Source organism: Lygodium microphyllum, chromosome 20, assembly GCF_053477565.2.
Source record: "Lygodium microphyllum isolate KBCC chromosome 20, Lygodium_microphyllum_v1.1.10, whole genome shotgun sequence".
Classification (NCBI taxonomy): Eukaryota; Viridiplantae; Streptophyta; class Polypodiopsida; order Schizaeales; family Lygodiaceae; genus Lygodium; species Lygodium microphyllum.
The window spans coordinates 125,873,690-126,162,047 of NC_141154.1; the positions used below are offsets into that span (position 1 = coordinate 125,873,690).

The window sequence follows — 288,358 nt, forward strand, 5'->3', positions numbered from 1 at the left end:
ATACAAATCAAAATATGCCGTACATTTGGCCAGTCATGAATTGATGTTCGTTTCATAATATTTCTTCTCCCACATTTCTTCTCCCCTTTAAAGGAATCGTGTTCGAATTGAAGAAGCAACATTCTCATGGCTGTGGCTTCCACAGCACAAACAAAGAATAGGAAGCACGAAGCTCAGCTAATTGTCGCTTGTGGGAGATGTTATCAGTCCACCCGTTATATGGCAGGCGATGGTTGATATGGGTAATGAGAAGAGTAGCCAAGACCCATCTACCGTTATTATCTTGGACCCATAGGTTGATCTGATGGCATGTTATGCGTATGCCTCTTGCTATATATGCAAGAGGTATGGGCCATAATTTGATGCATTTAGTTTAGGGCTGAGAGCCCTATTTTTTCCCTTGGAATGGAGCATATTTGCGTATATTTGCCTTCTTCCAAGAGGGATCTCTATGAGCTGTTTTGTTTGATTCCGTTAGGCCAAGACGGCTAGTAGCTTTAAGTAGTTAATGTGCTATTTCTTTAGGCCAAGAGGGCCCGTTAGTTTGCAGTGAAATGTGCTATTTCTTTAGGCCAAGAGGGCCCGTTAGTTTGTAGTGAAATGTGCTATTTCTTTAGGCCAAGAGGGCCCTATCTCTACTTGTTGGTGCAGGTACGTTTAATGCTTTGTTGTTTTAGTGATTGCGCCATATAAGTTGACGAAGTCACTGGAGGGAGTCTTTGCTACGAAGGAGCTTCTTGTGGCCATTCCAGGTGGTTTCGTCCCCTTTTCTAGTTTTTTCCCTTAAGTAATTAATGATATATGTACTTGAAGGGGGTTTTCTTTCTTGTTGGGGACCGGCAATCAAGGCATGAAGTCTCAGGCTTAGGCTCTGTATATCTGGGGGAGGTCTAAGTAGTCATTGCCTCCTGCAAGGCATTGTCAGGCATTGACAGACCTGTTTTAGATGGGAGTTCTAGTGACCCTATTCTACTGACCTACTATGCAGTCGTTCTAGGAGTTCTTGCTAGTTGTGAGGCAGTTAGAGAAGCCTATTAAAATAATGATGGAAAGAGACAAAATTCTAAAGATTTGAAAGACAATATATGAATATACGGAGGTGTGTAAAAAGGGGTTTGACCCCTATAAAAATAGAAAAGGAAAGAAAGAAAAATCCTTGAGCTGTTGTTTATCGCCTTACGAAGGCTTGGTAGGTTCCTAGGGATGACACAAGACCCAGGGCCGATGCCTTGTCTTCCTTGGGGTGACATCTTGCCGTAAAAGAAGAAAGTAAAAGAAGGTTGGAGCGTGAGCATTAGAAAAGGATTAAGTGTCGCCTTGCGAGGGCTTGGTAGGTTCTTGGGTATCGAGACAAGACCTGAGGCCGATGCCATGTTCTCCTTGGGTCACTACGCTCAGCCCTCTCTTTTTTACACCCCCGAGTATGGAAAATGAGAGGTTAAAAAAGTAATGTGCTAAAAGAAAATATTTCTTGATCAGGCTATAGGAGTTTTCACCTAGGACAAGCTCCTGGTTGAGTTGTCCTTAGCCAGGTAGGTAGTTCAGACCACCACTTAGGATGACCTCTTTGATAGTTCTTTTCAGTTTGGTCGTGTTGGAGCAATCAGTTAGTGACTAGCTTCAGGCCTTCTATCAGATTATGATGGGCCTACTCCTCATGGATTTCATGCCTTGGTTTTGTCAAGGGATAGGGTATGAGTTGTGATGTGTTGTGTTGTGTATTTTTTGTATCAGCTTGATGCTCCTTTTTGTTGTTTATGTGCAGATCTATTCGTGGGATTCGACGCGCTGAGTCGCCCTATCTTGTGGTCGCCAATGACAGATGATTTTTTATGCCGAGAAGTGCTTGAAAATAGCCAAAAATTACGAATATCAGGGAAAAAATAGACTTCGTCGAAGGTCGCGGTGGCAATCGGTACAATTTTAAGCGGCAAGTACCTAAAGCGCTAGTGTTAATTTTCATGGAAATCAAACGGGCAGATGGCTGAGCTGGAGTTTTCCTAGATGTAAAATGACATCAGGAATCCAACACAATTGTCAAATCTCGTGCTTAAAAATAGCCAAAAATTACGAATATCAGGGGAAAAATAAACTTCGTCGAAGGCGGCAGTGGCAATCAGTACAATTTTAAGCGACAAGTGCCTAAAGCACTAGTGCTAATTTTCATGGAAATCAAACGGTGGCAAATGGCCAAGCTAGAGTTTTCCTAGATGTAAAATGACGTCAGGAATCCAATGCAAGTGTCTGATCTCCATTCCGAGGTCGTTTGATCCCCCATTTAATCCCCGCAAGGTTTGGGGTTATGAAGCAGCTACTAGATCCGGAAGCCGAGAAGAGCGTGACGGGGGCCAACTTTGTATATTTCGATGCCACGGAGCCATCCGTCCAGACAGATCTCGATTCTGATGTCGTTTGCCCCCTCAAAACTGAAAAATCCATTTGACCGAAAGTGTGAATGCAAAAAACTATTTGTCTATACTTTTCGGTAATAATGTAAGTGTAGTGCTTCATCATATCCTTAACTTCACCAAGGACATTTGAGGCACTTGACTCATAGCCGCAATCATCTGTCTGTTGTCCCATCGTCCTAATCACTTGATTGGGAATCGGCCACTGACTTACTAGGGCAACATTTGGGTTTGTTGTTTCGCATCCAACATTCAGTGGAGCCATCTAACTAGCCATAGGCATAGTCACACTGGAAGGAGATGGTAACATAGGCAAATTGGGCTTGATACTCCCTCTTTCATTCGCATTTGACATGGGGTCCCCTTGACTCCCTTTGGTCAGTGCCAAATTATTGCCATTCCAATTTACCCTTGCTGCATAAGCCACTTGCAAGTGTGACTCTACTCCTACTTGGGTAATAGCAGTGTCAATGTCGACCAAAGTAACATTACTCAGCTACACCTGGATGTTGAAATCTAATCCATGTAGGAAATATTGCAACTGTGCAGCCGGTGGAATGGAAATATAAGTATCAGGTTTGCGAAGAACTCGCTTTATTTTCTTGGCATGGGCCTAAACATTCTCATTTGGCTCTTGGCATGTTACATTCAAGACACGCAACCAGTACTATCCACCCCTCTCAAGGGAAAACTCTCTATGAAAGGCCGTGAAGAATTGGTCAATGCTAGTTTTGGTTCTGGCTTCTAGACCGTCATACCATATTGCTGCCCTTCCTTTTATTGTCATGTTGAAGAACATCATTAAGTGTCCTTCATCTTAGATTCAATAGTTGAACACGAGTTTTTGAAACTCGTTAATATGGAGTTCTCCATCTTCTTCTACTAACCCATTGAAGATGGGTAAAGGTGCTCCTAATGCCAATAAATCAGCTGTCCCACTGGAATTGCAATGGGCTATGCCATGGCTATAACCAAATTGACAATAGGAGTTTGTATAGATAAAACTACACCCCCACTTAAAGTGGGTTGATTGACTAGAAGAGGGAAAGTATTAGGACTTCCTCTTGCACTCAAAGGGCTACTTGTGACACTTGGGTTATTAAAACCACAGTCGCTTATGCATATTGAGCTACTCCTTTGAGAAGAATAACGCCTTAGAATCTCAGCCCATTGTCTAGCCCTCTCAACACGTTCTCCTTTTTGTATTTCAACTTCACGGTTCTTATATGAGGACATAAACCAATTATTTGATCCCTAGAGACCCTAGATTCTGAACCACCACTTATTGGTTGCTCCCGGAAAATGTACCACCTATCGGGACCTAAAACTTACCACCTACTATCGGGACCTAAAACGAGCCCGACACTGGCTCCCTAGCACTAGTTGGACCTCTAAGCAACACAAGACACCCCACATGGCCTCACGACCAATAGCGTCTAAGGCTCACGCTACACTAAACTCTAATATCGATTTTGCGTTTGTAATAGGACACAATTCAATGTAGTCCTTCCGCTACTCCTCTAAGGGAGATCCCATAACATATAGGTATAATACCTTGTAACACATACACAGGAGGCAACCTCTCGGCTGAAACATGGTGGCCTCACTATAGCTCTCTTACATCTCGGGGATTGGCCCCAAGATGCACTACCTCAACATAAAAACAAATATACAAGCTCCACTCTTTGTTTATCGAATGATCGAGGAGTTGATGTTTCCTCACTGAACTTACCCCAAGGAACTGCTCGTCTATCCTACAGCAAGGACTTCATCACACTCTCAGCGTTGGTCAATATTTGGCATACAACTGCTATGCATCTAGGATTTTATACCATGTGGCATGAAAAATGCAAAAGTGTATGATGATTGTGCACAAACATTTTATTCTAAAACAAATCAGCAATGTGGAGTGTAAAATCAGTCCTTCAATTATTTTCAATCGACTCGTTGTTGTTGCGTTGCTAGAGACTAACACCGAACTTAATCATGCTACTAGCCTCTTTAGACTTAAATTTTTATCATCCTATATGACATGCACAACCAAAAGATCAAACTTTACTTCATTTTCAGCACTTGAACACTTCCACAACCCTTCTTTTCCCTCTACCGCTTATGTGTTGCATCGTTGCATAGGTGTAGGGTTTTTTTTTTTATCATTTTCATTGTATAAAGCAATAAAAACTGAGGCTATACCTCCTACCTCAACCTTGCCACACATGCACAAATATTAATCATATTTTTCCTTAATTTTTAATGCACGAAAATCCATTTTTCTCTATTTTTTTCTTCTTATTTATTCATAAAATAGGTGATTTTTAATCTATGATTATTGACTAATTATCACAGCTGAAAGATGTTTTTTATCAAAATTTTATCCCACATGACTCTCTTCTCTCCACCCAAAACCAACAAAATCTTCATTTTTACTCTAAAAATGCACTTTTCGCGTTGTAATTTAATTATTGCGACTATCTAGCATTACAGTTCTACATTTCTTTTATGCACAATCCTCAATCAAGATGCAAAAAAAAGATTCAAATGAATTTCATTTAGACCATCAAATATAAAAAAGAAGCAAATTTCCTTTGTAAAAATGAGTCATACTGCTTATGCGTGTGTTGTGGGTTTCTTGGATAATTAATACGGAGTACCAATGGACCACCTGGTGACCATTCTTCAGTGTTGAACACCTTCTCTCATCCTCCTCTTGATCTTGGAGCAATCCAATCACCGTCTGACAAGCATCCTTTAGCCCTTCTTCTTCTTGATTTCTCCCACATGAACTGCCATTTGGAAGAGAGAGAGGGAGGAGAAAGCAAGATTAAATCAAGTTCAAACCATCCGAGCAACCATCTCATGTGTGAAGCCTGGTGATAGAGAGAGAAGATATCATGGAAGAGACTGATCTTGTCGGTTACTATGAGTTCTTTGAGGTGCCATAGCCCATAGCCCCCTCCTCATCATGATTTCATGTCGCCTGTGCCTTCATGGCCTTCTTTTTTTTGCCACAAAAAAAACCGCCCCCCCATGGCGTGAGAATTTGGGGGGGTGGAGGCCCCAAGGGTCACACCCCCTCCTACCACTTAAGTCCATTTACAATGCCTTCTTTTGATCTTGGCCTCGTGCACTACCATTTCCGCGTCCGGTCTTTGATTTGACTCCCATAATCTTTGCATGATCGACTCAAAGTCCCCCACTATCGACCACTTCCAAAAGTCCTATGTGACACTTTTGAAAATTATGAAAATTCCCCAACCGTTGCTTGGTTGGTCTTTAAAGTAGTTTTGAAATCCGTCTGTTGCTTGTCGCTTAAAATCGACCCAATTGCCTCTGCCACCTTCGATGGAGTTTAATTTTCCCTTGAAATTTGGATTTCTTGGTAGATTTTGAGCACTTTTCTGGGGCAAAAATCCACTGGTCAATGGGATGCATGGGGCACTCAAATAATTTTTAATATCCCCTTCATCACAAAATTGCTCAAATGCCTTAGAAATATAATCACCCCCATTGTCAAACCTTAGGAATTTCAACCTATACCCCGAACTGGTTCTCCACAAGAGCTATCTAAAGCAACCTGTAGTCTAACATCTTGTAATATCTCCTTGATTTTTAAACAAGCTTTTTCAACCTCACAATGCACAAAAGCACTACTTTTAATCACTAGAAATTTATTCCTCTCTCATTGCCTTCACAGGTGAACAATAAATTTCGAGATTGATCTTTCAAATGCCCCTACATAAGAATAAGGGCTAAATTTAAAATCTTAAATAGTAAAACCTTAAGAAAGAAATTAAAAAACTAAAATTTTTCAAAACAAAATTTTACATATCGCTTCTGCCACTCCACATGTCACCGATATCAACATCATCTATCCCCTCCACTAGCCACGCATCCGTCTTGCCATGTTTGTTGCTAAGATCATCAACATGATCATCATCATCATCACATGATTAGCATTACTTGCCATCATCACCAAGAAGAAGAAGATGTGGAGTTGCATTCCCATGTAGCCGGAAATTGCAATGCAAAGGTTGAAATGTGGAGAGGTGAGAGAGAGGGGATACACCCCCTTATCCTATAAAAGGCTATGTTCTAAATGAAGGAAGAGAGGATGGGTGCACTAAATTGATACATTGTTGCAAAAGAACAGAGAGAGGTAGTGAAGAGAAAGAGAGAAAGGGAGAAAGAGATAGAGAGATGATAGAGAAGACAAGAGAGGGATAGGTAGGAAGAAGGGAGAGATAGAGAAAGAAAGAGGTACATAGAGAAAAGAGAGAGAGAGAGAGAGAAAGAGAGAGAGAGAGAGAGAGAGAGAGAGAGAGAGAGAGAGAGAGAAGATTTTTTTACCATCTAAGTTGAATCTTATCAAGTTTGTCAAAGCCATAGAAGCTACATATTCATTATGGCTCCAAAGAGGAAAACCTTAAGTGTTTCAAAAGCCATGGGAGCCATGAGAGCTACAAGAGCAGTGGTCAAACACAAGCAGAGATAACATTCCAATCCCTGCTATGCAAACCCACATTCCCTAATCCCTATAAGTTGCAGAAGTAAATTGTTCTATGGTTAAAAGGATAGTTATCTTGCATTCGATGTTATCTTAACAAATGCATATAAAAATTAGTAGAAAATATGCATTCTCAGGCAAAGAAAAAAAGAAAATGTGCATCAATTCAGCTCATCATAATATGTATCTTATGATTAGTCTAATAAGTATGTTTTTGGATCTATCCTTCATATAAAATGCAAATCCTTTAGGATGGTCCACTATTAGAGTTGTTTATGGCTGAACCTAAAACTTTGACTCTATTTCTTGCAATCTAATGAAGGCAACATGATCTTTGAGGTCCAGAGAGGCTGTCTGAGATGTCATGACTGATTCGCATGGCTATCAGGTGATCTTGCTTCAATCTGGGCTTCTTGTCGAACTGAGAAAAGGGGAGATTGCTAAAGTCTTACGTTGAGATTGAGGAGGAGAATTCGGGCTTTTTTTCCATGTTTTCAGTTTTCCCCCAATTGGGAGGAGAGAGCAAGATGGCACCATTGATGACAAAAAGGAGGGGAGGGACCGACGTATCAAGTCAACATCTTCTTCTCCTTCTTAAGATTTTATTTTTAAAGCTTGAGGTTTTTTTTTATTCTTTAGTCTTCACAAGTCAAGTCCTAACTTACTCAAGTTTTAAACATGTTTGGTCAATTGTGGACTTATGAGCCATAACCACCATGCATATGACAATTTTTGTGTAGAGATGTTTGCAGCCTTATCAATCCCAAAAGGTGTTGAGGTACGAGATATAGATTATTTTATTTGAAAGTCTCAAATCGCATCCTCTTACCCTTATAGGAATTGAGATGTCCTCATCTCGAATGAAATTGGGGATATTGGTTACATAGTGATTTTTCATCAAGCCAAGTGGCATCCTCTTCAAGATAGACTTTCCACTAGATGAGATATTCCCTAAGGGTTTTGTTTCTTAAAACCTTCTCTCGCATGTTAAGTATCTTATCTGGTTGAAGTTCAAGGACTCCTTGACTTGGCATCACAATTTGTTGGTCGTTAAGTACATGATCAGGGTTGGGAACATATAGGCTTTCAATAGATTGACATGGAATGTGTTATGCACTTTCAAGTTGTGAGGGAGTCGCAGCTTGTAAGCATTAAGTCCTAGACACTTTAGCACCTTATATGGCCCAAAATATATTGGACTTAGCTTCTTGAATTCCCCCCAGAGATAAGAAACTTTTTTTGGGGCGAACTCAAATAAAAACCATGTCTCTTTCTTTAAAAATGCATTCCTATCTTCATTGATTGGCGTACACTTTATGTCAATCTTTGGCAGCTTGAATATCTTGCCTTATAGCCTTTACTTGCTGATCCATTTCTTCTAGCATTTTCTTAGATGCTTCTACCCATAGGTTAGGATCAGAAAAATTTAGTAGTGTAATGCAACCTTATCCATACAATGCCTAAAAAGAAGACATTTGAATACTTTGATGGTATGATGCATTGTAGGCAAATTCAACTAAGGGCAGGTATTGGATCCATCACTTAGGCTCCCTATTGCAATAAGCTCTAAGTATATCCTCAATAACTTGATTAACCCACTATGTGATGTGTCTGACCATCAGTTTGCGGATGGTAAGCAATACTGAAGCAGAACTAGGTTCCTAGAGCTTCAAATAAACTCTTCCAAAAGTTTGATGTGAAGAGAGAATCACTGCCACTAATGATTCGCTGGGGTAATCCGTGTAATCTAAAAATTGTCCTAGAGGGTTCCTCTAGGGTTAGAGTGTTAAGAAATGATTTTCGGATCAAGGCATCTATAATCACATTCTCTTTGTGCAGTCTATACTTGATTTCAAAGTCAAATTTCTGCAAAATCTCAATCCATCAATGTTGTTTCATGTTGAGGTCCTGGCTGAGTGAAAATTCACTTCAGGCTTTTGTGATTAATGAGACTAAGAAAAACTTATTACCAAGCAGATAATGTCTCCATAATTTAAAGGCATGAATCACATCAAGTAGTTCTAGATCAAGTGTGGCATAGTTTCTTTTATGGATCTTTAATTTCTTTGAAGCATAGGCTATTGGATGTCCTTCTTGCATAAGCATGCATCCCAATGCAAGAGAGCTTGTGTCAGTTGTGACTTCAAACTCCTTGCTTAGGTCAAGTGGCCTTAAAATAGGAGCGGTTTTTCAAAGCTTGATTGTTTGGTGGACGTCCATATAATGGAGACCTACTTCTTTAGAAGGCCAATGAGAGGCACAGCAATCGAGACATAGTCTTTAATGAAGACTCTATACCAACCTGTTAGCCCTAGAAAGCTTTGCACTTCTTTGGCCATTGTTGGGGGTGGCCAATCTTATACGTCTTTGACCTTGATTGGATCCACTAAGATGCCATCTATTGACATTATGAACCCTAGATATTCTATTTGCTTTTTGAAGAAAGCATGTTTCATCTTTTTAGCATACAACTTGTGGGTTCTCATTGTCTCAAGAACTATTCATAGCTATGGTTCACGGTCTTCTTCATTCTTGGAATATATTAAGATTTTTTTAAGAAGACAAGAACAAAGTCGTCAAGATAGGGTCTGGAAATGTCTTGAATCAACCTGTTGAAGGTGGTAGGGGCATTTGTTAATCCAAATGACATCACAATAAATTCATAATGACTGTACCTTGTGTTAAAGGTAGTCTTAGGGATATCTTCCTCCTTGCTTCTTATTTGATAGTAGCCCGTCGATCCTTGAAAATATCTTTGCTCCCTAGAGTCATTCAAGCAACTCATCTATCTTGGGGATTGGATATTTACTTTTCATTGTCACTTAGTTCAATCAATGGTAATCAATACAAAGGTAGAGTGTTTCATCTTTCTTTTTCTAAAATAGTACCATGGCTCCCCATAGTGAATTACTTGGTTGGATGTATCCTTGGTCTAATAGCTATTTGAGTTGTGCTTTTAGCTCGATGGCTTCAAGAATTGACACTCAGTATGGTCACTTGGCTATGGGAGCAGTGTTGTTCTCATGACCTACCTATCTAGTCGGTGTAAGCTTTATTAGGTCTTGTGGAAAAACATCCACATAATCTTTTAGCCAAGATGGTTGGTCCTTGGTTTCTCTATCTTTCTCGGCCTTGTTGAGCTTAATTAGATAGATAGGTAATCCTTTCTTTGGTCCTTTCACTATTCGAGAAGCTTTAGCTAGCTAGACCTCATGTTTTCTTGCTTCCCCCTAAGTGGTTACTTGTTCTCCTTCTAAGTTTTGAAATGTAATTTGACTCTTTCCACAATGGATATGGGCGTTATTTGGAATTAACCAATCCATACCTAGTTGTAATATTTCCAGGCAATAAAATTTAGTTAGTTAGTTCAAAAGTTAGTTAATTAATTAATAAGTTAGTAAGGTTACTAACTAAAGTAAAAAAATTAACTAACGTTAATAACTAACTAACATTAAAAATAAACAAATAAATAAAACTGAGAGTCGTAACTCGATATTTTTATGAATTAACAAGGATCATAGCCACCCTTCATGAAAATTACAACGTAGATGAGCTATATTAATCACTAATGTTAATGTGTATAGTAAGGATGGTCTAAAAGTATTAGATTTTTGGACAAGACTAGAATATTTTAAATATTTTAGATATTATCTCTTTTTTTTAAGCTATGGAGATTTCTAGAACTAGATGTTATTTAAAAGAAAAGACAAGTGATGTGTCAGTTAGTTTGAAGATTTTATAAAAAAGAAAAAAAAATGGAAGAGAGATTGGAGAAATCGCATGCGTCGCGATCGCAATCTACAGACAGAAAACAACACTTCGAACAAAGAAAAGAAGAAGGATTGAATTGAGAGCTTTTTAATCAAGTATCTTGGAGTTTTACCCCCCTTTCGAAGCCAATGGAACCATCAGATTTATGATCTGAGCGTCAGATCCCTGATCTTTCCAAGATCCCCCTCCACAAAGAGCTCCTATTCTCAGCCGCAACCCTTCTTCTCCAATTCACTATAAATAAAAGGCATGGGGGGCAATTAGGGAGACATAAGGAGACCCCGAGAGGCTACGAGAGAGAGGTAGAGAAAGAGAGGTAGAAGGATTCCCCTTCAAGAGGCTGCAAGAAGAAGCTTAAGAGAGAGAGAGAGAGAGAGAGAGAGAGAGAGAGAGAGAGGAAGAGAGGAAGAGAATTAGCTCAATTCCCTTGTCTCGATCTTCAACTAAGCCATATTCTCTTACGTTCTCTCATATCGAATCTATTCCACCTTCCTTATCTCTCGAACCACTCATGGACGATGGCTCCAAAGCGACGAAGTGGAAAAACCACGGGGACCAATGCAACCGGTCAAGCAACAAGAATTGCCAATGATACAGGAGTGCCCGAGGTTGCCGAAGTTGCCACTACGGAACATCGGGTTTGGCTAATGCAAGCACGAGTAAAGATGAAATTCCTAATGTCGTCATGCTGCCAAACTAGGTCATTCATTACTAGATTATTATTTTACTATATAAAATAATTACATAAGATATTAGCTTCCATATTCTTCACTTATACGAATTGATAGCTCATCTAGAAAACATATTAGTACAAGCATAAACAATTAATCGTTATGATTTGCAGCTAGATTAATTGAGATTCTAAGTCATAGAACCATGTTAAAATTATTTGCCATGGGTTATTGTACATACGTCTTTATGCGCATTCGATATAGTTATGGTCAAATGCGACAAGGTTAAGAGTTGACTAGAGATGGTTATAGAAACTGACTGTCTATTTAAGAGTCCTATAAGTCATCTCGTTGAGTTATGGCACAATATATTTCTTTAAAGAATTTTGCTTATGTTGGGTAAGATAGCCCAAATGGGAAATGTATGCCTTGCTTAACATGTTATAAGAGATGTACTCAACACTTCTTTATGGGGAGGAGTATCCTCATTAGAGTGTAAGGTTACCTTAGGATAAGGTCTACCTTGGCTATGTGAAGCTGTGAATTGCATGACGGTGTCATTGTCATTGCATCATCTGATATACATTTGAAAGAATTGTTTGTGTCTACTAGAATCTATATCTCTGATTGAAATTATTATCAAACAGAATAAAAGGAAGGATTGTGCTAGGCTACCCCCAAGCTAGCGGCGAGACCCTACTCCAAGGGGGTCATGATTATCGCTACGAGAGGCTTGGACTGGCTCCGTAAGCGAAAGGTCTGTCAGTAGGGATAGTCTCGGGCAGTAGAAAATGTAGGTGCCAGAGGGGGCTCTGGCTATAAATCCTGCATTATTCCCAGAATCTGATGAGCCCCTTCATGACCCAGGATAGGATCCTGGAACCCTAAATACTAGTTATGAGGGTGGAATCTTGGTGGATAGAATATCCTCATGGAATTCTGTGTATCTTCCACTGGGACCGAAAGAAGGAAATTGTAATAAGCTTCCAATATAATAAAGAAGTTTGCTTTACTATTCGAATTGTATACGTGTCGGTGAGATAAATTATGTGAAGAAACCTGTGACTTAATGGAATAATTAAGAAAGTTGTTTGTATATGTTCCAATAAATGTGATGTAGGTAATTAGAAAACTAAAGATGACCCATTATCAAAGGAAAGTGGGTGGGTGTAACCCCCTTTTTGGGTCCGTCCAATGGTAGGGTGGTCCCGGTTAGCTAGGAGCTTTTCTAAATCGGAATAGAAATAGGAAGACGCCAACTAGTCGTTAGGTAGAACCGACTTGTATTGTTTTAGAGGGGGCCGGAATGGGATTTTGCCTTATGGGCAGAAGGGTTGACATACTACATTCCCCTCCGTTTCCCATTCTCTTTGAATCAAGTGCAATGGCAAGTCCGCTTCAGATTGAGTAATCTTGTAAAAGTGGGACTCGAAATTACTGATGCTAGCTGGCTGCTAGGAGATCCATCCGATTTTAGGAACCCAACACTTTAGGTCGATCCTAGTGGGTTCGACCGGAACTCTCCTATTGCGAAGTAGACTCAGTAGGGTCTAAGTGACAAACCCCGTGATGTTCCAAGGGAGCACCGGGCGGCATCATTTTCGAAAAACCTACTGATGGACTACTAAAAGGTGTGCCATGGATTGAGACTAGCAGACACCTCACAGTTGGTATCAAAGAGCGTGTTAGTATAGAATACGATGTAAGCTTAATAAAAATATTTCTTTTCTAAACATAGCATAGGACGTGTTTCCTTCTCTTTATGAATGTATGTTTTTGAATCATGGCAAAGTAACGAATCTTGGAAACGATTCTTGATCTTTCGAGTAATGTTTATGTTAGCTATGCATTCATCCAGTTTTTCCTGGAGAATTCAAATGATGCAGGTACTAGATCAGTTGTACAATCCCTTACCTCTATATCATGAAAACGGTGGATGATTAGCGGAGGATATTGCTATATTGATGCAAGCCATCTAGCTTATCTTCAGAATAATCTGAAAAGGGTAAAATGGATGGAAGATCTTAAAAATGTCAAGATCTATCTATTTCATGAGGCCAGTGTAAACGCAACTCTATATACTAGAAGCAAGAAGATCAAACTAAACCAGTATATCTATAAGGAAGTTACGAAGATCCTTCGACTGACAAAATAAAATTCATAGGTCGCTCTAGCCACCGCAACTACAAAAAAGATGGATTTTCTCAACTCCCTCAAAAATATAGATTCCTAGATATCTACTCTCCGATTCCAAGTTACTTCATAAAGGATGTATCAGAGTGTCATACTTAGATTGTAGTAGGGAATCCTTTTCTGAAAGAAAATAAGATGAGCCTACGAGCTATCTGAATAATATATTTCTTTCCATCTGATTACCTTGTATATCCGTTGTAATAAAAGATTGATTGATACTTTATTAATCAGAGAAATAATGCAACCCTATTTTTCCTTGAAACCTTTGAAATTTCAGTTTAACTTTAGCAAAGGGAAGAGAGTTTTATCTGAGAGTTGTTTCAATAAACTAAGCGATAGATAGTTTGAGTATTGAACTCTATTATTGACGGTATATAAACTCGTAAAATTTAACTTGCGAATTGCTGAAAATTTTCCCAGAATCTCTCACCCACAATAACTCCCAACGAAGCTCAAGAGAAAAGGAATCTTTTGAAGCAAGTCAAACCTCCGGAGTTTGACGGGAAAGGCGAAAATGTGGAAGTCGATGCAGAGATTTGGATCGAATCTATGGAAGATTATTTTACTGCTGCTAGAACTATCCCATCCAACCAAGCCATGATAGCTAAGCTTAAATTAATTGGCGAAGCTCGACTTTGGTGGAAGCAGTGGTGTCGAGATCAAGGTGTCCATGAAAATACCATTACTTGGGATTTGCTGAAAGAAGCTGTAAGAGGAAGATATTTACCTCCAACTTATTGCACCCAGAAGATGAATGAGTTCTTTAATTTGAAGCAAATGGGACTGACCTTGGAAGCATACTACTCCAAGTTTGTTTCTCTTCTTAAATATGCACCCCCCATGGATACTGTTCAACAAGTATCCAAGTTTTGCAATGGCCTAAATTATCATCTGAACACTCGTTTGGAATCAATGCATCCCATAGACCTCCAGGATGCTTTGATTCGAGCTGCTCGTATTGTGCGAGAAGTACAATCAAAGCCTAACAACAATAAGTTATGAAGCTACAATAACCAGAACAAAGGAGGATTCAAAGGTCAAGCAAAAAGAACTCAAGGCCAATTTTACCAAGGACAGAAGAAAAAGGCAAAATCCAATGCAATTGGAAATTTTATTCCTACCCAGGGAAACAAGGATGGTCTTAGGTGCTTCCACTGTAATGAGACAAGACATTTCAGGAGAGATTGTCCAAAGCTTGGTAGGAACCATCACCAAGGCCAATTTAAAGGTCAAGGCAGAGCTGCCCAAGGCCATGGTCAAGTAGCTATGGCAAGAGGAAGAACATCAAATATTACCCTAAAAGAGACTAATAAGGAGAAAGACCCTACTATGGAAGAAGATATTGAAAGAGCAAATGTTCATGCGGCATTCCACAGGAAAGGACCAAATTGTCAATATTCGGTAATACAAACACTGGCTAGTCACCAAGGTAAACCATTTAAAGTTTTGATTGATTGTGGAAGTACACACTCATTTATTTCACCCAAGTGTGCTAAGAAGATAGGAATAGATACAGTAAATGTATCAAAGCTGCTTGTGGAATTAGCAAATGGAAAGGAAGTACTTCTACATAGCAAACTGCCAAGGTAGAGTTTAACCTAGGAGAAAACCTTTCAAGTATGAGGTTCAGAGTAATGAACTTAGGAGCCTATGAATGTTTACTAGGAATGGATTGGCTGATTCCCAATGATGCTCATATCCATTGTGGAAAAGATCGTCACATTTCAAGATTTGAATGGTGAAATAGCAACTACACAAGGTGAAACAGGCAAACCTAAAGTTCAATTAGCAAAAGCTTCTCGAATTGTGAAAGGCTTGAAGAAGGGATTACTTGTTTACTTGATCAAGCTTAACAAGATAAATCAAGATGGTTAGGCAGACGAAGAACCATCCTGGTTAAAAGAGTACACCGACATATTTCTTGAAGAGCCAACTGAGTTACCTCCGGAAAGAGAAAATGATCATGAGATCAAACTTGTTCCAAGAGCCGCTCCAGTGGCAAAGAGACCTTACAAAATGTCTATTCCTAAAGCCATCAAACTAAAAGAGCAAACTCAAGCAACTGCATCATCTTGATGATTTTGTTCTCATATTCTTTGATGATGTCCTAACTTATTCTAAGGAGGAAGAACATCATGAACCACATCTTTGCATTGTCCTAGAGACAATGAGAACACACAAGTTGTATGCCAAGAAGAAGAAGTGTGCCTTTTTCAAAAGGAAGATTGAATACTTGGGATTCATAGCGTCTGTTGAAGGTATATCAGTAGATCCTACCAAGGTCAAGGATGTTTAAGATTGGCCATTCCCAACCACTATCAAGGAAGTGAGAAGTTTTCTGGGTCTAACAAGATGGTATAGGGTATTCATCAAAAACTATGCTCAAATTGCAGCACCTCTTGCAAACTTACTCAAAAAGTAAGTTGCCATTAATTGGACGCCAATTGAACAGTCTAACTTTGAGCAACGAAAGCATAGTTTGGTAACTGCTCCTATCTTAAGGCTACCTGACTTAAGCAAGGAATTTGAAGTTGTCACAAATGCCAGCTCTCTTGCATTGGGATGCATACTAATGCAGGAAGGACATCCTGTACCTTACTCTTCAAGAATATTGAAAACCCGTGAGCATAAATATGCTACTCACGACTTGGAGTTATTAGCTGTGATTCATGCTCTCAAATTATGGAGACATTACTTGCTTGGAAATAAGTTTTCGTTAGTCATAGATCATAAAATTTTTAAGTGGTTCAGCCTGATCTTAATATGAGGCAATGACATTGGATCGAGATTCTACAGGAGTATGACTTTGAAATTAAGTTCAGACCTGATAAAGAAAATGTAGTAGCAAATGTCCTTAGCTGTAAAGCCTTCCTTAATGCTCTTATCACTGAAGAACCATCTAGGACAGAAACTTTGGCTACAATGGTATCGATGCCAACTAATCCTATCATCGAGTTGACCAAAGATGAAGCAAATAAGGACCCAAACTATCAACAATTGTTTTGGGAAGTTCAAAATAAGGAACAAGATCCCAAACTCAAGACTAAGTATCAAGAATTCTCTATAGATGAAGATGAAGGACTTGTTTATTTCAGAATGAGACTATGCATTCCTTCAAGTCAGACTCTCAAGAGAAGGATACTTTGGGAAGCACATGATTCTCCTTTTTCAGGACACTTGGGGTATGCAAAAACCCTTAATGCTATTAGGAAAAGTTATTACTGGCAAAAACTCAAGGGTGATGTACTTAAGTATGTCATTGAATGTCTAAATTGCCAAAGGGTAAAATCTGAATGTGTCAACTTACCAGGAAAACTCTAGCCACTTGATATTCCCTAGATAAAATGGGAATTTACTAGCATGGACTTTGTAGTTGGGTTATCTTCTGTACAAGGAGGATATAATTCAATAATGGTGATAGTAGACATGCTAACAAAGGTCACTCATCTTATTCCAACAAAAACCAACCACAAAGTTTCAGATATTGCTAGAATTTTTATAAAAGAGATTTTTAGGTTACATGGGTAACCTAAAAGGATCATCAGTGATCATGATTCTCTTTTCATATCACACTTCTGGAAGAGTTTATTTGAAGCCATTGGAACCCAACTTTGTTTCAATACTGCTTATCATCCACAAACTGATGGGCAGACAGAATGAGTTAATCAAGTAATTGAGGATATTCTGTGTGCATATTGTAGCAAGGAACCAAAAAGGTGGATTCAATATCTATCCTTAGTGGAATTCGCCTATAATGCCTCCTATCATTGAAGTATTCAGATGACTCCATTTCAGGCACTATATGGTCAAGATTGCCATATGCCACTTAATTTTTTCAATCCTACTCTAAGGGTAGAAGCCTCGAGAAAAATGTTAGAAGAAATGGATGATCAAATCAAGATTATCAGATAGGATATTCAAGTTACCAAGGACCGACAAAAGGCATATGTTGATCTAAAAAGGCAAGAACGAATCTTCAAAGAGGGAGACATGGTCTTCATCCGTGTCCATCCAAAGAAGAGTTCTTTGTCTTTAGGAGAATTTAAGAAGCTAAGTCCAAGATATTGTAGACCCTATAAGATTCTCAAGTGCTTTTAGGACCAAGTGCTTACAAGGTACAACTCCCTGAGAATATAAAAATCCATAATGTATTTCATGTTAGCTTATTGAAAGCATACATAGCTAACCCTAACCATATCCTTGATAATCAACAAGTTGTAATACCTAGCCAAGGAGTCCTTGAGCTACAACCTGACAGAATAATTGAAGTAAGGGAGAGAAAATTGAGGAGTATAACCTTTAGAGAATACCTTGTCCAGTGGAAGGATTATCCTGAAGAAGATGCTTCATGGATAGATGAGAATGCTCTCCATCAATAGTACCCATAGTTCTCTCAAGATGAGGAAATCTCGATTTCTCTAAGGGGAGGAGGATGCAACTGAAGCAACCTACAAACATCACTCGGTCAGCCAATATAACTTTTGTGACCTCCTCACAGATGTACCGATTTAATTTGACTTGTCGCCCTCTAGTGAGCATGTTTGAGTTTACTTTGGCCTCATAGAATAGATAATTCTTGCCAACCTTAAGGGTTTCCATCCATCTTAGCCTCTTTAAATTATTCTGGAGGTAAGCGAGACAATTTTCATCAATATAATAGTACCCTCTGCTTAACATCAATCATCTTTCATAATACAAGGGCAAAGGTGTCAAAGAGAGGACTGGGGAGAGAGAAAGATGAGAGAGAAGAATGCAGAAGAGAGAGAAGAAGAAGTGCAGAAGAGGAGAAAGAGAGTGAAGGGGAGAGAGAAAGACAAGAAGAGAGAGAAAACAACCATCAAAGCTGGAGAGAGGGAGAAGATGAAGGAGACTTGTATTATTATAATCTAATGGTCAAAAATCCAGTCCCTTACACATTTTATTTCGGCTAGTGTAGCTAGTATTTTATCCTCATTATTTTATTTTCCCTCTCTTACATTCTATCCCCACCCAAAGGTTTTTTGCCCTCTAAAACAAGTTGGGCAATTATTACAAAAAGACAGGGTAGGAGCATACCAGAGTACTACTCTATTGTAGACATTACAAGGGTTATCTAATGGAATGATGAGTAATCGTTGATGTATAAAGGGTCATTGATCAAGTATAATATATAGGTATGATTGGGCAATGATAAAATTTAAATCTTGACCCATATTCTCTAAAAAGATGAAGCCTGCAAGGAGTGGACAACGTGATGTCTACTACAAGACCTTGTTGTAGTAAATCTGAGATAACTTTCTGTAGAGAACTCTGATCAAGGCATGCTACACATCAAAATGGAGCTCTTGATAAGTACTTTTAGTCCATGTAGGTTGGGTTTGGCTATTTAGAGTTCAGAGTAAAATCTGGAGTAAAACAATGAGTTGTCTACAATCTTCCCTGCACTAAAATATGGCCATAGATAACCAATCTTCAGCCAAAAGAGTCTACCAAAAAAAAGAAATTGCCCGCAAGATGGATGTTGGTCTAAATGAGATCTCGCCATTAACCTCCTGGATCAAAAGGTATTCCGTCATTATGATTGTCCAAGAGAAGAGAATGGCCATCAACCACATACTCCAATCCACCTGAATCAAATGGATACAAGGAAGTATCCCCATAATCATAATCACATCTGTAATCTCTCAGATCATAGGGAAGCACAATGCCATCTCATCTTCATGTATGCCCAAATCATGTATTACATCATCATCAAACATATACCAATCATTATAATCAAATGCTTTCAATGATTGTTGTAAATTTTGATAAAGTGTAAACTGATGCTCAAGAAGGTCATCGTGAGGTTTCTCCAAGAGTCTAAAACCTTCAGCATAACCATCTGCATTTGTGAGTGCCTCATGTGATTCTTCGGCTGATATGTCATGATCTTGTACATCTTGCTCTTCATTGTTCCCTTCTTGTACATCTTCTTGGTCTTCTTGCTCTTTTCCCTTCAGTTGAATCTCCAACCACCTAGAGATATTGGCATTAAGTTTGTCCATGGTGGCTCTCATTCGACACATTTGCTTCATCATCTCAGCATGATTTTCCTTCATCATCTCAGAATGATTTTCCTTCATCATCTTAGCATGATTTTCTGTATTGTGTACATCTTCTTGTTGATCATGTTGCTCATTATCCCCTTCTTGCTATTCAGCTTGCTCATTGCTATCTTCTTCTTCATCAGCACCTTGAAAAGAACTCATCATTACATTTGGGTGATCATGAGGTATGAGCTGATTGGGATATAGGATACCATGGTAGTTATGAGCTTGTTTCTCATCAAAGCTAGAAGAGTACTGATAAGCATGACTATTATTGTCATGTCCATAAGAATTGGGCTATTGAATTAAGGAAGTTTCACATGTATAATCATGACGATGTTGCTGAAAAGATGGATGCTCATAATCATAAACATATTGCCCATAATAGCCATTCTACTACCAAGGTTCAATGAAATGATACTCTGCATTATGACATGGTACATCATATCTATAAGCATTAGCATGTTGTCCAGATGTACTTGCATATTGCTCATGTTCAATGAAATGATACTCTGCATTATGACATGGTACATCATATCTATAAGCATTAGCATGTTGTCTAGATGTACTTGCATACTGCTCATGTTCATTTGCATGTTGCTACTATCCATATTCATAAGATGCATGCAGATCATAGTGTGTAACATCAGCATATACATGTTGGCCATAAGCATAAGCAATGGGTACATAATGCCCATGAGAATACTCATCATGATCATAATACTCATCATGCTATTGATAATACTCAGGGTGATGAGAATCCATACTTGATTCAAGTCTTGCTCCTTTTTCTCTTTCTATCTTCATAAGAGCAATATACCGATCAATTAAAACTCCAACTTTATCAATATTGACCTGTGTTTGAAGCCAACCTTGTTCAATAGAGCTGGAGCTATTTATCTCAGTTGCCATTGTAATCAAGTTGCTTTCAAAATATTCCAAAGCATGTCAAAAGCCAGCTATAGCAATATCATGTGATCACGAATCCTCAAAGAATGAAGAGGTATCTCGTGGTTCTTGTACCAAGCTTTACAGACAAGAGATACATTCTTCATGTCCTTGTCTGTGCTGGTGAATTTTAGGACCTCTATCTACTAGTGGATTTTGCAGCTGTATCAAGCTTGCATTTGATAAGGCCTATGGCATTATCAATGCAAGATAAGTCTTCAGAAGTCCAAAAGGCTGCTAAAAGTTGTTTATTAGAACTTGTTAAGGCCTGTGGACCAGAACAAGCCAGCAAAGCAATAAGAGATCTTCAGGGATCTGCTTTAGCTGTAGATTTCAGGACATGCTCCAATACATTTTCAGTGAAATAGGCAGTCGTCTCAAACTCAGAGTTCAATCCTTCATAACCTTCAGTAAGTTGCTGGTCATGTAAATTGTCAAGTTTTCCCACATGCTCCATCATAGGTGTAATGATTTAGAACCTATCAATTTCTGTGAATCCAACATTGAACTTACAAGTATGAGGGTATCATCATCAAGTGTGGAAGAACTGTTTCTGTGTCTTCTTTAGTTATGCTGAGTTGCTTTCTTCTTCAGTTATGCTACCACCATGAACATGTGTTCCAAATCTGTAATCTGACAATGCATGAACCAACCACAATAATTCACCTCTCTCAAGAAAACCAGCAAAAGCCAAGTCTTCAGGTGCAAAGTAACTTTCAACCAATGAAATGGACAATCTGTAATCTGCTACCCCTAAACAACCAAGGAAGGTGTGTATTGTTCAAGTAGACCAATGCATATCAATGCTACAACTCCACACAAAGCATTGGTTGTTTCATAACAAACAACTACAAATGCTTCATATCCATCACAAGCATACATTACTCCTCCATCTACTTCATACACATTTGCAAACAACACTGATCAGTGAACAGACATCTAACATCTGTTAATCCCTGAATGCAGTTAGGGACACCAGAAACTCACTATGAGCAGCCTATAAGAAATATATTGGTCTGTTGTGCACCACTTTCCCTACTGAAGAAGTTTATCAAAGGACATTCTTCTCCAAAAACTGAAAATGGAATTATGTGGTTGGGTTGTCTGTCCACAGGAAGATGACTTGTTTGAAGTGATCGTGCTCGTCAAGCACTACGTTTGGACTTCACATATGATTTTCACAAACTAGACCTATTTTTGGCATCCATGGTGTCTCAGGAGCTTGGGTTTGCTTAAGAGTCTGATGCAGATAGTGATAGCAAACCAATTTCTTTCAAACATGCCCAAAATTTTGTCACTACAAATGGCATTGATGTTGAACCTACCAGCCCTAATATTGACAAAGATTCTTCGAAATATTCCTCACCCTTTTCAGATGGGGAAGATCACGTTTCTCTTTGTGTCTACATGACCAAGATGTTTTGAGCATTATCACAGGGAACAAAAATCATGTGTTGATTACCAATATTTTATGAGGCTTGCATCTGTTTCTGTCAATAAGGAAAGCTTTTCTACTAAACTACAAGAAGGGGCACAGAGTATTCATACTATCTCTCAAGCTGAACCAACCCCATATGCAGTATCAACTCACATGGATTTCAAAATCAAGATTTAGAACATTATGGAGGCTACCAATTATGATGTTTATGGCTATCTCTGACTAAGATTAACCACAAAATTGATGCAATAACTTATCCCTCCACTTCCAAGTGCATTAATGCATGGGAAAACAATTGTTGATAATGAGTGTGCAACATATTCTGTTGCAAAACTTGCATTAGGAGATGCTTGTAGGATGGTGGCAGGTACTAAGAAAGAGGATCATGATGTAGTTGGGGCCCTATTGGCTGGAAAGAATCCTACAATCTTACAGATCCAGGATGCTTCTAATCTGATCTGCTGCCTCCATTAGGCACAAAAGCCCCTGGTTCACACAATGATGGATCTTCATCTTCATTGAGGATCATTATGTTACCAACAGGACATCTATTTATTCTTCTCAAAGCTCTAGCTTATGCACTCTCTGGACAGATCTACAAATCTTCATCTAGATGGATTCTAGATTTAAAGCAAAATCTTAGATCTTGCTCCTCCCTTTCAGAGTTTTCCTATAAGCCTCTCTTTCTAGAAGCACTAAGAACTCCCCGGACATCCTTCACAGTGCCCAACAGCAATATGAGATCTTTAGAGACCTAGTTGTCATTAAAGCATTTGAGGTAGCTAAATGAACTTATCATGGCTAAGCATGGGCTGACAGGGACCCTTATTTGATGCATTGCATGGAAACTGCAATGCTTTTGGCATCAATTAATGACAACAAAGTGGTTGTGGCGGCAAGCCTTCTTCATGATACTATTGATGAATCATCCATTAGTTATACATAGCTTCAAGAATTGTTTGGATCAGAGGTGTCAGACCTTGTGGAAGGGATGAACATGGCTGTTAGAGTACAATCTACCTATTTATTTCTTTATCTTCTTCTCTCTCTTCAATCATACATCATTGTATGCATACCCACCACACAAGCACAGTAATTCAGCATCTTCCATATCCCACCTGAGCATTTGACATGGCTCACTATGAACTGCTTTTGATTGACATAATTCCCTCAATAACAGAAGACTCATCACTTCTCTAAGATGTGACTACAGAAATCTTGGCCATGTCTACACATTCAGAACCACTTTGGAATGTAAAGAAACCAGCTGTGCCAGTCACTAGCAAGATTCCAAACACCATTAAGATGGAGTATCGCAGGTATAGTGCAGTTGAAACAGGCCCACTGAGACTTCAAAGATCAAACACCAAATAGTTGATCACACATAAGAAGGCATATAATGCCACAAAGCCAGAGGCAAAAAAAAAAATCCACCGCCAATGCCAATGCTCCAAGAGGATATAACAAATGCAGCAGGTTAAAAGGTTGTTTAGGAAGGAACTAGGTTGAGCGCAACCGTATATGGTACTTACACTGTCGATGTTATCAAATAGCTTTTTGACCAAAGGCTTGAGTGATTTCTTATCCCCCTTGCTCTCGGATGCAATAACTATGCTGAGATTGAAGCGAAGGTACGAAGCCTTCAGGCAAAGGTAGTGATGTTGGCTAGATCAACCAACAAGTCAGAAGGAGGTCTATGCAAGAAGTTGCATTCAAGATGAAGGTTGTTTATGTGTGTTATTGATGTGTTATTGCTGCATCATTCACACACCAGGATTCATGTGCAATCATTGGGCTTGGGATCATGCTGTGACAAGCTCCTTTGCACATTGTTGCCCTAGTCTGCAGCACATCTCGCTAAGTTGCCTTCTTAATCTTTCAAATGTGGTCATCTCCTGCCTTGCATTGAGATGTTGCCTAAGCTTCCTTTCATTTGAAGACTACAAGAGCCTTACTGACCAGGCTCTTACAGCCATTACAAGGCGCAACCATTTCATGCCTTACAGATATCAATCTGACGAAAACAGTAACAAGCCCTACCCCTGCAGATGTCATGCTGTGTGATTTCTTCAGTAGAATGAACATTGTGTTAACACACTAGCCAAGGGCAAAAGCAAGACATAAAGAAAATGGTGGACAAAAACTCCACGTTTTGAGGAAGACACACCTGTAATGAGGCTGTTAGAACAGCACAGGAGGCTACACCTCTTACAAGCTGAAAATGGCTACCATCACTCCATGAATAATTATCAAGATGGTTGTCTATTAGAAGCTTATGATATCAAGAATGCATTTCTTGTAGTTATCTCCCACAATGAGCAAGTAATCAATATGGTAGAAGAATGTGTATTTGTTTTTGCATGAATACATGTTGTACAAATGCCTCTGTTACAAGGCGAGAATCAACATTCCTTTGTCTAAGAGTTAAAATTTTACCCTTCCAGTGCTTTGATACATTTGCAATTGCAGATGGTTTCACCTTGAAAGCTCCCTTCATACTTGGACACATATATACCCAAGATGAGAAATGATACGTATCAATGATCCAATTTCCTTCTTCATCTTTTTTGTTACGTACTTCTATCGAGAGAACTCTTGTTCTTCTCTCAGGCATTATAACCTACGCATTAGATGTAAAGAAGTATGTATTAACCCCTAAATAATAAGCATTTTAAGTCTGTCCAGTAATCACCAATATGCCATACAAATCAACATGGCATTAAGAGATGTTTACACTTTTGTAAACAGACATAAACATCGATATCGAAACACATGTGGATATATACATCAACACAAAGTACAGATTTAATTTCAAGACATCACTTTAATCATACCATTTACATGAAATATAATGAAAAGAATAGCACAAGAATACTCAGAGAATTTTGCCAAAATAAATTTTATTATAATGAAGAGGAGTCTGATTTGACTCAATACATTGTATGAAATGTGGGTATTATAGATTAGTTGTTGCAAGGATAGCAGCCACATGGCATGCAAATCTTAATAGGCACATTGGATTGACACCTGAGATATTCTAAGACTCAACACATTATGTGTTATATGGATGATATGATACAAGAGTTTCATGGATCATTGCCAATTGTCATGGAGATCCAAATGGACACATAGGACCAATAAAGCAGAGGATTTTTGAACCATCGACTTCCAGCAAATCCATATCATCCAACACAAAGGAATCACTCACTACATCAAAATAGTTGATGGAGAATTGCTTCACCTAAACCTTTTACAATACCTACATGTACAAAAAAACACCTGCATGAATCCCTTTTAACAAAAATACTTGCATGAATCCCTTTTAGCAAAAAATATCTAGATAACTACATGAATAGAAGCAATACAAAATAGGTCCAATTTACCTATAAGCTGATTTGTTGAAGATAAGATTGAATCATTGCTAATCAAAACCCATTGCAAATGATAGATTTAAGAAAATATCAATCCCATCAAATATAAAAGTCACTAATTAAATAAATCAATTTTGGCACCATAAAAAATGGTAGACTTATCTATAAATTGAGCTACAGAATCTTTGCTCTACCTTGTGTTATAAGTGCTGCAATAACAATTGATCCTTAAGTTAAAACTAGCATCAAACCCTATTGTAAAGATAGTAGAAAAGGGATAATGCAGAGAGAAAGAAAGAGAGATTTTATGTGAGTATGCGAGAGAGAGAAAGAAATGAGCACCTATCCAATCTTGCCCAAATTGATCTCTGCAAAAGACAATTTTGCAAGAGTTAGTATTTACATGAAGGCATACTGAAAAAACAGTAGAAAAGAGGAAACATAGACAAAGAAAGAGAGAGGGAGAGAGAGAGAGAGAGATAAGCACTTATGCAATGTCACCCAAAATGATCTCTGCAACAAAACAACAAAGGTTAGAACTAACATTGTGTTGTATTGAAAAGATATCAGCAAAAAAAAAAACAAAACCAAACCAGAGACTGAGAGAGATTAACACATTTGCCTCTTGCTCCAAATAAACTCTGCAAAAAAACAACAATTAAAACCAACATCAAATTATATTGAAAACAAAACATAAAAGAGAAACAACACATAGAGAGAGGGGGAAAAGAAAGGAGAGAGATATGAGCACCTTTGTCTCCTGCCCCAAACAACCTCTGCAATAAAACAACAACAACAGTAAGAAACGACATCAAACCCTATTGAAAAAATAGCAAACAAGAGAAAATGCAAAGAGAGATGTGCACTTGTGTTTTGCCTTTTAAAAAAAAGGGGGAAAAAAGTGGAGAAAATAAAATAAGGGGAACTAGTTTTAAAAAAAACATGAGTGAGTTTTGAACTCAAGGAAAGGACTTCGAGACCTGTCTCCCTAAGCCATGCAATGCACCTACAACGATGCACACATTGGGTCCTCAAGTGAGGGATAACACCATAGGCTTGCCGACCCAGCTCCCAATTCCACTAGCATGAGCACAATGCACCGTGCGGCAAGGTAGACATTGTCCCTAGGTAGCGTACTTCTTTTCTTTTCAGGTACAAACAAAGATGCTAAACCACCAACTTTGGATGCCCCAACATCCACTCCAACCATTCTTGGCCTCCACCACCTCAAAATTTTGATCAACTTCTATCCACAACTAATCCCCATGAGGCCCCATCATCATCAACTCACCAATCACCCTTCAAATCACCGAGCCCTCATCAACACATACACGCAAGTGCCATGGGATGGGCACTCATCTAGGAGGGAAGTAATGTTAATCCTAGTTCAAGATGGAGAAAAAGAAGTCCAATAAAAATCCAAATGGGGACACAAAGAAAGAAGCACGAAGGGAAATGGCGAAAAGTGCAAGGGTGGCCTCAAAAGCTAAGTCAAAGGAAAAAGTGCATTGTTAAATGCAAAGCATCCATTAAATTTCTGTAAAAGAGTGCCAAGATCCCTCCTGTAAAAATTGTAAATGGTAGATATGCATAGGTAAAGAGAAATGGTGACTAGAAGGGAATAGGAAAAGTGGATCTTGCCATAATGGCTGATCATGTAAAAAAGCGGATGGGTGCCCAAAGGGATAAGGGTTTTGTGTTTAAACCCAAAAAGTGAATGAGAAGCTCATTCTTTGGTGTGTGGCAAAGTGAACTCATCTTCTTCTCTCCTTCTTGCTTGCTTGTGTGTGCTTAAGAGAGGGAGTGTGAGAGTGTGAGAGAGTGAGTGTGTGAGGGTGAGGGATCGAGGAGAAGAAACTCTCCATCATCCTCTCTCTTCTTCTCACATGCAGCTATGGAGGATGGAGCTTGAAGGTGGAGGCTTGAGGTTGCTTGAGCTCGCATCATGAATCATAGAGCTACTAGTGTGCTTGAAGGATGATGATACTAAATCGAGCATTGAGGTAAGCTCACTATACTCGTAGAGAGGGATAGCATGTGGGCTATGTGAGAGGTAGCCATTAGTGCTTAGCTTGAAATGCTTGAACAATAAGCGGTCCGTGGGTCTTGGCGCTTGAGCATGAGCTCCCAACAAGTGTAAGGTCAGCTTCTAGTGCTCTCTCCCTCTCTGCATTGGGTCAGCTTCTAGTGCTCTCTCCCTCTTTGCATTGGGTCTTGTCCTATTTCAGTTAGCAAGCACTAAGATGTGCTCAATCTCTCACATTTCTATTTCTTGCCTTAGTCTTTGAGCTTGTTGTTCCTGATTGTAAGCAGCTATGCCTTGCAATGCTTTGCTTGCCAATCTCCAACCTTCCTCAATGTCAGCTATGATGTCCTTACTAGCCTACCATGATGCTCCATCTTGGTTTGCAAGTCATATTGATCGATCATCTACTAGATATCGACTAGAAAATCTCCCACGTCAAGCTCATCATTTTCACGATTGGTGCTAGGGCCAGACATGTCGACTATTTCCTAAGCCACTAAGGTGTTGATCATGTTAATCAGGTCAGGAAACGACGAGTCCCTAATGGTACTATTCCTATTTTTCTCCAAGTGGTTGGGCTCCTCGAGTCTCCTCGATGAATAGTGCTCTTGACTATGCATCGTGAAAAATCAAGCTTTCAAATTTTCATGTGATTAAATATTGTAATGTGTGAATGTATCAAATTCAATGCAAGTCTCGCTCCCCCCCTTCATTAGATTTTTGCCCAATGTGGCTATAAGGCATGGATTTTGGCCACCCTCTTGGTTTGCTCAGGGTCTCTATTGGGCACGGTTAGTGGTTGCAGTCACTCTTGGACTGCCAAGTCTTTGGGAGAATCTGCTCTTTGCCCATCTACTTGCCTAGGAGTGTAATGGGATGTCCTACGGCTAGGGTTTGGCCCCTATCTAGGCTTGGTTAGGTTAGAGTAGGTCAATTTTTGTGTTTTGTTCATTTGGCATTCGATTTCCAATTTCCCATTTTCGATGTTTGACTTCGATTTTGATTTCTGATTTTGGAGTGTCCAATCTGATTTTGGTGTGGATGTCCGATCAGACAGATGGCCTAGTCCAATTTCGATTTTGAAAATCAAATGTTCTAGATAACAGATCAGACCGTCTGATTCTAGGAATCCGACCATCCAATCCCGTTTACGCAAACACAACGCAGCACTAAATCAACGCATTTGGCTTTCATTCTCAACCCCAAGGCCCTATTCTAAACTCCACACACAATCTATGATATATAAACAATTGAGGTAACTCACCTATAGACGTCGTATGCACTTGAATCATGTGAATCAATGAGATATCCACTCCCTTGATCGCCTGCAACAACATGTCAGCTCTCTCTCTCCCTCTATATATATATATATATATCTCTCTCAAACCGTGCAAGTGAAAATGAGCTCTCTTTCCCTTCCTTAGGGTCTTAAGCCCCCTTTCCAACACTACACAACCTGATTTAGGCCTGCTATTATAGCAAAATCCTACTGTGTTTTTCTTTTTTCTTCCCTTATTTTTCCTACCTAAATGCCTAAAAATGCCTACAAATCACAAGAAAATACAGATGCTAATCAAACCAACCTATCTAAACTTCAAGAATCCAAAACACTTGTAATGAAGATCAAGTGCCCTTTCTTCCTACCTATCTACCTCAAGCACTGGTTTGGGGAAAACCCTACTCCAATGCTTGATTTGAGCGTGCAAGCACTTCAGGCTCAAATTTGTTGGTCCCTGCAACAAAACCAAAATGTGGGAGCTTTCGCTTGACCACCAAGACCCACGGACTGCTTATTTCTCAAGCGTTTCGAGCCTCCATGAGCGATTGAGTACCCTTCTCTCTCAAACCTTCTAAAGATCCATGATCCAAGATGTGAGCTCAAGCAATCTCAATTCTCCACCTTCAAGCTTCATGCTCCATAACTGTATGAGAAAAGAGATGAGAAGAAGGTAAGAAGAAGAAGAAGAAGAAGCAAGGAGAATATGGAGAGCTTCTCCACCACGTTCCCTCACCCTCACACACTCACTCCTTCACTCTCTCACACTCCCTCACTCACTCTCACAAGCACAATCAAAAACAAGAAGAAGAGAAGAAGAGAAGAAGAGAAGAAGAAGAGGAGAGCCACTTTTTGCCACACACTAAGAGTGAGCTTCTCTATTCACTTTTTGGCTTTTATACATGCTCTAATCCCTTTTGGGCACCCATCCCCTTTTTTACATGACTGGCCATCTTGCCTAGGCCCTCTTTTCCTAGTCCCTTCTATTTACATTATCCCTTCACCTATGCCCGTCTACACGCTACAAATTGCACAGGAGGGAGCTTGGTGCTCTTTTACAAAAATCTAGGGGCACTTTTGCATTTTAAAATTTGCATTTCCCTTTTTGCATTTACCTTGAACTTCTAAGGCTTCCCTTTTGGTTTTGGCATTTTCTCCTCTTATTCCTTCCATGGGGCTACCATTTTCCATATTTTTGAATTTTCTTGAATTTTCTTTTGCTTCCTTTTTTTCTATCTCTTGCACTAGGGTTAACATTTGTCTTAAGAAGTACATTTACAAAATCATGTAAATATAGAGATTGTAGACATTTTACATACAAGTCATAGAATACCATATTAGAGGATTGGGAAATCTCCCAAGTTTCACTTCCAGATAAGGATTAAACATTTGACCAAGTGGCTAAATCTTAACCCCATATTTGAGAGTGGGACTTGGGGGGATCGCTTAAATAGTATCTAGGAAAAATTTCACCTTCAAGTAAGAAGATAAGATTTGATGGTTTTCTGTATGTACAACATGCGATTGAAGCTTCTATGGTTTTCTAATTTGATGGAGATTCACTAAAGAATGGAATTATGGGCTGAATTATACTACTATAATTAATCTATTGTTTGACTACAACATTGAGGTTTTTCTTTCAGCCTCTCTTTCCTTTCTCAATGCAAGATATATATGGAACTAAGGCCTCCATATGCAGTGTTAGTAGAGTAAATTGATGCTTAAATATACTCAAGATCATGCTTAGTATGCTGTGTATGCTGGTTGGGATTGATACAAAGTATTTGTGAGCACAATAGATAGAGCTAGAGGTGGTCTATTGATGTTAATAAAGGAGGAACTTGAACCTTAGGAATTCACTAGAGATAAGATGTCATTAGTAGTAGGTGTTGAAGCTAGAATTAATGGAGAAATAATGGAAGTGATGTCCATATATGCATCTAATTTCTCAAAAGTCATGCTGAGGATGCTTCTACTGACAGGTTGTTTACTATGATGTATGTTCAAAATCATGTAACTAAGGAAATTAAGACAAATGATGTTTGGTATATTGATGCTAGAGAGTCTAATTAGATGACACCGCATGGTGAACGGTTTATTGACATGGTTCCAGCAAAACATGGGTATGTTTGCACATGAGATGATACTTAGTATAGCATTGAAAATAAGGGTGTAGTTCCCTTGGTCATTCATGATGGGTAGCAACCACTTGAAAGTTTTCGATTGCATTGCATATGTCCATATTCCAAATGAAAAGAGGAGGATGTTGGATCCTAAGGCACACAAGAGTGTGCTCATTGATTATGCTCAAGAGCGAAAGGCCTACAAATGTTTTGATTTGTCTACACACGGGTGGCGATTGGGTGTGCCATGTTGTGGGGGGGTCTAGGTGGAGTGGGGTTTTTTGAGGGAGGGGAGAGAGATGATTGGGGGAGTGTGCCATGTCATGGGGGGGTTGGGTGGAGTAGGGCTTTTTGAAGGGAGGGGATTATGTGTCGTGTGGGGAAGTTGGATTGGGTGGAGCAGGGTTGTTTGAGGGGAGGAGATTATGTGCCATCATGTGGGAGAAGTTTGGTTGGATGGAGTGAGGTTTTGGAGGGGATGTGCCATGTCATGGGGGAGTTGGGTGGAGCACAATTTTTTGGGGGGGTGTGCCATGTCACAAGGGAGTTGGGTGGAGTGAGGTTTTTTGAGGGAGGGTGGGAGGTATGTCATGTCATGGGGAGGGAGGGGTTGGGTGGAGCGGAGGTTTTTGAGGGGGGGTGTGCCATGTCATGGGGGTGTTTGGGTGGAGTGGGATTTTGTGAGTGGGAGGGAAGTGTGCCATGTCGTGAGGGGGTTGGGTGGAGGGTTCTTGAGCAGTTTCATATGCAAGATGTTAAGTCTATTGGCTGTCTTTTACCTTCTCATGTGAAGGTTAGTTAGTGTGTGATGAGTAGAAGGTTGAGATGGCCAAGATCCCTTATGCATCTGCAGTGAGTAATTTGATGTATGCCATGATAGCCACTCATATTGACATAACATTTGTAATGGGAGTTGTGGCATGCTATGGGGTTGCACCTAGCAGACGATATTGGGATGTTGTGAATGTTTTCATGAGGTACCTTAAGGGCACTACAAATATGTGCATATGTTATGGTGGCTAGGATATAAGAGTCATGGGGTACATTAACTATGATTATGCAAGACATGTAGATAGTAGAAAGTCCACCTCTAGCTATGTCTTCACCTTTGCTAAAAGCACTATTTCTTGGATGTCTAGGGTGCAAAAATTCATAATCTTATCCAACTATAGAGGTAGAAGTATGTTGTAGCCACCACTATTAGGAGTTTTTTAGGAGTGAGGGTGTGCCATGTCATGGTGGGGTTGGGTAGAGCAAGGTTCCGTGAGTGGGGGGAGGTGGTGCCATGTCGTGGGAGAGTTAGGTGGAGCAATATTTTTTGAGTGGAAGTGTGCCATGTTGTGGGGGAGGATGGGCGAAGTGGAGTTTTTTGAGGGGGGTGTGCCATGTCATGGGGGGGGGGGGTTGGGTGGAGTGGGGTTTTCTGAGGGGGGTGGAGTGTGCCATGACATGGGGGAGTTGCATGGAGTGGGGTTTTTTGAGAGGGGGAGTGCGCCATGTTGTTAGGGGGTTGGGTTGAGTGGGGTTTTTCGAGCAAGGGGTGTGCCATGTCTTGGGTGTTAGAAATGCGGGATCTAGAGCATGGCAGAAGCTATGGAGGTTGGAAGGTAGAGATAAACCTCATGATGACATAGACAAAGAAGACAACTGTTACACAAGTGAATTAGGTTTCAAGATTGAGACTTGAACTCATAAACACAATCTTGTGTAGGACTGACAATGACACAGAGACTTGACACAAAGAGACAAGTACTATTGCATTATCATCATATGAAAGTGATAGTCAAGTACATCATTATATAGGATTGCTTGGTAGCACATTTCATCCACTGTGCATATGGGATTCTGTCTCTCTTCCTAGAATAAACTGCATCTTCCTAACCTAGCTGTTCCATACAAAGGGGCATACACAAGGTGTGATTGACAGATTCTCAACACCCCTCCTCAATCACAACCTGAAAGTACAAAGTGTGTAGAGGCTTTAGTGAGAGCAGTACCTGCAAAGTGTGGGCGATTTCCTCCATGAAAGCTTGGAAGAAAGCTCAAAGAAGAAGAAGAAAATGCATGTTCTCAAAAGGTAGAAGGGAAAATAGTCTCATCTAAGTCTTCTGAAACCCTTCTTTAACCAAGAACCCTAAAATTTACCTCAAAGTTAGTGATGAGCTCCTAAATCTGGTCTTCCAGCCTCCAAACTTAGTCCAAGACTCCATTAATGCTCCTGACCTATAGTCCTTGTGGTCCAAAAAACCTTGGTAACTCCACTGCTTCTGCATGTCATGTCTGTACTTGTGTACCTGTGTACCTGAGACTCTTAAATCTGTGTGACTAAAAAAAAGATGATTGAATGGAATGTTGGCCAACTGGATTAAGAAACTTATGGCTCTGATACCAACGGTCAAAGAGAGGACTGGGGAGAGAGAAAGAGGAGAGAGAAGACTACAGAAGAGAGAGAATAAGAAGTGCAAAAGAGAGAAAGAGAGTGACAAGGAGAGAGAAATACTAGAAATGGAGAGAGAAAGACAGGAAGAGAGAGAAAACAACCATGAAAGTTGGAGAGAGGGAGAAGATGAAGGAGACTTGTATTATTATAATCTGATGGGGTCAAAAATCGAGTCCCTTATACCTTTTATACCGACTAGTGTAGCTGGTATTTTATCCTCGTTATTTTATTTCCCATCTCTTATAGAAGGATTGTATATCTGATCTAATATTTGCATCATCTGGTTTCTCCAACTAAAACTAGATGAGTGCATGGTTGACATAAACATGACTTGGAAAATCAAGAATTGTTCCCAAGGTTTGTCCCTCTGCTAGAAGTTAAGAACATATATTAACAAGAGAAGAATTCACAACTTAAGGAAAAGATATCTTATGATGTAGTTATAAATCTTTACTAGTTTTTATACTTTGCATCATATCCTATATTAATGTAGGCTCTCATACCAACTATGATGTGAAATGCGCGGGATCTAAAGCATGGCAGATGCGGAAGCTATGGAGGTTGAAAGAGGAAAAAGAAACTCATGAAGACATTGACCCTAACTAGGAAAAATTATTACACAAATGAATTAGATTCCAAGATTGAGACTTGGACTCATAAACACAATCTTGTGTATTGACAGTGACATGCACTTTACTGGAAAGAAAAGAGTACTATCATTGCATTAGAAAAAGAGTGCAAGTACAATGCTTTATAGGAATTGAGTGGTGGTACTTTCTCCTACTGTGCATATGGGATTCTAGTCCTGAGCCCTCACTGCTTCTCACAAAGGGACTAAAGTAGGTGTGATTGCAAATATCTCAACACCCCTCCTCAATCACAACCAAAAGTACAAAGTGTGTAGAGGCTTTAGTGAAAGCAACACCTGTAAAGTGTGGGCACACCATAAACATGGCAAAAACACCAGAGGCTGTCATAGAAAAGGCTAAGTGTGGGTACCACAAACATGATGGACATCCAGAGGCTATAGCAGGGACCTCACAAAATGTACAGAGGCTGTAGTACAAGGATAACTGAGGAGTTTACAAGTTTATGTTTGAGGCATTACGGCTAGGAAATATAAAACTAAAAAAGTCTATCTGAATAGAAGGATCGATGAGGTTTGTCCTTCTCCTGGTGGTCTTCTTCTTCTTCCTTTGCTCCATTTTCTTCTTCTTCTTTGACTGCAACTAGATAGGCCTTTTGGGACCTCTTTCTGGCATGGCAGAACTGTTAGAGATCATCGCTTGACCAAGACTGCACAATCCAGTCGGACTGTATAGTCGGACTGCCATGTGGCAGTCCGACTGACTGCAGTCCAGTCGGCTGCATTTAATGCAACCGACCTGCCTGATTTTTCGCCCAGATTCTGGCTATTTATAGTCGAGTTCTTCACCAGTCTCTTGCACTTTTCTGCTCGCAAATTACAGAATGGTGGCACGCGCAGATTCCATTTCTGTTCGCAGATTTTTAATAGGAGACAGTGCAGATTGCAGCGGACTTCGAGGTGAACAGCAGGTTGCATCGTCGAGGTGGAGACACGCAGTCCAGCGCACTGCGCCCGTGTACATATCTGCATATCTTTGTATACAGCACACTTTATACATCAGATCTTCATCTTCCACTGTCTCTTTCTCTCTCTTCTCTCTCTGCGTTCTCTCTCTCTCTCAGTCCTACGCTTCCGCACTGCTGCACTCTGACATCACTCAGTCAGCCCTTCAACACTGCTCTGATACCAACCTGAAGAGGAGTTTCTATCGCGACACAAGGTTGTGTTTTCAGCGTTTGAGAGCAGGCAGCAGGGCTGCACCTCGGAACAAGGCTGAAGCGAGCATGGGCGCACAGGAAAGGAGTCCAAGTGGTGGATTTGCTGCTGTTTACTGCTGTTTGATGAGGAGGAAGTTTGAGTTTTCAGCTTTCAAGTGCAGGTTTTGCTTTTTCATCGCCTCCGGCAGGTGAAGAAGTTTCAGGACGCGGAAGAGCCTTAGTAGGCTAAGTTTTCACAGTCAGAGGGGGCTGCTTTTATGTTTGTGAAGGCATTATAGGTGAAGATATCTACAGAGATTGACTTGGAGTTCCAGACGATTATGGACTGGAAGGTGCCTGTCTTACCGACTCTTCCCACAGATCAGAAGCTCGATGGCGATAACTACCGCATCTGGCGCGTCATGATGTTGGCCATCCTTGAGTCCTATGATTTGGCGGAGCTTGTACATGAGGAGATCGACCGGCCCTCAGTAAGAGATGAGTCCAAACTCTCTTCCGATGCTCGTGCGGAGTTGGCCAAGGCTCAGTCTCACTGGGACAAACTGAATGCCAGGATTCATTCCTTTCTTTTTCTATCTTGTACTACAGCCATGACAGCTCACATCAAGCACTTGACGGTGGCTCGGGAGATATGGCTGGAGCTTGATCAGATGTATAACCGGACGACCCTAATGAAGCGAGTTTCTTTGGAGGTTCAGATGCGGACCTTGTCCGTGAATAAGTCTTCTTCGTTGCGGGAGCACATCAACAAGCTAAGACAGCTTCAGATGCAGGTTCAGAATGCGGGGAAGCCGATTTCCTCTGAAGACATGGCGATCACACTCTTGTCCCAGTTTCCGCCATGATTCGGTACTTTCTACTCCACTCTTATTGCTTCGGGGCGAGAGTCTACTCTTCGGTGGGAAGAGTTGGTTCCTATGGTCTTGGACCGAGGAACAGCTAAAGGGACAGAATGCTTCAAAGTCGGAGGCACTGACAGGTCAAGCCTCTCAGAAGAAGGGGAAGGACCAAAAGAAGAAGAAGGGGGATAATAAGTCGAAGAAGGACAAGGACAAGGACAAAGAATCCACCTGCCATATTTGTGGAAAGACTGGCCATTGGAAGAAGGATTGCCCTGACAAAGACAAGAAGGACACCAAAAAGAAGGACACGAAGGATTCTGGAGCGGTGGCTGCATCCTCATCAGCTGCATTTCTTCATCTAGCTGTCATTGAGGACTCTTCACCGAATGCTTCTAATGCTGCGATGACGGCTCCCCAGGCTCGAGAGTGGATCGTTGACAGTGGTGCCTCCCGTCACATGACTCCTTCATCAGATGGTGTTGCCCAGCTGCGACCTTCACGTGGGCAAGTTCTCATCGAAGATAGCTCTTCAGGGTCTATTGCAGGATGGGGTAAGATGCAGCTTATTCCAGATGGACATGGTGGTACCCATACCTCCGATGTCTTGCATGTACCAGGTTTAGGATATCATCTTCTGTCAGTTCATAAGATTTTTTCCCTTGGACTTTTGGTGGAGTTTGACAGTGACTCGGTGCAAGTCCTTGATCGTGGGTCAAGGAAGGTTCTATCATCCGGATATGAGGAGAATGACATTTATAAATTGAAGTCTTCCACCGCCCTCTCTACTATTCTTCTTACCTCTCAAACATAGTCAGAGTTATGGCATGCTCGGTTTGGTCACCTCAACTATGATTATCTTCGGAGGGCGTCACGTGGACAGCTTGTTCGAGGGTTGCCGGATATAGTGTTGAGCCAGCAGCCATGTGTCTCCTGCATTCGTGGGAAGCAGCATAGGGATGTCATTCCCCACACAACTTCGCGGCGGTCTACTTCACCGATGGAGCTTGTATCTAAGGATCTATGTGGCCCTATGAGGAATGAGTCCTTGTGTGGGAGCTCGTACTTCATGCTGATCGTAGATGACTACAGCAGGATGACATGGGCCTATTTTTTGGCATTGAAGTCAGAAGCTTTCTCCCACTTCAAGGATTGGCTTCTCTTTGAGGAGAACCAATCAGGCTGGAGATTGAAGACCTTGCGATCCGACAAGGGTGGTGAATTTGTTTCTAATGAGTTTGCTCGTTTTTGTGCAGATAAAGGTATTCACCAGGAGTTTGCTAATACCAACACTCCTCAAGAAAATGGCATTCTTGAATGGAAAAACCGCAGTGTGATCGAGATGGCGCGCACCATGATGGAGCACCGACAGACACCTCAGTTTCTGTGGGCCGAGGCTATGGCTACTACAGTCCACATCCTTAATCGATCCCCCACTTCGGCCGTTGATGGGATGACACCTTTTGAGGCTTACTTTGGGACTAAGCTCGATGTTTCTTACTTTAGGGTCTTTGGGTGTGATGCCTATGTTCACATTCCCAAGGCTCACTGTGATAAATTTGAAGCAGCTTCCCGAAGACAGGTATTTGTTGGCTACAGCTCCCAGTCCCAAGGCTATCGATTGTATGATCCCATCAAGTGGGATGTGTACACTAGTCGAGATGTGCGGTTTGTGGAGGTTCTGGCCATATCAACGAGTGAGGAGCATCCTGTTCTTGGAGATCCAGGGGAGAGTTGGGCCCCTGCTACAGTTCCTTTGGAGCCCATGCCTTTTGATTCTGATTCTGTTTCTGACACAGAGTCTATTGTTCCACCGGTCATCCCCGAGGAGTTAACACCGATGGATATCCCAGAGTCTTCAGCTAATGGAGAGAGCTAAGGGGAGGTTCGGCCTCCTCCTCGTTGGGCCCGTGACACACTCCATGATTCAGTGATCGAGGGGGTCCCTGAGGAGTGGGGACCGCATGATGGTCCGCAGCGGTCACGGCAGCACCAGGCACATACTACGAAGCTTGTTTGCTCTAACTATTGTTTGATGACCCGTGCTATGCAGGATCGAGAGCCCACCTCCGCGAAGGAGGCTTTACAGTCCGCACCATGGAAGAAAGCTATGGAAGCCGAGTTGGAGGCTATTGAGAGGAATGGCACTTGGTCACTTGTGCCACGCCCCCCGAATAAGAAGGTGATTGGCGTCAAATGGGTCTTCAAGACCAAATACCTTAGCGATGGTTCTTTGGATAAGCACAAGGCTCGCCTTGTTGCTAAAGGTTTTGCACAACGCCCAGGGATTGATTGTCATGATACTTTTGCCCCCACTGCTCGTATGGCGACTATTCGAGCTGTTCTTGCCTTGGCTGGCCATAGGAGATGGCCTGTCTACTAGTTGGATGTGAAGTCGGCCTTCCTCAATGGTGATTTGAAGGAGGAGATCTATGTCAAGTAGCCTCCTGGCTTTGGATCTTCAGATGGGAAAGTCTACAGGTTGAAGAAGGCCTTGTATGGCCTCAAGCAGGCTCCGCGTGCATGGAACGAGAAGATTGATTCGTTTCTTTAGTCACAGTTGGGATATCGGCGTTCAAAGGCCGATCCGCAGCTTTATGTTCACACTTCTGAGGATGGTTGTGTGCTTTTTGTGTTATATGTTGATGATTTGATTGTCACAGGTGATCATGCACAGAAGGTCCAAGAGACGAAGGCAGCTTTACATCGGACGTTCAAGATGACGAACTTGGGTCTACTCCATTTCTTTTTGGGCCATGAGATTTATCAGTCTCAGAGGGGGATCTTCATCTCTCAGTAGAGATATGTATAGGAGCTCTTGGTTTCTTTTGCGATGGAGGATTGTCGGACCCTTTCTACTCCTATGGATCCGAACTGGAAGGCCTCTTCCCTTTCAGCTTCTCCCATGACAGATGCTTTCCGCTATCGTCACTTGATTGGATCCTTGATTTGGCTTCTCAACACTCGTGTTGATCTTTGTTTTGCTATTGGGCTCTTTGCAGGGTTCATGAGTGAACCTCAGACAGTGCATTGGCAGGCTGCTCAGAGGATACTTGGTATTTGAGGGGGACGTCTGATTTAGGGATTCATTATCCCGCAGGGACAGATGGTTCAGATCTTGTACTTGCAGGTTGGAGCGACTCGGATTGGGCCGGTGATGTGGACCACAGGCGGTCTACTACAGTTATTGTTTTACCTTGGGTGCAGGTGTTATCTCATGGAGTAGCAAGAAGCAGCCCACGATAGCCCTTTCGTCTACTGAGGCGGAGTATCGGGCCGCGTCTTCCACCACATGTGAGGCTGTGTGGCTTCGAGATTGTTGGAGGAGCTTGGCTGCCCCCAGACTCGTCCTACTTTGATGCAATGTGACAATGAGAGTTGCATTGCCTTGGCACGGAATCCTGTTTTTCATGCCCGGACAAAGCACATAGAGATCCAATACGACTTCATTAGAGAGAAGCTTCTGGATGAGACCATCACTGTGGAGTACTGCAAGACGGAGGACAATCTTGCAGATTTATTTACGAAGGCACTTCTCCAGGCTCTACTTCGGAGACATTCCAGATCCCTCAAGCTTCTGCCCCACCAGGCTCTGAGAGGGGGTGTTAGAGATCATCGCCTGACTACGATTGCACAGTCCAGTCAGACTGTACAGTCGGACTGCCACGTGGCGGTCCGACTGACTGCAGTCCAGTCCGCTGCATTTAATGCAGTCGACCTGCCTAATTTTTCACCCAGATTCTAGCTATTTATAGTCGAGTTCTTCAGCAATCTCCTGCACTTTTCTGCTCGTAGATTACAGACTGGTGGCACGCGCAGATTCCGTCTTTGTTCGCAGATTTCTGACAGGAGACAGTGCAGGCTGCAGCGGACTTCGAGATGAATAGCAAGTTGCATCGTCGAGGTGGAGACACACAGTCCAGCACACTGCGCCCGTGTACATATCTGCATATCTTTGTATACAGCACACTTTATATAGCAGATCTTCATCTTCCACTGTCTCTTTCTCTCTCTTCTCTCTCTGCATTCTCTCTCTCTCAGTCCTACGCTTCTGCACTGCTGCACTCTGACAAGAACTTCTCGGTGTGTCCGGTCCTTTTGCAGAAGTCACAGAAGAGTTGATTCTTCTTGCCTTTGTACTTGTTGCCAACATATAATGCATGCTCATCTCTAGAGGTACTTGGTTCTTCCTTAGTTGTTAGCTTCTTTTCCTCCTCTAATAGTGACGCCTAGATATCAACAAGTTCAGGATTTGGCATGTTGATTAAAGTTGTTGATACATTATTATATTCAGGAGGCAAACTCTTAAGTAGAACACCGATGCAAACATCTTCTTCCATTTTAATGTTGATTCCTACAAGTTGGGTTAGAAGTCCTTCCATGTAATTTAGATGTGTGGCAAGTGATGTGTTGGACTTCATTTCAAGCCTAAAAAACTCAATTAGGAGACCATACTTTGATGATTTAGACTGTGCACCGAACAAGGTGTCAAGTCTCTTCCATGTATCCTGTGAGGCCTCACAGTTATCCACATGGTGGATATAGCTGTCGTCTAGCTCCAGTTTGATAACGGCCTGAGCCTTATCATCGTTCTTTTGCCAAGTGACAGCAAGATCCGCATCACGAGGCTTCTTTTCTTTTCCAGTGGTAATGGCCCGGATGCCCTTCTTCATTAGGATCGATTTGATGCGGGTCTGCCAGGTATGAAACTCGACTCCTTTGAAACGGACAGTTGAAGAATCTTTGCCCATGTTCGACTTGAGAGACCAGCAGCAAATTAGCTTCAAATGACTGAGAATAACCAGGAATGAGTTGATCTTTGTATGTGTCAAAAGACACAAGCAATGGCAGTAAAGTATCAAAAGATACTAGTTTGAAAGTTGATGTTTGTTGCTTGAGTTTGACTTGATGATCTTCAAAAAATCTTCATAGCTTTTCCTCCTTGCTGATTTGATGGTTGAATACTTGCTGAAAACTTCAGATTAGAGTGGCCTTGGCTTGGTTTGTGGCAGGAGAGAGAAAATGAAGAAAAAATGAGCTTAAAGATAAGTGGTTATGGCTGTCCTGTCAAAACAAGGACCAGCAATTGGTAAATGAGCTCCCACACGCTCCACATGTTGAATCTACTCAAACCCTTTGAGATGGAAAACCCTCACTAATGGGTCTAAGTCCCCCTAAGAGGGTTTGTACTCATTATGCTCCAGTTGAGAGATCTAAGCCTTCAAAGTGGTTGCTATCAAAACTACGCCCAAATTTGGGAAAATGCAAATGCCAGGCATGATGTGCATCAATCTCCTTGATTTTTATACCAACAAGTTGCGCCTTGACCTGAAGAACAATCTCAAGAAGAAAGCTTGAAGAGATATGACCTGGTTGATGAGATATGGCTGCTCCAACAGAGGTAGGTAGGTGCTGTCCACAGACACAGTTATGGCAGCAACTCTGAAAAGAGGCAATGCTGAAGTTATAGGGTTTGGACTTATCCCATCAAGATAAAATCTGATGTCTTAGACACATTTTAGCATTGGATTGCATCGGCAGAGAGCCAGTCTAGGAAAAGGCTCAAATTCCTAAGGTCAAATAATGGGGGTGAGTATGTATCATGTGCTTTTGAGCAGCTTTGTGATGAGCTGGGTATTAAGCGTCAGTTGACTGCCCCTTATACCCCACCCCAGAATGGTATGGCTAAGCGCATGAATAGAACCATTTAGGAAAGGGTTCGTAGCATGCTTAGCCAGGCTGGCTTACCGCAGCACTTTTGGGCTGAGGCAGTTACTACTTCAGTACATCTCATTAACAGGTCGCCTAACATTAGCATTGACTTTCAGGCTGTAGAGGAGGTATGGGCAGGCAAGCCCCCCTCTTATGATCATTTGCATGTCTTTGGATGTGAGGCATTATGCCATGTACCCAAGGACAAACGCAATAAGTTGGATCCTAAAAGTGTCAAATGCATTTTCATTGGCTATGGAGATGCAGGAGAGATGGGTTACCATCTATGGGATCCGCAGGTGGCGGAAAGTGATCCACAGCCATGATGTCATCTTTCATGACGACAAAATGCATATGAAGCCTGAGAAAGTGGTTGAGGTATGCAGAGTTATCTTTTAGGAGGAGCCACCTACTCCCATTCAGCCCACTCCACAGCCAACTAGATAGCATGCAACATTACCTGATGCTCATGGCCTAGATGCCAGACATGTTGATGTTAGACAGGATGTCGATCAAGCAACAGAGCCTGGATTGAGGCATTCTACTAGAGATAGACGACCTCCTGGCCGTTTTGCACCCTCTATGGATTATGTACTGGTTACAGATGTAGGAGAGCCTCTCACTTATGATGAGGCTATGCACAAGGGTGATTGTCACTCTTGGAAGAGGGCTATGTAGTCTGAGCTTGACTCATTACATAAGAATCAGACTTAGGATTTGGTTTCCTTGCCTCAGGGTAAGAAGGCTTTGCCATGCAAGTGGGTGTACAAGCTGAAAAGTACCCCTGGACACCCCAAGCTAGCATACAAGGCTCGATTGGTTGCTAAGGGTTTTAAGCAGGAGCATGGTGTTGACTTTGATGAAGTCTTTTCTCCTGTGGTCAAGATGACCACCCTACACTTAGTCTTGGCCTTGGTTGCACTACTTGACTTAGACTTGTACCAGATGGATGTCAAGACGGCTTTTCTACATGGGGACTTGCATGATGAGATTTGCATGGAGCATCCTAAGGGCTTTGCAAACCCTGGCAGGAAACACCTAGTTTGCAAGCTAAAGAAGAGTCTATATGGCTTGAAGTAGACACCTATGGAATGGTACCATAAGTTTGATGCATTCATGCAGTCACAGGGCTATAGCCGCAGTGCTATGGATCCGTACTTGTACATAAAGAAAGCCCGTGACAGTTCTTTACTAATTTTGGTACTCTATGTGGATGACATACTTTTAGCAGGGACAACTCATGAGGAGCTAGATGCTCTTAAGACTTAGCTCAAAAAGATCTTTGAGATGAAAGATCTAGGACAGGCCTCTCATATACTTGGTATGCGCATTACGTGCGATAGATCTCAGGGACTACTCTATCTGTCATAGAGGGAGTACATTCATAAAGTCCTTGAGTGCTTCTGCATGCAAGATGTTAAGCCTATTGGCTGTCCATTACCTTCTCATGTGAAGGTTTCACAGGTCGATTGTCCACTGAGACAGATGAGCAGAGGGCCGAGATGGCCAATATTCCCTATGCATCAGTAGTGGGCAGTCTTATGTATGCCATGATAGCCACCCGTCCATATATTGCTTTTGCAGTTGGGATTGTGGCACGTTATATGGCTACACCTGGCAAGAAACATTGGGATGTTGTGAAGGGTATCATGAGGTACCTAAAGGGCACAACAAATATGTGTCTTTGTTATGGCAGCCAGGATACAAGAGTCGTGGGGTACACTGACTCTGATTATGCAAGACATGCAGATAGTAGGAAGTCCACTTCTGACTATGTGTTCACTTATGCTGGAGGGGCTATCTCTTGGATGTCCAGGGTGCAGAAGTGTACGGCCCTTTCTAGTACAAAGGCCGAGTATATTACAACCACAGAGGCTTGTAAGGAGACTATTTGGTTAGGCCGTTTGATTGCTAACCTTGGTGTGACAGATGCTATGCCTACATTGCATTCAGATTCTATGACTGCCATTCAATTGGCCAAGAATCTGATCTTCCATGCGAAGATGAAACATATTGAGATGAGGTATTACTTCATTCGCGAGGTCATTGAGGATAGGTCTGTTGACCTTCTCAAGATTCCGACTGAGCAGAATCCTGCAGACTTGCTCATGAAGAGCCTCACTACTAGGCGCTTTGCCTTCCTCAAGAGATTGATGGGCATTGGATGAGATGACATCTTTTTCCTCATCATGTTGTACTATCTTTTTTTTCTCTCTCTCACTAGGGCAGATTCGCCTTTAAGTGGGAGGTTGTTGGAGGTAAAGGCGCCTCCGCCTAGCCGCTCGTGTATTACTACACTAACAGTACCCGCCACTGCACACTGCAAGTGGCAAACGCCCGTCACAGTCACTTATTCTTTATTCTTTTAGTGACAGTTTGAATAAAGGAAGGCCCAGCCACACATTGTGGTTGTTGGAGTTCCCACTAGTCTCTCACTCTCTTGGCTCTTGTTCTCCATCTGCCATAGCTCTCACCGCCAAGCTTCTTCCTCATGGGTTGCCGCTAATAAGTGGTGGTTTTCGAATCTCAGGGACGAGTTTGTTAGTGTATGCCAAAAGGCAATGAGATAGATTCAAAAGACCATCAAGCCGAGCTTCAAAAGAAAGAAAGAGCTAAACGGGCTAGATGGCATGCTGAAATTATTAGAAGATGTTCTCTACAAAGGAGTGGTCCAATATACCTACAAGGGTGGGGCCTTAGTAACCCTAGCTCGACGCATAATCAGTCAGAAGGAGAAAGTTCTAGTACTTCTCCCCTTCCAATCAGTCCATCCACTTCAAGTGGAATAAGGCACAACCCATTCAATTCCAGTAGGGGATGCCAAACTTGTCAGCCTTCTGGTTTCGTCTACCCATTTTTAATGGGTTAGCAGAGGAAGATGCAGAACTTCGTATCAATGAATTCCAAAGTTAATGTTTAACTGTTGAATTCAAGATGAAGGACACTTGATGATGTTTTTTAATATAACTTTGAAAGGACGAGATGCAATATGATATCACAACCTAGAAGCTAGAACCATAACTACGATTGACTTTTTCTTTGCAACCTTTCAAAGAGAGTTTGCCCCTGAAAGGAGAGGTCAGTATTGGCTACGTGTCCTCAATGTAACACGTCAAGAACCTCATGAGAATGTTCGTGGGTATGCCAAGAAACTAAAGGAAGTATTCTGTAAGTCGCAAACATATATTCCTATTCTAGTTGCTCTCAGTTGTAATACTTTTTTGAATGGGCTAGACTTTAACATTCAAGTGCAGTTGAGTAGTGTTTGTCTTGCTGACACTGATATGGCTATTACAAGAGCAAAGTAGGTAGAATCATGATTACAAGCGGCTTATACCTTAAGGGCAAACTAGAATCCGAGTTTAGGGTTTGGAAATACTTTAGTATTGATGAATGGCAATCAAGGGATACCCATGAGTCCTCCTAATGGGAGAGGAAGCATGATTCAAAATGTGCCTATGTTGCTAGCTCCTCCCAATGTGACCATGCCTATGGCCAGTCAAATGGCCACACCAAATCTTGAAAGCCAAATGATAAATCCTAGAGTTGTTCCAGGAAATCAACGGCCAATTCCTAATCAAGTGGTTAGGCCAATGGAACGACAAGTAGACAATAGTGGCTATGAGTCAAGTGCCTCGAATGTCCTTGGCGAAGTTAAGGATGAAGCTCTATATTGACATGATCACCGAACAATATAGGCAAATAGTCGTTGATGTCAATTTCCTTAAGAAGCATTAGAATTTGATAAGGATTCGATGCCCTAAAGAGGGTGCCCCCTCAAGATTCAGTTGTAAGTGGTGTGGCGACCAACATTTCCCTAGGAATTATCCAAATTTTAAATGCGACATATGTGGGAAGTCTGCCCACCTAGCTAGTACCTATTGGAGAAAGATTAGTTCTCTCTAGCAAGGAAGTAAGCAGCTAGGTCCATTTAATCATCAAGCATAAGGAAATAATCTCCAACAAGATGAGGGACTGAAACAAATACTACAAAGAGGGAAAGCTACTATCTGATTCTTATGAATTCATCTATTTTTTTTGAATGGGAAAGTTTAATATTGTACTATGTATAACATCTCTAAACATGAGTTGAACAATGCAAGCTTTTCCTTGACCAACTTAAAGGAGGTAGTCTTCTCAGCCAAAGTTCTTGAGAGCATCTTATCCTTAAGATGAGTAATTAGGAGACCACAACTAGACTTAAAGAGCCTATCCTTATGAAAATAGATCTCATTGCAATGTATCTAAATGGTCCTAAACATTAGCACTCAAGGTACACATCATTCATATAGCCTTTGTTGCCAAGGAGAGCTTGTTTTGTTAAAGCATGCTGCAAACCAATGTGATTCATAGTTTTTTTAAAACAACTCTATCTTTTTAAAATCTTTATGCAATCCCACATCAATTGTTTGATAGACTCTACATGCCTCTTACAAAAAATATAGAGGAAAATTGAGGGAAATGTACTCTCTACCTTAGTGGGCAGTTTGTTGGCAAAGACTCTCTAAAGCATCAAATTAAGCTTGAAGAATGGAGTTGCATCCCAAACCCTTTTAAGTCTCTTCTTCCAAGTCTTAAAGATGGCATCTTAGACCAAGCTCACCAGTGTGCCCCAAGTCCTTAGGCCGTTGAGACTTGGGGCTCTTCCCTTGCTCATGTAAGAAAGAGCAAACAAGATTTCATATTTTGAAAAAAGCATGTCTAGCAAAAGTGAAGTTTCCACATGAAGACACGTTTTGTAGGGCCTAGAACGTTTTTGACATGATCAAGCCATTAGGGATAGAGCATTGCAAATAAATTTTTTTGAAAGACATTTGTAATCTCATATTCATCACATACCATGGCTCTTGATGATTAGTAATAACCACAAAAGAGTCCTTTTTATGCTTAGCTTTCAACACAATTGAAACACTTTTCTATGGGAAGACTCACCATAGAAAATGTTCCAATCCCTCATTTGAACCTTAGCAATTGTAGTTGGATCAACCTCCCTATTCTTAATATAGTTTTTAGCATATTGTAGGAGGCATAATAAAATATCATGCTCAAGATGGATAGCAAAAGTATCAAGAATATGAGGTTAACGCTGCATAGTTGAATTGAGATGCTTTCTCCCATTGAAGCCTTACTTCACCCATAATTCTTTGTGAACCAAATGACCATCAGGATGCACCCTCTCTAGTTCTCCACATGGTTTAACATTGGAGAGAAAGTGTTTTTCTAGCCTTCATCTATGGTAATGAGACATTTCTTATCTTTTAACAATGGGACATATGGTCACAATCCATCACACATCTTGAAGGACCGAGAGGAAGACTTGAGAGGTTTTGGGGGGGCAAAGGCACCTGTGTCTAACCACTTGTGTATTCATTACATTGGCAGTATTCGCACACCTATATAGTATAGGTGGCAGGTGCCCATCAATGTCACTTCATTTTTTATTCAATGACATTTGAATATGGGAAGGCTAGTCACACATTGTGATTGTTGAAGTTCTCACATCCTATGTCTCTTGCTCTTGCTCTTGTGCTTCTTCCACCATAGCTCTTGTTTCCACTTAGGTATTCTCCCTTCAACTGGTATTAAAGCATGCTCATGGAGCTTTGATCCAACCTATTTTTGGCTCAATTTTGAATACCTACAGCTTGGGTTCTTCAATGGTACCATGTTTTTTTTTCTTCAAGGTATGCATTGATGCTTCCCTCTTTCAACACCCATCAAGATGTGTTGAGGCTTACTTCATGCATTAAATAGACCTTGTTGAGCACCAAAAAACCCTTCAAAGTGGGCAACAACACCAACCTAAGCCCTAGCTAGATCCATGTGAATTGCGCTTGCTATCAAGTAGCCTGTCTCTAACAGTCTAGGCACACCTTCTGCCTCCCATGTGGTCTCTGGTACACCTGAATGCTTTGGCAAAAACTTGGCATCACTTCTTAACATTGGATACCTATGTTTGGGCACCTATTCATCTCAATGTGTTTTATCTTCGCATGAAAAACCGGATTCTTGGCTAACTGAATAGCACTTAGAGAATCCAAATACAATGTAGTGATAGCATCTGCCATACCAAGGTCAACAACCAAATGGCCTAACTAGATGGTCTCCTTGCAAGCCTTAGTGGCTGTAACATACTCAACCTCTAAAATGGAGAGAGTCGTGCATTTCTGCACCTTGGACATCCATGAAACAACACCTCCAGCAAAAGTGAACACATAGCCAAAAGTGGACTTCCTACTGTCTGCATGTGCTGCATAGACAGAGTTAGTATACCCCATGACTCCTGTATCCTAGTTGCCATAATAAATGCACATATCAACAATGCCCTTCATGTACCTCATGATACCTTTCATAACATCCTAATGCCTCTGCCAGGTGTAGCCATATAATGTGCCACAACACCAAGTGCAAAAGCAACATCTGGATGGGTGGCTATCATAGCATATATAAGACTGCCCACTGCAGATGCATAGGGAATCTTGGCCATCTCGACCTTCTGCTCATCTGTTTGTGGACAATCGACCTGTGATACCTTCACATGACAAGGCAATGGACAGCCAATAGGCTTCACATCCTACATATGAAAGCAGGACTTTACGGATATACTCCTTCTGTGACATATAGAGTAGTCCCTGAGACTTGTCAAGGTAATGTGCATACCAAGTATATGAGAGGCATCCCGGATCTTTCATCTCAAAGCTCTTTTTGAGCTGAGCCTTAAGAGTATCTAGCTCATCATGAGCTTTCCCTACCAAAAGCATGTCATCCACATAGAGTACCAAAATCAATAATGAACCATCACAGGCTTTCTTTGTGTACAAGTGCAGATCCATAGCACTATGATTGTATCCCTGTGACTACATAAAAGCATCAAACTTGCGGTACCATTTTCCAATACCATAAAGACCCTTCTTCAATCTGCACACTGGGTGTTTCTTACCATGATATGCAAAACCCTTAGGCTGCTCCATGTATATCTCATCATGCAAGTCCCCATGTAAGAAAGACATCTTGACATCCAATTGATAAAGATCCAAGTCAAGCGGTGCAATGAAAGCCATGACTAAGTGCAGGGTAGTCATCTTGACCAGAGGAGAAAAGACTTCATCAAAGTCAACACCATGTTCCTGCTTAAAATGCTTAGCAACCAATCTGGCCTTGTATGCCAGCTTGAGGTGGCCAAGGGTACTTTTCAACTTATACACCCACTTGCAAGGCAAAGCCTTCTTGCCACTAGGTAAGGAAACCAGGTCCCACATATGATTCTTATGCAATGAGTCAATCTCAGACTGCATAGCCCTCTCCTAGGAGTGATAGTCACCCTTGCGCATAGCCTCATTATAGGTGAGAGGCTCTCCTACATCTGTAACCAAGACATAATCCATGGAGGGCACGGTCAGGAGGTCATCTATCTCTAGTAGAACACATCAAGGTAGGTTGTGTTGCATGTCCAACATCCTGTCTAACATCCTGGCCATGAGCATTAGCTGCTTGTACAGGCTCTCTAGCTAGCTGTGCAAGAGAAGGGGGCTCCTCCTAAAAGATAACCCTGTGTATCTCAACCACTTTCTTTGGCTACCTATACATCTTGTCTTCATGGAAGACTACATCATGGTTTTGCAGATGACTTTCCGTGCCTGCAGATCCCAAAGACAATAACCCATCTCACCTGCATCTCCATAGCCAAGGAAAATGCGTTTCACACTTTTCGGATCCAGCTTATTGCATTGGTCCTTGGCACATGGCAGAACGACTCATATCTAAAGACACACAAATGAGCATATGAGGGAGCCTTTCCTATCCATACCTCATTTGCAACCTGGAAGTCAATACCACTACAAGGTGACTTGTTAATGAGATGCACGACAAAGGAGATTGCCTCAGCCCAAAAATGTTATGGTAAGCATGCTTGGCTAAGCGGACCCTCTCCTGGATAGTCCTATTCATGCACTTGGTCCCATATCATTCTGGGGAGGGGTGTAAGGGGGTCAACTGACACTTAATACCCTGCTCATCACAAAATTGCTCAAAGGCATGTGAGATATACTCACCTCCATAGGTTGATGGTGCAGGTTATCATATATGTTTTGGTGATTTTGCATGGAAGATAACTCATGGCAGGCTTGTTCTTACAAGAGGTGCCAAGTCTAGCATCCTCTACCCCTTGGTTGATTGAGGGAATGAAAATGCTTAGTGCTTTGCAATATCTTTCGCTTTTTGACTACTCGCATTTTGAGTCGTGTGATCACTGTTTATATGGCAAGCAGAGACTAGGAATTCACATAAAAAGTCTGGTATTCCACGCATGGGTGAGCCTTTGGCTCTTGTGCATTTAGATGTACATGGACCCATACCCTGTCAGTCATCATTAGAGGGTGCGAAGTACTTTGTCATATTTATTGACGATTATTCACGTAAGGTTTGGGCTTATCCCATAAAGTAAAATTTTGATGACTTGGCCATCTTTCAGCATTGGCTTACTCTTGCAGAGAATCAATCTAGGCATAGGCTAAAATGCCTAAGGCTTTTACTCAGTGCAGGTACATGATATTCATTATGCATAACAAAAGTGTTACCAACGAAAAACTCTAGAGTGATATCACCAATGCCAACAATAGCAACAGACCGGATCATCACCTAAGCGCACAGAACCAGATACACTACGATAGATATGAAACCACTCATGGTAGGGGGTCACATGAAAAGACGCACTTGAATCCAAGAGCCAACACATCAACTAAGAGGCATCACATGAAGAGGCTGCTAATATGTAGTCACCATCGTATCATTAGGTTGCGTGACATTTATCTCCTCAATCTTTATGCTAGACTTTGAAAATATAATATTGCAATATACTTTCTCTTTTCCCTTTTCTTTGCACTTGTCATTGTGCATCTTATGGCACTACAACCATATGTGTCCTATTTTCCCACAATAATGGCATGCAAGATCAGACTTACGTCCACAAGACTTGTTGCATCCACATGACTTAGACCGGCAGGACTTCTAAGAGTCCTTCCCCCATGATCATTATCTTTCTTGCCACTTCTGCCACCTCTAATGGATAAAGCATGTGAATTGTGGATAGCATCAATACTTTTCTTGTTAATTTCTTTAGTCAAAAGAGCACTCTCTAAATCTTTCAATTTCAACCCATCAAGTTTGTCGATACAGATCGCAATGCAAAATACATCCCAAGACTCATGTAAAGTGCAGAAACAAAGGATGCAGAGAATCCTGAAACTCAATACCCTGCTGAAGCAGATTCTTCGTGATAGAATGAAACTAGCTAAAGTGAGCAGATAATGGGGTCCCCTCCTTATGTGGAGATCCATCAACTGTTTAAGCCAATACATTTGCGAAGCAGGGCTTTGCTTTGCATAAAGTTCTCGAATATTTTTTCACAAATTCCATGCACTTTGATCTTCATCTTCAACAACATTATTGTGAATTTCTTTAGAGAATGATAAAATGATAGTGGACTTGCATAGTGCATCTAAATCAACCCAATCATCATCATCCATGTTCTCGGGTTTAATACCCCTGTTTCTTAGTGGCTTAATCAGCAATTTTTGTACCAAAACCTACCATATTTGAGACTTCCAGTAGCCATAGTTGGTGCCATCCAACTTGGCAATCTTAAACAAAGCCATATCTTTGACATGACCAGCCATAATGAGTCAAACCAGAGGCAAACTATGCAGAAAACAAACTGTTGTAATTAGCAGTAAAACAGGCCAAAACCACTACCAACACAAGCTGAAAATAAGAGAAACTTCTAAAATGACTAGCTGTCCACCAAATATGACCGAAAGGGTGTCAAACAATAATGGTTACCCTCAGCAAATTCTCACAGTCTGTAATTTATAGCTTGCCACAGCAATAGGTAAAAGAAGCCAAAAGTGGAGCTATCACTTATACATGACCAACTACAACTACCAGGAAGAAATACATCTAACAATGAGTGAAAAAGAGAAATGGGCACCAAGAACTATCAACTAAGCAGGGTGTTAGACAAGATACATCTCATAGACATAAAAGTCATGCATGTAACGTCTCGGAGGGGGGGCGGGGTAACAAAAGAAACCAAGCACAAGCACAACTGATAGTGCAGTGGAAGTAAAGCTCAATACAAAGCCATTCAAGATGCATACATAACTGAAAACACCATGACAAAGATAGGTGCCTACCCAAGAGTAGGATCAGATCAGCCCACTTAGCATAAACTGCATACATGAAGCACAAAGAGAGCAGATACATGTCAATGTCCCATGATCTCAAGCTCAACTACAAAGTCAAAGCTCTATGTTCATCCAAATAGGGAAAAATACCCACTCGAAGGAAAGTCAGATGTAGACGGAGCAAGCACTGCTCAAATACATCAAGTACATATCATGAGACATCCAACATCCAAGTAGGATACATTCGAAGCATAAATCTCAAAGTAGCTCAAGCAGCCCGTAAAGCATAAAGCATTGAAGCTTCCAAAGTTGAGTAGCTAGCAACCAAATAGAGTGTCCAAGATCTCCAAAATGCTCAAATGCAATCACAGATGAAGCCCCAAATGTTGGTCAGACATAGACACTCCAAGTAGCATCCATTTCTGACATAAGCATCAAAGCATGAAGCCTAGATCTCAAGCATAGACAATAGGCATAAACTGTCACAAAGAATGCCAATTGTAGTCCAATGCTAGTTATTGTAGACCAAAATAGAGCTTAATCACTGCACAAAAGCATTCTGGAACCAAAACAAAGCATTTTCCAACCTCCATATACATCCGTATGGTCAAATGAATCACCTGTAATAAGCAATAGGTAGAGCTTACATTGGCCAAATAGGCTTCGGCCCTGGTGATTACAATAGTAAATTCACTATCAAAATTGAGTAAATTAGTCCTCAAATCAAGCTAAAAGCCACCTCAAATCATGGGCATATGATATACTAGTATAGTGGCATCAATGGTACACATCAGTAGTGCATATAGAACACCTGAATCATAGCCAGGAGAAATAGGCATATAAAATCCTTGCTAAAAAAGGTTTAGCCCTATTGTATACAGCATTGAATACACTGTCAAACCAATCTATTTCAGTTCCAAAATCAGCTCCAAATCCAACCCATAACACGGGCATACCATTCCTGTACATGTAGACATCAACCCAGCATAACCAGGCATCATAAGACCAACAAAGCTAACCATAGAAGCATCAAATAGGGTGTTGCCATGTTTTTCCAGCCAACAAAGCTCAGCCAAAACAAAGTAAATGAAGTGGTTAAATTAGTCCAAAATTAACTCCAAGCAATGACAGAGCATCCCTGAATATATAAGCATCAACCATGCATAACTAGGCATCATCCACCAACCAATGGCAATGAGTGTAGACATCAAAGATAAGTGTTGCCTTGTTTTATGATAGTCTATGGACTATTATAATAGTCCAAAATTGAAGCTTAACACTCAAATTAATGCCAAGAGTGGAAGGATCAATGTTAAGCATCAAAATCAAGTATATAAGTGCTTGCATAGCTTCCCAGTGAAGAATATATGCTATATGAGATGAAAAACATGAGATGATGCTAGAAAAGGGCCTATTCCATGCAATGTGATGCTACAATAGTAGGGTGAGGGCTATGGGGGGCTACTCCAAGACTTGCTTGAGAAGGCTTAAAGAGTGCCCAAGAAGAATGCAACTGGTAGTAAGCTCAAATGAAGTGGCTATGGCTGCCAACAAAGAGATGACTGTTGTAGGTATTCAAATGGAAGCTAAGAGTGTGACAGACCAAGAGCTCGTGAAGAAGAAGGCTTTGATACCAGTTAAAGGGAGGTGAGCCCTGAAGTGGAAGCATGAGTAGTGGGGGCAAGAGCTATGGTGGAAGGAGAGAGAGAGAGAGAGAGAGAGAGAGAGAGAGAGAGAGAGAGAGAGAGAGAGAGAGAGAGAGAGAGAGAGAGAGAGAGAGAGAGAGAGAGAGTCCAAATGTGGGAACTCCAATAGCACAATATGTGACTAGCCTTCCCTTTATTCAAATGTCACTGAAAGAATAAAGAATGAAGTGACAATGATGGGTGCACATTGCCTGGAGTGTGCAAGCGCGAGTACTGTCAGTGTAATAATACACGGGCGGCTAGGTAGAGGCACCTTTACCCCCAACATTATCTCCGCAAGGGATTGAATTTAAGGACAATCTCCCTCCCTTGTTCCTTGCTAGTTACATTGCCTAAGTCATGGGACACGTTCCATACTACTATGTGTGCAAATATGCATGCTAATGGGCTAAAATTGCAAGATGTAGAGGGTACACTTTGAATGGAGAGGTCAATAGAAAGAATATAGATGCTCCTTGTACCTTTCATTCTTTGACAATCCAAGGCAATAATGGTAGAAGGGGTAATGACCTCCGTGGGAGAGACTCTCAGAAGTCTTGTTCTCAATCACGTGGACAATCTCTAGTAAGTCCCATGGTAGTAAGTCCACATTGACTTGTCATTATTGTGGTACTCTATGTCGATGATATGTTGATTGCTGGGAGCACTCATGATGAGTTGGATGCCTTGAAACGTCAACTCAATAAGATTTTTGAGATAAAGGACATGGGATTCACCTTGCATATTCTTGGGATGCGCATCATGCATGATCGCTCTAAGGGGCTCCTTTACTTGTCACAGAAGAAATACATCCATAAGGTCCTTCAACGGTTTCATATGCACGATGTTAAGCCTATTGGATGTCCTTTACTTTCTCATGTAAAGGTTAGTCAAGTCGATTGTTCACAGTCTGATGAGCAAAAAACGGAGATGGCCAAGATTCCTTATGCATCCATAGTGGAAAGTTTTATGTATGCCATGATAGCCAGTCATTCTAACATAGCATTTCCAATGGGAGTTGTGGCACGCTATATGGCTACACCTGGCAGGTGGCATTGGATGTTGTGAAGGTTATCACGAGGTACGTTAAGGGCATTGCAGATATGTGCATATGTTATGGTGGCTAGGATACAGAAGTCATGGGGTACACTAAGTTTAATTATGTAGGACATGCACATAATAGGAAGTCCAACCTCTAGTGCTTTGCTGGAGGTGTTGTTCCTTAGATGTCTAGAGTGTAGAAATGCATGGCCCTATCCACTATAGAGGCAAAGTATATTGCAGCCACTGAGGCTTGCAAGGAGGCTCTCTAATTAGGTTGTTTGGTCACAGACCTTGGTATTGCTGATGTGGTTTCTACACCGCATTTGGATTCTATGAGTACTATTCAGTTGGCCAAGAATCTGGTCTTCCATGTGAGACAAAGCACATTGAGATGCGTTACCACTTTATCATCCAAGAGATCATTGAGGACAAGTCCATTGAGCTTGTCAAGATCTCAACTGACTAAAGCCCTACATTTTTGCTAACTAAAAGTCACTCAGTAGAGCATTTTGCCTTCCTAAAAGCTGATGGGTGTTGGATGAGACAACATCTTTCCTCATCTTGTAACCACCCTTGTATTCATTACACCAACAATACCCATATAGCTATACATTATAGGTGGTGGGTGCCCATCACAATCACTTCATTCTTTATTATTTCAGTGACATTTGAATTAGGGAAGGCCAGTCACACATTGTGATTGTTGGAGTTCCAATATCCTGTGTCTCTTGCTCTTACTCTCTTGCTTCTTTCACCATAGCTCTTGCTTCCACCTACATGCTTCCAATTAGGGCTTCTCCCTTCAAGAGGACAACCGGTCCCTCGCTGCCACATGCATAAAAATGATCAAGGTGGGCATCCCTCCATGTGTTGTCCTTATGACTATTATGCCATGTAGTGGACTCAGTATCCTTGTCAATCATGCAAACACTCCCATGAGAGCAGTCGTTAAGACCTTCAATCATGCTCCAATAAACACAAAGTGGGCATGATATCCTTGTCAATCATGCACCTACTCCCATGCGAACAATCTTCAGGACCTTTAGTCATGTTCCAATCACCATAAAGTAGGGTATTTGCTTTGTTAATTCGACATGCTATCCATCCCTAATAATAACATCCTCATTATCCACAACAATCCTATTGCTAGCATATTATTGATATCATTGACATAGAGGATAGAATGGTTGAGCTTGCTTCAAACATCCATTAAAGCACCTTCCCTTCCTATGCATGCCAAGTTGCTAACATAGAGTATTCTACCCAATTGTGGAAACCTACAACTGCACATCTTTTCAACTTAGTTTCTTATAGACAAATAACATTAGATTTGCATTTTTGGAAACCTACCACCACATATCCTTTCAACCTAGTTTCTTGTAGATAGATAACATTAGGTTTACACTTTTAACTAATCTAATACAAGGTTTCCTTCGATTCTCAGAGCACAAGCCATGATGTTCCAACTAATCATGGTGAGTTTTTTGAAGGATGTGTCCATGCAAAAAATCAATTTTAAGTGTTAGGATCAACCTCCCCAATAGCACAAAGATATTCATAAATTCTTGAATCCTACGAGCCAATTTCTTGAGGAAGGTCTTTGAGTTCTAGGGTTGGAATTATATTTTGGATTTTTGCTCCCTTGGAGGATCCATACCCTAGCCTCCAAGGTTTGTGTTGTCTTTGTCTTCTAGCTAGTTCTTCTCCTTACCCTTTGTCTCTTAAGCATTATTTCCACCTTTGGGTGCCACTGCTTCTTCTTTCTCTTTAGCCATCTGCTTGTGGGGCCTGGCCTGTAATGTGATACCTCCTTGGAACTAGATGCTTGAACATCCTTAAATTCGTCGAGTTCAATCTTTTCCTTAAATTCAAATGCCTAGCTCTTACCCTTGCTAGGGCACCCTTTAGCAAAGTGCCCCAATTGATGGTGGCACATATAACACACACTGAAGAATGGGGAGAATCTAATTTCATAGAGTGATTGAATTCATTGTTTGAGGGCATGCGCCCCATGAACAAACATAGATTACTAGTAGAAGAGAAGTCATAGTAATGAGTGCATATAGACTCCATAGCCATAGCCAAAGATAAACAAACCCTTGTACACCCTCTTATTCAAGCTCTCCAAAGCCTTTTTCCTAGTTTCTTTGATCTTTTGCATGTTGGTGAGTAATGCCTTCACCACTTTTGTTGGGTCGAAGCTCTTGCCTCTAGTGTTGGAGGCATAGCTTTCTACATCCATCTTATTGTATTCATCCAACTTCTTCAACTTTTGCACAGACCCCACATCCATCTTCAGCTCTCTCCTGCTTGCTTACCCTACGTGCAGGGCAAGGAACCACCTTGATATGTGGGCTTGGTTTTCTTCCAACACTATAGCTTCCTCTCTATCTTCTTTTGTGTAAGCTTATTGGTCTTTCTTTCATTTTTGTTGTTCACTTTAGAGGACAATCAAAATGTTCACTTTATCTCTCCTCTTACTTGTGCCGTTACCATGGTTATATGTTATCTAATTTTTATGAATTCATGCACTACCTCTTTGCTTTTCTTTTATATTTGTTAGCATTGCCCTTTAGAAGATATACTCTTACAATGGCACACTAATAAGGCAATTCTTATTTGAAAAATTACACCTACTTAATTCGAGTTAAATGACCTACTTTTAATTTGTAGGAAAATACTAATAACAAAAGGCCCAAGGGCAATGCTCTTGCACACCCTGGGGCATGCTTGTTTACACATAGGCAAAAGGAAACCTTTTTTTAACTCTCATGCCTAAAGGAATTGCAGAAACAATATATGTTTTTTTGTATTAAATATAATTTGATTATATTGGGAAAATTTCGATATATCAGCCAAAATATTTAATAAAGTGAGAATGTTCACATTATCTATCCTTGTAATTTTGCTATTACTATGCAAAATTCAAATTGAAGCTCGAACTTTCATCGTTGGAAGTCGGTCTTCATCTGTGGGCATGGAGGCGATGGCGTCTCGACCTCTCACTGCCTCAACATCAGATGGCATCCTTCCGTTCTCGTCACGCGGCCAGAAGAAGGCGCAGCTGCAGCTCATCTCTCAGTACGTTCCCTCCGACAAGGCGTTTCCCCTATACAGAAAGGGCTTCATTTGCGGAGAGAGTGCAGGGGCTGGTGCCGTCCAAGTCACCAAGACACTGGAACCAATCTCCAGAGTCAGTCTCTTTCATTCTTTGAGCTTATAAGAGACCCGTGAAGAAAGATGACTTCTTATCCCCCTTTTTGGAATGCTTGCCTTTCTAGTCAATGTCTCATTTGTTATTAATTGAAATGCACATTGCTTTAATTTTAGCAAAAATCCAGCGGTTACTTTCACCTTGTGTCTACATAAGCTGCAATTGGTTACTGTTTCATTCGTCATTGATTGCAATGCACAGATCTTTTAGGTACATATGGATACACACGTGATTATCATATATCTAAGATATAATGTCGTTAAGTAGTTAGTGTGTCATTGATCATTTATTGGGATGCACATGGTCTATTGTTTTGGCAACTTTGAGGACTTCTAACTGGAGAAACACGTGCATGGACTGAGATGCACCCACATACAACAAGCTTCCACCTTTCGGGAAGCTTCAATAGTGGGGGACGGGATCGTGCCCTGATACCATGATGGAAACAGAAATGCAAAAGAGTGGACAGCAAGAAGAAGAATAAAGGGAGGTAGAAGGATTCTAGGCTGAAGTGTGTAATAATGAGAATTGAAGGCAAAAATGAGAACTGAAAGTAACAAAATACAAGCACGGCGGCTGCCATAAGCAGGCACGAGATTGGAAACTGGTCAACCTCATGGGAAAGTGGCTGGCCAGGGCCAATGGACCATTGGTGGAAACATGCTCAACTACCAAGGCCTAGGCTAGACTGTGGTATGGAGCTAGACATACTTAAAATCAACCATAGATCCCCACTAATTCATTTCATTTTGAGCATTCATTTGCTAGTTGTGTTCCTCATACTTTTTGTGCCCACTTTTAGCCCTCTTGTTCATACTTATGATGGCAGATCTTTACATGCATAGGCTCTACGTTCATACATGGAGGACTTGATGGTGGCCACGAAGACAGAGTTGGTCATGTAGTGTGCGCCAATGGCTGCTTGTTAGGGGGAGATGGTTGTTGGCTAATTCTTGTGGAGCATGGGTGGCAAGAGGAACCTTTCTCGAAGGTTCTTGACACTTGATAGTTGATATATGGTGGGTTGCTATTAGAGTAGTTAGAAGAGCTTTGACAAGAGAACAATTGTCAACATGATGTGGATTTCAAGAGCTATTTATTGTCTAGCGTAGAATGAATGGACAAGGTTATTTTATATAGTATATGAAATTTGTGCAGCTTTGCTTGGACCTCCAATTGAGGGCATTTGCATAAAGGTTGGGGATGCCATTAGTCCCTTTTGAAAAGAATGACATATCCATGCATCTTTTGAGTTTGTATATGCAGCTCCATAGTTGGGTAGAGTTTTTTCTAGTCTTTTCCCTCTTGTTGCGTGGCATCATTTAGATCGCACCATTTTGTGTCCGATCTAGGTCTCCTATTTTCTTAATCAATAGGTCGGCTAATTCCCACATTTGTTGCCTCTTTATAGGCATCCATACTTGTACATACTTCAATACACACTTTAGTATGTTATGCATTTGAGCCTTAGCCTAGGAGCCTCACTTGTTTTGCCTTTATTCTCTTGTGTTTATTCACTCTTCATTGTCCAATAACTTTTTCATCTTTGTTTCCATCATGGTGTTGAGCTAAGAAATGCATTACATGCTGATTAGCCTCTTAAATAGCCCCAAAAACATGCTTATTTAATGAAAAACCCAAAAATGGTGTGCGGTTTGAGAGAATTTCTGTGAAGCCCTAATTTGGGAGGGTCCATCCACATCTATAAATAGATAGGTTGCCCCCATTTGGTCTTCATCTTTTTGTGTAGGTTTCTTACTCTACCGTGTAGATTTCAGCCATCAGGAGCTTACCATTCGCTATCCAGCCATCACTGACTGCAACCCAGCCATTAGCTACCTACCATTTGCTATCTAGCCATCACTGATTGCAACCCATCACTATTTAGCCCTAGGTGGCTTGCTTTCAGCTATTGCTGTGTTGTTTGGAGGTCTCCATCTACTATGTCATCATAGCACCTAATCAGCGTGTGTTTTCAGCATTTGGCGCTAGGCGATAGATTGCTACCATCTCTCCTACCGAGCGATTGTTGTAGCACTTGAATTTTTGTTGTCCAGTAGGATGTCTACATCAGCAAACACCTCTCCTGTTTTTGTCACTTGATAGTTCTCTGGCTTGGTGATTAGTTTTCAGCCTTCTTTGGTGGTACACTACTGTGTTTACAAGATTTTAGCCTTTGTAGAGGCGAGCACAAGCTCAACCGCTAAGACCCACGGACTGCTTTTTGTTCAAGTGTTTCAAGTGAGCACTAATGGCTACCTCTCACATAGCCGACACACTATCCCTCTCTACGAGTGTAGTGAGTTACCTTGATGCCCGATTGAGTTGCTTCCTCTCTCAAGTACTCCGATAGCTCCATGATTCGTGATGCAAGCTCAAGTATTCTCAAGCCTCTTCCTCCAAGCTTCATTCTTCATAGCTGTGAGATAAGAAAAGAGAAGAGAAGAGAAGAAGAAGAAGAAGAGAGGAGATGGTGGAGAGCTTCACCTCCAAGATCCCTCACTCTCACAAGCTCACTCTCTCACTCCCTCACACTCTCTCCCTCAAGCACTCACAAGCAAGCAAGAGAAGAGGAGAGAAGAAGAAGAGTCCACTTTGCCACACACCAAAGAATGAGCTCTCATTTATCTTTTGAACCTTATATACAAAGCCCTAAATCCCATTTAGGCGGTTATCCCCTTTTTACATGGTTGACCATAGCCTAGGCAATTTTTTCAATTGTCATTTTATCTTCCTAGCTTCCATCCTACCGCCCATCTATATTTACAATTTGCATAGGTCAGAGCCCAACGCTCTTAAAATAAATCACGGTGCACCTTGTGCTTTTTTACAAAAGTATTGACTTGTGTTTTTTCTTGAGTACCTCTCCTTGATTTAGGACTTTTTCACACTTGTGTTTCCGATTTTTCTTAGCATGCCTTCGTTCTCCATTCTGCTTTTGCCTTGGCTTTGTCTTCTGCTTTAGATTTTCTGGATTTTCCATCTTGTTCGTTTGAGGGTTAACAGCCTCCAACTAGTGTATTTTGGTGAGCAGACTATTGTGCTTTATTATTTAGCACTCTTTTCAACTTTGACTAGTGGTTTTAGTACTTGGGATCCGTCTTAGGTGGGCGTCACTCTCTTGCACTACTGCTTTGCCCTAGGGCACTCTGTATACTCTTCATTCATTTACAGTTTTCATTCACTTCAGAGTTGTGTTGTCTCTCTCCTACTTTTGTTTGTTTTTGTCAGAGTGCAGCGATGCGGAAGCGTGGGACCAAGACTGAGAGAGAGAGTGAACGCAGAGAGAAGAGAGAGAGTGAAAGAGACAGTGGAAGATGAAGATCTGCTGTATACAAAGATATGCAGATATGTATACGGGTGCAGTGCACGGGACTGCGTGTCTCCACCTCGACGATGCAACCTGCTGTCCACCTCGAAGTAGGCTGCAGTTTACACGATCTCCAGCCTGTAATCTGCACGAATCTCCAGCCTGAGATCTGTAATCAGAAGTGTGGAAGATTGTGCAGAATGTCGGCTATAAATAGCCGAAAAGAATGCGCCCAGAAATGGCAGGTCAGCTGCATTAAATGCAGCCGACTGGTCAGTACAGGTCGACTGCCACGTGGCTGGCCGACTGGTCAGTCCGACCAGACTGCTACGTGGCGCCTGCACGGCTAGGACCTGATCGCTAACACCCCCTCTCAGAGCCTGGACGGGGCAAAAGCTTGAGGGACATGGCATGTTTCCAAAGTAGAGCCTGGGGAAGCGCCTTCGTAAATAAATTTGCAAGATTGTCCTCCGTCTTGCAATACTCCACAGTTATGGTCTCACCCAGAAGCTTCTCCGTGATGAAGTGGTACTGGATCTCGATGTGCTTCGTCCGGGCATGGAAAACAGGAATCCATGCCAAGGCAATGCAACTCTCATTGTCGCATTGCAGCAAAGTAGGACGAGTCTGGGAGCAGCCAAGCTCCTCCAACAATCTCCGAAGCCACGCAGCCTCACATGTCGTGGAAGACGCGGCCCGATACTCCGCCTCAGTAGATGAAAGGGCTACCGTGGCTGCTTCTTGCTACTCCATGCGATAACACCTGTATCTAAGGTAAAACAATAGCATGTAGTAGACCGCCTGTGGTCCACATTGCCAGCCCAATCCAAGTCGCTCCAACCTGCAAGTATAAGATTTGAACCACCTGTGCCTGCTAGATAATGAATCCCTAAGTCAGATGTCCCCCTCAAATACCGAAGTATCTGCTGAGCAGCCTGCCAATGCACCGTCTGAGGGTCACTCATGAACCCCACCAAGAGACCAACAACAAAACAAAGATCAACACGAGTGTTGAGGAGCAAAATCAATGATCCAATCAATTGACGGTAGCGGGAAGCATCCGCCAAGGGAGAATCTGAATGTGAAGTGGCCTTCCAGTTCGGATCCATAGGAATAGAAATGGTTCGACAATTCTCCATCGCAAAAGAAACAAAGAGCTCCTGTACATATCTTTACTGAGAGATGAAAATCCCCCTCTGAGATTGATAAATCTCATGGCCCAAGAAGAAGTGGAGTAGACCCAAGTCCGTCATCTCGAACGCCTGATGTAAAGCTGCCTTCGTCTCTTTGACCTTCTGTGCATGATCACCTGTGACAATCAAATCGTCAACATACAACACAAAAAGCACACAACCAGCCTCGGAAGTGTGTACATAAAGCTGCGGATCGGCTTGGGAACGCCGATATCCCAACTGTGACTGAAGGAACGAGTCAATCTTCACGTTCCATGCATGCGGAGCCTGCTTGAGGCCATACAAGGCCTTCTTTAACCTGTAGACTTGCCCATTTGAAGATCCAAAGCCAAGAGACTGCTTGACATAGATCTCCTTCTTCAAATCACCATTGAGGAAGGCCGACTTCACATCCAACTGGTAGACAGGCCATTTCCTATGGCCAGCCAAGGCAAGAACAGCTCGAATAGTTGCCATACGAGCAGTGGGGGCAAAAGTATCATGACAATCAATCCCTGGGCGCTGTGCAAAACCTTTAGCAACAAGGCGAGCCTTGTGCTTGTCCAAAGAACCATCGCTAAGGTACTTGGTCTTGAAGACCCATTTGACGCCAATTACCTTCTTATTCGAGGGGCGAGCCACGAGATATCAAGTGCCATTCCTCTCAATAGCCTCCAACTCGGCTTCCATAGCTTTCTTCCATGGTGCGGACTGTAAAGCCTCCTTCACGGAGGTGGGCTCTCGATCCTGCATAACACGGGTCATCAAACAATAGTTAGAGCAAACAAGCTCCGTAGAATGTGCTTGGTGCCTTCGTGACCGCCGCGGACCATCCTGCGGTCCCCACTCCTCAGGGACCCCCTCGATCCCTGAATCTCGGAGTGTGTCACGAGCCCAACGAGGAGGAGGCCAGACCTCTCCTCGTCTCTCTCCATCAGCTGAAGACTTTGGGATATCCACCGGTGGTAACTCCTCGGGGGTGACCGGTGGAACAGTAGACTCTGTATCGGAATCAAAAGACGCTAGCTCCAAAGGAACTGTCTCGGGAGCCCAACTCTCCCCTGGATCTCCAAGAACGGGATGCTCCTCACCCATTGCTATGGCCGGAACCTCCACAAACCGTACATCTCGACTGGTGTACACATCCCGCTTGACGGGATCATACAAACGATAGCCTTGGGATTGAGAGCTGTAGCCAACAAACACCTGTCTTCGGGAAGCCGCTTCAAATTTGTCACGATGAGTCTTGGGAATATGAACATAGGCATCACACCCAAAAATCCTAAAATAAGAAACATCGGGCTTAGTCCCAAAGTAAGCCTCAAAAGGTGTCATCCCATCAACGGACAAAGTGGGGGATCGGTTGAGGATATGGACTACAGTAGCCACAGCCTCGGCCCACAGATACTGAGGTGTCTGTCGGTGCTCCATCATGGTGCGCGCCTTCTCGATCACACTTCGGTTCTTTCGTTCAAGAATGCCATTTTCTTGAGGAGTGTTGGTGTTAGCAAACTCCTGGTGAATGCCTTTATCTGCACAAAAATGAGCAAACTCATTAGAAACAAATTCACCACCCTTGTCGGATCGCAAGGTCTTCAATCGCCGGCCCGATCGGTTCTCCTCAAAGAGAAGCCAATCCTTGAAGTGGAAGAAAGCTTCCGACTTCAACGCCAAGAAATAGGCCCAAGTCATCCTGCTGTAGTCATCTACGATCAACATGAAGTACGAGCTCCCTTTCAAGGACTCGTTCCTTATAGGGCCACAAAGATCCGTAGATACAAGCTCCATCGGTGAAGTAGACCGTCGCGAAGCTTTGTTGGGAATCGCATCTCTATGCTGCTTTCCACGAATGCAGGAGACGCATGGCTGCTGGCTCACCACTATGTTCGGCAACCCTCGAACAAGCTGTCCACGTGACGCCCTCCGAAGATAATCATAGTTGAGGTGACTAAACCGAGCATGCCATAGCTCTGACTGTGTCTGAGAGGTAAGAAGAAGAGTAGGGAGGGCAGTAGAAGACGTCAATTTGTAGATGCCGTTCTCCTCATATCCTGATGAGAGAACCTTCCGTGACCCACGATCAAGGACTCGCACCGAATCACTGTCAAACTCCACCAAAAGTCCAAGTGAACAAATCTTATGAACCGAAAGTAGATGATACCCTAAACCTGGCACATGCAAGACCTCTGAGGTATGAGGACCACCACGTCCATCGGGAATAAGCTGCATCTTATCCCGTCCTGCAATAGACACCAAAGAGCTATCTCCGATGAGAATCTGCCCACGCGAAGGTCGCAACTGGGCAACACCAATTGAGGAAGGAGTCATGTGCCGGGAGACACCACTGTCAACGATCCACTCTTGAGCCTGGGGAGCTGTCATCGCAGCATCAGAAACCTTCGGTGTAGAGTCCTCAATGAGTGCTAGATGAAGAAACGCAGCTGATGAGGGTGCAGCCACCGCTCCAGATTCCTTCGTGTCCTTCTTGTTGGTGTCCTTCTTGTCTTTGTCGGGGCAATCCTTCTTCCAATGGCCGGTCTTACCACAAATATGGCATGTGGATTCTTTTTCCTTGTTCTTCTTTGACTTGTTGTTCTCCTTCTTCTTCTTTTGGTCCTTCTCCTTCTTCTGAGAGGCTTGAGCTGTCAAAGCTTCCGATTTGGAAGCATGCTGTCCCTTCAGTTGTTCCTCTTGGTCCAAGACCATAGGAACCAGCTCTTCCCACCGAAGAGTAGACTCTCGCCCCGAAGCAATAAGGGCGGAGTAAAAAGCACCGAATCGTGGCGGCAACTGGGACAGTAGTGTAATCGCCATGTCTTCGGAGGAAATCAGCTTCCCCGCATTCTGAACCTGCATCTGAAGCTGTCTAAGCTTGTTGATGTGCTCCCGCAACGAAGAAGACTTGTTCACGGACAAAGTCCGCATCTGCACCTCCAAAGAAACTCGCTTCATAAGGGTCATCCGGTTATACATCTGGTCAAGCTCCAGCCATATCTCCCGAGCCACCGTCAAGTGCTCGATGTGGGCTATCACGGCTGTAGTACAAGACAGAAAAAGAAAAGAACGAATTCGGGCATTCAGTTTGTCCCAATGAGACTGTGCCTTGGCCAACTTCGCACGAGCATCGGAAGAGAGTTTGGACTCATCTCTCACCGAGGGCCGGTCAATCTCCTCCTATACAAGCTCATCCAAATCGTAAGACTCAAGGATGGCCAACATCATCACGCGCCAAATGCGATAATTGTCGCCATCGAGCTTTTGATCTGCGGAAAGAGGCGGTAAGACAGGCACCTTCCGATCCATGATCGTCTGGAACTCCAAGTCAATCTCTGTAGACATCTTCACCTGTAATGCCTGCACAAACGCAAAAGCAGCCCCCTTTGACTGTGAAAACGCAGCCTGCTAGGGCTCTTTCTTCCGCGTCCTGAACCTTCTTCACTTGCCGGAGGCGATGAAAAAGTAAAACCTGCACTTGAAAGCTGAAAACACAGCCTTTCTCCTCTTCAAACAGCAATAAACAGCAGCAAATCCACCAACTGGACTCCTTTCTTGCGCGCCCACGCTCGCTTCAGCCTTGTTCCGATGCGCAGCCCTCCCGCTCGCCCTCAAATGCTGGAAACGCAGCCTTGTGTCGCGATGGAATCTCCTCTTCAGGTAGGTTCTTCACTCAGTCAGCCCTTCTTCACTGCTCTGATACCATGTCAGAGTGCAGCGATGCGGAAGCGTGGGACCAAGACTGAGAGAGAGAGTGAACGCAGAGAGAAGAGAGAGAGTGAGAGACAGTGGAAGATGAAGATCTGGTGTATACAAAGATATGCAGATATGTATATGGGTGCAGTGCACGGGACTGCGTGTCTCCACCTCGACGATGCAACCTGCTGTCCACCTCGAAGTAGGCTGCAGTTTGCACGATCTCCAGCCTGTAATCTGCACGAATCTCCAGCCTGAGATCTGTAATCAGAAGTGTGGAAGATTGTGCAGAATGTCGGCTATAAATAGCCGAAAAGAATGCGCCTAGAAATGGCAGGTCGGCTGCATTAAATGCAGCCGACTGGTCAGTACAGGTCAGACTGCCACGTGGCTGGCCGACTGGTCAGTCCGACTAGACTGCCACGTGGCGCCTGCACAGCTAGGACCTGATCGCTAACAGTTTCTATGTTTGAGTTTTGAGTTTTGCTTTTACGATTTGAGTTTTGCACGTTTGTGTTTGTATTGTTGTGTTTTTGTCGTGGCCGTACACTCAGTGTTTCCTCAATGTAAACCCTAGCAGCTACTCCACAGTTTTTTCCCATGGTATTAGAGTTGATGCTCTTGTAAAGAGTATCCTACGGATAATGTGGAGGCTAGGTTTTGTGCAAGGCACACGAATGACTCATAACCGAATCACAATGTCTTAGTCACCTTCTTTTCGGGACTCCATGATGTCTTATCAGGCTTCTCCATCACTAGAGACCCTAAGGAGGCATTATGGATTTGGCGAGGAAAATGACATCCCACATGCACATAATACATTCATCTTCTTTGTTTTTTTTTTTGTTTGAAATTTCAGTCTCATGTTAGAGGAGGAGTTTCAAGAGTACTTGCACATCATGTATAGTCAAACTTACACCTCTCCTCAACTTTGCTACTCCATCCAGATTGGTTGGTGAGGCTGGCCACCTCTCTGATCATGGAGGATATATGACATTTGGGATGAGTGGTGACCCATCTTCATAATCTCAATGAGGCCTAGTGTCAAGTTCGTAGAACCCCTCTAAGTCGTATGAATCAAAATCCTTGCATGTTTTTCCTTTTGGTATGTAGCATTCGGATGGTTTTTTGTATGTAAACTTCAATAGAGGGGGCTCTCGAAGCAGGCATCCTTCATCAGGTATATCTACATCTTCTATTTCATTTGAGCACGTAAGCCTCCCTTCTCAAATCCCTCCTATCCCACTGTCTTCTAGCCCACACCTTGATTTCCTCTCTTCTTTATTCCAAAACCTTGGATTACACTCCACATCTACATCCCCCACAATGGGAGTTAGAACCTTCGTTTTCGCTCCTAGCACATTCTCATTCTCATTCTTTGTTCCATACTCCCACTTTTCTACCACTTCACATCACGGTGCATTGTTATAGGGAATGCTACCCTTTAACATTGTACCATCCACTTGCTCTCAAGTCACTTTGCACCATGGGGCTTCGTTATAGGGAATGCCACCCTTTACCATAGTTCCCTTCACCTTTCCGCAAGTGAGTACATTATTTTCTAGGGACGGCTATGATGGACATCCCCCTCACTACGCCTCCTTTGACCTCTCACATGCAAGGATTTCCATTCTTTGCTTATGGTGCACCATCACTCTTTCCATGGGTCGCTCTTATGGAGGGATTCGCATTCTCTACTTTATGTGTCCCTATCCCTCCACCATGGCCTTCTCATGCGGTTACCATGCCCATGCCTAGTCAGCCCATGCCCACATTTGGATCCATTGTGCACACCTTGCGTATGCATGGTGGGCACTCTGGGACCTAGTGTAACCAACCTTTCTTCCGTGGATGGGTGGTAAATCCCTGATTACAACTTAATTATGGCAACAAACAATTAATGCAAATGTGAAAGTACAAATTTATCTACTGATCTTGGACAATGCACACCCGATTGGCCCCAAACTTGGGGCTCCTTACAGTATTTGTTTAGCTTAATTAAAGAAGAAGTTGATCTAAAATGGGATTCTCCCGATCCCCTTCGCAATCCAAACTCCCCTTGCTGTCCAAAGTGACTATAAAGTCTTCAATCTATTTTGTCCCTTGATTCGGGCACTTAATTGGCCTTCACCCACTTCATGGACGATGGAAATGTCCCAAATTCAATGGTTGGCTAGTCCTCCACTTGAATTTAGTTGAAATTCATCTTCAGCCCTATTGAATCCAAGTCTTGGAGCTTCCAATTTTTGGCACGCTTCCCGAGGCTGTTGCTAAACCCCGATTTCTGTTGTAAATTAAGATTTATAGTAGAGAAATTTGCAATTTCTCAGCCTCCAAGGATCCAAATGCTGAGATCTTGAGAGCAAGACTGTGAAATGGCTGGGAGATGAGAAAAAAAGTTGTAGAGAGAGAAAATTCAGAGTTTTGTCGCGAAGAATGATTGAAAATCAGTCAAATGCAGCTGCTGCCCTGCCACAACAACTTGTAGATGCAAAGAATTGAAGAAAATCAGTCAAATGCAGCTGTTGCCCTGTCTCAATAGCCTGTAGATGCTGTCACCTGCTGTTGATTGGTCTTCTCTTGCCCTTGATTGCCTTAGAAGGTCCTCCAATGGCTGCAAATCAGACTAGCAGCATCTCCTCCCTCTCTCTTGCAGGTTGAATACACTAAAAATGCCTCTCTCTAGTCTCTAAAGACATTTTTCAATCTTGCATGGGCATTTTTAACAAGTGGTAGCCTTCCCAAAGGGTTTTTTCAGCATTATCCATAATTAAATATTAATTTTTAGTCTTTAAATACTGGAAATTAATTGAATAATTATTTCGGTGTCCTGAAAAATAATATGACTGGCCAATAATTAAATTGGCTAGGCATCTTCCACTCCCAAGTGTCTCTGTGTCATCTTTGACCATCAGATTGACGTTAGGTATCATTAAACGCCACTTCTCTAGTGTCACCAACTGACACTTATGGCCAAATGAATAACCTAGGCCAACAACTGGCTCTAGATACCACCAAGTCCTTGTGCGACATAACTTATAGCAACTTTTGCCTTTGACAACCCATGATTTCCTCGGGTCCTGGGCTCATAAATTTACTTTAATTCTAGTTGCACGTCACATGTGTAATATTACTTAATCATGTGATTAAAAATTAATCCACATGTTAAGTGAGGTTTTAAAGAAACACGTCCTTATGACACCTAGTCCTAGGTGTACTCCATTTCCCCATCCTATCCACCCTATCCATCTTATGCAAGGACTACCACTGATGTTGCAACAGCCAAAAATGCCTTCACGGATAAGATTCATTTTAGCGGATTGAATTTCACCACTTGGTTAAACTTCATGTAACAAGTGCTTGAATCTTAGGGACTTTGGGACCTTGTCGTTGGTCTAGAGCCTTTGCGAGATCCTTGATTAGCTCACCCTGATCACATTTGTTAATGGAGAGCCCACAATGCCACGACCAATATTGAGTTAATGGAGGGGTTGCTTCTTGAGTTTCACTCTCACTTAGAGCATTTTTTCTTCACATTTGAGTGTTGGGAGTCATGTCATTGACCGTTACGAGGCTAGAGATCTCACTTGATGTATTGGTCTCGATTTTGATCTTCAAGAGTTTTTCATTAAGGAAGGGGATGATATAAAAGTCAAGTTGGCTGAATATCGGTGGTTACTCTTGGAGTTTACTACTGGCTCCCTAAAGTTAGACGATGATCAAGTCACATTCTTCTTCAACAAGTTGCTTGACAAATACTTCCATTTTATCCAATATATTATCTCATTACCTAGATTGTCGACTTTCTACGAGTTTTGAGTGTTAGTTCTTACTTTACGCAAGATTACATGATTAAGTCCACAAGAAAGCCTCCACCTAGCCTTACTCAGAGTAGAGGGGGTTGGTTGCCTCTTCTTCAAGAGGGAAAACCAACAGTGGCAAGAATTCGCAAGATGTAAAGGCAAGCAAAACCAAGGATAAATCCCGTTCTTCTGATGGAACCAAAGAATCAAAACCCATTTGGTAATAACTCCCTAAGAAAAATAGGTTTTGCACAATGCGAGAGATCGAGCCATGTGGACGAGGAGTATCGTACCAAGGCTTGAGGTCTTCCACCTAGAAAACAACAATAGACCATTGCGAGTGTCTCCAATTTGACTGGCTAGTCCAGTGGCACTATGCCTCCCATTGCTACCTATTTGCTCCTTCGACCCTGCAACTGCTGGACATGTGACATGTGGACAATGTTGATAGATAGTCTCTTTCACTACTTTTGAGGGACTGGATGATTGGTTTGCGAGTTCCGATTCCATTGCCCTTTACATATCCGCTTCGCATTCACCTCCACCTAGGACTACCTCACCCCCTCAGGCGTCTCATTGGCAGAGCTTGTTAGTGAGTGTACGCGATGGTGGCCACATTCTTAGCTTATCTCCATCTTCGCACTCTTAGGTCTTTAGGCAATTGAGTCGGGCCCATAGGATTGTGTCCTTGGATTTTCATTCTTTAAGTCTTTCACTGCATTTACTTATACATACATATACATTTGCAGCTTTACATTGTTCATTCAATTAGCTTTTCATTTCAATTTTGTTTTGTTTTTTGGAGCATCTCACTATTGACCTTTGTGCTTGCGGATTTTCATCTCTTTTGTAGGGTTTTGTTTTTTGTATAGGGCTAACATGTAGGTTTGCACCAATCCTACTTGGGTTGGAGACTTGGGATGTGCGTGCTGTTGAGCTGTTCCATTCATGGTTTGCACCAATTCTACTTGTTTTTTGTGTAGGGCTAACATGTAGGTTTGTACCAAATCTACTTGGATTGGAGACTTTGGATATGCGTGGTGTTCCATTCATGGTTTCATCATCCTAGGAGTTTTGCTCTTCTACTAGCATGGAGGCTTTCCCTCTCAAGGCGGATTGTACAACATCTCTCTTGATGCTATCGCGGTAGCGACTTCTATCTTGTTCTTCTAATTGGATTCTTCCTCACATTATGGTTCTTTGCACTACCCAAAGACAAACATTTGGCTCCTCTTCCTCTCCTTGGCCTTGACATCCATGGTTGAGAGGGGCTTGCTACCCTTCTTGGTATTCTATAGATTTCAACACTTAGTCTTTGACATCGGCCTTTCCCCCATGTTGTATTTCCTCCTTTTGCATTGCATGATTTCATCATTTTGTAAAGGGCGTGTGGGCAAGTGAACAATTTTCCCATAAGGGACATTGTTCAAGTGGCACCTCCTGCATGAGTAATTCATAGTATGTAGCATCCTTATTGTGTAGAGCCCTACTAGACGGATCCCAAGTTGTTTCCATTGGTGCTTTGTATACCATACTGTGATTACTTCATTGACCTTTCCTCATCATCAATACCCTTGAGTGGATGGATAGTGTGTTTGTTTTGTGATGGGTTGGACCTAACCATCCCTTCTCATTCTCCCGTATGGTACAATTACTTAATTGACCGCAAACCATCTCTCAAAGCATCTTTACAAAAAAAAAAAAACACAAAAAACACATATAAAAGACATTGTGGTTCCATTTGCCTCAGTAGGACTTGGTAGGCCATTGGGTAGTTGACATGGAACCTTTATGTGATGCCCTGTCCTCTCTAGGGTGAGCACTTGTCGGTGGCTCGGGAGATATGGCTGGAACTTGACCAAATGTACAACCGGATGATCCTAACGAAGAGGGTTCCTTTAGAGGTGCAAATGCGGACCTTGTCCGTGAATAAGTCTTTCTCACTTCGGGAACATATCAACAAGCTTTGGCAGCTTTAGATGCAGGTTCAAAATGCGGGGAAGCCCATTTCCTTCGAAGACATGGCGATCACTCTATTGTCTAGGTTGCTGCCACGATTCGGTACTTTTTATTCCGCTCTTATTGCTTCAAGACAGGAGTCAACTCTTCGATGGGAAGAGTTGGTTCCTATGGTCTTGGACCAAGAGGAACAACTGAAGGGAGAGAATGCTTCCAAATCGGAGGCATTGGTTGGTCAAGCCTCTCAGAAGAAGGGGAAGGACCAAAAGAAGGAGGAGGACAACAAATCCAAGAAGGATAAAGAGAAAGAATTGACATACCATATTTGTGGTAAGACCGGCCATTGGAAGAAGAATTGCCTCGACAAGGACAAGAAGGACACCAAGAAGGATACGAAGGATTTTGGAGCGGTGGCTGTATCCTCATCAGTTGCTTTTCTACACTTTAGCGGTCATTGAGGACTCTACATCGAAGACTTCTGAAGGTGTGATGACAACTCCCCAGGCTCGAGAGTGGATCGTAGACAGTGGTGCCTCACGGCACATGACTCCTTCGACAGTTGGTGTTGCCCATTTGCAACCTTCGCGTGGGCAAAGTCTCATTGAAGACAGCTCTTCTGTATCTATTGCTGCACGGGGTGAGATGCAGCTGATTCTAGATGAACGTGGTGGTACCCACACTTTCGAGGTGTTGCATGTGCCAAGTTTAGGGTATAATTTACTTTTGGTACATAAGATTTGTTCTCTTGGTCTCTTGGTGGAGTTTGACAATGATGCTGTTCAAGTTCTTGATCGTGGATCGCGGAAGGTTCTCTCTTCAGGGTATGAGGAGAATGGCATCTACAAATTGAAGTCTTCTTCCACTCTTACCTCTCTTCTTCTTACCTCTCAGTCACAGTCTGAGCTATGGCATGGTCGGTTTGGCCACATGAACTATGAATAACTTCGGAAGCGTTGGGAGGATTGCTTGTTCGAGGTTTGCTGGACATAATGGTGAGCCAACAGCCATGTGTCTATTGCATTCGTGGGAAGCAGCATAGGGATGCGATTCCCAACAAAGCTTCGAGGCGGTCTACTTCACCTATGGAGTTTGTATGTACGGATATTTGTGGCCCAATGAGGAATGAGTCCCTGAAGGGGAGCTTGTACTTCATGTTGATCGTAGATGACTACAGCAGGATGACATGGGCCTACTTCTTGATGCTGAAGTTGGAGGCTTTCTTCCACTTTAAGGATTGGCTTCTCTTCGAGGAGAACCGATCTGGCCAAAGATTGCAGATCTTGCGATCAGACAAGGGTGGTGAATTTGTTTCTAATGAGTTTACTCGTTTTTGTATAGATAGGGGCATTTACCAGGAGTTTGCTAATACCAACATTCCTCAAGAGAATGGCATTTTGGAGCAGAAGAACCGAAGTGTGATCGAGATGGCACGCACCTTGATGGAGCACCGATAGATACCTCAGTTTCTATGGGCCGAGGCGGTGGCTACGGCAATCCACACCCTCAGTCGATCTCCCACTTTGGCTGTTGACAGGATGACACCTTTTGAGGCTTACTTTGGGACTAGGCCTGATGTCTCTTATTTCAGGATCTTTGGGTGTGATGCCTATATGCACATCCCGAAGATGCAGCATGACAAGTTTGAGACGGCTTCCTGATGATAGGTTTTGTTGGCTACAGCTCCCAATCCCAAGGTTATTGCTCGTATGATCCCATGAAGCGAGATGTCTATACGAGTCGAGACGTGCAATTCGTGGAAGTTCCGGCCATAGAGGGGGGTGAGGAGGACCTCGTGCTTGGAGATCCAAGGGAGAGTTAGGCTGCCGAGACAGTTCCTTTGGAGCCAGAGCCTCTTGATGGAAATTCATCTTCAGATTTCGAGTCTTCCCTTCCATCGGCTACCCTAGTGGAGATTCTGCTGGTGGATGTACCAGAGTCTTCGGTAGATGGGGAGCATTGAGAAGAGATTCAACCTTCTCGTTGGGCCCGTGACACCCTTCGAGATTCAAGGATTGAGGGGGTCCCTTAGGAGTGGGAACCGCAGGATGGACTGTGGAGGTCATGGCGGCACCAGGCACATACTACAAAGCTTGTTTGCTCTAACTACTGTTTAATGTCCCGTGTTATGCAGGATAGAGAGCCTACATTAGTGAAGGAGGCTTTGTAGTATGATCATTGGCAAAAGGTGATGGAAGCTGAGTTGGAGGCTATTGAGCGGAATGGCACTTGGTTCCTTGTGGCTCGTCCCTTTTGTAAGAAGGTGATTGGTGTCAAATGGGTCTTCAAGACCAAGTATCATAGCGATGGCTCCTTGGACAAGCACAAGGCTCGCCTTGTTGCTAAAGGTTTTGCATAGTGCCCAAGTGTAGACTTCCATGATACTTTTGCCCCTACAGCTCGCATGGCGACCATTCGTGCTGTTCTTGTCTTGGCTGGCCATAGGAGATGGCTTGTTTTTTAGTTAGATTTGAAGTCGGCTTTCTTGAATGGTGATTTGAAGGAGGAGATCTATGTAGAGTAGTCTCTTGGATTTGGTTCTTCAGATGGGCAGGTTTACAGGTTAAAGAAGGCCTTGTATGGCTTGAAGCAAGCTCTGCGTGCTTGGAACGATAAGATTGACTCGTTTCTCCAGGCCAAGTTGGGATATCGGCGTTCTAGGGGTGATCTGCAGCTTTATGTGCACACTTTTGAGGGTGGTCGTGTGTTATTTGTTTTATATGTTGATGACTTTATTATTACAAGTGCTCATACCTAGATGGTTGCAGAGACGAAGGCAGCCCTACATCAAAAGTTCGAGATGATGGATTTAGGACTTCTCCATTTCTTTTTGGGCCATGAGATTTTTCAGTCTTAGAGGGGGATTTTCATCTCTTAGCAGAGATATGTACAGGAGCTCTTGGTGACTTTTGAGATGGAGGATTGTCGGTCCATTTCTACTCCTATGGATCCAAACTGGATGGCCACTTCACATGCAGATTCTCCTTTGGCGGATGCTACTCGCTACTGTAAGCTAATTGGTTCCTTGATTTGGCTCCTCAACACACGGGTTGATCTGTGTTTTGCTGTAGGTCTCTTGGATGGGTTCATGAGTGCGCCTTAGTAGGTGCATGGGCAGACTGCTCAGAGGATTCTACGGTATCTGAGGGGGACCTCCAACTTAGGGATTCATTATCTTGCAGGTATAGGTGCTTCTGATCTTGTTCTTGCAAGTTGGAGTGATTTAGATTGGGCTGGTGATGTGGATCAAAGGCGGTCTACTACCGGTTATTGTTTTACCTTGGGTGCTGCTGCTATCTCTTGGAGTAGCAAGAAGCAGCCCACTGTAGCCATATCTTTGACTGAGGCGGAGTATTGGGGGGCTGCTTCTTCCACCACATGTGAGGTTGTGTGGCTTCAGAGGTTGTTGGAGGAGCTTGGCTGCCCCTAGACTTGTCCTACTATCTTGTGGTGCCACAATGAGAGTTGCATTGCCTTGGCACGGAATCCCATATTCCATGCCCGGGCGAAGCACATAGAGATCGAGTATCACTTCATCGGGGAGAAGCTTCTGGATGCAACTATCGATGTGGAGTATTGTAAGACAGAGGACAATCTTGCAGATTTGTTCATGAAGATGCTTCCCCAGGCTCTTTTTTGGAGACATGCCAAATCCCTCAGCATTATGACCTGTCTAGGATCTAAGAGGGGGTGTTAGAGATTGCCATTCCATGGACAGCTAGGAGTGTTGCAGAGCAACATGCGGTATAGGCAGTACAGCACAGCAGCCACGTTAGCAGCCAGGACAGATGCCATGTGGCAGGTGCAGTCGGACAGTTCTGCACCAGTCGGCTGCATTTAATGTAACCGACCTGGTCATTTTTGGCCTTTTCTTTTTTGCTATTTATAGCAATCCTCTAGCACATTGTCATCACTTGTATCTGACAGATTTCAGCCTGTTGGTGACAGAGACAACACTTGGGCTGACAGAAATCGAGGTCCTCAAGGCGGAGACATACGCAGATATTCTCTCTGCACCCGTGTATAATTCTGCATTCCTATACAACATTTTTCATTGCAGATTTTCTGCGTTTCTTTGTCTTTTTCTCTCTCTCTTTTCTCCCCGCTCACTCTTTGTCATAGTCATTCGCTTTGGCATTGCTTCGCTCTGACAAAACTGGCCTAAGGATGCACATAGGAAGTTGGCAACTGAAGAAAATGCACCTAAATTGCGAGAGCTCCTGTCTCCATCAGACTTTTGTAGGAGCGCATTGTTAGAGATCAGTCATATCTTGGACTAGTATTTCTTAGGTTACCATTGGTGTAGTTAGTTCTCTTGAAGGTACTCTCAGAGGGCATTATTCATCATTCTTGTCATGTTTGTGGGCATTTTCAGCAGTCACAATGTATGGGCACCTTTTCGGGCAAATGACTATACCACGTGGCAGGCAGGCTGGTCAGCATAGATTATTTTATGCATTTTTGATGCTGTTGGTTGGTAGCTGATCAGGTTAGCCAATTTTTGCTGGCTGACTGCATTATTTTATGGCCTTTTATTTGGGCTATTTATGCACCACTAGCAGCTTGCCCTCCTCACTTGCTTTTCAGGTGCTGGTGGGAGAGAGATGGCTTGAGGAGATACATCAACAGCCCTGTATATATTTCCTCTTCATTTCAGCATTCATTGACTGCAGATCTTCACGTTCTTCTATCTCCTTTCTCTCGTGTTCACTTTTCTTTTAGTCTTGTCCATATGCTTCCGCATTCGTTGCACTGTGACATGGTATTAGAGCATCATAGGAGGGCTGATTGATCGTGGGCAGACCTGATCGGGAGGATTCTTTGCGGCAAAAGTTTGAGTTTTCAGTCTTTGGAGGCTGCAATGAATAGGTTGTGTGCGGAGAAGAAGCTAAGTTGCTGTTTTTGCAAGTCCTTGCTGTCGTGAAGGAGGAAAGGTTGCGTTTTCAACCTTTTGTTGCAGTTTTGAGTTTTCATTGCCTTCGGTAGATGAAAATCTTTGAGGAGGAGTAGAGGAAGCCCTAGTTGGCATTGATACTGTGTGCGGAGTTAGAGGGATGTCGACCAAAATTGACGCGAAGTTTTAGGCTATTATGGACTATAAGGTCCTTGTGTTGCTGGCTCTTCCTTTAGATCAAAAGCTTGATGGGAAGGATTATTGCATTTGGTGTGTAATGATGCTTGCCATCTTGAAGTCTTATGATTTGGTGGAGCTTGTGACCAAGGCTATAGACCATACTATAGCTCGTGATGGCTCTAAGCTTTCTTTAGGTAAGAAAGCCGAGTTGATGAGATACAGGCATATTGGGATAAACTGAAAGCGCACATCCATCTCTCTCTCTCTTTCCCCCCCCCCCCCCACACTCTAGTTGTCATTGCTCACATCGAGCACTTGGGTATGGGATATATGGTTGGAGCTTGATCAAATGTATAATTGGATGACTGTAATGAAGCGGGTGTCTTTGGAGGTTCAAATGAGGACTTTGAGTCCTAACAAGTCTTCTTCTATACGGGAGCATGTCAATAAGCTTTGACAATTGTAGATGCAGGCATAAAACGTAGGGAAGGCAATTATCTCGGAGGACATGGTGATAACTCTTTTTTCTTAGTTATTGCCGTGAATCAATGCATTTTACTTTGCCTTGATTGCTTCAGGGTGGTTAGAGACTCTTTGTTGGGAAGAGTTTGTTTCTATGGTTTTGGACTAGGAGGAGCAATTGAAAGGACATAATGCTTCCAAATCAGAGGCATTGACAGATCAGTCCTCTTAGAAGAAGGGGAAGGACCAAAAGAAGACAAATCAAAGGACAAAGAGAAGGATTCCACTTGTGACTTGTCATATCTATGAAAAGACAGGTCATTGGAAGAAGGATTGCCTTGATAAGGAGAAAAAGGACAAGGAGAAGAAGAAGTCTTCAAATGTTTCAGGAGCGGTGGTTGCTCTCTCATTAGTTGCCTTTCTCACTTTTGGAGGTGATTGAGGCATTGACCCTAGGGCTTCTAATGATACGTTGACCGCTTCACACCCTCGCGAGTGGATTGTTGAGAGTGGTGACTCTTAGCACATGACTCCTTTTGCAGCAGGTATTGGACATTTACAACCTTCGTATGGACAAGTTCTCATTGGCGATAACTCTTTTGTCCCTATTTAGGGGAGGGGTAATATGCAACTTATTTCAGATGGGCAAGGTGGTGCTCATACTTCCGAGGTGCTTTATGTGCCAGGTTTGGGTTACCATTTGCTTTCGGTATAGAAGATTTGTGCTCTTGGTCTCTTGGTTGAGTTTGATGAGGATTCCTTTCGGATTTTTAATTGTGGATCGAGAGTATTGCTTACTTCCAGCTATGAAGAGAATGGTGTCTACAAGCTACTATCTCCTTTTGCCTTGACCTATCTTCTTTTTACCTCTCAGACATAGTTCGAGCTTTGGCATACTCAGTTTGGCCACCTAAATCATGATTACCTCCGGAAGACTTCTAGGGGACAGCTTGTTCAAGGTATGCAGGACATTGTGGTTAGCCAACAATTGTGTGTATCTTGCATTCATGGGATACAACATGGTGATGCCATTTGTAGCAAGGCTTCAAGGTAGTCTTCAGCACCCTTGGAGCTTGTTTCTATAGATTTGTGTGGACTTATGAGGACGGTGTCCTTAAAGGGGAACTTTTATTTCATGCTGATTGTGGACGATTTTAGCAAAATGACATGGGCTTATTCTTTGTAGTTGAAGTCCAAGGCTAAATTGAAGACGTCATGATCGGATAAGGGAGGAGAATTTGTTTTTGATGAGCTTGCTAAGTTTTGTGTAGATCGTAGTATCCACTAGGAGTTTGCAAATACAAACACACCTCAAGAAAATGGCATATTGGAGTGGGGAACCGAAGTGTGATTGAGATGGCTCGCACCATGATGGAGCATAGATAGTCAAGATAAATGCCACTTAATCAAATGCAAAAAGAGCAATTACAAAAGTTGGCTCACTTAGAAATCTTCAAATTTCCAAAAATTACAGCAAATTCTAAGCTATAATCGACCAAATTTAGTCAAAAGAACCACCAAATCGTGTCACACTTATGTAAGATCGAAGTACAGCAATGGAGCAGAAAGAAGTAAATACAACTGATAGAGAGAGGGAGTGGTCACAGCACAACAATTTGCATAATAGAATGTGAAGTGCAAAGTACAAAGTACAATGTAGAAAGTACAAAGTACAACCCTTAGACTTTAGGGTTGTGAAAGTGACTTAAAGTGTGTTCACACATAGATGTGTGTATTGTGCGGTTAGTGACCAAAATGTATAACGTAAATACACAGATGAAAATAAAAGTGATTGGGGGAAAAAGCGTAGGCGTGAGTAAAACCCAACATTATCTATAATCTTCCTTATCTTCAACTTGATGCCTCCTATTGGGACAATCCCTTGCCATGTGTCCCTCTTGTTCACATACAAAGCATTTATTTACAGCCATTAACTCCTCGCATTGTGCAAGTGATTTCCAAGTGTTTCTTTGCTGCTTTTGCTTCTTCTCAACTCTATTTCAGATCTGCCCCTGTTTTCAACCTTGGAACACTTTCTAAGACGACGATTTTGGAAGGCTGAATCCTTACCACATAGCAAAGCATTGGTTGTACTTGCCATCTCTATGAGTTGTGAAATGTTGGTAATGGTGATATCAGCGTCTTTGGGTGGAGGCTCTGGCTATTGCAGTGCACATCTTTAACCGATCCCCCACTTGAGCCGTTGTTGGTATGACACTCTATGAGGCTTATTTTGGGTCTAATTTGAAGCAGCTTCTTGGAGATAGGTGTTTGTGGACTACAACTAATTGTCCCAAGGTTATTGATTGTATGATCTCGTTAAGTAAGATGTCTATATGAGTCGAGATGTTTGACTCGTGGAAGTTTCAGCCTCAGAGGGCGGTGAGGAGCACCCCGTGCTTGGAGATCCAAGGGACAATTGGGTGCCAGTGACTGTACCTTTGGAGTTGGTGCCTCCTGGAGATGCTTCATCTTCGGATGGGGATACTACATATCCACCGGCTTCCCCGATTAAGCCATTGTCGGTGGATGTTCCAGAGACTTCAGCAAATGGTGCTTGTCGAAGAGAGACTCGGCTGTTGCCTTGTTGGGCTCGAGTCATAGGGATCGAGGGAGTTCTTGAGGGGTGGTAGCGACAGGATGGACCGCAACAATCTTGGAGGAACTAGGTACATGCTACCGAGCTTTCTTCTACTAACTATTGTTTGATGACTTGTGCCATGTAGGATAGGAAACCCACCTCCATGAATAAGGCTTTGCTACTAACTATTGTTTGATGACTTGTGCCATATAGGATAGGAAACCCACCTCCATGAATAAGGCTTTGTAGTCACAACATTGAAAGAAGGCTATGGAGCAGGAGTTGGATGCTATTGAGCGGAATGGCACTTGGATCTTGTGCCTTGGTCCGTTCATAGGAAGGTAATTGGTGTCAAATGGGTCTTCAAGGCCAAATTCATAGTGATGGTACTTTGGATAAGCACAAAGCGTGGCTCGTTGCAAAGGGCTTTGCACAACGGCAAGGGGTGGATTTCCATGACACCTTTGCACCTACAGCTCGGATGGCTACCATTAGAGCTGTTCTTGCCTAAGCTAGCCATAGGAGATGGATGGTTTATCAAGTTGATGTGAAGTCTGCTTTTCTAAATGGTGATTTGAAGGAGGAGATTTATGTTGAGCAGCTTGCTGGCTTTTCCTCATCAAATGGACAGGTGTACTGGTTGAAGAAGGCCCTTTATGGCCTCAAATAGGCTCCACGTGCTTGGAATGAGAAGATAGACTCGTTTCTCCAGGGAAAGTTGGGTATTGATGTTCCTCTTGTGATCGCGAGTTATATGTCCACACCTCAGCTGGAGGGCATGTGGTGTTCATAATACTCTTATTTTGATAGGTGAACATGCCTAGAAGGCCAAGGAGACTAAGGTGGCACTACAGGAGGTGTTCGAGATGATGGATATAGGCCTTCTTCATTTCTTTTTAGGCCATGAGATTTACCAGACTTTTGAGGGGGATTTTCATCTTCCAGTAGGTTGTATGTGCAATAGTTTTTGGCCATGTTTGAGATGGAGGGATGTAAGGCCATTTCTACTTCTATGGATCCGGATTGGAAGGCTTTGGCCCATGCAGATTCTTTGGTGGCGATGCTACCCACTATAGGCAGTTGATTGGGTCCTTGATTTGGCTTCTTAATACTTGAGTTGATTTGTGCTTTCTTGTAGGTCTGTTGGTGGGGTTCATGAGTGAACCCAAGATGGTACATTTGCAGATTGCTATGAGGATTTTGTGGCTCATGAGGGGGACCCCTGATCTTGGTATACATTATGCAGCAAGTACTCGAGATTCACCTTTGGTTCTTATAGGCTGGACGGATTCGGGCCGGAGATGTTGACCACCGGAGGGCAATGACGGGATATTGTTTACTTTGGGTGTAGGTGTTATCTTGTGGAGTAGCAAGAAGCAGCCCATTGTTGCCCTTTCTTCCACAGAGGCGGAGTATCGAGCGGCATCCTCTACCACACATGAGATGGTATGGCTTTGGAGGTTACTAGGAGAGCTTGGCTGTCCTTAGACAAGTCCTATGACACTTCATTGTGACAATGAGAGTTAGATTACTTTGGCACGGAACCCTGTGTTTCATGCTAGGTTGAAGTGCATTGAGATTTAGTACCATTTCATTTGGGAGAAGATATTGGATGAGACCGCACAGATTATTTTATGCATTTATGATGCTATTGGCTGGTTTCTGATTAGGTCAGCCAATTTTTGCTGGCCGACTGCATTATTTTATGGCCTTTTATTTGGGCTATATATGCCCCGCTGGCAGCCTGCCCTCCTCACTTGCTTTTCAGGTGCTGGTGGGGGAGAGAGGGCTCAAGGAGATACGTCACCAGCCCCTGTATATCTGCCCTCTTCATTTCAGCATTGATTGACTACAGATTTCTGCGTTCTTCTGTGTCCTTTCCCTCTCCCTTTCTCTCATGTTCACTTTTCTTTCTGTCTTTTCCATACGTTTTTGCATTCGCCACACTGTGACACTCACAACCAAGAGATGACAGACTGACATGACTGACATAGGCAGGCTAACATCTCCAGCATGCAAATGTAGGTGTCAACTGATTGTAGGCAGACGCCATAAGGTAGGTGGCTGGCTAGAATGATGATCAGCAGCCAAAATGCAGGTATATCTGATGAGTCCACCCTGCAGGCAGCAAGTGCATGTCTTGCTAAGTGTGGCTACTGCTGAGTAGAGAATGACTGCTGGGCAGCATCCTGAAGCTGAAAACACAGGTCTGCGATGCACAAAAACAGGTTGCCAGAAGTGTGAAGAAGGTTGCTAGCTTGCAGCAGATGTTGAGTCAGCTGGGTGGCAAGATCTGCCCCAAACATGCAGCCTGATGGTGATAAAATAGGGCTCCAGCAGCAGGCAGCACATGAAGATCCTCCAAGAATTGAGATGTCATCTCTGTCGGGGTCCAAAGAGCAGTAGTGCTGTGGAGTGAATGAGCTGATGAAGAATGAATGAGGGAGATGATGGTGACAATGACCAACCCTATTTATCATGAAAACTTGGGCATTTGTCTTACCATGCATAATAAATGCCAAAAATTACAAATGAAGCCTTTTTGGGGCTGTAAATGGAGACCAAAATCAGGAATTGATGTAGTATAATTATTTGTTAATGCAGTTAATGACTTCGGTTGCTCAACACCACCCCCACCACCTCCTCCTCCTCCTCCTCCTCATGTTGTTAATTTGGCTTTGTTACTTGTATTTAGAGTGTTTTGCTGCTTGTAGTGAGTAGCTCTGAGGTTGCTAGTGGCTGTTTCTACAGCAACCCTTTATACATTTTGAGACCTTCATGGGTTTGTGAGGATATGCATCACTAATCAAGAATCCGCAAGCAATATAGAGTGTATCGATTTCTTAATATCTCCGAATTGCTAACTCCTTATTTTGAAAGTAACATTGTATGAAATCCTTTCTAATCATCTTAGCACATACTAAATTTTTTGAAAGATTTATTAATTGTTGTCTCAAGTTGGTTTAACTGTGGTATGCTTGTGCCACTCGATACTTGTATGTGATCCAAAGAATTTAATTGGCTAATTTCTTAAAAATTGTGCGAATTGAGACAGGCACTCGACTTGGTCTTAATAAAGGAGTTTGGAAGCTTGCCACAAGGTCGTATTAAGGAGAATATTTGCTGGAAGAACAAGCTCTATACAGGTGCATTCGTAAACTCTTATAAAATACAAAAACGTTATAATAATATGCACAATCACAAAGAATACATATATACATGCATACATGTGTGTGAATGTGCATGTGATCAGACTACTTTTTTTCTCATGAGGAATCTTGTCCTCAGGAGTCCTTGGAGTACAAAGGTTACAACGTACTATTTCGACCACAGTTCTAGTATGCAGGATTTATTTTGAGACATGTGATGCTGCTTATTGGAACAACATGCAGGAGTGATTGCTAACAAGTTGTGAAGGACTCACTTCTGAAAGTATAGAGGCTCTTATTATGATTGTTTTGGGCATGTACATGCAGGATAGGTTCAGCCTTTGTAATTCCACAAATATGAGAGAGAGAGAGGGGGGGGGGGGGAAGCGGGGGGGGGAGGTTGGTCACCAACAGCTGTTCATCATGACTGCACCAGATCTGGCCACTCAGGGTTTGCTAATGCAGCTTCAGGGCTTGTTTCACAGAACAGGCAGAGGTCTGCAGTGTGCCAAACAAGGGGAGATTGTAAAATCAGACCAGGGTTCCGTGCCATGCCAGAGCTGAATATGGCCTTCATAGACTAGGTGGTGGATGCCTTGGGGCCTGACTCGGATGATGAATAGCAAGAAGAAATGGTTCCCTGTACAGAGATGACTGGCCCTTGCCCTGAAGTTCAGGCTGGTTCTGATGTGCAGTCCCCTATTAAAGGCAGTAAACATGTCTCCAACGCCATGATGGCATGCAACGAACATACATCTGATGATGTGATGGCAGATTCGCAAGTCCCTCCACAGTCAGTGGACTGTGCCCATTCTTAGGTGCAAGCTACCTCGCCACTGAGGAATCTTAGGAGTTGGACTGGGAACACCTTTTGGAATTTGCAAATACGCTGTTGGGGGAATATGTTCAACACAATTGGGAATCCTTTCTTGACTAGGATAAAGAGGATGCCTTAGACACTATTGTGGATACCAAGAAGTGCTGTGTTCTTTTTTAGCCTCTATGAAAAAGGGCTCATCCTTTTTTTCATTGGTAGGATTCTGGTGCTCTCCTAGATTTGCCAATGGGTGAATTCCATCTTGTAGGGGGGCCAATCTAGACAAAATCTTTGTTGGCCTACAAGGCTTCTATGAGGTACTGCTCAAATTAACAAGTGCTCAAGATGATTTTTTGGCTAGAGTTCCATTGTTCCTTGATAGACACGTGGTTCATGTTGTGGCTTGGAAACCATTGGGGGATTTTCAACATTCGGGACAACAGGATTCCTTGTCAACAGGATTTTCAACATTCGGGCCAACATGATTCCTTGTCATGAGAATGTTTCATCTTGTTTCGTGTTTCGAGGTTTCATTTTCCTAGCTACCTTAAGGTTTCAAGGTTTCCAAAAATATTATTCATAATAATTAAAATCATTATATATTAGTATTATTAGAGAAAGAAAAATAGATCCATATATAGTATTATTAGAGGAAGAATACATATCCATAAAATGGATGTATTCATTCCGCCTAGATCCTAGAGTCAAAAGTGTAAAACCAAAACATCCGTTTCACTTACCAATTTAGAAATTAACATTCATGACTCACGAGTCACAAATCAAAATGTATAGGCTATAAGATACATATAATACATAATGTAAAGTGAAAGTAGAAACTGATGTTCATGAGTGAAAACATTGTGAGCAGGAATTTTTGGTTGAGGTGAGAGTAGAAACTGATGTTCATGAGTGAAAACACTGTGAAAGTAGAAACTGATGTTCATGAGTGAAAACACTGTGAGCAGGAATTTTTGGTTGAGGTGAGAGGTCCAAGATAGAGGGGAAGATGGAGCAATGTGTGGAAGAGGTGAAAAAATACCCTACAGCAGAAACATAAATGAAAGCGTATGACAAAGCATAGACTCAAAAGTGTGAGAGTGCGCAATGGAAGAAGAAACACGAACACAGAGGGAGAGAGAGAGAAAGAAAGCAGAACATGAAGGAAGAAAATCTGCACTAGCTGTAAAGAATGCTGAATACAAAACTGTGGACTGATCAGTCCCTGCATGCAGCCCGAAGTGCCAGTAAGGGCACCAGATCAGGCTGGAGATAATGGCAGCACCAATGTCGGAGTGGGAACGAAGGAGTGTGTCCTGGAATCTGCAGAAGAAGTGAAAAATAATGACGGGGGGCAGCTATAAATAGCCCCCCATCATCAAAACTGGCTGACCTCTCCAAATATGGGCCGACTGTTGTCCGACCTGCCCAAATACGGACCGAGTGCACACAAAACGAGCACAAGAAATGCCAGAGCTCCTCTGTCTCCTGCCAGACTCTGACAGGAGCTCACAACCAAGAGATGATAGACTGGCAAAGAAAGAAGACATGCTAACACCCCCTCTTAGATCCTGGGAGAGTCTGAAGACCTAACAACTGCATGTGATAAAGCAAAGAAGCCTGAGGCAAGGGCTTCGTGAAGAGGTCAGCCGCATTGTCCGTTGTGGGACAGTAGGCCACCTCCAGCTTTGAATCCACGATCCGCTCCCGAATGTAGTGATACTGAACCTCAATGTGCTTCGTACGAGCATGAGACAGCGGGTTCTTCGCGAGAGCAAGGGCACTTTGGTTCTCTACGCGCAGCTCTGTAGGTCTGGACTGTGGAAAGCCAATCTCCACCAACATACAACGGAGCCAAACTGCCTCCATAGCGGTCGAGCATAAGGCCCGATACTCAGCCTCAATAGAAGAAAGTGCTACAATAGGCTGCTTCTTGCTGCTCCAAGAGACAGTATCGGATCCAAGGGTGAAAGCATAGCTTGTAGTGATCGTCTCGAATCCACATTACCTGCCCAATGAGAATCACTCCATCCAAAAAGAGTGACCCTCTCTCCATACATGATCCCATAGGATCGAGTCCCCTGTAAATACCGAAGGACATGCAAGGCTGCCCTCCAATGGTCTGAGCAGGAGTTATCATAAAAGAAGACAACAATGTCACCACAAAAGAAATATCTGGCCGAGTGTGAATAAGCCAGATGAGAGAGCCAAGAAGGCACCTGTAAGGGGTAGCATCTGTAAGGGGTAGCATCTGTAAGGGGAACTCCATCTGCCACCAGCTTAGACTTAGGGTCCATGGGGCATGAAAAAAGGCCGACACTTAGCCATACGAAACTCCGAAAGAAGCTCAGAGATGTACCTGTGCTGCGAGATAAAGATGCCCTGTGCCATTTGATAAATCTCCAATCCAAGAAAGAAGTGAAGGATCCCTAGATCCGTTGTGTCAAACTCCTGCCGTAGAAGAGGTTGAGTGTGATCCACCGCTTGAGTGTCGCTCCCTGTAATGATAAGATCATCCGCATACAAGATCAGTAAAAGAGAAAAAGGTCACCCACAACCCAAAAGTAGAAATTGGGGTCATGATCGGAGCGCTGAAAATCACTTTGTAGAAAGAAGCGGTCAATCCGCTGGTACCAAGCACGAGGAGCCTACTTTAGGCCATAAAGGGCCTTCCGCAACCTGTAGAGATGATCCTCCTTCCCCTGCACAAGAAAACCAAGAGGTTGTAAAACATAGATCTCCTCCTCAAGGACGCTGAAGTGAGTGCGATGAAAATGTCAGGTAGAGAGCAAAACATGAGCAAGAGTAGAGAGTGAGAGTTAGAGAGAGAGATGCACGATGTTCTTGGGTACAATTTTTGTGTGTATACCTCTTTAGGTTTTAGATAGATATATATGAAAGTACAAATGTGCTAAGGGTGTGTTCACACCTGTACACATATAAAAGGCATGATGGCCCTTTATTCCCAACAACCTCCCACCTAAAGGCAATGTGTCTTAAGAGGAGAAAAGAATCAACTAAGTCTAGATATGTACAAAGCTGAAATACATATATCTATCCAACTCCCATCATCTGTCAGCAATGAGTAAACCGCTCTGTTGGAAGACCCTTCGTGAGAAGATCTGCAGGATTATCATCTGTATGCACTTTGACAAGCTCAATGCTCTTGCTGTCAAGTACATCTCTAATGAAGTGATACTTCACCTGTATGTGCTTCGTCTTTGCATGAAAGATGGGATTCCGTGCTAGCACGATAGCACTCTAACTATCACAATGGAGAACAGGTAACTTTGTAATGCCAAGCTCTCTCACCAGATGTGAAAGCCATAAAGCCTCCTTGCATGTCTCAATGACAACCACATACTCTGTTTGTAGTAGGCAATGCTACACACTTTTGTAGCCTGGAGATTCAAGAGATTGCTTCTCCTGTGAAGGTAAACACATACCTAGAAGTGGACTTTTTGCAGTCCACATGACCAGCATAGTCTATATCTGTAAAGCCAACGACAGATGCCTTTTGCTTTCCAAAGCAGATGCACAAATCCTTTGTGCCTTTGACGTATCTCATAATATCTTTCACTGCTTCCCAATGCTTTTTACCAGGGTTTGCCATATATTTGCTAACCACTCCCACTGCAAAGGCAATGCCAGGATGTATAGCAACCATAGCATACATCAAACTGTCAACAGTTGAAGCATATGGTATCTTGGCCATTTCGGCCTTCTCATCATCAGATGTAGGGCTGTCCTCTGCACTTAGTTTCACATATGGAGGCAATGGAACCCCAATTCTTTTCCCCCCCTCCATATTGAAACACTGCAAAACCTTGGAGAAATACTCTTGTAGAGATAGATAGAGTAATCCTTTTGACCTATCTCTGAGTATTCGCATGCCAAGAATATAATTTGCATCACCAAGATTCTTCATGTCAAAGCTGCCATGAAGACTTTGCTTCAATGAGTCCAAGGTATGAGTATCCCTGTCAGCAATCAGCATGTCATCAACATACAAAACCAAGATAATTAGGCTGCCATCTGCTGCCTTCTCAGTGTACAAGTAGTGATCCACTTGACTTTTATGAAAACCTTGAGACTACATAAATGTATCAAACTTATATTACCATTCTCTTGGTGCTTGTTTCAGTCCATACAAACTCCTTTTGAGTTTACATACCATCTCCTCTTTCCCTTTTGCCACAAACCCTTCAGGCTGTTGCATATATATGTATTCCTGTAGATCACCATGTAAGAATGGAGTCTTTACATCCATCTGTATGAGCTCCATATCTTCAGCTGCAACCAAGCCCAAAATGGTTCTCAATGTAGTCATCTTGACTACAGGAGAGAAGATCTCATCAAAGTCAACTCCATGTTCTTGCTTGTACCCCTTCGCAACCAATCTTGCTTTGTACTTTGGCGAGGAACCACAAGTGACCTTCATCTTGTAAACTCATTTGCATGGAAGGGTTTTCTGCCCTTTAGGCAATTGCACCAAGTCCCAAGTGCCATTTTTCTCAAGAGATTCCATCTCTGACAACATGGCTTTATACCATTTCTTGCTGTCCTGTCTGTCCATTGCTTCCTTGAAGCAAGATGGTTTACCACAGCCTGTCAACATGAGATAATCAGCCACATTGTCTGCATCAGGAACGAATCTATCAGGTTGTCTAGTAGCCCTAGACGATCTCTTAATCCAATGATCATTGTTTGCTTGCTGTTGAGCTTGCAAATTTCCATTTTCAGCTTGCTGTCCTGGCATTTCAGCCTACAAATTAGCATTAACAGCTTGCTGTCCTGGCTGTTCCTGCACATTCAATGGCTCATCATTGAACCTGCAAATTTCCATTTTCAGATTGCTTTCCTGGCATTTCAGCTTGCAAATCAGCATTAATAGCTTGCTGTCCTAGCTGTTCTTGCACATCCAATGGCTCATCATTATGGGCAATGGGACTGGCTGATCATTTCCAGCATTATTTTCTGCATTTGCAGGTTCATTTACAGCAGGTATTTGCTGCTGTACAGCGGGCACATTTTGCTTTCCAAAAGGTATTTCTTCTCGGAATACAACCCTACGGACCTCCTCAGTCTTTTCGAGCTGTTTATGCATGCAATCTTCCCGGAAGATAACATCATTGTTGCGTGCTATTTTTCTTTTCTCAGGATCCCATAATCTATATCCCATTTCACCCTCGTCACCATATCCTAGGAAAATGCATGTATAGGACTTTGGCTCAAGTTTGTTGCATTCTTCTTTATGAATGTGCACAAAAGCCTCGCAACCAAACACTTTCAAGTGAGCATATGAAGGTGGCTTGCTCGTCCACGCTTCCTGAGGGATCCCTCCCCCCCCCCAAAAGACCTGTTCGGTGACCGATTAATCAAGTGGACAGCTGTCATAACAACCTCTGTCCAAAAGCCAGGGGGTAATGCAGCATGAGACAACATAGTACGGATTTTATCGTGTATGGTCTGATTCATACACTTTGCAACTCCATTTTGGGGTGGATTATGAGGGGCAGTGAGCTCCCTTTTTATCCCTTTGCTGTCACAAAATGCCTGTAAGGCCTTGGATCCATATTTCCCACCATTGTCAGAGTGAAGACACTTAAGTGTCTTATCAGTTTGATTTTCAACCAATGCTAAGAATTTTGAAACTTGTCAAGCACTTTGTCCTTGCAAGAATAGGGTAAACCCATACCTTCCATGTAGCATCATCGACAAAGGTGACAAAGTATTTCTTCCCCCCAAAGATAACCCTGGCATCTGACATACATCGGAATGTACTAACTCTAGAGAGGAAGATTTCAATGAAAGAGACTTTTTATGAGATGCCTATGCATGTTTACCATAAACACAATGATCACAATGCTCAAAATCAGCATAACGAAGACAAGGCAAGTAAGCCAAACGAGAAATCACTTTCATTCCGATTTGACTCATATGTCCCAACTGGCCATGCCACAAAGAAACACTTGGCTGCTCGGTCATGGCAACAACATGGTCACGCACAGTAGATACATGGAGAGGATAGAAGGTATCACTTTTACAACCTCTGGAAATCACTATAGATCCCTTGTAGATCTCCATTTCCCATCACCAAAGGTGGTATGAAATCCATCATCATCTAGCTGCCCTGTGCTAATCAAGCTCTTCTTGAGTTGAGGTACATGTCGTGCATGTTGAAGAGTGAAGACAGAACCATGCTGAAATTGCAGCTGCACACTGTCAATGCCTACAATGTCACTTGAATAGTTGTCCATAAGATGGACAACACCATGTCGACCCCTTGTATAGTCAGAAAACCACTCATGATGAGGGGTGACATAAAAGGAAGCACCTGAATCTAGAATCCAAGTGTGCATGTCATCATCCGTATCTGCAAGTAAAGCATGTGTACTAAAGTGTGAAGAGACAAAGAGTACGTCATTCCCACTGTCACTGTCATGAGTGACTACATTCACCTCTTCAATTTTGACACTACTCTTCTTAGGCTGACTCTTTTTGTTCTCTTCCTTGCTATCATATGTCTTCTTGCCCTTTCCTCTCTCTTTCTTCCATTTGTAGCAGTCACGTTTAAAGTGACTCTTCTTGCCACAATGATGGCATTCAACATCTTTACCACGTGATTTACTGTGTCCCTTGCTATTAGATTTGCCTTTCTGCTGTGATCTGCCCCTAGTATGCAAACCACTGATAGACTTACTGGATGCATTGTTCTGCCGATTCATTTCTTCCATGAGTAGAGCACTCTCTACACCAGCATACAAAAGCATTGCATTAGAATTGCTCATAGTAGTCCTGAATATATCCCAACTCTCTGGCAGAGTGCAAAGCAAAAACATAGCCTTAAATTCTTCATCAATCTTGAACTTCTAGGCAACCAGTTGGCTGAAAATGGAGTTAAACTCACTCAAGTGAGTAGACATTGCTTTACCCTCTTTCATACGCAAATCCATAAGCTTTTTTAGCAAGTAAACTTTGCTTGCGGCACACTTTTGGGCATACAATTCTTCTAGTTGAGTCCAAATAGCATAGGCAGAATCCAAACCTTCAATGTTAAATAGCAAGGCATCAGAAATCGATAGCTCGATGGTTGAGCGTGCAAGCTCATTTAACTCATCCCAGTCTTCTTGTTCCATATCTGCGGGCTTTGCCCCTTTGGTCTTAATCAGCCTTGCCTGCTTCTTCTGCAACAACAAGATATTATAGCACTGTTTTTGCCAGAGTGCAAAGTTATGTGCTCCTTCAAGCTTCTTAATGTGCATGAGATGACTGCAGTCACTGCTGCCAGCCATGATTTTCAGCCCAAATGTGACAAAAAAATTTAGCAAATGCAGGTCCAAAATGTCACACAAGTGATCAAGGCATAAATAAGTACCAACCAACAATAAATAACCACGTAAAAGCAGAAATTTCAGATCTGCAAATAAATTCTCAGAAGCACTAAACCTTGTGCTACAGCACTCCACAACTGATTACAGCTGTTCTAAGGACAAATACATCACATTACATGAGAAGTCCCAAATTTTAGCTGCAATTTCTGTTGTACATGCACCCATGGGCACAAATTTTGACACGCACGATCAAAAGTCTTGAAATTTTTGTGCTCAAAGTATCAACCATACATCTGCTCTGTCTTTGATATGCATAGAATAGGCCAATTTTGCCAAAATAGAGCAATTTCAGCAAAACACCCAAAATTTTCCAAGTGCTGGATGTCCAAATTGCATGGAATTAAACCCGCATGTACATAAAATGACCAAATGGCGCACAAATTTCGCCCAAACAGCAAAAGCCCCAAATTGCATGGGGTTCAATGTGCATCAATGTCGAGAAATTGGGTAAATTTCAGCCCAAATCTTGCATGTACATGAAAAGCCCCAAATGTCGGAGGTAAAATGTCACAAATTTCTGCAATTTCTAAGACAAATATCACTGTTTTGTCTTACTTTATAAATCCTAGACAAATCCCCAAAATTTTGGCACAAATTTGCCCAAAATTCTGAATTGTGCTTACACGCACGAACACCTATCAGTGAGCAAAGGGCTTGCTTGCAGGGAACCTTTGAAAAATAAAAAATTTTGCAAAAGAAAAGTGATGAATTTGTCCCGTTTATAGCCGCCAGCCCGTCGCCTACTCGCAACTTGAAAAACGACATTTTGACTTGCGCCTGAAGTGGGTGATCTACGCATGATTGCGTTTGACCAGGAAATGACGATTTTGACATGCATGCAACCTTGAACTGTCGTCTGACTGAAAACGTGGCCTGTTGACATGCGCTTGACTACACGAGCTGTCGCGTGTCTATCCAATGAAAGAACAATGACGACCTGATCTGGACGGACTCCAAGAAGCGCGAACACCTTAGCCGCAACTCTGAAGTGAGTGATGCGTAGTGGCGATGCAATGTCCTGCAATGAAAATGTCAGGTAGAGAGCAAAACGTGAGCAAGAGTAGAGAGTGAGAGTCAGAGAGAGAGATGCACGATGTTCTTGGGTACAATTTTTATGTGCGTACCTCTTTAGGTTTTAGATAGATATATATGAAAGTACAAATGTGCTAAGGGTGTGTTTACACCCATGCACATATAAAAGGCACGATGGCTCTTCATTCCCAATAGACGCCATTCAAGAAAGTTGACTTGACGTCCATCTGGTAGACAGGCCAACGGTGGTGAGCTACAAGAGCCAAAATAACTCGAATGTTAGACATCGGAGCTGTAGGAGCAAAAGTGTCAAAGTAATCCAATCTTGCCCGCTGTGCAAAACCCTTGGCACTAGCCTTACACTTGTCCAAGGAACCATCTGCAAGATACTTGGTCTTAAAGACCCATTTCACACCTATCACCTTCCGCTTCTTGGGATGCGGTACAAGCTCCCAAGTGTGATTTCACTCAATGGAATCGAGCTCTACTTGCATAGCATGTCTCCAAATATCCTGTGCAAGAGCCTCCTCAACAGTGGAAGGCTCGGAATCTTGAAGCATCTGTGACATAAGAGCATAGTTCACATAGAGTGAACTATCCCGTTGGGCCTGTAAGCAGGCTGATTTGCGTGGACTTGTAGGAGTAGTAGGAAAGTGAGTAACACTTGAATCCTGCATGAGCCGGCGATAACACAAAGGAATCCTAAGAGAGTCCTCCTGCTGCAAGTGAGACGGAGTAGCCTTCGGAGCTTGCAAAGCACGTGTTTGGGAAAGGGAATCCCCCTCTCCAAGAGAAGGGAGATCTTCCCCATTGACAAAGGCTCCCCATCGGATGGCTGTACATCCCTAGAAGACTCCTGAAGGGAGGCTGTAGGGGTGGACGTACTTGAAGGAGGAGGAAGAGGAGGGGGAGGAGCCGATGAAGAAGAAGGGGTTCTATGAGGCAATTTGGAAGGAAGGGAGGGAAGAGAAGTTGGGGGAGGGTCAATCGATGATGAAGAATCACCTGTAAAGAGAGCCATGAGTTGAATCCTTGGAGGCCGCAGCCTCATTAAAGATCACATCCCTGCTCACCTCAATTTTCCGTGTCGTTGGATCGTAGAGTCGATATCCCTTTATGGTTGTGCTATAGCCCATGAAGATAAGCTGTCTCGACTTAGAGTCAAGCTTCGTCTTCCTCTTTTGCTTGTCCACATGGACAAAAGCATCACATCTAAAGATGCGAAAATGGGACACGGAAGGCTTCTTCCTAAAGAAAGCCTCACAAGGAGTCGTGTCCTGCAATGCCGAAGTAGGAGAGCGGTTGCGTATGTACACCGCCGTAGCCACTGCCTCACCCCAAAGGGTATGAGGAAGACTCCGATGCTTCAACATGGATCGGGCCATTTCCACCATGGTCCAATTCTCACGCTCCACCACACCATTCTCCGATGGTGTATTCGGATGGGAATACTCCACCCGAATGCCGTGATCCCTGCAAAATTGAGAAAAGAGATGAGAAGTCAACTCGCCACCATGATTAGCTCGAATGCCACGAACTTTGGAAGTAGTTTGTGTCTCCACAAACACCTTCCACTGGCGAAAATGGGAGTACGCCTTGCTCTTGTACTCCAAGAAGTAAAGCCACACATAACGACTGAAGTTGTCCACAATCAGTATCAGATACTTGGCCTTCCCTAGGGAGGCCATGCCCATAGGTCCGCAAAGGTCAGTGTGAACCAACTCGAGCAGTGAAGAAGTCTGCTTGGAAGCAACCTGTGGGTGAGGCTGGCTGTGCTGCTTGTCCCTCAAGCAGCTGGGGCATAAAGTGTGAAGAGGGCGGAAATTTGGGAGTCCCACTACCATCTTCCTCCGAGAAGCCCGTCGAATCGCATCAAGATTGAGATGCCCGTAATGAGCATGCCAAAGTAGCCCAAGCTCTTGGGAGGCCCTCGCAGCTAAGGCTGTGAGCTTATAAAGCCCACCCTCCCTTGTACCTGTCCAAAGAGTATCACCTGTAGAAGCATCCTCCACTGTGACTGCATCCTGGGTAAAAATGACTTGGGTACCTAGCTGAGTAAGACCATGCACAGACAAGAGATTAAAACCCAAATCAGGTACATAAAGAACTTTGGCGGAAGAGGACCGCCTGTCTGAGAACGTAGGTAAAGTCCCCATGCCTTGAACATGAACTGTAGAGTTGTTACCAATGGTGATAGTGCCCCCTCTCAAAGGAATGTCTTGAAGCCAATCCTTCCTGAAGGTCATGTGAGAAGAGGCTCTGCTGTCCATGAGCCAAGGCTTCTCCTGAGTGGTAGAAGCTAGGGCTGTATTCTCCTCAATAAAGACATGCACAAAAGCAGACTCTGTCGTGGCGAGGGCCGCCTTCGAGTCCTTCTCCTTGGGCTTCAGATGAGGGTACTTCTGCCAACACTTCTCCTCGGGATGAGCGTCCTTCCCACAGTGTGGGCACTTAGGCTGCTTCTCCTTGGCATCCTTCTTGTCCTCCTCTTTCTTGTCCTTAGCCTTCTCCTTCTGCTTCTTCTTTTTCTTCCCGCCATCAGTACCTGCAATAAAAGCCTTGGTGGAGCTAGAGCCATTGGCACCCACCTCTTTGAGACGCTCGTCATGCTCAAGACAAGCGGGGAAAGCTCCTCCCATAAGAGTTTCTTGTGGGTCCTCGGGTGATGAGGCTGGTATAGAAGACATCGAACCGGGGTGATGGAAGCCGAGTCGTCAGAAGAATCATCGCCATATCCTCGGAAGAGATTACCCGACCTAGAGAAGCAAGCTCACCTCTCATATCCTCCATCTTCGTGATGTGCTCCTTTATAGAAGAAGAATCATCAAGATTGAGCATTTGCAATTTCTTCTCCAAAGAGATCTTGTGGGCAAATGTCTTATGCTGGTACAAAGACAAGCTTCTTCCACACTTCCGCCGCAGTCTTCAACTTGTGAACGTGAACAAGATCAGAGTCATGAAGACTCATAAAGAGAAAGGAAAGGGCTCGAGAGTTGAGTCGATCCCACAAGGTTGCATGGTCCATAGAGGCCCCATAAAAACGATCCACTAGGGGATGATCGATGGGTGAAGAAACTAGCTCCCACAGGTCGAATGTGTTGAGGATGCACTCCACCTTACACGACCAAAGGGAAAAGTTGGAACCATCCAACTTGTCTTCCTTCGGAAAGGAAGGGAGTATGGGCACCTGTATCGAGGGAATCAAGGAAGGCATATGGACATTTGAGGCGGTCTTTGCCAATGGAACCTTCACGGTAGATGGAGCCCTCTGAGATGCATGGACTGAAGAAGGACGGGTACGAGGAGACTCCTCCCGTTGTCGATCATGAAATTCCTGATAATCTCATCCTGTGAGTCATCGAAGCCTGAAAACTGGTACGACATCTTTCAGATCTGCAAACACCAAAAGATCTGCAACAACCAGCCACAATGAAGCCGCCAATGCCTAAAGACATAGGTAGTGCTGTCGCCTGCCTAGGTAGATGATGTCGCCTAGCTGCCAGAGAAGGACACCTCCACTCCAAATACCAAAAAAGGCTGCATTTGATACAAACGCAGATTGTGGACACCTTGAAGACAGTCGCCTGGCTCCAAATGATAACGCCTCTGCTCATGATGATGAGGAGGTCGCCTAGCTGCCAGAGAAGGACACCTCCACTCCAAATACCAAAAAAGGCTGCATTTGATACAAACGCAGATTGTGGACACCTTGAAGACAGTCGCCTGGCTCCAAATGATAACGCCTCTGCTCATGATGATGAGGAGGACTGCAAAACAGCTGCGTTTGCTGCAAACACAAGCAGATGGCTTCAGACAGATTGTTGCCTAGTCCTCCAAGGGTGCAAAACACCAAACGTAGGTACAAAAGGCTGCGTTTCAGCCTTGGATGCACCCCCAGAAACTGGAAGAGATAGATGAGCAGTTGATGGTGAACTTCTGGTAATGAAAGCTCTCCTCTGTGCTCTCAGTTAGGCTCTGATACCATGTGAGTGTGCAACGGAAGAAGAAACACGAACACAGGGGGAGAGAGAGAGAGAAAGAAAGCAGAAAATGAAGGAAGAGAATCTGCACTGACTGTAAAGAATGCTGAATACAAAACTGTGGATTGATCAGTCCTTGTATGCAGCCCAAAGCGCCAGTGAGGGCACCGGATCAGGCTGGAGATAATGGCAGCACCAATGTCGGAGTGGGAATGGAGGAGTGTGTGCTGGAATCTGCAGAAGAAGTGAAAAAGAATGACAGTGGGGCAGCTATAAATAGCCCTCCATCATCAAAATTGGCCGACCTGCTAGAAATTCACCGACCTGCTCAAATATGGGCCGATTGCTGTCCGGACCTGCCCAAATACGGGCTGAGTGCACACAAAACGAGCACAAGAAATGTCAGAGCTCCTTTGTCTCTTGCCAGAGTTTGACAAGAGCTCATAATCAAGAGATAATAGAATGGCAAAGAAAGAAGACAGGCTAACAAAAATAACATTGTTAGGGTTAGGGTAACTCAAAGTCAATGAACACAGTGGAATTTGAATGAATGTTTGAATAGTAAATATTGAATATACAATGCTCATGCAGCAAAGAAACCTTGTAGGAATCAAAACTGTACCCCGAACTCTCGTGTCTCGAGGACCGAGGCAAAGGTGCTGAGCGGGAGGGTGGTTTTACTCTTGACAAATCCCAAAATGCAGCAAAGGCAGCATTTGAGAGTCAAACGCTAGTAGACGTAGCTATGGAAGTTGGATTTGATACAAATAGGTAGGGAAGACCGTGCAGAAATAGCAAATGCAACTAGAGCAATACTTGATGATAGTGTGGATGACTATCTTAAAGGTGCAAATGAAAGCTATTTGGGCAAGGTGAGAAGTGGAGATTGATGGCGACTATGCAGGAGGTGATGGCAACAGTTGGAGGAGAGAGAAACTCAGCAAACTCAAAGTGTGGGCTGATGGTGACAGTGTGGGAAAGATGGCGACAACTCCAAATGATGATGACAGCAACAAACATAGGTACTAGTGATGTAGGTGACAACTCCTAATGATGGCGACAACCAAATGATGGATATGGAGGCTGGAATCAGGCACTAGATGATAGCAAAAGCAAGGGGAAGCTTGGACTAAGATGTCCTCCGCGAATAGAGTGTGGGCAGCATAGATACAACTCCCGAAACTTGTAAAAACAATATTAAGGTTAAATGGAGGGCAGTGAGCCTATTTACAGAAAGTTTTTGGACCTCGTACAACACACCATTTTAAAACTCTCGAATCGTGTGGCTAATTCAGCATGTAATGCTTTTGTTAGCTCAATAGAGGTGGAGGATGAAGAGATGAGGTGAAGATAGAGGAGGATAAGTTGGAATAAGAAGAGATGGAGAAGGAGGAGGAGATGCACAAGGAGGACATAGCAAAAATGTGGGTTGTAATAGAAAAACAGCCCGCATGTTCTTCTAATAAAAGAAAAACGTTTTTGTTTCGTGACCTTGTTTTGGAAATGAAACAAAGTACGAAAAGATGGAGGAGGTGATTGGGCACAGAAGGAGGGTGGAAAAAATTCTAATTGTAAAAGAAAAACAACTCCCATGTTCATTTTAAAAAACAAAGACATTATTATTTTTTTGTTTCGCAATTTTTTTTTCATTTCGAAAACCTCTTTTACGAAATGAAATGAAACGTTTTGCTTGTTTCGAGGTTTTGCATCTTGTCAGGATGAAACATGTTTTTTTGGTTACTATGGTAGGAATGCCTGGTGTGGGTTGAAGTTGAATGCTATCTTGTAGTCCATTGGCCTTTGCTTAAAGATGCTATGGGGGAGATTGGCATGGTTTTGGTTCCCCATAGCTTGTGCGCGATAAATTGCAACCGCATGTGCATGCTGTGGGATACCTTGCACAAAAGGTCCAATTGGCTGCACATAAATTGTGCTGGAATGCCTTCATTGCATTATCATTTGAAATGGGGTACTTTTGCTGAGCATTGTTTTTCTTGTGGACAACTAGGGCATTTTATGGTTGAATGCTCAAAGAAAGCCATTGTAGTGGACGAGGGTTTGGCTCCCCTACTTAAAGATGCTTCTATGGGTGATGGCCTTGAAGCACACGAGGCACCCCCTGAGGACTTATGTGGAGAAAGGGAAACAACCTATGCAGCCATTCGAATACTCTAACTGAGATTGGGTTGATGTCCATGCTAGAAAAGGTAAAAAGCTTGACATGGGATTGGTAGCAGTCCCGCCTAGCATTTCATAGGATCACTTGCACACTTATGTGCAACACAAAGATAAGGTGTCATCTGTACCCACTGCTAACGATATGGCTTCGATGGGCCCTTGGAAATCTCTTGCTTGGAAGGCCTCTTTGGACCGTTCGTAGTTGCAGGAGCCTCCTATTCGGCTTGCACTTGATCCCCGTGGTAAAGTGATTACTCCTAGGGATCATCAATATCCAAGGGCTGCTCCACAGTAGGGGAATGATCCCTCCACCTCCAAAGTGGAGCATCGGGATATAAATTCATATGCAGTCATAGTTGATCTTCTCGATGAGGGCACTCTTGACCTTTTAGCTGAAAAAGTGTAGTCCAAGGCAAGATCAGCCTCGACATTATAACCTTTTGTCATGATCTATGAGGCTTGCCACTTGGAATGTGTGGGGCATTTGTTCATGCAGTAAGCAATATGATATGTGTTTGTCTTACATGATAATCAATGGGATGTGTTATGTGCTCTTGAGCATAAAAGTTATGGTGAAGTTGGGAAGATCGTGGATTGCCATGGATACCATTTGTTTTATGTAGGGGGTTTAGCACGATGCTTTTCAGGTGTGCTTATGGTCATGCATGAGAAAATTCAGCCAGCTCTTGTCAAGAATGATGTTCAAGGCCACTTTTTTGGTTATTGAAATCCTATTCAAAGGGGAGGTTTTATGGTTGATAGGCCTTTATGCACTAGATTCTTCATCTAGACGAGATGTGTGGGACCATCTGAATGCTTGTTTGTCATTTGGTAGACTAGGACTGCTGATGGGAGACTTGAATATGTGTGTTCATCATTTGTAGTCTACTTCCGAGCACTTGAGATGCACTTGAGAGCCTTGCGTGGCATAATTTTAAAATGACTATTTTGAAGCATGACATTTGGGCTTGGATCTGCCCATTGGATCTAGGTTTTACTTTTCAATTGGCACAATATTTTGCCACATGGTCTTGCTTGGATTGCATGTATGTTATGCACGATAATGCCTTCCTACTAGAGATTTTGGATGTGCGGGTGCTGCAATAATATGCTTTGTCAGTTCATTTCCCTTTGAATTTTGACATGCTTGCTCACTTTGTGACCCCTTTTGCGCAAATTTTGAAATGACTTCCATTGCGTTCTAGCTCATTGTATCTGAAGCACCTAGTTTTTAATGGTTATATGGGGCAGTTGGTTGATATGTTTTTACTTGATTTCCCCTTTAGGGGTGTTGACTTTTGTGAGCAATTGATCCATAATGTGCAGAGGGTTGCTAGGCATTATGGTATCCATCATGCTTCTCTTCGTAGGCAATGTCAGCAAGCGACTGAAGCAATGTTGGCCTTGGTCCACTCTTTATTACTTGATTCTCTGGATGATCTTTGTCTACTACCATTAGCTACAAGACTGACAAATCTCATCCAACAATTCCTGTTAAGATCGTATCAGCAAGCCAAGTTGCAAAGCTTGACTGAGAATTTGCAAGATGCTTCGTGTCAATCACACAGTTTTTCTTGAGGCTTGCATGCCTCTCTTGCTTGAGAGAATATGGTTTGACTTCAATATGTACAAGGCCACATGGTTACTGATCTGCACTCTATTGTGTGTATGTGTAGTGAATACTTCCTCGATCTTCTTGGCTCTTCATCTTCCTCTACTCCACAAACCACTTAGGGCCCGCTTGGCTTTCCATGTATTGGTTAGGGATTAAGTATTACTAGTATGTATGATGATTTGGATAGAGATATTTGTGAGGAAGAGGTCATGGATGTATTGTTGCATTTTTCCAAGGATAAATTCTAGGATGGGGTGGCTTGCCTAATGAAGTTTCCGAAGCCTATGTTGCCAGTTTGGTGAAACCCTTGGTGGCCATGTGCCAGTAGGTCTTGGAGATTGAGATTATACCTGCCTCGTGGAAGGTGGTAGTCAATTAGCTGACTTTGAAAGTGTCAATACCCTCGATGTTGAACCATTGGCAACCCATTTCTTTGATGAGAACTATATTTAAGAACTTCTCTAAAGTCATGGCTAATCGCCTCCATAAGCACCTTCTTGGCCTTGTGCACCCTAAGTATAGATTTATCAAGGGCAAAATATCTTGCACAATGTGTTGAATGTTGAGGTGGCCATTGACTATGCAAAGCACTCCAACCAAGAAGTCATACTGGCTCAATTGGATCTTGAAATGTTGATTACTTTGAATGGTCTTTTGTGGCGGAGCTTATGCATATTATGGGCTTTTGGTCCACGCATGTCTTGTCTGATACACATGGTGAAACCAACATTCCTTCTCAGATAGGATGTTAAAACTTGATCAAGCTCTTAATTACAGCAATTAATAATGAGCATAAACTAAAATGCACACATTGCCTTAACAACGTTGGACAATAGACACCCGGTTGGCCCCAAAGCTGGCGCCTCTTTCAATATTTCTTTATCTTGAGTTACTAATGGACAGTGTATAAGTTGAGATTCTAGAATCTCCTTTGCTGATCCAAAAGCCCCTTGCTGTACATACAATCAACAAGCAAGTTGGGTCAATTGCCCCTTGATTTTCACCTAGGGATGGCACAAATGGAACCACCAATTGGCCAAATGTTACCCAAATTTACATTGGATGACTTGGCATCTGAAATCCCTATCAATTCCACGAATTTCAGGTGCTGATTTCAGTGTATAATGCCTCCTCTTGTTGGCATGGGTCCCAAGGTGGCTGTCAAACCCTAGTGTTTGCAGAAATTTAGGGTTTACAGCAGAGATTCCTCTGCTGTCCACCAAATTTGACTGATATCTTCTCAAAATGGCTGAGAAATGCTGAGATCTCCTAGGAATGGGTTGCAGAAGGTGAGAGAAAGCCAAGATGACAAAGAAATCTGATTTTCTTCGCAAGAAAACCCTAAAATCTACTTGTTGCCTGCTCCAACCTGCATTTAATGCAGTCACCCATTGCCAAGCATCTCCAAAATGTTGTTACCTGATCAGCAATGCTGTTGCCAGCCCTTGGAAGGTGTCTCCCTACGGTCCCCTACCTGCTCTGTTGAGGCCCCCAGATGACTGTCTTTTGCAGCAAATTGCTGTTCTCTAATCAGAAAATGGACTAGTAGCTCTCTTTCACTCTCTCACTCTCTCCCAATGTGTAAACTAATTGAATGGTTGAGACCCAACCCCCAAAAACGTTTTCTCAGTTTGGATGGGCATTTTTGCCAAGTGGCTGCCTTCTAAACCCATTTTCAGCATTATCCAACCGTTTAATTTATTTTCAGAATTAAATCATCTTGAAAATTAATTTCAGCCCTTTTGACCCTGCCCAAAATTAAATGTGCCCATCCATAATTAAATTGGCTAGGCCATTTGCAACCTAGAGTGGTCCCCAACCTCTAAGTATGTTGATCCTTAGACTAGCATTAATTAACTAATCAATGCTAGTCCCTAGTGTCACCATTGACACTTATTGACCAAACAACTATACTATGGTTAAAATTGACACTGATTGACCTCCAAAGCCCAATTGGCATAACTTATCACAAATTTTTCCTTTGACACCCACTGCATCCTCGAGGTCCTTGGTTTGTTACCATGAAATAACTACCATGTGTATCATATATGCTAAACAACCTTGCACATTTGATTAATAACTTAATCAAATGTTATTGGCAAGATTAAAGCATCTTAAAATTCCACGTCCTCGTGACACAGGATTAGCATAGACACCTCTTCACAGGTCATGCTCAATGGTGGCTCAGTAAGCCTTTTACTCTTGCACAATTGATTAGACAAGGTTGCACTTTGAGCTTCTGTTCTTTGCCTTGGTGATGTATCCAATCCTCTCCATGCTATCTCGTTTGGTGGACACTGGACAATTGACTTGTGTTTCTCTTTCCTTCGGCAAAAACTTTGTGGGCTAATTATTAGTAGATGATACTTTTATGATTCTTGGGATTCCATCTTCTCTTAGTTCATGGCCTTTCTAGACTTAGGACTCACGTTCTCTTCATCGAGCTGGCCATCTTTGTTGAGGATTCTTCTACAATAGCTACTTCTGTGAAAGGTTGGCAAGAGAGGAGGCTTTCTATGCCCCATACCCCTTCCATTGTGCAGGGCCCTCTGAGATAGCTTTCTATTGCCGCAACTTTTCTTGATTGTGCACCATTTATTCCATAGGTTCCATTCGATCCCCCACCCTCTCCTTTGGTGGTTCCCTTGTACCTCCCATCCCTTCTAGAGGGGAACGATATCATTGATGGGGTCGTGGATTTCGTGGCCCTTTTTGTTTCAGAGGAGGTTTCCCAAGATTGTGAGGAGTTTCTTTAGGAATTCTAGTCTCCCTTGGGCCTTTCTTTCATGTGGCGACCTCTTTTCTTTGTCATTGAGTCACCATCCCTTGCCGCTCAACCCTTAGTCCCTGTTGTTTCTATGCAGCTTATGGTGCCTTTGATAGTTTCTCACTATTATCTCATAGTTGGGTCAGAGGCTTAGCCCACCTTGTGTCATGATGACGGAGGCAGAGGTAATGAGCTGGAGAGTGTGTTGTACTTCGACGAATCTGAAATGCAGCAAGGCAGCCTTCGAAGATGTTTAGGAGCAACAAATGCAAGTGTAGATGTTGGGTCCATGTGAGACAAGTAGAGGAGAGGGAGAAAAACCTACAGGCTGGTGGTATGGGACGCCAGCCCTTGGGATGTAGTTGTGACCCGGAGTGCTGCTAGCTCTCAAGCGTGGGGGTGAGCCCATTTGTTTCTATGGCTAGAAGGTGAGTCTAATGTTCAGTCTCTTTCATGGCGAGTTTAGATTGCATTGTGTTTCGTGTGCAAGTTGGGTCCTAGGGGGATGTTTTATGGCTATCAGTACCCATGGAACATCCCCCTAGGATCCAACATGCATTGTGTCTTGTATGCACCTTGGGTCATAGGGGGATGTTTCATGGCTATCAGTGTCCCCCTAGGATCCAACTTGCACATGAGATCGGATTGTCTCGTGTGCACTCTGGGTCTTCATCCCCCTAGGTTGGTAGCCATGAAACGTCTCCCTAGGACCCACTTGTATATGTGACACGATGCAATGCGTGTAATGTCTAGTCCCTTTCATGGTGAGTTTGGATTGTATCATGTCTCCTGTGTAGGTATTGAGAGCCATGAAACGTTTTCCTAGGACCCAATGTTCACACCAGACATGACACAATCCAAGCTCACCATGAAAGGGATTGAACATTAGGCTCATCTAGAGCCAAATGGGCTCACCATTGAGCCTGGGAGCTAGTAGCACTCTGGCTCATGATTGCATATCCCAAGGGTTTGCATCCCATATTACTAGCCCATACCATCTTGGTGTACGGATGTGTCGACCAACAGCCCAAGAGTCAAGTGGTGATCACACAATGAATGTGCACAATAGGGCCTTGAGTCCTATAAATAGGACTTTGCTGACCTAACCCTGAACTACCCTTAGTGCATTCATAGCAAGTCACTTCATGACCATGGTGACCAATGCTACTGGTGCTCATCCATATGTCCAGGGATGTAACACTTTCCCCTTTATGAAGTGTTGCTTTCCTTAGCAATATGGTTAGGGATGAAGTGAGGAAAACAACTCTTCAATGAACCTATTGACTCCCAAGTAGTCTCCATCTCTGGGCCGTTTTTCGGCTTGACCAAATACTCGAGGTAAATGGTCCGATGGGATCGTTTAGTCCTAAGGTCAAGAACCAATTTGGGTTTGAGTGGAACATATTGAGTAGTATCCTCAAGCTGTGGGACTTCCTTAATTAGGACAATTTGTTCACCTTGTTCTAGTTGTTCTTTCAATGACTCACGTGGAAAACAGGACGAACTCAGATTTTAAAGGTAAGTCCAACTCATAAGATATGCTACTTATCTTCTTGATAATCTAGAAAGGACTACAATACCTTGAAGACAATTTATAGCACTTGCAGGTAGCCATTGAATTGGAGTCCTTTGGGACTTTAAGGTAAATCCACATGCCTTCTTGGAGTTCTCTAAGAGTACAATGTTAGTTAGCATAAAATGTGGCGGGATCTTGGGCCGTTTTAATGCTTTTCCTAGCAATCGTCAACATTTCTTGTATATCGTGCAGAAAGTTGATTGTGGACTGCATTTTAACCCCCTTGAGCTCTATGGCAATCAGTGGTTTCAGCTCATAACTGTACATAAGTATAAACATGCTATAACCGGTAGCTGAATGCCTAGCGTTGTTATAAGCGAACTCAATTTGAGGAAGGTAACACTTCTAATTAGTTAGCCTATGGGAGAATATGCACGAAGCATATTCTCCATGGTTTGATTTGCCCATTTGACTTTCCATTAGTTTCACGAAGTTTCGAGGACGATATGGACAATCGAGTTACCAGTTTTTGAGAAACCATTTGCCAAAAATGACCAGTGAATTGAGGATCTCGATCATTGAGTATTTTATCGGGCAAACCATAAAGTCTATAACCAGCCAACCTTTGCTTTTTATGGTCGTCTTTGTGGGAATGAATCAAGCCATTTTCATCAAGTCAATCGTAACCCAGATTGTGTCATGGCCTCGATTCGCACATGGCAATTCTACTACAAATCCCTAGAAACGCTACTCCATTTTTTATTGGGAATTTGTAAAGGATGCAACATCCTCGCCAACCTATGCCGTTCAGCTTTATTAAGTTGACACTGTGGGCACTCATACACACAAGACTCAACTATAGGCCAAAAATGTGGTCAATAAAAATAGTCAGTGACCAAGGTCAAAGTTCGGTGTATGCTAAGGTATCTGGTGTTCAACACATCGGGACCCTCATATAAAATTTTCTATTGATATCCTGATCATTAGGCAAACATACTTTGCCTTGCTTAAAAAGCAATCCATTATGAATGGAATACTTTTCCGTAATCTTTCTCTCAGTAGCTAGCTTTAGGATGTTCGGATTGCCAAAGCTTGCCAGGCTACTTGGTTCCTCTTAAACTAGTTGCCAGATCTTATCAAAGTGAAGATGTTTTTGGCAATGCCCTTTGAGAGGAAGATATAAATTAGTTGAAATTTTGGAGAAGGATGAGGCATTGGCCTCGGAAAACCAACGAAGAGCATCGGCAACCATATTAGTTGCGCATTTCCTATAGCGAATTTCGAAGTCAGACTCTTGCATAAGCTATGCTAAACTTACCTTATGGCCACAGAGATTGGGCTGTTCACGTAAGTATTTTTTTGAATGGTCTGTCCAAATAATAAATTGGGCATCATTCAAAGAATGACGCCATACTTTAAGCTCATGGATGATTGCCAATAATTCCTTTTCTTGGGTAGTATAATGTATTTGGATATCGGTGAGCTTATGGCTCTTGAATGTGATAGGTTGGCCATTTTAATAAAGAAGAACACCTAAAGCACAGTTGCTTGCATTCGCATGAACCTGAAATGGTTTATTTGGATCAATCATTTGCAACATTGATGTAGTGGTAACGAGCTGTTTCAATGTTTAAAAATATTGATCGAGCTCTCTAGTCCAAACAACCAGCGGCGGACTAATATGCTTCTTCTTGCTTTGGATATCCTTAAGCAAACGTGTCAAGGGTTTAGCGCTATGAGCATAGTTCTTTATGAATTTTCGAAAACACCCAATCAAAACCTAAGAAAGATTTTACTTGTCTTATGGTCCTTGGAATAGGCCAATCAAGCACTACTCATACATTTTCGGGATCAATCCGAATGTCATCAATCGAGATGACATGACCAAGGTATAATAGCTTCGTGCGAAAGAATTTGCACTTGGATAGTTTAGCTAACAATTGCCCTTGCCGAAGAGATGTAAGATGATGTGCAAATGTTTGGCATATTCCTTCAATGACTTACTATAAATAAGGATATCCTTGAGAAAAACGACTATCCACTTTCTGAGATACAGACAAAATAAATCATTCATCATTTATTGGAAAGTTGTGGGAGGATTAGTCAACCCAAAAGGTAGGAGCAAAAATGGATAATGTCCATACTGTGTTTGAAACGTAGTTTTTGGAACATCCTCTAAAGCTATCTGTATCTGATGGTAATTGGATATTAAATTGATTTTGGTAAAATTCTACATATCACAAAGCCGATCTATAAGGTCATCCATCCTAGGTAATGGATATTTATTCTTGATGGTTATCTTATCGAGACCTTTGTAATCAACATAGAAGGACATCGTGCTATTCTTCTTTTTAGCGAGAAGGAGATACGTGCCCCATGGAGACTTACTTGGCTTAATAAATCCCTTAGCTAAATAGTCTTGAAGTTGCCTAGCTATCTTGTTGTCTTCTTTTTGGCTAAACTTGTAAGGTTGTCGAGAGAGGGGATGGCTAGTGGTCAATTTTTCAATCCAATGGTCTAAGGTTTCACAAAAGGGTAAAAGTTTGCTAGGTAGCTCAAACGGAAAGATGTTAACGTCCTCATGTAATATTTTCATTTAAATTGATATTAATAGTATTATTAAAATAAATTAAATTACATGGCGAAATAGATAATTAAACTTTTGCAACAAAACAAATTTAAATAGTTACACTTGAATAGGAAAAACATTGAGTAAACTCCATTGTTGAAATTATATATATATTGTTTTTTGTGATTCTAGATGGTAAACAACCCTTGATCATATGGAAACAGTTGGAGAGTATATGATTTTTATAATCAATATGCAAGGAGTGGTATTTATCAAAGAACCATGGCATGGTAAGAATGACATCGACATGGTCAAGGCCCAAGGGTCATAAGTTGGAAACCCATAATCTAGTAGTACTGTTGGATTGAAAGATCCAAGTTAGGTACCACTTGGTCCCAATGATTTGTTAGCAGTTATGTTTGTCATGCCTTGTCATCTCCTACCTGTGAGCCTCAATTTTAGTCAGACAAGGACTTTAGGAGCTCTAACTTGTTTATCATTTGTTTTGACAGAGGAGATAGCTCATTCTAGAGCATTGAGCTTATTGCATTTCAGTGCATTTTCTCCTTTAGTCGGGATTTTATGTGCATTTCTCGGGGCAGTTTCTACATTTTTCAGCCTGCCTTACTTACTGGACATTGTTCACCCTTTCCCAGATTTTTTTGAGCATTTATGGCATTTTTACCAGCATTAAATGTTGATTGGACATATTTTTGGCCTCAAATTTCAAGCCGACTAGTTTTTGGGTTTTTGGCTATTTGTAGCCATTTCCCACTTGGCAGTCAGTTAGATTATCATCTTCCCTCCTTCCTTGGCAATTGCACACTTCGACTCCGTCATCTTTCTCCATCTTTGGTGCTACCGTCATCATCAGCCTGATCTGGTGCCCTCACTGATGCTGTGGGTTGCGTGCAGGGACTAATTAGTCCTGTATTTAGCATTTGTTTCTTGTTCAGTGTAGGTTTCTTTTCTTTTTCTCTTGTAGATTGTCTCTCTCTTCCTCTGTATTCGAGTTCATTTTTCTGTTGCGCACTTTCACATGATCCATTGTGTAGGGCTCTCCACATATTGAATATGATAAATTCAGTCAATGGGTATTGTATGAAGCCACAGTCTCTGCATCAAGTGAGAAAAAATTAAATCATAAGTAGAACCATTATTAAATAAAATTGTAACGTATGGGCCATTTATATGCTCAATGACCTTTAAAAGGTCATAGAGGCCAAAAATAGCTTTACCGTTCTTCTTTTTATGTAACTTTGAAGATGTTGATGAGTTGCTATTGGGGTAGTTGACTTCTTTGACTTAAAGATAGGTAGCTTGATGGAAACCCCTTGTTGATTGGTTGTCCCTACTTGCAGCCAAAGTATTACCAAATTTTTTGTGAGGAGCAAATGAAGGGGATTGCGGAGCACCTCATTCTAGTAGTCCGGTGGCAATCCAAAAAGGTATTGTATATAGAGTAGCGTTTGAGGATCGTCCAAGGCCTTTCTTTTATGCAATAGATCTTTAAACTCCTGTGAGTATGCATCTAAGCTTTTTTCTCCTATATCAAACTTAAGAAGAACTTGGTGATGATACATTGAATCATGCTGTGAGAAGAGAAGCTGATACAGTGGAGCTGAAGCTCAAAAGATAACTACACCGTCTTGTCTGAATCAGGCGGTAGCACTTGTGGGGAATCTGCATAGTGAAGGGAGCGCAACGCAGTCTTTTGGGCAGTGGACTATTGAAGTAATGACAGGAAGGTAAATGACAACTGTCGAGGGAGCAAACCGTAGTTCTCTGATGCCATCAAAGATGAAGAATATGATCACTAGCTATTGAGGGAGCAAACCACAGTCCTCTCATGCAAGGGAGTGAGGCTGCAAACGCAAGTATTTATGCATAGAATGCTGAAGATGCAAACTGTAGAAAGTTGACATTTGTATAGGAAATGTTGCTAGATAGTAGACACTGCTTGATGATGGCAAACACATCTTGTAGGGACCTCCTTTGTGCAAAACACAAGGTAGATGCAATCACCAATAGATAGAGATTGACGCCAGGTGGAGGAAACCCTAAATGCAAGCAGACTATAGCTGCTTGGTGGAGAAGAGAAGTCCCTAGTTGTGTAGAATTGGCACCAAGTGGAGGGATGTTGTCACTAGGCTCTAGGAATTGACACTAGGCAAAGGGAAGGTGTTCGGATAGTCAAATGCAAGTTTTGACATTACTTGGAGAGAGAAAAAGCTGATGTCAAGTTTGAATATTGACATTGGACAAAGGGGAGCTCCAAAAGGCAAAACGTGATGATGAAACAGGACACTGAAACAGGGAAGAGAAAAGACGAAGGTAGCCATGAACCAGAAATTGCAATGTCCTTCTGAAGGGATTGGAGGGTAGTGGAAGGGGCTGGTGAGAAAAGGAAAGGGTGTCTAATGCATAGTAACAAGGAACGACCGTCCCGAGGCCCCAGAATGCGGGAACGTTGTCCCGAACAGATGGGCAGAATAGGGACGCCAAAATGGGACGGGGACATCCCTTGTCTCGTCCCCAACAGCCGTCCCCTTGTCCCGGCCGTCCCCTACCCCATTCCATTGTCATGTCCCCTGTTAGGGGACGTTTTTAACATGGGTTTTTTTTTTTGGTGGAGTGGGTGTCTTTTAGGGGTTGGTTTTTTGTGGGTTTTTTTGTATGTTCTTTGTGGTAGTATACATTAACCCACACACACAGTAACATGGGACCGGTTTTGGGGATAGGGATGGGAATAGGGACGGGCTCACCGGGACAAGAATAATAAATTGCTACTCCCTATTACCATGAGAGGGAGCTCTAACATGGGGATGGGACTGGGACGGGAAGCTACCAAATGGGCATCCCCTATTACTATTCCCACACATCCATCCACCACATCACATGCATACGTTTTCAAATGCTATTTATGTATGGTGTTCCCTCATGCGTCCCACTCCTTGTTCCCGTTCCTTGCTTTTAGCCGTCCCCTATCCCCGACCCCGTCCCCGTCTCCGTTCCCGTTCCTCGTTCCATGTTACTATGGTTTAATGAAGAAGGAAGAGGGTTGAAAAATGATTGAAGAATGGTAAGAATGAATGAAGCGATTGCCTATTTATAGGCATAAGTTGTCTAGGGTGGCAGACCACAATGTCGGGGCACCCATTGAAAAAGTGGTGAAAATATGAACACCATCCCTTTTTGGGGCTATCAGTGTGAAACCCTAAATGAAGTGTGTAAACTGAATAAGTGGTTTCTCAACACTGTCCACCAAGCATACGCTTTCCTGTGTAACATGATTTGCATCTACTTGATACGTTGGGTATCTACAACTGGCCTTCCTTTTGTGGATGGGTGGTAATTAACTGATTACAACTTAATTATAGCACTAAACATTTATTGGAAAACTGAAAAATACAAATTTACCAACTAATCTATGGACAATGGACACGTAGTTCGCCCCAGATATCATGTGATGGATCCATTAGTCATGAGTTCAATTCATTTGGCAAAACTAAACCATAGTATACCATAAACCAAGTATAAACCACGGCTGAAACATCAATGGTATCATAACATATGCTGCTGTCCTTAAAATCAGCTGAATACCACTAAAAATGATGACCATACACTAAAAACCAGCATTCAATAATCAGCCCTTGATGATCATTAGCTGACGCAAATGTATGGTTTCAGAGTTGCAGATAATAAACATACCACATGCATACCACACGTATAGTTTCAAAGTTTCAGATAATTACCTTACCACATGTATAGTTTCAGAGTTGCAGATAATAAACCATACCACATGCATACCAAACATAGTGCCTAGGACATTGAATAGTGATCTTCTAGCAAACATACTGTTAGCTACAGTACCTTGGATGCATGCTGAATAAATTTGGGATCCACTACATCTAGAGCTGTCCATCACGGAGGAGTGGAGGTGCTAGCTCTTTCATGAGCATTTGATAATACTTTGGACCCTTGCTTTGCTAAACTTAATTGAGCATGATCTAAAGTTGGGTCTACTTGGAAAGCATCAAGGTAAAGCTGCAACATTTGAGGATGGTTTGCCAAGTCATCCTCTATCCATTTGGCATCCATTGGTGAATAGTTCTTAAACTTTACCAAGTACTGTCTGGAAACCTTATCCTTGATCTTTTGCTTTATGTGTGCCAAAATCTTCCTTGGTATCAGTTTCTCATCCAACTCTTCAGCTACAGGTTGAATTTCGGCAGATACATCCTTTGGTACTTTACCATGAAAAGGCCCAAGTAAGCTTACATGAAAGGCATTGTATATTCGCCAATGTTGAGGCAATTTCAGCCTATAACATGCATCACTGATTCTCTCCAACACTTGAAATGGCCCATAGTATCGCATACTCAATTTTGGATATAATTTCTCTTTGCCCTTCATCTTTCTCAGCCGTGCCTTTTCAAAATGGAGCAATGCATAATCACCCTCTGCAAAGCGCAAAGCACGCCTATGATGATCAACTGCTCTCTTTTGCTTATCCTATGATCTTTGAAGCATGTAGTTAACCTTCTATTAAGTTGCATCCATGCTCTCCACATGGTCATTGGCCTCAAAGATCTTGTTTTTTGTGTGCAAAATAGGGGGTACCTTCTTACCACCCTCTACCATCTCAAAAGGAGCCTTATCAATGGAACTATGCACCGTGTTGTTAAATGCAAACTCAACCGACGGAAAAATATTGTTCCCATTGTTCTTTGTGGTTTGATACATAGCACTTCAAAAGATCTAAAATTCTGGAGTTAGCCTTCTCGAATTGACAATGAGTTTGTGGATGGAAGGATGAAGAGAATTTCAGCATTGCGTCCATATTCTCAAACAATCCTTTCCAAAACAAAATTGTTATTTATGGGTCACAATCATTAATGATCGACTTTGGCATACCATGGTACTTAAACACATGTTGCATAAAAAGATGTGCTATATGATTAATCTTTATCTTTTTCCTCACACTGGAATAAAGTGGGTGCGCTTACTGAACCTGCATATGATAGTCCATATCCCATCATTCCTTGTAGATGTACATGGAAGCTTAAAGATAAAATCCATAGCAATGCTTTGCCAAGGCCTATCAACAATAGGCAAGGGCTGCAATAAACGTGACATCTTTTGCCTATCATACTTGACTTTCTAGCATATTATGTATGCCGTGACAAATTGTTCAATATCATGCCTCAAAGTTGGCCAATAAAAGAAGTGTTCAACTGCCTTAACTATGGCATCAATACCTCTATGACCTGCATAGGGAGGAGCATGACTCTCAGTTATCACCTTGGCCCTCAACTGCTTTGTGGCACACATGCATCCATGCATCACAAAAAGCCCTCCCGAAGTACAAAGTAAACATGCCTCTGGCCATGGCAAAGCTGATCATAAATATTTCCAAAGTCCAAATCAGCAGTAGCATACTGATCCTTCATGGCATCCAACTCGGTGTGATAAATCATGTTGACAGCCAATAACTGAGGCTTACAAGACAATGCATTAGTCACTACATTCTTTTTGCCATCTATGTGCACAATTTGAAAGTGAAACATAGACAAGAAGTTTGCTCACTACATATGCTTTTGAGATAACTTCATCCAAGTCAAGTAGTGCAAAGTCTGATGGTCTGATTCATCTTTGTACATTGGAGAACATGTCTCTCATAAGCAATTACACGGCTATCTTGTATTAAAAGAGCCCCAATGCTGTTCCTACATGCATCGCATTGTGCAACAAATGACTTCTTGAGATTAGGCAATACAAGCACAAGACTTTAAGTTATTTTATCCTTTAATGCATTAAATGCTGAAATTTCCACTGCTTCCATTTGAATGGCACATTCTTCTTTTGCAAAGCATGCAATGGAAAAGCAATTTCAACAAAGTTGCGTATATACTTCTTGTAGTATGAACAAAGACCCATAAAATTGTGGATCTCATGAACATTCCAAAGATGTAGCCGTACATGAATTGCCTCAATCTTAGTAGGATCCATACGAATGCCATCAGCCGATACAATGTGGCCTAGAAAGTGAATCTCATGCAAAAAGAATTCACTTTTCTTGTCATTAATCAACAATTGATGCCTGTTCATCTCATTGAATACTATTGCCAATCGTTACAAGAGGAGGCCACATTGCATGACGTGCATGTCGACACATAGCATGACATGCATGTTGACACATGGCTATTGTGCTTTGAACAAAAACGATAAAGAATAGATTTTCGATTCCTAGGATCGATGATATCTTGGAGGGGACAACCAAGTTTAGCCACATAGATTTGAAAAGTGGTTACCATCAAATTCAGATTTGGCTTGAGGATAGCCTTCCGAACATCTTTTGGTTTGTATGAGTCTCTTGTCATGCCATTTGCGCTTACAAATGCTCTTGCCATGTTCAATAGAATGATGAATCGCATCTTTCAGTAGACCCAACCTGCACACAAGACACGACACAAGCCAAACTCATTATGAAAGGGACTGGACATTAGACTCACCTCCCAACCATAGAGCCGAATGGGCTCACCTCGAGCATTTGAGCTAGCAACACTCCAAGTCACGACCACATCCCAAGGATTGGTGTCCCATACCACTAGCCCACCACATCTCGGTATATAAATATGTTAGCTGCATTCGAAGGGTTGGCGTTTCATACCAGCAGCTTAAACCATTTAGATGTAGGGATGCATTGGCCAACGAGCCAAGAGTCCAAGAGCGGTGATCGCACAATGAATGTGCATAATAGGGCCTTGAGTGCTACAAATAGAACTTAGCTGTCCTAACTCTAAAGTACCCTGAGTGTATTAGCACTAAGTCACTTCATGACCATTCTGACCAATGCTATTAGCACCTATCCAGATGTCTTGGGATGTAACAATATATGACAATCTTGTCAATAGTGCCTCTGAGCATATGTGACCATGGATTCATTGCCTTCGGCCAAATTGCCAAAGTGTCCTTGTGTGAGCTTGGACTAGGAGCCAATCCTGCTCTTTGTTAGAAAACAAGCCATCACGGACTTGGATGTTAATCCTAGCTTGAGGATTTCTAAACCAGTGAGACCTCAACCGATGCAGAAGGGAAGTCCCTCTTTGGATCCTTTGCACTTGTATACTTGTATAGAGGAGGCTCACCTGCCTCGTCTCACCACCCCCTCACTCCCTCTCTAGCATTGGAGAGTCATGAGGGATGAATGCATTTCCACTATTAGAAAGCAACAGAGAGGGGGGTAGCTACCCCCTTGCCCTTCTCTAAAGAAAACAACCCCTTATGTAGCTTGGCCTTTGCCTTGGCTGAAGGATTCAAGTCGGAGTTGGTATCGGAGTTGGATGGCTCGTTGGAAGAGTCCATATCCCGCTTCTTATTCTCCTTTTTCTTCCTTCCTCTTTGAAGTTGCAAATGCCTCATTATGGTCACTATACTAAGATGGAAGCCTCCCCTGTAATCTCAATGATGCCTCCTACTGAAGCAACATTGAAGACATGTGAAATTGACTGGCTTTGATGATGTCTAGGCCTACAAAGCATTGGTGACTCCATCCACCTTTGGAGGGAGCTTATAGAGCATAGTTTCCACAATATGAGCCTTTGGAAGCAAGGATTGCATGTGCCGAAGCTGATCATGTATCTATCTAATACGAAACGAGAAAGATAGAACAATATCTTTAGGCCCAAACTTTATCTATTGGAGTTGTCCATAGAGGGTCACTACATCTATAGTTGATGGAGCCTCATACAACATCTGAAGCTTCTCCCACACTATTGAAGCAATTTTGCAGGAGACGATTGGTGGTAGAACCTCTCTAGAAGTGCATTGAAGAAGAGTAGAATAGGCATGAGCATCATCGTAATCCCATGTAAGCACAACATCCTCATGGTTGTCTTAGTCCCAATCATTTGGAAGAGGAGTGGGAGGCCAGGGATGCTCATTAGCTCCTAAAATAGTGTAGCATAATCGCTTTTGCACAAACCATGCTTTCATGACAGCACTCCATGTGAGATAGTTAGGGCCATGAAGTTTATCATTAGTAGAGCAGTAGGGAGGTGGTGCCATTTGCAGAGGATAGGAGGAGGAAGATAAGGAATTGAAGAGAATTAGAGAGAGAGTACAGCCAGAATACAGCATAGACTGCACTTGACATGAGTTCACACACAGTGTAAAGATAGCTGATCACAAAAGGACTGCTGAATACTGGAAAATCTGATAAAAAACAGCCAACAGAGCTTGGAAAATCAGTTGCCCAGCGTGCAGGGATGAACAAAACTGAAAATGCAGACTGTAGGAGCATTAAATGCAGCAGGTGATGATTAAAACAATGCAGAAAATATACATAGACAGCTGAGCGTAAAAGACAGGCTGCAAAGGAATAGAAATAGGCTGTTTTGCTCCCGAGCTCCCCCTCGGAGAGAGCTAGAGAATAAATAGGCAAGAACCAACAAAAATTCAGCCAGCATAAGTAATAATCAAATATTCAGATTGGCCAGCTAAAATGCCTAGTTGGCCATAAATCAAGTGCCTATAGAAAGAAACACATAATAATGTGCCTAGCCCACAATACATGCACACGCTTTCTGCTGAGTTGACTAAATAGAGTAAAACTCGTTGTCATGGTCGGCTCCTAGAGCTCGAACTTTGGAAGCCATTTTTTTTTCAGCAAAGGCCTTCAAATCGTAGAAGTTGGAATACGCCCCACTTTTGTAGGTTAGGAAATAAGGCTACACATAGATGAGTAGGATTAGAGCATAGCCAACAGCCACCTTCCATTGGCATAGATAGGGCATCTTAGATAAGTTTTTACCAGAATTTTGGAGAAGGCTAGATGATAGCTTTAGGCCTTGGAAGATATCACTCTTTCTATGGCTTTTACCTCATGGGAGCTTAGCATTTGGTACTTGGCTTGGATATGGTAGGAACCTAGCGGCATGCAAAGATTAGTGAGCGGAAGGAGACACATAAATACTGGTTAGCTTTAGCCCTTGGAAGATATCACTCTTTCTATGGTTTTTACCTCATGGGAGCTTAGCATTTGGTACTTGGCTTGGATATGGTAGGAACCTAGCGGCATGCAAAGATTAGTGAGTAGGAGGAGACACATAAATGTTATGCGATTGTCCTAGAGTGGAGGATGCATGGAGAAGAGCTCTTAGGATCATCTTTCATGAAACAACAAAGACTATGGTTGTGAATTGAGGGATTGTAGCTTGGGTCATAGATAGAGGCCTTGCATGTGGATATGTGGATGTTTAGGGGAGCCTTATTTTCCTCATCATTGGATAGCATTTGAGTAGGATCTCCTTTCCAAATTACTTGCACTTATAATGGATGGAGAGACACTATACATATGGGAGCTGATTGCTAGCATCATTGCTTGATATATTTGGATTGTGAGATGCAGCCTTGCTATGTACCTTTAGGATGTATTCACAGTAGGTTCTCTTTTGACGATTTGAACAAAGATTAACCACACTCTCCGTAGGAGATGGGAGAGGAATCAAGATCCAAGGTGGCTTTGAAAGGATGAGGAGAAGAGATGCCTTCATGTGGACTTGGGACTTTGGCATATTTTTTCCTTACCATCCCTTAGATGGTTTGGCATTGTGGCTCCGATTTATCACTTCATCCCCTACCTTCTGGTGAGACAGATTTGGAGCTTTGTTTCTCCTGGTGTTGACCTTGGTCACTTAGTAGTGGACACATCCGTTCTTGGATTATGCAGTATACCTTCATTGTCCACCTTGTAGTTAGATTATCCATGCCTCTTCCATTCTTGAGATGGATGGCAGTCTGGCACATATGGTGCACGTGTAATGCGTTCATTTTTGATTCAGCCTTAGGTATCGGTGGTCACATTGCGTGTGTTCAAGGATTACTATTATTATATATTTGTTCTCTAGTTTCCGCGTACTTGGTCCTCCTTGATGTAGCTGCTCCTTGGCTGCGTATTGTTCACTCCACTCTTGTTGTGCCGCCTATGTGATATTTGTTTGTTGTGTTTTGGTGGCCTTTGGCTTGATTTGTGCTGTGTTTTGGTGGCGTTTCCCAAGCTAGTATTGAGCATGCATCGCTTTCGGTTGGTTGGAATTTGCCCCGTCAGGATGATTCGTGGGTCACTATGGTTAGACGTAATACTAGACAGGATTCTCGTTCGACTATTGCCCACCCACTTTTGCACCCTATCACTCAGACTTTTCAGCGCAGAGGTAGGGGGTTTTATATGAAACCTCAATCTTTACGTGTTCCTGCAGTTCGTGCGGATGATAAAAGAGCTTCTGATTTTGCTTTGCGCTTTGATGTGCGTGGGAGGCTTGTGCCTCCTCGGGATGTTTTCCGTTCTCAACAATAGCAGTTTCCTTCTCGTGCCTCAATTGCTAATTTCAAGAGGGTAGATCTTGTAGATGTGATCTAAAGTGAGATGGAGAGATTTCAGGCAGCTAAAGCTATTGATGTTAAAGGGAAAGGGAAAGTGGTGGTTCTGTAGTTTTCTTTTTTGTGATTTATCATGAGCATTGCTTTATGGAATGTTAAAGGTATTTCTTCGGGCAATAAGCAGTATCGATTATGGAAAGTTGTGTTAGCTGGAAATTGGGATGTTTTTTGTGTTGAGTATAAACAACATGCTTTGGCAAGATCTTCTTATATATAAGGATCACACAGTCTTTTTCAGTGGTTGCGCTCCACATAAATCTGGTTATGTTGGCCGTCAGATCTTCCCTGCAACCATCTTTGGTTTCTCAAGCCCTTGTGGTAGATTTCTGATTCTGGAAATCCTATATGAGGGAGAGGTTTTGTGGCTGGTGGGTGTGTATACTCCTACTACTAGGGAACATTGTCAGCTTTGGGATGACTTGCACTGCCTTGCCATGGCTCGTCAAGGCTTTGTTATGGGTGATTTTAATGTATGTGTATTTGTGGATCAGGCGACTTCACCGTACTTGGTCATAGATGGTCTTGATCGACAAGCTTGGGATGCTTTGGCAGCAGTGTCTTTGAAACATGACATGTGGTCCTGGATGCATTCTTCACAGAACAATCGTTCTCTTCAGCATCCAGTTGGGCCAGATTGGATAGGATATACATTTGTTAGAGCGATTCTTTTCTTCTTGGAGTTATTGGTATGTGGGTGGAGCGGCAGCATGTCTTGTCAGACCACTATCCTTTGGTCTCGGAATCGACCCATAGACCTGTTCATGCCTTTGAGGCTCTCCTTGCCCATTTGCCTCTTCGTTTCAACCAATCTTTTCTGCTGCAAAATCAGTTTTTGGAATGTATTCAACAACTGATTTCTTCTTTTAGCTCCAGGGTCCTATATGGAGGGATGGAAGCATGGGCTGTTTTTAGGGATAATGCACGAGCATTATCCCGATAGTATGGTATTCAACATGCTTCCTCTTTATGCGCTGGATTGCAGCATGCACAATCTTTGTTGGCCACTTGTCTCTGTGTCAGTCAGGGGATACCACTGATGACTTGCTCACAGATATTGAATGGTTCAAATGGAGAGTTCAATCTCTTTAAGAAGAGGAATATGCTAAATACAAATTGCTGGCCGGAGTGGAAGCTTTACATGATAATAACTGTCAATCTCATCAATCCTTTGCTCGTATACATCAGAAATACGCCCGGGAAAATATTGTGTGTTTGACGAATGAACAAGGTGTTATGGTGACTGATCTTGCTTCCATCATTTAGATGTGTGTTGACTTTTATAAATCATTGTTGGTTCCACAAGAGATTCTTTCTGATGCTGTTCACTTTGCTAGCCGATACATTTGTGATTTGGTTAGTAACCAGGCTAAGCCAAAATGGGTTGATTTGATGGAGGCTAGTATTTCAGAGGCCGAAGTGGAAGATGTGTTGTCCCATTTGCCTTGAAGGAAAAGCCCTGGCTAGGATGGGCTTTCTAATGAGCTGTTTTCAGCCCATGTTGAGCAGCTTAAGGATCCATTAACTCGCTTGTGTCAGCAAGTGTGGAATTTTGGTATAATGCCTTGAGACTGGAAGTTTGTTGTCATTCGGTTATTGCCTAAGGTTCCCTCTTCAACCTCTTTGAAACAATGGAGACACATTTCTGCTATGTGTTCTTTATTTAAAATCTTATCTAAAATCATTGCCAACAGATTGCAGAAAGTATTTCCGCACTTGGTTCATCCACATCAATACGGGCTCATTAAGGGTCGGAATATAATGCACAACATTTTGAATGTTCAACTGGGGATTGATTATGCTAAAGCTTCAGGCCAGCAGATTGTTATGCTTCAACTTGATATTGAAAAGACATTTCGTCATGTTAGCTGGTCTTTTTTGTGGCAGCTAATGTCCACCATGGGATTTTGTCCTCGCATGATTTCTCTTGTTGATACCATTAGTTAGGGTGCTGTGGCCCGTATTGCACTTAATGGAGAGATCACATATGAAAGTGCATTATCTCGATCTCTTTGGCAAGGCTGTCCTCTTAGCCCTTTGCTGTTTGCTTTAGTCACTCACCCGATGCTCTCATTGTTGGATAAGTTGGCAGATCAAGGCGAGATTGTTGGTTTGTCTCTTCCCAATGGTGCCCAACTTGTGGGTTAATCTTTGGCAAATGATTCCTTTATGTTCCTTAAGACTGATCGCACTAATGTTAATTGGGCAATGGTTGCGTGAAATCCTTTTGCTATGGCATCGGAACTTCATATTAATGCTCAAAAATCCACATAGCTCTCTTGTACGAAGAATGATTTGCAGGCCTTGGACTAGCATGGAATCGTGCTTTTAAGGGGAATATAACCAGACACTTGGGCTATCCTATTGGTGTGGATGTAGCTCCCCATGCCTTGCTTGACTGGATGTCATCCCGTATTCATGATCGGTTCATGTACTGGAAATCTCAAGGCTGGTCTCTGTTGAGCTAAAACATGCATTACTTGCTGATTAGCCTCTTAAACAGCCCCAACACACACTAAAAAATACTCTTTTAGAGTTAAAACCCTAAAATGAGGAGCGGTTCGAGAGAGTTCAGTGGAAACCCTAAAACGGGGAGCAGTTCGAGAGAGTTTAGTGGAAACCCTAATTTTTGGGGCGCCCTTCCACATCTATAAATAGACAGGCTGCCCCCATTCAGCCTCATTCCGTCTGTGCAGGTTTCTCACTCTGCGTGCAGATTTCAGCCATCAGCCTCCTCCCACGTGGCTGTCCAACCCTCGAGATTGTTGCCACTCCATCCATGTTTGCTCCTGCTGCTGGCGCCTTCATCCATGCTGATGTCGGCTTCTAGCGATATCATCATCTGCTGCGATATGATCATCCAGCCATCGCTAGCCACATCAGACACTGTCTCAGCCTGCTGTTTATAGTAGACTGTGCACAGTTTCCAGCCTCTTATCGGCAGTACGCTGCTGCGTTTACCAGTTTCCAGCCTCCAGATTGCTGTGTTTTGGTGACCAGTCCGTTGCCATTCACTATTCAGCACTCCTACACTATGACTGGTGGTCGCAGACTCGGGATCCGTCTCTGGTGGACGTCACACTCCGACATTGCTCTGCCCTTGAGCACATTGTACACACTTACATTCATTTACAGCATTCATTCACTTTAGAGTTGTGTTCTGTCTCTCCCTTCTTTTGTTTGTGTTTGAGTTTTGCGTTTAGGGTTTGAGTTTTTCCCTCTGTGTCTGTGTTTGTCTCTTTGTGTTTCAATCGTAGTCGTACACTCTGTGTGTCCTTGATGCAAACCCTAGTATTTTTCTTCACAGCCTCTTCATGTGAGACTTAAAGTTGCTCAATGCATCATGATTAGTATGATTTCGTTTTTTTTTGTCATTGCTTCCTTGAACTAAGAAGTCTCTTTTGGAAATGGTCCAACCTATCCGATTCATGTTGTGGAAAAAAAAAGGGAATTGTTTGGGCTAGGTGTGGATTTCATGGCAGCATGTGACTACTCCTAAAAGGATGGGGGGAGCAGCTCTATTGGATGTTAATTTGCATATGGTTGCTTTGAGGCTAGCTCTTTTGTAGGCACTATGTGTAGAGAGTTATCCTTGGTGAGATATGGCAAAATTTTTCATAGAAAGGATTGGTATCTCTCATGGTAGCATGGTTATTCATGCTTCTTGGTGGCATGTGCTTAATTCCAGGAGGCCTATTAAGGTCTCCTAGTCTTTTCTTCTTTCTCGTTTGATTGCATTTTGGCAGGAGATGTTACGTTTTGCAATTTGGCGCATTCTTGATTTTCGTAAGGAGAATTTGCTGCTAGGAGAAGTATTGGCTACCTCCAGGTTGTTGGATTGGTCTGATAAAGATTTGCAACAAGGCAAGTTTAATCGGATGGCTCGTTTAGGGTTGCAGACAATCCTGGACGGTGTCATTTTTGGGCAGCCCCGTCTTTATTTTTTTGGGCGCATTCATTAGCGCTTTCGGGTGCCTTGAGGATATCACGACATTTGGTTGTCTATACAGGATAGAATTTTGAGGTTTTCTCCTTTGTTTGCGTTACAACCATTGTCTCCCCTTGGCATGATTGGATGTTTGTGATTCTTGATGACCTCGAGAAAAGGTTAGCTAACCAGATATATCATGAGATAGTGGAGACCAAGAGATGGGTCATTGGAAAGGCTTATAAATTATGGCTTATTCGAGATACCAAAAGGAAGTGGTAGGAAAGATTCATCCAGCTCTAGAAGTCTAAGGTTTCGTATCAGGGAAAAGTGTTCATGTGGAGGTTGCTTATTGGGGGTCTTCCAAGTGGGGATGTACTGCGTGCCTGCAAGATCTTTGCTGGTCGTTGTGTATTCTGCACTACATGTGATGAGACATTGCTTCATCTCTTTGTCTCTTGGCTTCATCTCTTTGTCTCTTGGCTTGTTGATCGATAGATTTGGAGTTTTGTTTCCCATGTGTGGTCTTGAGCGACTCAACACCGGATATCAGCTTGTTTGTGGATTATGAGAAAGATGACCTCTATGTCTTCTTTGCATTCAGATTATTCATGCCTCTTCCATTTCCTTAGATGGACAGCCCTGTGGCATATTTGGCGTACTCGGAATGCCTTTACTTTTGATTCAGTATCTGGCATCATGATCATGTGGCCTCTGTTCACGGTTTAGTGTTATGGCAGATCTCCTTTACGGTTTCAGCTGATCTGGTTGTTGCTGACATTGTTGCTTTCTGGCTGGATATTGTTCGCTCCACACCAGCTGTCCTTTCTTTGTGATATTTCTGTGTTAAAGTCTTGGTGACTTTCATTTGTCTGTTTTTTCTTTGTTGATGTGATGGTCTGATGTAGATATTTACTACTTAATTCAATTATCTTCACGGAGAGAGAGAGAGAGAGAGAGAGAGAGAGAGAGAGAGAGAGAGAGAGATTGGCAGCTTGACTTGATTGAGTTAATGGATATTCTCCCTCTTTGGTCACTCTGCTTGCTTTGTGCTTTTTTTGGTCCCTCTTTAGTCACTCTGCTTGCTTTGTGCTTTGTGTTTTGAGTTTTGCATTTAGGGTTTGAGTTTTGAGTTTTGCGTTTAGGGTTTGAGTTTTGCACTTTGTGTGTGTTTTTGTCTCTTTGTTTTTCTGTCATGGGGCTACACTTTGTGTGTCCTGAGTGCAAACCCTAGCAGTTTTCTTCACATGGTATCAGAGCCAATGCTCTTGTAAAGAGTATCCTATGAATATTATGGAGAGCTAGTCTTTGTGCGAGGCACACAATACGACTCGTAACCGAATCACAATGTCCCAAATACCTTCTTCTCTAGTTCCTATGATGTCTTATCAGGCTTTTCCATCATTAGAGGCCCTGAGACAGCATTATGGACTCGGTGAGGAGGACGATACTCCACTTTCACCTTCACTTTCTTCTACTCCTATTCTAGATTTCACTAAGATGACAGAGGAGGACTTTGAGGAGTACTATTGCAACAAGTACAGTGATGTTTATACCCCTTCTACCAGTTTTGCTATCACATCTAGACCGGTTGGTGAGGCTCCGATTATAGAGGACATACGACATTCGGAACGTTGGTAATTCATCTTTATCATCTCAGTCAGTCCAATGTTAGGTTTGTACAATTCTTTTGTGTTGCATGAATCAAAACCCTTGCCTGTTCTTCTTTTGAGATACAGGATCTAGATGGCTTTGTATATGTGAACTTCAATAGAGAGAGCTCACGAAGCGGACAGAATTCAGGTACATCTATAGCGGACAGAATTCAGGTACATCTACAGCTTCTGTTTCATTTGAGCATATCACACACACTTCTCACTTCCCTCCCATCCCACCTCTCTTCTATATCACACCTTGATCACCTCTCATCATCTTTTCAAAACCTTGGACTACACTCCACATCTACATCACACACCCTAGGGTTTGGATCTTCCATCTCTGCTCTTAGCACCTTTTTCTTCTCCGCCCCATTCTCTATCTCTTTGCACCATGGTACTTCATTAGGGGATATACCACCCTTTAACACAGTGCCTCTCACCTTTCAGCAAATGAGCACACCCATAACTCTTGGGTCGAGTGTGTTGGGCATCCCCCTCACTATCCCCAGCTTCACATCTCACATGACCACTCATATGCAGGGGTTTCCATCCTCAGCTTATTGTGCGTCTTTACACTCTCCTTGGGTTACACCTACGTTGGGATTTCCATCTTCTGCTTCCCGTGTTTCCGTCCCATCTCCTTGGGTTTCTCGTATGACTACCATGCCCATCCCTACCTATGGATCCATCTTGCACACTATCTGCATGCCTGATGGGCACTCTGGGGCCCATTCCCAAGTGTACTCCACTCCCCTATCCTATCCACACTACACTTTTTCACACTATCCATCTTTGAACATTACCACTCCTGTTGCAACGGCCAAGAATACCTTCACGTATAAGACACGTTTAACGGGTCAAATTTCACCACTTGGTCTAATTTCATGCAACAAGTGCTTGAGTCTCAGGGTCTTTGAGACCTTGTCATTGGTTTAGAGCATATGCCGAACCCTCCACTAGCTCATTCTAATTACGTCCGTCAATGGAGAGCCCGCAATGGCACAACCAATGTTGAGCTGATGCAGGGATTGCTTTTTGAGTTTCACTCTTAGTTGCAGTACTTCCCGCTCGCGTCAGAGTGTTGGAGTCACCTTCTCGACCGCTATGTGGCTCGTGATTGTACTTGGTGCATCAATCTCGACTTTGAGCTTCAAGAGTTCTCTATTAAAAAAGGGGATGATTTGAAAGTCAAGCTGGTTAAATATAGGCGGTTATTTGCGGAGTTCGCTACTATTGGCTCTCCAAAGTCAGATGACGATCAGGTTACATTCTTCTTGAATAAGTTACCGAAAAATACTTTAATTTCATTCAAAACATCATCTCCCAACCTCGATTGCCAACCTTCTATGAGTTTGAGTGTCAGTTCTTGCGTTATACGAGGCTGCATGATCAAGTCCACAAGAAATCCTGAGCACAGCCTTATTCAGAGCAGAGAGGGTTGGTTGCCTTTTCTTCGGCAGGGAAAACCACCTTTGACAAGAACTCTCAAGATGTGAAGGCAAGCCAATCAAAGGGTGACTCCTCTTTCTCAGATGGAACCAAAGAATCTAGACCTATCTAGTAGCAACTCCCTAAGAAAAACCGGCTTTGCACACATTGCTAGAGAGCAGGCCATGTGGATGAGGAGTGTCGCTCCGAGGCCCAAGATCTTTCACCTAAAAAGCCACAGCAAACTGCTGCGTCTGCACAGTCCAGTGGGGCTATGTCTTCCGCTCCTGCTTCATCTACTCCTTCAGCACCTGTTGCTATTGCTGGACATGTGGCTCAAGTACAGCGTCGGCAGCCCATCTCTTTCACTACCCCTGAGGGATTGGCTGATTGGTTAGCACATTCCGATCTCGTTGCACTTCATGCATCTCTCACCTTCCTCCCCACCTCGTTAGGCGTTCCATTGGCAGAGCCCAGCTACTGGATGTACGCGATGGTGGCCACCTTCTTAGGCTAGCATGTATCTAGGTCCTTTCAGATACCCTAGGTCAGTCTAGCATTCGTTTTTCGCACTCTTAGAGTCGGGTCCATAGGAATCCTTGTCCTTTGCTTTTCCATTCTTTTGTCTTCCGCTGCATTTACTCACACACATACACATTCATTGCATTTATTTTGAGTTAGATTTTCTTTTTGTTATGTTGCTTTGGAGCATCTCACCACTAACCTCTATGTTTGTAGATTCTCATCTCTTTTGCAGGGTTTTGTCTTTCAGTGTAGGGCTAACTTGCAGATTACTTTGTGTTGGGAATAAAGGTCCTTGTGCGTTTAAATGTGCTCGGGTGTGAACACACCCTTAGCACTTGTACTTACACATATATATCTATCTAAAAACCTAAAGGTACACACTCGTCATTGTACCTATAAACGTGCTCACTCACACTCTCTGTCTCTCACTGCGCGTAAAGACTAATTGTCTCGATCTTCGTGCCTAACCTGTCACTACAAACTGGTATGAGAGCGGGCAAGAGATAGCTCAAGTATTACAGGAGTCTCAGGTGGGCTCGAGCAGTCGACAGTCGATAGTTGACAGGTGCAAAGAGTAGTCGGGGCGAAAGACTAGTGGGCGCCTGCTAGCGTGCGAACAAAATTGATGGGTCAACATCAGTCAGATGGAACCAATGTGGTGGTCAGGTAGCCCAGGTGGGACGTTCGATGGACAGTCTGGTTCGCAAGCTTGACGGGCTGTAGACGACCACACAACTGCAGGTGACCAGGAGACGACCACGGGATTGCAGGTGACAAGGTGACGACCACGTGATAGCAGACAGCCAGGCATGCGACGGATAGGTCTAGTGGGGAGGCGCACGCTCACGTGATGGGCTGGCGATAGCAGCTGTCAGTCGCGCGAGGGTCAACCGAGGTGCACATTTGCCCGGGAATTTTGGGGCTTTTCCACATTTTAGTGAAATTCTTTCAATTTCACTGAAATTAGTGCACGCAGGACTTGGAAAACTTGGGGATTTGTCCAGATTTGGTATGAGCAAGATGCAATAGTGTTATCTGTCTCAGAAATTGCAGGAATTTGTGACATTTTGACCTCGACATTTGGGGCTTTTCATGTACATGCACAAATTGGGCTGAAATTCACCCAATTTCTCGACATTGATGCACATTGGACCCTTCGCAATTTGGGGCTTTTGCAGTTTGGGCAAAATTTGTGCAGCATTTGGTTAGTTTATGTACATGCAGGTTGAATTCCATGCAAATTTGGACATGAACACTTGGTAAAATTTGGGGGTTTTGCTGAAATTGCTCTATTTTGGCAAAATTGGCCTGTTCTATGTATGATAGAGAAAATGCAAATGTGTGTTTGATGCTTTGAGCACAAAATTTTGGGGCTTTTGACCGTTCGTGTCAAATTTTATGCCCGTGGGTACATATACAGCAGAAATTGCATCTGAAATTTGGGATTTCTCATGTAATGTGATGCATATGCCCTTGGAACAGTTGTAATCAGTTGTGGAATGCTGTAGCACATGGTTTGGTGCTTCTCAAAATTTATTTACTGATCTGAAATCTGTGCTTCTGCGTGGTCATTTATTGCTGGTTGGCACCTGTTTGTACTTTGGTCACTTGGGTGACAGTTTTGGGTCTGCATTTGCTGTCTTTTGATCACATTTGGGCTGAAAATCATGGCTGGCAGCAATGACAGTAGTTACCTGATGCACATAAAGAAGCTTGAAGGCGCACATAACTTTGCAGTTTGACAAAAGCAGTGCTACAATATCCTGTTGCAAAAGAAGCAAGCTAAGATGATCAAAACACAAGGGGCAAAGCCCACAGATATGGAACAGGACGATTGGGATGAGTTAAATGGGCGTGCACGCTCAACCATAGAGCTATTGATTTTTGATGCCTTGCTGTTCAACATTGAAGGTTTGGATTCTGCATATGCTACATGGACTAGACTGGAAGAACTGTATGCACAGAAGAGTGCTGCAAGCAAAGTGTATTGGTTGAAAAAGCTTATGGATTTGCGTATGAAAGAGGGTACAACAATGTCTACTCACTTGAGTGAGCTTAATTCCATTTTCAGCCAGCTGATTGCCTTGAAGTTCATGATTGATTAAGGCTACTTTCTTGCTTTGCACTCTACCAGAGAGTTGGGATACATTCAGGACTGCTATGAGCAATTCTAATGTGATCCTTTTGTATGCTGATGTAGAGAGTATTCTACTCATGGAAGGAAGAGAAGAAGGATAGTCAGCCTAAAAAGAACAGTGTAAAAATTGAAGAGGTGAATGTAGTCACTCATGACAGTGATAGTGGGAGTGATGTACTCTTTGTCTCTTCACACTTTGGTGCACATGCTTTACTTACAGATGATGACATGCATACCTGGATTCTTGATTCAAGTGCTTTCTTTCATGTCATCCCTTATCATGAGTGGTTCTCTGACTATACAGGGGGTCGACATGGTTTTGTCCACCTTGGGGGACAACTATGCATGTGACATTGTAAGTATTGGCAGTGTGCAGTTGCAGTTTCAACATGGCTCTATCTTTACACTTTAGCATGTACGGCATGTATCTCAGCTCAAAAAGAGCTTGATTAGCACAGGGCGGCTAGATGATGATGGTTTTCATACCACCTTTGGTGATGAAAAATGGAGGATTTGTAAGGGATTTAGCGTGATTACCAGAGGTTGCAAGAGTGATACTTTTCTGGAGTTCATGTATCTAGTGTGCGTGACCATGTTGTTGCCGTGACCGAGTAGCCAAGAGTTTCTTTGTGGCATGGCTGGTTGGGACACATGAGTCAAACATGAATGAAACTGCTTTCTCGTTTGGGTTACTTGCCTTGTCTTCGTTATGCTGATTTTGAGCATTGTGATCATTGTATTTATGGTAAACATGCACAGACGTCTCATAAAAAGTCTATTTCTTTGAAATCTTCTTTTCTAGAGTTAGTACATTCAGATGTATGTCAAAAGCCAGGATTATCTTTAGGGGGAAATAAATATTTTGTCAGCTTTGTTGATGATGCTATAAGGAAGGTATGGGTTTATCCTATTCGTAGTAAGGATGAAGTGCTTGACAAGTTTAAAAACTTCTTGGCATTGGCTGAAAATCAGATTGATAAGATACTTAAGTATCTTCGCTTTGACAATGGTGGGAATATGTGTCCAAGGCCTTTCAAGCATTTTGTGACAATAATGGGATAAAGAGGGAGCTCATTGCCTCTCATAATCCACCCCAAAATGGAGTTGTAGAGCGTATGAATCAGACCATACAGGATAAGGTCCGTATGATGGTGTCAGATGCTGCATTACACCATGGTTTTTGGGTAGAGGCTGTTATGATAGCCGTACACTTAATTAATCGGCTACTGAATAGGTCTTTTGGGGGGGAGGGGAGTCATACTAGACAACCTGACAGATTTGTTCGTGGTGCAAATAATGTGGCTGATTATGTCATGTTGACAGATTGTGGTGAACTGTCATGCGTCAAGGAAGCAATGGCTAGACAGGACATCAAGAAATGGTATAAAGCCATGTTATCAGAGATGGAATCTCTTGAGAAAAATGGCACTTGGGACTTGGTGCAATTGCCTAAAGGGCAGAAAACACTTCCATGCAAATGGGTTTATAAGATAAAGGTCACTTTTAGTACAAACACGAGCATGGAATTGACTTTGATGAGATTTTCTCTCCTGTAGTCAAGATGACTACATTGAGAACCATTTTGGGCTTGGTTGCAGTTGAGGATATGGAACTCATATAGATGGATGTAAAGACCGCATTTTTACATGGTGATCTGCATGAGGATATATATATGCAGTAGCCTGAAGGGTTTGTTGAACAAGGAAAAGAAAAGATGATATGTAAAATCAAAAGGAGTTTGTATGGGCTGAAACAAGCACCAAGAGAATGGTATCATAACTTTGATACATTCATGCAGTCTCAAGGCTTTCATAGAAATCAAGTGGATCACTGCTTGTACACCAAGAAGGCAGCGTATGGCAGCCTGATTATCTTGGTTTTGTATGTTGATGATATGCTGATTGCTGGCAGGGATACTTATGCCTTGGATTCATTGAAGCAAAGTCTTCGTATGGCAGCTTTGACATGAAAGATCTTGGTGATGCAAATCACATTCTTGGCATGCGAATACTCAGGGATAGATCAAAAGGCTTACTCTATCTATCTCAACAGGAGTATATCTCCAAGGTTTTGCAGTGTTTCAATATGGAGGGGGGAAAAAAGATTGGGGTTCCATTGCCTCCATTTGTGAAACTCAGTGCAGAGGATTGCCCTACATCTGATGATGAGAATATTGAAATGGCCAAGATACCATATGCTTCAAAGTTCAGCTGTTGGCAGTTTGATGTATGCTATGGTTGCTACACGTCATGACATTGCCTTTGCAGTGGGAGTAGTTAGCAGATACGTGGCAACCCCTGGCAAGAAGTATTGGGATGCAGTGAAAGGTATTATGAGATATCTCAAAGGCACAAAGGAGTTGTGCATCAGCTTTGGGAAGCAGAAGACATTTGTTGTTGGTTTTACGGATGCAAACTATGCTGGTCATGTGGATTGCAGAAAGTCCACTTTTGGGTATGTGTTTACTTTCACAGGAGGAGCAGTCTCTTGGATCTCCAGGCTACAAAAGTGTGTTGCATTGTCTACCAAAGAGGCAGAGTATGTGGTTGCCACTGAGGCATGCAAGAACGCTTTATGGCTTTCACGTCTGGTGGGAGAGCTTGGCATCACAGAGTTACCTGTTCTCCATTGTGATAGTCAGAGTGCTATCATGCTAGTACGGAATCCTGTCTTTCATGCAAAGACAAAGCACATACTGGTGAAGTACCACTTCATTAGAGATGTACTTGACAGCAAGAGCATTGAGCTTGTGAAAGTGCATACAGGTGATAATCTTGCAGACCTTCTCACGAAGGGTCTTCCAGCAGAGTGGTCTGCTCATTGCCGAGAGATGATAGGAGTTGGATAGATATATGTATTTCAGCTTTGTACATACTAGACTTAGCTGATTCTTTTCTCCTCTTAATGCACATTGCCTTTAGGTGGAAGGTGGTTGGGAATAAAGGTCCTTGTGCCTTTTACTGTGCTCGGGTGTAAACACAACCTTAGCTCTTGTACTTACACATATATATCTATCTAAAAACCTAAAGGTACATACTAATCATTGTACCTACAAACGTGCTCACTCTCTATTTTGCTCTCACTCACTCTCTCTGTCTCTCGCTACGCGTAAAGACTGACTGTCTCGATCTTCGTGCCTAACTCGTCAATACACTTTGGTCCTACATGGGCTAGAGACGTGGGGATGCGTACTGTTTCTTTGATGGTTTCATCATTCTAGGAATGCTTGCTCTTCTTCCAGCATGGTGGTTTCCCCTTCCGAGGCGGATCGTGTAGCATCTCTCTCGATGCTATCTTGGCGGTGACTTCTACCTTGCTCTTCTAGCAGGGTGCTTCATCCACTTCATCCACTTCCTCTTCTTTCATTCCTTATGGTTCTCAGCACCATATGAAGACCGACATTAGCCTCCTCTTCCTTCTTCAGTATCTACATCCAGGTTGAGAGGGGGTTTTACACTTCTTGGTATTCTACAGGCTTCCGTCAGTACTTTGTCTTCGATATCGGCTTTCCCCCCCTTGTTGTACCTTACCCTTTGCATTGCATGATTTCATCATCTTTGTACTAGGGCGCTTGGGCAAGTGAACAATTTTCCCATGAGGGACACTATCCATGTGGCACCTGCTGCATGAGAATTCTTCAGCATGTAGCATACTTTGCATCTCATTGTGCAGAGCACCCCTTGAGCGGATCCTAAGCTGTTTCCATTGGCGCCTGTTGTCACTAGATTACCATCCTTCATCACATGGATACCTCATTACCTATTTTTCCTCGTCATGAACACCCTGAGTGGATGGGTTAGCTTGTATTGTTTTGTGATGTGTTGGGTGTAACCTTCCTACTCCCGTCTTCTGGGTCACTTTCACTCAATTGGCCGCATCCCATAAAATTTAACTCACTTATTAAAAAAAAAAAGTTCCATGTAGTTCCATCCACCTTTGTAGGGCTTGGTAGGCCACTGGGCAGCCGACGTGCACCCTTTGTCCAATGCCCTGTCCTCTCTGGTGTGACTACTTGGATTTCCTTGGTAGGATAACCATCGCCTCTGTAGTCTTGGTAGGCCATTGGGCAGCTGATGTGCACCATTTTTTCCGATGCCTTGGCTGCTTTGGGATGGGACGCCTTGGGGTAAATAAACATCACAGTGGTTGGCCTAACCTTTCGGCTCAGTTTTGGGCCTGAGAGGGGGTGTTGAGCTAAAACATATATTACTTGTTGATTAACCTCTTAAACACACTACAAAATGTTCTTTTAGAGTAAAAACCCTAAAACGAGGAGCGGTTCGAGAGAGTTCACTGGAAACCCTAAAACAGGGAGCAGTTCGAGAGAGTTTAGTGAAAACCCTAATTTTTGGGGCACCCTTCCACATCTATAAATAGACAGGCTGCTCCGATTCAATCTCATTCTATCTGTGCAGGTTTCTCACTCCGTGTGCATATTTCAGCCATCAGCCTCCTCCCACGTGGCTGTCCAGCCCTCGAGATTGCTACCACTCCATCCATGTTTGCTCCTGCTGCTGGTGCCTTCATCCATGCTGATGTCGGCTGCTAGCGATATCATCATCTGCTGCGATATGATCATCTAGCCATCGCTAGCCACATCAGACACTGTCTCAGCCTGCTGTTTACAGTAGATTGTGCACAGTTTCCAACCTCTTATCGGCGGTACGCTGCTGCGTTTACCAGTTTTCAGCCTCCAGATTGCTGTGTTTTGGTGACCAGCCTGCTGCCATTCACTATTCAGCACTCCTACACTATGATTGGTGGTCGCAGATTCGGGATCCGTCTCTGGTGGACGTCACACTCCGACATTGCTCTGCCCTTGAGCACATTGTACACACTTACATTCATTTACAGCATTCATTCACTTTAGAGTTGTGTTCTGTCTCTTCCTTCTTCTGTTTGTGTTTGAGTTTTGCGTTTAGGGTTTGAGTTTTTCCCTCTGTGTCTGTGTTTGTCTCTTTGTGTTTCAATCGTAGTCGTACACTCTGTGTGTCCTTGATGCAAACCCTAGTATTTTTCTTCACAGCCTCTTCATGTGAGACTTAAAGTTGCTCAATGCATCATGATTAGTATGATTTCGTTTTTTTTTGTCATTGCTTCCTTGAACTAAGAAGTCTCTTTTGGAAATGGTCCAACCTATCCGATTCATGTTGTGGAAAAAAAAAGGGAATTGTTTGGGCTAGGTGTGGATTTCATGGCAGCATGTGACTACTCCTAAAAGGATGGGGGGAGCAGCTCTATTGGATGTTAATTTGCATATGGTTGCTTTGAGGCTAGCTCTTTTGTAGGCACTATGTGTAGAGAGTTATCCTTGGTGAGATATGGCAAAATTTTTCATAGAAAGGATTGGTATCTCTCATGGTAGCATGGTTATTCATGCTTCTTGGTGGCATGTGCTTAATTCCAGGAGGCCTATTAAGGTCTCCTAGTCTTTTCTTCTTTCTCGTTTGATTGCATTTTGGCAGGAGATGTTACGTTTTGCAATTTGGCGCATTCTTGATTTTCGTAAGGAGAATTTGCTGCTAGGAGAAGTATTGGCTACCTCCAGGTTGTTGGATTGGTCTGATAAAGATTTGCAACAAGGCAAGTTTAATCGGATGGCTCGTTTAGGGTTGCAGACAATCCTCGACGGTGTCATTTTTGGGCAGCCTCGTCTTTATTTTTTTGGGCGTATTCATTAGCGCTTTCGGGTGCCTTGAGGATATCACGACATTTGGTCGTCTATACAGGATAGAATTTTGAGGTTTTCTCCTTTGTTTGCGTTACAACCATTGTCTCCCCCTGGCATGATTGGATGTTTGTGATTCTTGATGACCTCGAGAAAAGGTTAGCTAACTAGATATATCATGAGATAGTGGAGGCCAAGAGATGGGTCACTGGAAAGGCTTATAAATTATGGCTTATTCGAGATACCAAAAGGAAGTGGTAGGAAAGATTCATCCAGCTCTAGAAGTCTAAGGTTTCGTATCAGGGAAAAGTGTTCATGTGGAGGTTGCTTATTGGGGGTCTTCCAAGTGGGGATGTACTGCGTGCCTGCAAGATCTTTGCTGATCGTTGTGTATTCTGCACTACATGTGAGGAGACATTGCTTCATCTCTTTGTCTCTTGCCCTGTTGATCGACAGATTTGGAGTTTTGTTTTCCATGTGTGGTCCTGAGCGACTCAACACCAGATATCAGCTTGTATGTGGATTATGGGAAAGATGACCTCTATGTCTTCTTTGCATTTACATTATTCATGCCTCTTCCATTTCCTTAGATGGACAGCCCTGTGGCATATTTGGTGTACTCGGAATGCCTTTACTTTTGATTCAGTATCTGGCATCATGGTCATGTGGCCCGTGTTCACGGTTTGGTGTTATTGCAGATCTCCTCTATGGTGTCGATTGATCTGGTTCTTCCTGACATTGTTGCTTCCTGGCTGGATATTGTTCGCTCCACACCAGCTGTCCTTTCTTTGTGATATTTCTGTGTTAAAGTCTTGGTGACTTTCATTTGTCTGTTTTTTCTTTGTTGACGTGATGGTCTGATGTAAATATTTACTACTTAATTCAATTATCTTCACGGAGAGAGAGAGAGAGAGAGAGAGAGAGAGAGAGAGAGAGAGAGAGAGAGAGAGAGAGAGATTGGCAGCTTGATTTGATTGAGTTAATGGATATTCTCCCTAGATAGGATTTGCTCAGTTAGCATGTTGTAGTTTTTTTTGCCCCCTCTCTAGTCACTCTGCTTGCTTTGTGCTTTGATTGTGGTATCTTAGATTTTATGCATGATGGCCTAGATCCATCCTATATCTTGTGATCATGTGAATCTTGTACTTTTTTCGTAATTAATACAGTTACCTTTTACAAAAAGAGAACGACAGAGATGGAGTAGAATAATACTTGATCACAATGACGAATGAACATATGCAATTGAATGCATCAAAGTATATTTGAATAATGTCCATACCGAATGTGGTAAAGTGCACAAAAGGTTTTTAAATTGAAAACCTTAGGGACTAATGGTACAAAGTGTTATAGGAAACCTAGCCCTAATTGTGCTAGGCATAGAAATCGTCCTAACTGTCCTAAGTGCTAGTTAAGTATAACTAGAAAGCCCAAGCTTGTGAAAAAAGGGTATCAATGGGTAGTCCTTGAGATGGCCAAGACTAATTATTGACAGCTGGCTATTTGTTGCTTCATTGTCAAAGGTCCCAAATTTAAAGGCCATACATAAAGGTTCTCACTTACCCACCTATTGTCAATAAGGGTTATACACCCAATGAAGTCCTTGCACCAATTTTCAACTTTGTGGTGAGTATTTGTTCTCTTCCTTGTCTCTTCATTACCTTCTCATATAATCGCTCTTTCTCAGCTCTAGTTGAGTGAGTGTGCCAAAAACAGGGTGTGTCATGAGGACAAGTATTTTTGAAACCTCACTTAACACTTGGATTAATTTTTAATCACATGATTAAGTAAATGATGCAGATGTGAGGTGCAACTAGGGTTAAAGTAAATTTATGAGCCCGGGACTCGAAGAAATCACAGGATGTCAAAGGCAAAAGTTGCTATAAGTTATGCCGCACAGGTATTTGGTGGTATTTGGTGCCAGTTGTTGGCCTAGGTCATCCATTTACCATAAGTGCCAGTTGGCGACACTAGAGAAGTGGCGTTTAATGGTACCTAAGGTCAATCTGATGGTCAAAGATGGTGCAGAGACCCTTGAGAATGGAAGTTGCCTAGCTAATTTAATTATTGGCCAGTCAGATTATTTTTAAGAGACTGAAATAATTATTAGATTAAGTTTTAGTATTTTAAGACTGAAAATTAATATTTAATTATGGAAAATGTTGGAAAAACCATTTGGGTAGGTTGCTATTTGTGAAAAATGCCCATGCAAGATTGAAAAACGTCTTTAGAGTTTGGAGAGAGGCATTTCTATAAATTCGGCTTGCAAGAGAGAGGGAGGGGAGGTTGCTGGTCGGATTTGCAGCCATTAGAGGACCTTTTGAGGCAGCCAGGGGCAAAAGAAGACTAATCAACAGTAGAAGACAGCATCTACAGGTTGTTGAGGCAGGGCAGCAGCAGTAAATGACTGATTTTCTTCAGTTCTTTGCATCTCCATGCTGTTGTGGCAGGGCAGCAGCTGCACTCGACTGATTTTCAATCATTCTTCGCGACAAAACTCTGAGAAATTGCATATTTGATTTTCTTCAGTTCTTTGCATCTACATGCTGTTGTGGCAGGGCAGCAGCTGCACTCGACTGATTTTCAATCATTCTTCGCGACAAAACTCTGAGAAATTGCATATTTCTCTGCTGTAAACCCTAATTTACAGCACAAATTAGGGTTTAGCAGCAGCCTTGAGAAGCGTGCTAGAAATTGGAAGCTCCAAGACTTGGATTCAACAAGGTTGAAGGTGAATTTCAGCTGAATTCAGGTGGAGGACTATTCAGCTATTGAATTTGGGGCATTTCCATCGTCTATGTAGTGGGTAAAGGCCAATTGAGTGCCGGAATCAAGGGGCAAAATAGATTGAAGACTTGCTGGTCACTTTGGACAGCAAGGGGAGTTGAAATACCGAAAGGGATTGGAAGAATCCCATTGTAAGTTAACTTTTTCTTCAATAAAGCTAAAGAAATACCGAAAGGGGCGCCAAATTTGGGGCCAATTGGGTGTGCATTGTCCAAGATCACTAGGTAAATTTGTATTTTCAGATTTGCATTTATTGTTTGCTGCTGTAATTAAGTTGTAATCAGGGATTTACCACCCTATCCGAGGAGGACGGCTGGTTTTAGGGTGCCTAAGACTAAAGTGGATGTGACTAAAATGGAGCTGGGCATATATTTCTACAGCTGAGGCCATTGATCTACTGTAAGAGCCACACTTTGTGCATGGTACTGCCTTGGTCAAATGTCCCTAACTTTGTCTTCCATAAAAACCTTTCCCATCTGGTTAAAAGTTGGTGTCAAATCGGGGGCCAAAGAATGATTAGCCTGTTAGAGATGTAGCCGTTGATAAGCATATTTTTGTATTGCTTCCACTTAGGGGGCTTCCACTGGAGTATTGTCATGTCTCATCGTATTCAACTGAAAGTGGCTGCCTAGCAACCTCTCTTGGAATCCCCAGCACCATCAAGATTCAAAATTGAAGAAGCAAGAAGAATCAAACTTGATTATGTTTGGATGAAAGAAAATAGAATCCTACTGCAGACTTTAATATGCTGATTAGTAAAGGGAAAGGAACATTACTACTTATAACCAACAGTTCTTTGCCTTATCTATCAAAAGCTTTAATGGATGTAAATGGATATATTGATAACTCATAGTCTGTCGTAATGGGTCAAGTCAATCATTGAAAGACTAGGCATGTGGTGCAATTCATTCTTCTAATTTTCACCTGATTATGGACTTAATAATTTCAACTGTTTAGTAAATTGTGGTGTTTTTCACGGTGTCCTTTTGTTGGTCTTGTATCAAGTGGGTTTTCATTTTTCTGCAGCTATTGGCTCAAGTTCGCAAGGGGTTTTTGGTTTAAAGTTTATGGGACATGTAAGATTTGAAAGTACGTTTGGGCTTGCGCGAATCAGATGCCAGGCTGCTGATGACACAAACAAGTCAGACCCTGAAGCCAAGGTGCAACCAAACTTTTTCCTGTTATTTGATGCATCTCATGTTGTTTTTTTGTTGAGAGTTTTAACATTCAATCAACTCAACTTGTCTCGCTCTCAAACATTTAGAAGTAAACAGAGCATTCACTTGTCGAGGTAAAATCCAGAATATGTGACACTTTTAAAATGACATTAGCATGCCTTTGGATGAAATGCGGAAAAGGGAGTGAAATAAGATATAAGATGTGCATAAGTCATAGAGTTGGGAAACCAAGGGGTGTCTTATCTGTAGTCCATTTTCTTGATAAAAAGTGCATTGAGCAATCACACATGTAATGGAAATATGTCTTCTACAAGTGGTCCAATTTAAATTAAATCACTCCATTTGGCATTGATTATAGCTATTTTTGAATTACTAAAACTCATGCCCTTGCAGAGAATTTTGGTGAGATTATATCATTGATCTCATCCATTCCTAGTGGGTCTTTTAGTGGGAGTTCTGTGGAGGTTTCCATGCATGGCTTATGCTTTTGCCGGTGATTTTGAAGTGTTATCTAAAGCCACATCAATAGAAAACACCCAATATTGTTGCAAAGTTGTATGTATGGACTCTTTCGTTCTTTGTGTTTCTCTAGTCTAGATTTCTAGACTTAGCACGATATTTTGACCTTGAGACTGTTTTTGTAGGTTTAGTGGTTACATTCTTTGCTTTTGTATCATACCTTTCTAGAAAAGTTTACACATGGGAAGGATTATTTCATTTAACTTTTTAACAAACTCATCTAGTGCAGAGATCTTATCCTTGAAAATACTTTTCTGGTTTTGTGTTCCTTTCTTAAAGATATGCAAAACTTGAAGGTTCGTGATCTCACTTTCTTTTGTATGTGGACATGTACATTGTATTTGCGTGTGTACATGTGCATGTGTTGCAACAAGTTTTTGTGGATGCATGACATCAACTCATATGTCATATATCTCATGGGAGATCAGAGTGTGGTGTCATGTGGTAGTGAATAAATTGCTGTGATGTGACTATTAACCTGCCTTATGTTGTCAGTCTGTCATCTCATGGTTGTGAGCCCTAGGCGGAGTCTGATAGGGACATTTAGAGCTCTGACTGTGTATTCTCCTCCGTTTAGTGTGCACTTCCAGTGTTCTGCATCTCCATTGTTGACTCAGGCTGCACACTCTCTGTCTCTGTCACTGTCACCATCTCCATCACCGTCACAGGTGTTGTCATCATTCTTCAGCCTGATTTGGTGTCCTCACTGACACCTTGGGTTGCGTGCAGGGACTTATCAGTCCATATTGTATTCAGCTTTCTGCATTGTTCAGTGCAGATTTCTCTTCTCTTCCTGCTTTCTCTTCTCCTCTCCTTTTCTCTCCATGGTTGTGATTCTCTCTTGTTGCACACTTTCACAGTGACGTAGGCTATATCAAAGGTTATCAGTGTCAGATGGGAGAGGATCGAGGTGCAGCTGAAGTGCAGTAGACAGTGTGAGAGTGAGAGACAGAGTTGAGCATGACACCCAATGCAATAGTACTGAATAGAGTGTCTAATGAAAGTCCAAATGATAACCCTTATACCTTAGAGTTATAAGGGGCTGTTCACACCTGAACACAGTAAGTGCCCGTAAGTGTGCACCACAAGCACATACAAAATAGTACACATAATCTGGGGGAAAAAACCTCTCCTACCGAGAGTAAAAAGTGCCCCAGTGTCCTAGTGATCACCCGCACACTCCCATATGAGCGTAGGCGTAAGTAAGGCGTGTGAGATACCCAACAAACCCCCCTGGAGTGAAGAGTGATCAAGTGTACAAGGATCATCCGCCACCAAAGGGCGTCAAATTCAAAGCATCGCGAAATGCTTCAAATTTGTCGCGTGGAAGAGCTTTGGTGAAGATGTCTGCCACATTGCTGGTGGTAGGACAGTAGACAAGGCTGATATCACCTGCATGTAGCCTCTCTCTGACAAAGTGGTAGTGAATCTCTATGTGTTTCGTGCGAGCATGAAACACAGGGTTCCGTGCCACTGCAATGGCACTCTGACTGTCAGTATATAAAGGAGTAGGCTCCGTAACAGATACATCCAAATCAGCAAGTAAGCGTCTAAGCCATACGCACTCAACTGCAGTAGTGAAGGCTGCCTTGTACTCAGCTTCACATGACGACGTGGCAACAGTGGATTGTTTCTTGCTAAGCCAAGAAATGCATGACGAGCCAAGAAAGAAACAATTGCCACTAGTGGAGTGACGAGTATCAAAATCACCAGCCCAATCAGAGTCACTGTAAGCATGTAACTGCAGTGGTCCCCCCTTGGCATAAAGCAATCCAAGAGCTCTAGTACCCTGCAAGTAACGAAACACACGCTTCACAGCTTGCCAATGCGACATACGAGGCTGATGCATGTACCTGCTCAAAACTGAAACGGCAAACTGTATGTCTGGCCGAGTGTGGCATAGATAGATGAGACATCCCACTGCTGGAGCATAAGTATGGATATCAAACAAATCACTGTCATCATGTAATGACAGTTTGAGCCCAGGTTCCATGGGTGTACAAACTGGCTTGCAATCCTGTAAGCCAAACTTCTCAAGAAGTTGCCCAATGTACCTTGACTGACATAATCCAATGCCTCTAGCATCATGTACAAACTGGATGCCCAAGTAATAGTGCAAAATACCCAAGTCAGACATGTCAAAAGTTTGCTGTAAATTATTTTTGAATGCTGAAATCTGATCAGCACGTGTTCCAGTGAGCAAAAGGTCGTCTACATATAGACACAAAATCAGCATGGATCCCCCCTCTTTATGTACATAAAGGGTAGACTCAGATGGGCTGTTTACAAACCCTTGACTAAGCAAGAAGGCATCTATCTTTGCGTACCAAGCTCGTGGAGCTTGTTTCAAACCATATAGAGCTTTTTTCAGCTTGCATACTAAATTTTCTGAGCCTTCAACTGCAAAACCAATGGGCTGTTGTACATACACTTCTTCCTGAAGTTCCCCATGTAAGAATGCAGTCTTTATATCCAGCTGATGCACTTTCCAACCAAAATGTGCAGCCAAGGCAATCATAGACCGAATGGTCGTCATACGGGAGGTAGGAGCAAAGGTCTCCTCATAGTCAATGCCCTTTTTCTGTGCGTAGCCTTTAGCTACCAGCCGTGCCTTGTACTTATCTATGGATCCATCTGCATTCCTTTTCAATTTGTAGACCCATTTCGTACCAATGGCACGCTTGCCAACTGGCAAAGACACCAAATCCCAAGTATGATTCTTATGAATAGAATCCAATTCAGCTTGCATGGCTGCCATCCAATGCACACTATGTCGTGCATCCTCAAAACATTCAGGCTCCTCATTATCATGAGTACATGCTGCCATAACCAACTCCATGGAATGTGCTGAATCATGCAGTCGAGTTTGCCTTCGAGTACGACCAGCCAAGGGTGTTTCCAAATGACTATCTCTCATAGTCTGCGTGTACCATCTAGGCACCTGTCTTGCTTCCTGACTGTGTACAAGTTCCTGCTGAATTTCAGTTTCAGCAATGTGCTGATTTACTGCATGTTCCATAGGAGCAGCTGGCTGAACATTAGGTTCATTTGCTGAAGTACCAGCTGAATCACCAAATGTGATGGGCAGCAGCCCTTCAAAGACATCACGGGCAGCCTGATATGTATCAAAACCAGCCAAGGATAATTCTGATTTTTCATCAAATACAACATCCCTGCTGACAAAAACCTTCTTGGTCACGGGATCATAGAGTCTGTAGCCTTTGCTTTCGCTGCTATATCCCATAAAGATGCATTTTACAGCCTTGTTGTCCAACTTCTTTCGAAGTACCTGTGGAATATGGGCATATGCAAGACACCCAAAAGTACGGAAGTGGCCAACAGAAGGTTTGCGGCTGTGCCAAGTCTCAAAAGGTGTGACGGTTTTCAAGGCCTTGGTAGGGCATCTGTTCAAAATGTGGCAAGCGCACATGACGGCTTCCATCCAAAAACTATGAGGCAAACTCTTTGCCTTCAGCATACATCTGGCCATCTCCATGAGTGACCGATTTTTCCTCTCTGCTACCCCATTCTGCTGTGGAGTATATGCAATAGTGTACTGATGGATAATGCCCTTCTGCTGCAAATAAGAATTCAGCATAGAGGACATGTATTCCCCCCCTCGGTCCGAACGGAGAGTCTTAATCTTGCAACCAGACTGAGTTTCCACAAGTGCACTGAAAGCCAAAAATGCATCATACACTTCTGACTTCTTTTTCAAGCAGTAGACCCAGCACAAACGTGTAAAGTCATCAATAAATGTTACAAAATAGTAACAACCACCCAATGACTGTGTCTGCATGGGCCCACAAACATCCGAATGCACAAGCTGCAATCTGGCTGTTGCTCTAAAAGCAACATCACGGGGAAAAGAGAAACGATGCATTTTCCCCAAAATGCAACCCTCGCATAAATGCTCAGGAGGTCTCTCCAAGAGAGGTAATCCATCCAACATCTGAGTACGCTGTAATAGCATCAAGCTGCCATAGTTTACATGCCCCAAACGAGCATGCCATAACTCTGCCTCTAACATAGCAGGAGTAAGAGTGGATGTCAAATATGCAGACTGATCTACCGAAAGAGCATCCAACTCATATAACCCATGACACAGAGAACCTGTCAAGACCAATGCCATGTGTTCCTTGTCACGGACCATGCAACGGTCATCATCAAAGGTGACCAGCAAACCACAACGTGCCATAGAAGAAATGGAAAGCAGATTCTTCTTAATGCCAGGCACATACAAAGCATCCTGTAGGCGGAGAATAGAGCCATCAATGGCTGTAAGCTGAATCTCCCCAATACCACGAACAGGGTATGATGCATTATTAGCACACTGAACAGACTTCCCAACGGGAGGTGCACCAAGAGAAGCAAACAAATCTCTACGAGATGTGATATGCCGTGAAGCACCACTGTCAAAGAACCAAGTGTCAGCATCTTCTGTAGAGCTAAATGCTCTATCAGCCCAAGAGACATCATAACTGCAAGTGTAAAAACAATAGTCCCTGTCTGCAACAAAGGACTAGCAGTGGAAGGAGCTGCAGAAACAGACATCCCTGACTCCTTCTTCTTCTCTTTGGCGATGCGCTTCCTGCACTCAGTGATGTAGTGGCCAGGCTTCTTGCAGTAATGGCATTTTCCTTTCTTGGCTTGCGTGCCCCCCTGTTTCTGACTTGTCTGTGAAGTGTTACTACTACCAGAACTCTGCGAAGCATTTTTCCCTTGGCTGTTTTTACCCTTCTGCCTTGACATAAAAGCCTGCTCAGAGGCTATACCATCCACACCACTGTTCCGTCTAGTTTGCTCCTCCTCTAGAAGCAAACTGACAAGCTGAATGAAAGTGATGGGCTCTTTCGAAATCCTCATAGTGAGGTTCAAGGCAGTATGAAAAGCCAAGTAAGAGGGAGGCAGTGAATTCAATGTCGTAGAAATCAGCTGCACATCTGAGTAGTACTCATCCACATTCATGAGTTGCTCCCGCAAGTCCTGAATTTTGTTGAGATGATCCTGCATAGAATCACCCTCATTCATCTTTAGAGTCTCTAGCTCTTTCTTCAAGAAAGAGATGCGAGTCTCATTCTTTCCTGCAAACATCTGCTCCAATATCAACCAAGCTTCTTGTGAAGAAGCTGCTGAACGAATATGAGGAATGATAGAACGCTGAACTGCCAATGCAATCAGCGACATAGCCTGTGCATCCCGTGTATCCCAAGTTTTCTGAGCTGCAGTTCTTGGGGGAAGTGGCTGAGCGGGGTGAGGTGGAGGGGGCTGAGGTTGCCCTCTTGCACGTCCTCCTGGAGGAGGAGTAGCGGGAGCCACAACTCCCGGTCGTGCTTCCTCTCCACTGACATAATCCCACAAATTTTTGGCCACTAATACATTCTTCATCATGAAAGACCAAAGGGAATAATTGTTCCCATCCAATCGGTCTTCCTTGGACACATAGGTGAATACATCTCCTCCCTGATTTGCCATTATTTCCCAAAAGGTAATAGAGCAATGTCAATGCAGTACGGGCTGGAAATCTGCAAATTTCCAGAAATTGCAGCAAACACAAGTCTGCAATTAATGTGCAAAGGGTACTCTGTCAAAAAACTGTCCTTTCCTGCACGCTTCCCAAGGTGCAAACAGTGCAGTGCAACACTGTTATGAATAAATCCCCAAAATTTTGCCAAAATCTCTGTCAAAAACAGTCGGTCTGTGACTGTATCAGCAGTTTAAATGCATCTGTCCTCCAAATACACAAAAGCCCCAAAATTTCTGACCATTCAGTCCAGAAATTTGCATGAAATTTACTTTTCCAGTAGATCTGTGCCAACCGCGTGTGAACCGCCGCTTCCAGAATTTTATTCTGGGCTGGAATAATAATAATTTTAAAAATTTTACCTGGGCGTGAAGCACGTCGCGAGCTGCTGACGTGACAAAGGCAGGCGGGCAGGCGGGAGCAGGTCGTCAGACGAGCTGACCAGTCGCGATGGGCAGGCGGGCTGCACGTGGTCAAAAAGGGCGGGCAGGACTGTCGAAGACTGCGCTGTCGAACAGCGCGCGTGCTGACGTGACGTGTCACTGGTCGCTGGTCGTCAGGCGGGCTGCGACTCTGACGCAGGTCGGAGAGCAGTTCGTGGTCACGAGCGCAGGGCAAGCTCGTTTGCAGGAAACGGGCCCTGGCGGATTGAAGCAGATTGCTGGTGCTGCTCGCGAGCTGCTGACGGACGACTACGACTGCTGACGTGGACGACTGTTGACGGGCAGGACTGAGCTGCAAGTGACGTGGCTGCTGACGAAGGTACAGGCTGCACGTGCTGTACCAGACAGGTACTGACGAGCTGTCAGTGCTGACGCAAGTCCTCGGGAACCGAACAGAGCTGCTGACCAGCTCTGATACCAAATGTCAGATGGGAGAGGATCGAGGTGCAGCTGAAGTGCAGTAGACAGTGTGAGAGTGAGAGACAGAGTTGAGCACGACACCCAATGCAATAGTACTGAATAGAGTGTCTAATGAAAGTCCAAATGATAACCCTTATACCTTAGAGTTATAAGGGGCTGTTCACACCCGAACACAGTAAGTGCCCGTAAGTGTGCACCACAAGCACATACAAAATAGTACACATAATCTGGGGGAAAAAACCTCTCCTACCGAGAGTAAAAAGTGCCCCAGTGTCCTAGTGATCACCCGCACACTCCCATATGAGCGTAGGCGTAAGTAAGGCGTGTGAGATACCCAACAATCAGCAGCTAAAAGAACCAAAAATCATTTGTGGTATAGCTTGCTCCTGTATGAGCCATGATATGATGTGCTTTTGAAAAGCTAGCTATGCCAACTAGGTGATAAAACTGTTACCAATTGAGTGAAGAGTACCTTTCTTCTCGATTATTACTGACATCTTGCATGGAAGTAGAACACGAAAAGCAGGAACAGAAGTAAAACACTTGTGTACCTAACACCGGAGTGGAAGGAAGGGAAGAATCTGAAGGTTTGTATTTCGGGTCTACTTCTCCAATAGGATAGTAGTCTGGTATGGAGGTTCTGTCTTGCAAAATCATTAGACCTATGTGCAGAATCTAAGGGTCAATAAACAATGTTACGTTCCAATTGTTGTTGGGCTTGATAAATGAGATTAAATCATACTTGGCTAGTGAGATCTTGTAGGGTCTATAGACACCATGATAGTAAGATGTCTCTCCACTAGCGTCAGAACCTTGTTGGGTAAGTTGTGAAGCCCACTCTTGCTCGATTCTTGGCATAGGATGTTTTGGAGCTTGAAGTGGGAGTTCCTCTGTGAATTTGTTTCTAATGAGGAGCTTTTTGATTAAGGGACTAGGTTTCTTCAATGAGTACCTAGCTCTGATACCATATAAACATAGTTGCCAAGGGTTCTGAAACGGGAGGTATGATGCTTTGCCTTTGTAGATGATAGGACAACAATGGGTTGCTTCTTGCTACTCCAGGAGATAGCACTTGCATCCAAAATGAAGCAATATCTTGTTGTTGACCTCCTATGGTCAACATCTCCAGTCTAATTTGATGTTAGGTTAGGATTCAACAGCATGCATGCACACATACACACATTCATAGTGAACAATTGAACAATAAGAGAGAAGTGTTGGAAGGTCACACCCACTATGTGAAAATGATATGAAAGTACAATCCCTTAGGTACTAAGTACCACATGCACTGACGGGTGTTTGCACAGGAGGGGAAAAATCCTTAACTAGCTAGAAAGTAAAAAGTACCCATGGATAAGGGAGTGTTCACACGAGAACTTTGGAGGAACACGATAAGTGTAACAAACACCCCTCAAGTAAATGATTTAAACATATATAGGAAATAGACAGATCAATCCCTAAATGGTATCAAGCCTCAAGCCTTGTGAAAGGCTTCAAATTTCTCTTTGGAGAGAGCTTTTGTAAACACATCTGCTAAGTTGTCATGCATAAGAATATAAACCAAGTCAATCTCTTGTGCATGCAATCTCTCTCCAACATAATGATCATGCACCTCAATGTGTTTAGTGTGAGTATGAAAAATTGGATTCCTCACAACTACCATGGCACTATGATTGTTAGTATAGCGAGGAGTGGGTTGTTGCTGTTCCACACTAAGATTGTTCGATCGAAAGGCATGTGAGCTCCTTATTATTCCCTTTTCTATCTTACATACTACATTTATGTAATAATTTCTACCATTTTAAAACAAAATATATTGAAATGAAATTGAGAATCGGATTTATATTACACATTAGATCTATTTTGATGAAAAAATAATACAAAATTCTATTCCCTAATTAATGGGTGGGAGAGAGGAAGAAACATTGAGAATGCATTTAGCAAATAAACGCAATATTTAGATGGTTTCTGTGATTGATGCTACTAGTTACTTATAAACACTTAGTGGAGACTTGTTGGCTCATTAGGGGAAATAAAAATAGGCTATGTTTTTTTTGAATAGAAAAGTATATTCCCATTCAGATCTACATGCTTAAAGAAAATAAAGAAACAAACATTGAATATTTATTTGTATTGCATTTTTCAATATCTTAATTCTTAATCTCTCTCTTATACTTTATTAAGATAAAAATTTGTAATATTTATCAATAAATAGAAACAATAAAAAACTATTTATTTGTGAAGTTTCAGCAAGCTCATTGCTATTTAATCATCAAACTTATCCAAGAAGATCTAATTGATGAAACATATTTGCTTAAAAAGAAATCATGGTAGGGTGAGATATGAATCAATAATAAAAATTTGTGCTATAGAAGTCCCTCCTATTAATGATTTATTCAACCTCGCTATTTTTGAAAATTTGTTGTTTCCTTATCTACTCGATAAATTGCCTAAAAGGATATTAATAATTAAAGGAAACATATTTTTAGCGAAACCACTAATTCTGTGGCAATATATGCCTCTATCATGTTTCTCATGATAGAAATTGGTTTCAAGCTAGCATTGGTACCTTTTCATCAATGGACTCCCAATGTATATGAAGGAGTGTGAATCATGATTCGTTGTATAAGCAATTGATTTGTTTTTGTTTCAAAGTGCAGTTGTACCGCACTCGATCGGAAAGTCAATTTTAGGAAAAGCTTACAGGCACATGAGGAGTTTTTAAGTTTCCCAAAATGGATTTGCAATTGAAGTTAGAACTCTTACCAAACATTATGCAATCGATGATATCTTACGAAGAGTAAAGTAGAGTTGTAATGATGATAATGTTGAAGTTTTTCGTTCATTTTGGATTCTCATAATATTCTATTAAACTATCATGGGTAGAAACTACAAAGAATTTCATCCTAATGTAATTGTTAATGTTGCCTTGTATTCAATCTTACAACTAGATGTGGTTGTTAGTCGTCATGTGTGTCTTGTCTAGTCATCTCCTGCCTGTGCACCTCAATATGAGTCAGACGAGGACATTAGGACCTTTGACATTGTATTTGTTTGTCATTTTATGTGTTTTAGACACTTTTGATGGAGGGCACATTAGTGATTTCTTTTTGGGAACTTTTGGCTATTTTAGGGTTTTGACCTATTTAGGGTTTTGCCACTTTTTGCCTATATATAGGTGGCTTGCCCTCATGCTCTCATTATCCATCATTGATCCTTTGTGATCAACTATTCTTCCTCATTTTCTCATCCACCTACTACCATCGGCTGCCATATTGGTGCATAGAGTTGCGTGTTGGGATTGACTGTTGGAACGTTCTACCGCAGGCGGCTTGTTTACAGGCATGCAGAATCGTTTCTCTGCTACATTTTAGACTGGCTGGTCTTTTTTGACAAGGGCGAGTTCTTTTCGGTGCTGGGCGGCCTCTTTCTTAGGCCTGAGGCATGGCAGATCTGTGTTTAATGCAGGCATTGTAGTTTTGGGTACTCCTAGTATGATATCGGCCCCTGGATTGGCTGCATTTATATGTTGACAACCTCTATTCATCTGCGTTTACTACTCCCTCCTGCTCTGCATTAAGTTGTCTCTCTCACCTCGGATACTCCTCGTCTACATTGCTATCCATTAATCCTTTGTGATAAGGATCCCATATAGGTGGAGGCTATCCTAGTTACAGCATCTTTTTGTTTTCTTGTAGGCATTTCTTGAAGGACATCTATGGCCAACACGTATACTATGGGTGATTGTGTGGTTAGGGACGATTTAGATTGACATCCTCTCTCTCTTTCCCACTATATTCTTTTGGGCTTTCCTGTCCCCAATTGGCATTCATAGTTGCCAGGAGTTTCGGAAATGGCGAAGGAGAACTGCGTTTTGGAGTTACAAAACAAAGTTTTGGCCCCGGTCCGAAACGACGAATTGGGAAAATTGGAATCCAAAAAATTTAAGTATGAAAATAAAAGTATATATAGTCATAAATATAACCATAAATATCTGTTGAACCTCTACATCAAAACACTAAAATTCCTTGACAAGTAAAGTGTAACTTGTCATAGACAATAGACTAAAGATTGAAGGCTCAAAAGTAAACACTCACAAACTCATATTATGTCATATAGACTCAAAAAAGAGAGTACTCATGAGTCATAACTTAGTAAAAAGTGTGTGAAAAAGAAATACAACTATGATGTATCACAGTATCTCATCATAATAAGTCATCCAAATTCCATTGAACCATTAATATGAATCTACATAATCAACTAACAATAAGTTTGTAAAGTATAAGTCTATGAATCATTATATCATGAGCTGTCATCTAATGACTCAGTCACTCATGAGAGTCACTCAATATCCATCCAAAGCCATCTGAGTCTCAGTCTTTTGAGGGCTACTAGTAGGAGGACTAGTACTGCTACTAGAGGAAGAGGAGGCATCATCTTCATCATTTGCTACTGGAGATGTAGAGGTAGAAGCAGTTTTGCATCGAAGTCGAGATCCTCTCACTCTAACCAATGTATGACTAGACCGTGCCTGATGCATAAGTGCAGACATCTTCTCATGTAGCATATTGTAGATATTTATCCCCTCTAGAATGGTATGAATGTCCCATCGCATAGTTATTTTCAATATTGTTTCATAGGCCACCCACTTATTTGTAATGGTATCTTTACCTTTTTGATGAGATGACATTAGATATAGATGTACTTTGGATTTTGTCTCATAGGCCACATTGGCCTTATGTAGACGTTAATATATCTTTCTTTTTTTCTTTCTTTCTATGTCAACCTTATCTACATTTACTTGCTTTCACTCAAGTGTGTAACTTGAATTCTCAATCAAGCGTAAGTTACAATGGCAAAAAATCAATCTCTCAAGTTGTGCAGTCTTCAACTTATTTCTCTTTTTGGTGTGAAACAATGCTCATGTGCTCTAATTTCTCTTACAGGATCACTACCACAATCTTGCAAGAGAATATGCGAGAGAATATGGATAGCCATGCTTTTCTATCAAATTCTAATAAAAGAATAAGAATAAATTCATCACACTTAATTATGTTACAAGTTACCACTTACATGTATCATTGTGTGATGTAACATATCTATTGTTTAAACATTACTGACCAATGTCAAAGCACAATTTCCATACTTCTCCCATCAAGATACATGTTGGAGCTATGTCTTACGTAACTTTGTTGTGGAATGTGCAAATGAGAAAGTATGAAACATCTCTATCAGCCCACTTACTAAAATAATCTTGTAGCCCCTCTTCAAGCTTATTTGCATATCGATCCTTGTTGCGCCAAAGAGAATGCAAGTAATGTGCAACAACATGGATTGGTTTGTGAAATCAATCCCATCTTGTGTTCCACACTACGAAAATGTATTGCAGTCTATAACATATTTAAAAGTTAATATATTTTCACATAGCAATATAAATTATAAATCATGATAGATCATAGATTCATACATATGATTGAAAATGTAAAATTAAAATGAATGGATATTAATGTTTGTGATGAGTGTCTCTCCAATCAGATTCATGTAGATATTGATTCACTTACTTATCTTGAGATAAGAAGATGTTTCTATTGAGCGCCTCTCCAATCAGATCCACGTGCTTGTACAAAAAGGCCTAGAGTACTATTCTCCATATCAATTATCCTTAAAACTGTGTAAATGGGAGTTAAAGATTTTACCAATGTAGCTGCATCCTCCCGATAGATCCCATCCGTGACATTTTTGATAAATGCCAAAGCCAGGCTGTTCCCTCTCATCTCATACAACCCACTCTCCAGAGACAATCATCCTTAAGAGGCCCTCGTGGACTCTAACAAGTCTCTCCACAACAATAAACATGCAGGCGAAGTGAGTGTTTAATGTTTTCAAAAGATCCAAATCATTGCTTACCCTAAAAATGACATGGACTCTAGGTCTCTTCGTTACAAACTTTACCATGCTTCTACCTCTCTTGAAGAGGCCATCTATTCATCCAATCTTTTCCAAACCTTTTTCAAATCCTTCATAAGTAGATCCAAACAATGTGATGCGGATGGAGTCCACATGATCTTAGAGAACTCACTCTCTAACAAAGCACCCATAGCTACACAGTTACTGCCATTGTTAGTGATGACCTGCACTACATTCTCTACACCAATCTCCAAAATTGTAGCCTTGATATGCCTATAGATGTACTCATCTGTAATCAATGTTTCTACTGTCGATGCATCTATGTCACTATAGTATAGGAAAGTTTGGAAAACGGGGGAAATAGAAATGGGAAAAATCAGAGTTTTATTCAAATTTTGGAAACGAAAAAACGACGTTTCGAATTGTATACTAAAATAAACATGTTATTATATGGATATGTAAATATATCAATCCTACCACAACATGTATCCTAGTTTTATACAAAACTTTTGAGTCCTTGTCATATGATCGAAATCATGATTCATTACACGTGTCATAAGTGAAGACTCAATGGGTAAAACAACTTAACACAATTAAGACATAGTTTTCAAAACTTTAAATTATAAAATAAAGTATAATTTATGACTCATGAATCATCGAAAGATTGATATCAAGAATGATAAAAGCAAGATGCATAATAAGTAAAATCAAGATACATGTAACTATGTGATGTGAATAATTTGTCCAAAGTCAATTGAGCAGTAAGTACGAGGAACTGTTGAGCAATAACTATCAACATTAATGAATAATCATGATATCATCATGTGTATGTGATATGTGTAATACCACTAGTGGCTGGTAACTAGCAACTATAATACTAAATTGACTCCTGAGATATCATGAGTCTAGTCTCTAGAGTCCATGAGTCATAACTCGTCCAAATTTTGAGGATCCATGTACTATCTCCTCATCCAACTTTGAGGACACTTGTATCCCTTGATTGGATTTATGTGCCTTCAAAATAGATGTAGTGCCTTCAAAATAGATCTAGTGCCATGATAAGGTAATGCCAAATAGGAATTCGCAAAGAAGTTAAGAAATAAAGAAGTTTGAAGAAAAAGGAGGAGGAGGAGAAGGAGGAGAGAAAAAAAATAAAGGAGGAGGAGGATGGAAGAAGAAGAGCTTAGAAAAAAAAAGAAAGGAGAAGAATCTAGGAGGAGGAGAGAAGAATAAGAAGAAGAAAAGAAGAAAGAAAGGAGGAGGTGGAGTTGAGAGCTGCAAGAGATAATGTATTTGAGCCAGAGGAGGAGACGGTTGTATAGAAGACGAGGGTGCAATTGAAAACTAGTCTACAGGTCTGCTGTAGGGTTCCAAAATGACATTTCCCTATTCACATTTTGGTCCAAAACGTCCGTTCTGTTTCAAGGTCCTTGAAATGGTTTTTTGGGGTACTATATATGGCACGCAAGAACATGGTCCCTTTGCAAGAGGACACCAAGATGTTATATATATTCTTCCTCCTCATATATGTCCATCCATTACATAAAATAGTGCAACGATACTTTTGCTAAGTAGTCTTCAAATGCAACATCTTTAGCTCTATATCTTGTTTCTCTTTAACAAGCTCAAAGGTGCACAAAGTCTCGTAGAAAGGGCCCTTTCACTCACATCCAATTCGATTGATGGCCCTAATGGTTCTTTTTCACCTATTTGTATGCGCAACAACATGGAAAGGGATGGTGCACTGTATAAACAATCTTGTGATCTCACGAGTACCCTTTGCCTTTGCTTGCTTTTGAAGGGCGTTGCTGTAATACTTGCCCTTTCCAATGATCCCCTTGTAGCTCTTATTGTCCCAGTGGTACATGCATATGCTGATAAGCTACTACCACTGTGCACACCCCCAAGATTTGACAAAGGGGTCCGTGAAGCAATTGGATCCTCAACGGAAGTACTTGCACTTGCTTGAGTGGTCTTTGCATTTATATCCATAGAGACATTGACACTAGTAGAAGCATTGCCACCAACATCCATACACACTTTACTCTTCTTTGGGGCACTACCACCTACGGGAGGAGGTGAAACGATAGGATGTGCACTTGGTCATGAAGTATTATCCTCATGTGGTGTACTAACCATAAAGCGTTGTTGCCTCCAATGCTCTAAACTAGTATACACATCATCAAGCACATTAGGGTAGTTATCAATATCCTTACCACTAATATGAGCAATATGATTCTTCACTTGTGTAATGCTCCCTATGTGTATGACATGGTAGTAGTTGCACTCCCACCGCTTTGAGTCACCACTACTTCCGTAGTCGCTAACGATGCACGTGTGACTCCAAAAGATGTTCATAATCCCCAAAGGAGCCTATGCCAAGAATTGAGCAAGAGTAGCGACCACTATCAATTCCGCAAGGTTCCAACACGGCCAGATATCCTTCTAACTTCATTGGAGACATCACCAATAATAAGCTATAGTTGATCTTGGCTCATAGAGCCAGGAAATCCAAAGAGCTACGTCAACAAGCCTCCAAACAAAAGCTACATAAAGAAGGTATACTTGATTCTTTCTCATCAAATGTAGTGCACAAGTTTGATGATATTGCAGAGCGAGACCTCCATTAGGGATGGCCCCCCCTCTTGGAGAGAGAGATCTTGAGTATGTTCCCTACTTTCAATCTATCTCTTCTACCTCGGTGCAAGGTACATAAGTCTCCACTTTTGATCCTTTGTCTTTCTCTTTTTCTTCATTGCCTTTGTAGCATGTTGGTAAAAGAAGACAAATCTCACAGTTTCATTGCGAGGAACCCTCGTTGTTTAGGAACGGAACAACATGGGACTACATGGGGACTATGTAGGAGAGTTATCTCAGCAAATGCTTCGCGAAATTGGGTTCAAATGCTTGCTGTCATTTTTAGGGTTTGGTTGGCTAAAGTGTCCATTCATAGTTTTGGACACTCTACAGTTGGTTGGAGGCCAGCAATGAAGGTGTCAAGGCCATAGTGCACTTGTGGATCAGTTATGTTTCAAGAAATTGCTAAAATACAGCCATTTGTGACCAATTTTTAGCATATTTCAGTAATCTAAAGAAATACGGGGCGCCAAGCTTTGGGGCCAACAAGTGTTAATGTGTGGTGTAGGAGCACTTTAGCTCCAGTTGTGTGTGGAGTTTTCTTGCTGAATTCACTGTTCAGCTGAATTAAGTGTTTGCTAAAATGTGGTTTATTGCCCCTTGGGCTTCCAAACGCCGGTTTTATGGTTCTGTTGCCAGGACATCACCAAATTTTTGAAAGAGGTGAGCTTGTGGTTGTCTCAAGGAGCAAACACATGCATTTTGGTTTGTTGTAATTCAGTTACAACAAGGTTTATACTCTCTGAAAACAGTGTACAGCAAGGGGCAAATGGTAAAAGATGTCACACAATAGTGGTAGTAGGAGTGAATAACAGGAATCCCGTCTTGAGAGACACTCAATACATGGTTTTGAGTCTCCAAATGCTGAAAATGCTAGAGGACAGCGAGCAACAAATGTGATCGATGAGCATGCAGCTCAATCACATGTAATTCCACAAGTCCAAGGTGCTCAAGAAGCAAATGCAATGCTTATGGAAGAGTTAGCAAGTGCTGTTATGAACTTGTAATAGTTAATTCAGCAACCTCAATTAGTTGAATTTATGCAGTTAGTTCCTAATGTTAAAGGGAAAAAAGTTTCTTCGTACTCTAAACAGCCAAGTGAGGCTCATGGGTAGACATTTCAGCCAAAGGTATTGCATACATTGGCACTTGTAATGCCAAATGTGTAGGGAACTCCAATTCAGCAGCATGATCATCCATTAGGGAATAATGTGCAACATATTCCTCATGGACAGCAAACAATTCCTCCACTATCTACGCATCTAGGTTATTTTCAGGATGGATCAGTGTTTTAGGCTATGGATACCATTGCACTGTTCAATGTTGGAAAGCAAAATGTAGCTGGTTTTTAGCCACCTATGTTAGGTGTTTAGGGGAACTATCATGGGGCAATGCAGCCCCAAATGCACACTGGTATGTATGTAACATTGGTATGCAGCTAGGTATGCAAACTGGAACGTTTGGTCACTTGGGAGGCACTATTGGGCATATGTCAAATGCAAATGCAGCAATGGCATCACTAGGACCACCAGTTTTGCAGCCGCCCGTGTATTATAACTTGACACCTTAGGGTAAAGTTAAAGACTACAAAGAAGGTGGGGTAGAAATCAAATTGAAAACCTTTAATGGTATGCAGATAGTTTGAAGACTTTGATCTCTATTCATTCAACAATTTGATGCAGCCTACGGTGGGGGCAATGATGCAAGGCAAGGCACCAACAACTTGGGTGCAATTCAAATAGGTTTTCTCTTCTGAATGACTCACAAACACTTTTGAAGTGGATGCAACAACAACATGGCAGTATGCAGATAGTTTGAAGACTTTGATCTCTATTCATTCAACAATTTGATGCAGCCTACGGTGGGGGCAATGATGCAAGGCAAGGCACCAACAACTTGGGTGCAATTCAAATAGGTTTTCTCTTCTGAATGACTCACAAACACTTTTGAAGTGGATGCAACAACAACATGGCACAAATCAGATGCAATTCATTGTTCTAATTTGGAACAGTACATAAACAAATTTTGGGCAATTGTGTTGTTAGTTAGCTCTTTTCATGAGGTCGTGATTGCTAAGTAAAGAGAGACCTACTGTTGTGGTCTACTCAAAGAAATCCGTGACTATTGCACCAAGACAAAAGTGACTAACATGGCACAATTGACTGAAAATGCAAATACAGCTTATGCATTGATGAAAGGACATATCACAAGATTTAAGGGAAGAAAAGATGCTTCAAAGGACAATGTTGAAAATAAAGATAGCAAGACTGAATTTTTGGACAGCAAGTTTTAATCCTCAAAAAAGGGTCTACATGTTGAAAATCAATCAAAGTCATTCTTTTAAAAAGGAAAACAAGGCAAAAGGTCATTTGCTAGTGCCAAGAAAGTTGTTGAAAGAAAGGCATTGTATGGTGTTAACAAATGCTATGTTTGTGAACAAGAGGGGCATATAGCACGTGAATGGCTAGAGCATCAATCTAAAAATCATGCAAATGACAATAAGGATGAGAAAGGCAAGAAGCATAAAACTTTTGTTGGATTGGTATCTGACCTTATTGGTGAGGAACCAAACATGGATGCTTCAAAGTTGTGTCGTGCATGGGGAAAAGTGAGGGATCAATGCGTAGTTTCCTTTGATACATGAGCTTTTGCCTAGAATTGGCAGCCAAGTTGGGCATGAGAGATGATGAGATGGGTCCCACGGGTGAGGCTAGTTTGGCTTGTCCTGAACATGCAAAGCTAATCACGCCTATCATTAGAAAACTCTGAATTTATTTGTAGTCATATGTGGTTGATGAGGATTTTAACATTATGCCCTTAGAGGGCTACGATATTTTATTGGGTTTTCCATAGTGTCATAGCATGCATGCAATGATTGATGTATATAATAGGAAAATCGCTCTCGCTCATCAAGGAAGGCAACATGTTTTTAATTTAAAGTTAAAGGGAGAGTCTATTCCTCTTATGTCTAGCAATTTCTTCAGTAATGAAAAATTAACTTTCTACGTACTTAGTTTTGCAAAAGATGTTAGCAAAGATGATGCTAAGTCTAGTGTTTCAATGCTGAATAATGAGTAGACAAAATTCTTAAAAGGATTCCTCAATGCTGAACAGTGAGTGGACGTAATTCTTAAAAGAATTCCAAGATTGTTTTTCTAACTCCCTACTTGGTGGAGAAATATCACTTGAAAGGCTAGAGGATCATTCTGTTGACCTTGTGCTTGGTAATATATCTTCAAAAAAATAGTTCTCGAAACGTAGCAAGCCAACCTCCATGTGTCGAACACCAATAAACGTAGCCAGAAAGGCTGTATTTGATGCAGATGACACAGAGAGAGAGAGAGAGAGAGAGAGAGAGAGAGAGAGAGAGAGAGAGAGAGAGAGAGAGTAAAAACGAAGGTACTTGAGGAGACAGAAAATTGGGCGACAGCTGTTGGATACAAATGCAATAGATAGAGGAGAGGGAAAGTTAGGGCGGTAGCCATAGATAGAAAATGCAGCGTCGGGAAAATGTGTGCAGCTAGGCGATAAGTGAAAATAGTAGATCATTAGTGAAGAGTAGTTGCCATTAGTAGAAGAGCCTCTAGATGCAGTTGCTAGTAATGGATGAAGGAGATGGAGTTTGAAATCAGACGCCAAAAAGTAGTAGATAGTTGTGAGAAGCTCTAAACATGATGCCCTTTGCGAACGGGGTATGGGTAGCAGAGATACGACTCTTGAAACTTGTAAAAACGAGATTAAGAGAGTGTGGTGGGATGCATGCTTATTTATAGAAAGTTTGGGGCATGCAATAACTTTCTAGGATTGTGTTTCTTTTTAAAATAAGATGGTTTTTTCATTAGTTAACTGTGCTTTGGGGTTGTTTAAGTCAAGCTAATGCATTTGTAGCTCAACACCCCCTCTCAGACCCAAAATTGAGTCATGAGAAATAAGCCCTTTATATTGATTTTTCTTGTACCCCAAGGCATCCCATCCCAAAGTAGCCAAGGCATCGGGCAAAGAGTGCATATTGGCTACCTAGTGACCTACCAAGACTACAAAGGTGATGCTGATCTTACTAAGTGAGCCCAGATGATCATCCCAAAAAGGCCAAGGTATCAGACCAAGGGTGTGCATCAGCTGCCCAGGGGTCTACCAAGTCTTGGAAAGGTAGATGGAATCAACAATGGACCTTTTGTTTTGTTTTGTTTTTTTTTTTTTGGGTTTTTTTTTGGAGGCATTTGGTGTTGGAAATGCGATCCACACTTGCTAGAGAAAACTAGCTCACTATCAGTACAGTGGCGATGTGTTTGGAGAAAGATTTTCATAATTGGATAGATCGGAGGTTATCCATCACCTTAAGGTTTTGGGGGTTAGATGGCTAGCCCAATTATGGATAATTTTTGGTTGAGCACGCACCAGCGTGAACAATACTGGGATGGGTGACCTCTCGGGAAGGGGTGGTACGAGGGCCCCCACCCAGTTTCTAACTTGGTATCACAGCTCAAGTTGCTGAGCTTGGGTGGCACTAGGATCTCAACCGAGTTGTGGCTTGAGGGGGGGGTGTTGGAAATGCAATCCACACTTACCAGAGAAAACAAGCTCACTATCCGTGCAACGATGATGTGTTGAGACTAGGTTTGAATCCTAGACCAAATGTAGGAAGATTTTCATAATTGAATAGATCGGAGGTCATTTATCACCTTAAGGTTTTGGGGGACTAGATGGCTAGTCCAGTTATAGAAAACTTCTGGTTAAGCGTGCACTGGCATGAACAATATTGGGATGGATGACCTCTCAGAAAGGGGAGGTACAAGGGCCCCAACCGAGTTTCCAATTGGGTTAATTTGTTTAGAAGATATAGCATGAAGTGAGGGTTTCAAACAAGTGTTTGTCTCATTAAGTCACTGTGCTCGAAAGTACGAGAAAGAATGATGGATAGTCCCACGATATTCAGAAAACAAGCAAACAATCCCACACACTAGTAGGATAATTGCCTAGGGATTCCTAAGGGAGTGTGTGCATATGTACTGATCATACAGAGAATATGTGGAGAAAAAAGCACTACGACGCGTAAGCAAGTAAGACAGGCAAAGCCAGCATGTAAGCATAGGAGAAAAAACACGGTTGGAGATTGCCATGTGCAATATCACGAATATGGTGGATCTAGAGTTGATCACTTCAACGGTGACCGAAAAGGGATAAATGCGCAGTGATTTATGTTTATATGAACAGAATGCCAATGTATGGGTTAATGCAAAGGAGGATGCAAGTTTTCATGCTTATGTAGAATGTGATACAAAGATGCCACTCGGATAGTGCCCTTGCAGGGGAATTGGTCACTTGTCCAAGTATCCTTTCACAATCATATCATCCTGACAGTGCGGATGAAGTTACAAATGCTCATAATACTCAATACAAAATAAATAATTTTGAGAGTGAAAAATTGTAAGTATCATCATTGTTACTATCAAGAGAAGGAAACCACCCCCTCTCAAACTGGAAGGAGAAGTAAGAGAGAAGCACTCTCTCCTTGTGAATCTAAAGAAGTAGAGGGGGGTGTACGCAAGTCGATCTGTGATAGATGGTATCGTAGAACCGGGTTATTAATTGCCTTGGTCAAAATATCTGCAAAATTGTCACTAGATGGCACAAACTCTAGCCGAATATTGCCTAGCTCAATCTATTCTTTGGTAAAATGGGAATGAACCGCTACGTGTTGTGCTTGAGGGATGATAATAGGATTACCCGCAGTGGCAATGATACTCTTGTTGTTGCAGTAGACAATTGTAGGCGACTCACAAGGAAACTGTAGTGCAGCCAACAGGTTCCTCAGATAGATGGCCTTCATAGTACCATCGAAGAGAGCTTGACACTCTGCCTCGGCTGTGGAAGCTGCCATTTTCTTGTACTTAGGGCTAGCCCAAGAGATGCGTGCCGTGCCCAAGGTATAGAGGTAGCCGCTATGGGAACGCTGGGTGTGAGGATCTCCCGTCCAGTCAGAATCAATGTAGCTGTGCAAGCATAAACGATGACTATACCTTAGTTTATAATTATAGGTACATCTTAAATACCTCAATACACGAAGATAAGCAATCCAATGAGACATTTTAGGTGCATTAAATATTGACTAAGCAAAGTAATTGAGTATCCAAGATTTGGCCTAATATGAATTAACCAAAGTAATTTGTCTATAACAAAAGGATAAATATAAGCATCAAAAGATTAACCCAAGGTATCCTTATGGAAATGGATAGTGGGATTAAGAGGCGTGGCCATTGGCCATGTTTGATTAGTGCAATATTGTTCCACCAGTTGAAGAGCGTACTTTTGCTGTGATAGAAATATGCTTCTCTCAGATCTAATAGTCTCCATCACTAAGAAATAAGTCAACAAACCTAAGTTTGTCATCTCGAATGTAGAGCAAAGTTTTGCCTTGATATCTGCAATAGCTACAAAATCTAAGCTAGTGAGTAATATAACATCAACATACAGTAGGATTGGTGAATGGTTCATTGATATGGTTTCTGATAAGCATGGTTACATTTGTATAGGAGATGATAGTTAGGATAACATAAGAGAAGGAAGTTGGACCTAAGCACAGGAGTGTGTGTTCATTGGCTATGCTTAAGAGCGGAAAGCGTATAAATACTTTGATCCATCTACACAGGAAACAATAATCAGCAGAGATGTTATCTTTGATGAGTTGCCATTGTGCTATGGTTCTTTTGTTGCTGTTCCACATGATGTATCTTTAGATCATATATCTACTGATATTTCACAATAGAGTACTACTATGTTTGGGCCTAGAGGTGATGTATCTCTGAGTGTCTTGCCTCGGACAAGCAGGTTACACAGTCATGCATCACCATCCATTGACACTACTATGTTAGTGAGGGGGAGAAATGTAGCAAAAGGCAAAGAAGGTAAATGCAAATAGAAAGTTCTTGATGATGTTCTTGGGATTTTGACTTTTGGATATGATTCGACTTACAACTTGGATAGTAAGTCGAATCATATCCATAAAGAAGGCTTGGAATTCTATTTGTGTACACTCTTGGAGTTATTGCAGCATTGAAAGGTATAAAGCTAGGTTAGTAGCAAAAGGCTTTGCATAACAATATGGTTTGGATTATGAGGAGACATTCAGCCTTGTTGACAAAATGGCAACTATAAGGACAGTAATTGCATTGGTTGCAACAAAGGGCTAGAAATTATAGCAAATGGATGTTAAGAATGCATCTCTGAATGGAGACCTAGCCATTAGGGAAAATATGGACTTGAAAAGGGCCTTATAAGGATGAGATTAGGGGGAGATTACTTTTTCTAATCCACGGAATATTAGTGGGCCTAGATGTCATGGTGGGGTAAAATAGGCATAAAAGAGGACTTCCGTTACATAATAATTTGTGTGAAATGATGTGTTATATCAACATTGGACTCTTATCTTAGTGGTAAGAGGTAGGGTCCACAAATGTGGGGTAGTGGGTTCGAGTCCCAACCGGTGTGCGATTTGAAAAGCATACTTTTTAGAATCTCCATCATGGCCTTGATTGTTGCGCTTGCTATGTGGTGTAATCTAGTTATTTCCCGCCTTTCAAGCTTGCAACTTGGGCTATTAAAAACCTTTTTTTGAATTGGAAAAGTGAAATTTGAAATCAAGAAATTCATATATTGTAAGACCACAATTGAAAAGGGCCTTTTTTATGGATTTTTAAATCCAAAAACCATTCATCTTTTTCAAAAAACTACCCAAGGTCCATATTTTCCCTAATGAGAAGAGGTGTTCATGGATTAGTTGGAAGGGTATATGCACCCTTTGTATCCAAATTATGTCTGCAAGCTAAAAACAATACACTTACTTCCAAAGTCTTGGATTTGCAGTTGGCAAGGCTGATTATAGTCTCTTTACAAAGAAAATAGATGCAGGAGTTGTGGTACTAGTCGTCATCTATGTAGATGATTTGATTATTATTGGAGAGGATGATATTGGGACACAAGATGTTTTGACCATGCTGAAAACTGAATTTGATATGAAGGATTTGGGAGAATTGAAGTTCTTTCTTGGCATTGAGGTTGTAAATTCAGCTATTTTACTTTGGTTGATGCAAAGATAGTATACACTTGAGATGCTGAAGAAATATGATATGACAGATTGCAAACCCTTGGATACTCCGTTGGATCAGAATACTAAGCTGGATGTGAATATTGGAGCCAAAATTTCAGATAATACTATCTATAGACAGATGGTAGAAAGTCTTATCTACCTTACCATCACTAGGCCTAATCTCAGTAACTCAGTTGGACTTATCAGTCAGTTCGTGCAGAAGCTTAGAAAACCCAGTTGGATGTAGTGAGGAGAATTATGCGCTATGTCAAGGCTATAGTAGACTATGGACTCTTATATGAGTGGTAAGAACCTAAAACTCATGGGATATATTGATGCTAGTTGGGCAGGTTGTCCATATGAAAAGATGGTCTACTAGTGGTTATGCATTTAGCCTTGGTAGTGGAGTGATTAGTTGGAGCAGCAGGAAGCAACCAACAGTTACACTCTGTAGTATTGAGGTAGAGTATAGAGGTGCTGCATTAGCAACTTGTGAGATTGCTTGGCTGTTGAAGTTATCGATAGATTTGGGTATATAGGTAGATGATCCAGTGGCACTGTATTGTGATAATATGAGTAGTGTACTTTTGGCTACGAATCGTATGTATCATGCTAGAACTAAACACATAGAGGTATACTATCATTTCATATGAGAGATTGTACTTGCAAGGCAGATAGATCTTCTACATATAAGAACCAAAGACCAAGTAGCTGATATCTTTACCAAGTTAGTAAGTAACGATAAGTTCAGTCATTTTAGAGAGCTACTTAGGGTACAATGTCTATCTTGAGCTCAAGGGGGAGTGTTGAGAGTCAAGTGACTTCATAAATAAATTCAGTTGGCTAACTCTTGTCAATTAACTATGGTCAACAGATTTCAAATGCCTATGAAATGCAAGAAGCACTCAGTACCGTCATGTCTCAAGCTCCCCCCACCCTCCAGCTGCTCCCTCTACCTGCAGCAACTTTCCCCCTCAGGTAGCACCGCGATGTGATTGATAGTTCTCTCAGAAGGGGCGCGCAATGGAAACCTCTGGTCAGACGCTGGCGCACTCAGCGAGTGCCCCCCAGTTAAACACCTTGCGCGTCGTCCTCTTTGAGGAGCAGCTCTTAGCCGTCCAAGCTAAGGAGTTGGAGCTAAGGAGCTCATGGAGTTAGTCTTTCGCGGATACACTGACAGCAGCAGGAGTCCCAAAGGTACGGATGGTAGTGAAAGAGGTCAAGAATATCCCACAGTTCTTAGAGATTGAGGCAGGCAGACACTCCTTTAGGTAGTAGGTCATTGTGACTGGGCAACTAGGGAAGTACCTAGCTACCACGACTTTGAGCATCAGGCAGCAATTTGTATGCGTTTTGGAGCCAAGGTGGGTCCTCCGACAGGCTCGTAGGTGGATGTTGACGGCTTCACACGGGCCCAGAGATGACGGAGAGGGAGACGGCAGGGGAGGGGGCGCAGCCAACTCCTCAGACCTAGCCTCGATAGCAGGGAGCAGGCAGACGAGCAAGCGATTCTCCCTCGGCAGAGCAGTCCACAGTCCCTCTTGGGAGGACCGCAGCCCCCCACATCCTCCACCCGCGCCACAGACTACCTCGCCTGAGTTGCGACAGCCCCCTCACCCACTCTCTCTCTCTCCCCCCTTCCCCCACACACACCCACACCCGCCATGCATCCCCGTCCATCCCACTATTCCTCGATCCTCTTCCCCCCTACCACCTCCCCTACAAAGCACCCACCAACACCCCCCCCCCCCGCCCCCCCCCCCCCCCCCCCCCCCTTCCCCTTGATCCGCACTCGGTTAAGGTGATCCCCCCCAGACCCAGCCCTCCTCCTTCCATAGGAGGTGACGAGCCACACACACCTACCTCCTGCTCGCACCAGCAGTCTTGCCCCTCCCATACAGCCACCAACTCATCTACCCCTGCTACCCATCACATCTTCCCGAGTTAGGCATAGCTGTTGCCACACGAGTTCTTCCGCAGTGGCCCATGGTCCTACGTGAGAGTTGCAGAGTGCGGAGAGTTCCCACTACCTCTTGAGGTGGGGATTTTCATGGTTCGTAAGTCAAGGAGGGGCAAGGTCCATCTACTAGTACCACCGGATGGACCAAACTACGCCTTTTTTCTTCAGTCCTCTTACTCAGGGGAGTGGACGACTACACAGATAGAGGAGTTGAAGAGTCAGGTGGTGGATTACATCTCCCAGTGGATGGGAGATGAAGGATTAGCATTGTTTGCACAGCAGTGGCATGGTTGCATGATGGACATTAACTGGTGGGCTGGTGCCGAGGTCCCACACTTGAGCATTATCTTTCAAGTCCCCCCCATAGTAGAGAGGTCCGAGGGACGTGATCGAGTGGCCCTTGGCATAGGCGGCCCATTTCTACCTGTGTACAGAGTTACGACTCTCAGCATGGCCGATAGATGCATTGATAGTACCAGCTGGAGCATCTATCACCCCTATGGTCCAATCGAGGGCCACCATGGGGGACTCGATTTCACCGTCCAGACCAGTGGCAAAGCGTACTTGCATGCCTCATAGTTTTTCCTCCTCATCAGCAGCATCCACACCAAACAGATGCCTGTTCGGTCAGTCACAAGTTTCCCCATGAGCTTCCACCTTGCATCCTAGAATGTGAATAGTCTCCACTACAGTGGGGCATGTGGTTCTAGGAAGTTGATTATTCGGCAGGAGTTGCATGCCCAATAGTGATATTAGAGCAGGTTCGAGTGTCATCTTAGCCTATTGTGCCAAATCCTCTATTCTACTTGTTGGTTTCTATGCTCTTCATTGCTTGTGCCACAAGAAAGAAAAGGTATGCATCCCACGATTGTTGTTGAAGAAGAAGAAGAAGAAGAAGAAGAAGAAAGAGCACACACATTTGGAGATTTTCAAATCTTAGCTTGCTTTCTTTAAATTTCTTTATCAAAATTTGTCCCTTTTTCAATTTATGCTCTCTCCATGGCATCTACCATCGTGATGTCGAGATATGGCATCATGATTGAAAAATTCTTGAGCATAAACTTCTCCATCTGGAAGACAAAGATCCAACTCATACTTATGCGAGAAGGCGCATGGAGAGTTGTCTCCACTAATGAGTCCGAGCATGTTTGGGGCAACATATAATTTCATCAAGAATGGCTTGAGAAGAACGAAAGCACACTTGCCATCATTAGGACTAGGCCTCTTTGACAACCTTTTTCATCAACTTGATGTTACAAAAACGACAAAAGAGGTATGGAGTGGCCTTCAAACCACATTTGGGGGGAGATGTTAATAAATTCAAAATATTTATAAAGATGCAATTGTTTAGTTTCTCCTATAATCCTTTGGAGACTCTTAAGCAACATCTTGATTATTAAAGTGTTCTTTACCAATAATTGACCATTGTTAATAGTCGTCTGGATGATGATGATGATAAAAAGGCTATACTTAATAGCGTGATGAAACTCTTAAGATGGATCAAGAGATGAAATATGAAGAAATGGTCTCCATTCTTTTAGATGATGAAAGGCACAATAAAGATGTTGACATAGTACTGGCAGCCTCCTACACCAAGAAACAACTGCCTAAGTGTTGATGCTGCAAGCGTATTGGCCACACTCTGACCAATGCTACAAGAAGAAAGACATGCAGCAAGACAAACAACATGGCCGATATGCCGCTACTGATACCTTATCAGATAGTGACCTTGACTATCCACTAGTTTTGACAAGGCCATTAATGTATCTATTCAATCATTGTCTCTTGAGAATGCTGAACCCTATCAATATGATCTATGAATCAAATCCTAAATAAATAAATAATGTGTATCTTGACTTGTGTATACTTCTCGCGAAATGAGATCATAAAGCCTATGTTGTTGGGACTGCGAGCTATAACCCATGAACACGTGTCTTTTGGAAGTTGGCTCAAACTTATCCCTTTGTTTCTTTGGGATGTGAATGAACACCCTGAAATATGAGACATCCAGCTTCTGACATAAATAAGCCTCAAAAGGTGTTATACCAACCATGGTCGAAGTAGGGGACGGATTAAGGATGTGGACAGTGGTGGCCAATGCTTCAGCCCATAGACACTGATGTGTCTGCTAATGCTTCATCATACTCGGTGACATCTCGATCACATTGTGATTCTTTTGGTCCAATATGCCATTCTCTCGAGGTGTGTTCGTGTTGGCAAACTCTTGGTGAGCGCCATGATCTGCACAAAACGTGGTTAGCTCATTGGAGATAAATTCCCCTCTGTTGTCGGAACATAGGGTCTTGAGTTTCCTACCAGATTTGTTCTCCTTGAAGATCAACGAATCCTTGAAGTGTGAGAATGCTTTTGACTTCAACCTCCCTAAGAAATACACCAAGTCATCCCTGCTAAAATCATCAATAATTAGCATAAAGTATAAGCTCCCCTTAATAGACTTCGAGTGTATTGGTCCATATAAGTCCGTTAAAACAAACTCCAAGGGCTGGTTAGCCCTACATGAAGCCTTGTTGGGAATCACATCTCTATGTTACTTGCCACGAATGCAAGACACACATGGTTGTCGCTCACCCCAATCTCTAGTAATCCAGGCACAAGCTGACTCCAAACTGCCTTCCGAAAATACTTGTAGTTGAGATGGCCAAACCGAGCATGCCATAGCTCAATCTGAGTTTGAGAAGAGAGAAGAAGGGAAGTAAAGGTTGATGAAGTCCACATCTAGAGACCTCATGACTTGCATAAAGAACCTATTGAGAATCTCTATCAAGAACTTGAAAAGAGCCCTTATCAAACTTGACCATGAGACCAAGAGCACAAATCTTGCTCATTGAAAGAAGATGATATCCCAAATCTGGCACATTGAGAACTTGTGATGTGTGCGCACCACCTTGTCCATTTGGAATCAACAACATATCACCTTTGCCTTTGATAGGAACCAAAGAGTTGTCACAATGAGAATTTGCCTATGCATTGGATGCATATGAGCAATATCATCTCTAGGAGTCATATGGTAGGAAGTGCCACTATCCACAATCCACTCACGAGGGTGGGGGGACAACATCATTGCATTAGAGGCCGTTGGAGGAGCATCCTCAATCACCTCCAAATGGAGAAAGGCGGCTGATGAAAGAGTAGTCATCGCTCCAGAGTCCGTAGTTTTCTCCTTCTTGGTGTCCTTGTCCTTGTCAGGGCAATCCTTTTTCTGATTACATGTCTTGCCAGAAATGTGACAAGTAGATTCCTTGGCTTTATCTTTCTTGGTCTTCTTGTCCTTCTTCTTATTGTTGTTCTTTCCCTTTTGTTGGGAAGATTGTCGTGTCAACGCCTTTGACTTCGGAGTGTTCTGACCTTTGAGTTGTTCCTCGTCCATGACCATTGGAACCAACTCCCACTTAAGGGTATCTGTTCACCCTAAAGCTATCAAGGTAGAATCGAATGCACTAAATCTGGGTGGTAGCTGCAAAAGAAGAGTTATCACCATGTTCTCCGAGGTAATCAACTTCCCTGTGTGTATTGGATCTGCATTTGCAATTGCCAAAGCTTATTGACATGCTCTTGCATGGAAGAGAACTTGGACAGGGCTCAAGTCTGCATTTGTATCTCTAGAGACACTTGTTTCATAATGGTCATCCGATTGCACAACCGGTCCGATTCTAGCCATATCTCTTGAGCAATAGTCAAATGCTTGATGTGAGCTATAACAGCAAACCTGCAAAAAACAGCAACTTTGCTCCTTCACAAACAGCAAAAACCTGCCAAACACAGCAACTTTGCTCCTTTTCCATGCTTCACTTGTTTGCCTCAGTCTTGTGTTGATGCATAGCCCTCTGGCTTGCCCTCGAATGTTGAAAACACAAACTTTTGTCATGCTGGAATTTCCTGTCCAGGTCTGTCCATGATCAATCAGCCTTTAATGCCGCTCTAATACCATTTTAGAGTGCAGCAAATATGGAAACATATGACCATACTGAAAGAAAATGTACATACATGAGAGAATAGGGAGAGAGAAAAGAGACAGTAGAACACAGAAATCTACAGTTGATGAATGCTGAATGGAGGCAGATGTGTACACGGGCTGCTAAATGTATCTCCGCGAGCCAATCTCTCTCTCTCCACGTGAAAAACAAGTGAAAAATGACCCGGGCAGGCCAGCCTACAAATAGGCTGAAAAAATAGGGAAAATCTGATCATGTTGGTCATTTTTCACTTGTTTTTCACATGGAGAGAGAGATTGGCTCGTGGAGATACATTTGACAGCCCATGTACACATCTGCCTCCTTCATTTCAGCATTCATCTACTACAAACACTGAATACAATAATCACAACAATGTTGTGCGGAAAAAACGGACTGCCACATGGCATCCTACGTGGTCTTCTGACCTGCCCGACTACCCAGATATGCAGGAAATGACTTGGCGACTGCATAGAAACGTCCAACTGAAAATAGGAAATGTGTAATTGTGCCCGAGAGTACTAACTGGACAATAGTAAACTGCCTATGCCTATCCAAGGGATGAATAAATCTCTAACAGGGGACAGCAGAATTTAGGCACTTGTAATCCGTAAAAATGAGATTAAGGCTGATTGGTGGACAACTTGTCTATTTTTAGATGGATGGGTCCTCCCAAATTAGGGTTTGGCTTATGGGACATAGACACTCTGGGATGATGATGCGGCATTGTTTAACCTATTTATAGAAAATCCTAGGTCCACAATGCCTTCTTTTGCACAATAGACTCATCCCTTCCTCAAATAGACTATGTTACTACAATGACGTGGACCCAGTATCTTGACGTGGAACCAGAAGATACTGGGTCATGTATCAGTTAATGTTGGATAACTGAAGATGTTTTGGGTCATGCTTCAGAATCATCAAAGGTAAGATCTTGTGGAATTGATTTTGTAATGTTGAGTATGGACTGTTGGGCTGATTTTGTAAAAGAGGATCATGGTAATCCTGGGTAATAAATTGGCAAGGAAAAAAGATTTATATTTAACCAGATGGAAGATACCAATGGGGGATTCCTAAAAATTGCATTTGAATCTGGGTTCCTATGATCAAATTTAGCTGTTGCTTGAGTTCTAGCTTGTGTCAGCTTTCAAGTTGGTTTAGGGAATCTTGATGGGCATGAACTTGGGCTCACACTAGATTTGCATGAACACACCATGTGAACATATATGCCCAACCAAATAATGCTCCCAGCAAGAAGACTTGGACCCACAACTCATGATTATGAGCCCAAGTCTTAACTGCCAGGCTATCACCTTTGGGATGAACATAGGTGTACAACCAAGTAATGCACCTATCCAGACTTGAACCTACAACTCATGATTATTAGCACAATTTGTAAGTGCTAGCTAGCAATTGCCAATTGAACTTTTCATTCTCTAAAAGAATATTACATACAGATGTTCTGCTTTACTCAAACTTGCTAGATATTTGGATGTCTGAAACATGACCTCTTTACTTGGAACTTTTGTTTTTGGACACATTAGAACTTTACAAAACCAAATAAAGTATTATGTTGATTTAGTGCCCAAGCATCCAGATAGTGCAAGAAAAACAGTAAAACATTTGTTCTGTAATTGTTACACGACTTGCAGGTTTGAAAGGTTTTGCAAAAGGCAATGTTGGTTTTAAACTATGTACAGTTACAGAAGTTACAAGGGTGTTTTGAGAGTTCTAAAGTTAAATCCTCTACACAGGATGCAGCACGAAGAGCCTTAGAGCAAGCATTTGAAGGAAAAAAGAACGTTTTTAAGAAATGGGACCAGGAGATACGAAACAGAGAGTTGGCAGGTGGTGATGGCAGTACTGGTGGGTCTTTTGGGGGTGGTGGGGATGGGGATGATGGAGGAAGTTTGGGCCAAGACTCTTGGAATTGGGAGGAAGCAGGGGAAGTTTTCATGGCAACAACTGCTTTAATCATACTTGTAAGTGCATCTGTGGTAAGCTTTTGTCTCCTATCTTGTAGTTGGGTTCCTTGAAGTCACATGTAACACCCAGAACGCTCTTTTCTTTTGTTGCTTGCAGTACATGTGCATCACACTTGGACCCCAAGATACATTGAAGTTTTTTATTTTCTGGATCAAGTTTGTCCTTCGTGGCTTCAAGATTAGATCAATGCCCAAAAAGTATAGGCTACCTCGTGACTTAGCAGTTGTTTCAGATTCTGTTACTGATTCTATATCTGCCTCTTATACGCCACCATATAAAGAGAGAGAGCGGCAAGAAAGGGAAGATGAGGAAGACATGGATGAAATGGAAGAGAGATTGGAGAGAGAAAGGAGAGAGAGAGGAAGCAGTGGTTACAGAGAAGGCAAAGAACAAAAAGAAGACAGAGACATTGGAAGGTTTCTCAATGAGAGGGGAGAATAATGACGTTTTTCAATTTTCATTCTTTTTCTACCTCAGCCTTCAGAATTTTGCCTTCCCTTTTGAGCCCACATAAGTAATCAGTATCCAAAATGAGATGCGGTGACACTTCTTTGCAGGTTGCAGATGTCCATCTTCTTTTATACATAAACCTTCTTGCATGATGGGGCTGAGCACAGTAACCGCCCCCAATACCCATCAGAATTGAGGTGTCCAAAATTAGCTGCAGTATCTCTTTTTTTGGTTGGATGGTTTGAATCAACTGCTTCGAAGGTTTAGACCTGAGCCCTGTTAGTCGTGCAGGAGTTTTTGTTTTCGTAAAATCTTGTTTTCTTTCTAATTGAAAGAGCTTTGCATAGCAGATATGGGATATCCATTTTCTGTCAATGATTTTCTAAATTAGCTATTACTTTGTTCCACCCAAATATCTATTGATGAAGCTGTGACATGAATAGCTGACACTTGGGTTGCACATCATGGTACATGGGTTCTGTTGTCCTGTCATAACAGAAATGCCTTAGATAGAATTTGATGCAACATAGAGTACATTGTTCTGTATAATGCAGATCTGGTAATAAAACGGATGTTTGGATTTTAGAAATACGTTATTTGCATGTTGTTTCGGCTATTACTGCATCAACTGACATTGTGCATTTGTTGTCCATGATAAGGAATAATTACCAACAATTTTTGATGATGAACTGAATTTCCTAGGGTAAAAACGTTTTGTGCAAACTGTTTGACAGGTTTGACTTGAGTATTGCTATGTATTTCCTTGAATAATGTTTGTTGCAAACAATGATAATACAATTGATGGGGCTACTGTCAGGTTCATAGAGTTAGCTATAAACTTGATGATTTCATGTACCTCTGCCGTATGGCTGTGTTTGTAAATCTGAGAAAAGGACTCAAGAAATTTGCTCAAGTTTTGCACAGAAGCTTTGGATGTTACTGTTGTAACCTGAACTGGAGTGAAAATGCAGTAAGTTTTTAGTGCGTTCCACCACAAGGTATTGTTTCTTCGAATATGTTAAGGCACATGCTAAACCTATTGAAATTTCCACCTTGTATCAAGCATAGGTATTAAAAAACATCTTGTTGTTGGACTCAATGGGCTTTGAGCTGGCTGGTTTGTGTGTGTGCGCGCGTGTGTGTGAGATAACCACTTGAGGGCACTCCAGCTGAATAAACTCAGCTATGAACTTTATGGATCTTGTGGATATTTGGTATATGGCTCCTGTTTGTAAATTTGAGAGGCACTAGAAATTGATTCAAAGATTGCACAAGCTTTGGATGTTACTACTCCTGCATCCAAGTTGAGCAACTGAGTTGAGAGAGAGAGAGAGAGAGAGAGAGAGAGAGAGAGAGAGGTATTTATGGGAACAGCTTTTGACGGTGCTTCAGAGCAGACAACCCTTTCCTGCCCTTGCTACGGATCGTCCCTGGCAGGACTGGGACTTTTTAGGCAGGCTGAATTTAGAAAAGGCTTCAGCTAACCAGGTGTATCATCTTCTGACTAAATATCATCAATGGCTGGTTACTAAAGCTAATATTCTATGGGGATTGCATAAATCCTGGTCATGGTGGAGGGTAACTGTGATGGAGGGCTGGTTAAATAAGACACCATTCAAATATAAGGTCTTTCTTTGAGGGTGATGATTGGTGGTCTTCCGCTTGCTTCAGCTCTTTCCAAGTGGTGAATCTCCAATGGCAACTGTTTTTTTTGCACCACCACTGTGGAATCCGCCCGTCATCGTTTTATTTCTTGCCCCCTTGCTCAGAGAATTTGGTCATTCTTGTCAGCCGTTTGGCGAGCGGTGGTTGGTTTCTCGCTTTGCCCGTTTGATTGGGTTTTCGCGCATCCCAAATATCCCACACCGACACAGCCACATATGAAGATCTTGCTTCACTTTCTTCGATATTGGGACTGTTGGCACAACTGGATCATTCGGAATGCTTTTCTTTTTGATTCCGCTTATAATGTTCAGCGGCATATCGCTAGGCTTAAAGGTTTCTTGTATTGGCAGATAGATCTTTTCCGGCACTCTGACATCCTCTCTCGGGAGGACTTATGCCCCTGGCATATGGCAATTTCCTCCGCGTCTTTGCCATGATTTTGTAACTCTTTGGCCGTCTGGTTCTTGTAAAGAGTCAGTATGTACACACGATGGGGTAGAGCCATCGTGTATCTTGTAATCATGTAAACTTTTTCGTAATACAATTACCTTTTACGAAAAAAAAAAGAGAGGGATTGGTGACCGATTTTTTTAATGGATACTATGTACCAAGACATTTTCAAAGGTATCGGCTAATGACCATCATGAGTACCTCCCAACCATTGTACATCCCATTAGTATGGGCTAATCAAGGTTAGGAATATTTTGCATAATATCTTGAATGTACAGATGGGCATAGATTACATACAACACTCCATCCAACAGGTTGTTCTGGTTGAGTTGGCTTTGGGGAAGACCTTTGACTATCTAGAATGGTCTTTCTTATAGACCTTATGCATCCCATGGCTTTGGGCCACATGTCTAAGTTGATATATAGTATCATTAGGGATGCTTCTTCGCGTGTTTTACCCAATGATGGTGGTGTTGAGTCCTTAACTCTTTACATAGTCGATTAGACATGGTAGCTCTTTGAGGCCCTTATCTTTTTTTCTTGCTACCCATCTGATTCTTTTTTAAAACATTTTGTATATAGAATACCATATGAAAAAAGAAATTATTGTTGTCATGAAAGGATTTGCATGGTATAAATGTGTAAGTTGGAATTTGTTGTTTATGAAGAAAGCTAGTTCATATGTACTATTCAACCATTTCACTTGGTCTTTTGCTTGGGACTTTCCCAAAGGTGAAATGTTTCACGGTGAAGAACAACATTTTAGCGTTGAAACCATTTAGGGATAAAATGTTTCGTGGTTAGCTTGCCTTGGATAGTGATCCAAATCTCTCTTGAAATAGAGGTCTCTTTGTCAACTCCCATCTATTGTAGACCTCCCTTGCATCAAGTAATGGTTACTTTGTAATGGCTTTGCTTCTATGATAGTCTTAATTTCCACATTAGGAGCTCCATATAATAGCGTCGATGTAACCAATATGTCAAAGTACCAGAGCGTTGTTTGAGGATCCTAGAACTATATATGTACACATTGGTTCTTCATGGCTCTTAATGCCACATAGCCTCAAGTGGTCCGTCTATCCGCAATTGCTCTCCTTGTAGTGAATCTCACCTTGTGAAAGTAAACCCTAGGTAATTGCATTTTGAAATATGCTCCACATGAAGAGAGAGCTCGGAGTGGAAGCATGGAGTAGAAGCAAGAGCTATGGTGGAAGAAGCAAGAGCAAGAGAGATACACAAGATGTGGGAACTCAACAATACAATGTGTGAATGGCCTTCCATTTATCAAAATGTCACTCAAATAATAAAGAATGAAGTGAAAGTGATGGGTGTCTGCCACTTGGAGTGTACAGGTATGCGGGTAGTATCAGTGTAGTAATATACGAGCAGCTAGGCACAGACGCCTTTACCCCCAACAACCTTCCACTTAAAGGTAAATGTGTCCCTAGTGAGGAGAATGAGAAAAAAATAAAACTACAAATGTGTATGAGTACCACAGGATGAGGAAAGATATAATCTCATCCAACATCCATTAACTTTTTAAGGAATACAAAATGCTCCGTTGAGAGACTTTTCGTAAGCAGATCTATAGGATTTGGGTCAGTTGAGATTTTGACAAGGTTAATAGACCTACCCTCAATAACCTCTTTGATGAAGCGGTAATGCATCTCAATGTGTTTCATCTTCGTATGGAAGACTGGATTCTTGGTTAACTAGATAGTACTCATAGAATTTGATGCAGTATATGGACCACATCAGTAATACCAATGTATACCACCAAACAACCTAACCGAAGAGCCTCTTTGCAAGCCTCAAAGGAACGGAATTGGAATGCATATACAATTGGAGTTTGACTATGCATCTATCACCATAGTATAATCCTTTCAAAGACATGTGCCTCATGGTGATGATGCCAAAGAGATACATGTGGAATTGTAGCCATAGCCAAAACATGATCAATTGATCCACATACAAGCAAAGAATAGATGGTACTAGACTTAGCACTATATCCAATAACAAGATTTCTATGAATAATCTTCCATGATGAATCACCAAAAGAGAACATAACATGCATCATCCAAGGTGCCAGCAGAGATAAGGCTCTTTGTGAGAGCCGAGACATGACGTACATCATGAAGAGTGAACATGTGTTTGCACCAAACACAACTGCTGGACATCACCAATACCAACTATCTCCAATGATAGGTCATTATTTAAGTAGACAGATTGAGTCATATTGCGATAGGAGTGAAACCACTCTCTACGATGGGTCATATGAGAGAAAGCCCTTGAATCTTTAAATCAATATTGAGTATATCCTAACAAAGCATCAGTCATTTGTGAAGCATCCAAAGAAGAAGTTGCCAAGATAAGATTATCATATATATTAGATTGCACTACATTAATATTCTCAATCTTGACACTAGACTTGCTAGGCACAATGCTTCTTATCCTAGACTTTACCCTTGCCCTTTTCCTTGCGTTGGTCTTTGTGTATTTTATGGCACTATGAGTGAATATGACTTGCTTTCCCACAATAATGACTAGTAAGATTGGACTTACGACCATGAGACTTATTGTGAGAGTGTCCATGTGTCCTAGAGTGAGACATGTTAGGGTCTCTACCACGCCATTCCTATCTTGCCGGTCTCGCACAGTCAATGTATGTGACATACAGGAAGTATCCACATTCTTTTTGTTCACCTGTTTTGTCAAGGGGGCACTCTCAACATCCTACAATTTTGGCCCATCCTTAGCACAGAGAGCCATATGGAAAGTGTCCCATGACTCTGGTTGTAGAGTACCAAGTAGAAATAAAGGATGCAAAGTATCCTTGAACTCAATTTCTTGCGAATCTAAATGGTTGATGATGAAGTGAAACACATTCAAGTGTGTAGACATAGAAGTCCCTTTCTTCATACGAAGGTCCATCAATTGTTTCAACCAATGCATTTGAGATACATGGCTCTACTTGTCATAAAGATTCTTAATCTATGTTCAAAGCTCATATGTTGTCTCATTTCCAATTATAACATTGTAGTGAACCTACTTAGAGAGTGATAAAATGATCTTGGACTTGCATAGTTTATCCAATTAATCCCAATTCTCACTTGCAATGTTTTGGGTATGGCACACCCATTTTTGAGTGGTCTAACCTATAATTTCTTCACTAAAACCTACCATATTTGGGTCTTCCAATAGTTGTAATTGGTCCCATCTAGTTTCTCAATATTGAAGATAGTAGTGTAATGAGAACCACTAGCTATAATGAGACCGAGCAAGTACACAGAAAGGCAAGATAGGTTGCTGTAATACCATGCAAATCAACCCCAAAACCATTGCTAAATCAAGTGAGTGATGGGAGATACTACCAAAGTAATGAGCTATCCACAAATTGTAAGTAAAAGACTATCAAGTCCAGGTGGCTGGCCTCAAACAGAATGCATAAAATTGAAATGACAAGTTGTAAATAAATTATAGCAATATGCCAATAACCAATTGTGAGCAACCAAGAAGAGAAAAGCCAAGAACAACTAGCACTGAAGAGTGTCACAATTGTAGTGTGTTAAAAACCATACATGCAATAGGCATTGACATCATGCACAGCATAGGTCTCAAGGGTATATGAAGAGAACTGCCAGATACATAACCCACTGAGAAAAGCTCAACATATAACCCATAAGCATATAAATACCATTGAACACCTTGACAGACATAAGTACTAGGTCCAAGCCAAGTGATCAAGTTAGGCCACAATAGGGTAAATGCATCCAATAAATATCAAGAGAGCATATACGAGTCATAATGAGTCCCACTATCTTACTGTAATAAGCTGAAGCTCAACTGCAAAAACCAAATGCTCTATTAGTACATCCAAGTGCCAACGTGGGTTAGTACATAAAGCCGAGTAGCTCTCACTAAAAGAAAAAATTGAATGCCACATGATCAAATAAAGCTCAAAACATTATGTAAATGACATCCATACATCTAAGATCCATATAGTGCACAACCAGAAGCATAAAATCCAATATGTATTCTTCAAGCCCGTAACTACATAAGCAATTGAAGCAACCAAGGCTCAAACCACACTCAATATGAATATTACCAGGCTCAAAATCAAAGCTTAAGAGCATCCAAGTGTATATTCGAGTGTATAGACCAATGCTAAGTATCAATACGTTTGTATATGAAGCACACGAATGACATACAAGAGCAATATGCATTCAGTGATCCCTAAGAAACGCTTGTTGTGCATTGTATTACAGCAGTTAAATCTTTGCTATAACTAAGAAAATGCAAGCTCAATCAAATAGAAAAAGCATTCCAAGACATATGGTAAGCATCCCCAAGTATTAAGTTAACATTTGTGCATCAATACCAAGCTCCGAAAGCATCAAATGACAAGAGGCATATGCTTTGACTATCAAATGCTTACTACCCTAAGATATTTCAAGAATGAAAATATTTGATAAGTTGAGCTAAGAACAAGCTCAAATTAGGCCAGTAGCATTACACAACATTACCCAATGTCCCAACATCAGTGTGATTGCATAGGGGCATGAATGAAGACGTATATGAGCTCCAAGCTATGAAAGAGATCTTGTTACAAACTTATAACAATAGATATGCTATTAATAACAGAAAATAGGGCTAGAGGGGAACTCAAATCCAATGGAAATGCTGAGTATTAGTTGTAGGGGTGGTCAACATTGATGGGGAATCTTCAAAGGAGTGTCTGGGATCTGGGAAGGAGGTCGAGTGGGCTAGGAAGAGGAGCAGGAACAATAGGTGCAAATATGTTGCACGTAATCCCTCTTATTGTTGCCTATGCTAGTGATGGTGAGGCTTTAGAAGCATTCTAAGGTGCTTAGGTAGGCCACATGAAGCCTTGGAACATGCCAAAACAAGCTAGGAAGAAGTCGTGAGAGGATGGAGCTCAATGCATACCTTAAGGTTGGAGCTATTGTTGCCCATGACTATAAGTATTCGAATGAAAGGTGAGAAGCAATGCTGGGTCAAGCTCTTCAATGATAGTGCAATGCCTCTGATACCAATTGAAGGGAGTGAGCATGGACTAGAAGCACGTGAGCGAAAGCAAGAGCCATGGTGAAAGAAACAAGAGCAAGAGAGAGAAAGACACAAGATGTGAGAACTCCAAAAATCACAATGTGTGACCGGCCTTCCCTTTATTCAAATGTCACTGAAAAAATAAAGAATGAAGTGATAGTGATGGGTGGCAGCTAACTACTGTAGTGTACAGGTGTGCATCAACTGTCAGTGTAGTAATAAACAAGCAACTAGGCATACACACCTTTAACCCCAACACCACAGTCTCCCCACCATATGTAAATTAAGGCACCAATTGTTAGATCCACCTGGTGGATGTGTTAAAACACCATAATCTTGGTCTTCTAAGGTTCACTGTGAGGTTTGTCTCATGGCAAAAGGCATGTAGTACATCTAGGTGGTATGTGCATATAGTAATAGAGTTATTCGTACTACCCTGGCTAGGTCATTCCTCTAAATCCATCAATATAGTTTAATATCTCATCAATGTATAGCTTGAAGAGAGTGTGTGAAAGGGGACAACCTTGTCTCACTCTAAGAGCGCTTATGAGTAACATTCCTCCTAGAGTTTGAACTTGTGAAATGATTGACTCATATAAGCTTTGTGGAAGTCCACAATGCAACAATAGATCTAACTCCCCTGTGCTCTACCATCCTTAATGATAGCTCAAAGTACGAGGATGTGGTGGAGTGTGGAATACACTCTCTTGGACCCTACTTGTCTACGTGTTGATGTTGTTGAATATTTGCCCATTTTTTAAGATCATGCTCTAGTACAAATCCATAAAGCTTGGCTAGCACACGTGGCCAATGGTGATGGTTTTATAGTTCTTGGGAGTCATAGGATCTCCAACTTTTAGCATAGGAACTATAGTATTACTTGAGAATCTGGTAGGAAACCTTTGCAAAAAGCCTAGTTGAATAGGTAGGTTAGGAGTGGTGACAACATGTCTCTAGCATATGAGAAGTGCGCTGTGATTAGTCCATCATGGTCTTGTACTCAACCATTGTGGATTCTGTTGATAGTGCCTTAGATTGTTAAGAAGGTGGAGGAGGCGAGTCTTTTGTTTGGTGGTCTTTATAGTTTGTATAGTTTGCTTTGTACTATGATGTCCTACTAAGTTCCATCTCCTTCGATGCTAGCTCTCTCTATCTATGATCCTTGCTCTCTCAAAGAATTGTACCTATCTCTGTGACATGTGCACATCAAAATCTAGCTAATAGAATATTCCAAAGTGGCATATTGCAATGTATGTCACATGGGTGATTTGTATCCAAATACACATGAAGCGATTCTCGTCATCTCTCCTCATGAATTGCAGAATGTAATGTAGCTTCTTGTATAGAAGTGCCACTTGTCTTGCACCTTTGGTGTCACCTTGTGATCATGCTCAAGATAGGGTCATCTCCCATATACCTCTCATCTCTTGTAGGCAATCACTTGGGATTTGATGGGTCTTTGTGTACAAGATGTCATTCCTTATCTGTGAAGGTCACTAGGCCTCTATTAGTTCCACATTGGAAGCCTTGTGTCACATAGGCCATGCCCTATCATGGGTGCCTCTATGTGATGATTTGATAGTCTCTGTAAGCTACCCATTTATCCACCTTGCAGGCCTCTATGATTGTGGCATGCATTCCCATCGATGGGCTACCTATCCTAGGGTGAGGTCATCCTCGGGGTATATCTTCTTCCCCTTGAGGAATTTTCTTTGGAGAGAAATATATTCTATTTCTCCAAATTAATAGATTTGAGGATAAGGAATCAATCCTTGGTTGGGGATCTTGGCCAACTTACCATGCACTCTCAACGATAGTAGTGTTAGGGGTCAATCCTTCGATCCTTGTCGGTTTCCATACACTCTCAACAATAGCAATGTTAGGGACACCTACTTTTCCACATAGAATTTTGGCATTGTCTAGTGGGCCATCTCATTCTTTCCACCCCACTATATGGATGTGCAAGGTTCTAATTCTCCTTCTCTTCTCTTCTAGTGCAACATGTACAAACTTTTCGTTGTCCAATGGATTCTTCCTCACCACTTCGATCCATTTGGATTTTTTTTGCTACATTATCTTGCTTTGCGATGGCTTCCTAGGTGTTGATTTCCTTCTTCATGTGTGTTTCATCTCATCAAGTTGTGTTTGTGTCTTTTCGAGCATATTCTTTGTGATCTCCCCTTCCTCTTGTTTGAAGAGGTCAATCTAGTTTTTGTAAGTGGTTACCTCATTTTAAGCACCTCAATCACCTTGTTTCTCTCATGAAGACATGATTCAATGTTTTCTTTCAATGAGGTGAGATGCACTTTTTATCTCATCATACATTCCATTATTGCATTTTTGCGAGCATCTCCTCTCTTATTTGTTGCATTGGTTCATCACACATAGTTGTCATAATTTCTTTTACATTTGCTAAGTCATGGTCTTGGATTTTGCACATCCTAGGTTGCTTTCATACTTTTGTTCATAAATATCTTTTAGTTTGTTGAGCTTGCTCCAAATGGTAGAGTCGTTCTTGCTTTTCTCCCCTCTCATGTGGCTTTTAGATAGTGGTGATGCCTTATACATTTTGGATGATCTTGCCATAATCAATATGTATTGGTTCTCTAATGATTTTGGTTTGAGAGAGATATCTAGGTGAGAGAGGGAGAAAGAAGAAAGAGAGAAAAATATTCATATAATTTGAGGCCAAAATTGGCCTATGAGACAAAACCATGTACAATGCCGGTCATCATTAGACATTAAAGTATGATGTGCTAAAAGGTGATTAGTGATATACTGTGGAAAGAAGCTAAGGTAATGTACAAAACAAAATAATAGCCAGGTAGGGATATAATGAGAGGATGAAGTAGTACATGTCTAGCTATGTGGTTGAATATGAATATGATACATAGATATGTAGTTCTGCCTGGTCAGGACCGATGGTTGGTGGGTAGACTATGCCATACATCCCTGATGAAATAGCAAGGGGGTAGTATCTAGATTCATCCCTAAACTCTAGTAGGTACTACTCGGCATATGTGTCTCGTACCCTTATCCACGGTTGGCATGATGCTTTGATCTCCTCAACTCCCTCAATTGTCACTCCCTACCTACATAGGTTTTGTGTGTGTGGTCACTATTTGGAAGAAATGGGTGAGCTATGATTGATGTCCCCCTCTCTACATAGTGCATGTATAATAATGATGTACGGAGCCTTTGAATCTCGACTAGGAACTAGTGTGTGGTCTAGGGACTCCATGATTAGTTTGAGGGAGTTGTTCACTCCAAATACTGTAGGGTATCTAGCTTGAATTGTAATGTAGGCTCTATATGTGTAGATGTAGTGTTGAGAAACACATGGATCTAGAGCATGGCTATGCTGGATGGAACACAAAGAGAATGTTCATGATGACAGACTGAAGATACCAATTGTTACTCAAGTGAATTAGGTTCCAAGATGGAAGCTTAGACCCATAAACACAATCTTGAGTATGACAGTGACTATGATTGAAAGGACAAAGTACAGTTGTATTCCATCATTGAATGATAAGAAGGTACATCACTTTATAGGCTCATGATGGTTCCCTTTTTCTCCACTCTGCTTATGGGATTCAGACATCCTTTCTAGCAAAGTGCTTGTGTCTCGCCCTATTGCTCCATATAAAGAGGCTGTCACATGGGTGTGATTGCATATTTCTCAACACCTCTCCTCAATCACACCCGTGAAAAAGGCACCAAGTGTACAGAGGCTGTCATGAGTAGAACCTTGCTAAGTGTGGGTATGCCATAAACGTGGTAAACACCAAAGGTTGTTGTAGAAAAGGCTAAGTGTGGGTATTAAAAAACATGGCTATCATCCAGGGGCTGTTACAAGGCCTCACTAAGTGTGTGGAGGTTGTTATGCATAGGCTTACATGAGGAGTTTTACAATGCATATTTTAGGAGCATTAATGGAAAGTACATTCAATACAAAGCTCTAGTGAAAAGTAGAGACAAGGACAGACAAGCCCTTGTGATTTTCTTCATTAGATATGTCATGGTAGGCATAGTAGATCTTCAATTCATTGTAGGTCTTCTTGTCGATGAGGTCCAGCTTGCTCTTTCTGATCTTGTACTTGTTCTTCACTTTGCTCTTTTGGTCCTCTTCTTCTAGGTCCTCTTGGTCCACTTCTCCATGGACTTTTCTTGCTTTGCTTGCATAAGTCTTTGTATCAGTCTTCATTTCCATGTCCCCCTCAAGCAAAGGTATCATCTTTGAGGCAACGGAAATGTCTTCAAACTCTTGCGCTTTCTCCAAGGTAGTAGGCATGTCTTCAAGTTCTTCAAATGAATACATTGATTGCTTTTTGGTGTAGGTAGCTTCACGTCCTCTTACAAGTGGGTCACAAAAATCTTCTATGTATTGTAGATAAGCAACACAAGTTATGTTACTCTTCATGACATGTCTCCACATAGGGATCTTTTTGTTTGTCATCCTCATTTCTGAGAATCAACCTCAAATCTTTGATTTTGTAGCAAAAGAGTTGAAAGAATTTGTGTCAAAAAAAAACAAGTGCAATGTAGTGTGAAGACACACTTTGTAGTATCAACAGATACTAGAGTTGAAGATGATGATTCTTGATGTTGAATCCCTCAAATTTAATATTCTTCTTACTGATTTGAATTGATGCTTTGCTGGAATCTTGAGTGTTGTAGCATATCTTTGAGTGGAAGGAGAGAGAAAATGATGTAAAGATGAAGTTTTTGAGAAGTGTGCTATGGCTGCCAACTCTAGGGTTTTTTGGGTAGCCCTGGTTTTTTGCTCTATGTTGAGTTCTTAGGCAATGAGGGGGAGTGCCCTGATGTGAGGGACAATTCCTCAGAAGGAAGAGTGAGGAGTAATGGATTGGAAAGGGAGATCTAGATGCTCAAAGTTGGTTGGGTCATCCTGTCCATGGCAGGCACTCAGAGTAGAGGTTGAAAAAAATGACAATGCTAAGCTATGTGGTAAGCATTATTGAGATTTGAGGTGATGAGAAGTTTTCCCCTGAGTCAAGGAACAAATCTACAGAAGAAACCTTGAGGAGATATGCTCTGATGTGGGAGATATGAAAGCTTCAAGCACAACATGTCTTGTCTGGCTATGGCATATAAGGGGGGCAGTGAGAATAAGGAGTGGGAGATGAGGTCCTAGATTGGACTGAGCTCTAAGCTAGATAAAAGTGAAAGAGGGCTAGAGAAGCAATGCCATGCCTGAGTGGGCTCCAATATCATGTTGAGAAACACGTGGATCTAGAGCATGGCTATGGCGGATGGAACACAAAGAGAATGTTCATGATGACATAGACTGAAGAGACCAACTATTACTCAAGTGAATTAGGTTCCAAGATGGAAGCTTGGACTCATAAACACAATCTTGAGTATGACACTTACTATGATTGAAAGGACAAAGTGCAGTTGTATTCCATCATTGAATGATAAGAAGGTACATCACTTTATAGGCTCACATGATGGTTTCCTTTTTCTCCACTGTGCTTATGGGATTCAGGCATCCTGTATTTCAGGCATCCTTTCTAGCAAACTTTTTGTGTCTTGTCCTATTACTCCATACAAAGAGGCTGTCACATGGGTGTGATTGCATATTTCTCAACATGTAGTGCTCCTTAGACTCCACCCCCTTCTATCATAGTTTGTAGATGTGTTTAGCTTTGGTAATGTGGGCTACTCTCTTGGCCTTGATCTCAAGCTCATAAGAGGACAACTTGAGCTAACTAATGGCTACCCACATCTCATGTGAAATGTATACATCTAAATGTCCAGGTTTCTCAATGACACCATGTGTTGTAATCCTCATAAAGTGGGTTTTATACTATGACATTTTTGGGAGAAGGGGCAACTAGGGTGAGATCCATGTATGCTATATGTGTAGCTCATAAAAGTCATGTTGCATAACCAAGTTCCTCTTAGTGTGAGACGTGCATGAAGGGGAAGCCATGGTCATCTTTAAAGGGGGAGGTGGTCCATATTAATATTGTATCTTGTGAGTCAATGCTCGACCTGTGCATACCATGAAGTTTCATATCCTACATGAGCTAGCTTCCTACAGGCTTGAAAGGCTCTCCTTGATAGTCTATCTAGATGCATGTCACGTACCTATATGTATGAAGCTGAAGGTTTGAAAGAGAGGCTCCATCATTAAGGGGGGTTTAGCAAATTTAACTCCAATGATCTCGTGTGGCACTCATGGTTTACTACAGACCATCTATGAGAGCATGATGATCTGTGGTCTCTTAGTTTGTGTCCATAGATATGTGGCGAGGCTAGAGGTCAAACCATGTGCACCATACATCATGGCTAGTGGGACCAATGTGTCAAATAGCCACCTCCTTGTGCAAGGCTCTTGGAAGTGTGTTGGAATGTAAGACACAAAAAGGAACTTAGTCATAGCCTTAAGGCCTCAAGATTATTGAATCACGATTTGGACTCCTTCATGAGCTACCTCTTAAGAGATCTCCATGATGGATCTCATGACCAATTTGATTTTAGGAGTGCAAGAGGTTAAGTCATTGTTTGTTAAGTTCAATAGGCTATAAAGCCTTAGCCAAAGGCTGAAAGAAAAGGCTAGCTTTTCTTTCTTTTTGCTTTGTGCGCCAGTTGTGTTGAATCAAATTCTAACACACACACACACACACACACACACACACACACACACACACACACACACACACACACACACACAGAAGAAGAAGAAGTGAGAGGGAAAGAAGGAGAAGGAAGGGGTAGGAGAAAAAAAAAGGAGGAGTGAAAGGAAGAGAAGGAGAAGGAGAAGGAAGGAGTAAAGGAGAAGAAGAGATAAAGAAGGAAGTAAAGGAGGAGGAAAAAAGGATAGAAGAAGAGGATTGGAAGAAGAAGTAGGAGAAGGTAAGGAGAAGAAGAGAGAGATGGAAGGATAGGAGAAGTAGGAGTGAAGGGAAGAAGAAGTGAAGGAAGGGAAGAGGAGAAATCACGAAAAGAAGAAGAAGAAAGAATTAACACCATTAACTGCCTATGATAGAACTATGTCCGCTCTTCCTTTTAATGTCATGTTAAAGAACATCATTACGTGTCCTTCGTCTTGGATTCGATAGTTGAACATGAGCGTTTGAAACTCCTTAATGTGGAGTTCTCCATCTTCTTCGGCTAGCCCATGGAAAATGGGCAACGGTGCTCCTAATGCCGATAAATCTGGTGTACCTGCTGGAATTGCGATAGATTGTGCCATGGCTACAACGGGATTAAGGTTAATATTCATTCAATACAAAGATTAAGAATATAAATAAAATATTTTTCAATATTTGATGAAGAATTTTTAGCTTAACAAATAGGTAAAAATGAGAATTTAACAAGAAATGAATAAAGTAAGAACCATTAATTTAGATTTTTATTTTTGAAAGGAATAATAAATTGTACAACATCGCAATGCATTGAACTAAACTCTTACCCTAGTTGCATATAAATAAATTGCATCAAGAAAATCAAATATAAATTTAGGAAGATCTATTAGAAAAATCCATAATAAATGAGAAATCAAATAATTTCATCAAGAAATATTTTCTTAGCATTTATAAAACATGTAAACACAAAGATTTATTTTCTTGGCATTTAAAAAATTATATAAACATAAGAAATTTTTTATAAAAGCAATTATGAGTCATGTAAAGTGAATTAAGATAATTAAAGTAGGTCATTAGAGTTGTTGAATAGAAGTATCCTCTTTAATAGAGAAAATATCATTGTTATTAATTAGGTCATAATTATTGAATTACATTATGTGCATAGCTATTATAAGCATAGGATATTTGAATCGACTTACTTTGCCAATATAACAAATTGAAGTATGAAACCCTAGCTCATGAAGTAATTTAAAAAAAGATATAATCCACCTTTGAGAAAATAGAAGACTAAAGTTTCTAGGGAAATACTCACCTTATTGAGTTATGTAGCTTTCAAGGTAAAAATCAAGATCCAAGGTTCCAACTTAGTTTTCACAAATTAAGTCAAAATTTAACCATATCCCAACACATAGAAGTCTAGAAAAATAGTCAAGACTCATAATAAGGTCAATTGATCAAGATTTGATAAAGGTTAGATTGAGGAAGATTGCGAGCAAAGACCAAAATAAGTTAGAAAAATTAATAATATCTAAGGAAAGATCCAACAAAGGAAGAATAAATAGAATTTAGATTTCTAAAGGGGGACTTAGAAAATTCCGAAGTAAACTAGGAGAAATCCAAGAAAGGGATAAGGCCAAGTTGGAAAGAATTGTTGCTAGGTTTTTAAAGAAATTTACTCTAATAGACTCATTATTTTGTGTAGAAATATTACTTGAAAATAAATGCTTGTGCTTGCAAAAGGTGCATGTAAGTTTACTTGATGCACTTAGGAAGTTTGATTGGATTGATTAAAATGGTGATATATCAAATTTACAATAGGATAGAAGGAAAGTGTGCTAGACCTTTCCCAAGGCTACCTAAAAATCCCTTTACCAAGGGGGATTAGTTTTGCTACCTCAAAGAGTTCGGACCAACCTTGATGGTGAGAGGTTGCTTTGTAGGGGATCCTTGGACATGAAGAGTTGAGGGTGGTAAGGGGGATTTGGCTAGTAAAATCTTAGGCTCTGAAGAACCATCCAAACCCTTGCATGACTCAAGATGGACTTCTAGAGGGCCCGAGTACTAGTTAGGAGAAAAAATATTGGTAAAATAAAGGCCTTCAAGTCATTCTTCCATATAGAAGGTGAGTACTTGTATAAGATTCTTTAATAAATAAAGAAGTTTTTTTCTTCAAATGATTGTTTTCACTATTTGTGTGTTGTGATTGAAGTTACATGAACAAACACTATGAATAAAGGGACTAATTAAGGAAGATAATTTTATGTGTACAACATAAACGTGTTTGGTAACTAGAAAACTAAAACTATCCAACTAAGGGAAGAGGGAGGGTGAGATTCTTGATGAATTCACCCTAAGGTAGGGTGGCCTTAGTAAGTCGAGAGCTTCTTTACAATTTGATGCATTATAGCATAGGGAACACTGACCACATAGGATAAATTAGAACCTTGACTCTGTATCATTTTAGGGAAACATAGTGAGACTTTGCCCTATGGGAAGAGGGGTCGACATATAGATAATCTCCTTCATTTCTCACTCTCCTTGAACCAAGTGTAATACAAGTTGGCTTTGGTTCAGGAAATCTAACACAACCAGTTACTCAAAGACCAACGCTGGTTAATTTTAATAGGCGATCTTATTAGCATAAGGAGAAAATGCATAAGCAGCCCCTGAGCATGTCGTTGAGGTACACAGGGTGATATTTCAGGAGGAGCCTTCTACTACTGTACAACCAGCTAGACAATTTATAGGAAGGATTGATGCTCCAGTGGCCCATGTCCCTGATTCTCCATAGGATATACAAGCCCCACGACCTATATTGAGGCGATCTACTAGAGATAGATGACAACTTGCATGGTTTGAGCACTCTATGGATTATGTTATAGTGAAAGATGCTAGCGAGATGCTTTTCTATGATGAGGCTATGCGCAGAGGTGATAGTCACTCTTGGGAGAGGGCCACAATCAAAGTATGACTCACTGTAGAAAAATCATATGTGGAATTTGGTTCCTTTGCCTAGTGGCAAGCGTGCTTTGTCATACAAGTGGGTGTACAAGTTGACAAGTACCCTTGGATGCCCCAAGCTAGTATACAATGCTAGATTGGTTGCTAAGGGCTTCAAGTAGGAATATGGTGTGGATTTTGATGTAGTCTTTTCTCTTGTTATGAAGATGACTACCCTACTTTTGGTATTGGCTTTGGTTTCTTAGCTTGACTTGGATCTTTAGAACCCAAAATTTAGGTTGATTCACGTAGGAATGGCCAATACCTTTCGTTGTGAAGTGGACTCGTAGTCAGCAAACCTCATGTTATTTGAAAGAGTACTGAGCAATGTTGCCTAGAAAATCATCTCGATGGACCACTAAATCATGCTAAGGATGTTTTAAGAGCAAGAATGCCACATTCATCATTTCAAAACTTGCAAATTACCCCATAGCCAAATATACTTCTCAAGATGTGTGTGAATCTACATCCAACTCATACAACAAAAATATCAATGTGGCTATCCAAGTCTAAGATGAAAAGACTAGAAAAAACGAATCAATATTAATCAAGGTCGTTATGATGCAAAAATCTCAAATCATCATTATGTTCTAGCTTCTATCCTATATTATGTAGTTCTTGTCCACTCACAATGCAAGCTATTCTAAATATATGTGATCATATATAGTCATGTTTTGTATATTAAACCACTCGATGCTGACAATGTGAGTTCCCATGTTTCCATATCCTTATTTTTACCTATGCTCTTCTCTTAAGATTTGGGCACTATGGGGTTGTTAGGAAATGGGGTGTCCTTGTGCACCAGGATTATGGAAGAATGGATGTGAGAGGAGATATGGACTATGGGTGTTATATCGCATAAGAAAAAGGATGTGATACTTCCCACATAATTATTTTTCTATTTTAGAAGCAAATGTTAACAAAGAATGTGTGAGTTTCATTGTGAATTTTTTTTTCTCTTTGTCTTACTAGTCTACAAGTGCTCTCTCTCTAAGATCTATTTGTCAGAGAGAGAACTAGGGAGAGAGAAAGAGGAGAGAGAAAGACTGCAGAGGAGAGAGAAAGACTGCATGAAGAGAGAAAAATAGAGTGACGAGGAGAGAGAAAGACTAGAATTGGAGAGAGAAAGACAGGAAAGATGAAGAAGCCATGGAAGCTTGGAGCAAGAAGGAAGAGAAAGTTTGTAAATGTATTGATATGTCAAAAGATGTGAAAAATTACAACTTCTCTCCTTATATACCAGTGTCTATGTGACATGGCATATTATTAACATTCTAACTATTCCCAGCTTCTTACAATCCATCCCTTCCCAAAAGTTTTTGTCCTAAAAAACAAACCTAGAAAGAACTAAAGAAGAGATGGATAGAACAGAGTACTACTCTGTTTTACAGCTTACAAATGCGAGATGAGTGAAGAATTATCATTACAAGGGCTGAATTTGAAGAACAGAAGGAGGACCCCGCTATATACATGATTTGAAGAACTTTAGAAGCCATTGGAGCCATAGAATCTTCAACAAATAATTTCAGAAGAAAGTAGACAGCTTGCTGAAATAACAGTCCCTGCTGAACCAAATCTGCCATAACTTTTGATAGAAGTGTCCAAATGAGACGTACCACATATCAAAACGAAGCTCTTGAAGAGTACTTTAAGCTCATGTAGATAGCTCAATTCTGAAAATGAGGTACGACAAAAACTGTTCTAAAATAGCGTGCTGTCCTGAACCAGTCTGCACCAATACTAGCTCCATAAACAATAGGCTTCAGCCACCAATGTATCCTTCAAGTATATATACTCATCCAATATTGAATTAGGTCTCCAAGAAGCCTCTTCAGAGGGTAAACCTCTCCATTTAATCAAATATTCCATAATAGAACGTGATCGAAGCTTCTTTTCACGCTGACCTATAACAGCCTCTGGAATGTACTGAACAATACCATCTTCATCAATAGGTGGCAGCTCATCAACTAAATCCACTGGATCACCATAATAGGGCTTGAGCTGACTAACATGGAAGACGTTATGAATCTTTGTAGAAGAGGGAAGCTCTAGTCTGTATGCCAAATCTCCAATCCGCCTAAGGATCCTGTAAGGGCCATAGAATCTGTGGGCAAGCTTATTACTGGATCCATCTTTCAATGTAGAGTACTTGGATTTGGGCACCTTCAACAAAACCAGCTCTCCTTCCTGGAACTCTAAAGGCCTCCTCTTCTCATCAGCATACATCTTCATTTGATCTTGAGTCTTCCTTAGATTCACCTTGCATTGCTGAAGAAGGGTTTGCATTCTTTCCAACTCTTCCTTCCCATGAGGGTTGATCTTTTCGTTAAAAATGACTGTGGGTAGGGGCACCTTGTAACCATACAAAGCCTCAAAGGGTGAAACTCCTATGCTCGCATGAGTGGAATTATTATAAGCAAACTCAGCCAGGTGTAACCAAGAATCCCATGAGGTTTGGACATCATAGCAAAAATGGCGAAGATAAGTCTCCAACCATTTATTAACTCTCTCTGTTTGTCCATCAGTTTGGGGATGATAAGCCGTAGATGGAGCCAACTTAGTACCCATAGATGTAAATACCGCTTGCCAAAAGTTACTCATAAACTTTGAGTCCCTGTCATGGACAATCACCTGCGGTAATCCATGTAATCTGAAAATATGCTCCATAAACTGGTTGGCCACCTAAGAAGCAGTAAACTGAATTTTTGTTGGGATAAAATGAGCTGCTTTGGTGAGTCTGTCAACCACCACATAAATACTATTCCACCCCTTCTTGGTAGTAGGTAAGCCAGTGATAAAGTCCATAGTAATATGAGTCCATTTACCCGTAGGAATAGGCAATGGCTGCAATAAACCTGCTGGCTTATGGGTGCTATCCTTATTTTGCTGACAAGGCATACACTTCATAACAAAGTCCTTGACATCTTTCCACAGTCCTTTCCAATAAAAGCTCTTGCTGATCTTGTCATAAGTCTTAAAAACTCCCAAGTGTCCAGCTAAAGGCGAAGAATGCAACTCCTCCATAATTTTTCGCTTGAAAGAAGAAGTAGAGGGAATAACAATCTTGCCCTTCCACCAAATAAGACCATTTTTAAGCTGGTAATGTGAGTTTTCTTCCATAAGACCTTGCTGTAATTTCTGAAAGATTTGGCTGAATTCCTCATCTAAGAGATATGCCTCTTGTAGCTCTTCAATCCAATCACTATGTAATTCTGTCATGGCTGATACTTTGTAGGCCCACATACGAGAGAGAGAATCAGCCACTATGTTATCTTTGCCCCTTGTATGAGTGATGTCAAAGTCATAATTTTGTAATGTTGCTACCCATCGTTGTTGCTTTGGAGTTAGATTTGACTGAGTAAGGAAATACTTGAGTACGCGATGATCACTATGTACTCTGAATCGGCTGCCATATAAGTAATGGTGTCATTTCTTGATTGCATGCAGAATAGCCAACATTTCCTGGTCATAAACATTCATGGCCATCTCCTTATCAGTAAGCTTACGGCTTTCAAATGCAATTACTCCATGCTCCTGAAGCAAAACAGCCCCAATGCCACGGCCACTAGCATCACACTGTATAGTAAACTCTTTAGAGAAATCCGGGCATACAAGAATAGGAGCAGAGGTAAGTAATTCCTTTAACTGGTTGAAGCTGCTATCCGCAAGAGCATCCCAAAAGAAAGCCTCTTTCTTCAACCTGTCAGTTAAAGGGGTTGCAATTGCCGCATAATGCTTTATAAATCTGCGATAGAATGAAGATAGACCAAGAAATCCTCTAAGAGAGGTAGTAGTAGTAGGCGTTGGCCAAGCTTTTATGCATTGCACCTTCTTGGGATCAGGCTATATTCCTTTTTCACTGACTATATGTCCCAAGTATTCCACTTTAGTCTGCATGAAAGAACACTTCTTCTCCTTAGCAAAAAGCCTATGATGTCTCAACACATCAAAAACCTTCCTCATATGCGACAAATGATCCTAAAAAGTCTTGCTGTAGATCAAAATGTCGTCGAAGAACACCAAGACAAACTGAAAGAGGAAAGGTTGTAGAATCTTATTCATCAGGCTTTGAAAGGTAGCTGGAGCGTTTGTAAGGCCGAATGGCATCACCAAGAAATGGTAGAGCCCACGATAAGTCCTAATAGCAGTCTTGACCTCATCACCCTCTCTCATGCCAATCTAATGATACCCTGATCTCAAATCAATCTTCGTGAAGAATCGAGCCCCCTTAAGCTCATCAAGCAAATCGTCTATCCTGGGTATAGGATACCTGTTCTTCACTGTTATCTTATTGAGATCCCTGTAGTCAATGCACATTCTGAAAGATCCATCTTTCTTTTTAACTAACAGGACTGGGGATGCATAAGGTGAAGAACTGGGTTCAATAAATCCCATTTCAAGAAGCTCTTTGATTTGCTTGGCTACTTCCTCTCGTTCACATTTTGATAGTCTGTGAGGTGGCTTATTGATTGTCTTTGAGTTGGGTTCCAAATCAATGGGGTGATCTACCGCTCTCTTAGGAGGCAATGAAGTAGGTACTTCAAATAAATCTCTATACTCCTCAAGAAGAGCTGTCAAGGCTGGATGGTTTGCTGAATTATTGGGCTGATCCCGTGTTTCTTTGTTCAAATGCAATACAAATATCTGTGAGCACTTTTTGTACACTTTCTTGAGTTGTTGAATGGTGATAAGCTGAAAATCAGATCTACTAGGGATCCCCTGTAAACGGATAAGCTGTCCATTGGAGAAAAACTCCATATATAACTGTGAGAAATCCATAGTAATCCTGCCTAAGGTCATCAACCAATCACAACCAAGTACAATATCTATGGGCCCCATTTCCAAAGTGATCAGGTTTACTTTGACTTCAAAATTTTCAGCCATCTGCAAAGAAACCTGTGGGCAAATCTGCGTACTGGTTTCCTCTTCACCATTAGCCACTTGTACTCGAATAGGTTGCTGTAAGTCGGTGGGAACACAATTCAACTTGTACATAATAGATTTATTTACAAAACTGTGAGTACTACCACTATCTATCAAGATGAACACTGGCTTTCCACATATGCTTCCCTTCATACGAAGTGTATTGGGGCTCTTAGATCCCGTCCAAGCATCCATAGAGATAGAACAATTAGTGGCAGTAGGCAACTCATTACAAAATCCACCAGGATCAAATGGGATATCACCACCTAGATCAAAAGGAAAAGAGTCAGATGGATCATAGAAGTACTCTTGTCCACCATCATCCTCGAAATCTTCATTTTCAGCATTGATTGTAACTGCATTAACTTCATCTATGTCATTTTCAAAGTCCTCAAGAACTAGCATACTCTGAATTTTTGGCTTGGCATTTTTGTATACACACTTTGAAGCATGGTCAGGAGTATACTTTTCTCCACACTTGAAGCATAAGCCTTTGTCCTTTCTTTCCTTGTAAAGATCCATGGGAATATTTCTGGAATTTGTATTGGCTGAAGTAGACTTAGGCTTATTGTCACCTTGTTTAAATCCAACCTTTGGACTGTTTGCTGTCCTGAAATTGCTTTGAAGCCTAGAAGCATTAAATGGAGGATAAGTTGGTATCCATAAGCTCCCACTAGGCATATGATTGCTGCCATAATTGTTACCAACTTGCCCTTGCTTTAAAATAGTCCTTGGCTGTCCATAACTTGGCTGAAATGAAGACTCTTTCTTATACTTCCTTCCAAAGCGCTCTGCAAGCTCAATAGCCTTGAAAAGTGAAGTAGGATTCTGCGCCATAACATCAGCTGACAAGGATGGTTCTAAACCATATATGAACTTGTGTAACTTGGCCTCATCACTGATGTTTTCCACATATATGGTCAAGTTGAGGAATTGGTTTGTATATTCTCTTACACTTAGACCCCTTTGTTCCAAACCATACCATCTTCGTTCTAGCTTCTCTTTTTCAAGAGGTGAAACAAAGACTTCAGCCATAAGTGCCTTGAAAGCTTCCCAATTCTCAATAAGTACATTCTCTTTCTTGATATACCTCCACCAAGTGTGAGAAAATCCTTCTAAGTGGAGGGAGGCAAAGTGTATCTTCATATCATCAGTTTTAGGAAATATGTCGAAATAAGACTCCATCTTAGAGGTCCATTCCTCTAATTCTGATGGTGAAGATGACTGGCCATTAAACTTGGATAAAACAATTTTGTCCTTGAATTCTCTATCATGGAAGGGTTGCTGTCCCAAAACTGACTGATCAGGATTTCTAAGTACTAAACCCCCAAATTGAGACTGAAATCTTCCAACAGGTGGCTGAGAATTACCATGTAATCTTCCTGTTGGTAAAGCACCCCTAGAATTCTGAGTATGCAGTCCAAAAGTTTGAGTATTGGCTCCATTCAAACTGCCCAAATAGTCATCATGCCTTTGTGAAGCTTCTCCCACTTCATATTGACTATTTGGAATACCTCTTCTTCCAATGATTCCATCTCCATGACCATTTTGGTTGGATGGCTGTAGTGGGACTGAAGGGTCAGTATTTGAACAGTCCTTCTCATTAGCTTCTTTTGATGCCACTTGTAATTGTAAAAGTTTAGAGATTTGTGCCATGAGTAGGTCGTTGGACATTACCAATCTATCAATAGAAGCCTTGGTCTGATCAGTAGATTGAACCATCTGATCCATTCTTGACAGCATGGCCTCATGTCGCTCTCTATGCCTTAGTTCATGGGCACACAAAGTATCATTGAGTATACTAATTTCTCCTTGTTGAGGCTCTTCAGGGTTCTCTTGAAGTGTGCTTTCCATCATGGAATCCCTAATTTTTTGTGCATAATCCTCCTGGACCTTATTTTTGCCTTTATGTCTTGCCATACTATTGCAGTCCTGCAGTACCCCCTGTCAGTAAAACGGCTATAACTTTGGCTAGAAAACTCCGATTGCAAAATTTTTTTGTGCGAATCGAAGCTAACAATGCCCTCTTCGAGATGAGCTATAGCACGCTATAACAGGTTTAGAACAGAAAATTCTGTAACTGAATTTCAGAGTCTGAACTGTCCAGTCCTGCACCCTGTTTAGACCTGTAAGTGCCCTGTTTTGACCCTATAATGCAAGAAAGTAACCTCAAATGGCTACCAAACCCTGCAAAGGGGTATATAGGACCTGTGGGTACCCTGTAGTACATGCACCTATGCTTCAATATCAAAGGGTGTACCTGTATCCACCTGTAAATACCCTGTGGGTAACCTGAAAATGCCCTGTTTTACCCTGTTTTAATCCAGTAGGTACTTGAGTAGTTGGAAAGTCTTCAATCTTCAATTCTCCACTCGTTGTACCTGTGTGAGGGATAAAATGGTAGGACGGGCTCCCTACACGGGCTCCGAATCACCGGGAGGTGGGCAAAGTTCCCCCCGAGTCGGTTGGTTGCACCCCTTCGGGATCTTCGATAGTGAGGGAGGGTTACCTCTCTTTTGTCCCACTATCTCCCTCGGCATCCACCTTTTTCCTCGGCGGGAATATCAACATGGCAGAGGCTAGTGTGCTAAGCAATCAGCATGATATGCAATTGAAAAATATCCATTCAGCCTTTCATGAGATGCAATTGATTGAGATAAGAAAACTTGAGATGGGAGAAGGGTTTTACCTATGCAATTCAGTGACTCACTGATTGCTAGTACTTACCCTTTACGATTTTCCAATTTAGGCAAAAGAGAATCAACCAATCAATTGAATTAGAGTAAACAAAGGAATCAATCAATGTATTCAGTCAATAAGATTCAAATGTTATGCTGAAATCTGAGATTGAGGCCTTTTATTCACTGATTGAAGCTAATATGCATTAGGCAAGCATTGCATTCTTGAATAGATGAATTCAAGCAAAGGTTGGCTGAGAATTTGATGAAAATGTTCAATTCTTTAATCTCTCAGTCAAATGGCTTAAGCTCAGCAATTGGATTAATGAGAGAGATTAAAAATTGAAGAGAAATACCTTGACATGGCTGAAAATAACTTGCCAAATGCTTGATAGGGCTCCCGGTTGTCCAATGTTAGCAAAATAATCCATAAGGCTTGCTTATTTGATGGTTGAGACCAATCTTGAAGCTTCAAATGCTTGAAATTGAAGCATTAAACCCGTTTCCCCCAAATTTTTGCTCCATAGAAGCTCTTGATCTTCAATCTTTATCCATCCCGTGCTTAATCCTTGCAATTTGTTGAAGAATCCTTGCTAAAATGATTCCACGGGCCAAAAGGATGAAGAATCTTCAAGAAATTGTCAAGAAATGGAAGCTTGGGCTGAAGCTTTCATGGCTGCCCATGGACTGTTCATGTAGGGTTTAGGAAGAGCTGGAGAATCCTTGAATGGAGCTGAGAGCCTTAATCTTGCTGAGGATTATGATTGAAATGGACCAGGAACAATGCCAAGGCTGAGGGGAAGCAAGCTGAGCAGAAGGCAGGGCTGGAATCAGCTCGAAAATTGCGCCGCAATTTTCGGGGCTGTTTCCTGCTCCATGGCTGATGCAAAACTGAGCAACCTTGTGCTCATTCTGAAGGTCTTGATCTGAGGGAACTATTCCATGTGGTACTTGACCAAGAAACTCAGGGATAAGAGAGATATGAGCTGATCTTCAGGGCTGAACTTCCATGAAACCTGCAGGAAACTCCAGGAAAGGGGAAAGAGAAACCCCTCTTTTCAAAGTAACCACAGTTTGTTCTCAAACTAAGCCCGGTTAACCATCCTTTACCCTAGTTACCTCCATTTTTGCATAAAATTTGATGACGTCCAGCCATTTAAGCCTTTACCCGCCATATCTGACCTTGAATATCTCCAGATGTAGTCATTGCTAACTGTAGTTGTCTTGCAGCACTCCACTAGTCACTGTCTTGTACCATTTTTGTCTGAAATTGGTTTTAAAATAGGAAAATGGGAGTGAAAATGGAAGAAAATAATGGATCAAAGACTGAAGCTCTGATACCACTTGTCAGAGAGAGAACTAGGGAGAGAGAAAGAGGAGAGAGAAAGATTGCAGAGGAGAGAGAAAGACTGCAGAAAGAGAGAAAAATAGAGTGACGAGGAGAGAGAAAGACTAGAATTGGAGAGAGAAAGACAGGAAAGATGAAGAATCCATGGAAGCTTGGAGCAAGAAGGAAGAGAAAGTTTGTAAATGTATTGATATGTCAAAAGATGTGAAAAATTACAACTTCTCTCCTTATATACCAGTGTCTATGTGACATGGCATATTATTAACATTCTAACTATTCCCAGCTTCTTACACTATTCCTACATCAGCAAATGCTTTCTTTACTTCCATCCACTGTAGCTTTCACTTCACCTTTATCTTACTCTTGTGTTCCTAAAGCAATATTTTTTTCATTCTTCCTCTAATATTTAGGGATAAATTTAAGGAGAACTCCTCTTTACAAAGAAAGATATTGGTAGCATAATCTAATAACATAACATAGATCAAGTACTCACTTTTTTATTAGGTGCAAAAGCTGGAGAAGCAAAGTGGTACAAAAAATTCATTCCCATAGCTTAAGGTAGTGCATGTCAACAAAGATAGATGTGGGACTATTAACCAGCCGTGAGACACTCATACTATCATAGTATCAAGTTCATGCATACTCTTAAGAGTGTTATCATGGTGTTAAGTCAAATCAACTACATTGATTATGTTAGCACATGACCCAAGGGTTCCTTCACTTGAGAAACTAACATTAAAAGGATTTTTAGCCAATATCATAGTCAATGTTAAGCATTGGCTCATCGTAAAGTTTGTTCTCTTCTTGCCATGATGATAAAGAGGAAAATTAACCCACATTGACTCGAATTCCACCATAATATCACTTACATAGCAAGATGTTAATAATGCGATCATCTGAAAATTCATAGTTCCTATCAATCCATGTGGTATTGACATAATTTCAATATATCTTTAGGTCAAATTTACTTCATATGACATGATATCTGCTTCAAACATCTTAAACCTTGGACATTTTGTCAACTATGAGTGATGATTCTTAGAAAACACACCAATTTTTGGGACATAAAATGGGTTTGACATTAGCTTTCTGACTCTAGATGACTCTAGCTAGGCTCCAACAATCCCAACCTTGAGGACCTAATCAGTGAGTCTAAGGATTTGGGTCTTCGAGGTGAGCTTGGGGGTGTCCTACACTTAAATACTAGATATTGAAGGAGATGCAATGGTAGTGGAGAAGGAGAAGAGGAAGATGCGGGATAGAAGAGCACACACAATGTAGGTGATGTCCAAGTGAACTGACAGCCTTATTGCACTATCATATGATATATGAATAAAGAATGGGCGATCATAGTGTACACGGGCATGCCTAAAGGCCTTTTACCTTGAAAACCTCCCACTAAAAGGCCAATGTGACTGGGGAGTGAAAACAAAGAAAAGAAAAAAAAAGACAAGGTGAGGAATCATGACATCTCACCCAACGCCCAATCAGAAAGCGAGTTGTGCAAGAAGTGTTGGGAACCTCTGCAAAAGAAGAGTCAAGCATCCCCGAGTCCGTGACATTCAGAAGATAAGTGGTCCCGCAGCTCCATACAATGGAGCAATCCAAGAATGCTTCTCATGAAGCAAGCACAACTCATTAGTGCACGGCTGTAAAGCATTAGAGTTGCGCATAGCATCACCGTAGCGCATACAAGATAGCTGAGAGTAGTCAAACTCTCTAGAGTCAATCATTGAAAGAGAGCCAACATCCCAGTAAGGGGGTCTCAAGACTACATGTGGCCTCAGCGAAGCGGAAGACAACTGTCCAACCTGCAAAAATACAAGAAAATGGCTATCATGAGCTTGCAAGGGGTCTAGCAACTGACCACCAACACCTTGACCTTGATTGCTATGCATAGCTATGTCATCTGGGCCAATAAGTGCCTCATTTTTAGCATAAACAGCTTGTTGTAATGGCGCTATAACTGCTGTAAAATTAGCCATAAAGCATACTGAACGCTCATCAAGAGGCCTGAGAGGTGGTTGTGTCTCATACAAGACAGCATGACGGCTACGTATGACCTGCTGGGCATCCAAATCCCATAATATGTAGGCTTTAAAAAAATTCACCATCTCCATAACCAAGGAGGATACATCTACGTGACATAGGCTCATGTGGCATAGGTACAGATGCCTAGCAGCCAAACATCCTCAAGTAATCATAGGAGGGCTGCATGCCACTCCATGCCTCATGGGGTGTAATACGATCCAAGGTCAAGCACGACGTCCTGTTAACCAAATAGACTGCCATCATAAGGGCCTCAACCCAAAAGCCATAAGACAACCTAGATATGGTAAGGATAGAAGTAATCTTTGCTTGTAAGATCAGACACATGCCATGAGCAATCCCATAATACCGTGGGCACAAGAAATCAATGTCATACTATTGACAAGAGGTTCGAAATTTGGGAGAGAGAGCATGACTCTCATAATCCATCTGCAAGTACCTAGGCCTACTACCAACAGAATCCATAAACCTGTCAAGCATAACTGCATCATCCTCAATTTGCACCAACAGAAAAGCCCAAACACGGTGGGTAGCATGATCAACAAAGGTCACAAAGTACGATGGTCCACCAAGTGATTGGGAAGGTATAGGTCTATATACTGCACAATAGACAAGATCTAGAGGAGCATGCCTCGTATGATTGCCATAAGACAAGGGAGCTCTACAAGGACCAAGAGTACAATCAGGGAAAGCATCAAGATCTGTAAGTGACATATGAGGCAACAATGAGTCTAAACGAGACAAGATCTCCATCTCTCTGTGGTGCATATGGCCTAGGCGATAATTCCATAACAATGCATGTGATATCGGGATAACTGCAACCATAGAATCTCCCAAATGAGAGACATGCACTGGGTAGTGAGAATAAACTCTAGAACCTCTGGCAAAAACCAAGCAACCATGATAAATCTTCCATGACCTATCCTAAAGAGAAATAGTATATCCTGCATTATGCAACTGACAGACAAAAATCAAGCTCTTATTGAGCATGGGAACATGTAAAACATCCCTGAGTATAAGAGAAGTCCCATTCAAAAAAGCTAGGTGTATGTCTCCTATACCAGGAATAGCATAAGTCTGCTTAAGGCCCAAATAAATGCATCCATCAAACTCCTTGTAAGTAGAGAACCATGCTCTATGTGGAGTAACATGACAAGATGCCATAGAATCTAATAGCCAGTCTGAGGCGCAGGCCGTATCACTGAGGAAGAAAGTTGTAGGGAAACTAGATGACAGGAGTACATGCTCAACTACATCATCATGGGTAACAACATGTACCTCACCACTAGTAATAGTGGTAACACCCGTTGCATCTCCTGTATCTCTGACTCTTTGCTCATGTCGAGTCCATCTCTGTCTCTGCTGCTCTCTAATCCATCTAAAGCATTTTCTTTGTACATGCCCAAGCTTCCCACAATGGAAGCAAACAACATTTGAAGTAGAAGAACATGTAGAAGATGACAAGGAATCCAAGTCATCATGAATAAGGCTATCCGTAGCATCCACGGAGCTCAAGGAGTCGAGGGCTGTCCCAACATAGGGAACTTGCTCATCAAGAAAACTATCAGTAGAAGCACAAGTGGTAGAAGCATGCTGTTGCAAGCACTCTTCCATCCTCATTGGAGACAGAAGCAAAGAAGCATCAACTAGGGAAGCAGAAGCTCCCACATGAAAAAGACTCGTAACTAGTGCATGACATAACCAACCACAATAGTGTAAAGGCCAAGACATCTATCAAAAGAGCATATGGTATTCAACCATGAAATTATCCCATAACCATAATGGCAAACATGACTTTGTAGTACATCAGACCACATAGTAGTATCCAAGTCAATGCAAGACCGGTAAATGGCATAAGATCCTGCAATGGTCAAGCTCCAGGAGAAGCCCAAGCATCTATACAAAAACATCCATGAAAGTGGCTCTATAAGGTATACAACAGTAGACCATGTACATAGACGGGTAAGCATCAAGAGCAACTGCTCTCTGACTTGTATGGGCAAAAGCAACCCAACTAGCATAGAAGCTAGGCAACACAGAAGCAACAAAGCCATAACTGCTAAACCCAAGCACTATCAAGATGTCCACTGATCAAGGAGTAACCCGAAAAGAACCAAGCATCAATGAGCAATGAAAGCTCAATAACCATCTGCCAAGACAATGGAGCAAGCACTGCTCAAACATGTATCTGCATCTAAGTAAATCCAAGATCCATAATCGGGGCATTAAGGGCCAAATAACATCCAACCTGCATAAGTGATAAGCCAACAAAATACAAACTACTCCACAAAATTCTCAAATGCAAGTCGATTCAAGCCCAAACATCTACCATATTGCATTCTAACCCAAAAGCATCCACATCAAACATCAATCCCATAATGGGTAGCATGAGGCATAAACCTTGTCAAGTGAAATGCTAGCTGCAAAGAAAATGACAGTGAACCAAGAATTGAGCTCTAGTCTTTGCTCAAGAAGCATTTGGGAGCATAGACATCAAAGTGACATAATCCAAATACATCAGCATATCATCCCGAGTAGTCGGGAGCACCTGTAGACCATATGCATAACCAAACTGGAGGTAAAATAACCTGTCAACCAAGGTAGCACAAATCCCAACCAACAATGAAGTGTCCGCATCCAAATCAAGGCTCAATTGCTCTAAAATAGCATATCCGGGCATAAACCATGATGACCAAGCATCAATACATCCAACAAGACACCCGAATGTCAACAAAGAGCATTATGCATAAGCCGTCCCTGATAAAACCTTGCTACCTAAACATTGTACAATAATAAATCCTTGAATAAATCGAGCTCTGGAAGCTCAAACCAAGTCCCAAAGCATCTCAAAACATCGGGCAAACATCCCCAAAGCATTTGGGCATCAAATACCAAGCCTCGAGAGCATCACATAAGCTAAGAGCATGACATTTTCTTACTGTAAATCAACTTAGATATGTTACAGAAAATTTTGTGATCAGAATTTAGTAGATCTAACATCAGCATTGCATCTGGAGCGTGCCAAAACCCCAAGTTAGACTCTTACCTTGCCGAAATCGGGTTCCGGATGCCCGAGATATGAGAAAAAATGGGATTTTTTGAGCCAAATTTTGAAACAGGTGCAAAAAAAAGGTGAGCTCCTATTGTGGGGCATGCTGGTTATGCTGAGGATAAGGGGGCAAATGGGGGCATACAAGGTGCCCAATGAAGCCAAGGAACACCTGTAAAGAGCTTATGAGGGCCGGGGAGAGGCAGGAGATGAAATCTTACCTCGAGGGAAAGAAGCCATGGCTGGCATTGAAGCTCCAAGCTCTAGGTCTTCAATCCGAGCCAGGCCAAGCTCCACAATCAAGCTCTAATCCAAAGCTCTGATACCAGTTAAAAGGGATGCAATGTCAGTGGAGAAAGAGAAGAGGAAGACGTGGGAAAGAAGAGCACACACAATGTAGGTGCTGTCCAACTGAACTGACAGCCTTATTGCACTATCATATTATATGTGAATAAAGAATGGGCGGTCACAGTGTACATGGGCACACCCAGAGGCCTTTTACCCTAACAAATATGCATTGGGTTGAGAGTGAGGAAGGAGCTACAAGGATAGGACTAAGTGGGGCTGATCGAAGCTAAGAAGCATCCCTAATCTTGAGAATCCCTAGGACTCACCTAGATGCGATATGTATGAGTCTTATTGTTAACCCTGAGAAAAAAGATTGCATATGGGTGCTATTTTTTTGGAATATTCAAAAGTCAAATGTTAATCAAAGAAGTCAAAGGTTAGTCGAAGGAGTCAAGGAAGATCAATGTGTAAAGAGTGAGATAACATAGGAACCATAGGTAAATACCTAGTCACATTGATCGGGGTATAAAAGCTGTAAAGAGACCTAGTTAGGGCATCCAAAAATGATCAAACAACAATATCTTCACCTTCACCAAGCTTCCATGGCTTCTTGTGCTTCTTTTTCTATCTTCTTGCTTTTCTCTCTTTCTCTAGGTTTTCTCTCCTTTTCTCTCTCTTTCTTTCTCCTATTCTCTCCTCTTCTCTCTTTGTAGTCCTCTTCTTTATAATTGGTATTAGAGCTTAGTGAATTGATCCTTTCCCCCTTTGTCTTTCTCAATCTAGCTTTCCTTTCAAAATAGGAAACCCTAGTTACTCAGCTAGCACAAGTACTCGTACAGTGAGGAGGACTACAATTAGGTAGCAACTATGCTTCAAGCATGGCTCAAAAGCGGCTCCTAAAATCTAGCTCTGAAGAAGAGAGAGAGAGAGAGAGAGAGAGAGAGAGAGAGAGAGAGAGAGAGAGAGAGAGAGAGAGAGAGAGAGAGAGAGAGAGAGAGAGAGAGAGAGAGAAAGAGAGAGATGGTAGCTTATTTGGTTAGTTTACGAGGTTATTAGTTAGGGAGTGATTGTAAGTTAGTTATTAGTTGGTTAGTTTATGATGTTTTCAGTTAGTAGGTTATTGTAAGTTAGTTATTAGTAGGTTAGTTTATTATGTTATTAGTTGGTAAGTTTATCTAAGTTAGTTAGTTATTTAGTTAGACAAAGGGGTGAGAGAGAGAGAGAGAGAGAGAGAGAGAGAGAGAGAGAGAGAGAGAGAGAGAGAGAGAGAGAGAGAGAGAGAGAGAGAGAGAGAGAGAGAGAGAGAGAGAGAGAGAGAGAGAGAGAGAGGGAGAGAGAGAGAGAGATGGTAGCTTAGTTGGTTAGTGATATAGTTAGTTTATGATGTTATTAGTTAGCCGATTATTGTAAATTAGTTGTTAGTTGGTTAGTTTATGATGTTATTATAAGTTAGTTATTAGTTGGTTAGTTTATGATGTTATTATAAGTTAGTTATTAGTTGGTTAGTTTATGATGTTATTAGTTAGTAGGTTATTGTAAAGTTGGTGGTTAGAGAGAGAGAGAGAGAGAGAGAGAGAGAGAGAGAGAGAGAGAGAGAGAGATGGTAGGTTAGTTAGTTAGTGGTTAGGTAGGTTAGTTAGAGAGAGAAAAAGAGAGATGGGTGGTGAGAGAGTAATAATTGATACTACTCACCTATTGATGTTATTGTAAGTCAATTATTGGTTGGTTAGTTTATGATGTTGTTAGTTAGTAGGTTATTATAAGTTAGGTGGTTAGAGAGAGAGAGAGAGAGAGAGAGAGAGAGAGAGAGAGAGAGAGAGAGAGAGAGAGAGAGAGAGAGAGAGAGAGAGAGAGAGAGAGAGAGAGAGAGAGAGAGAGAGAGAGAGAGAGAGATGGTATTAGTTAGTGAGTTATTATTAGTTAGTTATTAGCTAGGTACTATTAGTTATTAGTTGGTTAGTTTATGAGGTTATTAGTTAGTAAGTTATTATAAATTAGTTGTTAGTTGATTAGTTTATGATGTTGTTAGTTAGTAGATTATTGTAAGTTGGGTGGCTAGAGAAGGAGAGAGAGATGGTATTAGTTAGTGAGTTATTGTTAGTAGTTTATGATGTTGTTAGCTAGTAGGTTATTATAAGTTAGGTGGTTAGAGAGAGAGAGAGAGAGAGAGAGAGAGAGAGAGAGAGAGAGAGAGAGAGAGAGAGAGAGAGAGAGAGAGAGCTATTGGTTAGTGAGTTATTGTTAGTTAGTTATTAGTCAGTTAGTTAGTAGATGGTTAGAGAGGGGGAGAGATATGGCACTAGTTAGTGAGTTATTGTTAGTTAGTTATTAGTTTATGATGTTGTTAGTTGTTGATTCAACATTGAATGGTGGAAATGTTCATGGTGAATGAGATCCAAAGTTATTTGGATGCACAAAATGTTTCTACATTTGAGGCATGTTGGTGGATCTACAATTACCTATTGCACAATGAAAAACCTGATATATAGCATTTGTCAGGGCAGTTGCCTAGTGAGAATTATGTGGTGTTTCAAGATACAGATAATATACTGGATGTTGTGTATAATGAAGACCTCCAGAAAACTACTATTACTGAATGGTTTATATACAATTGCATTAATCCAGAGACTAGGACTATTCGCTATCAAGACTTTTCAGTGTATTGGGTGTGGAATGCATGACATAAGATGTGGACAAATGGGAAGCATGGGAATACATGTGATCGGATGTATTTTGTGGTGCCTACATGTGGTGAGATTTACTATTTGTAGATGCTTTTAATAGAGTGTCAAGGGTGTACTTCTTTTTAAGATCTGCATACTGTTGATAATATGATCTATGATACTTTTAGGGATGCTTGCATTGCAAGGGGTATGTTGGAGAGTGATGATGAGTATGTTGTGTGCCTAGAAGATTTTGCCTTTGTGCAAAACAATGCTCAAATTCATACTTTTTTGTTGCAAATTTGGCCTTTTATCAGCTAGCTCAGCCTGGCCAGCTATGGGAATTTTGGTACCAATGGTAGAGGATATCATGTATAGATTGCAACTACAACATGCACACCTCTCTTGGTGTTTTACAGCAACATGAGGCATCTAACATGGATTTGTTACATCTCTAGGACCTTTTATGCTATATAGGGTGAAGACTCTCTAATTTTGATGGGTTGTCACAAGCTCATCAACCAAACTCTCAACTACATGCTAACCCCCCTTTTGCAAGATGAATATACATACAACACATTGGAACAATGTAGGGTTTCTGAATCTATGGAGGAAATGTTGAATGAGGGACAAATAATTGCCTTTAGTGTAGTTATGGATATTGTTGATGCAAATATTGGGGATATATTCTTTTTGGATGGTCCCACTAGATCTATGAAGACTTTCTTGTATAAGTGTTTGCTTACGAACGTGCACAATGGTGGGTGTATAGCATTGGGGGCAATAGCATTGTGTGGCATTGCTACATTGCTTCTACTAGGTAGTCGTACAACTCACTCATGATTTAAAATACTAGTAGAATTAAATAATTGGTCCACTTGTAACATTCTTGTTCAAAGTGACTTTGCCCAGTTATTGAGGCAGTCGAGCCTTTTTTTGTGGGATGAGGCTCCTATGACCCATTGATATGCCTTCGAAGTGATTGATAGAACTTTGAGAGATGTTGTGAATTGTGATAAGCCATTTGGTGGAAAGATTGTTTTATTTGGAGGGGATTTTAGGTAGGTCTTGCCAATTGTGGTAAAGGGAACACATGAGGATATTATTAATGCTACATTGTACTACTCTGATTTGTAGCGTTATGTGAGGGTGCTAAGGCTATTTGGGAACATGGAAGTGTTAATAGTTGGTAATGTAGTGGGCAATGGGTTCATTTGTTGGATTCAAGGAATAGGGGATGGAGTGGGCATTACCAAAAAATGTGATAAGTTGTGTGTTCCACTTGGCACGGTGTTAAAAGGACACTATCAAAACTTTGATTGGTAGTGTCTACAATGATGTATCCAATGTGGATAACTATATAGCAGTGTATTTTAGTGAGCAAGCTATACTTGTGTCACAGAATATAGAGGTAGCTACTTTGAATGATCATGCATTGCAACAATTGATGCCAAGGGAGGTTAGATAGTATTATAGTGAAAATCTGATTGCAAAGCCAGATGGCTCATTTTTAAACTTTGTTGAGTATTTAAATACATTAGAACTTGGAGGTGGATTTCCTCCTCATTTATGTTTGCTGAAGATAAATACACATATTATTCTTCTTAGAAACCTAAACCCAGAAAGGGGTATGTGTGATAGTACCAGTTGATATATGTAGGCTTTCAATAAGAAAGTGATAGATGATGAGATAATAAAGGGGGAAAATGTAGATGATCCCTTGCACTCCCACAGCTAGAGAGAGAGAGAGAGAGAGAGAGAGAGAGAGAGAGAGAGAGAGAGAGAGAGAGAGAGAGAGAGAGAGAGAGAGAGAGAGAGAGAGAGAGAGGGAGGAGGATGAAAATTTGAAAAATATCATGACTCTCTATCTCTATGTATTTAGCCCAATCCACCTCTTGTTTGGTACTCACACATGCTAGACTAGATGTAGAGTATTGTGAAGGGACTCTACTTTTGTGACATGTGGCAAGCCCAAAAACCTCTTGTTAATAATAGTAGAGAATAGAAGATAGTAAAAGCACATGTGGAAGGATTTTTTGCTTATCAAAGAAATTGATTGCCTACTAGCAAGCCATTTGATTTTGGTAGGAACGATGAAGGGAATTTTAATGTGGTGCTAGTGCTTGTAAAGAGGGACCACTTGAGTCGAGAGGAGAGAACTCAAGCACAAGACAAGAATTAGAAGAAGACTCCAAAAAGCAACTCAAGCATGGAAATTCTAGTTTGAGAGCAAAGTGAGTCGAGAATAAAAAGAGACTCAAGTGGCTAGATAGAATTCGAGACTAGAGTAATAATCCAATTCAACTCACCTAAAGCTGTGTTGATGAGGGGTGATTGGTTAATCACCAAATAACATATTATTATACATTTTTTCATTCTAATAGATAGGATGGATAAGGACACCTATTTTCTAGAAGAAGAGAAGAGAAGAGAAGTAAAGAGAGGTGTCAAGTTCACCCCTACTCGTGAGCAAGAAAGCAAAAGATTAGCACTTACCTAGAAGCCTGAGTCTTTCATCAGATGGATGAGGAGAAAAGAATAGGGCTAGAAAGAGATAGAGCCCGAGAGAATAGGAGGTAGATAGGTGAAGAGAAAGAGAGGGGTAGAGTGTGTAGGACTCTCCCATCTTCCATAATCTCGAGGCCTTCCATCAGCAAAGTGAAGGCTTGAGAGGGGTAAACAAATGGGAGAGAAATAGAGAGGGCAAGAGATCGGGAAAAGGAAGACGACGATGCAGTTAGGGAGGAAGGTGAGGGAGAAGAAAGAGGGAGGAGAGCAAGATTTTCCCTTGAGGGAGCATATGTGCTCATCAATAAGGATGAGCCTCCACATGGTCACTTCCCTTGAAATTCATTCATGGCCTTTGATTTTGACATGCCTAAATTTTGAAGGTCGCAAAAGCCTTTAAAGGGGATTTTGCCCTTCTAGGGAAGGGTGGTAAATATAGTGCCCTTCAAATGAAACGTAATAAATTAAGACAAAGAGTTATACGCCTTCCAATCTCTTTAAAAAGAAAAAGGAGAGATCCTCTAAAACCTTTTAAATAAAAATTTGGACATCCCTTCAAATTCACACCCAATGAGCACTTGGCTGCACTCAATAGTTGACATGCAACCCAACCTATGACATGACTAACATCATCACTCGGCGTCATATATATATTCAAACCTCATGGTCAACACAAATGATCATGAATTGTCAAATGTAACTTATGTGATTGTCAAGTGTCAAAACCATGCTAATTTGTGACCATTTAGGATGAAACATGCCAAGTATGGATTGTCCAATGTTGAATATGATAAAATGTCGTGGATTATCAAGTAAATTTAGGTCGAATGAGATGGTCACCATCATCAAACATGCTAAAATTGATTGTCATATCCATCATGGCAAACACCATCATGGTGGTTGTCAATTATCGAATGGTTCATGCTCTAATTAGCGTGTCAGTCAATTAGTGACTTGCCAGCCCTTTTAAGAGAAAGAAACATGAGGGAATAGGCAATCACATGTGAGCTAGAGAAAGACACACTCCACCTTTGTCAAGAATTGCGTGGTGGGGGGACTTGCTCAAGATGCTCCGCCGAACACACACAGAATGCACAAGGAGAAGCTCACTCAAGAGACAAGAAGAGAGATGGAGGCCAAAACGTTTTCTTGCTGGTTTCTTCTTCTTCTTCCACACTCTTTACAATGTACATAAAGTATAGATAAGATACAACATAAAGGAAAGTGGCCTACTAAGTCAAACAATGCATAATCGACTACACTAGTCGACTGGCGCTATAACTATGCCAACTGTAAATAGGTGTAACAACCTGAATATAATAAGTAATGAGTCAGTGGCCATGTGAGAGTCATAATGACCACCAACGTGCTAAGTGTAGACGTGTGGACTCATCTAACCAGGTGGCCCATCATTAATGTCCGCATGTATTGAGCTTGTCATCTCAACACTCCCCCTCAAGCTCAACTGCATCTCTGCAACTCCAAGTAAGCTTCGAAACTTTTGAAGCTTCTCTATACCCAATGCCTTCGTGAAGATGTTAGCTATCTGATCGTGTGTAATGACATACACCAAGTCAATCTCACCTGCTAGTACCTTCTCTCTCACAAAGTGGTAGTTTACCTCAATATGTTTTGTCCTGGCATGGAACACAGGGTTCCTAGCCAACTGTATACTGCTCATGTTGTCACAATAAATGACAATTGGACCTTCCACTTGCATATCTAAATCAACCAATAACTTTTGTAGCCATACTACCTCACATGCTGCAACAACAACACCTCTATACTCAGCCTCTATACTTGACAAAGCAACTGTAGATTACTTTTTGCTGCTCTAAGTAACTGCTGCACTACCAAGAGAGAACATGTATCCGCTGGTAGATCTTCTATCAGACATACTACCAGCCCAATCTGCATCTGTGTATCCAAACACCTGTATATCTGTACCTGCCTCATAGAAAATTCCATAATGTAATGTGGACTTCACATATCTCAATATGCGTCTAACTGCATCCAAATGTGGCTTTCTAGGTACTTGCATAAATCGACTCACAAGACCAACAACGTAGCTCAAGTCTGGCCTTGTAATGGCCATGTAGATCAAAATCCCCACTATCCTCCTGAACATAGTAAGGTCTTCTATCTCATCCCCAACTTCAACACTTAACTTTACATTTTGCTCCAACGGGACTGAAAGCGGTTTGCATGCTGTCATACCATACTTGGACAACATATCCAAGCCATACTGTCTTTGGGATAGCCATATACCATCATCAGATCTGATCACTTCAATGTCAAGGAAGTACCTTAGCTCACCTAAATCTTTCATCTCAAACTTCTTCTTCAAAAAGTCATTGACTTCAGCAATCGCACTATCACTATCACCTGTAATAATCAAGTCATCCACATAGATGACTATGATGACCAAACCTGCATCTCCCTTTCTCACATAAAATGAGTGATCAGTATCAGAAACATAAAAGACAATATTGACAAGATACTCTCTGATCTTGTCAGACATGCTCTAGGTGTTTGCTTGAGCCCATAGAGCACCTTCTTCAACCTGCACACATACATGGGATGCTCTAAATCTTCATAACCTACTGGCCGATCCATATACACTTCTTCCTACAAATCACCATGCAAGAAGGCATTCTTCACATCCATTTGCTACAACCTCCAACCTTTGGCTACTGCCAAAGCAATCACACATCTGACAGTTGCCATCCTAGCAACTGGACTGAAGGTTTCATCATAATCTATGCCATATGTCTGGGCATAGCCTTTTGCAACTAGCTTGGCTTTGTACTTACTAATAGAACCATCTGCATTGTGCTTAATCTTATAAACCCACTTACATCCAATAGCTTTCTTGCCCTTCGGCAATGATACTAGATCCCAAGTCTTATTGGCCTCTAATGCAGCCATCTCCTCATCCATTTTTGCATCCCAATGAGTATGACCAAAAGCATCCTCAAAACAAGTGGGCTCAACATCCTCAACTAGTTTTACCATATAAGCATAATGGTGAGCTGCATAACCTTCAAAACCAAATCTTTTAATAGGGTATTTGACCCTGCTAGATCTGCGTACCACCAGATCACTCAATGGAGCCTTTACATTACTATGAGCTCTTTGTATACATGATGTCCTGACAGAAGGAATGCCAAGCTCATCATCCAAGCTCTTTGAGCCACTGGAGTCTCCATCAAGAACTGCATCAATACCATCTGAAACTTTATTCTTTCCTTTGTCTTTACCTATAGTGCTACCAAATGCACCTGAAGATGTAGAGCTACTCCTTAGTCTCCCAGACCAAGGACTACTAGATGATGTCTCTACTAAGAGTCCGTGATTCTTGCTTTTCAGCCTACACATGAGTGTCATGATCATCATCTTCATCCAATGCATCACCACTAGATGCATACCAACTGATCATTTAATCAAAGATGACATCCCTACTCTCTCTGATCTTACATGTGACAGGGTTATAACAGCGATACCCTTTCTACTCTAAAGAGTATCCAATAAAGACACATTTTTCTACCTTTGGATCAAGCTTCTTCTGTAGCTCATCTGGCACATGAACATATGCAACACAACCAAATACCTTCAAGTGCGATACATCAGGCTTCTTGCCAGTAAAGCATTCTTCTAGAGTCATCCTATGAACTGGGCTGTGGGACTTCTATTCATAATATAGACAACAGTATGAACAGCCTCAAACCAAAAATGCTTAGGCATATTCTTTTCAGCCATCAAGGCGCGTGCAACTTCTGCAATATGCCTGTTTTTCCTTTCTGCAACCCCATTTTGCTGTGGGGTATACCTGCATGTGAACTGTCTCTTTATCCCATGAAACCTCAGAAAATCACTGAACTCATTTGAGAGGTACTCTCCCCTCCATCTGACCTCAAGCACTTTACTTTCAAGCCTATTTCTCTTTCAACTGTAGCCTTGAAAGTACTAAAGTGCTCAAACGCTTCACTCTTTTCCTTCATAAAATATACCCACAGCTTTCTAGAACAATCATCAATGAATGTGACAAAGTATAAACTGCCTCCAAGAGATATATTTTGTGTAGGCCCCCAAATGTCTGTATGCACAACATCAAGGATATTTCTGCTTACATCTCTGTCATGTGAAAAGGGTTGTCTTGCATGCTTACCAAACTAACATGCTTCGCATATCTTATGAAATTCTACAACTCTAAATCTAGGCAAACCTGTAACCAACCCTTTGGACTGCATTAATTTCAGCCTTTGTACATTTGCATATCCAATGCGTTTGTGCCAGATTTCACTATCTGCAACAACAGTTTTTCCTTTAGCATACATAGCAGCATTCATAGTAGGAATTCCCAGCATCCAGAGTAAACATACATCCAACTTTACTTTCCTTTGCAACTAACCTGCACTTGTCATTGAAGTCTTCTACAAAGCAGCCCTTTGTATTAAATTTGACTTGCAGCCCTTGCTCTACCATTTGACCGACTGACACCAAGTTCTTTGTAATAGATGGCACATGTAATACATCTGAAAGACTCTTTGTCTTACCATCATGCAAGGACAAGGGAACTTTTCCAATATGTGAAATTGGGTGGCATGAATCATCACTAGTCTACACATAACCTACATTTTACAAATCCTACATCTCTCCAAACCATTCTGTATAGCTAGTCATATGATTGGATGCACTTGAATCAACATACCAAACATCATCATGTGTTCCCTTTCCTGTAACAGCATTCAGCATATGCTGCATAACAAACAGACGTTCATTTTTGTCTTCATTCTGTCGTGAAGACGATGCATAGTTTCCTTGCTGCAACTTACCACTGCGAATATCATCTTTCTTAGCATAACATTGGGCTGCAACATGACCTGTTTTGCCACAGTAGTGACACACAATACCAGAGTTGTTAGAACCTCTATTCTGCCATCCACCTCTTCCTCTAAAGCTCCCCCTGCCTCTAAAGTTACCACGACCTCCTGAAACCTGCATATCGCCAAATTGCTGATTCAATCTGTTCTGCTGGTTGTCACTACCACGTCCTGTACCACAGCCTCTTGAAGAGAACATGCCACGTCCCCTTTTTGAAGTGGGGTAGAAAGCTTGGACTTATTCACCACTTCTTTCAGATGTCTCACTCTGCATGTTGATCTCTTCAGTGATCATAAGGGAGATCAACTCATTGAAATATGGAAATGGATTTTTGACATATATGGAAGTTATAAAAGACTTCCAAGCCTTTTTATTGTTAAGTCCACCCAAGGTAGATGACACCAAATCATCATAATCGAGCATTGCATCAATCGCTGCCAAGGTATCTGCAATGCTCCTTACCTTCAGTGCATACTCATTGATAGACATCTTCCCTTTCTTCAATGTATTCCACTCTTGCTTGAGTTGAATCTTTCATGCCTTTGTATTTATGGAAAACATACTTTCAAGTATGGGATATATTATTGTCAATTACTGCAGACAGCCAATACATGACCTTTTTGTCTTTTGCATTCCATTCCTTCCATGGCTTTGTCTCTTTTGTAGTTGGAGGATCACTCACCTTCAACTCCTTTTCTTCACTAGACACAAACTCGTAGAGGCCTTTTCCAATAAGGAAGTTCGTGAAACGGAACTTCCATGAAGGGTAGTTGTTCTTGTCGAGCTTCTCAATGATGGGGTTTCCATTGTTCTCTACCATTATCACAAAACTAATACCAAATAGCAAGCAAATCTTCTGCAACTCTCGACCTGTAGTGCACAGTAATACACCAGACAATCTTTTTCACTGTCTGCTTAGCAATACATGCATCTGCAACCATTTTGCAGATAAACCTTGTGTTTATTCATTGATAAACACATTTGAACTTACAGATCTGAAATTTGTAACCTGTGCACCTGTATATGGCAGACACAGCTAAAATTGCATGTATCTTGAACTGTTGTCTGCAACCTTGCGGCTCTGAAATAGGGCCTGAAATGACCTCAAATGACCTCAAGAATACACAGCCCTCTTCGCACACACCAAATCTCACTGCAATCTGAGATTTTTGCTCTACCTTGCTTCTGGTGCCTCCACAGGCATTGTCCAAGAGAAAGAGTGGAAGAATGGGAGAGCTTCTTACCCATGGCTTTCTTGCTCGAACCTTGCTTCTTTTCCTTCACTTCAGCCTTCCAAATCAGCCTCTCTCAGTGGCGCGGCTCTGATACCATGTCAAGAATCGCGTGGTGGGGGGACTTGCTCAAGATGCTACGCCGAACACACACAGAATGCACAAGGAGAAGCTCACTCAAGAGACAAGAAGAGAGATGGAGGCCAAAACATTTTCTTGCTAGTTTTTTCTTCTTCTTCCACACTCTTTACAATGTACATAAAGTATAGATAAGATACAACATAAAGGAAAGTTGCCTACTAAGTCAAACAATGCATAACCGACTACACTAGTCGACTGGCGCTATAACTATGATAGTTGTAAATAGGTGTAACAACCTGAATATAATAAGTAATGAGTTAGTGGCCATGTGAGAGTCATAATGACCACCGACGTGTTAAGTGTAGACGTGTGGACCCATCTAACCAGGCGGTCCATCATTAATGTCTGCATGTGTTGAGCTTGTCATCTCAACAACCTTCTTACAGATAAGCTGTTCTTTTGGGTCATCAACCCATTAGTCTTAAGATAGCTTCATTGCACACCTTATCAACTAGACATGTTCAATTCAACTTGCCTAGGATAGGCCCACTAACCAAGGCCTACAAATCATTGAAATTGAAAGGAGGAGAGGAGCCAAGAGTGAGGTAGTTAGGAGTTGTAAAATACAAGAACTACGAAGATCAAGAGGGGTATACAAGTGAATGAGGCTCATGCAAGAGCACGCTTTAGTAAAAAATCAATTGAGACTTTAGAAGAAGAGATGCAGAACTATAGGCCACCAATGCAAAGAGGCACAAAAAGGAGGCAACAAACCCAAGAAGGCAATCTTGTAATTATGACTAGGAAGACCATAAGGAATCCACACTTGTGAGACAAGTGCATTAGGTCAATGAGGGCCCCAAATTCAACGAGTCTACACACACTTGTGAGACAATTGGATAGTGGTAGTCACATCTCCTACCAATTGTTGAGATACTGGCAATCACACCCAGCTTAGCCTCTTTGTATAGAGCAGTGTGGGCTCAAGATATAGAATCCCATATGCACAGTGGTGGAAAGTGTAGCCTAGTCTATTCCTATAAAGCATTGTACTTGCACTCATTTTGAATGAAATATCATAGTATTTTTGTACTTCCAACAAGGTTTCTGTGTCATTGTCAACACAAAAGATTGTGTTTATGAGTCCAAGATTCCATCTTGGAACCTAATTCACTTGTGTGACATTTGATCTTGATGTCTATTACATCATGAGCTCACTTTTCCTCTCTCAACCTCTGAGAAATCCAAGGATCAAACTCTCAACATCAAGTGCTTGAAAGCACAATATCTACTGATACTTATCAAGTGTTATTTGACACTACAATTCCTTGTGTCCATTGACACTATTAAATCTTCTGCTACTTAAATCTAAGAGATTTTTGTGCTGATTTTCTGCTCCACCATGGGCAAAGACTCTCTAATTGTTTGGTTCAACGGGGTCGGGTTTCATACATACTAAACCCAGATCAAGCTCATCCTAATGAAGAAGCGTCTTTGGGCCATTACAAATAGGAAAAAGAAGAAGCCTTGAGATGTGGACCTTGCAATTACTTGGCAAAAGAATGATGACAAAGCATAAGCCATCATTAAGCTAGAATTGGATGACAGCTACATCCACCATGTGGATACCTGTGAAACCTCTAATGATACATGGAAGAGATTGGATACTTTGTTTGGTGCACAATCAAAGTCATCTAAGTATAGATTACTAATTGAATTTTTCATGCTAGACATGAAATCAAACACATCTCTTGCAACTCATTTAAATTACATGGAAAGTCTCTTAACTCAACTTGTAGGAATTGATCTCAAGATGGATGAAGATATTTGTATTGGTGTGTTGTTAAAAAGCCCGCCTCCTGACTATAATAATGTGTCAACTACATTGATCAACATGCGTAGTCCTAAACTAGTTGACATTAAGGCCTCCCTGCTAGATGAAGATAAGAAGGTAAAATCCAAAGAAGAACCAAGCACCTCTAAAGATGAACAAATGTTATATGTAGGTACCAAGTACAAGGGCAAGAAAGATCAACTGGTATGTGACTTCTGCAAAAAGATTAGGCACACAAAGAAGTTATGTCATGCCAAGAAGAGATCTCAAAAGGCCTATCTAGTTGCTATTAAAGAAGAAGAGGACTATGGAGCAGAAGAAGAAGAAGAAGAACACACAAGATTGTGTTTATGAGTCCAAGCTTCCATCTTGGAACCTAATTCACCTGTGTGATATTTGGTCTTGTTGCATGTTACCTCATGAGCTCACTCTTCCTCTTTCAACCTCCATAGCCATGCTCTAGATCAAACATTTTAACACCAATGCCCCAACCACCTGCATTGTGAAGTCATACACCAAGACTAGCAACATGGAAAAGGAGCATCGACTATTAGAATTCTTCAAGGGAACATCAAAATCCTCACATAGTTTCTATGAAATGACTAAAAGGACATAATCTGATTAAATTAGGTGAGCTTCGGACACCAGTCCCCAAGACAAGTTGGATGAGAGAAAGATTTCCATGTGCACATTGATGAACTTAGCTCTCTCAAGTCAACCGAATGGAGAAGGAAAGTAAGAATGAATGTGCACATTGATGAACTTGGTCCTCTCGAGTCAATAGAATAGGGAAGGAAAGCAAGAATAAATAAACAACACAAAGTAGCTACTCTTAGATGTGAGAATGGTTGGGTCGTCTCATGACTTTATCAAGTACTCACAAAAAGAAGGAATACCAAGTCATGTGGGTGTGATACAAAAGGAAACATGTGCTATTGACTTCTCATTCAAAAGAATAGGCATTGAGACAAGGGCTACAAGTCCACTTGAGCAAGTTACAGAGGCAAATATCCTTACTGCTCAAATCAAGCTAATGCAAGACTTGGAGCTCTATTGTTCAAGTGGAAATTCAAGAACCTACATGCAAACATTGAAACCTCCAAGAAACCCACCCTTGCCACTCTCAAGGATCTTTACATCGTGAAGCAAGACTACTAGGTGAGATGGCAACCGTGAAAATTCAAGGAGAAACTCTTTAATAGACCTAGGAACCCCTTAGGATCCCTAGAGAGGCCACTAATCTTTAGTAACTAAGGAAGCATTAGTAGATAGGCTAGCAAACATGTAAACTCAAACTAATGACATTCTCATATGCAAGATAGATCAAGCCTCGCCACACAAGGAAGAGGAGAACCCACCCCTTACTCATTGAGACAACCTAAATCAAGGAGACTCCACACTCCTCGTTGAGAGATGGATTTTAGGAGCTGATTTTGAGCCGTGCTTGAAACATTTGAGGCCGTGTCTGGAGCAGAAAGTGCCCTGCAAGCCCAAAGACCAAATTTTCATGAAAAATCAAGCGGTGGTGGCAGATGGTCGAGTTGGAGTTTTCCTAGATGCATTTTGACGTCAGGAATCCAACGCAAGTTGCGGTTCGTCGATCGAACGTCATTTGACCCCCCATTTAATCCCCTCAAGGTTTGGAATTATAAAGCAATTAATGGACCCGGGAGCCGAAAAGTGTGCCATGGAGGCCAAGATGATGAATTTCGATGCTGCAAAGCCACTTGTCCAGATGGATCTCGAATCCGAGTTCGTTTGCCCCCTCAAAACCAAAATATCTACTTGTCGAGAAGTGTGAACACAAAAGACATGAACCATATATTTTAATGTTTTAGCCTTAAGATTTATTTAAAAGAGCTTAAGCTCTAAAAACTAACAAGTTTGCGCCCTCTCAAAATCTAATTTTGATGGCTTTTCAATTCACAACCCTCTAGAGAGAGAGAGAGAGAGAGAGAGAGAGAGAGAGAGAGAGAGAGAGAGAGAGAGAGAGAGAGAGATTGCAGATCTACGCAGCAGAGAGAGGAAGATGATGACTATAACCTTGCCAAATTTCATGAAGGAATGAGAAATCTGATTTTTTAGTCTTTCTCTCTCCTCTCTCCTCTTGTTTTTTGTTCGTATGTATCAATTCAAGAGATAAGAGGTTGGGATGTGATGAAGAATTTGGTGAAAATGATTATGCTGGAGCAGTAGAGATCATAAATCGAGCCAAGAGAGTGTGTTAGCGGCAAAGAAGAAGCATTAGCAGCCTCCCAACCACGACATACGAGCCTCAAAACCACGGGTTTCTATGCATAAGTGATCATTTCTTTTATTTTATAAAAAATGATTGAAGAAAGTGCTTGATTTTGATTGTTCTTGGATTTCCTATGTTGCATTCTCTTTGAAATGTGAAAGAAAACCAAAAAATACAATGTTATAATAATTTCCTGTAAAACATGAAAAACCTGCAAGTTGCGATTTTTATGAAAATAATAGAACTTGGGGTTTTCGTTGAGTGTTTTAGGGTCATATGAGATAGAAATGGATATGAAAATGATGCTGAGCATCCTTGATTAGTAAGAACTCATAATTCTAAATTATCATTATTTTTTAACAAATAAATATGGAAAAAAGAAAAAATTAGTTTTGGCACAAAAAAAAGAAAAAATACATTTTATGTTCATGAAGGTATAACAAGGTTGGAGCATGAGGATTAAGCCTCACTCAAGCCTTGTTTCTATGTAAGAGTATGTTTTTATTGATTTTTACATGAAAAACGACATAGAAATGAACCCTAAACTTGTCCAACCATGCAAAACATAAACGGTAGGAGAGAAGAGGGTTTGTGAAAGTGGTTAGTTGTTGTTGAAAATGATTAAAATTTTAATCTATTTGTATATGCATAACATATAGGATAGACTATCATTTGAGTTAAGGAGACTAGTAGCACGAAGAAATTCGATGCTAGTCTCTATCAACGCTGCACATACAAATAGTTGAAAAATCATTGAAGGGTTGTTTTTGCACTTCACCTAGCTGGTTTCTAATGATAAATTGCTTGAGGAAAATGGTCATCCACACTTGCATTGAGCATAACATGGTAACAAACCTGGACACATTGCAATTGTTTTTCAAACATTGACCTATGTGGAGTGTGTAAGGAAACCCGAGCTATAGGGTAGATGAATGGTTTCTTGGGGCAATCTTGGTAAGGAAATATCAAATCTCCTAGATCGTTCAAAATACATAAGAGTGGAGATTGTTCGTATGTTCTTTATGTTTGAGCAGCGCATTGAGGGGCCAATCCTCGAGGTGTAGGAGAGTTGTAGTGGAGCCACGACATTTAGCCGAGGGGTTGCCTCCTATGTTTGTATTGCATTGGTATATTACACCAAGATATATGGGATCTCCTTGTGAGGAGTAGGGAGGGGCAATCATTGGACTACGTTCTACTACAAACACGATATCTACAGTAGCAATTAGGGCACTGTGTCCCTTGGACGCTCTTGGCTGTGAGGCTGTGTGGGGTTGTCTTGTGAGTGTTAGAGGGGCCTAGCTAGTGCCTATAGCCAATGTTGGGCCCGTTTTAGGTCCCAACATTCATATAAAATAGGACTTTAGGGAATGCTTACACAATGGCACTGGTGGCAGTCTAAGGACAAACCCATGGGAGAAGTGGAGTATTATAATACCAAATTACATGCCATGAGGAAAATTTTAGCAAATTCAAGAAGAAAAGGCATAAAAAGAGATGAAGGAAACCACACAAAACTACCACGTGTTGTAACTACAACTTACCTAGGCACACAACACAAGGACTACTTACTATCAAGGCTCACCTAAGACACTATATGAGCGCCACACTCCACACATGTACTAGGACTATCATCAAGCAACCAATGGGGATTAGGTTGGAACTAAAGGATGTGACATCTCAATTTAGAAAATTGAGGTCACCAACATCAACCTTGATGATGAGGAGTGGATCTCACCTATATGTCTTAGGGTCAAAATGGTTGCAAAATGAGAGCACTTGATCAACACCATCATTGACAAAGGAGCAAATCACAATATCATTATCTAGGATGCATGGGTTGAAATCAAATAGGTAGAGCTCATGCCCACAAATGTCATGATCTATCCTCACATAGAACTCCCATACCCCTTTCTAAGTAAATGCAAAATGCTTATGGTTGTTGAGACTAAAAGCATACCAATCATATTTTATGTGCTACCTAATTGTGATAATGTAGGGATTTAACTCCTACTCAAATAACCATTCAAATATGTGACCAAGGCACAACAAATATAGTTGGCACTACCAAGTGTCAATATAATTATAGCTTTTAGTCTAAGTGATCTTACCCATCCCCAAGGAAAGAGCAAGGAACCAGACCTTGGGACAAATCCAAAGCCTAGCAAGGTTAGCCACGAAGCACTCAAGGGGTTACCCAAAGCACATAAAGAAAAGTGACAACCACAAAGCACCACTCCTTCGAGAATAGTCAAGATGGCTAGCATTGCTATGAGCACCACAATAACCTTCAAGTCTATTATGACCAAACACCAAACACCAAAAGAATCCACCTAAACAAAAGAAGATGACACCTACACATTGCTATGACCACCACAACAACCACCAAATGGCTCTATCTAAACATAGAAGACAACCCAAAGTATATAGTTGCAAGTATCGATGGAGAATTAGCACAAAGCAGTGATGGATTCCCAAAACCCTCCTGCATGCTTAAGCCTACTACATGGGGCATTGATGGTTATGGTTGCCAAAAACCACACCCTATGCCACCTTCATAGACTGATGCCGGGGCTCTCATGCACTTGTAATGAAAGAGAACTAGATCTAGAATAAATCATGGGACAAAAGCTAAGCCGACACTAGAGCTAAGGCTAGCCAAGTTATCCAAGGCAAAAGAGATTCTCATCCATTGAAGGAAGGCTCCAAAGCCTAAGAAGCCATTCCCATGGGAGGAAGAGCGTAAGACAATTGTGACACCTAGGCAATCTCAGTCAACCTATGAGTGGAGACAATGGAGGAATGTTGATAGGAAATGGCCCATGATAGTTACCATTCCAATTGAACACCCCTAATCTCCCAAGTCCAAACCTTCCTCACTATCGATGCCACAATGGCTACCAATCACACAGTTGCTTAATTTTTAAAAATAAAAAATAAATAAAGAATATATATAACATAATGTCTTGGAAAATTTTATAATTTCCCAAAATTTTCCCTTGTGCTAAAATTCCACTTTGTGTTTGCTTGCATGCCTTGTATTGCTTTTTAACACTTTTGATTTTTTGAATTATTTTGCTTGCCTTTCTAACCTTGTGCTTTTTTTTTCCTATTTTTATGTTTTTGAATTCTTTTTCTCGCCTTTCCAAGAAGAGGTTAATAGTCACCTAAGAAGGGAGAAGGAATGTAATAGCAATATTTCCTTTCCACTACCTCAACCAAGAAAATAGATATAAAGTAAGAAGTGATATCCAAATACCCAACAAGGGCAAGTGGTGAAAAAACATTCTAGACCCAAGAATACTTCCAATCAACCCATGGATCCGAGCAAACAATCATCCTTGATTGCTAATGCAACCAAGACTCCAAAAGTTGTAGCTACAACTCCCATATTACACATAGAATCAAAGCATAGTAGCAGCCCCTAGTTGTATTGATCAAAAGATGCAACTAAAATCTCAAACTAGGTCTCCTAAAATTGTGAGACCTTTGGTCCAAATTTAAATCAAATAGCTGCCCTTAGTTGTTGATACTACCGAATCCAATAACCCATAGCCACCATTTCCAAATCTAGAGGGGAATCCGTTACTGTGATTGACTAAGTCATCAGTCCAAAATCTTACACTTCAATGAAACCAAACATGCATGTTGATATTGGATATATCGTCAACTCAACTCTTTCCAAGAAGAGTCCCTCTCAACTAAATAGTTACAAGGACAATGTAAAATAGCCACTGTAAGGTAGTTCTTATTAGAAGTGTAGGGATTATTTCATCTCATGAAGATCTTTCTAAGATTTCTAAATCATCTTCAAGATTCCAATGAGCTCTAGTCCTTCATCACAAAAGAAACTGGTGACGTTGCTTACGTAGGATATCTTCATCCATCCAAGTGGCATCCTCTTTAGGATAGTCTTTCTGTTGGATAAGATATTCTATAATGGTTTTGCTTCTAAGGATGCACTCCCTTACATTGATTACTCTATGAGATTAAAGCTCAAGGACTCATTGGCTTGGCATTACAACTTATTCATAATCAAGAACATGATCAAGTTTGGGTATATAACCTTTTAGAGGGCTAACATGAAATACATTGTGAATTTTCAAGTATTCAGGAAGTTGTAAGTTTTAAGCATTGGGTCCCATATACTTAAGAATCTTGTATGGCCCACAATATCTTGGGCTTAGATTCTTGAATTACCCCAAGAATAAAGAACTCTTCTTATGACGGACACCAACAAAAACCATATCTCATTCCTTAGAAATCCATTATTGTCTTCCTAGATTAGCATATGCTTTGTGCCGATCCTTAGCATCATGGATATCTTGTTAGATAGCCTTAACTTATTCACTCATCTCTTTCAACATCTTCTTGGAAGCTTCTACCTTTAGGTTAGGGTAAGAAAAGTTCACTATAGTTAGGTATTCTTGCATGTACAAAGCTTGAAATGGGATCATCTCCATGCTTTGATGATAGTATGCATTGTAGGAAAACTCCACCAAAGGTAGATATTGTATCCACCATTTAGGTTCCTTGCAGAAGTAAGCTCCAAGTATGTCTTTGATGACTTGGTCAACTTGTTTGTTTGGCCCATCAGTTTGTGGATGATACTTGGTAATTAAAAAAGGTTGGGTACCAATGGCCTCAAATAATCTCTTCTAGAAATGAGAAGTGAAAAGAGAATCACCATCATTGATGAACCTTTTCGGCAATCCATGCAACCTAAAGATCTCCTTCACAAAGATCCTTGCAATATTTGAAGCCTTATAGTTAGTTTTAAACTGCATAAGGTGAGCAACCTTAGTTAGCATATTCACAATCACTAGGATTGAATTTTATCCTCCTTGGATATAGGGTAGTCCAACTACAAGAACCATACAAATAAATTTCCACTTCATTTGCAAGATGTCAAATGATTGGAGCTTTCCTAGCATCTTAACATACTCAACCTTCACCCATTGGTAGCTTAGGTATTCAATGACATATTTAGGCACATATTCTTTGAGCTTTTTCTAATGAAAGCTTCACCTTATAGCATTAAGAGTTTTTGCATAGCACAAATGTCCTAAGGAAGGGGAATCATGGGCTTCCTAAAGTATCTTCTTCTTGAGATCTTGACTTCTGCGATGCATGGTCATATCTTGAAGTAGACAAGTCCTTCTTCTTGAGATCTTGACTTCTTGCGATGCATGGTCCTATCTTGAAGTAGACAAGTCCTTCCTCTATAGAGAAGTTTAGATACTTGAGTTTGTGCTTAGGGTTCATCTTCTTAGATAGGATCTCTTTTATCATATGTTGATACCTTGGATCCTTATTACCTACTTCTTCTTTGGCCATTTCTATGATTGGGTTTTTGGCCATTGACACCATTGCTACTAGAGGTCTTACCTTAGAGTGTTCCTTTGAGATAAGGGCATTGAGAAATGCTTTGTAACTTAGGGCATCCACAACAACATTCTCCTTACTTGACTTGTACTTGATCTCAAAGTCATAGTTCTACAAGACTTCAATCCATTGGCGTTGCCTCATGTTTAAGTCTTGGCTGTGTGAAAATCCATTTGAGACTCTTATGGTCACAAACTAAAGGAAATTTTCCACCTAGCAAATAGCATCTCCATAATTTGAGCGAATGAATTACACATCAAGTAGCTCTAGATCATGGTAGCATAATTTTTCTCATGAGCCTTCAACTTCCTAGAAGAATATGGTATCAGATAGCCTTTTTGCATGAGTATGAAACCTAATGCAAGAGAGCTTGCATTAGTGACAACTTCAAATTCTTGACTCAAATCCAATAGTTTTAAGACAATATCTATGATCAAGCTTTAAGATTTTCAAAGCTAGACTATTCAATGGGAGTCCACACAATGGCAACCTACTTCTTGAGCAATTATTTAAGGGTACTGCAATCAAGGCGTAGTGCTTCATAAAAATCCTACACCATCCTGACTTCCTTAACTGTTGTTGGGAATACCCATTCTTGCACACCTTTAACCTTAGCAAAAAGACTCGCACTTAACCCGCCACTTGAAGAATGCACATTTCTTCTTTTTGGCATAAAGCTTGTGTGTCTTCATTGGACAACTCAAAGTTGCAGTTCATAATCTTCATCCTTCTTTGAGTAGGTCAGGATGTCATCAAAGAAGACAAGGAATCAAAATAGGGCCAAAGGATGTCTTGCATTAGCCTGTTAAAGGTTGTAGGTGCATGAGTTAATCCAAAAGACATCATGATGAATTCGCAATGGCCGTACCTCATGTTAAATGTAGTTTTTGGAATGTTTTATTATTTGATCCTTATCTGGTGATAATCTAATCTTAGATCAACTTTTAAGAAGATCTTTGTACCTTGAAGATGTCAAGTAATTTATCTATCCTTGGATTTGGATACTTGTTCTTGATCCTCACTTGGTTTAGTCCACAATGGTCGATGTAGATATGAAGGGTTTTGTCATTCTTCTTTTGGAATAGTATTAGGGCTCCCCATGGTGAATTACTTGGCATGATGTATCCTGGATCTAAGAGTTGCTTGAGTTGTTCTTTCAACTCAATGGATTTGGAATGGACATATGATAGGGTTGGTTTGCTCCTAAAGCAACTCTTGGTGTTAGCTTAATCTCATAATTAGCTTCCCTTAATGGAGGAAGTTCTATTAGCTCTTTAGGAAACACATCTTTGTATTCCTTTAAGTAGGATGGTTCTTCTTCAACTTCCTTTCCTTGCTCAATCTTATTAATTTTGATTAGGTAGATAGGTAGTCCTTTCGTTACCCCCTTTATGATCTAAGAAGCTTTTGCTAGTTGGATTCTAGGGTTTTTGGCTTTTCCTAGAGTGGTCACTACTCTTTTTTTAAATTTTGGAACATGGTTTAACTTTTTTTGCAATGAATATGAGTCGGATTATCCAATCCATCCCTAGGAAACACTTGTAAGCTCCTAGATTCATAACTCTGAACCCCATGTTGGAAAGACTGCATTCTAAGTTAAATTCTACTCTTCTAGTCTATTGAGTAGAAATTGCCTCTTTTCCATTTGTTAATTCTAGTAACAACTTAGATGCAAGTACAGTACCTATTCCCATCCTTTTTGCACACTTCGATGAGATAAATGAATGGGTGCTTCCACAATCAATCAAAATCTTAAAGGCTTTACCTTGATAGGTTGCAAGAGTTTGGATCACTAAGAAGTGGCGATTGGGGCCCTTCTTATTGAGAGTAGCATGTACTGTTCCTCTTTCCATGTCCACTTCTAAAGTGGGATCTTCACCTTCATCTATTTCTTTGTCCCTTTTCCTTGAAGGTTACTCCAGCAAATTTTTCTTTTGTGGTTGAAACTGCTCAATTCTTGCCACAAAATTGTCATTGGAAAATTGATTAGCCTAACTTTGGGCATTGTCTTTTGAAGTGGTTGAATTTGTTTTGCAATGAAAACATCTTGGTGCCTCCTTGTTGCCAACTGCCAGGTACAAAGTTTTCAATTGCACTTATATTGGCTTTCTTCCTTTGACTGGTCTAGTGGTTTGGTATTGTCATTGGATTCTTTTGACATATCCTCACGGTCCTTTGTACTCTTGGATGTTGTTTGAAGCTCTTAGATAATGGACCTTGCTCAAATTGACGTGTCTTGGATAATGGACCTTGCTCAAATTGACGTGTCTTGTAAATTGGATAGGCGTATTGCTTCAAGACGAGTATCCAATGGAGGGTTTAGTCCATGGGAAAAATTTGTGGGTGATATCCATGGGCAAGACATGCTTCAAAAGGGATAAAAATCTAGAATAGTATGCTTCCAAGCTCAATCTAAATTACTTCAAACTAAAGAATTCATTCATTTTTAGTATGTGATATGTCAATGTGAGATATTACCCACATACAACTTCCTTCAAAATTTCCTAAGTAATGGTTGCTTCCACAACCCCTTGGTCCTTGCACCATTGCTTCCACCAAAGTCAAGGCTTCACCAATCAACTTTAGCTCAGCTATCATTGCTTGATTAGGAGGGCTAGTGCTTGTAGTAGCGAAGTAATCCTCCATAGATTCAATCCAAATTTCTACATCAAACTCAACATCCTTTTCTTTTCCATCAAACTCGGGCAGTTTGACTTTCTTAAGAAGGAATTACTTCTCTTACATTTCAGCCAAGGTAAACATATGTATGAATGGTGTAATACCTTGGTTTTGTTAACATTTGCAAGATTAGTTGTACATCTTATACGCTTATAACTTTCGTTTATCTCTAAGATTTTCAATAATTGAATCCATGATTTTTTTTAAAAAAATTATAGCATAAGTCTAGTATGAAATACACAATCTTGTAAGAATTCGAGACTCTTATTCACACTCTAATAGTGCTAGCTGGTTTTCATTATTACATCAAAAAGAGATAATTGAGATCAAGCTAGAAATATTTTTGGGTTACAACAACTCTAATTGTGAAACTTAGGTACATTCATAATTTTGTAGGTTGGAAGCTCATCAAATATATTTAAGACTTTGTATTTTTTAGGGAGATTTGGAAAACCATCCTAACAATAATTATTGCACTGTGAGTGCCCTAAAATAGTAACATGCTCATGACTAGGACAGTGCAAAGCATTTGGTCATAGAGATAACAATTTTGGCAAATCTGTTCTTTGCCTATGTTGAGGATGGGATTTAGGTGCGATTCTTCAAAGATAAATAGCTTGACCGACTTAATTTTTTCCATCCACTTGATTATTTTGAGATTTTTTTGAAGATAAACAATGCAGATCTAGAGCATGACACAAGCTATGGTGGATGAAAGATGAAGACCAAACTCATAATGACATGGACGAGTAGAGACAAACTGTTACACAAGTGAATTAGGTTCCGAGATGGAAGCTTGGACTCATAAACACAATCTTGTGTAAGATCAACAATGATAGGACACTTAACTGAAAGTACAAAGCATCATGACATTGTATTCATTCCATAGTCAAGTACAATGCTTTATAGAGTTTGGGTTGTTCCACTTTCCTCATGTGCATATGGGATTCAAGACAGCTCTTCCTGGAGCATACATCATTTGTCTATTTTTCAACACCCCCCTCAAACGATGAGTCTGTACCCTTGCTAGCTTTTGCCCCCCTACATGTGTACATGGACCAGGAGACTAGCTCTTTGGTAGCCTAGTCAAGTTAAGGCTTGAAACTTTACATCTTGGTAGGGTTTTTGCATCCACTATGGGAACCAAATTCCTTAGAACAATCTATCAGAGTTGTTGATAGTAGCGGAAGTCTCTTTTTCTTCTTCTTCATTTATGAATTAACCTTGATGGTGGTCATTCTGTATATGTTGTGCTCTTCTTTTGTGAAAACACTCACTGGAAATATGGCTAGTCTTACCACAATAAAGACATTGCATCCGACTTCTATTGTCGGTGTTGAATCCTCGACCTCTTCCTTTGGGTCCAGTAGCTCCTTTGGTGTATAGAAGATTTTCCCTTGAGTTGGTATCTTTTACATCTTTGCTTTTAAATTTTCTTTCTCCATCAAGTAGTGAGTGCTCTATATTTTTGAGTGAGAGACTAGGAACATTACTTAGAGTGGACACAAGGTTCTCATATGGATCCTTGTTTACACTTGCAAGCAGTATGACTATTGCTTCATCTTCATCAATATTCTTCTTAAGAGTTGCAAGTTGGGTTTTCAGGCTCTTGAACTTGTTAATGTGTGTGGTCATAGAAGCATTGTCTTTGATATCTAGTTTATAAAATTGCATGAGTAATTTTACTTTTGAGTTCTTTACTTGGGTATCAAAAATTTTGTCAAGTTCCTCCCAAACACATTCCTCCCAAGAGGTTCTAGCATTTCTAATGCCAGATATATGATGTAGTACATCATCACTTAGTCCCCAGGAAATGATGCCTAGTGCCTTGTTATTCATTTTCTTCCATTCTTTGGTTTTGAGCTGGTCTTCTTCAACGAACTTGTCTTCATCATCTTCCTTCTTGCTATCTACATCATCTTCAAACAGGTCCCATAAGTCTTTTTGCATTAGGAGATACATGGTTTTCTCCTTCCAGGCATGAAATCCTTCACCATTGAATTTAGCTATTTGCTCAAGCTTTGCCATGTTGCTAAAATTTAGTTAACCAACAAAAGATTGTATATTAATGTGTCAAGAGACACAAGAGAATCAATGCCAAATTGACACTTGTTGAGTTTTAATGGCTACTAGTTGGTACTTGATTTGATTTTCTCTCACAAACTTTGTGGATGGCTTCTGAGCTTCCTCGGGCCCTGCCAGGACTGTAATGAACTTTAGAGAGTATTTCTCAATGATTAAAGTCACTGTTGATGACCTCAGTGAAAAGAAACTATGAAAAACATTTAATTTTGAAGCTTAGGCTATAGCTTCCTGGATTAGGGTTTAGACCCAGGTCTAGTTTTTTTCTGATTTCATGAGCTACATTAGATCATAGGGCTCAATGTTGGCTTCTAATGTGATAGGAAGAAGCTTCTTCAGTCAAGGAACAAATCTCTAGAAGAGAGCATGTGGAGTTATGGCCTGTAGGTGGAGATCAAGAAGCTCAATCAGAGGTAGGTATAGATTTTTCTATGGCAAACATAGAATGGAGCCTGAGAAAATTGATAATGTTGAGCTTGTGGAAGGGCAATGTTGATGTTTCAAGTGATACAAAGAAGTGGGGGAACACTTCTCCAAAAGGAAGCTTGGTAAAATTTGGCCGGTAGAGAGAGATATGGGGGCTTCAAGCATGCAAGGTATTATTGGCTATGGTTGCCACAAGGTTAAGTGGAGAAGAAGTAGTGGGAGATGAGGTCCTGGACTTGTCTTGAGCTGAACTGAGAGCTAAATGAGAGAAAAATGGAGCTATGCCAGCCATGCTCAATTGTGCTTTGATACCATGTTAAACAATGTGGATCTAGAGCATGACACAAGCTATGGTGGATGAAAGATGAAGACCAAACTCATAATGACATGGACGATTAGAGACAAACTGTTACACAAGTGAATTAGGTTCCAAGATGGAAGCTTGGACTCATAAACACAATCTTGTGCAAGATCGATAATGAAAAGACACTTAACTGAAAGTACAAAGCATCATGACATTGTATTCATTCCATAGTCAAGTATAATGCTTTATAGAGTTTGGGTTGTTCCACTTTCCTTACTGTGCATATGGGATTCAGGACAAGTATTCTTGGAGCATACATCATTTGCCTATTTTTCAACAGATAGGCAATAGACTCTTCTTTGCATACATTAATGCTCCCAATATAGTGGTAAGAGATCATACTTATGCTCCAAGATTCTCATGAAGCAATTTTCTCGCTAATCAAAATCAAGGAAATGCATCACGGAGGTAAACATTGCTCAAAATACTAAGAATTTTTATCAATATTCATTATTATGAAAGAGATTCCACTGATTGTTAGAGGGTGAATCATATTTGCATTTAATTTTTCCTTAAACAAGGTTGCAAATAAATATTTCTATGCATTAATTTAGTTTTCGCTCTGATATCACATGTGACATACCCACTCTTGAGACATCCTCAACTACATGATTTAATGGTCCATCGAGATGATTTTCTAAGTGACACCACTTGGTACTCTTTCAAATAACACAAGTTTTGACGCTTGAATCCTCTTGAGTCCACTTCACAATGGAAGGTCTTGGTCGTTACCACGTTAATTAACCTTAATTTTGGATTCTAAGTAAACTAAGGTCACCTATTCAGATGGTCTTTGAGCAACTACTTGTTCTAGATTTTCCAAACCGAAGTCAACTCATATTACACTTGGTTCAAGGAGAGTGAGAAACAAAGAGAATTATGGGTATGTCAACCCCTTTGCCTGTAGGACAAAGTCTCACTCTGCTCCCCTAAAATGATATGGAGTCAAGGTTCTAATTTATCTTATGTGGTCAATGTTTCCTATGCTACAATGTGTCAAATTGTAAAGAAGCTCTTGACTTACCAAGACCACCCTGCCTTAGTGCAAATTCATCAAGAATCTCACCTTCCCACTTTCCTTGGTTAGATAGTTTTAGTTGTCTACTTACCTAACACATTTCTATTGTACACATAAAATAAGCTTCCTTAATTAATCCCTTTAGTCACAGTGTTTGTTTACATAACTTAAGGCACACCACACAAATGATGAAAACAATCCTTTGGAATAAAAACACTTCTTTATTTATAGAGAATCTTATACAAGTGCTCACCTTCTGCCCGTATCAGCCAACGGCCTTTATTTTACAAAGATTTCTACCCCTAACTAGTACTTGGGCCCTCTAGAAGTCCATTCTAAGTCACATAGGGGTTTGGATGGTTTCTCGAAACCAAAGAGTTTATTGGCCACAATCTCTCTAGCACTTTCAACTCCTTTTGCCCAAGGATCCTCATACGGAGTGACCTCTTGCCATTGGGGTCGGTTCGAACTCTGTGAAGTAACAAAATTAATCCCCTTTGGTAAAGGGATGTGTAGCTAGCCTTGGGGGAGGTTTAGTGCACTTTCTTTCTATCCTGTTGCAAATTTGGTATATTAGGATTTTGATCAATTCAAGTAATATTTCTACACAAAAAAAGAAGGCAGTCAAAGTAGGTTTTTTTGTTAACTTAGCACCAATTCTTTCCAACTTGGTCTTATCAACTTCTTGGATTTCTCCTAATTTCCTTCGGATTTTTCTAAGTCTCCCTTTTGAAATCTAAATTCTAAGTGTTCTTCCTTCACTCGATCTTTATTTTGATATTTTTAATTTTTCTAACTTGTTTTGGTCTTTGCTCGCAATCTTCCTCAATCTAGCCTTTGTGAAGGTTGGTTGATTGACCTTATTACAAGTCTTAATTGTTTTTCTAGACTTCTATGTGTTGGGATATGATTAAAATTTGACTTAATTTGTGAAAACCAAGTTGGAACCTTGGATCTTGATTTTTACCTTGAAAGCTACCCAACTCAATAGTGTGAGTATTTTCCTAAGAACTTTAGGCTTCTATTTTCTCGAAAGTGGATTATATCGATTTTTTGATTACCTCATGAGCTAGGATTTTGTAATTCCATTTGTTATATTGGCAAAGTAAGTTGATTCAAATATCCTTGACTTATAATAGCTATGCATGTAATAATGTAATTTAGTCATTATTACTTTATTAGTAACATTGATATTTTCTCCACCTATTAAAGAGGGTATCAATTCAACAACTTTAATGACCTACTTTAATTATCTTAACTCACTTTACATGACTCATAATTACTTTTAAGAATATTTTTCTATGTTTACATAATTTTTTAAATGTCAAGAAAATATATCTCTATGTTTACATGATTTATAAATACCAAGAAAATTTTTCTTGATGTAATTATTTGGATTATGTTTTGTTTGTATTTTTCTAATGGATCGTCCTAAATTAAAATTTGATTTTCTTGATGCACTTTGTTTACATGTAGCTAGGGTAAGAGTTTAATTCAATGTATTGCGATGTCGTATAATTTATTCTTCCTTTCAAAAATAAAAATCTCAATTAATGGTCTCCCTACTTTATTCATTTCTTGTTGAATTCTCATTTTTACCTGTTTGTTAAGCCATAAATTCTTCGTTGAATATTTAAAAATATTTTATTTATATTCTTAATCTTTGTATTGAATGAACATTAATCTACAAAACAACTTGGTTTTGTGTTATGTTGTCCACGATTGAGAGCATTTTCGTAAATTCTGCGCTCCCCACTCCAAAGTATCATCTCTTGGGGGCCACTGCAAATAGAGATGCCTCACATGCTAGCCTTCCAAGCTTCATCGATCTTGAAGGGCATGGTTGAAAATGTGATATCCCGACTTTGATTTGAAATCTTCCCGACTTCTCGCTAAATGGACTTGAAGAACTCTAAAATCATTAAATAGAGAGGATCTCGAGCAAAAAAAAAAACCCGAGGACCGTAACCCAACATTTTTTTTGGATTGACAAGGACTGTAGCCACCCATCACGGAAGTTACCATGTGAACAAGAGTTATGAGCCATATTAGTCATTAGTGTTAGTGTCTATAGTATGGATGGTCCAAAAATACTAGATTTTTGGACAAAACTAGTATATTTTTTATATTTTGGATATTATTTATTGTAAATATCTTAAAAAATTTTGGAAAATTCTAGAACACGATGTCATGTAAAACAAGCAAGCGGATTTTTTAAGCTAGTTTTGGAGATTTAATGCAAAAAGAAGGATTGGTGAAATCGTGCACATCGCGATCGTAGTTTACAAGCAACAAAAAACACTCCGATGGGGAGAAGAAGAAGGAGTGATCAGGAAGCTTTGTGATCATGCATGCAGGGGTTTAACAACCTTTTGGAGCCAACTGGACCATCAGATTTGCCCTTGTTTGAAATATGGAGCTTTAGATTCTTTAATAGGAACCTCTATTCTTTCAAGTTTCCCTTGGCGCTCTAATACATTGAGGTTACCTACAGGTTCAACAATGTCCCTGCACTGGGAACCAATTGTTTACTTCCGGATTGATAAAGCTCACGATTATCAACATCTGTTAGAAAATTGGCTTGAGTGGTAGTTTTTGGATAGCATAGGCACAAACCATGGGGGTATCAAGGTCAGCAGATGCAAGCATCAAGGCGGCAGGGCAGGTTGACATTGATGGGATGGATGGTCCTTCCTCTTTCTATTCTTCTAGTTTCTTATTCTTTGATCTTTGTTCTTTTGCAGAGGCATTGCTCTCTCAATTCCAGCACATTTTGACTTGATGCTGAACTGAAGCTTGTTGGAGAATATGGTCTATGCAACAAGTGCAAACTCTGGAGAGTGCAGTATGCCTTGATCTACATTTGCAATAAATGCTCCAAATGGTTCTTACATCATGCGGGGTTGTGATTAGCTGTTAACAATGTGATTTGTTGAACCAAAAAAAAGAGAGTCAGGATTGCAGACACAAGAGTTGGTGGTCTAGGGTTCTGCTGTACAATAGCAAAGTGTTCCTGCACAACTAATCAATGGTATCAACATCAGTATCAAGAGTACTATCAATAGTATGAACAATATTAGCAAGACCAGCAATATGAAAAATATCAACAAATGAAGATTCAATAGCAGTAAGCTTCCTAGTTTTTGGCAGATACCAGATGCAACACCACAACCATATCTACAAATTCCTCAGCCATTTCCTGCATAGGAACATGTTGTTCAATAATCCAATGTGCAGCCCCATCAGCCTATATTACAACAACCACATCCCCAACCCTTTCAACCACAAGCTCCACTTCAACAGCCCCATCCTCAACCTCAACATACTCAGTAGCACCTTATCCAATAGCCTCACCCACAACAACCTCACCCTCAACAGCTCCACCCCCAGCTTCCTCAGCAATTTCATGTCCAACCTCATCCCCAATAGTTCCAACCTTTAAATTACCAACCTTAGCTTCAGCTACATGGCATTCCCTAACATCCCCCCCATTAGCAGCCTCAACAATCAATATACCATAGCCTAATTGCAAAAGGAGCTGATGTTGTATCAACAGTGTTGAATGAGGATGCCATTTTCCAAGAACAGATCGCAACAGTTTCAATAGTCAATACCCCATGGCTTATTGACAAGTGGAACTGATGGCATGTTAGGAGGGTCAAAGGAGGATGCCATCCCCAACACCAACTTACTACAGCCTGAGCAGTCAATACAAAGTTCATTAGCGAGTGGAACTAATGTTGTGTCATTTTCTATGGATGAGTTTCTATGTGCATCGTGTCATAAGTTACTCTATCAGCCTGTGATTTTGAGGTGTGGAAAAGTTTTTTGTGAGTCATGTCTATCAGATGCAGCTAGAAGCAGATTTTTTTGTCCAACTTGTGGAGACCCTCATTATGGGGGCTCAGCTCTAGTATGCTTGGAGTTACACTAGTTCCTTGAATTTGCATTCCCATCCGAGTATAAGAAAAGGGATGTTCAATGTACAACTAAAGAAGATGAGAAACAAGGACGGTTATCTCAGTGCACATTGGAGGATCTCATGAATGGTCAGTAAAAAGTTCTTCATGTTGGATGCAGTTGCGACGGCTGTGGGATGTATCCTATTGTAGGTGATCGATAGTATTATTTGGACTGCACTAAAGATGTATTTTTTGATATTTGTGGAACTTGTTTACGTATGCGTGGGAGTCTCCCTGGAAAGTTTAACCAACAGCATAAATGTGGTCATAAGATGATGAAGATTTTGGATGAAGATATGCCAGAGTTCTTATTCTCAGAACATGAGCAACCATTTTTCTATGCATTTGGAGAAGCTATGCATGAACAACAAGTATACTATGTAAACAATCAACATGCTTATTGATGCCAGGAGGCATATTCCACGGTGGATTCCGTGAAGTTTTATGGTGGATTCCGTAAACTTAGATGACCGGGGCTCATACACAAAGTGGATTCTTTGTGCGAGAAGTTGATGGGGACGCCTGTCCTTTTCGGGCGTTTCATTAATTTAGTGTGTACATGGGTGATTCCATAGCGAGTGATTCCGCAAAATGCATATTAAATTAATAAACGTTTATGAGTTTAGAGTGGGCACTCGTAATAAATTAAGGTTAGGATTTATTTCTAACCAGTTGATTTATTTATGTAGCTGAAGACTGTTAGGTATTCACTTTTGTCGGTTTAATTGTATTATTTTACTAACAATTGTGAATGCTTCAGTTGATGTGTAGAGATAGCAGCAGTGGCGGAGGAAAGCATTGGAGTCTAGCGAGTATTCGACCTATGGATTATATTTTGATAGGCGCCACGCCTATATTTTGTTATGTCTATTGAGGCATCAATTATTTATTATTATTTTGTATGCGCCTATGCGCACGGATATGTTATTTCTATTTGGGACATTGTGTTGGGCGTGCCAGACTCTATGGGCACCGTCCATTAGCTTTATTTCCTATTTTTGTAAAAGGCAAACTCAAAAGCTAAAAGCTTGTCATATTTTTGTAAATTGGGTTATTATTGAGCATGAAGATGGAAATATACATAAAATGCATGCTTTGTGAAGCGCTCACACAAGGCATGGGGGGAGATTGAACCCAATTGGTCTCTTGCTCTTGTCGTTCATGCTTTTTACATTGTTTTTTGTGCAAAAAGGTAGAGTTCATTGTTCTTGGGGACCTTCCAGGATTCACTACGTGAGCATACAGCGACCGATCTGTGCACCAGTGGTATCATAGCGGAGTTGAGATCAAGAGCTTCCAATCGCTACCCATCTCGTGTGAAGGTGGAGCTCCTGGAACGATCGGGCTCTACAGTCAATCTCGTCGCGAACCGTCGATACAAGCAGACTTCTGGCGATCAAGAACCCCTGTTTCTACTCTCAGATTGCGAAGGACCAGGCTGTACAGGCGGAGGACCACGCAATCATCTCCTTCACCAAAGTCGTGGATATACTGTGAGAAAACTTCATATCTCTTCTCTCTCCAAAGTTTAAGCTTGACTTAAGCTTTAGAAGAAGTTTAATTGCTCAGAAATTCATCGCGTGGTATAAGAGGACCTTCCGAAAATTTCGCGCTGTGCAGAAAACGCCCCCCTCCCCCCCCCCCCCCCCCCCCACTAAAATTCAACGATTAAGCTTATAGCTTAATCCATTAAAGCTAAGTTACATTACTTAAGTCAGACAAGACAAATCTACACTCTGCAAGTCAGCAACTCCGGGTCTTGCACTCCAGAAATCAAGTCCTGCAAGTCGACTGTGATCAAGTTTTGCAAGTTCAATAAGTCGGCCTAAGTTCTGCAAGTCTGCAACTCTGCAAGTCGGCTAAGTCTGCAACTCTGCAAGTCACACTAGTTAACTGGAGTCAGAATTGACTAGTGCTCAAAACTCCTAGAAGGGCTGTTCCTGCGCAAAAACTCTGAACTGCAAAGTTGTTCGTGGCAAAGTATTCTACCTATACGCAGGTCCGCTGAAGTATTTTCAGCATACGAAGAAGGAAATATTGCAGATTTTCTGAAAATTGAGAAAGAAATACCAAAAACACATAGCCTTGTAACCCCGAATTTGAGCTACACTCATCCCGCTAACCTGATTTTGAGTGAGAAAGGTCTTTTGAGTTTTACAGGATGACGACACCACATATGGATGATCCTATGGCTGAATACGACTTACCTGAGCCTACCATGGAACAAAAGCTGGACCTAATCATGATGCAATTGGAAGAAGAACGAAGGGCTAGGCAAGCATTGCAAGCGCAATTGACAAAATTACAAAGAGCGTCTACCAACAAAGAAGAACCTCAAGCTAAAGATTTGATTCGACGTACCATCGACGCCACTCTTGAAGCTCAAACCATTCGTAAGGAATCAAAGATAAGTAAAGGAAGTTTCAAATTTCACACTTTCAATGGCATACGAGAAGGAAAGACTGTTTTATCATTCATTAGCCAGTTTGGTGACTATTTCCATGAGGAAACCTATCCAGAAAAAGATAAAATCAAGTGTGTTACTAATCATTTGATAGACAGAGCATCACCTTGGTGGATTGTAGTACGCAAGAGCATAGAATGTCCTGCTACTTGGGAAGATTTCAAGAAGACGTTCATGTAGAATTTCCTACCACCGCAATTTCATGAGAAAGCTATCAAGCAATGGGATCTACTCCAACAACGGGATCGTGAGCCTATACCACAATATACAGAGCGTTTTTGGAATGCACTCCTACAGCTACGCATGCTTGAAGACGTACCAGAGACGACGCATAAGCGGAAGTATATGTCTGGACTTCTTGGACATTACGACGCTGAAGTGAACATGTTCAAGCCTGCTACCCTTGAAGACGCCATCTCACTAGCTCATGACACTGAAGATAAGTTACGTGGTAGAGACAGACGACCACAGCAATTCCAAGCCAATGGTAATTATGGATCTAAACAATTCAATTCCAATTTTAGAAGGTTTAATCCAGGTCGTTTCTCTTCACCATCTTTCCGCAAGAATTGGGCTAAACCACCTGCATTACCATCCAATGTCAATCCAAATCCTAAGCCTATTCCACAAGCAAATCCAAATGTACCTAGACTTCCAGCCATTGCAAATAATGTAACCAAAGCCAAACCAATAGTATGCTATAAATGTCACCAGCCTGGACATCTCGCAGCAAATTGTCATTCAAAGAAGCCACCAGCACATATCAACTATCTTGGAGCCATGGACGAAGACAAACATGAGGATATGCCTGATTTCACTGAAGATGAGGACGACACTACTACTATTTCCGACACTTTACCAGGTATGCCTACTCCACATTCATTATTGACTATGAAATGTTTGGTGCATGGAAAGGAAAAGACTATCTTGCATGATGACGGTAGTACTCATGACTTTATTTGAGCAAAATTGGTAAAGGAATTGAAATTACAGACTGTACCTACGCATTATCGCATAAAAGCTGCATTTTTAGGTACTAGGTATAATGGTACACAAGAAGTACAAGATTTAGAGATTCAAATTGGTTCATACATTGAAAGACGAAATTTCTTAGTTGTTCCATTACAGTCGAGTGACATTATTTTAGGAATGCCTTGGCGACACCAGCATAATCCAAATATAGATTATTCCACACACACAATGAATATTAATTTTCAAGGAAAATCTATTGCATTATATGGTATGCATGCATCTAATGTTTTTCCACTGCTTTCGCATACTCAAGCAAAACGTGCATTACGCAAGAGTAGTAAATCATATCTCATTTGGGTGAATGAATTGCAAGCAAAGGAAAATCATATGCACCCTAGGCATAAGGAATTTCTTGCATATTTTAAGGACTGTTTTGCAGAAGACCTACCACCCGGTTTACCACCTTCCCATCCAGAAGACCATAAGATTGATTTGATCCCTGGTACACAACCACCTTGCAAAGCACCATATAGGCACAATCAGATAGAGCAAAAAGAAATCCAGAGTCAAGTTGAAGAATTACTAAATAGAGGTTTCATTCGACCTAGCAGTTCTCCATTCGGTGCACCTGTACTCTTAGTCAAGAAAAAGAATAATACCTATCGTATGTGTATTGACTACCGAGCTTTAAATAAGATCACTGTAAAGAATAGGTATCCTATACCTAGAGTTGATGACCTTATGGACAAACTGCAAGGATCTTCTATATTTAGTAAAATTGACCTTAAGTCTGGATATCATTAGGTGAGGCTAGATAAATCTGACATATTTAAGACTGCATTCAGAACACAGTTTGGTCATTACGAATTTTTAGTCATGCCATTCGGATTGACTAATGCACCTGCTACTTTTAGTAGAATGATGAACCGTATCTTTCTGAAATATCAGTATTGTGTGATTGTTTTCTTTGATGATATTTTGGTGTTTAGTCAAAATGAGAAAGAGCATTATGAGCATTTGTCATTAGTTTTTCAGTTATTGAAAGAAAATCAATTGTTTGCAAATCCTGAAAAGAGTGAATTCTTTAAGACTGAAATTGAGTATTTAGGTCATATTGTATCATCTGAAGGAATTAAAGTTGATCCTAAGAAAATTGATGCAATATTGAATTGACCTATTCCTAAAAACGTGCATGAGTTACGCTCATTCCTTGGTCTTGCTAGTTTCTATAGGAAGTTTGTACGTAATTTCTCATTACTTGCTTTACCATTAACAAAACTTCTCAAGAAAGGAATTGTTTATCAATGGACCGAAAATCAACAGAAATCCTTTGACTTACTGAAACATGCATTAACAAATGCTCCTGTTTTACAGTTGCCTGACTTTAATAGACCATTCTTTCTAGTTGTGACTGATGCTAGCGGATCAAGAATAGGAGCCGTACTAATGCAAGACAATCATCCTATAGCATATTCTAGTTCTAAGCTGAAACCCTCTGAGCTGAAATATTCCACATATGACAAAGAACTATTAGCAGTTGTACAAGCATTAAGACAGTGGAAACACTACTTAATGGGTTCAGAATTCATGATAAAGACCGACCAACAAAGTATTAGACATTTACTTAGCCAACCCCAAAATTCTGACCGTCATATCAAATGGGCTTCCTTCATTCAAAGTTTTCATCCTATCATTCAATACCAACCTGGAAAAGAAAATGTAGTTGCTGATGCATTGAGTAGAAGACCTGCAATTCATAATATTTCTGTCATATATTTTGATTCTTTGATTGCTATGAAAGATACATATCACCAGGATATTACTTTTCATTCTGATTGGAATAAATTAGTTCAAAATAATTTCATTCCTGTTGATTCATTGTCATATAATGATGGATTTATGTTTCATGAAAAGAGACTGTGTGTTACTATTCCATTCCGATCTTTTGTTTTGAATGAAATTCATTGTCCCCCATATCAAGGTCATAGAGGTATCATATCTACATTACGAATGTTAACTGAAGATTTTTATTGGCCGCATATGGATGCAGATGTATCTAATTTCGTTTCTGAATGTTTGATTTGTTAAAGAGTTAAGAGGCATCATGGCAAACAGTATGGATTACTCATGCCTTTGTCTATTCCAACTAAACCTTGGGAACAAATTTCTATGGATTTCATTACTGGTTTACCAAATACTAAATCTAACCATGACATGATTTGGATAGTTGTAGATAGATTTAGTAAGCAAGCATATTTCATTCCATGTAAGAAAACTTTAACAGCATCACAGGCAGCACAATTATTTTTGAAAATTGTTTTTACTAACCATGGATTGCCAAAAGTGATTATTTCAGATCATGATTCTAGATTTTGTAACAATTTTTGGATTACCCTGTTTGCTAATCTAGGCACAAAGATTGATTTCTCATCTGCATTTCATCCAAAAACAAATGGACAAACAGAAGCCACAAATAGCACCATTCTAGATCTTTTACGTGCATATACTATCTCTAAACCTCAGACATGGGACACTCATTTGCATTTATTACAGTTTGCATATAACAATACACCGCACATATCTACAAAGAAAGCACCGTTTGAAGTCATTTATGGATATAGATTGTCTACACCTGTTGCATCTTTGTCTAATAGAATTCAGAGTGCCGATGATATTGCTAGTATGCATAACATTATTTTTGATGAGGTTAAAGATATGATTGCTAAAGCCCAGCAATCATATACCAAACAAGCCAACAAGAAAAGACAAGCTATGAATTTCAAAGTTAATGATTATGTTTGGCTGAGAATAGAAAAACATAGACTCCAAAGTGTAGATAGACATCCAGTTGTCAAACTAGCTCCCAGATTTTATGGACCATTTAGAATCATTCATAAAATTAATGATAATGCATTCAAGTTAGAATTACCATCTCATTGGAAAATTCACAATACATTTCACATTAGTTTATTGAGACCATTTAGAGGCCAATTACCTATCCACCCAGTTTATGAAAACCCACCTTTATTAGAGGAAGAGACTGAAATACTTGAACCAGAAGCTATCATAGACACTGACTTTATGACCACTAGAACTGGCCGAAGGTATTCTAGATATCTAGTAAAATTTAAGAACCATCCTGTAGAGGAAGCACAATGGATGCACACTAGAGACTTAAATGCTTTCCCCACTCTGTTAGCTCCACATTGAGCTAATAGCAATTGAGGTCAATTGCTATCCCACCCCGGGGGTATGATGCCAGGAGGCATATTCCACGGTGGATTCCGTGAGGTTTTATGGTGGATTCCGTAAACTTAGATGACCGGGGCTCATACATAAAGTGGATTCTTTGTGCGAGAAGTTGACGGGGACGCCTGTCCTTTTCGGGCGTTTCATTAATTTAGTGTGTACATGGGTGATTCCATAACGGGTGATTCCGCAAAATGCATATTAAATTAATAAACGTTTATGAGTTTAGAGTGCGCACTCATAATAATTAAGGTTAGGATTTATTTCTAACCAGTTGATTTATTTATGTAGCTGAAGACTGCTAGGTATTCACTTTTGTCGGTTTAATTGTATTATTTTACTAACAATTGTGAATGCTTTAGTTGATGTGTAGAGATAGCAGCAGTGGCGGAGGAAAGCATTGGAGTCTAGCGAGTATTCGACCTATGGATTATATTTTGATAGGCGCCACGCCTATATTTTGTTATGTCTATTGAGGCATCGATTATTTATTATTATTTTGTATGCGCCTATGCGCACGGATATGTTATTTCTATTTGGGACATTGTGTTGGGCGTGCCAGACTCTATGGGCACCGTCCATTAGCTTTATTTCCTATTTTTGTAAAAGGCAAACTCAAAAGCTAAAAGCTTGTCATATTTTTGTAAATTGGGCTATTATTGAGCATGAAGATGGAAATATACATAAAATACATGCTTTGTGAAGCGCTCACACAAGGCATGGGGGGAGATTGAACCCAATTGGTCTCTTGCTCTTGTCGTTCATGCTTTTTACATTGTTTTTTGTGCAAAAAGGTAGAGTTCATTGTTCTTGGGGACCTTCCAGGATTCACTACGTGAGCATACAGCGACCGATCTGCGCACCACTTATCATGAAGATTATGAAGAATAGGCAAGGTATCGTGAGTACAACGTGGTATGACCAACAACATGCATATGACAGTGATGAGAACTCCATTGAGTTGTAGCATGCAAGTAATGGTCATAATATTTTTGGACAGCAACAACATGTCAATCATTATGTTTATGGTTAGCCCCAAGAGCAAGGACTCCCTTGTAGTCATTTTGGAAACTCTTCCATGAATGAGAATCATGTGGGAAGGCCACAAGGATTTGAGAATGGTTTCAACTCTTTTGATATGCATACAAATGGACAGTCCTACATGAATGGGCAACAACATGTATATGATCATGATCATGGATATGAGTAGCATTATGCTAGTGAACATGGGCAGCATGTTGATCAATACTTCTATGATGATCAGCCATCCCATAGTCAATATTATGATGATGATAAACTGTTTCCTGAACATCAGCATTATGCTAGTAGAAATGAACGTGGTAATGACTTATGAAAACCATTTTATCATGAGAAGTATGATAGGCCCAGTGGCCAACATGATGTTATTTGAGGAAAACACTTAACAAGTGATGATATTAGAGGATTATATGCACAAGGCTTATGTTATAGATGTGCTAAACCAATATCTTCTAATCATAAAGATATATGCAAGAAAAGGAATGCTAAAGTGATGTTGGTTATAAAGTTTTTGAATAATAAAGAGGAAGCTGAAGAGGTCGAAGAGGAAGTGGATTGTAAAGTCCAAGATGGACAGTGTTACAAATCCTTTGAAGTTGATCATGATGCCTATCAACTTTCTAATCTACATCATGCTAAAGACCAAGTGAATGCAATAATTGAAGAGGGACATGTAAAGGAGCTTCATGAATCCATACACCAATCTATGGTTTCAAATGACATGTTTTCAATTGATGACTTTATATTCCCATTTGATCTGGGGGATCATGAGGATGCTTCCTTGTTTCCATTTGACTTGTGAGGCAATGATGGGATATATTTTTCTATAGAGGGAACTTATGGTTGTGATGACTATTTTGATGGCAATTCATTTAACCCTAGAGGCATATTGGACTTTAGTGACTTTCATTGTTGGTGGGTTGTAAATAACACTTGCAATATTGATTTCTCAGCATATTCAATTATCCTCTCTGGGGCTTCATGATTTCTTCAAAATAATGGGATTATTGTAGTTACATGATAGTGGGACAACTTGTTGTGTGAACTTTTTGTCAAGAACTAAATTTCCTTAATGACATAAAAAAGTGGTTTTGATGGTATGGGCTGATGCATTAGGCAATGTACTTCATTTTTATACCTCAAGCACTCAATTTGGACACTCCATTCAAAATTTATGGCAGTTTTACAAATTCAGCCCTGTTTGGACAACGAGCAGTCATTTCACTGTTTCAGATTCATTATGAGATTTCTTCATGGAAAGTGCTTCCACATTCTTCTGGACCTTCATCAACATGATTTGTTTCATTAATGACTTGTCTATCACCCTATTATCTTCAGTTTTGAGGACAAAACCATCTTTGGAAAGAAGGGATGGTTTGTAATGAAGCAAATTAGCCACATTAGTTTACTTACCTCTACCAAAGTAAATCATGTAAATACCTTAGCCATAATGGTACTAGGGTTTACTATAAAAAGACAAGAAGTGCTAATATAGGGAACTTTTTGACAATTACACTATTTTCTTGAGATTTCTTGTTCATCACCATCTTGGGGTGAGTACCAAGCTTTGTTTTCTTGTATCTTGATTTCAGCTTCCATGGCTACATTGTGCTATGGTATAATAGAAAATATTTATGGCATGGCCATGATTGAAGCATTTCATGTTATTTTCCTAGTTCAATTCATTAGTTTTTCTATTGATTTTCATGGTAGAATAGACCTTCTTTACAATAGTAGTATCCATTATAGGAATTCCAGCATCTAAAGTGAACATGTGGCCAACTCTACTTCCTTTTGTGACCAGCTTACACTTATCATTAAAGTCTTCTACAAAACAACCTTTTGCATTAAATCAAACCTGCAACCCTCTCTCTACCATTTGGCCAATAGACATTATATTCTTTGTGATTGATGGTACAAATAATACATCTGTTAGACTCTTTGTCTGGCCGTCTTGCAAGGATAAGGGAACCTTTCCAATGTGTGAAATTGGGTGGCATGAATCATCACTTGTCTGCACATAATATGGATTTTGTAAGTCTTGTATCTCTCCAAACCATCCAACATGACTGTTCATATGATTAGATGCACATGAATTGACATACCATCATATATAATCATGTGTCCCTTTTCCTGTAACTACATTCATCATATGTTGCATAACAAACAAATGCTCATTTTTGTCTTCATTTTGTTGTGAAGACGATGCATAGTTTCCCTGCTACAATTTACCATTGTGAATATCATCCTTCTTGGCAAAAAAATGGGCCGCAATATGACCTATTTTGCCACAATAATAGCAAACAATAGAAAAATTTACAGAACCTGTGTTTTGCCATCCACCTCTTCCTCTAGAGCTCCTTGTGCCTCTAAAGTTTTCTCAACCTCTTGAAACCTGCATTTCACCAAATTGTTGATTTAACCTATTTTGTTGATTATCGCCAGCACATCTCATACCATAGCCTCTCAAAGAGGATCTACCATGTCCCCTTCCTAAACTTGAGTAAAATGTTTGGACTTGTTCACCATTTCTTTCAAATGAGCCACCTTGCATATTGATCTCTTCAGTAATCATGAGAGAGACCAGCTCATCAAAATCTAGAAATGGCTTCTGTACATATACAGAAGTGACAAATGATTTCCAAGCCTTCTCATTATTAAGGCCACTCAAAGTGGATGAAACCAAATCATCATCATCAGGCATTACATCAATCACTGCTAAAGCATTTACAATGCTCCTCACCTTCAAAACATACTCATTGACATAGTTTTTTCCTTTCTTCAAGGTATTCACTCTTGCTTGAGTTGAATCTTTCGTGTCTTTGTATTTAGTGAAAAATATAATTGTCCAAGTTGCATGTGAAGTTTTTTCATTCCTAATATGTCCTAGCATAGTATTATCAATGACTGCAGATAGCCAATACATCACCTTTTTGTCTTTTGCATTCCATTCTTTCCATGCCTTTAATTCATCTATAGTCAAAGGGATACTCAAGTCTAGCTCATTTTCTTCACTTAAAACAAACTCATAAAGGCCCTGTAATATTTCCGCAATGAAATATTAATAAGCCCTAGACCCTACACACCTCGCGCAAAAAGCAATTTAAAATAATCTCCCCGTGACAAAAGACCCTTGGCTAAGTGCTTACTCCGTGTGCATCAACGAACTCTAGCCCGCATGGTGCACAAGAGTCGTGACTTGAAGACCGTAAGCCCACGTGGGAACACCCTTCACAGGGAGAAAGGGGGATAATGGATAAATTTGTGCAAATTTTTTTATTAATAACCCCCTCCCCCTCAACCGATGCATGGTGGGGAGAGGGAGTATGAGTGTGAGAGGAGTTAAGTGGAGGAGGGGCATGGGGAGGGGATCATGCTACCTGCCACGTGTGGCTACTCCCCCCCCTGAAGGCTTGTAAGAACCCCCCCCAAGCTAGAGGGGAGGGGAGAAAAGGAGGAGAGCAGAGTCGTGCTGCCGCCAGGCCACGCTGCTACTGCCTCTGTCATCACCATCACCATCATCATCATAATCATCATCCTCTTCATCTCCTTCGTCGTCATCCTCATCCTTTTCCCAATCACCATCTTCTCCACATCTTCTGTCAGGAAGCAGAAGCTTGGAAGCTTCTTTGGAAGCTTCCATTAAAGGCCTCCTTAAGCCTTATTCACCCATGCTCTTGGGTTTTTCAGAAAACCGCGACTATAAGGCTCATTCCTATGCAAAAGAAGAGAACCCCGGACAGAAAGAGCTTCATAACACGTAAGAGACCCAAGAGGAAGTTGCTGAACCGAGATTTAATGGCTCCCAATCAAAAGATGCAAGGCACACACGCGGGAGCTTCCAACCCAATTACACGTGTGGACAACGCTCTGAGTCCTAATGCCCAAGTTCCATTAATAAACCCGCATGAAAAGAATGCATTTAAGCATGTTTAATTTTCGTAGGGAAGTTATAAATGCATTTACTCATTCGATTTACAAAGTGGAGTGCATGTCGAATATTGAAACTGCTCGCACTCCCATGGACAAGGGTAGTTGCAATCTTCTTAAACATATAATGCATAACTTAGAAGATGATATCATGCTAAGAAGGATAGAGCTTATGTCTCATGATGCACTTATGAATTAAATTCATGATCGTGGTTCATATAGAGGATAATCTCAGACGCCCATTGAATGAGTCCAAATCGTCGCAATGCATGGAAAGGATTTATGAACTTTGCAAATTGCCTGCGAAGATGGTTGCATTTTAGGTTGGGTTAAATGCTAAAGGAAGGATTAATTTAATGTTGGACTCATGGTATTTGATCATGCATGGAGTCCTTCTATCAAAGTTTGAATGCATCTTCATCAAAAATATTAAAGCTTTGATTTCCTTACATCAACGTAGGATTTATACGAGTTAGCTCTGAATTGTCAATCATTATAGTTTAGGCAAGGAAAAGTAACGATCATTGTAGATCTTATAGTTGCATAGAAGGAAAAAGTCTATGAATCGCATATTTGCATGGAAAGTTATATCTTGCAATTATTTACATCTTTTAGGGAAAGTATTTGCATCTCTAAGGAAAGATCACCTCCTGACGTTAGACAATTAAATCGCTTGCAATTTGTGTAACTCACATGGGGGTCATAAAGGTACGATTAGATTGCATATGACGATCACCTCAAAGTGCTAGGTAGGGTTAAGTTACATTAAAATTCTACCTAGTATCGCACTTAGGTTGCCGACCTAATAATTCCGATCCAAAGATCCGACCCACATTCATGGAATGTTAGGTTTAGCTAAACGCCTATGCAAGTACGATCTAGGCTCCTCACCCTAAGGATCAATTGGCCAAATACTAGACTTCCGTTTGAATTTAGGATCCCTAAGGCCAAAGCGTTACCAGCCTAGTAGGGTTGGGGTTGGATTGGGTCAAGAGGACTCCCAAACCCTACATCTTAACCAAAGTAATCTTGACCCAGGAATACCATATGATGGGAGAAATAATCCCACAAGTTAGGCGCAACACTTGTCTCATGCAACAAGTTGCAGCGTTGCGTGGTTTTGTGTCTAATTCACAAAGTAGTATTGGCACTCCTTAGGACAAGGTTGGCAAGATCTAAGTAAAGTCTAATTTGCAAGAGGATAAGTAGTCATCGTGCTACATCACCCTTCTTTGAGGTTGATTTTCCAAGTTAGGGTAATTATGAATTGCCTAGCAAGCAATTGACCAATCAAGTTAGGGTGACGAGGTTGCCCAGGATTTATTGTCTTTAATTTAAGGAAACGTAAGGTAGAAACAATTTGGGTTAATTGGGTATAAACCCTAACCCAAGGATAAAAGGGTAAACAAGCAACTTATCTTATGAAACCCTTGAGATCTTGCCAAGTTGCAATTGATCACGGATCAAATGCTGGATGCATTCGGAGAGAAGGATTCACACCTTAGCAGTTGGCCGTACAAATGACCACTAGAATGCTTGTGTTTGTACACTTAGGAGCAGTGTTTGTACTTCTTTGCTCAAGGAACTAATGCTGGAAAATAACTAATGCTTCAGGTTGAAAGCCTGGAGGGAGAGGCAGCATCAGTTACCCCCGACTGTCTGCTTGACCCTATCCAAGGGGGTTGTTAGCTGCGCCGAGTACATGGACCGAACCCACTGCGAGAGGTATCTCCGTGGGTGCTACTTGGAGTAGGAGGACGCTTGGGTGCCAGGAGGGCTCTGGCCGTAAATCCCTTGCCTCCGGGTCCTGCACAAGAGGCCGACGTGACTCGAGATGGGATCTCGAGGCCCACATACTAGTCTACAGGTGGAAACTTGGAATAGCAATCCCTGAGGATTGCTGGAATTGCCTTCTGGTGGATTATGGAAGTGCCTTCGACAGATTATGGAATAGCCTTCGGGCTGGATTATATGATGTATTCCAAAGACTGATAAATAAAGATCAAATGTTGAAAAGGAACTTGCTTGACATTATTTTTCTATGTCAGTGCCTAAGTTACGTGAAGGAACCTGTGCTTAATTGGTTAATTAAAGAAGTTATTTTTGCTTGTGAAACTAAATGTGGTAGGTAATTAGATAACTAAAGCAACCGGAGGAAAGTGCAGTGGATGTGACCCTGGGTCCGTCCTATGAAAGGGTGGTCCCGGTTGGCCGGGAACTTTTCTCAACGGAATTGAAAGCAAGGTAACAGTGACCTAGAATCTAGAAAGCTAGAGTCCCGATTTATACTATTTTAGGGGAATGGAATGGGACTATGCCTTACGAGTAGAGAGGTCGAGCTTCGCATCCCTCTCGTTTCCCATTCTCCTTGAACCAAGTGTAGTATAAATCCACTTCGACCTTGATGTTTCTGCGTAAAGTAGTTCGTTTGGGGCTCGACACTAGCTACCTTCTAGGAACTTGACCATTAGGAAAACCCTAATTCAAGTCGATCCTAAGTAGGAACGGCCGGAATGCTTCCGTTTCATGGTAGACTCGGGAAGATCTAAATCGGAAACGCTGTGATATTCTGTGGAATTGCCGGGCGGCGTTTTCTGGACTCTCTTCCCGATGGGCTGCTAAGACGTGTCCTACAAGTGGACAGGTGGACACATTATAGGCCCTTTCCAATGAGGAAATTCATCACATGAAACTTACATGAAGGGAAGTTATTCTTGTCAAGATTCTCAATAATGGGATTTCCACTATTATTTTCCATTATTACAAAAATGATATAAAATAGCAAGCAAGTCTTCTGCAACCTTTCAACAAGTGTATAACAATACACCAAGCAACCTTTTTCATTGATTGCTCAATAATACATGTAATTTGCAGCTTGTTTGTAGATAAAATTTATATTTGCTTCCTGGAAAACATCTCAAAAAGTACATATTCAAAATCTACAACCTACGTACCCACTTTCGGTCGACACAACAGAAATCGCAATATACTCTAAAACTGATGTCTGCAACCTTGCGGCTCTAAAATGGCACTTGAAATGACCTCAGATACCCAAAAAAACTATGGGAAATCCTTGTAGGGATTATATGTGGAATATATGATGCTCTACTTGCACACCAAATCTCATAGTGGTTTTCACTCTACCTTGCTTCTGGTGCCTCCATAGGCACTATCTAAGAGAAAGAGTGGAAGAATGGGAGAGCTTCTTACATGTTGCTTGCTTGCTCAAACCTTGCTTCTTCTCCTTCATTTCAGCCTTTAAAACCAACCTCTCTCAATGGTGCTATTATGATACCATATCAAGAATCACATGGTGGAGGGACTTGCTTGAACTATGCACCAAATACACATCGTACACATAAGAGGAAGCTCACTCAAGAACACAAGAAGAGAGATGGAGGCCAAAAATGTTTTCTTGCTAGGTTCTTCTTCTTCTTCTTTCACACACTATATAATGTACACAAAGTATAGATAAGATACAACATAAAGGAAAGTGGCCTACTAAGTCAAACCGTGCATAAGAGATTACACTAATTGACTAGTGCTATATCCTTGCCAGCTATAGGTAGGCGTAAAAAACTAAATATAATAAGTGATAAGTCAGTGGCCATGTGAGTATCATAATGACCACTGATGTTCTAAGTGTAGACATGCAGACCTATCTAGCCAGGCAGTCCATCATTAATGTTCGCATGTGTTGAGCTTGCCATCTCAACAAATACCAACCCAATAGCCCAAACAGAATGCAGATGGTTCTTGTTATGTAATGTTCCTAGAGGCAACCTTAGAAGATGAGTTCTCATGTCAAGAGATAAGTAACCCTCCCATAAAATTTGAAACAACCATGTTACCATTTTAGCATCCCAAGGAGAAAGCCTAGTCCTCATGGAAGAAGAAGTCATTGCTAGTGGAGCATCAGCAGACGAGGAGGCCACTCCCTTAAAGGAGTCGGATCTATACCCAAAAGTAATCAGTGGTGGGACCTTCATCTGTGAAGTGGAAGGTGAAAAGCAATTAACTTTTGTGGATGTTGACGGCTCTAAACGTCACTTGAAGATGGATAGTAGCTTGCCAAAATAGGAGTTCTCAATCTTGCATGACCTTCTTAAGGAGAATTTGGACTGTTTGCTGTTGAGATATCGAGCTCCACTCGTGATACGCCAGGGTGACCATTGTGTATTTATGTCACCGACTTGTCAGTTTGCAGACGCGGTTGGTACACCGCCCATGAATAATAGCTACATGATAGCTATCCTTATCTACTCTAGTTCGTGGCTCAGTTAGTATGCCACCTTAGTTGGTTGAGTTTGGTTTGAGACCCATATATAGGGTTCTTCTATTTCTTTGTACTTGAGTTCTTTTGGCTTACACAACTAAGAAGAGAAAAACACTATTTTCAGCCTCCACCCTTGTGTGTATTCCCCCATTGTGCAAGCAAGAAAGCTTCAAGTGAGACTCCTTCATTCTCTCCCACAATCTTGACATTTGCATGGTCGTATAAAGATCTGAAGGGGATTGATCCAATGGACCTGTGTTAGCATCGCATTGACCTAGAGCCTGATGCCAAAATTGTGAGGCAAAGAAAGAGGTGTATGAATCCAAATTACTTAACTCTCGTGAAAGTTGAATTGCTGAAGCTCCTTGAAGCCAAGTTTATCTATCTAGTGGACAATAGTGAATTGGTTTTGCCCATCATTGTAGTACCTAAGAAGAAGGGAAAGCTGCGAATATGTGTGGACTGAAAGCTAAACTCCAAGACTAAGAAGAATCATTTTCCTATTCTTTTCATAGACAAATTTTTAGATACAATGGTTGGATATGAGCTCTATTCCCTCTTGGATGGATTCAGTGGATATAATCAAGTCCAAATCATAGAAGAAGATCAATCCAAAATAACCTTCACAACAAAATGGGAAACCTATGCTTATAGAGTGATGCCATTTTTTCAACTCTATGACACTCCTGCTACCTTTCAATGAGTGATGGCCACATTTCAAAATCAATTGCATGATTTCATTGAGGTATACTTGGATGACTTTTGTGTCTATAGCCTAATCCTTAAGCATTGGGGATACCTGGAGTAGTGCTTTGACAAATGTTGAGAGTATGGGATTTCTCTTAACCTCAACAAATGCATACTCAGAGTCTCTTCAGGAGTTATTCTAGGCCACATTGTCTTTGCATAAGAAATAGCAATAGACCCTACAAAGATTGAGAAGATCATAGCTCTAACATCACCAACCAACCTCAAACAATTGAGGGGATTTAATGGCCATGTGGGCTATCACAAACAATTTGTTGCACACTTTTCTTTAGGAGCTTACGCAAGGGGATGCATATTGATGTATCTGTTGAAGGTTTAGGTGTAGTCCTACGTCAAAAAGGCTCCTCGAAGTTAGACCAACCTATCTACTATGCAAGTCGTAAGGTCACTAGTCAAGAAAGAAACTACACAATGATGGAGTTAGAATACCTAGCAATGGTGTTTGCCTTGGAGAAGTTTCGACACTATCTGCTATCGATACATTTTTAAATTTTATGTGGATCATGAGGCCCTATCCTTCATGATGAAAAAAGTAGATGTGAAAGGACGAATGATGAGGTGGCTCCTTCTATTCCAGGAGTTTGACTTTGAAGTGGTTACCAAGCCCGATTGCTTCCATGTCTTGGATGATCATCTATTGCGAATCCCTTAGAGTGAGGAAGATGAATAGGATGACCCAGACCTCCTTATGCTTTTCTATTTTTAGTCGAGATTGTAACCCCATGGTACATAGACATAACCAACCTCTTGGCCACTCAACAATATCCTCCTAGCATCTCTAGCTGTGAGAAGAATAAGCTTCTATTGGAATCAGCTCCTTACACCCTACTAGGCAATGCACTATACAAGAAGAGCAAAGATGAAGTATTGAGAAGATGTATTATAGGAGACGAGATTGGGATAGTTCTAAAATTATGCCATGACATGAACCATGTGTGGCGGACACTTTGCAAGAGAAGAAATAGCCAGGAAGGCTCTACTCGTAATATACTGGTGGCCGACCCTCCACAAAGATACCAATGACTATTGCAAACATTGTGATACTTGTGAGCGGGATGAGAAAGCCTACCAAAATCAGGGCTATGCCAGTACAACCCATCCTTTCCCTAAAGTAATTTGAGAAGTGGAGCATGGACTTCGTTATCCCCATTGATCCTCCAATCAGAAGAAAGTAGAACAAATACAAGTTGGTATGTATTGATTATGTGATGAAGTGGTGTGAAGCCAAATCTCTGAAGTGGAATGATGGCAATAGTGTAGCCCTACTCTTGTATGAGAATATCATCACCCATTTTGGCAGTCCACTAGAGCTAATAAGTGATAGAGGTACTTAATTTTCTGAATAAGCTTATGGAGGAGATGATAGAGTTGTACAAGATCCACCCCATCGCAAGCCCACATCTTACTACCCTAGAGCCAATGGCCAAGTTGAAGTTACCAATTGCATGCTATGTTCAATCTTGAATAGGATGATTGTTGTACATCACTGCAATTGGGATGATTAACTTACTAAGGCCTTCTAAGTGTACAAAGCCTCTTATAAGGCTACTACATGACAAACACATTTCCAACTGGTGTACGGCACAAAAGTGTTCTTCCCTGTTGAGTTAGAGCTACCCTCTTTGCACATGGCTATCACCGAATGCTTGGAAGATGTTGATTTGCTATAGTGTCATCTCCTACACTTGGAATGTTTGAACGAGACTCACATGATAACCCTACACTGTATGGAAGCTACCCAAGCTCTTGATGAAAGGCCAATCATGATAAATTCACCAAAAGTAGAGTGATTTTAGGGAAGATGACTTAGTCGTGGCCTATGATTCAAGATTTGTCAAGTTTAAGGGTACTTGATATCAACCCTAATGGCTTTGTCCAAGTGCAAGCCATCAATGCTTCTGATCATCCTTTTCTAATTAATGGTTATCGCCTTAAGAAGTATTTCCTTCCTTGGGGATCTTACAATCACAATTGACCAACCCTTTCCCTTTTGGGTGTCGCACTATAATCCATATCATGTTGCTATTCATAGCCATCGTGCTCATCCTAATGAGGTGGGCTTGTTCTTCTAGCCCCTCATAGCCACTTCTCACCCCTAGTTTTCTCCCTTCTCATTTGATTCAATAGAGGTAGTGAGGTTGTCACTGATACATGGTATTCCTATCATTATTCTCTTGGAATTTAAAAAAAAAAGAACAAATATATAAATATATATGGATCATGGGAGAAAAGGACTTCGATCCTTGTCATGCCGACATATTCTTTGAGAAAATGTGAAAAAACCCTTGGGAGTAGGGAAATAAGAGATAAAATCAAATTTATAATGGAAGAAAAGGAGAAATTTACTTTTTATATATGCGTCGCTCCAAGAAAAGGTGGAAAACACCCTTGGATGAGAAGCATGTTGTGAAAAAGGTGGCAACACTCCACAGTCTAGATCAGCTAATTTCTCAATCAATCTTCCAGGATGCATTTCTAAAGCCACCTCCCTTGGCGAATTGTACCCTACAACTCCATCAGTGTATCTGAATCTTGAAACAAACAACATCTTTCACCTATAATCGAAGTTCTAGATCTATTGGCCACCTCCTTAGGTGTGCCTCCTCATCAATCGATACAAGTTTGTTGAGAATAGCAAATGATGTTTAATATGTATGCCCAGAGGCTAGATGTGTGCCCAAAAGAGGCTTTCCCATAAGTGGCTTTGTATGAAAGAAATGACAAATGCTCCAAGAAGAGATGTCTTGAATCCCATAAGTACAGTAAGGAAGAGTGGTACTGTCCAAAAGCTATATGAAGCGTTGTACTTGACTATCATTTTCAATGAGTAATATCGTGGTACTTTGTACTTTCAGTTAGTTGTCATTGTCGTTGTCAGTGTCTTACACAAGATTGCTTTTATGAGTCCAAGCTTCCATCTTGGAACCTAATTCACTTGTGTAACAGTTAGTCTATCTAAGTCCATGCCATCATGAGTAGTGTCTTCATTTTCCATCCTCCATAGTTGCCATGCCCTAGATCCATGTTTTGACATGGTATCAGAGCCATGATGAGCATGGCATAGCTCTATACACTGCTCATTTAGCCTCTCTTCACTTTTTCTCAGCTTAGGTTGAGTGTATGACTCCATCTCTCCACTTGAATCACACTCTCTCTACTTGGTAGTCATAGCCAACTTGCACCCTGCCTACTTTGAGCTCTTGGATCTCCTCCTACAGGCCAAATCTCTTGAAGATTACTTAGTGTTTCCTTGCTACTAAATCTTCTCCATGGTAGTCCAAAAGGCAACATTTTCCTAGCTATAGCATAACACTCAGATCTAATCAGTTTCCAGCAAGTAAAAATATCAGGAAAGAAGATTTAGAGCAACCCACCTAAAGATTAGGCATCATCAAGCTCAAATAAAGTCTTCAAGCATAGTATCTCTTGATACTAATCTAGTGCTTCTTAGCACTTGTGGTTTCTCAACACATTCAAGAACCAACTCATTGCTGGTATTCCCGATTGTTGGATACTGATTCTTGGTCATGTTAATGATAAACAAGAATAGTTTTATGTGGATACCTTTCACGAAGAATTTTGAAGTCATTCTAGCTGCCTTCTTGGTCATCATACAAAACTCAAAGTTGGTGGTACCTTTTCTCAAGGGGGACAAGAAGAGAAAAGTCAAATTCAAAGAAGTTGCGAGCAAAGTGAAGAGAGACAAAGCAAGCAAAATGAAGGACAAGATGATGTATGATCTCAGGAGAAAATCCAATGTAATATCAAGCCATGAGTCAAAGCCATATGAAATCCCAAAATTCTATGTATCCAAAGCTAATGTAGTGATGTGCTATCTAGTCATGAAGCCAAAAGAAAAATGTATCCATATTGTATGCCCAAAGAAATGTAATGACCTTACAAGGCCAAATGGAACTCCAAAATCTATGTATCCCAAGATCTATGTAGTGGTTCAACAAGTCCTGTCAAGTCAAAGCAATGTACATGTTTATATGCATCACAAAAGCATTGAGCAAAATATTGTGTCAAGAAGACTGGAGAAAAAGGCACCTACCATACATCAACAAACGAGATAAAGAGCACAATAAAGGAAAAGAGCATGAAGACAAAGAAAACCAAGAAAACCAAGAAGATCAAGAAAAAAAAGGATGCACAAAGAAGATGAAGAATATACATTCCGCTATTGACAACAAAAAATTTCCCATAAGTGGATCATGTTTTCCCATAGTGGATCTTTGTTTTCCCATAGTGGATCTTTGTTTCCTGTAGTGGATGTAAAAACCCTTACCAAAATGTAAAGTTTCAAGCCTTAACTTGACTAGGTTGCCAAAAGGCTAGTCTCTTGGTCCATGTATACATGTTAAAATGAGTAATATCATGGTACTTTGTACTTCTAGTTAGTTGTCATTGTCATTGTCATTATTAGTGTCTTACACAAGATTGTGTTTATGATTACAAGCTTCCATCTTGGAACCTAATTCACTTGTGTAACAATTAGTCTATCTAAGTCCATGTCATCATGAGTAGTGTCTTCATCTTCCATCCTCCATAGCTACCATGCTCTAGATTCGTGTTTTGACAAAGTTGACATCATCAACTAGATGAAGCTGGTCTTCATCTCAATAGTCCCTCGAGTGACATGAGCTTTCATCCTAACCAGATGGGGATGTGAGTATGGACTGTCCTCTGTATTTATCAAACAAGTGTGAGACAGAGGGTGGGGTGAGTGACCAATCCTTACCCTTTAATTTCAAAAGAGAGGTGAAATGTGTGAATAGAGTATTGCATGCACGAGCTAGGTCTCTCAATGCACAATGCATGATCTATTCCTGTGCACGGTACTATAAGATTCCTTGGCCTTCCTTCTTGCATTGTATGCCAACAAAGGGTAGGATGCACTGCTGCACCATCAATTGCATATACAAGGCATGCAACCTTCGCACAAGTGATAGTGAGGATTACATTAATGGATGTGAGGAACTTGATTTCCCTCCTGTATCTATCAACAAAGCATGAGACAGAGAGGGGGACTGAGCGTGATTGATTTTCCTTTCATCAACAATTGAGAGGTGAGGATTGAGGGAGATTAGGACAATTCACATCAGGTATGTTTTCATTTTCCTATACACATATGGGACGCACCTCCGTCATCACTACACCCACATCACTCTATTTGGCACACTGCACTATAAGGCTTCCTAGCCTTCCATCTTGCACCTTTGCTAAAAGCCTTGGGACACACTGATGCACCATCAAATATGTACGATTGCATACTCCTTTTGAACCATCTCTCTTATCGATTCCTAAACCAGGTGTGCGATACACGCTCCAATCATTCTCCTCGAGTGATGTGAGTTATAGGGTGAGTGACTGATCTATCATCCTCCCAGGAGTGACTATTGAGCTGAGTGTTATATTCTTTGTCCTTGACGCCTTACTATGACGATATTCATTTGATAAGGATGTCTCCCTAGGTGCTATTGTATGGTCCATGCCATGCAGGAAGTGTACTAAGGCGAGATGTGGTACCTCCTACAAATGTCTTTGACACCTCACTTATTGACGATGGTTCACCAAGAACATCAACTGAATGGGCCAATATTTCTAACCCTACCCCTTCTGTTTACAAGTGTATGTCATGTTTTAAGTGTGGGGACATCCTATCCCAGTGTTGGTCCTGTCTATCCTTCTCGATAAAGTCTTGAGTGTGGGGATGTGTCCCCATGCATCCACTTGTATAAATGCATGTATCCATTGTACTTTGATCTTTACATATTTAACCCTTGCCCTTCTTTTGCAATTCTTTCATGTGAATGCATCCTACGCTCACCGAAGTCACAATCTAACCCTACCATCTTGTTTGTCCCTTTGAATTGACCCCTTTTCCTTTTTATGACCCTTGATTTTGAGTGAAGGTTCATTACTTATTAAATTTTAAAGAATTTTTTGTAAATCGAGCATATTTTCAATGTGCCTATTTTGCATCAAAACTATAATTTGTTATTGCAACCTTGCTCTTTCCCTTTTTTCGGATACTTTTCCTTTTTACAACCTATCCCTTCGATGCATGGATTGGCCATTATCCATTTTTGCGTGTTTGCAAGTTTATTTTTACACAATTTTTATGTTTTTTCCATGTGAATATGCTCTTTTCTCATCAGAATGGCATCCTATTTGGATAACCTCAAGTTATTAGTCCCCAAGGACATTTCTCATTTTTCCTCCCCCTCTTTCGACCTATTGATTTTTGGTTATTAATTTTTACTTGTGCTTCCTTACAAGTTTTTGCCACTTCTTCCATGTGAGCATGCCTTTCTTCCATCAGAATCTCATTCTAACCTTTAGCCCTATTGATCACCATTCCTTAGACATTTTTCCTTTTTGTTGCCCTTTATTTTGCCTTACAAGTTGTTTGGAATTAATTTTTGTTTGGATTTTTGGGTGTGTTTTTATCATTTTTTCCATGCGAACTACCCCATTTGTCATCGGGACCTACACATTATTCCTTCTCACTGCATTCCATTTCGACTTTTTCATTTTTGTTATTAATTTTTATTATATTTTAGGGTTTTATTTTTCTATTTTATCCATGTGAATGTGCCTAATTCATGTTAGAAGTGGGTTCTGACTTGAGAGGCGTGTGTGACCCCTTTGCTTGAACATTTTTTTTTCCACATTTCATTCCAGTCGATGGATTTTTTGTTATTAAATTTTACATGTATTTTCATTCTTATTTTTTTCTTTTTTTTGCCATGTGACCATTGGTTTTCGCCTTGTCATGCATGTTGGGGTCCACCATGTTGCATCCAGCCTGCACTTGCTTCCCTTGCTCTTGTTCGATCTGGTCACAACAATTTTTTTTACCCTCGCCTTGCGTTGGTATGTGGGATGGGGGCACTTTTTTTAATAAAAAATAATATTTAAAAAATAAATAATTACCCCCTCCCCCAACCATCCCGCCTACCCCCCATCTCCTTCTCTCTCTTCCCTCTCTCTTTCTTTATCCTTGACTCTCATTCTCTCCTCTCCCTCTTTCTCTCTCTTACCATCCCCCCTCCCTACGGCTTCCTCTCCCACCATCTCCCCCTCTCCCCACCATTTCCTACTTCTCTCTCCTCCTACTCCCTCCTCCCTCTCTCCCTTTCCTCCTTCTCCTTTCCTCCTCTCTCGCTTCCTTCTCTTTCTCATCCTCCTCTTCCTTCTCCTCCCTCTCTTCCTCCTCCCCTCCTCCTTGGACCCTGCCTATCCTTCTTTACCTCCTCCCTTCCCCATGCCACCCTCCACCCACTCCCTCCCTTCGCACCTTTTCCACCACCGCCTTCTCCTGCAATCCCTCCCTCCCTTTGCACCTTCCCCCACCGCCTTCTCCCGCACCCCTCTTGCCCTTCGCCCCTTCCCCCACCACCCTCTGCACCATGACCACATTGCCAGCATGTTGCCCTACACCGCTTTGTCCACTCCCTGTCCCGCCGCCTACCCCCCTTTCCTGCCCGCCCCCGTTGCCCACCCCTCCCATTACCCGTTCACCCCTCGGCGGCCACCCATACTAATCCCCCACCCACCCATTTCCAACCTACCCTCCCCATACCCTTGGCCCCCCACCCCACCCCTTTGTCCCCTCCCGAATTCCCTTGTCCTACCCCCTTATTGTCCCACCCTAACCCCCCGCCAACCCCTTTGTTCCCCCTACCTTTCCGCCCCCTTCCCATCCCTTTGACCAACCCTCCCACTCCTTCCCCCCACCTAAAAAAGAGTAAAAATTTTCCCCTTCCCCCATCTTCACACCAATCACAATAAAAGTTACAAAAAAAAATAATCCCCCACTTGTTTGCATGCGGTGTGTTCGTGATTGTTGTATTCGTGCATGTGTGCCATTTAAGCGATCATTCACGTGTGAGGATGTGTGTGTGGTCTTTCCATGCAATGGGATTGTTGATGATTCACCGACCCCAAGTAAATAAAAAAAGGCATACAAATTCAATTTAAATAAAAAATAATTAAAAGCTAAAAAAATATCTAAAAATATTGATAATACATATTAGCTTTAAAATGCATATTAAAAAATAGATAAAAAATAAAAATCTTGTAAAAAATAAAAAATAGATAAAAAATACATATTAAAAATTCAAAAAATAGTTGAAAAATCATCAAATTTTTGAAAAACTCCATTAAATTTCCATGATCAATTTTCAATCTTTATCTTGTTGATTGAATAGCATATATATATATATATATATATATATATATATATATATATATATATATATATATATATATATATATATATATATATATATATATATATATATAAAACATAAATTTAACACATCTAAATAAAATTAAAATTTAAAAAATCTTTAAAAACCAAAATAAATCAAACAAAATACACGTGATGTTGTGGTATTTCCCCTTACACTATAGATTCTTCAGCTAGCTAGAGTGTATTTTAGATTGCATCATGGTTGTAATCCTTCCTTGTCACATTAGTTATTTTTTTGTGTGCACATTTAGACACACTTACATTCACATCCCCTCTAGATACCCCATTTATTTTCCTTATTTTGTTTTTTGCTACACCAAACATCACAACTAATTGCTAAAAGAGACTAGTTGTCCATATTTTTCATACGCATCCATGCTACACACATATAATTTAATTAAAAGAAACAAATCATTCACATAGCACGCACTTTGTGCACTAAGTAAACATTTTTTATTTGTAATAAAATGAACCCTTTGTCACAAGTGCATGTGCTAAAAAGCAGCACTTCACACACATTAAATTTCTAAAAATGAACATGCATTTAGAGACCTTAAGTTGGGAACGATGTCCAAGAAATATTAAAATGTTGTAAAACGTAATAATTTTGAATTAATGGATAAAATGAACCATTGTTTTCTTGCTAAGGTTTACCACTTAATGAAACTCATCCATTGTGAATTAAATATTGAAAATTTCACTCAATTAAAATTTTCATTTTCCTCACATTGCACAATTTCCCTTCTAGATGAATCACTAGGTGGGGTAGATGACATGGTTGTTAGTCTCAGTCCTTGTTGACCGTCTTAGTCAGGTGTGGTTTGGTTTTCAATGTGTTATGGTTTGATTTAGTCCACTTTTCCTTGATCATGTTGATTTGAGTTAGGGAGAGGTGTGACTTGATTGTATTTCATTTGGATTTCCTAACATAGGGATATTGGGTGCATGTATGTCTGCACTTCACAAAGCTTTTTATCGCATAAGTAGAGAGGTCATGCTGAAATTTTTTAAGATGTGGATTACCTAGGGAGGTCAATCAATCATGTCCATGTGAGTCATTTCTTTTGTTGATATCTGATTTGTTGCTATTACGTTATTTTTAGGCATTCATTGATTGTCTGTGTATATGTATATGTGTACTGTGTGTGATCTATTTGAATGGCACCTTTTACTACTCCCCGATCTTAATTTCTCATGATTATTTGTAGTTGCTAGAATCAGACCTTATTTCTAAGTCCGGATTATCCAAATTTGTGGGTCTTCCATTGCCACTTGTCCCTAATGATCCTTACATGTGTGATCGATTCTTAACTTCTTACAATAAGAGGTCTGGCTCTGTTCATGACACAATTATCCTCATGACGCCCAAGAGCCTCGGTAAAGCTCTTTCTTTACCTTCACATGGGGAACCTTTTTTTGCTGCCCATCAACTTTTCTCAAATGAGGACATTTTGAAGCTTTCACAGAAGTAGACCATAGATCTCTTGGATCCTAAGAGGGTTATTACTATTTCGAGAGTTACTGTGTCTAAGATTTCTAACCCTTTTTGGAATTAGTTGTGCAAGTTTCTTCAAATAGGTTTATGCCTACCAAAACCCTTCTAATTATCTTTTGAAGGAATTGTTTACAGCTTCTTGCATGGTGCTAAAGGGTATCACTATTGATTGGAGTTCATATCTCCTTGCTAAAACGAATCAGCATTTTATCTAATTCATGAGGGATAATGTGACTAATATCATATATGGTTCCTACCTTTATGTTCTCTTGACATATGCTGCCCCTGCGAAGGAAATTCCCTCATTACCAGTTGATCCTCCAGTGGTTCCTCCTCCTACTGAAGATCTTGATCTCATCATTGAGGATACTGATCCTCCTCCTTTGGTCATTCAAAGGGAACATCTTAAGCAAGTGGCTGAATCAATACCAGTTTTCACTCCTTTAGTTCCAGTTCCTATACAATCTTGTAGTATATTGCTTGCTTTCCTTACAATACCCATCAAAATACATAGAGATGGTACTTTGGATATTTCAATTCCTTATGTGAAACATTTGATGACAAGGGATGCAATTCCATTTCTGTGCAAAGACATTCAAAGCTATTGAACTCTCAATTACTGCTTGTATTCAGCAACTCTATTCTTATGAGGAGGTACAATGGTCCAAGGAGGAGTTGAACAAGGCTAATACTAAGCTAGCATTTTTTTTGGCCTCTTACATAGATGGAGTAACATACTAAGGTCATTGATGCCCAGAAAGAAGTGATGTCTACTTTATAAGCTCAGTTAGCTAGAAACCATATCTAAAGTAGTTACTGTGATGACTGAGGAGAGGGAGAGGTTATTGAAGGAAGCCTAAGAGCTGAAAGTTTTGATAGCTGTCCAAACAGAAAAGCTCAAATCAACCAACACTATCATAGACCATGATAATGCTCAAATTCAACATCTTAAGAAATAATTAGCTCAGTGTTGTTCTGCTTCACAGAGTCCTTCTATGCAGCTAGTTCCTTCCTTATCCCCTATGGATTTAGCTACTCTTCAAAGAAATGTGACATTATTTCCTTTATTCCAAAAGTCAAGGTGGAAAGGCCTCTTTCTTTATGTACTATTAACAACATAAGTTGGTATTTTATATTAAGCTTTCCACGATGGATTTATCTCCTCTAGAGGAGGATAACTAGAGTGGAGCTTGGTCTTCTGATTTATTGACTAAGATTGTAAGAATGGTTTTTGAAGATTTCATGACTCTAGATACCATGTTTATTATGTCTTACATGTACTTGGGAGGTGATTTGTTGATCCCAGGTGATGAATATTTGTGTTGTTATATCAGAGATGTGGTATTGCAAGTTTTTTTATATATTAAACATTTAGGGTTTCAGATAGATAAGATGTTCCAAACGTATTCCTCCAAAGTGGTTGATTACCCTAAAACTTCTTCGCATACAATGATTGATTCTGTTATTTTAAATCATCATCAAACTAAAGCCTTTGCTCATGTGCAAAACACTAACCAACTGAGGGTGGATCTCTCGGCTCACCTTTCCAAACAACGTCCATTTGATTCCTCTTTCTTTGATGCCTATCATCACAGATCTGTGATAGGTCCATCAATGCCTTGTTTATCTTATTATTAGTAGATGGACCATAGGTATGAAGCCTACGTTTCTATTTATCAATCTAATCCAAAGATTATTGTACCTCTTTTTTTCAACCCCAAGATGCCCCTTAGATCCCTATTTTCACCCCCTGTTCTTTTATTAAGGATTGTGTCTTTACACCTCCTTCTTGTCCTTCCCCATTCACAACTATTCTTTCTACTTTTCCACTATACTTGTTAACAACCTTTTTAGCTGATTCTCATAAATTACCACATTATCCTTCTTTAATCCATTTCTCTTTTTATGATTTTGCTTATCCATCCCTTCACCCTCTCTTGGTTGTTTCTGTTCCATCTTCTACCACTTTAATCCTCATCCCCCTCAATTGGTTAGTGGTCACACATGCTTTGATCTCATGATCCTTAGATATTGAGGATGGATTTTAGCAGATTCCCTGACAAGACCTCAAATAAATTGGCTACTAATTCCAGGGGAATGGATAACTTCCAAGATAGGTGCAAATAGGGTTGTGTTTATACAAGTTCGAAAAAAAAGGAAAAGTAATGAGTCCTTTGGTTTTCGGTAAATGGAAGATCTTGCAATACAAGAATTATTGTATAAGTGTTTTAAAATTATCTGTACTTTTCTCAAAAGTATTATGAGTCTTCAGATCCTTCAATGAGATTGATTGCTCACTTTGCTTGGTATCTTGCCTACATGCACCTACATTCACATAATGATCAGAAGTCAATCTTCAAGTTTTGTATAAGTGTGAATGTGGATATTGATCCCCAATAATTGGATATTTTGCAATTTCATGGCTTTGCTTGCCTAACCGGTATCTTGTATTAGTGGGGAGGATGTGTTGCTTGCAAAATTTCCATGGATCATTTTCGAAACCACCAAGCTTTTAAGAGGGATTATCTTCATTGATATCCTTGGATGTATTTTGATGATTTATAATGTTCTATCTCTCTTTTGGAGGTGCCATTCAGATGGTTGTTTTATTTATAGTGTTTGTATTGTGTTTGTGTGTATTATTTGTATGATAGGAACATGATTGGATATTCAAACTATTCGAGAAGATGCCTTTTTGGAGATTCATGGTGATAATAGATGGATGGATACAAATGAAGAAACTCTCATACTAGTTTTCTTTTATAGAGATGAAGCTAGATCCCTTCTTGGCTACTGATTTGATATTTGAAGATAAAGTGCTAAGCTATTAGTTTGAACTTCTATTATCCTTTTCTAAGATCGTGAGGATGCTCCCTAATTAAGTGTGGGATATGTTGAGGTTTGATATGACTGTGTTTTTGGATATTCTTTGTTGGATTTTTGGGTGATTTTTTGTATAATTTGAATGATGATTGATTGGTTTGAAAGTATTTAAGAGAGTTTTGGATAAGGTTGAATAGATTTGGAAAGCTCATGATGTTTTGCAGTGGATATATGATGTGTTGAAAGGTTTTGTTGAGTTCCTTATAGGTTTTGATTGGTTTTGTTTAGCTTCTATTTTGTTCTAATTTCTTTTTGTATGAGAGGTTGGAATGATGATTGATAGAGTTTAAGAGTTTTTGGGAGCTTATCAAAGGATTTTTTATGGTTTTGAATGGTTTTATTTGAGCTAAATACTTTTTAATGGATTTATTGAATGATTTTTTATGGGTTTGAATGGTTTTTATCGAGACCTAAAACGAGCTTGACACTGGCTATAGGCACTAGCCCGGCCTCTATAACACTCACAAGACAACCCCACATGGCCTCACGGCTAGGAGTGTCCGAGGATACACTACCCTAATCACTACTAGAGATATTGTGTTTGTAATTGAATATAGTCCAACGATTGTCCTTCCTTACTCCTCAAAGGGAGATCCCATACGTCTTGGTATAATATACCACACGTAACGCAAGTATAAAGGAGGCACCCCCTCCGACTGAATGCCATGGCCCCATTGCAGCTCTCCTACATCGAGAGGATTGGCCCCTCGATGTGCTCTAACATAAAGAACATATGAACAATATCCACTCTTATATATTTCAAACGATCCATGAGATAAAATTTTCTCACTTGATAATTTTCCAAAAAATGATCGTCTAGCCCTATAGCAAGGGTATCCTTACACACTCCACGTTGGTCATTTATTGGGCAATCAAGTGCTATGCATCTAGGTTTTATACCATGTGGCATGCAAAATGCAGAAGTGTATGAGCATTGTGCAAAATCATTTTATGATTAGAAATCAGCCACGTAGTGAGCAAAACAATCCTTTAATGATTTTCAACCTATGCATTATTGTGGCGTTGCTAGAGACTAGCACCGAGTTTCCTCGTGCTACTGGTCTCCTTAAACTTAAATTATCATCGGGCCATATGCTATGCATAAACCAAAAGAATCAGAATTTGATGTATTTCCAGCAACCTCTCACTTTTATAATCCCTCTTCCCCCTAACCGTTTAGGTTTTGCAACGTTGCATAGGTGTAGGATTCATTTTTATGCCATTTTTCATGTAAAAAGCAATAAAAATGTACTCTAACATAAAAAAAAGGTTGAAATTAGGCTTAATCCTCATGCCTCAATCTTGTTACACATTCACAAATATGAATCATATTTTTTCCTAATTATTGAGTGAAAAAACCTATTTTTCCTCCCATTTTCTCTATTTTTTCTTATTTATTTATCCAAAATTTATGATATCTCAGATTTATTGGTTTTTTTAAATGAAGTATGCTCAATATTATTTCCCTATCAATTTTCATCTCATATGACCCCAAAGAACCCAACAAAACCCCCAATTTCCATCATTTTCATGAAAATTGTAACTTGCAGGTTTTGTGTGTTTTGCAAGAAATCATTATATCATTAAATTTTTTGGTTTCTTCTACATTTCAAAGATAATGCAACATAGCAATCAAGAACAATCATTATCAAACACTTCCTTAAACCATTTTTCATAAACAAAAAGAAGGATCACTTACATATAAGAACCGTGGGTTTTTGAGGCACGTATCTCAAAATCAGGAGGCCGCTAACGCTTCTCCTTTGCTACTAAAGCACTCTCCTACCCTCTATGTCCTCTACCACTTCATCATCATCATTTGATCCAAATTTGTCATCGCACCCCCCTTCTCTCTTGAATTGATCCATATGAATCATGAGGAGAGAGGAGAGACAAAGGCTAAAAATAAAAAATTTATTCCCTTCATCATATTACACATGGTTACCATCAAAGCTTGCCCTCTATGCATAGATCAGGGATCTCCCTCTCTCTCTCTACATGATTGAGCATCCAAGAGGCACACATTTTTCCAAAAATGGGGCACCAATCAAAAAATGCCCCCTCCATGCATCTTGACATGTTTCTTGCATGGTTTCTTTATTTAGAGTTTCATTTCATTTCATTTATAAAATGTCCACTTCAAAAAAGTACTTTCATATTGTTGCAGAAGGGTTTTTGACCTATTTGGGGGTGCAAATGGACTCTGATTTACGATTGAACTAGATGGCTGGTTTCGTGATATTGAAATCTATAGACTTGGGCCTTGCCGCAACTTTACAGCTCCTGGATCCAGTAGCTGCTTCAGAACATTGAACCTTGTGGGGATTAAACGGGGTGTCAAATGACCTTCGATCGATGAACTGAGACTTGCATTGGATTCCTGACATCAAAATGCATTTAGGACATCTCTAGCTCAGCCATCTGCCATCGTTTGGTTTTTCATGAAAATTGGCTCTTTAATGCCTCTCGAGCACTTTTCAGCTCCAAAAAACGAGCTCCGGCACTTCAAGACCAGGTCCAAATCGGGTCCTAAAATCTAGCTCTCATTGTGACTTAGCCTATCAAATCCCACAAACAAACCTGCACATAAATACAACCACAAAGAGCATCAAGCTGATACAAAATAGATACACAATAAAACCCATACCAGCTCTCACCCTACCCCTGACAAAACCAAGGCATGAAATTCACAAGGAGTAGGCCTAGCATAATCTAACAGAAAGCCCAAAGCTATCACTAATTGACTGCTCCAACACGACCAAGCTAAAAAGAACTATCAGAGAGGTCATCCTAAGTGGTGGTCTGAACTACCTACCTAACTGAGGACAACTCAACCAAGAGCTCCTCCTAGGTGAAGACTCCTATAGCCTGAGCAATAAATATTTTTATTTAATACATTTTCCTTTAGCTTTAATTATTTCATACTCAGATGTGTAAAAAGGAGGGAGCTGAGGGTAGCGACCCAAGGAACAGGGCATTGACCTCAGGTCCTTTTGTCTCGGTACCCAAGCACCTACCAAGCTCTCATGAGGTGACACTTAATCCTTTTTTAATGCTCACTTTTATTTTCACTCCAATCTTTCTTTCTCTTTTTCTTTTTTTCTAGCCGCTACACCTAGGAAGACAAGGCATTGGGTCTGAATCATCCCTAGGAACCTACCAAGCCTTCACAAGGTGATAATTAACTACTTTTATTTAGGAATTTTATTTCTTTTTCCTTTTCCATTCTTGTTGAGGGTTAGAACCCATTTTTATACACATCTGTAAATCTTATTTTTAGATAGATTCAAAACTTGCTTTTCTTTTGATATTTTGGCAGGCTTCTCTAGTTGCCTCACACTAACAGGGACTCCTTGGACAACTGCTTAGCAAGTAGGCAGGACAGGGTCACAAGGACTACCCTCTAGCACATGTATTTATCGCCTTGACAATGTCCTAACAGGAGGTAGAAAACTACTCAAATCCCCCCAAATATACCTAATCAACCCTGGGACTCCATGGCTTGATTGCTGGTCCCCAACAAACAAAAATAAATTTACCCCTACATACACATATAACATTATTTGCTTAAGGAAAAAACTCACAAAGGGAACAATGCCACCTAGAAATGGCCTCAAGAAGCTCCTTCGTAGCAAAGGCTCCCTCCAATGACTTCATCAACCTGTGTGATGCAATCACTAAAACAGAAAACCATTAAACATACCTGCACCAACAAACAGACATATGGCCCTCTTGGCCTAAGGAAATAACACATTTCACTCTTAACAAAGCTGGCACTCATGGCCTAAAGAAATAAAACATTTAAAATCAACAAAAATTGGCCCTCTTGGCCTAAGGAAATCAAGTATTAACCCTAAAAAGAACCGGTCCTCTTGGTCTAATGGTAGCAAACAAAATAGCTTATATATATCCCCCCTTGTAAAATCTTATTAATATACAACAAGATGGTCCATCCCAAGGAGGAAATAGGGTTCTTGCCCTAAACTAAATGCATAAAATTGTGACCCATACCTCTTGTATAAATAGCAAGAGGTGTACGCATAACATGTCGTCTAACCAACCTATGGGTCCAAGAGAACAAAGGAAAATGGGTCTTGGCCACCCTTTGCATCACCCATACTAACCATCGCCTACCATATAGAGCATGTTTTGATAAAAGCCCCCATAATCAATCGGGTCCTATCTCATCATCTATAGAGATATCCAAAGCAGGACTACATTTGAATAAAATGCCTTCTTTATAAGCAAAGTTTGCTAATGAGTTTGCAAACTAATTCCAATAATGTGGAACCAGTTGAAGAGACACTCTCTCAAACTCGTCAAGCAGGGTCATAGTAGTGCGATAAGTGGCATAAAGAGAATAGGATTTTGTACTATGTAAGTCCCATTTAGTTGGTTCAATACCAATTGGGAATCCCCCTTTACTAACAACTGACGAATACCACCCTTCTTAGCAATATTCAAGCCCATGATTAAAGCTTTGTATTATGCCATGTTATTGGTAAATCCATCCCCGAGATAAACATCTAATTTCATCACAACTCTATGTTTTGGGGATCTCGAATAACTACCCCTATACTCCCTTTCTTAGTGGGACCCCTAGATGCTCCGTCAAAGTATAATGTGTACATCCACAATGGGTTCACATAGCCAGCCATCGTCACCTCTACTCGTTAAAATTTAGCATATTCAGATGATGTACTGAAGGCTCCATCCCACCTTCTTCGTTGAATATAATAGAGATGTTTTTTAGAATCCGTAAGCAATGATGGGAGACTTTGATTTCCCAAACAAATGATCTGTCCTCTTGCTCAATCACTATATATTCTTTACTCCACCAGATAAGCTTTTCCTAATGATATCTCTGCTCCAAGTATGGGTGTTCCAAGTAAGGAATAAGTTGCCCCATCAACCTCTTTCGTCTCTTACACGTTCCTGATCAGCCTGGTATTGACTTGCAAGGCATTTATTTTGTTAGTGCATTTAGAGATAATAAGCTTTAATCTTATTAAGGTTAACCGTATTTTTAAACTCCACTCCCTCAAGATCTGCTAGTAATGCAGTGGATTTATTTTTCCCTATCTTAACAATCTTGTAGGGATAGTCCCATTTGGGCTCAAGTTTTCCTGGAAACAGTTCTCTACATGCATCATAATAAAGAACTAACAGCCCCTTCTTAAAGGTGTATTTCTTTGCTTTTAAAACATGCATCTACTTCATCTAATGCTTAGCCACTTCTTGGTGCAACAGACTCTGCAGTTTGAGCTCATCCAAGTGGCCTAGAGTCGCAAAGCGCTTAAAGAGTGCATCCTCATCACCCAAAGAATGATTGATCGCAAATTTGATGGTCGACAACTCAATCTCTAAGGGCAAGTCAAACTCCTCCCCATAAACTAATTTGAATGGGGTGTCGTCAATGGCTCATTTAAATGTCGTGTTATATGCCCACACCGCCACATGCAATTTTTTATCCTAGTCACGTTTCTTGTTGAACACTATTTTTGATAGAATACCCACAAGATGCTTGTTAGTACTTTCAACTTGCCCATTCACTTGTGGGTTATAAGGAGTTGTTTTGTCGTGCTTCATTTGGCATGCTTTAGTCAGGCTCTTAATCAACTCGTTTAAAAAGTGGGATCCACGGTCCGATACGAATTCTTTTGGCAAGCCAAATTAGCATATAATCTGCTCTAATAGGAAACTGACAGTCTCATTTGCATCGTCCTTCCTCATCGCTCATGCTTCTGACCACTTTGTAAAGTAGTTAGTCGCCACAATAATATGTCTCTTTTACGCAGTCAATGACGAGGTAATAGGACCCACAAAATCTATGCCCCACTTCTAGAATGGAAGTATAGCCATAATAGGAGTAAGTGGTCACTTCTTATTCTCCCTACTATCATGTCATTGACAAATATCACATCTCTTAACATACTCAAATGCATCTTGGAAAATGGATGGCCATCAATAACCTACTCTCAAAGCTTTTTGTGCAGTAAGCCGCCCAGCAAAATACCCTCTACAAGCTAAATCATGGCACTCTTCCAAAATAAATGGAACCTCATTAGGCATCACACATCAGTGATAGATATCTTCAACCCCCACTGATATAATGTTCTTGTGTTCAAGGCAAATTTCAATGCCTGCTGTCTAATTTTTCTCTTCTCTGATTTTGATAGTTTAGATCCATTCTCTCCTGTCGAGAGGTAATGCGTTATAGTGGCATACCAGGAGGGAATAGATGCCATATCAATCTTAAATAGCAACTCCATATCACTTCTGTCCACTGAAGTCTCTTTCGGATCCCCGAAATTCACAAGGCCTTCCGCAATACCTTGCAGCTTCAATGGCTTACTTCTAATCTCATAATCAAATTCCTACAAAGTGATTAACCACTTTGCTAAATGATCAGGTTACTGTAACTTGTTCATCAACAATCTAAGCCCTTTCGCCTTTGTATAAAATGCAACCTTCTCATAGAGAATGTAGTGCCTGAATTTTTTAGTCATAAATACCATTGCAAGGCACAAGTTCTCCATGTAGGTGTAGTTGATTTCTGGTATGCCCAACTTCCAACTAGCAAAAGTGATCATATGGTACCATTTTTCCTCCCAGATTTGGGATAAGCAGCAGGTGATATTATGCATGGTGGCTGCTAAAAATATATAGAACACTTCGCCCCTTTTAGGTGCTTTTAAAATTGGTACTTTTATTGGCTCCTATTTCAAACCATTAAAATCTACCTTACAATGGTCACTCCATTCAAATAGATAGCTAAAGGATAATAGATTCATTAGTGGCAATGTTCTTTCTGCAATGGCATTTGTGAACCTTCGGTAGTACCCCACAAATGACAAAAAGCTATGTAATTGTTTCGAAGTGTGGGGTGAACTCATGGCGACTATGACCTTGATCTTTTTAGGGTTAGTTGCAATCCCTACTGAACTAACCACATGACCTAACAATAGCCCATAAGGCACCCCAAAGATGCACTTCCATGGGTTAAGAGCTATGCAAAATTGTCTGCAGCGCTCAAAACACTTCCGCAAAATAATCAACCACCTTTCTCTTATGGTTGCTACCCCCAGGTCATCGATAAATACTGTTAACTCCTTTGGGGAGATGTCATCAAAGGTCTTGTTTGTTGTTTGTTGCCATGAACTAGATACATTGCATAAACCAAATTCCATCACATGGTACACAAAGGTATCGAAGACAGTAATAAACATTGTTTTAATCTTGTCTTCTTTTGCAGTTTCCATCTGGTTATATCTCGCAAAGAAATCCATGAATGAATATATTTCTCTATCCGCTAACTAGTCCAAAATCTGATCAATAAAGGGCAATAGGTAGTAGTTCTGAATTGTTAGCTTATTTAGCCCTCTAAAGTCTACGCAAAGCCATATTTGATTATTTTTCTTCTTCTTGATAACAACAAGTGAACACCATTCAGTGTGCTGAACAAGGAAGATCAGACCAACTTGTCGCAATTTCTGTAACTTCTCAAACAACCTGTCCCTAAGTTTGAAGGCATACGCCTTACTTTTTGATGCACAGGATGACTACCTTCCTTTAGAGGAATGGTATGAATAGCTAGGTTGGGGGGAATACCTCTCAACTCATCATAACTTCAAGCAAAGATGTTGCGAAACTCTTGGATAAGGGACACATAGTCCTCCCTTTCTTCCACACTGAGCATGGACCCTAATTTAATTGGCCGCGGATCATTTGGCATACCAAGATCGAGGTCAATCACATCCGCGTCTCTTATTCGAACTTGAGGCTCTATTGGATCATTTAGGGTTATTTGATAGATGTCCTTTGTAGTGGACCCTTCTTTGGATTCATCACTTGACGAAGTCTCACTAGCAGATACATCTTCTAATGTCTCTAATTCTGTAGATGATAGAGGAGTGCTCTCGCTTTGAGGAGACTCAGGGTATGCATCTACTACCACACGATTGGCACCTCTACCAAAAATCAAACGACCAGTAAGTTTATCCACTTGATAGTCGAATCGCAAGATCCATGGCCTTCCTAAAAATACTTGATAGCTTGGTCATCCTGCGAACCTAATAACCCTAAAGTCCACAGTGCAATCCACACTAGCAATGATCACAAGGACTTTGGTAATACAACCTTTAGGTTGCCTTAGGCTATCATACACAGCCATTTGCAGAATTGTGGAGGCATCTTTTTGGATTGCTAAACCCAGCCTCTCCATCAATTCTAAACTCATGATGTTAACAGATGATCTTGTATCTACGATAGCATGATCCACTAGTATTCCATCAACATAGGCTGCAACCCTTGTGGAATGTTTTTCAGCATGCTCCCACCAATCATCTCCTATTTGTGCTATGCCCAAAGGTTCTACGGTATACCCAATATGTAGGATATTTTTAAATTTCTTGCACACTCCTAGAGACAACTTAATCACTTGCAAGAGATTCACGTCTAGTTTAACTTCACAAAGAGACCTTGCCAAATCGAAATCGTGATAATTTGCTAGAGCTCTCTTCTCTCACCAAACCATTCTCTCTTTTGGTCGTTAAACTGGTTTTTGTGCTTTCTTCTTAGCTTTTTCCTTCCTCCTTAGTAAATCTTTATCCTTCTTAGCACCGGCTTTACTCCCAATAGGTTTTATGGGCCCCCCTTCCATGTCGGGGTTAAGGACTTGCGTCCCTGTGTCGTCTTGTTTAGGGTTTCCATCAAGAGGTTTTACATTATATTTTTCGCCTACTCTATCCTTTTGACCTCTCGTAATGGCCCACAAATTGGAAGCTTCAGTGCCATTAACCTGTACAGCCTCAATGAGGCTAACTCCACTGGCACTAGGTAGCTCCTATATAGTAGCCTTACCTCTTTGAAGAATTTGCTTCGGCCCATCATCTTGTTGAAGATTGTTTCCTTGCACACAGTGGTTAACACAACTTGGCTGTCTACTACCTTGTTGGAGAGAGCTAATCTTACTCCAACAAGTGGCAACCAAATGGCTGGACTTCCCACAAATATCACATTTGACGTTTGGACAATTTCTATGGTAGTGCTGGCCACCACACTATTTACAACTAAATCTTGAGGGTGCACCCTCTTCAGGGCATCGAATCCCTATCAAATTCTGTTGTTTTTTAAGAAAATTGACATCAACAGCTATTTGCTGATATTGTTTAGAAATCATGTTAGTCCTTAACTTTGCTAAGGACATTTGATGCACTTGGCTCATAGCCATGTTTTTCCATTTGTCGTTCCATTGGCCTAACAATTTGATTAAGCATTGGTTGTTACTGACTCATAGGAAAAATGTTAGGGTTCGATGCTTGGCCTCCAACATTCGGTGGAGCCGATTGACTAGCCATAGGCATAGTCACACTAGGAGGAGCTGGCAATAAGGGTGCATTTTGAACCATGTTTCCTCTCCCATTAGGGTTAGTCATCTCTATCCCTTGACTTCAACTGCCATTGATCAATGCCAAATTATTTCCCAAAACTAGACCCATATTAAGATTGGTTTGAGAGGCATAGGCCACTTGTAGTCAGGATTCTACTTCCTATGCTTATCTAATGGCAGCATCTACATCCGACAACGTGACACTACTCAACTGCACCTGAATATTGAAATCTAGAACATACAAAAAATATTGTAGTTGGGCAGCTACTGGGATAGGGATAGAGGCTTGCAATTTGTGAAAGACCTCTTTCAACTTCTTGGCATATGCTCGAATATCCTCATGTGGTTCTTGACGTGTCACATTTAGTACACATGACCAATATTGACCACCACTTTCAAGGGCAAACTCCCTTTGTAAAGCTTCGAAAAATAAATCAATAGTGGTTACGGTTCTTGCCTCTAGGCCGTGATACCATATGGCAGCTCTTCCTTTGAGAGTCATGTTAAAGAACATCATTAAATGTCCTTCATCTTGGATACGACAGTTGAACATTAACTTTTGGAATTCGTTAATGTGTAGTTCCGCATCCTCCTCCACTAAACCATTAAATATGGGTAGGGGGAAACCTAAAGCTGGAAAATCCATCGTTCCAGCAGGTATAGCAATAGGTTGTGCCGCCATCAACTGGATTCGCTATTACTACAGGGGTTCGAATAACCAGAACTAGAGCTCCACTCAAAGTGGAGGGATTGATTAGAGGGGGGGAAGAACTAGAGCTTCCTTCCCCTAATGGACTATGTGCCAAGCTAGGGTTATTAAAACCATGCCCTTGAAAAGATATTGGGCCACTCCTTTGTGGAGAGTATCTTCTGTTTATCTCAGCCCACCATCTAGCTCGTTCAGCCCTTTCTTGCTTTTGGAGCTCCGCTTGACGGTCTTGTGAGTCTAGCTTACTAATTTTTGGCATACACTAGAAAATAGGTCTTAATCCACCAAGGCATGGAAACTGCCACTTGTAGAAAACTCCCAAAAAACGAACCACATGTCGTGATCTAAAACAGACCCAACACTGGCTATAGCACTAGCCAGGCCTCTATAACACTCACAAGACAACCCCACACGGCCTTGCGGCCACGAGCATCCGAGGGTACACTACCCTAATTGCTACTAGAGATATTGCGTTTATAATCGAATATAGTCCAACGATTGTCCTTCCTTACTCCTCAAAGGGAGATCCCATATGCCTTGATATAATATACCACACGTAACACAAGCATAAAGGAGGCACCCCCTCCGACTAAATGCCATGGCCCCACTGCAACTCTCCTACACCGAGAGGATTGGCCCTTCGATGCGCTGCTCTAACATAAAGAACATACGAACAATCTCCACTCTTATATATTCCAAATGATCCATGAGATAAAATTTCCTCACTTGATAATTTTCCAAAAAATGATCGTCTAGCCCTATAGCAAGGGTATCCTTACACACTCCATGTTGGTCATTTATTGGGCAATCAAGTGCTATGCATCTAGGTTTTATAACATGTGGCATGCAAAATGCAGAAGTGTATGACCATTGTGCGAAAGCATTTTATGTTTAGAAATCAGCCACGTAGTGTGCAAAACAATCCTTTAATGATTTTCAGCCCTACACGTTATTGTAGCGTTGCTATAGACTAGCATTGAGTTTCCTCATGCTACTAGTCTCCTTAAACTTAAATTATCATCGGCCCATATTCTATGCATAAATCAAATGAATCATAATTTGATGTATTTCCAGCAACCTCTCACTTTTATAATCCCTCTTCCCCCTAACCATTTAGGTTTTGCAACGTTGCATAGGTGTAGGATTCATTTTTATGCCATTTTTCATGTACAAAGCAATAAAAGTGTAGTCTAACATAAAAACAAGGTTGAACTGAGGCTTAATCTTCATGCCTCAGTTTTTTTACACATTCATAAACATGAATCATATTTTTTCCTAATTATTGAGTGAAAAAATCTAATTTTTATTTATTTACCCAAAATTTATGATATTTCAGAGTTATTGGTTTTTTTTAATGAAGTATGCTCAGCATTATTTTCCTATCAATTTTCATCTCATATGACCCCAAAGAATCCAACAAAACCTTCAATTTTCATCATTTTCATACAAACCGCAACTTGCGGGTCTTGTAAGAAATCATTATATCAGTAAATTTGTTGGTTTCTTCTACATTTTAGAGAGAATGCAACATAGGAAATCAAGAACAATCATTATCAAACACTTCCTTCAACCATTTTTCATAAAACAAAAAGAACAATCGCTTACGCATAAGAACTGCGGGTTTCGAGGAGTGTATCTCGAAATTGGGAGGCTGTTGATGCTTCTCCTTTGCCGCTAACGCACTCTCCTACCCGACCTACATCCTCTACCACTTTAGCATCATCATTTAATCCAAATTCATCATCACACGCCACCCTCTTCTCTCTTGAATTGATCCATATGAATGGGTAGCATGAGGAGAGAGGAGAGAGAAATACTAAAAATCAGAATTTTATTCCCTTCATCATATTACACATGGTTACTATCAAAATCTTGCCTTCTCTGCATAGATCAAGGATCTCCCTCTCTCTCTCACAACATGATTGAGCATCCATGAGGCACACAAATCTCCAAAAAATGGGGCATCAATCAAAAAACACCCCCTCCCTACATTTCGACATGTTTTTTGCATGTTTTCTTCATTTGGAGTTTAATTTCATTTATAAAATGTCCACTTCAAAAAAGCACTTTCACATTGTCGCGGGGAAGGGTTTTCGACCTGTTTGGGGATGGAAACGAACTTTGATTCACAATCTAATTGGACGGCTGGCTTCTTGACGTTAAATTATATAAACTTGGGCCTCGTCGCGCACTTTGCAGCTCTTGAATCTAGTAGCTTCTTTAGAACGCTAAACCTTGTGGGGATTAAATTAGGGGGTCAAACAACCTCTGATCGACGAACCAAGACTTGCGTTGGATTCCTTATGTTGAAATGCATCTAGGAAAACTCCAGCTCAGCCATCCATCACCGCTTGATTTTTCATGAAAATTGGCTCTTTAAAGCCTCCGTGCACTTTTTGGTTCCAAAAATGGGCTCTAGTGCTTCAAGACCGGGTCCTAAAATCAAGCTCTCAGTTTTAGTTGAGATGAATGCTTTATAATGAATTTTTTAATGATGTTGTAAACCTTATGTTGAGCTTCTATAGAGCTTCAGTAGATCCTCTGTATGCCTTTATAAGTGTTCTATGGGATAAATGCATAGCTTGGGAAAGTTTTCTACCCTTGGAAAGAGATGAATACCAATTTAAAATAGCTTAAAGAAGTGAAAGAAGTAGCTACTAAAGACTCAAGTAAAGGCTGAAGTGATAGTGACACTGTTGAGCTATGAAAGGACACTGTAGTGGCTCTAGTGACTCTTTATATCAGACATACCTCTTCTAAGGGTATCCACCCACAACCAAAAAGGAATTATGGAGTGCTATTCTTCATTATTCCAATGTACTATTGTGAGAGAGTATATGTGAGAGAGATAGAGTATGAGAGATAGCCAATTTTTAAATGAGAAATTGTATCTACATGAAAGAGATTATGAAGACATGAAATATGAATATTATGTGATAAAATTCCATTCAAAGTGGAGCATTCTTTTATGTTTTTGTGGATCTTTGATGGATTCTAAGAAGAATATGAAGAATGTGATCAATTTTATTAAAGATAAATCCATGGGAGATTCTTTCTATGATGCTACTTGAAGATTTGTTGTGCATGGTGTTGTTTTTCGTGTTGTGGTTACATAAAGAATGAAAACAAGCTTGTTGATGTATACAAGATAGATTTTCTTGCAGTAAGATTCCTATTTTCTTGGTGTTCTCTCAAGAGCTCCATAGTTTTGGATTAAAAGGAACAATCAAAGGGTGCAGATTCATAGCAATCTAGACTCTTATAGATCAATCTTCTCAAAAGAAGGGATAGCAAAACTAGAAGATATAAGATAAGAACTAGAAGAGAGGGAAAATATTAGGACTTCCTCTTGCACTCAAAGAGATGTTTATGACGCTTAGGTTATTAAAATTATTGTCCCTTATGTGTATGAGACTACTCCTTTGAGGAGAATAACGCCTTAGAATCTCAACCTACCATCTAGCCCTCTCAGCAAGTTCCTCTTTTTGTATTTCGTCTTGATGGTTCTTGTCAGAGGACATAAACTAACTATTTGGTCCCTAGAGACCCTAGAGTTGGAACCACCACTTATTGGCAGCTCCCAATAAACACACCACTTGTTGGGACCTAAAATGGGCCCGACACTAACTCTCTAGCACTCTAAGACACAAAAGACACCCCACACAGCCTTGCGGCTAGGAGCATCTAACACTCACACTACACTAAACTCTAATATCGATTTTTTGTTTGTAATAGGACACAGTCCAATGTTTACCTTCCCTTTCTCCAAAGAGGGAGATTCCATAACATATAGGTATAAAACCTCGTATCACATACACAGGAGGCAACCTCTGGGCTAAAACACCGTGGCCTCACTACAACTCTCCTACATCAAGGGGATTGGCCCCAAGATGCATTGCCTCAACATATAAAACACGCGATACATAGGCCAATTTATCCAAGATTTTATATTTCCTCACTTAACTTATCCGAAGGAACCGCTCGTCTAACCTTTAGCAAAGGACTTCCTCACACTCTCAGTGTTGGTCAACGTTCAGCATACAAGTATTATGCATCCAAGAGATTATACCATGTGGCATACAAAATGAAAAAGTGTATGCTTATTGTGCACAAACATTTTGTTCCAAAACAAATCAACAAAGTGGAGTGTAAAATCAGCCCTTCAATGATTTTCAATCTACTTGTTGTTGTTGTGTTGCTGGAGACTAGCATCGAGTTACCTCGCGCTACTAGCCTCTTAAAACTTAAATAATTATCGTCCTGTATGACGTGCATAAACAAAAGATCAAACTTCACTTCATTTTCAGCACTTTAATGATTTCACTTCTTTTCCCCCCTATCGCTTATGTGTTGCATCATTGCATACGTGTAGGGTCTTGTTTTTTAAAATTATTTTCGATGTATAAAGCAATAGAAACGCACTAAAACATACAAACAAGGATAAACTGAGGCTATACCTCATAACCCAACCTTGCCAAACATGCACATACATTAATCATATTTTTTCATGTTTTTCCAAAGCACAAAAACCTTTTTTTTCCATTTTTTGCTATTTTTCACTATTTATTTATCAAGAAAATAGAATATTTATTGGTTTTTTAAATTATGAAAATTGAGAATTACCCATTTTCCACATTTATCTCACATGGATCTTTTTTATCAAACCTGAAATGACAGAAACCCCATTTTCTTTGTAAAATGCTTGTTTTTCAGGTTTTATGTTATTATTTTTAGTATTATTACATTATGTATTTTGATTTTTCTAACATAGAATCATCAAGCATATAGCAAACAACATTTCTACCAATTTTCATCCAATATGAATACCATTTAACAAATAAAATATTTTTTAAAAGCCATTTTCTTTCATAAAAGAGAGTTATCGGGTTTTTTTCTTTTTGTTGCAGGTTTTAAAAATCTAATTCGTGATAGCAAAACAATCCAACATTGATGTTCAGCCCTTGTCCAATCATCCGTCTTCAACCCCACTCGATTTGGAAGCAATCCAGTACCACACCGAAGGAGCATTCATCAATCAAGCTTCTTCCACATGAATTACCTCTAGGGGAGAGAGGAGGAGAGAGAAAGACTAAAACATGATCTAATTCAAGCAGCCATTTCATGAGCTAGAGGTGGTGATTGGAAGTGAAGAAAGAATGTAGATCACTGTTGCCATTGGTTTAGGGGGTTGCATTGAAGTTGGATATGGCTTATAAGCCCCCTCCTCTCCATTTTTATTAGTCGCGTGCTGCCATAGCCCCCTTTTTTTTTGCCCACAAACACCCCCCCCCCCCCCCCCCATCGCGTGAGAATTTGGGGGGGGGGGGGGGGGGGGGGGGGAGAGCCCAAGGGTCACCCTCCTTCCCTTTAAAGTCCTTTTCACACTTACTTTGCCCATTTGCCCGCCAGTCTTTGGCCGTCCGGCATCTGATTCACACTCCAAAAAATCTTGCGTGTCCATCTCGAAGTCCCCCACTACTGGGAATTCCTTGAAGTCTCATTCAACATCTCAATGAAATTCCCCAACCATCGCTTGGTGGGTCTTTAAAGCACTTTTGGAACCCATGGGCTGCTTGTTGCTTAAAATCAACACAATTGCCTATGCCGCCTTCGACAGAGTTTATTTTTCCCTTGAAATTCGGATTTTTTTGCAAATTTTAAGCACCTTCCCAAGGTAAAATTCCACCGCTCAACATGCACCAATGGAAATTCCTCGTCTACAATGGGGCCATCGATCCGAGTGATATCGTCAATTCGAATGCAACGTTGGGTATGGTTAAGCCATCTCCGAATACCCAGGTTTGAATTGCCATCTTCCCTATTCATGAGTCATAGGCCATATCACTTTGGTATGCACATGAATTCATGCAACGGAGTAGCTTGAACTTATTCCTATTCTTATAAATTGGCATTCCGATTGTTCCTTTTAACCCAACTTAGTTGCATACGGCATATTTGTTGATAGCACAATTACAAGGAGGAACTAGACAAAGGTTATGAATGGTATAGTCGCTAGAAGAACGACATTAGAAGATTGTGCATACAAGTGCTAGGTTAAAGCACAATCAAGGGTTAGAACTAGCATAATTGACAAATGAATATGACATTAAGAATCGGTAATAGAAGGTTCTAGTTTAAATTTGGATACTTCAAAAGTACTTAGCCCAAGAGCCTAAATAATATGAGAAACTAGATTTTTGCTCGATGCAAAGCTTGTCGGAGTCTAGTTACTTGAAATCATCTCACACTTATCTTATCTGTATTTACATGTTAGGTCTATAACATGCTGATATATGGGATTAATTTCCCGTTGCTTCATGGCTTGACTAGGGCCTAGTACAAGAAATTAATCATAAGGATTGAAACTGAGATGTCCTAAGACCAGTCTGTTAACTACAACTTCTGTCAATCCAATTCGGGGTTGGATTATCGATCAATGTAAGTGGCCTATAGAACTTATGTCGCGTACAATGTTTGAACCCTTAACCTATGCTATAACCGAGGGAAGTGTTAAGAAACATTTTGCATAATATCGCCCTTTGATCCCAATGAGGGAGAGAAAATGTGTTAAGGAAATGTTATTGTGTCTATTCTTGCAATGTTTGGAAAGGAATATCATTGCTCTATTGGTTAATCGAACAACACACTAAATGCTTTTACTATCAACTGATTGTTGGATTGTGGTTTGGATGATTATTCCAATTACTTGTGTTTGATGGTAAATGCATGGTAGGGGTCAGTAATGACAAGTTGCCATGGGAAATAAATGAATATTTTCCTTGAAGATGATATTAAGCCGATTGCCTTGTTCATGGTTGATTCCTAAATGGATTAATATAGGAATGATATTTGAATGGATGGTTCATCTCCAAGATCCCATTTTGGATTACCCTAAGAGGGCACTACTCGATTCACGGACCGAAGGTCAAGTGGTGAAAGGCCAACCACAGAAAGTTGTGTCTCACTCCTAGGTCACATGGGATCAGTGGAGCTCTGGACACCCCTTGATGAGTCTGGAACGGAGTTGTAGACTATTGTGAGCCCAACGTCTAGGGCGTTGGAAGATCCTATTCTAGATAATGGATGGAAATTAAGGTGCCATGTGATTTGGACTGGATACTTCTATTGGACAAAGGGATACATAATTTCTCCTGTATGGGCAGGAGACAAAGACTAACTGGAAAATAAGTTAAGGAAACTTGTTTGTCAAAAGGACTGCTTGCACTGTTTTCGCGTATGTGCTATAAGTTATGTGAACAAACCCTATTCCCTAAAAGGCTTAATTAAGGAAGTTGATTTTAAATGTCACACATAAATGTGGTAGGACCTAATTAGAAAACTAAAACTATCAAGGGAAGTGGGCAGAACCCCAGATGGGTCTGTCCTATGGTAGGGTGGTCCCAGAGGACTGGGAGGCTTCTCACAAGGTTTTACTGTCGTTTGACCTTTAGGGATGGTTAGAACACGATTCATGCTGTTTTAGGGGATCCGAATGGGACTATGCCCTACGAGCAGAGAGGTTGAGTAGCGCATCCCTCTCGTTTTCCATTCTCTTTGAACCAAGTGCGGCATGGGTCTGCTTTGGATTAGGTATCTCTACGTGAAGTAGCGCATCCCTCTCGTTTTCCATTCTCTTTGAACCAAATGCGGCATGGGTCTACTTCGGATTGGGTATCTCTACGTAAAGTAGGATGTCCAAAACCTTACGCTAGAATGTTGTCAGGAGACATTGACCCCTCCAAACCCAGATTTTGGGTCGATCCTAGTGGGTTCGGCTGTGAATGTTCCATTGCAAGGTGGCGGACTCAGGGAACCCTAAGCGACAAACCTTGGAATATTCCATGGGAGTGCTAGGCGGCAACACTTAGATTCGTTTCTCGATGGGCCGCTAAAATAAGCTTGGACAAAGCACATTACAATATGATGAGTGTTCAAAGTGTATTTATAAATACCCTTATTTGCCCATTTTTCTCAAATAAAATGCAACCCCTTTTATTCAATTTGTAAATAACCCCCTTATGTGATACCCTTTTGTATGTGAAAAATGTATAAAAATAGTATTTAAAATATCTCTTATTTTGAATCCATGTGATACACATATATATTCATGAGTAACTCCTCAAGGATGAACCACATATCTCAATTTGTATAGAGATCTCATGAGATGGGATAATAAATCATGTATCCTTGTGTGACTAAGAGCTATACCAATGAACACCTATCTTTTGGAAACTGGCTCAAATTTACCCCTTTTCTTCTTGGTGATGTGAACATATGCATCACACCTAAAGACCTTGAAATAGGAGACATCTAGTTTTAATCCAAAATATGCATCAAAAAGAGTCATTCCAGCAATAGTAGATGTGGGTGATTGATTTAGGACCTCAAGGGGTTTAGTATATGTAAACCCTCTATATCATGTGCATCTTGCTCATTGAAAGGAGATGATTTTGTCCTTACCATGCCAATATTGATTTATAAAATAAAAAATAAAAAGATTTATAAGGTCTTACAAAATCCATTTTCATTAATTTCTTTGCAAAAAATAAAATGTTAATTACGAAAAAAATAAGGCCACAAATCTTGCTCATTGAAAGGAGATGATAGCCCAAACCTAGAATATACAAAACCTCTAAAGTGTGAGCATCATCATGCCCATCCAAGATCAACTACATATCACCCTTGTTTATATTAGAATGGAAGAAATATCACTAATTAGAATATACCCATACATTGGATGCATATGGGCAATGCCATCTAGAGAAGGGTAATGTGGCAAGAACTACCACTCTCCACAATCCACTCTTGAGATGATGGGGCCATCGACATTGTATAATATGGATCTTGTGAATAAGGGTCAATTATCTCTAAATGTAGAAGTAGTACTAATAAAGGAGAAACCACTACTCCTAAATCCTTTGTAATCTTCTAGTCCTCCTTTTTGGTGTTCATATTATCATTGTCAAGGCAATCTTTCTTCTAATGACTTGTCTTACCATAAATGTGTCAAATGGACATTGCAATTCTAGCAGGGACACCAGATTTACCGGCATTAGGAGCACCTTTGCCCATCTTCTATGGGTTAGCAGAAGAAGATGGAGAACTCCATATTAATGAGTTTCAAAAATTCATGTTCAACTATCGAATCCAAGATGAAGGACACTTAATAATGTTCTTCACCATGACAATAAAAGGAAGTGCAGTAGTATGGTATCACGGTCTAGAAGTTGGAACCATAACTAGCATTGACCAATTCTTCACGGCCTTCCGTAGAGAGTTTGCCCCTGAGAGGGATGGATAGTATTGGTTGTGTGTCTTGAATGTAATACTCCAGGAGCCAAATGAGAATGTCCAGGCCTATGCCAAGAAACTAAAGCCAGTTCTTTGCAAACTTGATACTTATATTCCCATTCCATTGGTTGCATAGTCGCAATATTTCCTACATGGATTAGATTTCAACATCCAGGTGCAGCTTAGTAGTGTTTCTTTGGCCAACATTGACACTGCTATTATCCAAGCAGAAGGAGTAGAGTCGCGCTTGCAAGCGGCTTATGCAGCAACCGTAACTTGGAATGGCAATAATTTGGCACTAACCAACAGGAGTCAAGGGGACCCCATGTCAAATACGAATAGAAGAGGGAGTATCATGCCAAATTTGCCTATGGCACAAGCTCCTCCCAGTATGACTATGCCTATGGCTAGTCAGATGGCCCTAGTGAATGGTGGAGGCCAAAAAACAAACCGTAATGTTGTCCTAGTAAGTCAACGACCAATTCCCAATCAAGTGATTAGGCCGATGGGAAGACAGATAGATCATCGCGGCTATGAGTCAAGTGCCACAAATGTCCTTGGTGAAGTCAATGATATGATGAATCATTACACTAACATGATTAGTGAATAGTATAGAAAAATAGCTATGGATGTCAATTTCCTTAAGAAGCACCAAAATTTGATAGGGAATCGATGCTTGGAAGAGGGTGCCCCCTCAAGATTCAACTGTAAGTGGTGTGATGGGCAACATTTCCCTAGGAATTGTCCAAATGTCAAATGCAATATTTGTGGAAAATCTAGCCACTTAGATGCTACGTGTTGGAGTAAGATCAGTTCTCTCCAACACGGAAGTAAACAACCAGGTCTAGTTAATCATCACGCACAAAGGAATAATCTCCAGCAAGATGATGGACCAAGACAAGTGACTGCAACGAGGAAAGGCTATTGTAGAGGAGTTGCCTCATGGCAGTGGAGTCAGTCTTATTGAGGCTTTATATGTCAATGACACTGAAACTTCTAATCTATGAGTCGTAACAAGAGGTCAAAATACTAGAGAGGGTGACAAAGGAATTGTAAAACCTATCAAGGGAAACCATAAGTAAGATGCTAGGGGAAAGCAAGTCCTGAATCTTGATATGGAAGGTGAAACTCTAAGGCCTATTGATAGTAAAGTTGATCCAGAGAAGGATAAAGAATTGCCAAGAAAGAAGGAAAAAGTTAAAAAAGAGGCACCAAAGCCAGTCCAAAGACCAAAGGAGAGACTGGTTTGGCAAGAGAAGAGAGCTTTGGCCAACTACCATGACTTTGATCTAGCAAGTTCTCTTTGCAAAGTTAAACCAGACGTGAATCTTCTGCAATTGATTAAAGTGTCTCCATGACTACACAAGGAATCCAAGAAAATTCTACGTATTTGGTATATTATAGAACCTTTGGGCATAGCATGAGTGGGAGAAGATTGGTTTGATCATGCTAAAAAGAATTGTACTAGGATTCCAATATATGTGGATGGAATATTAGTGGAGCATGCTATTGTGGACACTAGATCCTTCATCAATATCATGAGTTCAGACTTGATGGAGAGGTTGGGTCTAGAAATCTAAAAAGACGGATCCACACTTCTTAGGATGGCTGATGACAATCCAAGGCAACTAAAAGTTTGCATCACTAAAGTCCACATTACCATTGCAAGCGTGGAATGCTATCTGGACTTTAGGGTGATAAGGTTTGTAGGACGTCCTAGCTATCAAGTTTTGCTAGGCAGGCCATGGATTTTATGAACAGACTGTCAAGTTGATATACCTACTGGTTGAGTGATTCTAGGTAGAGGTGCCAATCGTTTAATAGTGGATGCTTACCCTGAGTCTCCTCAGAGTGAGAGAGCTCCTTTATCCTCTACTAAACTAGAAAAAATAGATGATCCATCTAGTAGTGAGACATCATCGAGCGATGGATCTAAAAAAGGGTCCACTATCGAGGGCATTTATTAAATAACATTGAATGAGCCGATAAAGATGCAGGATATGATAAGAGATGAGGATGTAATTGAGTTAGACCTTGGTATGCCAAACGATTTGCGACCAATCAAATTAGGTTCCATGCTCAGTTCAAAAGAAAGAGAGGACTTTGTGTCCTTAATTCAAGAATTCTACGACATCTTTGCTTGGAGCTATGATAAACTTAGAGGCATTCCTCCTAGCTTGGCTGTGCATACCATTCCTCTAAAGGAAGGAAGTCGTTATGTACGTCAAAAAGTAAGGCGCGTGCCTTTTGAACTAAGGGATGGGCTGTTTGAGGAGCTACAGAAGTTGTGGAAAGAGGGTTTGATCTTCCTTGTTCAGCATATTGGATGGTGTTCACCAGTGTTGATTAGAAAGAAGAAGAATAATCAAATCCGGCTTTACATAGACTTTAGAGAGCTGAATAAGCAGACTTTTAAGGACTACTACCCGTTGTCGTTTATTGACCAAATTTTGGATCAACTAGAGGGTAGGGAAATGTATTCGTTCATGGATTACTTTTTGTGGGGTTTAACCAAATGGCAATTGCTGAGCAAGACAAGCTGAAAATGACATTTATTACTATCTTTGGTACCTTTGCATACCATGTGATGGCATTTGGTTTATGTAATGCATCTGATTCATGGCAAAGAACAACTGACAAGACCTTTGGTGACATCTCCCTAGAGGAGTTAAAAGTATTTATTGATGACTTGGGGGTAGCCACCATAAGAGAAAGGTAGTTGATTATTTTGTAGAAGTGTTTTGAGCGTTACAAACAATTTTGCGTAGCTCTTAACCCATGGAAGTGCGTCTTTGGGGTGTATTATGGGCTATTGTTAGGACATGTGGTTAGTTCAATAGGGATCGTGACTAACCTTGAAAAGATCAAGGTCATAGTCGCCATGAGTCCGCCGCGTACTCCAAAGGAGGTATATAGCTTTCTATCATCAATAGGGTATTATCAAAGGTTTATAAATGCCCTGGCAGAAAGAACGTTGCCACTGACGAACCTATTGTCCTTTAATTGTCTATTTGCATGGAGTGATGCTTGCAAAGTATCTTTTGATGATGTGAAGCAGGAGCTTGCTAAAGCACCTATTTTAAAAGCACCTAAAAGGTGCAAAGTATTCTATATATTTTCAGTAGCCACCATGTATAGTATCAGTTGTTGCTATTAATCCCAAATATGGGAGGAAAAATTGTACCATCCGATTGCTTTTACTAGTTGAAAGTTGGGAATATCAGAAATTAACTACACCAATAGGGAGAAGTTGTGCCTTGCGATGGTATTTGCAACCAAAAATTTTTGGCACTACATTCTTTATGAGAAGGTGGTTTTTAATACGAGGCGGAAGGGCTTCAATTATTGCTGAAAAAGTTACAGCCGCCTGATCGTTTAGCAAAGTGGTTAATCACTTTGCAGGAGTTTGACTACGAGATTAAGAGCAAGCCACCAAAGCTACAGGGCATTGTAGAATGTCTTGTGGATTTCGGAGAGCCAAAAGGGATCTTGGTTGAAGGAAGTGATATGGAAATATTGTTTAAGATTGATACAGAGTCTATTCCCTCTTGGTATGCTGCTATAACACACTATCTATCTACAAGAGAGACTAGAGCTACCCTATCGAAATTCGAGAAGAGAAAAATCAAACAACATGCTTTAAAATTTGTGTTAATCGTAGGAACATAATATCGGCAGGGGGTTGATGATATCTATCACCAATGTGTGATGCCTGACGAAGTTTCATTTATCCTGGATGAGTGCCATGACTCCGCTTGTGGGGGGAACTTTGCTAGGCGGTTGACAACATAGAATGCTTTAAGAGCTGGATATTGGTGGCCGTCCATCTTCCAGGATTCATTTGAGTATGTTAAGAGATGCGATACATGTCAAAGACATGACAATAAAGAGAATAGGAAAGAAGCAACCATTTACTCCGATTATGGGTATCCTTCCATTTGAGAAGTGGGGCATCGACTTTGTGGGTCCTATTACCCCATCGTCTACTACTCAGAAGAGATACATTATATTAGCTATTGATTACTTCACAAAGTGGTCAAAAGCACAAGTGACGAGGCAAGACAATGCAAAAGAGATTGCAAGTTTCCTTCTTGAGCAAATCATCTGCCGTTTCGGTCCACCACAAAGGAAATAGTATCAGACCATGGAACTAACTTTTTAAATAAGGTGATTAAAAGCTTGACTGAAGCGTGGAAAATTAAGCATAACAAGACAACCTCCTATAGTCTGCAAGAAAATGGACAAGTTGAAAGTACCAATAAGCAGCTTGTGGGTATCGTGTCCAAGATAGTCTCCGAAAAGAAACGAGACTGGGATAAGAAATTATATGTAGCAGTATGGGCATACAATACAATGTTTAAAGGAGCCACTAGCCACATCCCATTCAATTTAGTTTATGGGGAGGAGTGTGTCTTGCCCTTAGAAATTGAGTTGTTGACCATAATATTTGCAATAATCATTCTTTGGGTGACAAAGATGCCCTATTCGAGCGTCTTACGACTCTGGCCCACTTGGATGAGCTCAAATTGTTGCACCAAAAAGTGGCTAAGTGTTGGATGAAGCAGTTGCATGATTTAAAAGTGAAGATATATACCTTTAAAAAAGGACTGTTAGTTCTATATTATGATGTGCGTAAGGAGCTATTTCCAGGGAAGCTAGAACCTAGATGGGATGGCCCTTGCAATGTAGTTAGGATAGGTAAAATTAAGTCCACGGCTTTACTAGCTGATCTACAGGGAGTGGAATTTAAAAATAAGGTTAATCTTAATAAGATTAAACCTTATTATTTTTTAGTATGCTAACACGATAAATGCATTATAGGTCCATGTTGGGGTTGATCTAAGACTTGCGGGAGAGCTTAAATTGGTTGATGGGGCAGTTAATTCCTTATTTGGAGCACCCATATCTAGAGCAAAGATATCATTAGGGGAAGCTTAACTAGTGGAGCAAAGGATACAAAGTGATTGAGCAAGAAGATGGAACTTTGTGTGGGAAATCAAAGTTTTCTACCATCACTGCTTACAAATTTTGACAAGCATCGCTGTTGAGTTTAATGAAGAAGGTGGGATGGAGCCATCGGTTCATCCTCTAAGCATGTTGAATTTTGACTATCATAATTACAAATAGAGAAGTTCCTGAGGCTGGCTGAGTAAACCCATTGTGGACGTACACATTATACTTTGATGGAGCGTCCAAGGGCCCTAATAAAAAAGGGAGTGTTGGAGTAGTTATCCGAGATCCCGAACATAGAGTTACAATGAAATTAGCTATTTATCTGGGGGTAGGATTCACCAACAACATGGCAGAGTATAAAGCATTGATTATGGGACTGAATATTTCCAAGAAAGGTGGTATTCGACGGTTGTTAGTAAAAGGAGATTCCTAGCTGATCTTAAATCAACTAAATGGGACATACATAGTCCAAAATCCTATCCTTTGCATGTATCATTGAATTGCAATGACCCTACTTGATGAATTTGAGAGCATCTCTCTTCAACTGATCCCACATTCTTGGAATCAGTTTGTGGATTTATTAGCCAACTCTGCTTATGAAGAGGACCTTTTCTTCAATTGTGGTCCTAGTCCGGATATTGTTATTGCTAATGAGACAGGATGACCTGGTCGCTTGTGGGGAATTTTATTGGACCACGTATTATATGGCAGGTGATGGTTGGTATGGGTAATGCGAAGAGTGGCCGAGACCCATCTACCACTATTATCTTGGACCCATAGGTTGGTTCGATGACATGTTATGCATATACCTCTTGCTATATATGCAAGAGTGCTGGGTCACAACTTGATGCATTTAGTTTAGGGTTGTGAGCCCTATTTTTTCCCTTTGAATAAAGCGTATTTTCTTCTATCCACCTTATTCCAAGAAGGGATGAGTAGGTGCTGTTCTGTTTGATCTCATTAGGCCAAGAGGTCCAGTTTTGTCAGGTTTTAATGTTTGATTTCATTAGGTCAAGAGAGCCAGTCAGTTTTGCAGTGACATGATCTATTTCATTAGTCCAAGAGGGCCATTTTTCTGTTTGGTGCGGGTGTAGTTAATGTTTCTGTTTTGGTCCTGTGCTAGGTAGATCCAAAGAAGAGCTTGGGGGAGTCTTTTGTCGCGCTAAAGCTTCTTGTGGCCCTATCCAGATGATATCTCTCCTTTATGAGTACCTATCTTTTCATGTTATATGTGTCTGTGTACTTGTGGGGAATTTCTTTTCTTGGGGACCAAAAATCAAGGCATGAAGTCCCAAGTTTTGGTTAGGATATCTATGGGAGGTCTGAGCAGTTGTTGCCTCCTACAAAGGCATTGTCAGGCACTGAAAGGCCTGTTTTAGAACGTAGTTCTAGTGACCCTGTTCTGCTGACCTGCTAGGCAGCTATTCTAGGAGTTTCTATTAGTTGTGAGGTAGTTAGAAAAGACTTCTAGAACAAATATATGGAGAGAACAACAATCCTGAATATATGAAGAACAAAACTATACAAAGGTGTGTAAAAAGAAAATAGTAAAAGAAAGAAAGAAAAACCCTTGAGCAATTGTTCATTGCCTTGCGAAGGCCTGGTAGGTTCATGGGGAAGAGACAAGACTTAGGGTTGATGCCTTGTCTTCCTAGGGGTGGCAGCTAGCTATAAAAATAACAATAAGAATAAGAGATGGTTGTGTTAGATATGATCAATGCCCCACCCTCATTAGGTGCTACCAATGATCCATGGTGCTCAAAGTTGTAAGGCCCCCATTATGAGGAGAAGCCAAATGTGAGCCCGGACATTGGTTGAGTCCTGACTTGTATATCAGATGAGGTCTATGTGACCGGATGGCAAAAAGGTGACTGTTGTGGGTCTAATCTTTGGGTTAGACGGAGTGGTTAAGCTGGTAGCAACTCGAGGCACATTGCATTGAGTTGCGTGGTAAGGGAGTTAAAAGGGGCCCCTATTGTGGGGTCCGGGGGCCGCGGAAGCGGCCCCTAGCTGGGGGTCCCAGGGGGGCCAACGGCCCCCCTAGTGGGGGTCCGGGGGCAGCGCCCCCGGCCCGATAGTAAAGGGAATATTCCCTGGCCGACTAGTGGAGGCTTATATGGTAGGTCGGTCAGCAGGCCGACCTAACGACCTTCGCGGGCTATAAAAGCTAAACCCCTTCGCAGCCATCTAACACTCATCTTTCACCCAGTCAGAGTTGTTGTTCCAGCTAGCCTTAAGCTCTTCACCTATCTTCTGTCTAGATCACCATCTAAGCTTCACACAGTGGAAGCGCACGGGTGGACAGAGCCATCTTTGTATCAGTTGTTGAAGTTAAAAAAATTTACTGATTCTCCTCTTATCTGTTGTGTACTCTCTATCTCTTTCTCAGATTCTGTTCGCTGCGCCGTGTAATATTTTACATGGTATCAGAGCCCAGGGGGCTCTAGAGATCAGAGAGTGTGCAAGAGGCAAAGGCTTCAACAACAAAGAGAAATGATGTCGACTCCGGGAAGCAGTTCTGGCACATCAGGAAGCGGTGCAGGAGGTGGTGCTACTGTACCGGCTATTCAAACACTGAGGATTCGTCCACCAACCTTCAGCGAAGGCAAGTTAGATGGTACAAACTACACCTTGTGGAAGTTCAAAATTACAACTATCCTTGATTATTATGAGCTTCTGGAGACTGTGCTAGGGACTGACGCAGAACCACAGCCTACCCCTGACCCATCAAATCCTAGTGTGATGATTCCTCCGAATGCAGATCTTCTACGAGCTTGGAAACGAAGGAATGCAGATGCATTGTGTGCCTTAGTTACAAGCTGTTCTGACAGTGTTTTGACTCTGATTCAGCATACAACCAAAGCGTTAGATGCTTGGAATGTACTAAGGAGTCAGTATGAAACACGAAACCAAACAAGGATTCAAAACTTGGAGAATCAACTAGCAGCGGAGAAGTTTGCTGAAGGAGAGACGGTTGAAGCATTCATCACTCGGATTAAGAATCTGCGCGACCAGATGGCTGGCGCTGGGATACAAAAGACTAGCGAAGAGCTAGCTCGGAGGTGTCTTCGGATTTGTCCACAAAAGTTTGATGGACTAGTAACTGCCCTTAATACTCAGGTGAGACCTCAAGCTTTGACTTTTGAGGAGTTTTGTGCATTATTAATGGAGGAGGAGTTGAGGCTGAAAGCCCGAGAAGGAAGCAACAATGGAGATGCTGCATTCTCTGCCAATGCAAAAGGCAAAGGTGTTTCCTCCACCAAAAATGATGGTGACAAAAAGAAGAAGGGCGGCAAGAAGAAGTTTCAAGGAGAGTGCTTCTACTGTAAGAAGAAAGGACATGCAATTGCAGATTGTCGTGTCAAGAAGGCAGATGAAAAGAATGGTACCCTTAAAAGTAAAGGGAAAGAGACAGCCAATACGGCTGAAGCAGAGTTGGAATTATTCATGGCGACCATTGAGGAAGTGTGCTCCTTGGCGCAAGAAGAATCTACCACTGACTCTTGGGTGTTGGATAGTGGGGCCTCCCGTCACATGACCAACAAGAAAGGTCTATACAGTTCTATCCAGCCTCTACAAGAATCCATCACTGTGACGGTTGGAAATGATGCTAAATGCCCTGCTGCGGGCACAGGTACTATTTCTTTTGTTGCTGCAAATGGTGAAGTCAAAAAGCTTTCAAATGTGTTGTATGTTCCCGAAATCAGGAGAAATCTCTTATCAGTTGCTGCCATAACTGATCTTGGTCATGAAGTGAGGTTCAAG

At 41.1% G+C, this 288,358-nt stretch overlaps 1 protein-coding gene across 1 annotated transcript; it reads left to right on the forward strand.

Moving 5' to 3' along the window:
- Nucleotides 1–57,403: 57,403 nt before the first annotated feature.
- On the forward strand, nucleotides 57,404–168,754 carry LOC148019359 (sulfate adenylyltransferase subunit). Its single transcript, XM_087701364.1, has 5 exons — nucleotides 57,404–57,694; nucleotides 82,819–82,909; nucleotides 136,372–136,505; nucleotides 167,745–167,972; nucleotides 168,073–168,754. Exons 1-5 carry the CDS (start codon nucleotides 57,479–57,481, stop codon nucleotides 168,415–168,417), a joined length of 1,014 nt encoding a protein of 337 aa, XP_087557490.1. The 5' UTR covers nucleotides 57,404–57,478; the 3' UTR covers nucleotides 168,418–168,754.
- Nucleotides 168,755–288,358: the final 119,604 nt, after the last annotated feature.

What these genes read in the sequence shown, in the direction of transcription:
- LOC148019359 (XM_087701364.1), top strand. Translation starts at nt 57,479, where the DNA reads ATGGAGGCGATGGCGTCTCGACCTCTCACTGCCTCAACATCAGATGGC. An exon ending in CACTGGAACCAATCTCCAGA is followed by an intron (nt 57,695 to 82,818) that starts GTCAGTCTCTTT and finishes GAATTGAGACAG; the next exon opens with GCACTCGACTTGGTCTTAAT. An exon ending in GAAGAACAAGCTCTATACAG is followed by an intron (nt 82,910 to 136,371) that starts GTGCATTCGTAA and finishes ATTTTTCTGCAG; the next exon opens with CTATTGGCTCAAGTTCGCAA.